The sequence below is a fragment of the Podarcis raffonei genome, chromosome 1, assembly GCF_027172205.1.
Source record: "Podarcis raffonei isolate rPodRaf1 chromosome 1, rPodRaf1.pri, whole genome shotgun sequence".
Classification (NCBI taxonomy): Eukaryota; Metazoa; Chordata; class Lepidosauria; order Squamata; family Lacertidae; genus Podarcis; species Podarcis raffonei.
The window spans coordinates 64,855,903-65,067,672 of record NC_070602.1 but is presented as its reverse complement, the minus strand read 5'-3'; the positions used below and the strand labels follow the sequence as shown (position 1 = coordinate 65,067,672).

General features: G+C 41.3%; 5 protein-coding genes across 12 annotated transcripts; 1 reads left to right on the top strand and 4 right to left on the bottom strand.

Annotated features, from left to right (window-relative positions):
* Positions 1–4,012: 4,012 nt before the first annotated feature.
* Positions 4,013–16,080, bottom strand: DEPDC7 (DEP domain containing 7). The gene is made up of 9 exons (XM_053390352.1): positions 15,960–16,080; positions 13,355–13,748; positions 8,888–9,018; positions 7,388–7,577; positions 6,773–6,987; positions 6,398–6,540; positions 5,448–5,573; positions 5,274–5,352; positions 4,013–4,393 (listed from the first exon to the last, which is right to left on the bottom strand). Exons 1-9 carry the CDS (start codon positions 16,030–16,032, stop codon positions 4,173–4,175), a joined length of 1,572 nt encoding a protein of 523 aa, XP_053246327.1. The 5' UTR covers positions 16,033–16,080; the 3' UTR covers positions 4,013–4,172.
* Positions 16,081–25,786: 9,706 nt separating this feature from the next.
* Positions 25,787–61,403, bottom strand: QSER1 (glutamine and serine rich 1). Of its 2 annotated transcripts, XM_053390320.1 has the most exons (13): positions 60,956–61,402; positions 45,558–45,661; positions 44,658–44,819; positions 39,001–42,642; positions 37,548–37,819; positions 35,800–35,916; positions 34,214–34,347; positions 32,639–32,841; positions 30,885–31,022; positions 30,259–30,356; positions 29,677–29,829; positions 28,068–28,163; positions 25,787–26,899 (listed from the first exon to the last, which is right to left on the bottom strand). In XM_053390320.1, exons 1-13 carry the CDS (start codon positions 61,081–61,083, stop codon positions 26,759–26,761), a joined length of 5,388 nt encoding a protein of 1,795 aa, XP_053246295.1. In that variant the 5' UTR covers positions 61,084–61,402; the 3' UTR covers positions 25,787–26,758. The 2 variants fall into 2 exon arrangements, with proteins under 2 accessions (XP_053246295.1, XP_053246302.1); XM_053390327.1 differs by lacking the exon at positions 28,068–28,163 and having other exon boundaries at positions 60,956–61,403.
* A 1,093-nt stretch (positions 61,404–62,496) lies between these two features.
* PRRG4 (proline rich and Gla domain 4) lies at positions 62,497–74,523 on the bottom strand. Its single transcript, XM_053390340.1, has 6 exons — positions 74,238–74,523; positions 72,773–72,882; positions 68,489–68,652; positions 65,590–65,638; positions 64,531–64,666; positions 62,497–63,277 (listed from the first exon to the last, which is right to left on the bottom strand). The coding sequence occupies exons 2-6, from the start codon at positions 72,870–72,872 to the stop codon at positions 63,061–63,063; spliced, it is 666 nt and encodes a 221-aa protein (XP_053246315.1). The 5' UTR covers positions 72,873–72,882; positions 74,238–74,523; the 3' UTR covers positions 62,497–63,060.
* Positions 74,524–87,212: 12,689 nt separating this feature from the next.
* Positions 87,213–147,851, top strand: CCDC73 (coiled-coil domain containing 73). 7 transcript variants are annotated; one of them, XM_053390245.1, is made up of 19 exons: positions 87,233–87,285; positions 90,986–91,025; positions 96,830–96,927; positions 99,498–99,669; positions 109,491–109,562; positions 110,499–110,570; positions 110,899–110,934; positions 112,639–112,713; positions 118,435–118,473; positions 122,450–122,585; positions 124,347–124,426; positions 131,352–131,480; positions 131,971–132,030; positions 133,731–133,829; positions 137,172–137,282; positions 139,219–139,423; positions 141,708–143,162; positions 144,913–145,046; positions 147,263–147,851. In XM_053390245.1, exons 4-19 carry the CDS (start codon positions 99,538–99,540, stop codon positions 147,497–147,499), a joined length of 3,072 nt encoding a protein of 1,023 aa, XP_053246220.1. In that variant the 5' UTR covers positions 87,233–87,285; positions 90,986–91,025; positions 96,830–96,927; positions 99,498–99,537; the 3' UTR covers positions 147,500–147,851. The 7 variants fall into 7 exon arrangements, with proteins under 7 accessions (XP_053246243.1, XP_053246220.1, XP_053246251.1 ...); XM_053390268.1 differs by lacking the exons at positions 96,830–96,927; positions 99,498–99,669 and adding an exon at positions 89,746–89,769 and having other exon boundaries at positions 87,213–87,285; positions 90,983–91,025; XM_053390284.1 differs by lacking the exons at positions 96,830–96,927; positions 99,498–99,669 and adding an exon at positions 89,743–89,769 and having other exon boundaries at positions 87,249–87,285; positions 90,983–91,025.
* On the bottom strand, positions 147,848–165,971 carry EIF3M (eukaryotic translation initiation factor 3 subunit M). Its single transcript, XM_053390307.1, has 11 exons — positions 165,857–165,971; positions 164,539–164,671; positions 163,549–163,687; positions 161,576–161,699; positions 161,045–161,139; positions 158,299–158,382; positions 156,235–156,334; positions 153,825–153,906; positions 149,233–149,376; positions 148,481–148,541; positions 147,848–148,033 (listed from the first exon to the last, which is right to left on the bottom strand). Exons 1-11 carry the CDS (start codon positions 165,896–165,898, stop codon positions 147,913–147,915), a joined length of 1,125 nt encoding a protein of 374 aa, XP_053246282.1. The 5' UTR covers positions 165,899–165,971; the 3' UTR covers positions 147,848–147,912.
* Between the last annotated feature and the right edge of the window lie 45,799 nt (positions 165,972–211,770).

Sequence of the window (211,770 nt, the reverse complement as noted above, 5' to 3'; positions counted from 1 at the left end):
ATTGCAGCCCCGGACATGTTTACTTGGGAATGCCGTCCTGCTGTGTTAAGTGAGGTTCACTCCCCAAGATCCCTAGGCTACATGGCTTCGGGGGTGGGACGAAGAAAAAAGAATGGCGTATGCACCCCCCTCACAGAATGGTGAGAGATTTCAAGGGTGTCCGCACCTATCTCGTGTTTGGTTTCTTAAAAATAAAATTAAGGTCACCTGAGATTCTGGCGTCGTTACGATAAACGGTTTTATTTACAGGCTGGCGCTGAGCATCATTTGGATTCTCAGCATCAGAGCGCCAAATAAAACTGCTCATTAGGTTTCAGGGGGGCGGTGGCTTCACAATGCCTTAGTACTGGATTCTCCCAGAGCGCAGAATCGGGCCTCTAGGGGTACTTGCAGCAGCAGGTGTGGGGTGTATGGGGAGCTGAGCTCCGGTGTCTAAATGATGCCTCCTTAATAAAGTGGGTAGTTGATCGCCCTGCCAGTGCTATCAGTTACCTCAGGAAGTTATGCTGCTTCCATTAACCCTCTCCTGACTAAACTACAGTCTTACAATCAATAATTAAAGCTATGAAGGAGCCCTTTAGATGACATCATTCTAGACTAACCAAAACAAATATGCAACAGCATAAGCAGATACAACAAAATGCTATGTAAAAACAATAGAAGTCAACAAAAGCAACATACAATGCACTCAGTAAAAATAGGAAAATAGAAGAGGGGGCCTTCCTGAAAGATAGCCTATAACTACCAATAATAATAATAAGTTATACAACGGCAATTAAATAGCTGGGCAAATAAATGATTTGAAGAGATATACATTGTGTCACCACAGAGAAAGTTTATTTCCTAGTCACCACCTACCTAACCTCCGATTGAAAACAGTGAATGCCGAGTGGGAAGCAAAACAGAACAAATGTGAATAAATTCACATTGTGAGAATAAATCTACATTGTTCTGCAGAGGCAACCGACAGGTATCATATCACCTTATGTTTATTCTTGGAATAATGTAACTGGGGGGGAGTGAGTAGGGAAATTATATTATTCCCTCTATAAAATGTTTACTTCCAAGAGCACAGGTCTGTTGCTGTCATTTTGTTGGAAGGATCCTGAACGTGTTTAGGAGACATGTGAAATGCATAGGAATCCTTAATCCTCAATATCACTTCTATTTTTATAGAAAAAGAGGTGTTGGAACTCACCATGAACACCTCCCTTGTTCTCTTATAATGGCAATGGCTCCCACCTGAGAGATACCGGAACTGATTTCTGGCAATTTCTGGCTGAAAAAAGCCCTGCTTATGTATTTCATCTAGGTAGGAGGGTTAACATTATAAACCTTCATCAGATTCAAGTGCCTTATTTCTGTTCCCTTATAATCCCTGCAGATCTGTGACTGATGGCTCACTTCTACTTGGACAATTCCCTACAGCTCAGAATTGGTTGGCATCCAGAACAGAACATTAGTCCAGGGGGAAACAATGAGAGCTTAGACAAAACAAATAAGATATCTTCAGAAAGTGATAGTACCTGTAAAATCAGTTTATTCTGTGCTTACCTCTGAAAAAAACTAAGGAACAGCAAATAAACCATTAAAAACATCGCTTGAAAAGGGACACATCCACAATTTTACTGTTTATATAAAGAGAGATCAATTAAATCCCAGGAGGAAACAAGTCAGGAAACTGGGGTGGGGGGTGGGGGAGGAAGAGAGATAAATGTAGCTTCAGTACTACAGTACTTGCAAAGCATTATAATCGGCCATTTGAGCAAAAGGCAAAAATGCAAGCCAAAGCTGAAAATGATACCATCAGGCGAGAAACCAGCCATGGAAAAAAGCAGTCAGTGAAGCAGAAGACAGCACCTAGCAATAGAAACTGGATCCAGATTAGTCCAACCCAACACACCTAACTTCAGCCACACTCTGCAGTCACTAGTCACATGACATATTGTCTTGTCAGGTTACTATGGGATGGTCCTATCTTGCAGCAGTGACTTGAAACCAGACAGCACTTTTATCCCTTTGATTTTTGCGCCCAATAGGTTGTTTCCCAAGCCCCTATTTTAGCAATCAGAGAGCCAACCACATAATAATGCACCACCCTGGTGTGTGCTATACTGCATGGCTCTCCTGTGCCTTGGCGTGGCTTTGTCTCTGAGTGAGTCCAAGTACCATAAACCTGCTGTACCTTTCCACTTCCCCTGCCCACACTTGGAGTGCCATTGAAATCTGTTATAAGGAATTGCTCTTTGAGAAACAAAACTAAAGCATAGTTGGCCATCTAGAAACTATACATATGAACTATACACATGAAGGCCAATGGTTAAGCATATGCCTTATTTGGAACCATTTCCAAACAGGAAAACTTTTTAAGATATAGGCAGCAGCATTTACTTTCTTATTATCAGCAGAAATGCATTAAAAGCAGTCTACCCCCATTTATTTTTGGTTCCTCTTTGCACTATTTATGTTCCCATGCGCAGAAAATTAGCAAGTAACTAAGCCTAGAATGCCAAGTAGTATGATAGGGCCTATACTTCAAAGCCTATCTACTGGCACAGATAAATCCAATATGCCACATTATGGTGGGAATAACACAATTAAAGGAGTGAGAAATATTAAAGCGGAGCTTTGCATTTCTTTCTTCCTTTCTTTTTTTGGCTGCATATTATGGAGCCAATTGCAACAGTAAATAAAAATGGGTTCAATGGTGGTAGTCTCCTGAGGAGCGAACCTTTATGCTGGAAAGTTTTGCTCACCCTTGGCCAGTTTATTAGCTTCAGGTCCCTATTGTTCAACAGAATGGAAAACATCTACCAACGAGCATTCTTTGCACTGATACAATTCTTGTCGTGTCCATGTAAGGGCAGAAGTGGTGGTATGGCAGTAATGATGATTTACAACTGCCCTCTAAATCCAAGAAGGTTCACAGAAACCTCCATTAGGTTTCTACTACAGATTTATGTAGATGTTCCATGGACCAAGACAGTGTTTTGTTTTTTTAAAAAAAATACTGTAGATTCCAGATCACCATCAGCTGCACTTTTAGATCTATCAGCAGAGAAGGCAGTAACAGTGACTTCATGCATATCCCAAACTCTCTTGGCATCCAAGGGTAATTTACACAACCCTGGAGTATATGATTCAGCCCTTATTTTCCAAGCAGGTACTTAATCCCTCTGGATTGTGTTGTGCCACTGACAAAGCAATCACTGGGACTCACTGCCTTGGGCATAAGCGACATTTCAGCAGGCCACTATCAAATACAATTAAGCTGAGGTGTTCGCAAGGATCATATGAACTGGCCTGTACATAAGACATGTCCTACAAAAACAAACATGCTTTTTCTAACAAGCCCTATTATTTTTTACGTTTACTCTGAACCCCACTGAATTCAATGGAGTTTATGCCCAAGTGGACCAACGGAAGATTGCTGCTGCTCACCTTTGTGGAGGATTATTTGTTCTTCAGAGTTCAATGAACATAAGATTAGACACAATCACAGGTATTTACATAATTGGCAAGTGACTGCCATGCACTGTTAATTCAAGACCAACTTGGCCTAAAAATATCCTTTTGAATTATACACATACAATACATGGAACCTAACAAAGGAACAATATGAATTGACTCTCCACACCCTTACTATAGCAAGAAGACTGGTATTGAAGAACTGGAAAAATAAAAATGCAACTCCCTTCAACAAATGGATTGAAGGTATTTATAAACTCACAACACGTGAACAAGTCACATACAAATGTAGACTTGTCATGGACAAATAACAATCTTGTTATATATATATATATATCCAACAGCCTTGTGTTACACAGAGAAACCATGTGGTTGTTATAGTCCAGTGGCAATGAGATCTGACAATCAGGAGCAAAAATTATATTCACCAAATAAAGTCTAGTTTTCAGGAGCTTCCAATAGTGTTTGAACAAAGCTAAAAACTCATACACTGGCCCAAACTTCCCTCACCACCCCATTATTTTTTAATCAAGAATCTGAACAATTAAGATTTAAATAGAAGCTTTAATTATTTTTAAATAATGTTATTACATGGGGACTCCATATCACAAAACCACTTTTATTTAAGTACAATACAAAAAAATTAAAAAGATACAAAATAAGTGCTTCCAAAAGTTATTAGTATCCCAATAATCCTTCTAGAGCTAAAGTTCGACACCTCCATCAGTACCTCTGTCATGAAAATACTGCAAAAAGATGGCTGGATTACTAGCATAGAATTGATCAAGCAACCTCTTCCGCTCTTTGGCAGAGAGACTGGAGTCCTCATCAATAGATTTTAGCAAAGATACAAGTTCCTTTTTTGTAGTCTTCTTTGCACTGTGGTGATACTCACTTTTGTCAAGTTGCTGGCAGAAAGTATATCCTAAAAAGCAAGCATGAAAAACCATTCATAAAAGTATAGTGGTAACTCTTGTCATTGATATACAGTATTCTCATAGAGCAGAGGCATGGGGAGCCTCTGGCCTGCCAGGGATCCTAATTTGGCTTGTGAAGGTGAAGTCGTTTCCCTCCACCCTTCCCCACATGGCCCCACACCTTCTGAGCTGAGCTGATCCCTACCACAACAGGAACACATTCTCATGTTTCCCTCATACTGATGTTATCAGATGTAACACGACAACAGGCCACTGACAGGTGGGTAGCCCTACCTACCTAGCAAAGTGACATGTGGGGGGGGGAGGCCTCAGAATTTGCCCCCCTCCTAAGCTGGATCCTGTTCCCCACCCTTGCCCTATATCACTCTGGAAGGTTGTCCAATATTACCCCCATTTTACAGATAAAGGACGTAGGCTGAATATCTTGCTTAAGACCACCTAGTAATCTCATGGCTAAAAAAATTGGGACCAGGGATTTTCCACTCATGCTCTTGACCATCTCACAACTGCTTTCATCTCAGTCTACTTAATTAGCTTGCATTTTCATAGACCCACATTGCTGAATGGGCCCCAATGCATCACTAACCCAACCCATGCCTTACCAAGTTTCGTTATCACTACGTTCAAATAAATGGTAGAGTCAATTAAGATAGATTTTTCCAGGTTTTGCCAGAGGTTTCTTTAGAAGTGATTCAAAAACAGGGATGTGGAAACTTGTGGCCCTCCAGATGTTGCTGTACTTCAGCTCCTATCAGTCCTAGCCAGCATGGCCAATGGTCAGGTCTGATGAGAGCTGTAGCCCAACAACAGGTAGAGGACCACCGATTCCCCAGCCAAGGACTTAAATGTTATTAAATACATGGTTACCTGTATTCAGGTTGGAATCTTTCCCCTGCTGTATAGCCACAAGCTTGTCACTAACCATTTTATGCAACGTCCCTGGGATCTTGGAGAAAAGCAACAGCTTCTTTTAGTCATTAAAACTTAGGAAGATAATTCAGTAACAAGCAACAGCAGGGGAACAAGGTTTAAGGCACTTACTTTTAATACATCTTTCTGGTAGTCCACCAAAAACAAAATTAGAAGGTCAGTTTTTCCTTTAGATAAACTTTTATTGTTGACTATGGCTTTGGAGAAAGTTCTTTTCACAACCATCCGGTTGTCACTCTACAAAATAGGGGGGAAATGATTAAAGGAGTGTTTCCCTGCTTACTTACTCTGTTTTCAAACACAAGTTTCCTATAGTTTGCTTTGTAAGACTACAGAAAATTATGTGAATGCAAGTTACTTAATTTGTGAAGTAAGCCTAATAGAGTTCAGCACAGCTTATGCATAAGTCTGCTTAAAATCATCCCAGTATTATTGTTATTGGTCATTTAGGGGTTGTATCCAACACTGTGCACAGAGTTCCCATTGTGCAAGTGGACTTTTCCTTCCTCTCCTTTCCTTGCACACCTTCAGAATCTGCTCCAGGGGCTCCCTCCAACCCTCTGGAGCCGATTTTGAGGGTGCACAGGGGACGGGAAAGGGAAAATACTATGCTAGCAGAATAGTCACACTGGAAACGACCCATTATTTTTTATCATTGTTAACTATCATTATTGCTTACTATTGTTATTAACCACTATTTCTTACCTACTCTTTGTCATAAGGTCCCGGCTCAGATTTAAAATATATATAAAATATTAAAGTAAATTAAAACAATGTTCTGTCTGGTGGTGTGGAAACTGCTGCAGTGTGACTCTTTGATCCATTGGTTAGCAGCACTGGAAACCCAAGGTCACGTGGGAGGAACCCATATTCTGGCTCCTTCCCACTTCAGAGCTTCAGTTTCTCTAAAGGACGGTGCCACCATGGGAAGGAATCATGGCATGGGCTCCCACCATAGCAATCTCATATTTCCAACATTAGCCTAGTGGCACTGCTCTGCTCCAAAGACTGACATGTCATTGAAGGTTACATTAGAAGGGGCCCTAAGTGATCACACTTGCCTCTGCTTGGAGCTTAAGATCAGAATTCTGAGCGATAATAGCCATGAAGTAGAGTAGTCTCCTGAACTCCTCTCTTCTTGTACTATCCAATAACTTCAAGTAGAGCTGAATCGCTTCCAAAGCTTGATCAGTTTTCCCATTAACTGGAACAAAGAAGAACGATGGAGTTTATGACTAACACCCAACATTACTGTTCTGTTTAAATACCGACAATTCCCCATCACCACAAACTTGTTAAGTTTGCCAATAAAAGCAGTTACCATTGAGCTGTACAGTACAGTATGCATTTTACAAGAGTTTTCACTCCACATGTCTGTATACATTGATAAAGAATGTAGCTAGTCATCTAGAAATTTGGAAGCCAATTGCACTTACCTAGCAGCTCTGCAATGCCCAGGTGGATTTCGGGTGCATGACTTAACAGTGGTTCCTTCTTTTGGCTATAGTATCTACCAATGGTATCAAACAGCAGCAGCTTCCCAAAATGTACTTTGTCAGGCTGCTCAGGCAAATTACGGCTCACACCAACCACCATCGGATCTGGCAGATACTCCAGACAGTCTATTGCTGCCGACAGCCATTCATCCGTCCTAGAAAATGAAAATTCCTATGTCTCTATATTTTCAAAGTCATGGGCCCTACTCCAGGTAAAGTCTGTCCATAACCAAGACCCACTGAAGTCATAGTAATAGCTTAGGGCCAAAGCTAGGTGTGACTAGAGAGATGAAGGAAAGATCTTCAGTGGTGGCATTTAAGAAAAAGATCAAAGCACCTTGCGGGTGGGATGGGAGGTGAATACAGTTAAAATGGGAACTGCAGCACAGAGGCAGGAAAAGTAACCTTTCCGGCACACTATTTTCTTGGTCCAAACCCTCCCCCTTCCCCCCAAAATAAACTTGCCTCTAAAGATGCTATTTGGCCTGCAGGTAAAAGTAAACTTAGTCTGTAACTCAGCTTCTTGTGTTCCTGTTCATCAACATACATACTTACTGAGAGTCTCCGAATGCTTTCAGAATTTCTCGGTCCAGGTAGTTGCTTGTGATGTTACATTCAGACTCTTGCTTTGTTTGTGGAAATTTAGATCCTGCCTTCTGGTACTCAAGTAAAGAGTCAAGAAGTGGAAGATCTATAAGCTGCAGGAGGCGGGTAATTGTTTGCTCTCTCCAGACTTCGTTAATAACTAGAAGCACAATTCAAATGCCAAGATCCAGTTAGCTAAAGTTATTTAGGGGTCAAGGAGTAATTTGCTATTGCAGTATTTGTCTTTTAGCCTAAGAGACTTAATACTTCACTGAAAGAACACTTAAGCGACCTGCTTCCTTATTAATGCATTATCAACTTACAAGTGTACTTTATCAGGGTAAAAGGAAGGTGACCAACAGCAATTTATGCAGGGAACAGCAAGCATTTGGACATAGCCAACATGCTTTACATTTTTTCCTGTGGAACTTGCGAATGATCTTTGCTGCACAGGGAATCCAATCACATAAATCATGCTAATAAGGATGCGTAAAGAAAGGAGGCCTTGTTGAAGACTTTAGAGTTGGAACAATGGATTCCTTAGCTTCAAGAGCCTCTGCCACATTCAAGGATTCCAGAACTGAAAAGCAAGAACTTGTCTGCTTGCTGCATTTTCTAATCAGGACTAAATTTTCAATTACAGAAAAACAACCCTAATTTTGGGTTTTCCCATTAATGAAGATGAAATAGTGGCAGCAACACATCCAAGCCTTCTTAAACCCGGCTAAATTTTAAAGGTAATGAAAAGGTTTGAACACTTGCACTACTGGTGGCTAAGCTTTAAATCTGAGTTTTAAACTGAATTTCATTTAAAAAAATAATAATTTGAAATAGTTTTTATTGTTTTATGATGCACTTATTTTATTTGTTGCTTTGTAAGCCATCCAGGGAACTTCTATTCTGGGGTGGCTACATAATAAATGTAATACATAAAAGTTTTTTTAGCCACTACAGGTAAAAAATGTGAGGCAATGCCATTTTCAAAACCACCACAGTCAGCCCTTCCCTTTATTGCTTGTGATAGTTTTGCTAAAGTCTAAAGAGCTAAAGTCTAAAGAGCTTGGGGAGAGAAGGCAGACAGCAGCACATCACTGGATAAGCAAATGGCTAGGCCATGCTGGCTGGGGTTGATGGAAGTTGTAGTCCAAAACACACCATGGGTACTGAGCTGGTGAGGGCTTGTCTATACTGATCATCACCAGGCCCTCCAGCTTAACTTCACAAACTTCTATTCCCTGTGACAGTTGCGGGTCAGTGTCAGAGGCTGGCCTTGCACGATTTATCAGGATGGGGAGACAATAGGCATCTGCTGTAAGTCAAGAAAATACACTCCACAGTGTATTCCTTTTATTCTAAGCACTGTATTTGGTAGTGGAAAGGAGCTAAATTTGCAAGTTCCCATCAGTTTAAAACAAGACATCCATTCCTTCCCTTGGGTGCAAGCAACTATGATGTTTGCGCATCACTTACCTTGGTGAGAAAAGTTTGGAGAGGTATTTACTTGAGAGGAACTAACAGGCGTTAGACTCAAGTTTTCCAAGAGATCCTCCAAGCTTCCTGATTTCACTGGTGTTATGCTAAGTAATGCTCTTTTCTCCTGTCTGAAGAAAGAAAAATTGATTATTCAAGTTATCTGCTCATCAGCCGGAAAGGTCCTGGTAGCGATAGTCTCTACAAGTGAGCTTTGAATTCATGACTACTCAACTGAAGGGCAAAAAATACAAACATTCCGCTTCAAACATAAAAATGAACCAAAGAGATACATGCTCAAGATAACTGAATACACATTAGTGTCCCTTATGTTAATCACCTCCTGGCAAATAGAAGGGGAAGAAATGGAGGCAGTGAGAGATTTTACTTTCTTGGGCTCCATGATCACTGCAGATGGTGACAGCAGTCACGAAATTAAAAGACGCCTTCTTCTTGGGAGAAAAGCAATGACAAACCTAGACAGCATTTTAAAAAGCAGAGACATCACCTTGCCAACAAAGGTCCGTATAGTTAAAGCTACGGTTCTGCCAATAGTGATGTATGGAAGTGAGAGTTGGACCATAAAGAAGGCTGATCACCGAAGAATTGATGCTTTTGAATTATGGTGCTGGAGGAGACTCTTGAGAGTCCCATGGACTGCAATAAGATCAAACCTATCCTTTCTTAAGGAAATCAGCTCTGAGTGCTCACTGGAAGGACAGATCGTGAAGCTGAGGCTCCAATACTCTGGCCACCTCATGAGAAGAGAAGACTCCCTGGAAAAGACCCTGATGTTGAGAAAGATGGAGGGCACAAGGAGAAGGGGACGACAGAGGACGAGATGGTTGGACAGTGTTCTTGAAGCTACCAGCATGAGTTTGACCAAACTGCGGGAGGCAGTGGAAGACAGGAGTGCCTGGCGTGCTCTGGTCCATGAGGTCGCAAAGAGTCGGACACGACTAAATGACTAAACAACAACAGCAACATGTTAATTGACCTGTCATAAGAGTATCAAAACCAATCTGTTACAATCCCAATCCCATTTGCCTAGTTCTATTTCAGTAGGATCTATTTCTCTGTAGAAATGGCTAAGATTGTGCTGTTAGGCCTCTTCTTCTAAGAAGTTTGATGTAATGGACATATTTAACTGTGACTGCATTACTTGAAGCTGTGATGTAACATATTGAGCTAAGACACACAGCCCCAGCCCCGTATTTATAAATACTTATGATTGGCCACTATTGCTGAGGCTGAGCCCCATTTATGTTTGCAGTGTCCAATTAAGAACTGCCATTAAAAATGTGATATTTACAATGTGTCACTGATGTGAATTGTGTATTAGTTCATGCACTTCAAAAAACTAAATATAAAGTGCTACTGCATTGAGGGCGGGGAGGGAATGGCAACTAGCAATCCTGTTTCTGCACCTGTAATCCAGGTTCCAGGAGCCATTTGGCTCCTAGCTTTTCTATCTCAGTTTCCAACACTGCTTCTAAAGGGCCAAACTATGTGTACTCAGAAGTAAGTCCTACTAAGTTCAATAGGATTTACTCCCCAGCAAAGGTGCTTAGGTGTGATGTCTAAGGCAACCCTACTTCCAGGTTAGTGGGAACAAGGACCACTGAATTCAAATGGACTTGTTTCTATCTGGCTATATATAGATTGCACTGTAAAGCACAACCAAGTAATATTCAGCATTTTTCACAAGGGTTGTGCACATTGCACCCAAATGAGGCCTGTCAGTTCGCTTGTCAACAGGTTTAATTTTAATTAAGGGCAGATCCACACCACACATTTAAAGCTTTTGCCTTCCCCCAAATAATGCTGGGAACTGTCATTTCCCTCTCACAAAAGATGTATTTCCCAGCATTCTTAACAAACCAGTTCCCAGGATTCTTTGGGAGAAGGCATTGGATGTGGTTTAAATGCATCGTATGCTTTTCTCCTAAGAGTTAGAAGCATGTTAGTCACCTTACATTACACACATAAGCTCACATCCTTACATTCTACTTTGGTGTCCACCCTTGGTTCCATTCTCAAATGACACTAACACATTTCGAATGTCCACTTCACCCATATAATAATAGACCAAAAGAACAACTCTCCCTGTAATCATAATTAGTCCACGTGAGTGAGTCTTCAGCATGTGCCTTCAGATACATCACTCTCTCATCAGCTGGAATGATACAAACAAAATCCTACCCAAGAATTGTACTTGATTCAATGGAAATTACTCATACTTAAATTCATTTGAGAAGTGTAAATTGGGCTGCTTTTATTTTATGTATTTTGTGTTTTTTATATTGTGATTTTCTCCTGTGAGCCACCTGAGACCTGTGGGTATAGGGTAGTATATAAATTTTTAGAGGAGGAGGAGGAGAAGAAGAAGAAGAAATTGACCCCTCTCTCTCTAGCTGGGACTATTATGCAACAGCTACTTGCAACTTTCATGGTCACTTTTGGATTTAGAAAATAACACCATACTCTCCCCTCCTCTTCCCATTTGTAGTCATGCTTCACCGCAGTTTTATAAACAGAAATATCCAAATCTTACTACTATTGAAAAGTAGCCGAGTTGAATGGAACTCACTCCCAGGAAAGGAGGTATAAGACTGCAGCCTTGATCTCAAATCATATCCTTATTCTAATTCACATTCAATTGTTCGAATGTCATCACTTATGTCGCTAAGAGGAGCAACAGTGACACAAAAAAGAGAGGCTATCGGCAGACTTGAGAAAATCCCAAGGTTTGGGAACGTACAAAATAAATGTTAGGAAAACCGCTCCACCCCCATGAGTACTGAGTATGCTCAATCTTCAAAAATGTATTGACTGAAAACTAGGTCAAGTGGGCCAGAAGGGCAGGGGCAAAACAAGGCTTTATTTCATCTGGGTCAAAGACCCAGTTTGGCACCCCACCACTCGCTTTTGCAGACGTACATGCACACAAACACACACAGGCTGGGAGCCTCAGTGGTGCCCGTCTGGAGGTTTCAGCCAGGGCAAAAAACCCAGCTAGCCCCGCTTCCCCGTAGCAATGGTTCTGTGGGGGGGGGGGGCAGGCAGAAGAAAGTAGCTTAAGAAGAGGAGGACAGAGGAAGATATATAAAAATGAAATCGTTCTTTCTGTTCCTATCCCTTCCCTCTTACCCCAGCAGTCAGTCAACATTCTGTGTCCACTGAGCATGCTCAGTCCTCACTCGGCTGTTCTAGGTTGGGGCAGACATGCTGGTATTCAGTTCCTGCTACATTGAAATCTACAATTTCTCCATTGACTTCTACAGGCAGCTCTACCTTCTATCCCTGGGGACATTTTAAAACACAGATTTATAACCACGTGAACCTGCCTGCCTGGCAAGATCTTCACTGGAGACTCTTGTCTGAATGCTCCCTGCAACAGGAGGTAAACAGGTGGCATCAGAGACAGAGCCCATTTGATGGTGGCATCCCCACAGTGGAACACTCCCCCAAAAAACTTGGCTGGTAACTAGTTCCTAGTGTGTTAGTTTCATTACCAGGTGCCTAAAGCTTTTAAATTGTCCAAAAAGCTTTTTTATACTAGGCAACTAATTTTGCTGCCATAGCCTTTTTGTTTCTGTTCAGCTTTTTGCTTTTACTGACTTTATTGTCCTTTTATTGTCCATTAAAGTGATATCATCAGCCAATGTGGAAGCCTTACGCTGAAAGGCAAAATATACATTTAAGAGAGACAGACATAGACATCCAGCAAGGATGGAAACTAGCTTCAATTCCAGCATCCCTTGGTTGGATGAGGACTCCTAAAAATTGATGCTGCATGCATAATTCCCAGGGCATCCTGAATTCAGGGCTGTGCTCACGCATCCTTAGTCAGATGGCCAATAGCAGCACCAATCACCTTGTCTTTCTGACAAGTAGGGGGAGCCGACTGTCCCTTTCCACATCCACAGAGGCACCTGGCCAGATAGTGACAGTGACATGTACAGAGTTGGTGCACAAAGCTGCAGAGATAGATCAAAGCAAAGTCCACCATGAGTTCAGCTAAAGTAGATCTTCCTCAGTTGTTGACTGTGGAACAACTTATGCTTACCATTTTTACTTCCATAGACAAGACGTCCTCCCTCCTAACCTTTTAAGCTGCATACACAGTTCTTTGGATTGCAGCCCATATAGAGAATTAAGTTCTATTGACTTTAGGGCCATTCAAGAAGGATTTGCTTTTATTTATTTATTTATTTGTATGCATGTATGTATGTTTCTCTGTGTGTGTATATTACCTTGGATGTGCAGATACATCCACAGCAGCAACCAGAATTGACTTCTAAGCAAATGAGCACATAAGATAGGACTGCCAGGCTCCTGTCTTACAACTAGAAAGTCCCAATTAATACTGAAACACTCAAGTTCAAAGTAAGTCTGATTAGGGTTAGGCTGCTTTCAAGATAGAACAACAAGAAAACATGGCAAATATCTTCATTTGGTACTAACCTTTGATGCACAGTCCGGCCATACTCTTTTCCAAACGGACTGTCCATTTGGTTACACGCATTTGGAAACCTGTAGAGGCTGCAGCTGCTATCTTCGAACACAGACCGTTTGTCTTTTCCAAAGACTCTGGTAGAAACTGCTTCAAACACTTTGTAGTCCATCAGTGCCTGACACACTCTCACAACTTTAGTCCGGGAAATATCTACATCGCCAAAGTATTTGTTCTGCAGAAGGTGGGCATAGATGACATCTACTGCATCGGAGCCAATAAAACAGTCGTTAAAAGATTTCAGGTTCTGACGCCGCTTTTTCACTTCAACTTGGCTCTGAAGTGCGTTGATAATGCTGCTCCAGACATATGTGGCTCCAAATGGTCTCTGTGCCAAGCTGAAACCTAAACACGCAATGCAAGAGATGTATTATGGGTTGTGTTTCAGTGAGTGTTCTGGAAACAGATTATGGACCTACCCAATATTTTTAGGAGTCACTTCCAAAAGTGTGCATCATTTCCCATGGAAATATTGGTGGAGCCCTTTTACTGGCAACATTAGCTAACAAGGTCTCTAGCGCAGGGATGTGAAACCTTTTGCCTGCCAGGTGGAGTGGGACTCCATCTCCCATAAACTTCAGCCAGTATGGTCAATGGTCAGGGATGATGGACTCTGGGACTCTAACATCTGGGGAAGGACAGAGGCTCCCCAACCCTGCTCTAAGGCTTGACTCAAGGGAATATAACAGTTATGTCCCCGTAACTATAAAAATGCTATCAGTTAGCAGGGCTGGGAAAGATGTCTCTCTGCCAGAGACAGAGACCCTATAAAGCAGCTGTCAGTCAATTACTGACAATATTGGGGATCTTCATTTTCTCACTGAGAAACTTTTGTGGGATACTTTTTGTGGGAGAGTCTTGCCCACACCTGCCCTAGATTCTTCTATGCAAGGCTGCCATTTCAAATTCCTGAGGTGGGGGAGGGAAAGAGAAAGAAGGTATTTTACAGGTGACCATGATTCTTCACAAGATTGTAAAAGCTCTTGTATCCACTCAGGATTAAAGTTGCAGAGAGAGAGAGAGAGAGAGAGAGAGAGAGAGAGAGAGAGAGAGAGAGATGTATTTTGAAAGCATGTGTTATGGTTACTACTTGTACTTTACAATTACAGCAAAGCCATCAGCACAGAACGGTCTTTTTTATTATTAAAACAAATGCCTGAGACACACACACCTGGTACATTCACCCATCAAATTTTTATGCCTATGACCATAATGTTTATAGTCAAGTACTGGAGGATGCAAAGGCTGCCCCCAGAACACCTAAATCTTACTGGTACTGTTCGTATCAGACCAGTAAACTCAAATGCCTGAGTAGTTCTGCCGAGATTAAAAAAAAAACAGTTCCTTTTTTAAAACAAAAAATCTTACCATACCATAGCCAACAGCACTACAGCTTTTCTAATTCTTGTTGCCAAACAGACCCCAAGGAAAGCTTTGTTTGCTAACAACATTGGAGTCAAGGCTGCCTCCCAGAAGACTACCCAAACTGGGAGGAAAGTATTTCCTCTCCTGGAAGACAGTCCACAAGAGACCAGCTCCTGCAGATTTACATATATGAACTTCCATAGGGATCACACAGCCAGCATGAAGCTGATCACACTTAAACAGCAATTTATCCATGGCTATACATTAATAAAGAACCCAATATGCTGATGAATAGTGCCTCCGGCTTTTGGGAGCATTCAGTTACGAGAGACAGAACAAACCTTTTGCAGGAAGCGAGGGAATGAAAGCACTTTATGAAATTAATGTAGAAATGTGAGTAAGTAAAGCTTCCTCTGTCGAGGAAAGGCTTCTTGCATATTACTCAGCGACTCCAGCCAACCTGAACAGGCCACCAGCTCTAACCACACACAGAGAGATAGCTTGCCCAGGGGCAGGTCCGGAAACAGCAAACCTACCAGAGCTGGGATGAGGTAAGTCCACGCCATCCTAGCCCTTAGGCACAATAATTAACATTTTTAACCTCAAATGTGTTTGTGAGAGGGGGTGGAGGAGTTATTGGTTTGTTTTGTTCTTGTTTTTATTATGCGTTCTTCTGCTGAGATCCGCCCTGAGATCAGTATACAAGGGCAGTATACAAATTTATAATAAAACAGGATTCTGCCCGAGCAACTGGACCCCTCCAGAATAAGAGCAAAACAACAACAACAACGCCGCTCTGTTGACCGCTCGGCTGACCTTCCAACAGGGCTAAGGCCAACCATCTCCCAGAAAAGAGGAGATAGCTGTCGAAGGGAGAAGATACGGGGTTGCATCAGAGCAACCGCGGCGGGTCGGGCCAAAGGTCCATCCGTCGGTCAGACCCGGGCGCTGCCTCCACTTGCGGCCGGTCAGAGAAAGCGCCTTCCGCCCGCCCACGGGTCGAAATTGGGGAGGCGAGGACGCGGGATAGGCGACTTTGCATATGACTTTATAGGAGCCGACCCTTAAGAGCGAGAAGAGGCGGGGAGCCCACGGCACCCACCTGCCTTCAGTGGAGGCGCTTTGCCCCGCAGTCTCCCTTCTCCCCCCGGAGAACATAAGAAGCAGCCCTGAACCCGCCCCGCCGCCTACCTGGAGGCTTGTTGGCCGGACTGTACACCGCGCAGAGATTCAAAGCCGCCGCCTTCTCCTTCACGCTGGCCATAGCGCCTGCCGGTTTCTGCCTCGGCGTCCCCGGGAATGAGCGGAGCAGCCCGGCCACCTCGCGGAGGGGAAATAGGCGGCGCTCGCACGCAGGCGCTGCTCCCATTGGCTCGCGTTGGCGGCGGGGGCGGAGCCCGCCCTCTACTTTAATAAGCCGAACTGCAACCGTAGGGAGTTTTGGCCGCCGCGGCGAAGACAACGGTGCACCGCTCACCAGAGCTCCCTAAAGCGGGTTGCTGTGCTCATGGGGTGCGTTGCAGAGGACGCTCCCACCCACACGAAGGCTCCCGTTTCTTCCTCTAGCTCTAGTGAGAAACCAAGAGTGAGCCACCTTCATCAGGCTTCCTCAACCTCGGCCCTCCAGATGTTTTGAGACTACAATTCCCACCATCCCTGACCACTGGTCCTATTAGCTAGGGATCATGGGAGTTGTAGGCCAAAAACATCTGGAGGGCTGAGGTTGAGGAAGCCTGTTCTATATGCTTGCACTGCACACACGGGTTTAGAGGGGAGTGGGGTCAGCTCACATCTGCCGGCTGGCTTGCCTGTGAACAGGGAACACCCAAGACATTTTGGCCTTTTCGGCACCTGAGACAAACCTCAAAATGGCGCCCCATCCTCTCCCCACTAGGGAAGAAGGGTGAGTGAAGATCTGCATCAAGAACAAGAGTGCGGGGAATAATAATGATCTGCCTTGGGATCTGTGGACCCTGCCTTCTGAAGAGATTGCCTCACCTCACCCTAGTCCCCCAGGTTGGTCCTAAATACACCACTCCTGGAAATTTTGAGCTGAAAAGACCTGAAGGTGTGGATACTAGTATTGTGGCAGATTCAATTCTACTTGGAATGTAGTCTACAAATTTACAGAGTTTATATCAATGTTCTTTTAATGTGTCCAGAGAACTCTGGGAACTGTCTTGTTGGAATATTCACCTCAGAGTAACACATTCACTATGGATTCTGGAGAGAGGGAATGCCTTTTTAGTATGCCCACATAATCTAATCTGAGGCAAAGCTCAGCCACGAACCTTGTCTCGTTCCTTTTTCTATTTTAAATTGATTCGTTATCACCTGGTTAATAAATAATTTTGTATTCTGTTCTGTATATACAGCTTGTATTCCTTTTATAAACTTTTCTCCATATTCCATTTCTTCCATCACTTTCTTCATAAAATCCCATATATATTATCAAACGCTTTTTCTGCATCTATAAACATCATTGCTGCTTTTTTTCTCATTTCTTACTTCTAGATATTCTGTTACATTTAAAATATTTCTTATATTATCTTTCATCTGTCTACCTGAAAGGAATCCCGCTTGATCTGGATATATATATAAACATTTAAGACCTTTTTCAGTCTATTAGCTAAAATATTAGCAAATATATTGTAGTCAAGAGGTAAAGTACCTTTGAGCACATAATGAGACTGTTTCCTCTTTTAGTGTATTGGTGTAGCTTAGTCCCCACAGTTGTTTGACCAGGGAACATTAACTTCAAGGTGACTTTTAGCCAAACTACAGTACTTCAAGCTATCAGAGTCAAGCGTTGTCATACATGCTGCAGTCATAGGCAATGACTTAGCTGGTCTGTGTCTTTCATTTCTAAAAGGCCCTCTCCCATCTGCTTTGTAACAATCTCTAATGCACGTATACCGGAGTCAAACATGTTTACACCTGATCATATCCACAAACTCAGCTTCTTATAGGGCACAGAGTAGCAAAAAAGAAAGAAAAAGCCCTGTTCCGTTTCCTGATAAAGTTGTTCATTATCATAACCAGGGCAATTTCTGTCCCAAATCAAAGTCTGATGTTTGTTGGCTATGGGTCTCAGTGACTGAAAGTAGCAACATGCTTGTGGCTAATCAGTTGTGATAATGGGATATTTGGACATGCTGTGCAATCTGGGCCTATTCCTAAACGTTATTAAAAACTGGAATTCAAACAACTTGCAGAACAATGAGGTTTTGAGTTTTGACAATTTTACTGTTGGGGACTTGCTGAAATAAAATTACACATCAGCAACTGAGCCTCTGTAAAATTTTGAATGGTTCAGGATGTTTATGCCTACCATACCAAATTTATAGACACAAGTAGCAGCATAGCAGCATAGCAACATATACAATACACTGTTAATCAAAGAACATACTGAAAAAAATTATCTGCTTGGTATGCCAGAACATTCAGATCTAGGCCAGCACACAATGAACCAAATGAGTTGAGGTCACACTAATCTTTGTTTTATTTTGTTAGATGAAAAACGGATATCAGTGCAATTGTAGTATGTTGCTTCAGAAGCATGAACCACTATTTTCAGAAAGAATTAATTTTATCTTGTGATAATTCATCCAGGTCCATTTATATGAATGAGTATATTTGTTTTGTTATGCTCATCAATGTCATTTAAACCAAAAGGGCAAACCTTGTATTAGCAAGGGGTTTTTCACAAGGCCTTTTTTTTTTTAAAAAAAAATGCCCCTTATTTCAGATTATTGCTCAGGAAAGATATTCATTTATTGTAATCCAGGAGGTTTTTCCATATAAGCACAAAATAATTAATATGTAAGTATCTGATGAGCTTCAGGCACCAACTTAAGACTTGGTGATTTCAGCACACCTCTTTATGAAACTGATTTGTTTTTTAAACCTTTGTCAGATGACCCATTTTTGTATTGATTATCCTTAATGCATTTTTGCTTGATTTTATATTGTTTTGATTTTAATGGAGATCCTGTAAACTTCATATTGTATTGGCCTGAAAATAAGCTGCACTTTCCCCCCAAATCTGATCATGAGTGCAGCTTATATTCGCAAACTTATGCCATTGGCAAAGTGGTGTGGGTCCACCCTCCCAGGAAGCAGCCCAGAAGCGTGGGGCAATGGCACCCGTCCCATCCACGGCTCCCAAACCGCCAAATTTTAAAGGTGCCACCTATTTGCAGGTATTCCTGCCAATACAGTAGATACGTTTTTTTAATGAGTTTGAAGCATAGATATTAATAAAGAATACCAGCATTTATATACTGTTGACAAAAGGTTCTGCAATTTCTAAAATTCATTCGTAACTTTGGGCTTTTCAGATGTTTGATGGGGCGAGCTGAGCTCTTCTAAATGTAACTAGGGTAACAAACAGTGACATGACAAACTGCGCAGCAGAGGCTCTGCACAAACTATACCTTTTAGAGCACATTCCAAACATATTCGTTCCCTCTGTGAATTCTGGGCACTGTGGTTTGTTAAGGCTGCTGGGAATTGCTACTCTGTGGGGTAAACTACAATGCCCAGAATTCACAGAGGGAAAGAATGTGATTGCTTTAATGGTATAATGGGTACTACACACCCAAAGACAGCTAGGTCTTAGGGAAGGCAGCTCCTGAAGTAAGGAGTGGGGAGCAAAGCATCCTTGGTATCTGATCATAGCTGTCAACTTACAGATTTGAAAATAAGGGACCAGCAGCCTTGAAAATAAGGGATCAGCAGCCAAAATAAGGGACCTGCAGCCTCACCTGTTCCAGGCACTCCAGTCTTCCTGTCCTCCTGCAGTCTGGTCAAACTCATGCTGGTAGCTTCGAGAACGCTGTCCAACCAACTATGTAACCAGAGGTTCAACTGACTAGAATCTGAATCACATGCACCACAAGGCCTATGCAACCTCAACTTAAGATGGCTCCCCGGCCTGGCTTTGCACTGCGGTTTGCAGCAGCACATGCAACAAAATGGCGTCCAGCATTCAAAAACCCCCTCAGCTTGCATTAACTAGCCACACAAAAGGTATGCAAGCTCCACCCCCCAGTCATTCTTAGACTTCTTATTGGGTGAGCAACAGAGCCAAGCAACACAGTTGGAGCCTCCCTCCTCCCTGGCCGGCAGGGAGGGAGGGAGAGGAGCTGCTTCCTTTGAAATTTAAAGGACATCATTTAAGGGACATCCATCAATAAGGGACAGCAGCGGGACATGGCGCTGGAATAAGGGACTGTCCCTTCAAATAAGGGACACTTGACAGCTATGTATCTGATCGCCTGGAAGTCTCTTGCAGGGGAAACAAGGCAATTAAAATAGATTTGCAGAAGTTTAATATACTGAGGCTGCCGTCCTATACACTGTTCTGAGATTACCCTAGAACTCAAGAGGGTACACTTTTGAGCAGACATACAATATATATGTGCTGCAAAAGGTTTGGGCTGGCCATTCTTGTGGAAAGGGTGAGGGTGAAATAGCAAAGGTCAGGTCGCAATCTGGCCAAGATGCACAACCATGTGTTAATTGTACCTTGCCAGTGGTGTAACAGACAGGGAATTACCTTGTGAATTGCCCTGAGACCTATGATGAAGGGCAGTATGGAAGTCTAAAATAAAATAAAAAAGCAAGCAAGCAGGATTTTCTTTCACAGCGGGAATAAATTTTGGAGTGACATGGTAACTGATGGGATCTTCCTTGCTTTGGCAAGTGATTGAGATAATGTTTGTGTCAGATTAGCACAAACTGAGAAAGAAAATAATCAAGCAGAGGTTGAATACTACTTTTCTTTTCTTAGATAGGCTTCATATTTCATGCTAACATTAAGAAAAAGTTAAGAAAATGGCTCAATTCAGGCAGCGTCTAGATTTTGTTCATGCAGAATAGTTCACCACATCACAAATTACTGTAGTCTTCACTGTATCTTTTTTAATTTAGTGTTTGGAGCAGCACTGATGTTTCACTTTATAATAGTATGAGTTGCTTCTTTGGATCCTGTGTGTTGATCTTGGATTATACCGAATGGTTATTTACCATAAATATTTCATAAACATTCCAGTTATTTTTTAATGACTCCTCATCTGCATCTTTCTCCAACCTATGAACAATGGCTTCATTCAATCAAAATGAAGCCATTCTGAAGAGACCAGCACATGGAATACATAAACAATTGCTTATGAAAATGTGCTCTGTGCCCATTATCCTTGAAGACACAAGTAGACTTTCAGCATATAGGTCACATATACTGAAAATAAATAAAATCCACACAAGTTAATACTACAGAAACACAGAATGCTTATTTATTTTCAATAGTTTAGGCCTGCCCTTCATCATGTGATCTCAGTGTACGTTACAATATAAGTAAAATAAGAATTCCAAACAAGTTCAGTCATGAAAACCTCCAGACTTGCAGCAGTAGCGAACATCCCAAAAATCTCCAGGCAAAAATAGGTACATATTTGCCTAGTACCAAAACACTGGAAATATTGGTGCCAATTGGGTTTCCAGGAGGAAAGAATTCCACAGGTGTGGAACTACCACAGGGAAGCACCTATCTCATATATAAGTGCAATTTTATCACATAAAAGCAGCAAATGTTATAAATTGCTCTGCTTCCAACATGACTTATACAGTGCAGCCATTCAAGCACTATGTGAAATAAATTAGCTTGGATCCTTATAACCCCATGAATGGGAACTCTGCCCAAGGATTGTTTCTGCTGGCACCCGGTTTCCACCAATTGCCCCTTCATCTCCCTGTGTACCCCAAAAAATCTGCTAAAGTGTTGTGGGCCCAGTTCAAGGGAGAAGGTGCTAGCCACAATCATCTAGCCACTTTTAAGCAGTGGTAACTTTCCTGAATCAAAAGCCTGAATCACTAACAGAAGGAAAGCTCGGAATCCAAACCAGTGGTTGTTTGAAATGCATTCTGCTGATATTCGAAGGGTGACAGGTGACCAATATTGATCAAGTAATTCATACTGATGAGTAGGCTAAGTCTTCCAAAGTAACAAACCATGACTGAATTTCTGTAATATAAACAATGAAAGTGTGGAGTGGGTGGGTGCTACATTGAAAAAAAGCCACCAAAAACAAGACATTTCATCACATTTGGAGCTGATTGAGGTTATACCCCTTTAAAAAAATAAACGTGTGCAGCTGAGACAAAAATGGCCACAACTATAATAGATATTAATGGCTTAGCAAACTCAGGTGCTGAGTTAAAATGGTTATGTAACTCAAAACAGGGCTGCTGATGAACAGTGGGAACGTTTGCACAAATAGGAAAAAGAAATCTTAAGCAGGTGAAACTAACGGTTGCAACACTCCCCCCCCCCAAAAAAAAACCTCGTTGAGGAAGTGGTCATGTCTTCATTTCCTGCCAATTCTTGAACCACAGCATATGCAGCAGCAGTTTCTCTCCCATGTTTTGCAACTGCACCCTACCCTTCCACCTTATAGGAATTCTGAGTTTCCAATGGCAACTTACAATGTGGCACAGCTAAATTATGTGTGAAAAGTAGGGAAATCGGCTATATGTGCATGCATGCAAGTCTTACATATATGTGAAGACTGGCCACCATTTGGTCTCCAAAAGAGTCATATTTGAATCATTATACTAAAGGAGTACTTTGCAAATTAACAAAGCCGCTTGCCTTAGTCACTCCCAATTTTTTCAGTTTAATGTTTTCAAGCTTAATAAACCACTAAACAGCATTTTGAAAAAGTGTCTTTACTTTAATGAGCTTAGTAACATCAAATCAACAATACAAAAATGTGATTTCTTTTTCTTAGCTTTATACATTATTGTGGACCACCTGAAAACTGGACTAAAAAAGCACCTCTCATTAGTCCTGGCCTAAATGTTTGCAGTACATAAAAGGATAGATATTACTATGCGTTTTGTGAATGAAATGTGAACATTAACTTAAATAGCATAGATATATAGAAGGAAGTGCACTGTGTAATACTACAAAAATGTATGTTAGTGTAGGATGAAAAATGTTAAATTGCCATTAACAAATCTGAAGTTACTATACACTGATTTTCAATGTCCTAGTTTTGGCTTGTTTAAATTATTTAAACTATTTAAATTATTTTAAATAGTAGTAAAATTTTAAATATTTAAAATATATTTCCTCTATGAAGACCTGTTTATTGGAAGACAGTTTGAGTTTCCTTTTTAACATATATTACTTAAAGCAAAAGGAAAATGATACAATGTTCTGTTAAAGAAGGCTGTACAATCCAGTTGTATCACTCTTGATGCAAACAGAGGCTTAAAAGGAGGGAAAAATAATCAAATGATATACATCATTTAGAGATGTGGAAACAAAACAAATGTTTGTTGGATTGGATTACCAATATGCAGGTGCAAGTATTTAGTTTAGCACAGTGTTATCGATTTGTTTGCTTGCCCCCACTGATAAATTAAAAAAGAATGAGAACTTCATGTTTATACATTTGAGTGGGTACTGAATATTTGGAAATCACATGCACATCTGTAGCCAGCCAGTTCCACATTCTTGCAGTATTATGAGAATGCAGAGACACAAGTGATGAGTGTGTATCCTATTGATGTATCCTATTGAAATCAGCTACATCAAAATCCTAAATACAAAGTGGAAGAAAGTCTGAATGGTTTCAAGATATATTGTATTTAGGTAAGGTTTCAGCTGTTCAAATCCTATAACTCTACTTATTGTAAGCACACTAGCAATTCTCCAAAGCATATCCAGCACTCTCTCAAAATTGCTACTTGCAGGGGGGGGTGTCCTTGAAAGGAAGAAAACACAAGGCGGTTGTCTGAGACGAGTAATATTCAATTTTTATCCCAGAATATTTAGAAAATGTCTCTGAGCAAATAACCCTATTTCTCAAGTAACGTTGCTGTTACTCTGCCCCTTTATGGCTACAAAACATATACCCTGAATGCAACAAATACACAATTATTGCTACAGCGAAGGCAAATTTCTTCAGTCTGTTGGTATAAGATGCCTAAAATCTTCGCTTACATTTTATTTTATTTTCCCAATGGCATTTCATTCTCCTAAACTTGCTTGATTTTGGATACATAAAACACTGTCTGCCTAGCATGGTTATGTTCTCTGTTGTTTACAGGAACCATGGAATATACTCAAAACTAATTAGAGGCTTATCAATTAAGAGAGAAATGATGGTGTGCAATTGTGCCTAGGAATACACCCAGGCCCCTACAGCTGCAGACCTTTTCCTGCGCTACAGAGTCACAGAAGACATTGGGTGTGTTCCAAGATGTCCACACTTCATGTGGGACAGTGATTAGGCCTAATAGGCCTCACCAATGCTGAACATGAAGTTGTGTACCCTTGAACAGACACTCCTTGCAATGTACAGGCATTTCTTGAAACACAGAGAGGGCAAACAAGTTGATGAAAAAGGGTTCTCTGAGGGTAGGAAGTTGAACACCCATCTAGCAATACAAAACTGTCTTTTCCGTTCTATTCCCATATTCCTGAGTTTCTTATTTATCATTCACTTGATAAAAGTTGCCACCGACTTGGCACGATCCTCCCAATTACTCAGAAGTAAGTTGCAATGATTTAAATGAGACTTAGTCCTAGGTAAGTGGGCATAGGCTTTCATCCTGGGTCTACAACATGGGGCAACCCCAGCTCTTTTGTTTAATTAAAGTTTAACTATTAAACCAATATATGTGTAAGCTTGTGTTGAGATGTATATTACTTTGCTGTAGAAGAACACATTTTGTTTTTGCACTTTGAACCTTCAGTGACTGGTTCTTAAGTATTTCAATTCTAAAATGAGAAGTATGGTAGTATCTTCCTCCAGCTGAGCAGGCTATTTACATGATGGCCCCAAGGATATTGCATCTACATTATAAAAAGACTTTCAAATATCTTCCTAACACAACGTACTCTCACAGAGCAATGCTACAGATGCCTGCTCAAAAGAAAGTCTCAGAAGTTCTACAGGGCTTGGATAAGCAGGTAAAAGACTGCACCCTTAATTATGAGTGAAGATGTACATTTGTTTGCAGGGAGTATGTATATATGCTGAGGTTTCCAAGATAATTCAGCAGTATTACGCTTCTTTGTTTGCAGGTAAGATTCATGCCTGAAATGTTTCTAGGAAGAGGGTCAAGATGCAGCCCTAACACTGGTATAGTTTGAGTCTAGACCATTAGTTCTTCTACAGAACTAGCAGAGATACAGCAAAATCACAGTCACAGTAATACAACTTGGCTTTTTTCAAGACAAGTGCAGTATGAAGATATTTTAAGACAAATATCAACAAGAAATTTACCAAAATTTTCATTGCATCCCCCCCATCAGAAAAACGAAGTACCACCACATCCTACAATATAAAAACCTTTTGAAAATGCAGAGGTAAACCAACATAATAGGTAATCAAGATCAAAAATGTTGTCCTTTGATATTTTGAAATCCTAGTTTAATTCATTATTCTTTACAAATCTAAGGTGCAATGAACATATGTACAACTAAAGAAAATACACCGTGCTACATACAAGAATATCCTGATTGGCGAGTGAATGAAGAATCCTGCTTTCTTGGCTGAAATTAAGGCACTAAGTGGCAGTGAAAGGACAAATGAATTATATATATATATATATTTATGTATATATATTATCTGACAAAAGTACAATACGTTTAGTCCTTTTACAAATCCAAGCAGAGGACTTACACATTTTGAATCCAAGACTGAGGTAAGGCATTCTGTTGGCAGATGAAGAAATTTTCCTACTGATCAGAGTTTAACACATTTGTAGTCTAAGTGGGACTACTGGTCCTACTGATTAAAAAAATAACCCAGCTGAGAAAGACAACTACAAAAGAACGTCTGAGGATTTGAAAAGGCACCAAGAAGCAAACAGTTCTGCCATTACCAATTTTTTAAAAATGTCAGCTGTGTTTAACACTGCATATATAGTCTATTCAATCATCAGTCTTCGGTATCCAGAAGAGAAATGTAGTAGCTATTCAATGAAAATTTCAATTATTCGTGTTATTTTAGTAAGAAATTTATTTTCATTTATCAGAAAATAAAATGCAGTGTTTAAACACAACTTAACTTATAAAGCAAACTTATAAAGTCTAGTATGTCTTATTCCTGGTTAACACTGGAGGAAACCTGTATAAACAAAAGGATTATCTTAAGATATAGTTTACAATATGAAATTAATATATAAAAATGAACAGAATTTACTGAAAACCATGAAAAGTGTATTACAAAGATACACAAAACAATTGTAAGCCACAATATTTTCTCTGTGAAAAATACAACTATTTGTGAGATAAAATGTACAACTGATTTCTTTCCAAAGGGAAAAAAAGCACAGTATAAAGAAAAATACGTTTTTCTTCAAAATAAAAAATGGGGGAAATAGTTAAAGTCATTGTTTTTCATTACAATATAATTTGACACAAAATAGCCATCAAAGGATTGCACCAACTCCATGTTCAGCCTCCTGAACATAACAGCAGTAAAAGGAGTCCATAAAGCAGAATGAGAATTCTGAATTTGTGATGGCGATTATTCATGTACAGAATTTCCTGTCATATTAGCTCTGTTTGCAAAATGTAGAAGACTCTACTTGATCAGACAAATGTAAATATTTGTTTACCACCCAGACTCTTCCTAGTGTACAGAGCCAGAAAAAGCCATGGTCATTTCACTGTAGCCCAAAAATATATATTTAGTGCATGCTTTGATCATTTCAAAAATAAACCTGTCATTTCAATACAAGAGTTTACAAAATAGAAAAAAAAATCATTATTCAGATTAAAAATGCAGTGAGGTTCATTTGTAGTTCCATTTTCATGGCAGCATAATTTTTCCACGGAACCAAGAACACCACAGATTCTTCAGACTCAGAATAGTCTGGCATGACCAGATTAACCAGAGCTTCTCTGACCTTTCAGTTTCTCATGATGAGTGCTATAGAGGGAAAAAATGTAACATTTGGGACAGTGTCTGTTATGAACATTTCTGCTGTACATGATTCAAAAGTTCACCAAACTTCTCAAAGAGGTCTTCTACCCATTTCATATTTTTCATGCATTGCTGTACAATCTCCTCCTGGCCTAGATCTGCACTCTTCTTTTGAACGGAAGAAATCTATTGAGGAGCAATGGAAGCAGGAGATTAGTTTGCAGGTAACTATTAATTCTCAATACTCTCAGAAGTCAGAGGTCTTACGTTTTAGTGGATTTATTCAGCCACCCACAAACCACCTGTGACCAAGGGACAACCTCATAAACAAAATACAATGCACTGATACTAATGAACTTCCTTGTGCAGCCAAATATGTTCCTTGGCTGAAGCTCTGTTTATGTACTCATGAACAATCTACAATATTATTTAACGACTTTACACTCCCTGCAGGTATGCAGCTTGCGAGTACTTCTGGACCCAGTGCTGTCGCTTGAGGCTCAGGTGGCCTCGGTGGTGCAGAGTGCCTTCCACTGGCTTTGGCCAGGTTGCTTACCAGGGCAAGATGGTTTGACCATATAATACCAATCCTAGCCCAACTGCATTGGCTGCCAATGATTTTCTGGGCCCAATTCAACATGCTGGTTTTGACCTATAAAGCCTTAAACAGCTCAAGACTATACTACCTCAAGGACCGCCTCTCTCTGTATGAAACAACTGGGATCCTGCAATCATCATCAGAGGCCCTTCTTCACGTGCCCCATCCACAAGAGGCCCAGAGGGCAGGAACACGAGAATAGGCAATTTCTGTGGTGGCTCCCCACTTGTGGAACACGCTCCCCAGGGAGGCTTGCCTGGCACTTCATTATATATCTTTAGGCACCAGGCAAAAACATTCCTCTTCTTTCAGGCCTTTGGCTAATTATACAATCTATGGCCTTTTAAACTCTCTGTGTGTGTGGCGGCAGGGAGTACTGATTTTGTTTGTTACTATGGTATGTATTTTTGTGTGTTTTTATATTGCAACCCTGTATTAAAGGAACTAAATACCATAAATAAAATTGGCAAGTTTTTCTTTTGTCTGAGCTACCTGCATTCATTTCAATCCACAGAAATTGTTCAATGACTTAAGAAGCCTTCAGAATAACCTTAACGTTTCCTGCTCACAAAAGCTCTTGAAAACCCCGTATTACTGTAACCAACAAATCTTAGTATTTTAACTAGTATAACTTCCACAGCATGATTTTTATTTAATTTCAGAATTTATGAACTACTCCTTGATTTATAGATAAATGTGACAGAATCAGATAGAAAAAACTAAAAAATGGCTATCATCAACTTGATAAAAACTGACCTCAACTTTACACCTCAGAAACATGTGGTATTTGTAATGATGGAGTGAGTGATATAAAGAGCACAATGATATCTTTTCTGGATCTACAGCAAACTCCTGCAGAGAAAAATAGTTTTTATTAGCCATGAAGTTAACTATGAACTGATGAGTTTATTGGTACCAATAATTATTCCGACCACTCAGAGATAATATGCACTTGTGAATACATTCATCCACACAAGGCCTGGGTCTAGATTAATCCTTCAGTTTGCAAATGGAACTGAGATCCAGCAGAGACGCTTGCAAAGGGGGTTGATGCAGGCACTGCTCATTGTATTTCACCTTCCCACTGCAGTCCCTGTGCATCCTCCCACATTGTTCCAGCAGCTCTTCCACCCTCCATAGCAGCTTTTCACGGGACACAGGGGGACTGGCAAAAACAACCCAGTTCCTGTGAATAGTTCACCCTTCCCAGTTTATAATGGGAGCCCCGGTTTAGTGCCAGCTAACACTACCCTGTGATTCTGCCCAGTAAAGCTTAACAGGGCTTGGGATGTCAATTTCATGCCCTTTAAGTTTTACCCTGTCTGATGATGATGTCTGGATCCTCCTCCCTCTGATGTGCTTCTCAGATATCACAATGGATGAATAGGTGAATGCTTGTTTCTTGTTCACTCTCGGATTCTATCTTCTCTTCGGCATTTCACCCCCTTGCGCTGAATTCCCTCTGTCCAAACATCACTGTGCAGCTGCCTTCAGTTTGCTGCTGCTGCAACTCCCCCATCTCCCTAACATTTTTCTCTCTCCCAGGCAAATTGCAGACTACTTATTTCTGTTTGCTATATTGATAATGTATTCCACCTATGATGGCATTCAACGAAAGCAGTTCAGTGGGGAAAATATTTGCCAGATAGTTCAATGTCTAGGGCTCACAGAGGCATAGATTTAGAACAGAGATTCGGGGAACCACTGCAGTTCCTTAGCTACAGTATTAACATGTTTTGATACAGGTAGAAGTCAAATGTGAAAGCTACTATGTCGGGGGTTAAAAAGGCAACAAGGTAAGTGCAAAGGGAGCCATAAAGAAAACTGTCAATATTATCAGCCATAATGGCAGACCTGGAACCACCAGAGAGAGATGCTTAGAGTAAATCTGACTGCACATCATCTTAGAAGTCCCATTTGAGTTCAGTGGGGCTTACCTACTCTCAGAGTAGGTACATGTAGGTCTACAGCCTCCAAAGGACCAAATAAAAAAGGGGGGGTAGGTTAGTACTTTTGTGTAACGGCTCATTCGTAAGGGAAATTAATACCTCCTGTTGTGAAATCTTTCATTTAGAGAGCCCCTTTTCTATTCTCTACTTCAACATATTTACCTTTTTAAGAATACAATTTCTTACTGGGCTTCAAAGGATAATGATCAAAGGAAATGAAACAAGTCAAATACTTTTTTTTAACTACTGTTAAATAATTTATGAACTTCTTTTTGAAAATCCACAACTGGAAAGCATAAAGTTTAGTACCACATTTTAGATAATGCATATAAAGAAGATGAATCTAGTAAGGATATTAGTGTTCCATTAAAAATATAGCAGCAAACCACCCCCAAAAACTTTAAAAAAACACATACCTGTGCTAATTTTGAGGCTGCTTTCGAAATCCTCAGTGTTTTCTTGTTATAAGCTTTGCCATTCATTTTGATTCTAGGAATTACACTCACTCCAGTTTTTGTTTTAGAATCTCGATTGATTACGGTCAGTTCAGGGAAGCTTTCCAAAGCAGCCTTAGAAGAGAGCAAAAAGGCATAAATTTACAGTCTGTGAAGGATTCCACTACGTCAAATTAATAAGCAACAAATTTTATTAGAATTCTTTGATAAAATAAGTCTTTAAAAGAATGCAGGAGCAATTACTGTTATTCAAGTTCTTAAAAATACATTCAGTTAATCCTGTTCAGGTGATTTACCCAATTAAGGTAAGATATAGTTTCATATTATGCTAACCGATGTTGACAGGAAGTCTCCCTTTCATCTTAAAATGCAGGATTATAGCTGGGCAATTTTTATCTGAAGGGATAAAAATATATACAAGAAATCCAATAGGAATTTGCTCTGCTGTTTTATTTACTTTGTATGATTAGACATCACTTCCCAAAAGACCTCAAGCAATGTAAGAGCAGTAAATAATTAATAAAACCATTTTACTATCGATACCTTGAGTGAACGCTCCAAGCTCAATTTGGACAGCAGCCTTTTTCTATTGTCGTTTAGCATGCCATCAATTTTTCTCATATGAGGCAAAAGCAGCTCATCTGAAAAAGCAGAACACAATGTATGACACTTCAAAGCAAAGCAAGCACTGGCCAGAAGCAGAAAGAGGTAAGAAAAAGAATCACGAACAAGCTCAGTAAAATATACCCAGATGACTCAAACAAGTTAATCTGTATTTGTAATCTATATTTCAACCTATTTTGTATGTTATATATTGGAGTTATATATATATATAACAGCTTAGACAATCAGTTTGAAGCAGTATCTAAACAAGCAAGCTCTCTTGTTTGCCTAGAGGGGAGGATTGAGGGATGTGTGTATAGAAACCTGACTTTTGCATGACTGGAATTAGCCTACAATACAAAGAGTCAAATCTGCCTACCCAACTTTGCCTCTGGCCCCTCCCCCTAGAAGGCTACGCCTACCAGTGATCTACAGACTACCGTTTGGGACCCCTGAACTCTAAATGCTTGTGATCTCAAGCTGATGTCTTATCTGTTCCTTGAACAAAGATATCATATGGGAAACAGAAATAAGCTACACAAAGTGAAAGGTTGAACACACTGTACCATTGCTCCTCTCCAACGCCAGCATAGTATCTGGATCCAAGGCAATACTAACAAGCAGTTCCATGTAGCTCCTAAACGTTTCTTTCATAGCTCTGGTGTTCAAAAAACGAGCAATAATAGGAGCTGGAGGTGCAGTGTCTGAAATACAGCATCAGAAATACAAATATATTGTTCCAATTGCATTTTGTTTACAGGCCTAGAAATTTATTACGATTCTGGTGACCTCTAGTGACCATTCAAAGAAATACAGTTGGTTAATATGCATTATTTTAGTAAGGACTGAGCTGTTAAGATCCTTAACAGTTGAAAAAAGCTTCAAATAATTTAAACAAGAACAACAAAATATGGATTCTTACTGGATTAGTTATAAGCTGAAAAACAGTGCTTAGGAGGAGTTATTTATGATTATACTGCATTCAAATTCAAGCTTAAACGTTTTCTTCATTTTGAAAAATTAGCATCCTTTGCTTTGAAAACCTAAATGAAACATCTGAAAATAACATGGCTGCTACAGAAGAATTAACCAATGCCCAAACACACTGCAAGTGCCACTTAAAATTAAATGTCAAAGAAGTCATTCCTAATAAGGACAGTGGAGTGGAGACTTGGGAGAAATCTTTCTGCCTGACAGAAATTGCCAAAGGTCAAACCAATCCACAGAGTGTTACTGACCCTATAGCCAACACTGCCTGCCTCATCTCTTAGATGCCTATGTGTTCTTGAGCATGCTGTCTGCAAAGAGTTGCAAATGTGTTGGCGTTCCATGTGATTGGGCTTCCCAACCATGCAGGGTGCTTATACATGCATAGCTGTATGCATGTAAGCATCCCTTCACAGACACTGAGCTCAACAAACAAACATTTGGTAACGTTGAGCTGGGTCCAAGAGGTGCAGCCCCTGTTCCCTCCTCCCTATGCAAAGTAAATGCGTGCTGGCAATGTTTGCATAAGACTCCACTCATCCCACGTTATGAAGCAATATAAAAAAAGTTGACCTCTTCACAAATGGTGGCTTTGAAATGTTCACAATTGTTGGGATACTGCCGGGGAGATAAAGCCCATCATGGCCCCCACGTCGCCTCCGGACGATCCATCGATCTCCCGTAGATACAGTATCAGCAATTAGCGACACGAGCTCCAGAAAATAGCTTGTGACATTCCAGAGCTGATGCACGCTCTATCAGCAGAATTCACACAGCGAAAGATGCACACAGGAGAGCATTATTTAGAAGTTTATTTAGCGTTGGTCAGAACAAAGAAAAACATGACTGCCTGCTTCGGTCTGCTCAGGCACAGAGAGAGAACGAAAGCATAGACACAACAGAAACATCCTGTGAACAGGAAATACGCAGACTCTGTGACTCACAAAGCCTGCTCCCTTTTAAGGTGGAACGGAAATATCCTAACATACGACCATACGACAAAACGGCAAATGACATTTTGTGACGCCATGAATTTTTGTTCTACTAAAAGCGGGGAGGAAGAGCAGCACCAAAAGCAAGAGAAGTCATGAAAGAGGCTGAGCCTCAAAGTGGTACCAGTAATAAATCTTTACAAAATATAGTTTTTGCAAAATAAAGTCCAATGTGTTTCGGTTTAAAGCAACCTTCTTCAGGGCACTTATTAAGAACGAGGTTTTCCAATCAAGTTAGCACCTCTCCACCAAGTTTTGCTGAGAAATTTGAAAAAGCTTATTAATTTTTTTGGAAGATATTACATAATCAGAACACCTTGTTTTGACATTGTGGCACTTACCTTCCTCGTCACTCTGGAGTTGAGGGGCAGGAGGCAATTCTTCTTTCCATGTTTTCCGTTTCTTTGGTGGTGGTTCTGCCTTTATCTTTGGCTGCTTAGCTTTGGGTTTCACTACAGAAACTTTTGTTGTTGCAGGTGTAGTTTTTGATGCTGGAGGCTCAGGAGATTTGTTGATGCTAGTGCTTGGCTTACAATGGACAGGCCTACAAAATGAAAGCGAAAGTAAATGAAAGGAACTATTGCGAGTACGAGTTTCACCTTTATAAACTGAATTAACCTCATTTAGGTTATTCATTAATTTAACCTCTATTATTCTCTCTGCATTAATGCCTTTATGGACTTTTACTCCATTTTCACCTCCAGACAAGCACAATTGTTTAAATGATCTAACTACTGGGAAAGATCCACTCCAGCATGAGAAGACCTCTTCCACTCATGCAACAGGGCTTCTCCTTCTCATCCTCCCCCTGAACTCTGCACCCACCCAAAAAACAAATCTGCTCCAGAATGGTGGAGCAGCTGATTTTGAGAGCACAGTGAGAGGAACTGGATGAGGAAGAAGTCCTGTTGCAAAGCAGGTTTCCATTGTGCAAGTGAGTGGTCATGATTAGATATAGCACACCGGTTCTGAAGATCTTGTTAGCTGGTAATCTGATGTTCAAGTTCACTCATGCATACGCCAGGTTGCTCCTACCCAACCATTAGATGCTGAAAGACTAACTAGTAGAATTTTGTGAATGGGAGAAAGAAGGAATGTCGCTTCTCATTTAACAGCAACCAAGCTCCACAGAAGGAACTAAGAGGAAACCCAAAGAATGACACTAATCTGAAAAATATTGGCTGGGGAAAAATGTATCTATGAACAACATCACACAACTATGGTTTAGAGCACTGCCAATGGGCTGCAGAGAGTCTTAGGGTCATGAGCTCATCATAATTCAATTTGTAATTCAATTCAGTCGTAAGGCAGCTTGCAACATGAAAAGATTCACATAATTATAAACATAAGTAGTCATAAACAATAAACAAGGCACCATAAGATCCATAAGATCCAAAAATTATTAGCAATAACAGCAACAACCCCCCCCCCAAAGCAATACTCCAACCCCAGAGTCTGTTCAGCAGCCTCAGCTTTCGTAGCTAGAGTCTGTCAGGGCCCCTCCTTCCCAAACCAGGTGGAAAAAGGCTAGCAAAGCAGGGAGCAGGTCTTCCTGGACTCAGAGCCAAGATGCTCCCGTTCTGTTCTCCATTGTACACAAGGAGAGTGAAAGTTCCATATTCTCTTTTACCTAAACCTCAGTTCCCAAAGTTTGTACATAATGGGAAATAATGGTTTAGTCAAAAGTGAGTGAAGATACTTTCCCTCCTCCCTCCTCTTATACATGGAAGAGAACCATGCATGCCCAAAGTGTGTAATTACGCAAACCAGTCCATGTTTTCAGTCTATTCTATTTGTTGAAACTACAAATAAATATTATGGATGTCTGCTGTAAAAAAATACAAAAATATTTCTATTAAAATCTACAAATATTAAAGCTTTTCTATTTGACACTTTATTTTATCAAAATAAAATACCTTGCAGACGGCACAGGCTTATTTCTGGGTCTCTTGGAACACACTCTGACGTACTCTTTCTTGTTTGCATTTTCTATAAACTTCACGTACACTCTTTTGTACTTTGATTTTGCATCTCCAAAATACCCAAGATACTGCAACGAGAAAAAACGCAGACATAGTACATGCAGATTCTTGCACTCAGTTTTGTACAGGATAATTTATATTTAAGTTTAAATAATGAGTTGCGTCTAGATATAAGTGTGAGTACAAGGCATCTATCCCTCCTGAGGGTCCTCCAGGAAAGGGCTGGGATGTAACATGGGGGAGCTGAAGTAGGTGGGAACAAAGCCCAAGAGAGGCAGTGTAATAATGCACAGCCAAAAAAAAAAAGGGCTAACACTACTTTAGGCAGTATCAACAGAAATATAGTGTCCTGATCAAGGGCACTATTCTGTCTTGGTCAGACCTCACCTGGAGTACTGTGTCCCAACTTTGGGTACCACAATTTAAGCAGGATATTGACCAGCGAGAACATATGCAGAGGAGGGCAACCAAGATGATCAAGGGTCTGGAAGCCATGCCTGTTTTATTTATTTATAATAAATTTGTATACCACCTTTCATCTTTAGATATCAGGGTGGTTCAGAATATTAAAAAATACAATATGAGGAATGGTTGAGGAAAATGGGTATGTTTAGCTGATAAAGAAGAGAGTGAGAGAAGATATCATAGCCATCTTCAAATATCCAAAGAGGGGAAAAGCTTGTTTCCTCCTGCTCCAGAGGCTAGGACCCAAACTAATGGATTTAGGAGATTCTGACTAAACATCAGGAAAATGTTTGATGGTAAGAGCTGTTGGACAGTGGAACAGATTCCCGCAAGAGGAGATGGACTCTTCTCCTTTGGAGGTTTTTAAGCAGAGACTGGATGGCCATCTGTCCTGCATGATCTAGTTGAGATTCCTGCATTGCACGGAGTTGGACTAGATGTTCCTCGGGATCCCCTCCAATGCTATGGGTAGAGTTTTCACTTGTGAAAAGTCTTGATGCAACCAAATAAATAGAGTTAAGCTTATCACACACACTCCAAGTTAAAAGAATCAGCACATAAAACTTAGATCATGTATTCATCACTAAGCAAGAAGAATGTCTAATAGGTTACTCTTTTATAAGCACATCCTTTAGCCTGAAGGTTTTGGTAGAATTCAACACACCAGTTTAGCTCAAAGGCACATAATATGTTATGTGCCTGGCCTGTGTTTCTGAAGCTTAAGGCATTAGGTGCTCATTTACAGTTGGGAGAATTAGAAATGATCCTTCACTGGGGGAATAAAAGACCCAGTGGCCTTTCAAGTGGTTTCCGATTATTACAGTTAGTAACCACACATTACCTGATTTGCACATCACAGCAGGTTATGGCTGCCATGAACAAGGAGTGGAGCAAGCAATGAATGCCTGGGAAGGGGAGAAGGAGGAGGTGGCAGCAGGAACACTCCTTTCTGCCACCCGTGGTCTATGAAAGAACTTCTATTATCATAGTGACTACAATGCCACAGGGTTCTTTGTTGCTGAGTACCAAGATTAATGTGGAATCCTTGTACGTACACTGTTAGTAGCTGTGAACTCTCTCTGTCCATCTCGTACTTCAGGAACAAACTTCTGCAACAAAGCTTTTTGAACCTTCCAGATGGCTGGAGGCTCCGTTCCTGTTTTTAAAGCAACCTGCAAGGGGAAAAAGCAAATAAAAGCAACCATTTCAATTAGTTTTATGCAGCTGAAGTGATTAGTTCCAACTGCACCCTACCTTCATGAGTTTGTATATTTTACACAGTATTTTATGTTTTCCATAGCAGCTCTCAACACATACTGTAATGATTGCAATTGCCACTTGAAGGTCAAACTGAAGGGTGTGGGCCTTCCCAAGCATATAAATTAAGACCTTTGGCCCTCAAAATATTGCTAGACTACAACTCCCATCATCCCTATTGACTATGCTGGCGGGGCCAATGGGAATGGGAGACCAACAGCATCTAATAGGCCACAGCAGGTTTGCCACCCCTGGTATACATGAACATAATACTTCTCATGGGAAAACCCAGCACTACATCCACTGCACCACACTACCACAAGCCCCTCTTCCATTATTTTGAAGTCGTGACAACTAAACAGCAAATGGAAATATCTCATATTTGTGATATTTCCAGTGAACTACCTGAGACCTACGGGTATAGGGCGGTATATAAATTCAATAGGTAAAGGTAAAGGTACCCCTGCCCGTACGGGCCAGTCTTGCCAGACTCTAGGGTTGTGAGCTCATCTCACTCTATAGGCCAGGAGCCAGCGCTGTCCGCAGACACTTCCGGGTCACGTGGCCAGCGTGACAAGCTGAATCTGGTGAGCCAGCGCAGCACACGGAACGCCGTTTACCTTCCCGCTGGTAAGCGGTCCCTATTTATCTACTTGCACCCGGGGGTGCTTTCGAACTGCTAGGTTGGCAGGCGCTGGGACCGAACGACGGGAGCGCACCCCGCCGTGGGGATTCGAACCGCCGACCATGCGATCGGCAAGTCCTAGGCTCTAAAAACACACACACCTCCCCCCCAATTTAATGTTTTAATAAGGCCATTCGAAAATGCTCTAAAATTATATAGAACTATCAAAACCCAACCAAACAGTATTTACTGCAGATCTGAATACAGCAGAACGTCAGGTTACATTACCCTTGGGTAGCGTAAACTTCAGGTTGCGAAAGCAGCAAACCCAGAAGTGTTTTGCCACTTGCGCATGCGCAGAAGCGGTCTCTCTGATTGTGAAAACTTCAGGATACGGCTGGACCTCTGAAATGTATCCTGTTCGCAACCGGAGGTACCACTATACAAGTAAACGACAATGAGAATTGTCATATCTGCCCCAGAGATAATATTGAGTTAACAAGCTGTTTTGAGGGTGGGCTGCTGTTTTCTTCCTTGTTTTTAAGAAAGTGATGGGCACAACTATAGCCTGTCAGCTCAGGCATCACGCAAAACTAATCGCCACAAACCCACTGAAACTATAGTTTCCACTTCTGGTTTAATGGCCAATTTCAAACCATGGTCTATCAACTTAGATATCAAGCAAAACCAGTTAAATTTCCTAAACAATGTTTTAGTAGGATCTCAATTTGTGTCTCCATGTAACATATGCATTTATAAACGCCAGTCCCTTGTTAGCAGAAAAGATTTGTACATATTTACAGTAAAGTACCAAAAATGTCAAAACTACAAGATACCAAGAAAAGGTATCTTACACATGGCAGGAAATACTCTTTGATCAGTGTGTTCTCTTAAATTGCTCAAAGCAAAATTATTGATTACCTTTAGTAATTCTATATCTTCAATCTTCACTACAAATTCATCACGTTCTCTGTACACGCCCTCGCCTCCACTTTCTCCGTCGTCGTCCTCAATATATCCTTCTATTGCAGCAGTTGCCTGTGTTTTTGCTAAGTGTTCTGTAAGAACTCTGCCCATCTCATGTTGCACTAAACACATTTTCACCTGAGAATCTGCCACAGAACTAGTTGTTTCAGAAGATTCCTTCCTTACGACAGTATTGGTGGTGGCATTAGATAAAGGCTTGATGATTTCTGAAGTAAAAAACCAAGCATTTTTTCATATTTCAATTAACAACTCTTTTCAGCTTATCGTAAGCCACTTAAAAATTGTTACTGAGTAGAACAAAATGCTAGTTCCACTGATGACATTAGGAGGATCCCCTATCTGAAATCCTAGGCTACTGTATGTCTAACATTTACTTTTCATTAAAAATTAGTGCAGCATACCAGAAAAAGACTGAAGCTTCAACACCATGCCCCAAAAGAAATCAAGACACCCTCAAATTTGAAAGGTTTGCTGCTTTGAACTACATATGGAAGAAATTGGATCCTCAAGGTGCTAAAAGGGAATGCAAACAGACAAGACCACACCCATCTTTTAATATGTATGATAAATGTGTTGCGGTAAATCTAAGGTGGACTGGGATTTTTCAAAGTTGAATTTGTCTCTTAACACACGATCAAGAGCTTAGCTTTGTGGAGACACTTTCAAAGGTAAGACTTGGACACAAAATATTCATCCTAAAATAAAAAGGACAGTTACTTAATAAAAAGGACAGATATTGAATTATTTATCTTGTGCAGCATAGGATATGGCTCATTGTGTTACTGTTTATGCACCATGAATAGGGAAAATAAACTTTTTTATAAAAAAAAAAGCTTAGGCATTAAAATGACCCTTAAGAACAGAATGATTGTGTAAAGTCACATAAACATATTACAACATTTTTTAAGCGTTCAGTATGAATTTATATCAAACCAAATTAAATCAGGCCTATAGGTTGTATCCAATGCAGCTTACACTGCTGACTTCTGTGCATAAAAACATACCTTCCTCTTCTGGCTTCTCCAGCCCCTGTGCTGGAGAAATCTTATCCAGAGGGGTAGGGGATCCTCTAGAAGAGAGTTTGGGGTTGTGTGGTGGAAGGAAGCACTGTTGCATGAGTGGAACTGTTTGCACAGAACTGGCCGAAAACCATTGTTTCCCAATACAGATAGTGGAATGTGACAACACTTACAACCATTTTCAAGAAAGCTAAATGACTTCCAGGTATATTTTCCCCTGTCAGGATCCTGCTTTGCCTAAATAACAGTGAAATATAGATATCTGTATACAGCATTTGGGATAAGCAAGAGCGAATCATTTGAATCTTTTACTTAAGTTATTTTAAAACCAGATCCACATATCCAATTGTGAACAAAATAATATTTACCTGATTTTTTCTTTTTATCAGAAGCATCGTCCAAAGTTGACAATGCAGAAGTGATGCACTTTTGAAGATCCTGGTTAGCCCCTACAGAATCTTCATCAGAAGAAAACGATGGCAATGCTTCTGAATTTTTCTTCAGTTCTTCATCACCCTTTCTGTTTGAACATTCAGTGCTGCTCTCAAGTGAGGCAGAAGGTGCTGCTGCTGCCATGTGAGGTTTTGAAAGCGGATGTGGACAAGGTGCTCTAACAACAGGGGTAACAGGTCTCCGCACACGACTGGGAACACGCACAGCAGGAGCTGAAAACTGTTGCCTGGGTCCACCTTTTAAGAAATCTAAAAAAGATGCAATGAATCCTGTTCTGACTTCTGGTTGTTTTTCTTCCACCTCTTTTATTTTTTGCCTCATTTTCTCTTGATGTTGGTAAGTTTCATGGCAGCTTTCAGGAGCAGGGGAATATGGCAAGGCAGCATCAGTTCCTCTTGAATTTTGACGTTTGCACTGTCCACTGCGCTTCAGTTGCTTCTGGTGCATGCCATCTTCATTGGCAGTTTTAAGCTGATTTTGTCCCCTGTCCTTTTGCTTCTGAAGTTCCTCTTGTGATAAATCTTGGCTCTTGCCTTCAGCTCTGCTGCCATTTTCATCACCTGGTTGTTGCATAGATATTGGCTGCAGTGGAACTTTAGTTTTGCTTCCTGTCACAGTGTTGTCACTTTCCATGTTAAAAACACCATGGGGTGCGGCACTCTCATTTCGAGCCCTACCACTTAAAACAAGATCTATATCTTTTACATTTATTGTACTATCCATATGAACACTGTTTTTATCTTCACATTCATTACCAATGCCAGACTGCTGCTTAACTAAGCCAGGAACCTGTTCGTGCCTCTGTTCAAGCTCTGAGGTAGCAACTCTAGCAGGAATGCTGTGATCAGGAGTCTCAAGGTGTTGTTGCTCAAGGCTCCTATTTTTTGGCTGCATTGTAGGCACTGCTGTTAGGTTTAGTGTAACCTGGCCTCCATTTAAAGAAACATTGTTTATGTTCAGTGGCTTTCCAACAACAGTTGATGAGTTGTTGAAGCTAGAAGTCACATGTCTGAGATCCATTGTCTGGAACTGAGACTTAGAATTGTCCCCGTTTTCAACTGACTGGATATTTTCTTCATTAGCCGTAGATTTGGCAAATTCAGACGTTGTTCCTACACAAGCTGCAGCTGTTGCTGCCAAGATATCTTCCACATTAGACAGTATATTCCTCTCATCGTTGAGAAGCATAGACTCTGGAAAACATACAGAACTAAGGGAAACAAACTGATTCTTAGATTCATGATCTGGCCGCACAAAATTCTCTTTCAATGTCAAGTGTTGCTGTAGTGGCTTTGATGGTTCAGAAATGTTCATTTTCATAACTTCAGAGTTCTGAGAATGAAGCTGCTGCTGAGAATGTCCTCCATTACTCTGAATCATATGACCATCTATGTGAAGGAATGGGTGAGTCACCTGCTGAGAACCCTGAAGGCGCTGCTGGACTTGTGAAGAACCTTTCGTGTGGCCCAAGCCAGATTGTAGTATTGACTGCTGAAGCATTTGCAAATCACAGGCAGATTCTAGAAGAACGTGTGCACCAGGCAAACACAGCTGCTGGCCATGTCTTATGGCTTGACTGTGAAGCTGTGGTGGTGTGCTCATGACTTGGCCCTGTTGCTCTGATGCTTTCGCTTCATGTACTTTATGCAGAAGAGAATGCTGCTGGCTGAGTTCTTTAGAATCCACATTTACTTGGGTTGTTGGCAATAAATTAGCTGCCTTTTTAATATCATGGCTTCCTACGTTAGTGATATGGCCAATTTGCTGGGTGAGCTGTGCCACAGAACTAACCATTCTTTCGTCTTTTTTTGATTCCTGAAAAGTAAGCCCAACAACTTGATCTTCAAGACGAGAGTTACTCCTGATTACACTTTGAGAATACCTATTATCTGCTTTGGAAACTTTGTAATTTGTATCCTGAGCATTAACTTCATCATCGGTTAGCCTCTGAGTGGAGGAATCCAAAGATGTTTGCTGTTGCAACGCCTGCATATCTTGCATTGGGAACTGTTCATCTTGCTTACACGTTTGATATAAGTTAGGGTCAGATTCCCTTTTGATGTATAACTTAGTATCTGAGGAAGACCTGTTGTTCTGCAATGCCTGTGACTGAGCTGGCATTGCAAAAGAAGTTGACTGGACAACTGGCAAAAACTTTTGAGACTGTGGAGAAGATGGCTCTTGTGCCTGAGAATGTAAAGAAATATAGTTCTGGGGAGGGCTTGAGGCTGACAAGTTATGAACATGTGGAGAAGAATATGGAAGAGATGGCGACGTTAATGTTGTGTATGTTTCTGAAGGACTAACCACTGACAAAACCTGTGATTGAGATGAATAGTTGCCTTGGGATCTGCTAATGGTTGACAAACCCTGAGAATGACTAGAAGAGTAATTTTGAGATTGGCTGACTGAAGAAAGATCCGTTTGCCCAGAGTAACTGCCATTTGAAATTGAACTTAATACCTGTTGATCAGAAGAATAGCTTAGTGTCTGGCTATCTGAAGTAATTGCCTGTGATTGCCCAGGAAAAGCAAGTGTTTTGTACAGTGGTGGCAGCTTCTCAACCTTGATGGCTGAGAATACTTGTGCATGACTGACTGGTGGCACATTCTGTGATTGCGTTGAAACATAGTTTTGTGATTGGCTTACTGACAAGAGGCTTGGAAGCTGTGCTGTAGAATAGATTTGTGCTTGACCTGCTATTACAGAATTCTGGCTTTGTGCAGTTTTGGAAAAGCTTTGCGTCTGCACAGTAGGGGCAATGCTTTGTGGCTTAGGAGTCTTTGTTGATCTTGGTGGCTGCTTCGTAGAGCAGTGTTTTGCTTTTGCAGTGGAAACAGATGGAAAACCAGGCGATGGAATCGCTGATGTGTATGACTGAGCAAGTTCTACTGAAACTTGAGAGGTCTTTTGCTGGGGTCTCCCATTGCTCACCTGAGTAGAATCATCGACTGGGCTACAAGATAGGGAAGACTGACGGGATGTATCCTGAAAATCATTTCCACTTGCACTTGATAAATAGTTGTGTAAGGAATGCTGTGAACCAGTCAGTTGTGCCTGAACAGACTGTGTGCTCGAAGGCCGCTGATGGTGCTTAATAACACTACATTCTCGCTGCAGGGCTCTTTCAATTGAGGCAGTGGAACCAGTAAACAGAGGTGAACTATATACTTGTGGAGCCTGCTGAGCTCCTCCAAGTGATGAAGGCAACAAACTGAACTGTGGCTGCAAGAGATGGGGTGCAGACTCTTGAGCAGAGCGATATGTTGAAGATTGTGGTGGTATGCTGGTACTTAACACAGAACCGCCCAGGCGCTCAAAGGCCAGCGCTGTGGGAACTGTGCTCTGGGATGTCTTGATCTGCAATAAAGGGTCATGAGCACTAAGAAGACCATTTGATGTCGGACTGAAAGTTGCATCTTGAAGTGTTAGAGAAGGAGTAGCAGCAAAGTTTCTACTGCTGAAAGTGTTAGGATGCTGATAGGCTGAAGTTGGTGGAAACGTCCCAGAAGCTGGCAAGGCTCCAGTAACAAAAAGCTCGGTTGATGAATGCATGCCTGTTTTAAAAAAAGGGGGAAAAGACACTGATAAAAAAGGGGAGTGACTACTCAATAGTGAAATAAGAACATACGTAACCATTTTTTTCCATCTTGGACCTGATAAGAATTATTTAACCACTGCATTTGGAACCAGACAAAACTTATATTCTATTAATATAAAAGAGGATGGTGAAATCATTTGTCTTCCTGGAATTTGTTTTGGGTAGCCTCTGCTATCCTGCTTATATGGTGGCAATTCAGGAACAAGTGCCTGCAAACTAAACCTAATCCGTATAAGATTAACTTATTACTGTGCAATAAATGTGGCAAACTGAAAGAGGTTATAGAGCTTGTTTTTGGTAAGAGTGTACTCTGGATCAGGAGCACTGTGGGGGGTGTTTCTTGATCTGATGCTTTCCCTGGATATTCAAGTGGGGCAGTGGCAATAAGCACTTTTTAAAAAACCAGATCCACTGTTGATCCAATTAAAAGTATTTTCTGGAGAAATCAGTACTGTCTTAGTTATCCACATGCTAGCACCTCCAGGCCAGACTGTTGTAAAGCTTTCTACGTGAGGCTGCCTTTAATGACAGTTCAGAAACTACAAATGGTCTAAAACAAGGAATCCAGAATGTTATGTAGGACACACGAGGTTGGAGTGTATTATTCTAATTATGCATCAACCATAATTGCTGACCGTTTCAAGATTCAATTTAAATTGCTTGTTTAATCTTTAAAGCTCTAAAAATATTGGAGCCATGTTAATTTAGGGTCCACTGCTCCCAGCTGAGCCTGTTTGTCACTTGAGATCTGTATCTGAGGCTCTCATGGTCCCACCCTTATGTGACATTATGCTAAATTAACAGGAAGGTTCTTGAGACAGAGCCTTTCCAATAGAGGCACCGAGACTGTGAAATGCTCCCTGCCCCCTTGAAATACATTGGGATTCCTCTTTTAAATTTTACCGTGCCAATTTGTTGTATTTTAAAAATGTTCTAATCTACTACTTTTATTACTTCTTATTGTGTTACTATTATTTATTTTATGTTGGAGAAATACAAATAACTTTATTAAAATAGCCACCAATATATTCAATTTAAAACTACACTGAAGTCAATACGAACTACTTGTACTCTATTTAAGATCAGTTTGCGAAACTCTCCCACCGCTATAAAAAATCGGCCCAATTTCAAAGAATGTTCCATTTCAAAGAATGTCACAACTGATTTAATAGAACTAATCTTGAATTCAGGACCTCTTTCAAGAGAACAATATGCCAGGACTTTTGTTTTAGCTAAATGCCTTAGATGTGACCTGTGACACATATACAACATATTCTTGTCTATTTTTAGGGTTTTTATGTGTTTTATCAACATATAGTTAAATGGCACTAGGTCTTTCGGAGTTTCTGATGTGCTTCTTATTACCATGCAAGTTCTTCAATAAATACAATATTGTATTTATACATTATTGTTCACAGGGGAGAGAGACTGCAACCATGATGGTCCCTGCTAACAAGTGTGCAACTATGTTACCAGGCCACTGATTTTTTGCTAGGTTTTTGCAATGCAAACTTATAGGTCGAAGACATCAAGGACTTCTGACTGCATACGAACACACCATCAGCCTTGAGAGCCCACATGCTAAACTGACCCAAGACTAATATTTTCATAGAAGTTCAATTACCAGTTTTGTCCTGCAAGGAAGTTAGACCAGTTTTGCAGGAAGAGATCCAACGTTAAGTGTTTATAACTGGATTATATACTGATTAAAGAGCAATACCTAGATACAAATAGCAGTTAGGCACAAATGCAGTACCTTTTGAAGCAAATATGGTTGTCAAAATAGATGTTTATTAAAGTCTTAAAACACTTAAAATGAAAATATTTCCCTAGAAATGCAAAACAAAATGGGAAAAAATTAAAAACAAACATTCTCTCTTAATTTCTCTATGATACTAATATTTCATATATTTATTTACTTATCTATAGAGAAACAACAGACTTAAGTTCTGAAAATTAGGAAAATGTCACCTGGCTGCCATGTTGGAGCTCTGAACTGTGGCAAGAGAGTAGTTCCTGAAGAAACAGCCTGAGCATTGCGGGATTCAATTGCAGAGAGGAAATTCATAACTGATGTATCTTTAGTGTTGTTATTGCTGCTGTGCATAGTGTTATCAAAAATCCCAGAAAGGCCTGGAACAAACAAATCACATATGAGTCTGAGCACAAAAAACTACACATTACACAATATGCTGCACATTTAAGTGTGCAGCCATACATTCAATGGACATGTAACTCAACCATAAGACTTGCTGGCTAATCTTCGGTAAATTACGATCTCTCAGTCAAACAAGGAATTAATGGGGGACGAAAGACAGAAGAATGTATTGAGATACTGGGATAATGGAAGTGGAGATTATCTAAATAAACTTCAAATGTATGTGAACTGTAGCACCATCAGTTTCAACATAAATTGTACACTCATCTTTTAACTCGCATTTTTTTAAGATTGAACAGTCCACATGAACAGCCCTTGACATCTAAATGTAATTAGCATAAGATTATCTGTAGCTGTGCCTTTACAATAGCTGTACATTTCACTCTCCTTCCAAAAAAGGTTCACACTCTTCAGAAATGTGAAAGCTAGTCATGCAGGTAAGGTGGTGACAGGGAAACAGAAATTACTTAAAACATTAATTTATGAAATGTTTTTAAAAACTAAGTGACTAGTAATTTTTATTTGATGAAGTGCATAATAGCACTACCAGGATAGTGCAAATGATAATGCACATTCCTCAAAACATTCTCCTTTATCTATCCCTTGTGAGCATCTAAGTCATCTGCTAGAAGTGTGCTAGAAATTTATAACTGATTTTATACAAAACTGAGAAACATATTCATTTAAACTGAAGATTCACAGAGAATTATTACCGGCGGGTAGGGAAGTAGTGGCGTATGCAGGAAGCTGGTGGGAAGTTGTATATGTTTGCCTGTGAAAATCTGTTTCAGATGAATGCCCTCCTCCATAGCTTAAACTGGGGGGAAAGTAAAAGTTATAACACGTAAAATTAGTGAAAACAACAACATGACAACGATAAGTCTGACAATCACATAAAAAGGGATAAAGCAAAATAACCTCAAAAGAACATGAACTTTAGTGGTTCAGGAGTTACTGATCTGTAGGTAGTGCCAATTCTTTACACAACTTTGCATCAACAAACTGATCCAAGAAAGCTGCTTTAGATTACCAAACCAACAAAATAACTTTTAAAACATTAACATATCAAAACAGAGATTTGTTTCCTTGACTTATTTTATTTCTTCCTATACACATATGGGCAGTATCCATAGCTATATTTTTGGATTAAAGTTGTCTTGAGTTCTGGAGACCTCAATCACATAAAATGTTTGCAGAGCTTCTCCGAGTTCAAATAAAATTATAAAATGTGTGCAGGATAGGGCAGCGTGTGTGGTTTTGAAATTTGGGGAGGGTTTTTCCTTTTTGAATTTGCTTGCTTGATGTTCTCCTTGGGAGGGCTGTGCCCCAGAAGCCCTAGTGGATCAACTCCCATTGCTTAAGCTCCCCCCCCCACCAACCCTGAAGACTGGGTAGGTTGGAGAAGGGTGATGGTCTCCACATTTGTTTTGAATGCTTCTAAAGTGCAGTGCAGGTGCAAGAGGATCCTTGCTTTTTTCCTCCAATTCCAAGGTTGGGGAAGAAGTCGAGGATCCACCACACTTGCCAGAGCACAGTGGCCCTCTTGACACTGATATGAACCTCTTCCACATTTCCCTTCATGATCGTCTGGCCTCCCACGTCAGAGGTGAAACAAACAAGAGGAAGTGGTGACTATGCACAGAGTAAAGGTAAAGGGACCCATGACCGTTAGGTCCAGTCATGGACGCCTCTGGGGTTGTGGCGCTCATCTCGCTTTACTGACCGAGGGAACTGGTGTACAGCTTCTGGGTCATGGGGCCAGCATGACGAAGCCGCTTCTGGCGAACCAGAGCAGCACACGGAAAGGCCGTTTACCTTCCTACCGGAGCAGTACCTATTTATCTAGTTGCACTTTGATGTGCTTTCAAACTGCTAGGTGGGCAGGAGCAGGGACTGAGCAACAGGAGCTCACCCCGTCACGGGGATTCGAACCGCCAACCTTTTGATCGGCAACCCCTATGCTCTGTGGTTTAGACCACAGTGCCACCCGCGTCCCTATGTACAGAGTAGGCTCCTGTTAAGAAATGCAAACATGAAAATATACCAGGACAGGTTTTGGTGGGGGGGGGACTGCATACCCACCACCTGAAAATAATGCTACATGAAAGATGTAATGGTTAGATGTGGGCTGTATGTTGCCCAACCAAAGCATAGTACTTACTGAAGAATGATCCTTAGTTCTCAACTTTTAATAGCAATAATTTTAGTGGCAATTAAAAATGTCAAATTCAAATTTGTGTTACAAAGGAGCAAAAGCAAGTTATGTTATGAAAAATACTTAAGTTTCTTTTAAAATCTGTTACAATTTGAATGTAACCATAAATAATGTACGTTTAATGTGAAATGGTATTATTGATATATTAGTGTGGCAGAAACATGCATGTCACATAAAAGAAAAGGAGCTATTATAAACTGTGCAGTATCTTTTGGTTTTGACACCAGTACTGAGCTGCTGGAATCACTCTACTTTGAAAATCTATACTGTACTAAAAGACACATATTGGACTATTATGAACATCTTAAACAAGTGCTTAGTCATTCTACTACTTTATGCACAATTTGAAAAAATACAAATTTAGTATTTTTCCACTTTAGGTGCTGCCTGACTCATGTTTAACAATAAACAAGAGAATGTTATGGGAACCTCCAATGTTAGCAGAAGGGTCAAAACCAATTATTAAAATAACATGTACTTTGCTAGAAAGAGGAAACAGAATTGCACCAGCATCTCAACTTGCGTTCTTTCTCAAAACTATTGTACTCCACAAAACTTATACTGTATTTCCAGTAAACATTTGGAGCGCCTATATGCAAACAACCAAAACAAGAGAACAAAAACACCTTCACCAACGGAAGGAGCAACTTCCATCCTCAATGAATGAATGTGGAGGCTTGAGCAGAGAACTTATGAGACTCTGGACTGCATTGTATACCATACATATTATTTGGCATTACGGACTCGATCTAGAGTCATGTGAATTTTAACTGTTCTGGGAAATGAGACTGCATCTTCCTCTCAACTGTGGCCACTAAAAATCCTCAGCAAATGCTTGTGTTGTGGCACAGATCTCTGCAATGGGAAGAGGAATCTGAAAACCAGGCAGAGGCAGGTGGCAGAAGCATCACTGAAGTAAATCTACATTTAAATATTATCTTTGAAAACTTTTTAAAAATTAGTCATCTCTTTTATATCCCCACTCTTTACATCAGCTAATAAAACTAAGAAATCCAAAGCAGACACACCCTTAAGAAAAATCTACATTGTCATGTCAGGAATCTGCTGAATTTGATAGTTCAGTTATATAAATGATACAAGAGGCGGCGGCGGGAACAGCCTACAGAGGCATTAACCTGCAGAGCAAACCAACAGTAAAAAAGAGCAAAAGTTCTGCAGCATGAAGCCTCCAGTGGCTTTTGTGTGTGTGTGTGTGTGTGTGTGTGTGTGTGTGTGTGTGAGAGAGAGAGAGAGAGAGAGAGAGAGAGAGAGAGAGAGAGAATGAGAATTGTTGGGCTGCTATTAGGAAGAAAGTTTATGTAGAAGCCCCCTATACAGCGGGACCTCTGGTTGCCCGTTCGCAACATGAAAAGAGCACAACCCACAGAGGCGCGTCTGCGCATGCGTGAGTCGCAATTCAACGCTTCTGTACATGCACATGTCATTTTGCGCATCTGCGCATGCGGCGAAACCTGGAAGTAACCCTTTCTGGTACTTCCTGGTCGCCACGGGACGTAACCTGAAAGAATGTAACACGAAGTGGACGTAACCAGAAGTATGACTGTACTTCCCTTTCTTACACTGATGGCAACAGAAGCCATTCACATCTAAGAAAAACAAAGGGCTTATGTCACCCATCTGGGTCCGTAGGGAGGCAAGACTCCCCCCCCCCCAATTTAATTCTGGATTAGAAAGGAAAAGAACATTTCTCAGCTTCACTACTCACAATTAGCACCATCTGCCAGCACTCTCCAGACATGTGCTCATTATTGTCAGTGAGCATCTGAGGAACACCAATGTTCTGAAACTGACATGGATTTGAGGATACCCCCTCAAACTAAAACATTTAACACTCTGGTTAAGAGTGACAGAAGCACTATTATCAATCTAAACCGGAGTTCAATTTTAATTTAAGTAAAGCTGCAATCCAAATCATACCAGTTCTCTCTAAGAAAATGTAAGGGAGAGAAAAAAAGTAACCCTTTGTTTAGCATCACTTGCTGATTGTATTGCTGCTGAAGGGAAGATACGTAACAAAGCCACAGAAAGCTCAGTTGTTAGGTTGACTTGCCTTTCAATAGCCTGAAGGAAGAAAACTCCTGTAAAAAAAGGCATCAGGGCTAACTAAGGGACTGGATAGAAAGTATTATTACAGATATTCCATTAGCCCAGTCCAACTAGGCAAGTCATACCATCATCCAGATTGTTTTTAGTTATGTGAAACCAGGCTAACACAGTATACATTCGTACCTTGGCGCCCAAACGATCAAAAACTGGAATTGAGTGTTCCGGTTTTCGGACATTATGTTGGAAGCTGAATGTCCGGTGGGGCTTCCAATCAGAAGCCACGCTTTGGAAGTCAAACATTTTGGAAGTCAAACGGACTTCCAGAATGCATTCTGTTCGACTTCCGAGGTACAACTGTATAGGACATTTGTACCATCATTTCATGAAGAATTGTATGTATCAGTGACAGTGTACCACCAGGCCATGTACCTGATATGTCCTGACAAGCTTTTTTAAAGACCCACCACCCTGCTAAACAAATTTAGCTCTGCCAAACAACACTGGCTTCGGTGGTGCTGAGTTCACAGCAGTCCAGAAACAGGAAGGAGTGTTCTGGTATGTTCCAATGCTTTGCCAGAACTCTTAAAAAACAACAACAGATCAGGTCAGATGAAAGTGCTTCTTTCCATTTCTGGCATGTTCTGATCTGCTCTCAATGGCAATGGTTTGTTCAGTGCCATCACTACTCATGGAATTGATGAAGGATAAGACTCAATCTCTTAGGCAGAAGTGGTAGCTGGATGACCTCATGTGCACACTCCTTTTCCCAGTCCCTAGTACTCCAGAAGAGCAGCAGTGTGCTCAGAGGTTTTTAAAGGACCAGCCTCATGGGGAACTAAGGTGATGCTCTCTCCTACTGCCCTCAATCCTTTCCCACCCTGTATGTCTCCAGGAGCTGGCTGTGAGATTTAAAAAGCAGCACTCTTGATGAGCATCATTAATTGTGTGTGTGTTCTTTAAAAGGCAACTGAGAAGGCAGGCAATATTAAATTAATGGTGAGGGGTAATTGGGAATTCATTTTCCATTCATTTTCTATTCAGTTAATTAATTTCAGTTCCTTTATGTCATAGGATTTTGGGCACCTTTGCCATGTGACCCCCCTCATGTGGTAACAAAGCAATACAGAACTAAAAAAAAAAACAGCCAGCCATTACTGCTCTACAGCAAATATGACTCCCTTGGGCATGCAAATGAATATCTGCAGCCAGTTGCTCTGTCAAAATCTCCAATAATTAACGTAACAAAAGGCAGGAACAGCTTTTCTGAAGAATTCTTTTGGTAAGGTAGGCCCACAGGATAAATTCTACTAAGAAGCTGATGACCAACCAATTGAAATGATGGTGCCTCAGACGAAACTTAAAGAACAAAAGAAAGGCTTGTCGAGGCTATACCTGGCAAAAAACCACACATTTGATTTATTTACAGAAGACACTGATTTCCAAGAAGAGAAATGAATGGACTTATTCTTTAAAGATGGCAATGTCATCTAAACAATGATCAGAAGCAAGGAATGAGTACATTATTTTTATTTTTGCTACATGGTTGTTTCTGCTCTACCCACAGCAATGCTTTGATTCTGAGAATAGAACATATGCTACTAACGGCATATATATTTCTGTGCTAAATTTGAGAATACCACTGAGGTGGTGGCAAAGCCTCACCCCAGAACCAGTGCCTAGGGCAGGCTTCCTCAACCTCAGCCCTCCAGATGTTTTTGGCCTACAACTCCCATGATCCCTAGCTAGCAGGACCAGTGGTCAGGGATGATGGGAATTGTAGTCTCAAAACATCTGGAGGGTTGGGGTTGAGGAAGCCTGGCCCAGGGCTACTGCCAGGCTTTACCCCCCCCCCCTCTCAGTATCATGCCAAACTATATATGCTATGTTAAAAAAAAAGTCAATGGACCCCATTCACCTCTGTAGGATGAATTAACTATTATCTGTCATACATTTTGGGAAAATATACAGCATACTAGGCTCAAATAACTTGCTGTTGTCCCTATGTACACCAAGATGGAATAAAATACAGGGTAACCAATAGTTCACAAACATGCTATGAAAGATGATTTATGGTCACCTCAGAAAACCAATACAAACTCAGTTTGTATTACCTTTTTCAAAAATTATATCTATATCTATATCTATCTATCTATCATCTATCTATCTATATACACACACACAGAGAGAGAGAGAGAACAAAGCATGCCCAGATAATTTCAAAAGTGTGCTTAACTGTAATGTGGTTTTCAAGATCTTGTCCAACTCTACTGCATCTAAAAACAGTGCAATTATACTATACTGTACAGGTGTTTTTGCAAGACAATAAACAAATTCAGCAAAAGGAAAGGAATTGCAAGTTTGGAAAGCCTATCTATAACTGGTTAACAAAGAGTAAAAAAGAAAATTGGAAAAGCAGAGACAGAATCTAGAACCAGTACAGAACTGATATCACTTTTGATGGTACACTTATGTTAATGAACAATTTTAAGAAAAACAACAACACATGGCCAAGAGAAAAAATGTTTTTAAGCAAAATGCCAGCTAAAGGGGTCTTATGCTGCTGCATCTGAAACTGTGCGTATATTCTCCACATCCGCTAGGTAAGTACTAAGATATGGCATTCTGGCAGATTTTGCACTATATAATTTGGAGCAAGTTCACTTAGTTTTCAGCACTTACAATCTGCCCAAAGTACAAATTTTGGATGACCCCACTATCATTATGGGCTATTGCACACAGACAATGGGAACAATGACAGCGCCAAACTTAATTCATATTAGACCTGTTGCCTCTAGCCTTGCAAAAATTAAGTTGGCAAAATCCATCAGGAAATGCCATGATTTATTCTGTAACAATCTGAAAGCAACAAAGCAAAAAGGCCAAAGGCCCTTAAATATATTTACAAAGTGTCCAGAAGACTAGCAATCTGACACGCGTTTCATGAAGTAGTCGGACGATCTTGATTTTCTCAGCTCCCTATTTCCTGCAACTCAGTCCCTATTCACCTCTGAGTTTAGGCAACCCCATCCATGCTGAATATTTTGCATGTTACTAAGGCACAGGAAAAAAACCTCAACAAACAAAACACCAATGTAGTGTTCTGAATAGTGTGTCAAACTTGGACGAGAGGGGCCTGGGGTTGAATGGCACTTTTTTAGCTGAGTCCAGTAACCATCCCTTAGACTAGCATATCTCAAAGGATTGTTGTGAGAATAACCACTTAAGAGACATTGAATTCCCTGGAAGGAACATGTTAGATAAAGCATTAAATAAAATCTCTGAAATAAAATCTAGCTGCCTCATTCACCAGAATCACCAATCTCTGTAGTAAATGCCTGAGACCACTGACAGGAGCAATTCTTCTTTAGAAATAAGGTAAAACCATGCATACAGTGACTTCTGTAGCTTCTCCACATGTGTGTTATTATATGATGCACAGCAGGCACATATATATTTTTATTTACAATTTTAGTTTCTCCTCTCAACTTCACATGGGATGTGAAATTGCTAGAACATACGTAAATAAGAGAACTAAGAAGACAGAATCTGTAGAAGTCATGCATTCAAAAGCATTGGTTTTTTTATAAAAAAGAACAAACAGATGTATTAGCTTGCTCAAAAAAACAAACAAAACCAAAATTTCTGGTGACATTTGACTCTACTCCATTGTCATTCATATGAAGAAACAGCACTTCAAATCTCATCATCCACAAAATCTTGCACGATCAAGTCTGTTTTCTCTGTCTTTTGGATACTAGATTTCAAAATCTGCCAAGCAAAGCTATAAATGACGCCCACTGTACTTTTTTTTAACAGACATCTCTGTCTGCAAAGCATATCTTGAGTGAGTGACAGAAAAAAACAAACATTTACTTATCTTGCAGTCCCAACCATACTGCACAAATGGTAATTTGCATTGTACTTAGAGATCTAGATTCTATGCTTAGTAAGTAGAGCAGAACCATTTCTGTCTGCTACTATCAATACCACTAAAAAGCCAAGGAAAAAATCCCCAGGATGTCTTAGGATGTCTCCGCAGCCCTTAGGATGTCTTACTCTTTAAGGGCAAGTAACAGCACACAGGTAACCTCAATGTGGCACCAGACCCTGTATCTGCCACACAGAGCTTTGAGGAAATGCTTATGGTGCCTGCTGCACCCACCCGGAGGTTTGATGTTATTTTAATATCAGCATAAGTATCAAATTGTGACCACATCTTGTGTTGCTGATAGGACTCTTAAGCCCAATCTTATGTACATGAATAGTACAGTGCAAATAGTAGTAGGCAGCTACTAAGATGCTCTATTATCTCAGGGCACAATAGGTAGTAATGTTCACCACATATGATATATTTGGATACACAGGAAGTAAATATTATCTTCTGTGTAAACAAACCAGGATTTCATTGAATTGTCAGCTCTCATAATGTACACTCTGTCATCTAGATTAAAGAAAGTCAAACTGCTTTAAACTTGAAGCACATTCTCCACAGCTGATTTGCAAAAAACCAAAACCCCACCCAGTTCTGATTATCTCCTAGTTACTCTCAGCAGCCAAATCACAGCTGCTTCTCATTATCATCATCAATCCCTTTCTAATATGGGACCTGCCCATGAATGCTAAGCTTTCTCAGGTGTCTTTGGTGAAGGACTTCATTAAAAGATTTTTTAAAGTCTAAGAACACAATGCTGCCTGGATCACTTCTTTCTATAGGTTTGCTGACATTTTCAAAAGAACTCTTGAAAGGTCAGTGAGACAGGAATCACCCTTGCAGAAGCAATGCTGGTTCTCCTTCAGCAAGACATGTTCTTCTAAATATTAGTTTAAAGGTAAAGTTAAAGGACCCCTGACAGTTAAGTCCAGTCGCGAACGACTCTGGGGTTGCGGTGCTCATCTCGCTTTACTGGCCGAGGGAGCCGACATTTGTCCGCAGACAGTTTTTCTGGGTCATGTGGCCAGCATGACTAAGCCGCTTCTGGCAAGACCAAAGAAGTGCATGGAAATGCCGTTTACCTTCCCGCCGGAGCGGTACCTATTTATCTACTTGCACTTAGGGGTGCTTTCAAGCTGCTAGGTTGGCAGGAGCTGGAACTGAGCAACAGGAGCTCACTCCGTCGTGGGGATTCAGATCGCCGATCTTCTGATCAGCAAGTCCTAGGCTCTGTGGTTTAACCCACAGCGCCACCCGCGTCCCTAAATATAATAATAATATATTGGTTTATTCTATGTTTAAAGAATGCTTAACAGAATTCCCACGGTTTAAAAAGTATAATAAAACGTCAACAATACGTAAGAGGTGCACCCCCCACTCACAAAAAAACCAGCTTAAAAAACACAATCATACGCAGTAGCCATGAATGTTGACTCTCTTACCTGGAAAAGAAAAAATGGAAAACCAGGGACAATGCAAAAACCAGGGTAGGGGCAAATGGAACAACTTGCTATAAGAGGGCATGGCCGACCCATAAAATGGATCGATCCTATTAGGACAGGAAAGTATCTTATAACATCTTGTTGCAGGCAGTGGCGTAGCGTGGGTTGTCAGCACCCGGGGCAAGGCAAGTAATTTGCGCCTCCTAACCCGTGAATTTGCGCCCCCTAACCCTAACCCCCAGATGTTGCGCCCGCTGCGGCCGGCCCCCCCTGCACCCCCCACACTACGCCACTGGTTGCAGGTCACACTTTCCCCCCTCTTAATAAGGAGCTCAGGTAGTCAACTCTGTATCAGTTTTAATATGACACAGGATCACCCCAAAATAGTGATTTGTATCTACTTACAGGACTTCTTGCTACATTCCCCAGCCACTTTGGGCAGCTTCCAGTGTGTATAAAAAAAGTTTCATTTCCAGTTGCGGGTATTTTTGGTACAGTATTTTTGATCTGGATTGGAGAGACAGTGGCAGAGGGAGCATTTAAAAGGTGTTTAGACAGTGCTCCCCTCTTACATGACTTCACTTATGGGGGGGTTAGAATGTAAACCCAAAGTAAGTGGGGAGGTGCTTGTATTAAAAGAATTTTGACAGTCATGTGACTAGTAATGTGAGGTGAGAATATTCTCGAGAATGAGAATAGTCTTGAGAATATTCTCTGCTAGAAAATTCTCTCGGAGAATATTCTCCGCAAACTAAATTCTAATGTAAGAACCAGTTTTACCACCCACATTTTAAAAATCTAGTAAATAATAAGTCAAGCTGTGATATTACTAAATTTATTTGTATCAAACCTTAACATGCCAATTGTATTTTTTGACTTGTCCTATAACATGAACACATTCTAACGGAAGAATAAAATATGACCTTATTGCTCCAATAGTGAAATGGATAATGTTATTAGAATCGGACACACCAAGGTGGTTTGAGGTTGGGTGGTTGAGTCATTTAAAGAACTAGAAGATCACTTTGAAAAAGTGGTGCCGTTGAGCCCCCTTATAAAGCAAGAAGAGAAATAGATGAAAGAGGCAGTTAAGAAAGAAAAGAAATTGCAGCCAATTCACTTTGCTGCAAATATCCTTGATTTAAAGTATAATGGCGTTCATTTATCATGAAATGAACAAATTCAAGGTACCGAATACATTGATCTCAAAATATCAGCAAGTGCACCAAGTGATGCACAAGATATTTTGGCAGAGCTGGCAGTATATCGTGCTAAGGAAGTTTTTTTTAGCAAGTCATACGTATTGAAGTTGGTTGAAAAAGTGGATACAGTGGTTTGGTGGAAGGGACCATGCTTTGGTTCAAAGCTTAGCAGAGTGGCTGTGGACATTTTAAATATGCCACAAACGACAGCTGCAACGGAACGTAGCTTCAGTACTTATGGACTTATTCATTCAGCAAAAAGGAATAGGCTTACTATAGACAAAGCAGGAAAGCTTACATATGTAGCTCATAACTTAAAACTCCTAGAAGAGAAGAAAACACAGCTTCTAACAAGCTCATTGAATTTTACACAACCATCAACTTCATTTTATGAACTCGCAGATGATCAGTGTGGAACTGAAAGCTCTGTTACCGGTGGAGACAAAGATGGTGACTTATCCTCTTAAGATGTTTGAGGAGTCAAAAGAATATTCTCGAGAATTTAACATCACTACATGTGACCTACAGAACACTGAGGAAATAGAGGAAATAAAATATAGAATAACTTGTCTCTCTCGAAAGCCAACCTCTGGGTTCACTTTGAACTCTACAAGCAAGAACTCCTATATTTGTTGTCACATGTTATTTTTTGAGGAGTGGGAAGGAGGCAGGCAGGCAATCACACCTATGCTAAAATCCTAGATTTCTCTACTCTCTTTTACGAACTGCAGCCACTTTACTCCAGAGAATGAAAAATGGGCCTAATGGAAGCAAAAGCTAGGCAGATTGTATTAGTAAATCAGAAGAGACATAGAATGTTAGGGGCGAAGGGAGAAATGAAAAAGTGGGGAGGAATTGCTCACATCTCATGCTGCTTATAGAAGGTTATGGAATTGGACTGTACAGGATTCAGATGGAATAAAAGAATGTTATCCAGAACCACTCGCCTCCTTCATAAGGCAGTAAAATGCTTAGGGTTGGAGCTACCAATCAACCCCAAAACTGAGCTCCCTTAACACCATATAGCAAGCATGGAAAGACATGAGGGGCAAGGTGACCTTCCTCCCTAGAGGTCTGAATAGTGCTACATGGTCCAGCTTGGGTGGTTCTTTGAACAGGAGCACTTCTCTTAAGAGCCGAAAATATACCGTATTTTTCGCCCTATAGGACGCACTTTTCCCCCTCCAAAAATGAAGGGGAAATCTGGGTGCGTCCTATGGGGCGAATGCAGGCTTTCGCTGAAGCTTGGAGAGCGAGAGGGGTCGGTGCGCACCGACCCCTCTCACTCTCCAGGCTTCAGGAAGACATCCGCAGCCTAGGCAGCCCTGCGGGAGTTCCCGCAGGGATGTCTAGGCTGCGGATAGCCTGCTTCCCGGAGCGTCAGGCGCCCTGAAAGCAGAGCGCCCGGCGCTTCGGGAACACATCCGCAGCCTAGACAGCCCTGTGGGAGGTCCCACAGGGATGTCTAGGCTGCGGATAGCAGCCTGCCGCCCGGGGCACCCTGAAGCAGAGCGCCCCTCGCGCCGGGCATACATCCGCAGCGTGGGGAGCCCTGCAGGAGTTCCCCGCAGGGCTCCCCACGCTGCGGATAGCAGCCTGCCGCCCGGCGCGCAGGGCACCCTGAAGCAGAGCGCCCCTCGCGCCGGGCATACATCCGCAGCGTGGGGAGCCCTGCAGGAGTTCCCCGCAGGGCTCCCCACGCTGCGGATAGCAGCCTGCCGCCCGGAGGGCGGGGCGCCCTGAAGCAGAGCGCCCCTCGCGCCGGACAGACATGGGCCAGCCCCACAAGCTCGGGGGACAGCAGGGAGGCACAGCGCCGCCATCCTGCTGTTCCTCAACCTGGTTCGGTTTCTCCGACCTGCTTTTTGGGGGGGAAATAAAGGAACAAATTTTTTTCCTTTCTAGGTGCGTCCTATGGGACGGAGCGCCCTATGGGACGAAAAATACGGTACTACATTTTTTGTGGGTATCCCACTTGCTCCCTATAACTGCAAAGATGCTGGCCCCATGCTTACTGTTGAAGGCAAGCAAGCCAGAATATATGCAAACACACATTTCCTTCCCCAAAAGGTGAAATCCTCCTCAAAAGGGGACAGAGGACTGCATCTGTGCATTGCCCTCATGTTATGGAATGTAGGCTACATGAATACAGCTTTGTTGGCATCTATCTGTCTCAAGAGACAATGGAGTGTGCTTCTGGGGGCGAAGTAAAACTGCTGTGCTAGCAGGACTGAAGTGACCTCCACAGGGCAAAAGCCTTGTATGTGTATGGAGGTATTGGGCTGCTCAGATGACAAGACCCCATTCTCGGCCTTGCTGATGTGGTCCGCCAAAGGAAAGCAGGGCAAATATTTCAGTTTCCCCCCCCCCTAGGGTTTTACTCCTTACCCTTTTATTCTCCTGAAAATATCCTGTAAGCATAAGTTTAGGACCGGAGTTTTCCTTCTCTAAGATGGGCTACATTCCGAGGTTGACAGGCCCCATCTGCCACTCACATGCAGCATGTGCAGAAAACAACTTCTTGACCATTAGACCCACTATTGGTCTCATCTGCTCAATCCACATGAGCCTGTCTTCACATGCGGGAAAGCTCCTAACTCACAAAGGGATTGAGATCCATCAGCTACCCCTCACTTGGTTTATCCGGCCAGTCAAAGCTGTTCCCTGGTGTGGCTGCTATCGCCTGCCGACAGCTTCTGGGAGCCACAGGTGAGAGCTGAGTGCAGGATAGGGATCAAAGGTGGACAAACCTCCCCAGAAGGAACACTACATGTCCCCCACCATAGGTACTACCCCTCCCCTAACACACCTGCTCAGTTACCCTTCCGCTTTGGGGCCCTTGAAGCAAGAAATCTGTACATATTTCCCCCTCAATTTGCCCTTACCTATCAGGCAAGTGACTTAAAGAAGAGTTATTACATGGTCCTGGCTATGGGAGTGAGTGAGAGCCCCTGATGAGAAAAAGCATGCAGCACATGACAAAGCACTTGCCAACTTTTAACTCATCAGCTTTTACCATCTCCATGATCTTTTGAGCCTGGCCATCAACAATGAAAATTCTCTTGTGGGGAAAGGCTGTACAGTGGTACCTCGGGTTAAGTACTTAATTCGTTCCGGAGGTTCGTTCTTAACCTGAAACTGTTCTTAACCTGAAGCACCACTTTAGCTAATGGGGCCTCCTGCTGCTGCCGCACTGCCGGAGCATGATTTTTGTTCTCATCCTGAAGCAAAGTTCTTAACCCGAGGTACTATTTCTGGGTTAGCGGAGTCTGTAACCTGAAGCGTATGTAACCCGAGGTACCCCTGTAGTTTAATAGTAGAGCATCTGCTTTGGACACAGAAAGTCCCAGGTTTAATCTCCAGGTATGACTGGGAGAGAAGCCTGTGTGAAACCCAGGAGAGCCACTGCCCATCAGTGTAGACAAAACTGAGCTAGGTGGACCAATGGCCTGACTAGGTGTAAGGCAGCTTCCTCTGTTCTCATTCTCCCACTCTCCTCTTAGTTTGCTGGTCAGCAGGCTTGGACTGACTTGCAAGCCAGGGAATTATCAAGCCTTGCAAGCTTATCAAAGCCTGACTGCCAGCAAATAAGATTTCCTTGTTCTCCTCATGGGCCAAAGCATCACACACCTATTTTGATTTTGCCTATGAGCATGGTTTTTAATTACAGCATTTTCTTAAAAAATCTCTTACATCTTAGTTAAAACAAGCTAAAGTATTATTGGGGGAGGCACCTGGATGACTGCTCCTCAGTCAATGTTAAAGAGCTGTCTATAAATTTGCTTACTGAATCAAAATTGGTTAAAATCATCAAAATATGAAAGCTAATATAATTTAAGATTGGTTGGTGGAGATACAAATTTCTCCCACTGTTGTTCCAGCTCAGAGATCCACTGCAACATTTTGTTGCAGGTCCCACCTGTTCCATACCAACACCCAACCGGATTTCAGGCTCAACATGCAAAATCCCTTACTTGTTTTAAGAAGCACAAGTTGCTTAAATATGCAGTTAAATCTACATTTAAAAATATATCTCGTAGGGCAAGCTACTTTACTCACAGCATGGTAAAAGCACCTTTGCCATCATGTATGAGAAAGCAATACAAAAGGAAATATAAAAGGATCACATTCATTATTCCACGCTTTACTCCGTTAAACCCCTGGGGATTTTATGCTCTTGGGCAAGTTTCAGCATAAAGAGTCAGAACATCCATAAGCCTTTATAGTAAAACAATAGATAACGTAATAAAATCTAAATAATGTGAGGATGCTGGGAAGCCATGAGATGAACCCAAAACACACTCTGGAGGCTTAAGATGAGATCATCCAGAGTTAGCAATGCCCATCCCCAATTGCCAACTCTGCGCTTTCAACCTGCAAAGCACACGGTATTGTTCTTCACACTCCTTCCCTCTGTAAACTGTGCCGTTTAACAAATTGTGCCACACCTTTAAAGCCTCGCTCTGCCCACTAGGATTGACTGTATACATATGGGGGTGGGGGAGCCTTCCCCACTTTCCTCCAAAGATGTCAAAGACGACACACACAAAAAGTTGATACAGTATGAGATGGGCTTCCCCTAGGCAACGTAAAAAGTAAACACGAACTCTTGAACTCCAACATGCCTGGTGAACACGCGCGCGCGCGCACACACACCCCTTGGGAGCCGGAGACGAAAAGCAGGGCAACTTTCCCCGCTTTCTTAGGAGTTTAAATGCACTTTAATGGGGGAGGGGGTGAAGGGAAAAGGAGGACTAATTTTGGAATGCGTGGCTTCCCTCTTCCCACGCCGAGGGGAAGGAAGAAAGAACGCTCCAAGTTGCAGAAAGCGTGATTTTATAGAAGAGAGAAAATGAGAAACGTGGTTTGGGGATTGCATGGCAACCCCGAATCACCCTCGCGCCCCCCGCCCCGGTCCTCTCCTACACCACGGAGCCGCCTTCCTCGCCATCCACCGGCTCTCATTACCCCTTATTTGCTCGCCCTCCCAGCCGCCTTCCCCTCGCGACACCCGTCTCCAAACCCCAACGGCGCCCTGGGCTCCCGCAGCGCCGGAGAAGGGCTGCCCGTCGCCGCTTTCTCCTTTCGGGAGGAGGGAAGCGTCCCCAAGCGCCGGCGCCTCCGCCGCTTCAAGGAGCGGCGGGCACGCCCCGCGGGCGCGAGGGGCACCGGAGGCCTCGTCCCAATCCCCGGCCTTTCCTGGCGCAGCCCCCGCAGCATGCGAGCCGCCGGCTGCAGAGCGGACCCTCCTTACCTGGCCTTGAGGCTGCTGGCGCCCCGCTCGTAGGCCCAGGCGGAGGGCGGCGGCGAGGACGCGGCGCCGGCGACCGAAGCCAGCGGGTCGGGGTAGCTGGGGGTCGCCGGGTAGTTCCTGTCCATCATCGGAGCGGGAAAGGAGGGGACGCCGCGGCTCCGCGCGGGGCCTGGGCGCGCGGGGAGAAGGGAAAGGGGGCGGAGGCGGGCGGGCTGCTTGGCGGCGGCGGCGGCTGCAGCTGCAAGGACCGAGCGGGTGGGAGCGACTCCCCCCCTTCACTCTCGCAGGAGGAGGAGGGCGGCAGCGGCGGCCACCCCCGACGCGGCCCTCCCCTCGGTTTCCGCCGCGAGGGGCGGGAGGGCGGCTCGTAATTAGGGGAGCGGCGGCTGCAAGCAGCCCAGCCGAAGACCCATGTTGGGCTGCTGCTGCTGCTTACCAGGATGTCCCTCCCACCCCCGCTACAGTTTACTGGGGCTGCAGAGCACGGGAAGCAGCTGCTGCCGCCGCCGCCGAGGATCCGTAATCGTAGCGGCGGCGGGAGACGGAAGGGAGGAAGGAGTGAGCTTGGCCTACAGAGCGGAACCGGGAAAGACGGCGCGTCAGAATGCGGGCAATAACCGAGGAGCCCTAAATAGTGACAAGCTTCGGGGTAGTCGAAGCCTGGTATGGCGACTGGGGATTGCATACTTCGGGTGGGCTGCAGTAAGGACCCGTGTTGGCCGCCGTGCGGTGGGGAATGCTTTGCCATCTTTTTGTGTGCAGGTGAAAATGGTTTTCAGTGACTGAGCTAGAAGTTCTGGAGCCAGGCGGACACTCCTTCCTCAGATTTTTTTCTCCTCCTGCACAGTTTTAGCTTGTATGTCTACCAGTTTACAAAACTGTGAATGTTTAAAGCTGTCGACGTGAGAAGTGTCATCCAGGAAGCCAAGATTAGCTGTTTCTGCTTGCAGAGTGTACACGCTGGAGAGCCTCCGGTTTGTTGTTGTGGGTAATGTGTAAAATGTCCCCAAAGTTCATACAGTTTCCAGTGGGTGGGTGGGTGGGTGTGAACTGTTTCTCTGCTTTGGAATGTAGGTGGAGAAATCAAACGCTTGAACAGAATATTGTACATGCTTCTTTTCTGAAAACAGGACATGCACTGTTCCTCACCCCATGGCAGTAGCTATTTCACGTTTCCCTTGGTGGCTTAGCTCCTTTGGTTTAACATTGCTCCCAGAAATAGACAAGATATTTGTGTAAGTATTCTGCAACAAATATACCTGCACTTATAAACTGTATGCAAACATACAGTTAATTCAGTGGCTTCAATGTAAGTTTTATTAAATCCGCCTCATATTAATTAGCTAACCAATACCAGGACTGTATTGTTAACTGTGTTGTGAATGGCCACTGCTAATAGCATGTTTTCTCTCAGCTTCCATTCTTCTTCCTTCACCCCTCGTGTACCTGTAACTTGGGGTAATACTTAAGGCCTATTTCATCGGATGCATGAAGATTCATGATTTAATGCGCACTGAGAGGCAAATGAGGAGGAAGCACCATTCAATTAAAGATCTGTTATTGCTCGTTTAAAAAACACAGTTTAAGTTGTTCAGAGTTAGAGAAACATTCCATTTATATTATGTTACTAGCTCTTCCTTTTATTGTGGTTAAAAGTAGTTCAAAGCAAGGATCCTGTGTTTATTCATATTATCATTCCCACTTTATTACCAATCTGAATTGGTGTTTTTTTAATTTAAAAAATGCAGCTTTAAAAAAAATTGATAATGAAAGTTCTAAGTTGGTGAGAGACAGAAAGGCTGGCAAATCAATGCACTGATTGCACCAATTGGCTCAGAATGCATCAGAGGAGTTCACTACAGTTCTTAGCACCTAAAATGAAGCATAACAAAAGGAGTCGTTCATCCTTAGCCATCAGCACATTGCTTAAGGGTGCATTCCTGGTTCACCTGACACACTTCACTTCCTCTCAGGCACACTGAAGAGCTGTATCCCTTTCACCCTGTGAAAGACTCCTGAAGTAAGCACAATGCTGCAGCATTTCAGCTATACAGCTTCTTCTCTCCAACTTAATTCTCAAGCATTCTACAAGCCCCGTTTCTTAATTAAACAGGAAGAGAGAGAGACTTCTTGAATGCCCTAAGCCCTCTTGAAGGGCCTGGATATGGCGGCGGTGGAACTTCACAATTGCCGCCTATTGCCACTGCTTGTTCATAAGTTGGCAATCCACTGTGTTCTGTGCATGGAGAGAGAGGGTTTAAGGAAATCTCTTCATGTCTTTGAAAGATGATGGAAGAGTTACGCCTCCTGTAGCTTCTATCCCTAAAATAAAAGCAAAACTTTTAAGAATGGCAGAGTGGTGATTAAGTATAAGAGTCCAAAACTTCGTTTGAGAGAAGAACCTGAACTACACTTTCTTGGGAGTACAATGTTTTCAGTGGCTAGTGTTTGCTGTTCAGAGAACAGGGTGGCATAGAATGGGAGTACAGTATTCATTTGTTCTGGTATAGTTCCCTAAACCCATTTTACTAAAGCATATGGATCAGCACTGGACAAGGGCACATCACCTCTGAAGAATTAAAAGAGTACATATGTCATGGACAAATGTAGGCCGGGGCTGTGTGTGCTGATGTCACAGATGCCAGCACTGTCACCTTCCCGCATCACAATTCGTAACAATTGCACTGAGGGACAATTTGTCAGGAGCTCTGGAGAGCTGCTGGAAGTCAGTATTCTGAGTTAGATGAATCAATGGTATGAATCAGTATAAGGCTGTTTCCCATGTTTCTCTTCGTTATTCCCTGTTACTGACTCCAGATTTTGCCTTTCTCTTTCCCACAAACCTCAGCAATTAGCTTTGCCCACTGATCTTCATGCTCTTCCATGGTCATAACAATTTCATATACCTTATTTCCATCCAAATCTCCATATATACAGCAGGATTATTTTTTAAAATCTATTAGTTCTGAAGGATTCGACTGTTCAAGTAGAAATCCATAGATTATTTGGTAAGTCATACCCTATTCTCATTTTTTCTCTTAAGTCCCAAGGCATATCACCTTGGGAGAGGTGACAGCAAGGCTGTCTCCTGGGGGCAGCCATTCCAGCAGTGGGAGAGCTGGGAAGCAGAGCTCACTCCATTGAATCTGCTGTGACAGGACAGCTCCATCAGGCCTCATCTCCCCTCAGTTGTCATCTGTGGGCAGCCATTCCATCATACTGCCTCAGTGGGAGAAATAGGAAGCAGGGCTCCTTCATGAACTGCCTGTCCCTGAGCTGCGCCAGCTGTTCATTATTTCCCTTGTATGTTTTGAGTTTGTAAGTCTCCCAAGTATAGACTGTCTTGTTTTTATTGTGTATAAGCCACTCTGGGAGCTTTTTTGGCTAACAGCAGGGTACAAATGCTTCAGATAAATATCTGCACAGCACAAACCCAAATGGGACAAAATGCAGTAAACATACAGCACACATATATACTGCACCCATATATTTTTTTGGGGGGGGTACAGAAACTTCCATGTCAAACTTGAATACACTGAACAAAGTGTTGGAAATTACAAAACTTATTTTCTTACCGTGGTAGATGTCTTTGTTTGCACTTCTTTTGGCAGAGAAAATAAATAAGTAACCCAGTTATGATCAACAGTACTCCAATTGCGACCAAGCCAGTCAAAAGTCCCATAACATCAATCTTCCGCATTGCTTGCTCTTCTGTACAGAAATCAGAATTACTGAGTATATTCTTGATCTACCCTAGGTCACACTATGCCGTAAAAAAAAAAGTGTCTTGAAACTATTCCTAAATTATCCCGCCTCCCCATAGCTGCCTAAGTCCCCTCCTCTCCAGGGTCTTTCCCAAGCAATGTAAGACACTGGTTGTGTGAAGCTATCTTCTCCACCCTTTTCATGCCTCTCCTGGTTCTGGAAGACCAGGGGAGAGAAAGATGCTTGTTACAACGGGAGGGGCAGACACCGATGCCTCTTTAACAACCAGAATAATCCCTGCCTCTTGGCCTCCCTCCTCTCCTGCTTCAGCTTCTGCCTCTGATCAGAATTAGATCAGACTTCTCTCTGCCACAGACTCCCCCAGCTCACTAAGCCCTGTTACATCTTCCGCTTCCAACACCACCTCACCCCTGTCTTCTCCCTCTTCTACATCCTACCACTACTTTTTGGGCTCTGAACCTTCTTCCCACCATTCCTGTGCATCCAACTAGTCTATGACACTGGAGGAGGTTGGGATGAAGCAGAGGTGTCTCTCCACCCAGCCCTGCCCAGATACACCAACAAGGAATGCCCCAATGTAAATGGCAGGTGGGCAGAGGCCCCACTGGCAGGAGTCAGCAGGACTCCCTGAAGTGGGGCATTTCAGGGTTGGGGGAGGGTGGAACTGGGCTAGCAAAGGATCCACTCAACCTTGAGCCAGCTCTGCTGCCATTATGTGATGGCAATAGACCTAGGGGATGTCATAGCAAGAAGGCATTTTTCCTTGTGGCCAGCAGAAGTGGTGGTACTGTGGTTGTGACAGTGCTGCTCTGCCAGGCAGAGGTGAGTGTGGGTTTGGATGGTGGGTTAAAAGTATCTGCAATAGAAAACAAAAATAGAAACCACGAAGACCTGTGATTTTGGCTTACCTTGATATCTGCCACGACCCTCCATGGTATATTTCTCCCAAAATAATATCTGAGATAGTAAAGAAAAACAATGTAATTGAGGTAAAATCTCTAGCAGCAATTAAAAACAAAAACTGCTCCCCCAAAAAAAAACCAGTTAAGAATTTAACTTTGGTTGAAGTTACAAGAGTCGCACTGATTAACTCTGGGTGGAATTTGGTTAAGGAAGTTTTAAGACCTGCCTTAATACCAATATTAATTATCAGTATATATAAATTGGACTGAGAGAAAGGCAACAAGCTGTGCATAAGGCAAGACGGAAATAAAACACTTCATTAGCCCCGCTGGTAATTGGCTTATACTGCAACTTCTAGTTATTGATAAATACTTACTCATGCTGGTATAAGTGAATACTTACTAGAATATGATTCTTAAGCATGTTTGCTACAACTGTCTGAGGCGGATTCTCACCCCCACCCCATGACTAGCATATGCAGCTGCATGTCACATGGATTTAAAAGGACTCCCTTCAAAAGACTGAAGCCTAAGTACATCATGCAGCAGCAAGTTCCCCGAGAAGCCATTTGATGAGACATGCATACATTTACAGTGCATGCACACAATATGTTTATTTTTATATTTTTATAGTAGAACCTCTGCTTTATGAATACTGTTTTGCTTCTGGGGCACAGCTTCCAGTTTTGACAGGCTGTCCTTAAGCTTATTGGTGCTCCCAAGCTTTGACGTGCTAATATGGACAACTAACTCAGAGCTACTCTGCAACTCAGAAACGGCAATTTCTAAAAATATAAGAATAATGAGTGACTAATGTCTGATGCAAAATAAAGCAACGCATACACTCTTACCATAGGAACATTCACCACAAGGCCAAAGAGCACATTAAAGATGACATATATTTACCCCCAAATCAGAAGCTCAAATACGCAAACCTTAAAAGCATCCTTATGTGTACACACACACACACACACAGAGAGAGAGAGAGAGAGAGAGAGAGAAGGTACCTTAAAGTCTATCAAGATTGCAATTCAGGTTATTGAGCTTTAATCACAAGGCAAGAATTGGCCCCATGGTAAACCTCAGAGAGGGAGATTTTCCCTCTCTCCTAGTGAACTTAAAAAAAACACATTGTAGAGTTGGAAAGGACCCTGATGGTCATCTAGTCCAACCCCCTGCAGTGCAGGAATCTTTGCCCAATGTAGTAGGGCTCAAACCCATGACCCTGAAATTAAAAATCTCATGCTCTACTGTCTGAGCTTTCCCAGCAGAAGGGTTGCTGTGTGGTATAAACTATAGTTCCCAGGATTCCTGGGATAAAAAATGTGATTTAAATGTAGCTTGTGTATGCAGTATTAACCTAAAACTCACAGTTCTCCTGCAAACTAGTGGATTTAAAAGATAGCTAGTAACAGTACATGTTGGCCTGCCTATGAGGAGGTTTAAAATAGCCATCTCAGGCAGCATAAGAAGCAGCACCCATAGGTGCTCCACTCTCCTCTGTCTCTGGGGGAGAAGTGGTGTTGGTTTCCATTGAGATCTTGCAAAATCTCGCTGGAAAACAGTGCTGCTTCTTTGCTGGTAGTGGGGTGAGCCTGCCAGGGTGGCACTTTTCAGCTTCCCTGGTAGCGGTGGCAGGGTGGGAGCAGAGTGGCAGCACAGCAGTACAGTGGTACCTCAGGTTACAGACACTTCAGGTTACAGACACTTCAGGTTACAGACTCTGCTAACCCAGAAATAGTACCTTGGGTTAAAAACTTTGCTTCAGGATCAGAACAGAAATTGTGCAGCGGCGGCAGCGGGAGGCCCCATTAGCTAAAGTGGAACTCCAGGTTAAGAACAGTTTCAGGTTAAGAACGGACCTCCAGAACGAATTAAGTTCTTAACCCGAGGTACCACTATACATTCCCATTTTGCCTTTGGTGGCAAGCCACGACAAGCCACCATGGAACACGCCTTCAATTATTGTTTAAATAAAAAAACAATGCACATATGGAAAAGCTTCTCCACACTGCGCACGTCAAGAAACTACGTTAGAAACATTTCCCTGATGATTCTCTTTTGAAATGCATCATCTAGCCCTATTTACCAAAAAAGTTAATAACAGCATGGCTAATCCCAAGGCTGCCCCCATCCATTTTGTGGAGATAGAGTGTACCCATCCTAATAACAGTAGCACATAAAGCCTAGTGTGGGTACAGCACCGAAGAGTGAGGGAAGTGGAATTTGGATTCACTTGTAAATTCTACGAACAGTTAATGAGCTAGCTCAGCCCTCCTCAACCTGTTGCCCGCCAGACATTTTGGACTACAACTCTCAGTTAGCCTCAGCCAGTATGGCCTATGGCATGGGTAGGCAAACTAAGGCCCGGAGGCCAGATCCAGCCCAACTGCCTTCTAAATCTGGTGCGCAGACGGACGGTCCGGGAATCAGCGTGTTTTTACATGAGTAGAATGTGTCCTTTTATTTAAAATGCATCTCTGTGTTATTTGTGGGGCACAGGAATTCGTTCAATTCCCCCCCAAAAAAATAGTCCGACCCCCCACAAGGTCTGAGGGACAGTGGACCGGCCCCCTAATGAAAAAGTTTGCTGATCCGTAGCCTATGGTCAGGGATTCAGGGAGTTGGAATCCAAAGCAACCAATTGGAGAAGGCTGATTACTTTCCCCCTCTGCATAATGGCTCAGACAACAGTTCAGAAAGACTAGACCTGGGCTAGTTTGAGAGGCACAACCCTTTCAATCCTAGGAGCAGTAAAAAATAAAAAAAATAAAATACAATTTCACCCATAAGCACAATGGGTTCTGTGCCCTTTCTCAAATGATAAATATGTACACATGATGTAGTCCTAAACATTGACCTTAGAAATATCTCCTTTATAGGCCACCAAAAGTAAAGCAATTACTGTTTTTTCTTGGTCTCCAAAAATTTCTCTTGCTTCCTCGAAATTGCAGTATTCTTCATTGCATTCCCTTTCAAGATTCCCTGGGGTTACTAGTTCAAAGTCAAATCTGTTGTATAGAAGGTGTCGTCCAATGAATAAATTGGCTTCCTCTGTTGAGATGAACACTGAAAAAATAATTAAAGCAACATTTATATTAAATATATAAACATGGCCTTTAAGAAAATGCACTGGAATGCAAACACACTGGTGGAAAATTTCCATTCACAGATGCTTTAAAGACACACCAAGTAGAGTCCCTTGATTATAGTCACATGGAAGAAGTCACATATGAATCAGCAGAGCTGATTCAAAATATTTCACAACCACATTTTCTAACCACCTATGTTTGCTCAAGTCACACTAGAAGGCTGCGTGACCCCAGTGGCTCACACATTACTTACTTCATATTATTGTGAAAACAGCAGTAGATCATATTTGAGTATTACATAGGCCTTAAAAATGGAGCCCCTTTTGTCATTTTGTCATTATGGTTTAGTCTAGGGGTCAGCAAACTTTTTCAGCAGGGGGCCGCTTCACTGTCCCTCAGACCTTGTGAGGGGGGGCTGGACTATATTTTTTAGGGGGAGGGGAATGAACGAATTCCTATGCCCCACAAATAACCCAGAGATGCATTTTAAATAAAAAGACACATTCTGCTCATGTAAAAACACCCTGATTCCCGGACCGTCTGCGGGCCGGATTAAGAAGGCAATTGGGCCGGATCTGGCCTCCGGGTCTTAGTTTGTCTACTTATGGTTTAGCCTTTATAGGTGAAAAGGTTATCCAATGCTGAATGCCATACTGCAGCGATCTGGAGCTATATAAAGCACTTGCACATAATCTACTCAAGGAAATAACGGCTGGGCTCATCTATAATCTATAACAGCTGGGCTCAAAACACAGGGTTTCCCAAGGCTATGTTTGGTTAATGGCATCCACTAGTCAGCTTTAGTGGGTGAGCCTCTAGGGTGGAATCTACACACATACAAAAAAAACGCTGTGAAAATACTTTTTTAAAAATAACATTTTGAAAAATACATTGAATTTGGCATAGCTGTTACCATCTAGTGTCACATTTGTATACTGTACTTTACAACACATTTTAAACGTTTTATTTGCAGCTGTATAGCTGAGTCCCAGGTGACAGAACCTTTGATGATGTGACCATGATGGTTGCCCTAGCTTTGTAGGCTCTGGCCTCACTGAAACTCTTGCAGAAGCAAGCAGGAAAAGGCTGCTGGTATTCAATTCAACCACCTCTGCTTCTCCTTGTTTGTTTCTTAAGCCTTTCCCCAGATTTTCTATTTGCCACAGATTCCTGTTTACCTGCCCCTTGCCCTGTAATCTGACCCTCAGTTATCTCAGTAATGCTTCTATCGAATCCTGCTTGTGTCAAGACTAGATTGAATTCACTCCTGTATCTAACTGTGAAGTTTCATCCCCAGTGCTGATGCTGTGAGGTTGTGTCGGGTGCTACTGCTTCAGGGATTCTGTGGGGGCCACTGAGTAAAAAACTTGTTTATACTGACACCCCAAAACCACATCCATCTTCTTGTCCACAGTGGGTGGCTGCAAAGTGAAAAATTCAGCCCACTCCAAAATATGTTATTATTGGGTGCTTTTAGAAAACCTGTGGTATCTTTCAGTTTCTTTTCGAAGGATTGCATCAATTGCAATCGTCCCAGAACCTTACTATTTAATAACGGGAAAGGGTTGTGGGTGGCATGAATCATGGTAGATACAAAGACAATCTGCCACAGATGTCAGTAAAATTAAAACTAGTCTCATGGTTTTTCTCAAGGGAACCAGCAAAGTCCCACAAACTGTTGTATATCCCTAGTTTCTGAAAAAGGAGCTCCACTAACAAAATACTTTAATCTGAGGATCACATGACAGGAAAGAAGAGGGACGCGGGTGGTGCTGTGGGTTAAACCACAGAGCCTAGGACTTGCCGATCAGAAGGTCGGTGGTTCAAATCCCTGCGACAGGGTGAGCTCCTGTCCCTCGGTCCCTGCTCCTGCCAACCTAGCAGTTTGAAAGCGCGTCAAAGTGCAAGTAGATAAATAGGTACCACTCTGGCGGGAAGGTAAACGGCATTTCCGTGTGCTGCTCTGGTTCGCCAGAAGCGGCTTAGTCATGCTGGCCAGATGACCCGGAAGCTGTACACCAGTTCCCTCAGCCAGTAAAGCAAGATGAGCGCCACAACCCCAGAGTCAGCCACGACTGGACCTAATGGTCAGGGGTCCCTTTACCTTTAAGTTTGCAACATGCACACATTTAACTTGTGCACATTCAGATTCATACACTCGGCAAACAATTAAAAATAAAAATAAAAAGAGGGCGGATGCCTGGGAAAAAGGACTTTGGCAATCCCACTTACCATTGAACCCAATGTGTATTGACTATATGCGATTTTGGTTCTAGGTGCAATCCCTGGAATGTAACCCTTGCCTAAGTTGCAGGCTTGTTGTCTTCGTAACAACAGTGGGTTATATTTCAAAACAGAAATCTTTAGCCAGTAGCCTAAGAAAAACCTGAAGAACTTTTAAGAGCCACAGTCATTGTTCAGCCCCAGATAATATACACAAGTTACTTATGAAACTATGACAGTGATGTCACTTTGAGCCATATTAGAGGTGTTCAGGATGAAGAAGTTATAAACAGCCTTTAGAAGCCAGAACAGAGGTACGTGTCAAAGGGAGTAAACCTTTCCAGGTGAGGTGGGACTGAAATGTGTCAAGTTAAGTTGAAACAATGTGGGGAACTTGAGAGGAGCCTGAGGGCAGGTTGAATACGAAGAACTTTAACAGGAAAATGACTTCATAAAATGACATTTCCCTGTAATTCTTCCATGGTTACTAATAGTTATAAATGTATGTTTAGGTGGTAAAAGCACACACAAATATATATAGCCAGATGAAATCCATTAATTTAAAAGTGATATATTTCTAATTGGCCATGGTAGAATTGCAGTGAATCCTCAGGAGGACATTTTTCTGCAAAATAAAATAAAATATAGCATAACTCATCATGAATTCTGTGGGAGCAAGCAAGGGGAAGAAAGCAAGAGCATGGAGACCCTGTGCCCTTGGGAGTGGATGATTCCATTTGCATTGTCCCATCCCTTAGCCCTTGAGCCTTCATAAGGGAACTACTCTGTTTCTGGTCTTATGCATATGAATGTTCATGGGGGTGGGTTGCTCGGCACTAATGCCATCAGTTTGGGGCTATCGGGGGTTGTGGAAGTGTTGGACGTTGTTAGCTAGCTTATTTGAACATGGTACACTTACTATTTTTTTGGTGTATTTTAAATGAGCTGTTAATTGTCGAATTCCTCATCTTACTTTGCAATATTTTATTATTATTATTATTATTGTTGTTGTTGTTGTTGTTGTTGTTACTGTACTATTGTATTTAGACTGTTCTAGAATCATAGGATTGTAGAGTTGGAAGGGACCCAACCCAACCCCCTACCCGCAGCCATCCCTGGTTAACAGATGCACCAACCAGGCATGTCCAAAGTCCGTTGTTTCGGGGGCCCGCTGGTCGGTTTAATCTGGCCCCTGTGACAGTTTATTTCCTGGGGTAAAATCCTAAAAAAAAGCTCAACAACCTCAATCCTAAAAAAGAGGTCAACAACTTAGCTTGGCCCTTATGGCCCTTCACTTCATCAAATCTGGCCCTCTTTGAAAAAGGTTTGGACACCACTGCACCAACCCATTGCACCACAGAGGTCTTGGTTTTCTATGAACTACATTGAGCAGAAATGTATTTGTGGAATATGTGGTAGATAAATAAAGGATACTTGTCACTATGGCTGTTGGAGTTTGGCAGGTGCTTGGTATAGCCACTGATTAAGGATGGGCTTGGGGGATTCCATACTGCTGGCTGCATGGGGCCAACCAGAAGCAATTCTGGCCTATGGTTTCCAACTAAACATGTTAGTATGGGGCAATTGCCTGGGAGGGGTACAGTTTAAAGCCCAGAACAATGTATTTAAGATTGTTGTTCTATGACTATTGATTGTTGCAATAAATTCTTTTGATTTCATACACCCCACAGGAATGACTGACTTCTTGAACTATCTTGACAATAGTGTCTGGATGATTCCCCTCCTCCACCCATACGCGCAATTAGACCCTTTTTAATGAAGGAAGAGTAAAGCTTTAGTGAACAAATTATAATTTTGGATTGGGAAGAGAATCTCAGCTGTGTTTAGAAGCCATAGCTTATGCATAAAGTTACCTTCTTTCACTGCATCCGAGTCCTTCAGTTGTCTTGAGCAGTGAGGAAATGCAAGCAACGTTAGCACCAGCTGAAGGAGCAAAATGTAAAAAAAGAACATAACCCGGTACCTGTAAAAAAAAAAAGTTACCAAATTAATAATATTTTTTAAATTGTTAATGGATAAATTGCAGACAAACTTCAAAAAAATTGACTTATTGGCTGCAGTTAACATCATTCACAAGTCGCTACAAGACATTTAGATGAAAGTTGCTTTAGATTAGGCTGCAGGCCTCCCATAAAACCAGTCTAGCATGTACCTCATCTTGGTTGCGTAATAATAATTACATGGATTGTTCTCAGCAATTGAAACCAACAATTTCAGCATCAGGAAAAAATAATACATGATAACATAAGTTAGGTCCTACTTCATGTGTCCGTCCATCCTTTCGATCACCAGCACATTCCCCCCACATGTAGAATCTTGTCAAGGACAACATTCCAAACTGATTACACGGAGCTTCAGCATGACAGAAACTAGACATGTGCTTTTACTATGATATTGACCAGGGTTCACAGAGCTCCTTCTGGGCATGATCAAGGGTTTGTTCAAACAGTAAGACCCCCCCCTCCCCACGCTACTTCTCTCCCTTCAAAACTAGGCTATATGGTACCATGTGACTGAAACGCCCCTTATGGGCTTGAAGGGCTCTTGCTCCAGAAATGGAAAAAAAAAAAACTCCTGCTCCAGAAATGCAAAAAAAAAATTTCTCCTGCGCCAGAAAGCCCCCGCTTGGACTGGCCAGGCTAGTCGCGCTGTTCTTTGGCTCCTCGCCAGTAGGCACAATAGCTCTTGCTCAGCATCTCAGGGGGGGGGGGCAGTTTAGCCGGACGAAACTGAGCCGCTTTCAAAAAAACAATGACTGTGGCGCACCCGATACCAACCCCAGCAGCCCTCTCTTCCCAGAAGCGCACCTCGAATTCCACCCCACTTCCCCTTCGATGTTCAAATGGCCGGCTGCTGCTGTTGTGGACACACGGTTTTTTAGGCTTTTTACTTTTGTTATGAGTACATAAACAAAATACAGCGCCCTGGGAATCTTGGGCTGAAGGTATTCTCGAGCAAAACTGTGCGCAAACTTCAAGTTCATGGCGCGCTGCGATTGATGGCACCCGCCGCCACTTCCTGCTTCTTTAAACTAATGAAAGCTAAGCCCCCCGCCAGCCCCAAACCATCGTTACAATTAAGGGGCAGATCTAACAGCCGATATTGCGGAAGATCAAGCCCAACGTAGAACTACAGAAAGCGTAAGTGGAGAAGGCACGTTGCTCGGGTCACGAAGGTGCCATAGGGGGTGGGCTCCAGTAATTTTCCCTCCCTCCGCCTCCCCTCGGAAGAACTGGCAGCTTCATCCATGTCCTTAAACTCGCAGATCTCTGTGTCTTTATGCTCCTCGAAATCTATCCCGCTTTTGCGATCGCCTACCTGTTGAGTTCAAATCCCAAATGCTCCCAAAGCTCTCCGTCCGCGCCACTCCAGCCTGGCTTTTCTCAGAGGTGCCGATCGCTTCTCTTCGGGAGCACTCGGAGGGGGAGACGGCGGTTTGAGATCATATTACCTGCTTCTGTAGCCTCCCACCTGAATCCCGGGCGGGCTCAGGAATAAAAGGAGAGAGGACTCGGCCGCGGCAGAAGACAGCGCATATTTAAATCGGCTAATTAGCATACTGAGTGAACATCCCATTCAACATGTCCGTGTTGAATATCCCCGTCTTCCTTAGACATCCTCATTCCTCTTCCCCGTTCGCAACAGTATGAGTCACACACAGCTCCTTTCTGCACCCATCCACCTGGATTCTAGGAAATTGTCCTTAAGTGGGAAAAGGATTTGAGTTTTGGTTTTGCGTTGCTATTTGTGCGGTGGAGCTGCAAATGCGTTCGAGGATTACTGAAAGAAAGGCCCTTCCTGTCCACTTTGGTCAAGGGTGATTTTATTGTAATGTCATGAGCAGCGAGGCAGGTCAGTACAGTGGTACCTCTAGATACGAACAGGATCCGTTCCGGAGCCCCTTTCTCATCTAGAAGCAAACATAACTAGCGACGGCACGTCTGCGCATGCGTGCGTCGCTTTTCACCGCTTCTGCGCATGCGTGTGACGTCATTTTGAGCGTCTGCGCAAACGCGCTCTGTTACTTCCGGGTTGCCATAGAGCACAACTCAATATGAGTTAGCTAGTTGAGGGGTTATTTATTTATTTATTTATTTATTTTAAATAATATTTTATTAAGTTTAACAATAGAAAAGTAGAACAATAAAAACACAAAGAAAATATAAAACACAACAATACAAACTTTCACAATACACAAAATACAAACATTTAACAAGAAAACAAAAAAAGACAATCAACACTCAAAAAGTAGAATAAGAAAAACACAGATCACTCTTTTCCAATTATTCATCTTCAATTAACTTATTTTCCTGACTTCCTCACGCCTCCCTTTTTTATATCCCTTTTTAACAATTAGTTCAGCAAATTCGTATCCTACTACTTTATCCTTATTTATTTTACCTCCCAAATTTCAAATTTTTATCTCTTATTACTAGAACCCCTTCATTTTAATTCAATGTCATCAGCATTCATACATTTTACAATACTTCTGTAAATAAGTTTTAAATTTCCTCCAATCTTCTTCCACCAACTCTTCTCCCTGGTCTCGGATTCTGCCAGTCATCTCAGCCATTTCCATATAGTCGATTACTTGCATCTGCCATTCTTCCAAGGTGGGTAATTCTTGTGTCTTCCAATACTTTGCAATGAGTATTCTTGCTGCTGCTGTAGTGTACATAAAAAAAGTTATATCCTTCTTTGGCACCAATTGGCCGACTATGCCCAGGAGAAAGGCCTCTGGTTTCTTCACGAAAGTATACTTAAATACCTTTTTCATTTCATTATAAATCATCTCCCAGAAAGCCTTAATCCTCGGGCGCGTCCACCAAAGGTGAAAGAATGTACCTTCAATCTCCTTACATTTCCAACATTTATTATCGGGCAAATTGTATATTTTTGCAAGCTTGACTGGGGTCATGTACCACCTATACATCATTTTCATAATATTCTCTCTTAAGGCATTACATGCCGTAAATTTAATCCCAGTGGTCCACAACTGCTCCCAGTCGGCAAACAAAATATTATGACCAATATCTTGTGCCCATTTAATCATAGCAGATTTTACCGTTTCTTCCTCAGTACTCCATTTCAACAGCAAATTATACATTCTTGACAATATCTTAGCATTGGGTTCCAACAATTCTGTTTCCAGCTTTGATTCTTCCACCTGGAAACCAATTTTTTTATCTTGATTATAAACCTCTCTTATTTGAAAATAATGTTATTTATATTATTTTGATGAAAGTCTACCATGCCAAAGGATCTTGAGATATGCTGCCAACAGGAAAGTACACTGCAGGAACGTCCCAGATGTTTACTCTGCCTACGGCTATGCTCCCTGCTCTTGCCCTTTTGAGAACACTTTCTACAGATACCTGTACTTAATTGTTCTTGGTGCCATTTGTGACGATGCTAAGAAACTCCTTTTCTGAGAGAAGCAAACTGTTTGAAGGAACTGGTATCCATATCCTAGACAAGTGACCACAATGGCATCATTATTTGGCAAGGTTACAATTTTGTCCACTAGTTGCCTGGACATTACATATCAGTGCATGTGAGTAAAAACGTAGGAGCTTGTTTGATGAGGCCAAAGGCCAGCAGCCTGCTCTAAGGGTGGCCAACTAGATGCCTGTGGGAAACCTGCAAGCAGGACCTGAGAACCAGAGCACTCTTCCATACTGATGTTTCCCACATCCAGCCTCCAACCATGAAGACAGAGCCTAGGAGCCTCCATGAATTTGTCTCATTCTTTGTTAAAAAAAAATGTTTATTTTTAGTTATTTTAAAAAATTGGAAACATACACAAACAAAAAATATGCAACATTCATGCCAGAAATTGGGAAACTCAGTAAATCCTTTTAGGAACACTTCTGTTCCTTGCAATCAGTTTTTCAGGAATCAGTTGCACAAATGACAGCTCCCCTCCCCCCACACTAAGAAATTAGAATTTACAGCCATGCAAAGACTTCAGCTTTTGTGTTTTGCAGCTAAAGGCCAACACAAGTCTCAGAAGTCCTGTTGGATGTTTACTTTGTTTGCCTCTCCATGTTGTCTCATTCTTTTTTAAAGTCATCCAGGTTGGTGGCCACCCCTGCCTCTTGTGGAATGGAATTCTATAGCTCAACTATGCACTGCATGAAGAAGTACGTTCTTTCATTTGTCCTGACTCATCCAACATTCAGCTTCGTTGGGCGTCCACAAATTCTGGTGTTTTGAGAGAGGAAGGACTTCTTTTTCTACTTTCTGTTCCCAAAATAATTTTATAAACTGTTACCCTTTATTCACTTTTTCTCGAAACTAAAAAGCCTCAAACGCTGCAACCTTCCCTAATAAAGGAGTCATTCCACCCTGTTGATTGTCTTGGTTGCTCTTTTCTGCCCCTTTTCCAACTCTACAATGTCCTTTTTGAGGTGAGGCAACCAGAACTGTTCACAGTATTCCAATTGTGGTCGCACAATAGATTTGCATAACAGCATTACGATATTGGAGGTTTTATATTCAATTCCTTTCCTAACTATCCCAAGCATGGAATTTGCCGCACACAGGATTTCCAGTGAACTATCTGCTGGGGTACATCAAGGTCTTGTTCCTGGGCCATAACTGCCAGTTCAGACCCTATGAATGTGTACGTGAAATTAAGATTTTTTTACCCCGACATGCATCACGTTACCCTTGATCATACTGAATAGCATCCATAACAACTGTCTTTTGTAATCCCCTTTGGATCACATAGGTCAACAGTGTGTTTTGCTCACTTTAGAGCAGGGACACACACACATGCACACACGGGCCATGAGTCTGGTGCCGTGTTGCAGTGCCCTTGCAGTATCTTTTCTTCCATCCTGTATTTTTGTAATGAAATGTGCAGAGCTCAGATTTGCCTAAGCTTGTTATCACTAAGCACTGTCTTCACTACTGCCTGAAGGTTTTTGCTAGGCTTCCCTTATGCACAGTACCAGGAGCTTGCTGATTCAAGTCTGCCCAGTGTTGGCAAGCTCCAGCTGAATGTTGTAAACAGTACAGTGGGATTACAATCATTGGCACATTGTCTTTTCAACTTCCCTACTCTTTTAAAGAAGCAAAACATATATATATATATATATATATATATATATATATATATATATATATATATATTTGGCCATCTTTGGTTAGGAAACTGATGCCCTCTAGTGAGATTTGACAGCAGGTGCATTTGGTTGCTTTTGTTGCATTCTAAGGGTTTATTTGCAAGGCTCCTTCTTCTGCCTTTTTATCTAAATTGTGTTTTAATCTACTCCTGTGATTACAGTGCAATGGACCATTCCGTCTTCCAGATTAAACTACAATAAGATTATTAAACCCGACTCGGCAAGCACCAAGCTTAGTGTATGATACCACACTTCACTTATCGATACATATTTATAATATTAATAAGGTTTAAACTGCTAGGTGAATACTTTTGGAAAATTCTATTCCACCTTTAGTTGCAGACATGGAACTGTTGCATGTCACATGTCTGTTTACATACCAGCACAGCTTGCTGGGAACTTCCGTTGTGTGTATAGCTTTTGCTTCTCTCTGTTTCTCTGGGAAGACAAAGAGAGAGACAACGTGTTTCTTTGTCCTGATTTATGATTAATAAATCCGTAGTTGTAGTATGCTTCCACAAGCCTCACACCTATTCTGTGTGCACAGTTTGCTCGGCTGATATAGTGCCCTGACTTTGAAGCCTGGGTTGCTGACTTACGTTGGAGCAGAGGCCGATGGGTCTTCGCAGTGGGATGGCCGAAGGAGACCACCCAGCTGGGGCTAGCCAGCTGGCCTTGCGACCCTCTGCATGCTGACAGATACTACAGTTTCTGGCACTACTTTGCATTCAGGAGAGCTGATATAGCACATTATTATTAATTATGATGGTGATGATGGTGACTTATATACTGCCCTTCATCATAAGATGTCAGTGCGGTTCACAAGATAAAAAATACAAGGAAAAAAGCACAAATTAATAGTTAAAACAAAACAACAAAACAAAACAAAACAAAACAATACAACCCCCCCACAAACATATTTAAAAGGCTGTAGAATATTAATCAGCTCTGTATAGTTATAAATTAACCAGTTTTTACAAAGCCTAAATCTCCAATGTCCTCTCATCTAAAGAAAATTGAACCTGGTAACGCTGCGTCTGGAAATTCTCTGTGCCAGTGGAAGCAGAAAGTACCAACAGATGGTTGTAGCCAGCTAAGTTCTCTGCAGAGTACACCCGTTGTAACTAATGGACCGAAATTAGTCATGCCCATTAATTGAAATTGATCTGCTCTTAGTATGACCAGCAGTGGATACAAACCAGAATCTATAATGCCACCTGGTTTGCTGTTTTGTGGGAAACTACATTCAGTAAATCAATTTAAATTAATGTATATGTCAACAGATTTAGTAGGTGTTTTGTGGGATTACTAATGGCTGTATGCTGCTATTATTTCCAGATTGTCCATGCAAGATTCAAACTGTATTGCTGGACTCGACAGTAGAGTTGTGCTACGTTAGATCTGTTTATATGTAAAGCACTTTGCACACCTAGGGCTCAGTTTTGGAGAAGGACAATTAGCAGTAGTTGATATAATATTTGATGCATCTGTGAGATTTGTGCTATGAATCCTATTATTTGATTCATCAAATTTTATTTATTTATTCACTGCCCAACTAGACAGAGGACGATATGACTCACTGCATTTAGCAGCAGCACCAAACTTGTCTTTCCTGGTTGACGGCTTTTTGCAAACATAATTTCTATTACAGCTGTTCTGCAGATAGTTGCGTAATAATTTTCTGTTTGCATTTGTGTTGTTTATCTGGCCATTCTCACTTACTAACTTTTTCTGATTTTGAGAATCTGATATCTACACACACACACACACACACACACACACACAAACTTGCAGTACAGAAGCCAAGCCACCAAAAATGCTGAATTGATACTAAGTGTGTGGAATAAGGTTTAATGTGATTTTTGGCAAGATCTGTACCTCTGTAGCTGAAAACAGGTGGTGACCTTACAGTTATCACTATCTTATGTGGGGTTTTTTTTATGATGCTAGAATTGGTTCCAAGTTCCTAGTTCCTTCTTCAACAAAGAGCTCAGTGAATATCCTAAATATTTTATTTGACCCTGCATCACAGAATATGAATTATCATGGATCTCCATCACAGGGAAACTCTACCTTTTGAAAAAGGCTTTTGCAAAAAGTGTTATTTTTGCACAAAGCACATAAAACCTCAGTGCACAGTTATGAATAAGGGAACTATAGCTGTGCACCCCAAAATAAGCATTGGACTACCCCAATGACACATCCATTTGGTCCTGGTTCATGTACCATTGTAACTTATTGCCTTTTTGCACTATATATTTCATTTTTATACTTAAAGTGAGGTTATGGCAGGCAGCTCCAAATTCTGTGCTGTATTTAGTGATCAAACCTTTCTTTCCTGCCAGCTCTATAGCGTAGCACCTTTGCAAACAAATAGGCATATTGGAAACTACCTCCCGCACATACTTCCTGTGTTGGGGAATCCCTGCATAGGAAATGAGAATAAAGTGAAGGTGAAGATGTTTCAACTAGTTCAAAACTGGCAAAATTTTGTACTGTAGAGACAGTACTAAGAGTGTGCTCCCAGCACACTATCGAAGCTGTTGAGGTCTCATTTCCTTTCCATCTATATAAGACATATGTAAGTTATTTATAATTTGTTTCCCCTATATTTCCATTTCTAACTAAGATGTATGATTAAGATAAATGAGGAAATATTTTGACATGTATCCAAATGTGTTTGTACATAAAGTGCAAGTGCCTCCCCCCCGCTCTATCCTGTGCCATTCCAGAGGCCCCCCTGACCCTCAAAAGCAGCTTTTCAGAAGCACAGGGAGGTGGGGCAGGTGCAGAAAAGCCCTATGGCACATTTTAGAACATGGAAGTTAAAACAAAAATTCTTTTGAAAAATAAGGGCTTCAAAAAAGAAGAATGCAGCCATGCACATGTCTATTCAGAAATTTACCTCCAAAGAGACTTACTGCTTTTCAGTTCAATGTGGCTTACATGTAAGTTTGTATAGGATTGCTGCCTATACATACTTCTCTTGATGCAGGATTAATTTAGAAAATTATTTCTACTAAAAACTCCCTGTATGTATAGATATAACACTAATGAAGAATTATTTTAATTAATTTTGAAAGCCATAATAGGAAATTAACTTGCCTCCCACATTCTTAATGAAGAAATAAAGCAACTAATTTCATTGCTGTTAGAGGAGCAATCTACTCCTTCACATATCAGAAAATTAATGTAACATATTCACTCAGCCAAACAACATTTCTGAATTTCCCCACCGGAACTCTGAACACTTTTATTCCGAGAATAAATTTATGAAAAAAACAGCAGTCAGCATAAAATTTTCTGGCTTCAGCTTCTTAAGACCTCCATACTGATTGATTCTGATCCCAATAAATCTTCATTCTGACATGGGCTCCTTGTATGTGCTATTCTTGCTGTATCTATTCAAAATAAGAAAGGATGTAAAATCATACGTTCTTCTGAGCTTCTAAGCCAGGTTCAAGATTCTTGTTTTGATTTACAGAGCCCTGAACCACTTGGATCCAGAGATTGCCTGAAGCCTTATATTCTAGCTTGATCACTGTGATTATCTGCAAGAGCATCTTTGGTCAGTCCCTGAGCTGGTGAGGCTTGTTTGACAACAAGAAGAAATCAAGCCTATAGTGTCCTTGGCCTGTCCTGGGGAACATCCTGCCAATAGAGATTCAGCATTTGACTTCTGTGCCAAAAAAAACTTTTCTGTTCCACCAAGCCTATGCAAGCTATTAAGAGTTCACCCTCCCAACTATTGATGGTTGTTTTTAACTTCTTTATGCTTTTTTTTGTTTTTAAGGGAAGGTTTCCCCCCCCCCCAATGTTTAATGCTTTGTTATGTTTTTGTATATGTTGGAAACTTCCCAGGGTGGCTGGGGCAACCCAGTCAGAATGATCATAATAGCGGAATAGGACATTTCTATTTTCATGGGAGAAATGTTGGAGGGTATAAGACAGGTATAGGAGACAGCTAGTGCTCAGTAGGAGCAGGGACAACTACTGCTGGGATCCAAATAGGCACATTTTGCATATTTATAAAAAGTGGGAAATGGAAAAAAGTCATATGAGAAAACTTAGTAGTGTCACTTAATAGGAGCAGTGCTTGTGGCTGCTAGTTTTCTCAGGGCCCAGGGTTGTTGGGTCATGAGGTTCATTGTGACACCTCCCTCTGCTGGCTCATTGGTCACCAGAGCTCTAGAAGGCCTGGGGTTCTCCTATACTTGGATCATTTCATGCTTGTGAGAGTAGCAGGAAGACATGTAAGCAGGATTTCTAAATTCTTTGATGATAGAGAATTCATCTTGAGCATAGAGGCGTTAGAGAGCACTAACAGTGAGCCCAATTTCTCTTTCTTTTCTAGGCTTTCCAGACTCAGAAAAGTGTTTTCCTGATTGGGAAGAAAGAATAGAATTTCCCCTCTCCCAGAGACCTCCCCCTTGCCCACCCCCTCACCCTTGGCAACTCCCTCTGGACCCATCTTTGAGAGGACACAAAAGGTTAAACCCTTCAGCATATAGATGTTGATTTCAGAATAATATTAATCCCTAAGGTCTCTGAACTGTCTGAAGCCTATTTTGTTTTTCCTGTAGGCTCTGCATACCTCCTCCCTTCTTCATGTGGAGAAAGATGCCTGAAGAGCTCCTTCATTGGAGGAGCTCAAGAAAGGCCCAAGACAACATAAAGGTAATGTCTATTTCCAAGAATATTTTCAGTGCATATAAGACAGTCTCTCTAACTGCCAGCCTTCTCTTCTTTTCCTTTCAGAAGGGCTAATCGTAGAAGACCTTGAAGAAGAGCAGCGAAAGACTGTGAGCAGTGGCTCTTACTCCTAGGTTCATTCATTCTACCCCAGCCTTATTTACTTCCCCCCTCTGCGCTATTTTAGCCTTATGCTTATAAACTGGCCATTCATAAATATGGATTGTATGAATCTAAAAAAATGTATGAATATGCAGAAGGTTTGAGGTCAAATATACGTCCCTAAGGTTACTTAGGAAAGATCTCTCTGTAACTGTCTGAGGCCTATTTTGAGGTTCAGAAATATAAAAATATCCCGTATGGCTCTTTGTGTCCCTGTAGGCTCTGCAGACCTGCCATCCTGATCTGGAGGAAGATGGCAGGAGGAAGAAATGCCCAGGACAATATGAAGGTAATGTCTATTTCCAAGGATATGTTCAGGGTATATAAGAAAGTCCCTAAAACAGTTGTAATTGTGTTATGTACTGAATTGAATAGGATCCAAACTGCAGCAGTCTGATTGGTCCTAGAACAATAGGATCCAAAAGGCAGCAGTCTGATTGGTCCTAGAACAATAGGATTCAGAATGCAGCAGTCTGATTGGTCCTAGAACAATGCAGCAGTATGATTGGTTGGCAGGAACCACCCAATCATGCTCCAGATAGAAGTGAATCCACAACCTGATTGGCTTACAGTAGAATTCCGGAATTAGCCAATCATGTGCAGCCCATTGTGTAAATAATGTATATAAAGCAGATACCTTGAGGGGACTTTCATTCATTCCTCCTCACCACTATGAGCTGAATAAAGAGCATGAAATCACTTTGCGACTCTGAGTATATTTCACTGGCGACGAAGGTGGGATCCCGCTGAGCTGACTGCCACACACAGCACCGCAGTACCGCCACCTGCCGCACCACTGCTTCGCACCGTGTATCCAGGCTTCAGCTCCGGGACACAAGGAACTCAGAATGGCAACCGACAGCAGCTTCTCGCCGTTCAACCCAGCATCTGGAGACTGGGAAGCGTACGCCTCCCGTTTCACCTTCCTCCTAGAAGCCAAAGGGGTCACCGATGAAGAAGACGCCAAGAAGAGGGCAATATTCTTCAGCGTCTGCGGAGAGGAGACATTTGAAATCGCCTGGGCTCTCCTTGCGCCTGAAGACGTTGCTACTGTTCCATACAAAACAATAATGGAACAGCTGAAGGGGCACTTTTCGCCACAGCCCTCAGTGGTGGCTCGTCGAAATGCCTTCTACGCAAAGCGGCAAGCCCCTGGGGAAACCATAACTGGGTTTGTGACCTCTCTCCGCCAAGCTGCCCGGTTCTGCAACTTCTCAGAGCTGGAGAACATGCTTTGTGACCGCCTCGTCGGTGGCCTGAAGGATGAGAAGCTGCAACGACACCTCTACGCTAAGAAGAACCTAACGTTCCAGGTCGCTCTGGAGGAGGCCCTGGCAACGGAAGCTGCCAAGAGGTCGATGCAAGAGGCACGGCCGAGCCAGCCGTCCCAACCGAGGGTCCACCATGAAGACCTCACCAACGACTCAGGAACCAACAGGGAGGAGGTGCACCGAGTACAGCAGCGCACTCAAGCAGCCCACATACCACAGCTGCCTCGACGAGAAGGAGGGAACTGCGCAAGCTGTGGAGAAAGTCACGAGAGGAGGACCTGCCGTTTCCGCAACGCAGAGTGCAGGCAGTGCAGAAAATTGGGACACATCGCCCGGGTGTGTTGGGCTCGGCCCACCCGACGCTAGGCATCAGATGACCAATCCAAGAGCCCCAGGTCCCGGGGCCCAACGCACCAAGGCAACTCGACGGAGCTCACGGACTTCCAGGTATACCAGTTGCCCCACCCCAACGTAGAGAAAATTTATGTAGAGGTACAGATAGAGGGGGCCCCATGCCGCATGGAGCTTGACACGGGTTCAACTCTATCCATAATCTCGGCAAGGACCTTAAGGAAACTGTGTCCTACTGGGGGTCCCAAACTCAGCCCGGCCCCATTCACCCTCCGGGACTTCCAGAAACGTAAGGTCCCCACAATGGGGGTGGGGACCTTCAGGGTGCAGTACCGAGGGCGGACACGGCAACTGGACTTGCTTGTGGTCAAGGGCCCCTACATTAGCTAACTGGGATTGGCATGGTTTGGACCACTGGGGCTAGCCGTCACCGGGGTGAACCACACTACCTTACAAGTGGACGTGGATGCCATATGCAAGGAATTTCCAGGGGTTTTCAATGGGAAATTGGGACAGTATACGGGCCCCCCATTGCTCTACAGCTTGACCCCGCAGTACGACCGGTCAGGCTCAAGGCCCGTCGGGTCCTGTTCGCCCTGAAACCCCATATAGACGAGGAATTGGACCGACTCATGGAGCAAGGAGTGCTGGAGCCGGTGCCTAATGCCCCCCTGGGAAACCCCAATCGTCACACCCGTCAAGCCTAATGGTTCGGTCCGCATCTTCGCAGACTACAAATGTACCATAAACAAGGCCCTCACGGCCCATGCATACCCAGTGCCAGTGGTCAGCCATGTCCTTGCTACCCTGGCTGGGTCGAAAATTTTTGGCAAGCTGGACCTGGCCCAAGCATATCAACAGCTGCCAGTAGATGAGGCCACAGCAGAGGCACAGACGATTGTGACGCACAGAGGAGCGTTCAGGGTAAAGCGGCTGCAATTCGGTGTCAGCGTGGCACCAGGCATATTCCAGAATCTAATGAACTCTCTCCTTAAAGGGATTCCTGGTGTCACCCCCTTCTTCGATGATGTGTTGATTGCCGGGCCCACACCAGAGGAGTTTGAGGACCGCCTCTGCACCGTTCTGCACCGTTTCCAGACGGCGGGTCTCAAGGTGAAGCGGGAAAAATGTCTACTAGGAGTGCCTCAGGTGGACTTTCTCGGGATTTATGGTGGACGCAGAAGGGGCCCACCCGACTGGGGACAAGGTACGGGCCATTTGTGATGCCCCAGCGCCCAAGAACAAGACTGAACTTCAGGCCTTCTTGGGACTATTGAACTTTTACCATTCCTTCCTTCCCCACAAGGCGGCGGTAGCGGAGCCCCTACACAGACTCCTGGACAAGCAGGCCCCTTGGGTGTGGGGCCAGCGCCAGGAGGCCGCATTCCAGGCAGTCAAGGACTTGCTTGTCTCAAACTCGGTCTTGGCACACTTCGACGAGAGGCTGCCGGTGGTGCTAGCATGCGATGCCTCGCCCTATGGCATTGGCGCTGTCCTGGGACACCAACTCCCGGATGGAAGAGAGGTACCGGTGGCATACTTTTCCCAGACACTCAACACAACCGAGCGGAACTACTCGCAAATCGACAAGGAGGGTCTGGCAATCATGAAGGGAGTAAAAAAATTCCATGATTTCTTGTACGGGCGGCCCTTCATCGTGGTGACTGACCACAAGCCGTTGCTTGGCTTGTTTGCCCCCGAAAAGCAGACCCTCCAAGTGCTGTCTCCTCGCGTCCTCAGGTGGTCAATTTTCCTTGCCAGCTACCAGTATGTTTCAAATTGCTAGCCTTCTTTTCTTTCTTTGGGGCGCAAGGGAGCACATTGGCCCAACTGCAGCATGCTCTGGGATACAGCACTCATGGTAAGGCAGCCTTCTGAGAAACAGCTTTTCGGTGAGCAGTGCATGCTGTTATGAACTTCACCTTACAGCGTGGACTGTCAAGGCAGTGGAAGGTATATGCCAGGCCATTACTGACTACTGTCTCTCTTTAGCCACACACGAGCAGTTCTTCCTCCGGGGACGAGGGAAGAAGCGCCGCCGCCGCCAGGGGGGACCAAGGGGTGGAGAGAGCCGAGCCCGAGTCCCTATGCTTTTGTTTTTAACTTGTAATGTTGTTAAGTTTTTATATTATAAACTGCTGTGATATATCTTTATGACACAGTGGTATAAAAAGAAAAAAAGCAAAGGAAAAAATATATATCATGAACCTTAAAGGGCAACATTGAGGTATTTGCCTTGGAGTATGTTGTTCTGCCCTAATTTGGTATGTGTGTCAAGATTGCCTGACCTTCAAGCCAAGCAAGTGAGGACTCTTGCTTAGCCTAAGTCAGTAGAAAAATGCAGCCAGAGCCTTTCAACTGGACACTGTAAAAGTAGTACAATGGTACCTCGGGTTACATACGCTTCAGGTTACATACGCTTCAGGTTACATACGCTTCAGGTTAAAGACTCCGCTAACCCAGAAATATTACCTCGGGTTAAGAACTTTGCTTCAGGATGAGAACAGAAATGAACCTACAGCACAGGAACACCTGTGCTCAAGCATCAGGAAAAGATGTGAAGCACAGAAAAATGGCGTAAGTCAAAATTATGTAAAACTGGCCTAACAACCGAACCTGGACTTCCTAGCCAATCAGAAGCTCACCTAGATAGAACCTTTCAGGATTTGGGAGTACACATTCTCACAGGTTCATAGTTGCTATTAATTAAGCAGGCAGCCATACTGACCTTGAGCTACCAGCCACAAGGAGATAGCACAGGTGCGCTCAGCCCATGATCTCTTCCTCATTAGTGAGAGCCGAATTTCTTAACAGAAATCTATTCCTCTGATGCTCACGGCTGGAATAAATCAAACTTTAGTTGTGATGTGGCCTAAGCAAAAGACAAGCTTTTCTTCACGGGGCAGGGGGATTTTATTTTTTTTAACCTAACTATTGGATTCTGGTGTTTATAATAATACACCCAGAGCCTGGAGTAATTCTAAACAGTTAAAATTATTTTCCTTACATCAGTACAGAACTCAGACTATGTGGACTTTTCTGATAATTGAATTATACACCTGAGACAGAGTACCCCCACTGAAACCTCTGGCTATAGGACGGAATATAAATTCAATTAATAATAATAATAATGCAGTATGTTTCAGATAGCTTCTACAAAACACAATGGGTTTCACTTTAAATCCCTCTGGAGATTGCAAACTTTACCCACACATGCAGGCAAAAAGTGATTCAGCCTGATGCCATTATCAGGCAAAGGAGTACAGCTGAGCTGACCAGGAGCTTGTAATTCCAATTTTGGCCTCCAGAAGGTGACATAGATTCAGGAGACATTTACCCTCATTTAGCTAGCTTGGGGCAGGGTCAGGCAAGACTTTGGCTTCCCTTCTCCTTCAGGCCTGAGACTGCCCCACCTTGCTGAAGGCTTGAGACCAGCAACTCAAGAGTTTTAGTTCTCTCCTCAGTGTACATTGTGAGGAGAATGCAGGAAGTGTCTTAAGAGTATGTACAGTATTTGCTTCTTTATCCTGCCGCTTTCTGCTTTGACTTAAGCGCGGCTTCTCTTTCCTTTGTGTTGGGACAGGTCACGGAATTCTACTTTTAGTATACTCTGTTTAATCTAGGCACTTTATTGCTTTGTTGGGAGAAGGGGTGTGTGTGTCGTGCCTCTGTTAGCTCTGTTCTTTTCCTCACAGCCTTCTTGACAAATAACACTTCACCTCAGCAAAACCTCACTGGTACCCAGTACTGTAAATGGGGTCTAGGCAGCTCCCCCGTCTTCCTCCGCTTAACAGAGATGTAAGGCAGAGCTTCCAATGTCAGAATTTTCCTTATCCCTCCTTCTAGTACTGTACGTACTTTGCCAACCTGGTGCCCTCCATCTGTTTTGGACTACAACAACTATCAGCCCCGACCAGTGTGCTGCTCTCCTATTTGTCTCTCATCCCACCCCCGCTGTCTCTGGGGAGTGATTGTTTCAGACTTTTTAGTACTGTATAAGTTTGACAGTTTTACTAGCCTCAGAGGGAAACCCTTGTGGCAATATGCAAACTTACTATTTGAGGGAAATCTTTAATAGCTTGCTCTGAGTAGCTCTTTAAAACGAGGCAAAACACATCTATAATACAATACTGTTTGTCCCTCAGGGCTTTAGGGCCTACACCTTTCTAGTTTTTAGTCCTTTAGTGGGAAGATTACATTTTGTGAATTTGCTGGCTTATCTTATTCCCCGCCCCCCCCCATGGCATTCCATGCTTTTTAATTTAGGTCATGACCATTTCTGAGTTCTGTTAATAAATAAAGCAGAAGAGTTGTGCAGTTCATAACAATGGCCACTGGATGACAGCATAATATTTAAGACAAGTCAATGCGATACAGTATTCTCCTGTGGAGAACTGTAATTTGATCACATTTTGTCAAAAATGCCTCCTATTGCTGAGGAAGAGAATATAAGTAAGAGAAAGCAAGAATTGCTTCTCCAAACTTGTTTTTAATATCTTCCTTGATTCCCAGGAGAGGACTCCTGTGAAAATACTCTCTGAATGATATTAGCAAGAAATCTGCATTCTAGTAATCTCTAGAAGTTTGTAAAACTAGAAATCATCTTCCTAGAATTATGCAGTTGCTTTGCTAGTGACCTCAAATAATAGAGGAAGCTGATATCGCAAAATGGGGTGAAGAACAGAAATAGTATTCTATGTATGTCCAATCAATTTCAAATACATATAAAGTGTAATTGTAACAAACCCATGTTTGAAAACATGTGCATAATCTGGCACAATTGTTAGAGAACCAGGTTTGGCTGACTAGATTGGAAACCTGGTTTTCTCTGTGTAATGTATAAAATAACCCTTATAACTGATAACCAATTAAGAAAAAGTATTTGCTTTTATTTTATTTCACAAAATTTATATGCCACTTACTAGTACAAAAGACCTCTAAAAGGTTTACAAGACAATATGAAATGTTAATTTTAAATAGCAATAAAGTATTAAAATCAATTTTCATAAACATTTTAAGATATAAAATCATTTAAAAAAAGCAAACAGAAAAGAAAAAAGTTAGGTAGAAATATAATGGACACAATCCAATGGTGAAATGAGGAAAAAATGCTAGTTGAAATCTGCTTCTGAGAACTGAGCCAACAGCAGCAGGTGATTCAGGAGAATCTGGCAACTGCCATTGTAAATGATGTTATCTGGTGCCTTGTATTTTCAGTAGAAGAGGAATTGATGATCTGTGACAAGGTTTGTTTATTTTAATTTTGAAAACTGATTAACACGTTCTGCTAAAAAAGCACTTGAGCAGAGTGCAGAGACATGTGACTCTTTGGCTAAAAGCCAGGGAAGCAGCAGCAATGGATAGCTTCAAGCTCCTCTTTAAGACTCATGAAGGATGGCACATATTGTAAACAAAAATGCCATAAATATGGCTGTCCTAATGCCGAATCCAAGGAAGGATCCCATGGCAAACTGCATAGATAGATAGAGGGAGATTTCCCCTCCTTCTCCTTCTTGGAAACTTGACAAATATACTTCTTTTCTTTGGAAAGAATAGGCAACATATCTCTGCCTAGTGCTTGCTGTTTTATTACAAATCAAGCCTGAGCTTTAAGGGACTGTATCTGTAAAAAAATAAAATGAAATAGCAGTTTATTGTGATAAAAAACACCCACATAAAATCAGAATTAAAGCCTTAGTGTCCATAATACAAAGAAAATACAAACACATTTCTTTAAAATTTAACAGAAATTGGAGCTATTCAAAGAGAAGTTGATTATGATATAATCTGAACAGAACAATTTTTCAATTACTCTTTTAGATGCATTGCACTGCAGCATCCTTCTGGAAACGTTGTGATTCAGGGAGTTAACAACCAAAGTCAACAGGAAAAGTTGTGATGAAAACAATGATTGGTTCCTGAGCTTGGCCAATCCCTAAATTGTAATCCAGTGTTTGCTTAGAAATCAACATTAAATGCCATTAATGTAAATTGGTTCACATTCTTCCATCCTGAACATTTTCCTTGTGGACCTTTCTATTCTTGCTGGACAGAAGTTCCGTGCTTTTCAGTCTGAAAGCACAGATCTTTGTTCAGTGATCAGAAGGGAGGGAAAGGGTGTCTGATGTCCATTTCCTCCTTCATATGCCAATTAGGAACTTAAGCCACTTGCAGTAAAATTCTATATGTGTCTGTTGAGAAGTAAGAACCATTAGTTTAATGGGGGTTACTCCCAGATAAAGTGAATATAGGGTTGCAACCTTAATTTGTTAGAAAATGAACGTGGTGCAGGAGTGCTGGATGCCCTCACCCTGCATAGTATCCTATGCTTAGGGGGGGGGATTAATTAATGGAACCTGGTTTCTGTTTGTGGATTTCATTGGATTAGGATTCTAAACTTAAGCTTTTTTTCACTATTCTACAAAAAAGTATGAAATATCAAACTCTTTCTTTCTCACAGTGTCAGTGCAAAAATGCTGAATTTTGTTCTCAAATTCCAGGTAAGTACTTGCTACATTTCAATATTATAGTCTGAAATTTCTGTTGGCTGTTTATAATCTGGATAACCTGGAGGCCAAACTAGCATAGAAAACATGTAAACAGGATGAATGTGGATATAACACTTTCATTTGTTTAACGTAAGCAATTAGGACTGCAATGCATGGACGTAATCAGGATTTTTGTTGGGGGGTGTCAGGGTTTTTGTGTGGGGGAGGGCTTTGTTGGGGGGGGCAGAACCTCAGTTTGCTTATTCTTTGCTTTTTATTGATTTTTATTGATTGGAGGGGGCAGCTGCCCCCCCTGCCCCCCTGGCTATGCCCATGCTGTCATGTGAAATTACACTATTCCCTCTTGGAGTGTGAGTTGTGGTAAACTGTTAGGCAGCCAGCAATGCTAATTACTTTTAAACTAACTAGGGTTTCCGCTTAATCCAGTATCTGAAATTATGGTTGGAAACTGGTTTCAGATCTTGAGTTCAATAGGAGCTTTGATTAGCTCTAATCATGGGTAATGTTGCTGCAGTTACTGCAGTTAATGGTAGTTAAATCTGGCAGAAGGAATTTCTGCTCCAGAAGGGCTTGCTCCACATTGCTTAAGCATAGTTTCATCTGCACCACTCAGACTATCCATCTATATTCAAATATACAAAATACAGTATACTAAAGCAAAGTAGATTAATAAATAGATTAGTAATATGAAATGTCAAATAATTTTACAGTATTTGACTGCTTATTACTGTCTGGAATCCACGGAATAGCTTCCTATGATTGAAATCCATATATCCCATATCTAGTACAGCTGAACAAATTCCAGATATTTGCTTTTGTTAATATGGTTAATTTGGTCATAATTGTTTCACTAATTGTTTGTAAGGAAAGTAACTACATTACACAGTATAATTCTTGGGTATGCTTATAATGTGCAGTGTGTTTTTCATGCCATATTCTAGGGAGTGAAGAGCTGAACCTACTCATTGTTTTTCCATGAACACTTTTGCCAGGGCCAAAAAACCTCCCTTTTTGATTTGCATGCCTTGTGAAAATGTTAATATTGATGTAAATTGCCCTTGCATGTCCTCAGTTATGCAGTTTTGTTTCATTGTGACATCACCATGGTAAGGATCATCACATCACTGATCCAGGAAAGAGGAAGCAGCCTAGGAAAAAAATATACCAAAGAAGTAGCAACCCAGTGAAACAGTACTGGTGACTGAACAGTTTGAAAAAAGCTAAATATGGGCGATATCTAAAGTATTTTTGAAGAGAAATTTATACCCCACAAGATTACTACTTTTAATCCAAAACCTGAAAGTAGATCTCATACAGTACAGCCATTATTGTTTGTGACCATTTCCCAGTACAGTACCTCAGTGCATTTCAGTATTGCCAAAGTATGACTATATACAGTTCCTTCTTGAACGTAGTCCTCTTTACAAAAAAACAAACAAACTTTAAAAATATACATTTGGCCTTGATGTGGATTAAAAACTTGTACATTACCTTAAAACCACTTTCTTTACAGCTACATGATGGGACTGGTGTCAAAAAATGTTCCTAATCCAATACATAATCTCCTTTATTATCTCATCACAGCATTTTATGTAGCTGGTTTTTCATGTAGCTGGACAAATTCATGGGGACAAGGCTATCAATGACCACTAGTCATGATGACTACATACTATCTCAACTGTCAGAGTTAGTATGCTTCAGAATACCAGTTCCTGGGAATTACAGGTGGCCTGTTGCCTAGCTTGCAAACTTCCAATAGGCATCTGTTTTTGGCCACTATGAGAACATGATGCTGAACTAGATTGGATATTGGCTTGATCAAGCTTGTTTGTGTTGCATTCCTATGTCCTTATGATTCTGCCAGTGGTATCTGACATATCCGAGTAGTTAATTCTTGGATTGGTATTGTACTGGCTGCAGATGATCAGTAAGGCATGATTGTCTTGTATTCAGAGAAAGGGGAAGGGAGTCTGTAAATGTTGGGCCATCCCTGAAGTACAGAACCACAAATATTTCAGAGAAGATTCTCTCTAAAAAAATTATTTCAAAATGTTGAAGTTTCAAATGGTTTGATTTCTAATGCAAGCATGACGGTGCCACCAGGACTGTGATATTGATACTCTTCACCTGTTGATCTCAAGATATGAATAGTTATCTGTAAGTAAGGTTTCTATTATTCTCCTGAACTGCCACCTCCGCCATATCTGCTCCAGAGGGTTAGGGTACCCTTTGGAATGGGTGGCGTAAGGGACTGCAAAACCAGAGGAAATAAATGAAAATACCCTATTCCTCCACTGGATCAGTCAGCAACCCTGTGATTGGCTGTGTTGTTTTCAGTTAACTTTTTCACCATCAGCCACACATCAATGCAGGTGTAGCTTGAGTTATTCTTTTATTTGGCAGCCCTCTTATTTGACTAGAACAGAGCTATCCTAAAATTAGCAATGGCATTATGTGGGTAGCATTTGAAAATATTTTAGGATGAATGGCATTTATTTTCAATATATTCTTTAGTATTTAATAAAGATCTCTTAGATAAAATGAAATTGCAGCATGAGACATACAGGCAGCAACCATTTAGGCGTGTCTGATATGTGTATGACTGCACACATGTGCATCACGCTGAACCTGGAAGTGACCTGAAAATGGCACAAGAACATTACAAAAAGGGGTGGAACGGGGTGTCTGCAGGCTTTTTCAATGGTGTTTCAAATATACATGATTTCATTAAAACGCATGGTGCCTTGGAGCGTAACCCCCGCGTAAACTGGGCTTGCTTCACTTATGTGCATGGGTATAACCACCTACATTTTATCTTCCCAGTAGTTTCTTGTGTCTGTACTGATCCTGAAATTATATTTAAGCAATCTGGACTAGCAGACTTGAAGTGAGAATGGATTCTAAATGAATAGGGTTTGATTTCCTTTTCAAAAATAGTTTCCAGTATATACTAGCAATATATAAATACGCTCTGGCATTTTAAATGAGGAAGAACTAGGTACTGGTGCATCTGTTCTAGGTAGAGAATGCAGAAGTGTGTTTTGTCACACAACATAATAATGAAATAATATTTTTATGTTTTGGCCAATTTATGCTCAGAATGCAGGATGTGAGTTTTTGAATTGCAACTCTCCAGGCTTGTTGTTCAACGAAAAATTATGAACAGAAAAGCAGATGTTTTTGTGACATTTTTATGATAGGGAACTGTGCTGTGCCTGGATTATTCTACAGGGGTAAATTCTAGGAGAAATCAGAGTGTAATTCAATTTCATGTTCATTAGCAAGGCCATCAACAGGCAGTTTGTGGTCCGTGGCAAATAAGAGAGGGTGGCACTACTGCACTGAACAGCTATCACTGCCCATATGGCAGTGTAGCACAGCGTAAAGCTATTATGCATTATAGAAATGGGTAATGGTGAGGTGAGACAGTAAAAACCATAGGAAAACCTGTTATTTTACCTTACTGCCTTCTTAATGTCTCTTCATCTACCATATGACTGATTTCATTTGTTGAAACCTGAAACGAGGGTATTTTTTTTAATAGCCGAAAATGGTAGCTCAGTATCATTATTTCTAGTTACCAACTGTGTTGTGGTAAGTGTGCACACCATGGGCAAATACACTTGTGTCATGCCACTTTCCACTATTGAGGGGTGGGTGGAGTAAAACACAAGAAAATAAGAAGAGCCTGTTGGATCAGGCCAGTGGCCAAATAGATGCTTGTGGGAAACCCACAAGCAGGGCCCGAATACAAGAGCACTCCCCCTTCCTGAGGTTTCCAGCAACTAGTATAATCTCTCTCCAAATTAATACTTGCAGGCAAGGTGTTAGAATGGGGTTGCAATTGACGTACAGTACAGCATATACCAGGGTAGACTTTCTTCATTAGCATTAAGTGGTAGGTTTGAGGGAGCTTCCTTTGAGATTTTATCCCATCTTTAGGAGATACAGTGGTACCTTGGGTTAAGTACTTAATTTGTTCCGGAGGTCCGTACTTAACTTGAAACTGTTCTTAACCTGAAGCACCACTTTAGCTAATGGGGCCTCCTGCTGCCGCCGCGCCGCTGGAGCATAATTTCTGTTCTCATCCTGAAGCAAAGTTCTTAACCTGAAGCACTATTTCAGGGTTAGCGGAGTCTGTAACCTGAAGCGTATGTAACCTGAAGCTATGTAACCTGAGGTACCACTGTACTCTTTAAAAGTTGGATCCAGACTTTGAGGGAATCGAACATTGATAACGGAATGCAATTTTTGCTGATCCCTCCCCTACTTCTCTTCACATTTCCTAAAATAAAAGTCTGCTCTGGAGGAGGAGGTTGGATAGTGTGGGAAATAGTTTCGGGGGCTGCAGGGGGGAGGAGAAATCCATGAAAATCGCCTCTCCTCTTTCGCACCATGACCCTCTGAGTCTGTTCTGCAAAGAGAATGGCAAGTCTAGATCCAGTCCTAAGACTGCAATTCTATACACAGCTGGGCTGCACACATCTTTTTGAAGTCAATGGGATCTAAACCTCCTAAACAGTGTGCTGGATCACAGCCTAAATGCTTAAGGGGCACATGTTTCTTTGGGAATCTGAAATCTATAGGTATGTAAAAATGCCTATATGTCTGGAACAAGCACCATAATTTCCACAGTGAGCTTTTACCCACAACAAGCAAATACATATCTATAAATATTCATAAAAGGGCACCACAACTTAAATACCTGATTTAACCTGCACCAAAGTGCCATAAATTACTGTGTTTTTAAAACCTATAACCAGATGCTGTTGAAATCCTTAGATATGTGTCACAGTTTTTTTATTAAAAAAAAAAGATTTATAGAAGAAAATACATGAACGTTTCAATTTCAAAAAACCCTATAAAGTATTGATACCTATTTGTGGGTGGATGTTTGGTTGTTTTAGTTAATATCAAATCCTTCTAGTTGTTATTGTAGTAAAATGATAGTGTGAAATTGATGCTGTTATAGTATAACAATAAGGACGTGACTCATGTATTTTATGTACACATGCATTCAACTGTAGTGACAAATGGCTTCATGCTGTGTGATTAAATGCATATTAGCGTTTGCCCTAGGCATTTGATTATTACCATCTTTACTTTATTACATTTCCACACTGTATGGCCATATAATTTATAAGATAATACAGACATCACTTTGTTGCTGATAGGAATTATTCTGTTTTATGGATGGTGTCCTTTAATTTTGCCTTTCATGGATTATAAAATTGGTTAATATCTGCTGAAGTGAATCACTGGAGAAGCAAATAAAGATGCTGGCCTCAGGTCACAGTGTCATTTGTGATACTGGCAAAATCTTACAGGCTCATTTATCCCTGTACATGATTGATAATACCATGGGTTAAATGGAGAAAGCTTTGCTTCCATTAAAGGATCATCATGAATGAAGACCTCCCACTTAAAAGTCAGGCATGATGAGAAGACAAGAGACTATCTACAGGTCAAATTAAATAACTTAAATAATTTAAGTGGAATGACAGTGCAATTTGTCCATCCTGTGTTATTACCTTGACCCCTATCAGGCTTATAGGCTGCTTTACTTTCTAGTGTAGGGTATTTAATATGTAATTTTAAAATAAGTGTTGTTTTATAAAAACCTTTATGGCATATAAAGGTGTGGTAAAAATATTTTATAATGTGCTTTCAATAAAGCCATTTTTACCATGTAATATCAGCTAAACATAAAGTCAGTAATAGAAAACCCAATGCAGTGGATGTTTCTATGTAGTGATTTTAATCAATTTTGCAATTTTAATTTTTTGCCATAATAGTTTAAAAGAAAGAAAATTACTGCCTTTAGCAATATCTTTACAATTCTGTGACAAGACCATTACTTTTCAAGACAGACATTCCTTTTCTTCAAGAAAAGGTTTGTAGTTTCAGTGCTATATTAATTTTAAACTTTAAAATTAAATCTATTTAATATATGAATTAACAAGTTTTGTTTATTGTCATTTTTTGCTGTATTTCTATATAAAATATCACCATGTAAGCAATTATACAAAAGTTTGAGTTTTAATATACTTTTTTTTACTGTGCTTTGCTATGTTGTGGTGTCAGAGGGTATGTTATTTCTATGTTATGAAACAGTATATAATACTTTTCAGAAGTGGGTAAAAAAATCTTATGAATGATCTTAAAAACCTTGTGACCTAAATTCATTGTGTTCCATAAGCACAGCCTTGTTAATCATAAGCTTGTGCTAAAATCAGTGAGGCGAGAAAAATACTGTATCACTTCAAAAGTTGAATGCTGAATTTTCAGAATTAAATCATGTATGCATGTGTGAGTATGTGTGAGGATCCTAAACATTTGAAGCATATATGTGTTTTTGTTTGTGCGTTGGGCACATGGCCCAATGTTCTGCTGTTTTGTTTTAAGTGGGATGGTTCTGTTTGGCCCTAGAATTAGGGCCTCACTTTTAATGCAGAATTTGCTACCTCATAAACATGTTTGTTTACAGCATGTTTCCCCTTCCTTTCAATAAATGTCAATGATAGCCACTAGCATCGCAACAATAATACAGTGGTACCTCTGGTTGCAAACGGGATCTGTTCTGGAGGCCTGTTCACAACATGAAAAGAGCACAACCCGCAGCGGCGCGTCTGCGGGCGCATGGGTTGCGATTCGCCGCTTCTGCGCATGCGCGTGATGTCATTTTGCACGTCTGCGCATGCATGGGTGGCGAAACCCGGAAGTAACCCTTTCTGGTACTTCCGGGTTGCCGTGGGACGTAATATGAAGCGGATGTAACATGAGGTATGACTGTATCAGAGAGAGAGATGAAAGCTGCTGAAATCCAGAGTCAATCAAGTATCTACTAAAACATGTTTAAAAGATTACATTAAAACAGATACATGCCGATCCACATTAGGGTTGTTGTTTTTTGCACGTATTATCACTTCTTGCCACCTTGTGATACATGTGACACTCACCCCACACTTCTGTTGATACCACTACTTCCCTGCTAGGGCGCAGAGGGTGCCCTCCCAGGCCACTTGGGTGTACGGAGCGGCGCACACACCCTACAGCCAGGGTGGAGCGAGCTGCCTATGGGGGCGGAGCGAGCTGCCAATGGCAGACATTTGGCGCACCGCCCACCAACAACTCCCAAGCCTCCCCCAGCTGTCAAAATGAAGTGGGAAGGAGGGAAGGCCGCCGGCAAAGCGGCAAAGCTCCCCAACTCCCCCGACGGCTCAGGGTAGGCTTGGGAGTTGTGGGCGGGTGGCACGCCAAATGTCACTCCCCTCAGCGAAGACACCTGGGGTGATCCGCCCCCACCACACACCCCTTCCTCCGCCCCTGAGAGAAGTCTCATTCCAGCCAGTTTGGAATGGTTGGAATGGGTTCCCCACTATACAGGTGAAGTTGGAAAGCTGTCCAGCAAGAAAAGATATATTGAAACAGCAGGGGAACTGTTCAGCCAAGGAGTCAGTCTAGAGCAGGGATAGTCAACCTTTTTATACCTACAGCCCACTAATGCATCTTTTTTGATGGTAAAATTTCCTTACCGCCCACCAGTGCTCTATGGAAGAAGGATTCATCAAATGTTATGTTTTTATTTTTGTCTTGCTTTGGTTGTGCTATAGCTGCTCCAGACGGCAATAATATGGCAGCATTGGGGAAGCATCATGGTACAAACTAAAGCAGAATAAATCCACCACTCACTGTTACTGCATCCAGAATATATTGTAGAATGCACCCATAAGAGAAAACCAGACTGATTGTTATTATGTCCTGATGTGTAAAACCACAGAATTCAAAGAGGGTGTACTTTCTTTTTCCCATGACTGTATATATGTGGTAGGGTGCCCATGCTACAAATTTGTATCGACTCCCTAAAAACTTGTAGCATGGGCACCATACCGGGGCATCCCCAAATAGTGCTGAAATACAAGCTTATTTTATGTTATATAAATTAGTGCTTGCTACTGCTCTTGCTATTGTTTAACACTGATATAGTGAGCACAATATGCCAGAGCCTGTTTAAATACAGTGGTACCTCAGGTTACATACGCTTCAGGTTACATACGACTCCGCTAACCTGGAAGTAGTACCTTGGGTTAAGAACTTTGCTTCAGGTGGCGGGGTGGCAGCAGCAGCAGGAGGCCCCATTAGCTAAAGTGGTGCTTCAGGTTAAGAACAGTTTCAGGTTAAGAACGGACCTCCAGAACGAATTAAGTACGTAATCAGAGGTACCACTGTAGAAAGAGCCTGACTGAGTTGGCATGTGCAGTTGCCCTATGAGCTCAGCTCTGTCCTTGTGGGAAGTCTACCAGCATGATGAAGGGGTTGGTGGCAGTAAACTGCACATGCAACAGTGTGATTGGATTGTGACCTATATGTTTTAAAGTTTTAGCTAATATTTAAAATTGCAGTATCAATACTTGCCATTTTCTGGTGCAGCAATTTTCTGAATGATATTCTTTTCGTTTCAAGTAAAACACACGGTAAAAAAGTTATAGATACAATTTCTAAAATGGATGAAGAATTCAATAAGGAAGCACCTGCCTGTACCTTACAAAATTCTGCCGAAGCATTGATTTCTCTTCAGCTATCAGATTTTAAAACAAGTTTTCTGGAGGCAGTAGAAGAATTGCGTATGAGAAGGGTAGGCACATTTACTTATTTACCTATATTTCTAGCTAATTTGGAAATGTAAAGCAATTGAAGACATTTTTAGCTTTTTAATGTTATTTTTATATTTATAATTTTAGTCCTTGATTAATCTGATGGTGATTATTTAGCTTGCATTTGAGGTTTTAATTTGTATATGTTACTGCTGATGTTGATGCTTGTCCTCCGCCCCTTGTTAACTGGCTGTGTTACTTCTTATTCTTTGTATTTTTCTGGATTATTTTTTTTACATGTTTTAATGAATTATATATGTTTTATATTCTGTTGTACATTATCAAGAGGCTCATTGTATGAGGCAATGGATCAGTGTAACAAACAAAACAAGCAAAATTAAATATACAATAAAATGTATTAAAATTTATCCATGCTTGGTTAACCTTTGCCATTGGAAGCCAACCTAAACTGGGTTTTACACAGCTTTCAGAAAATGCTATATTGGTCACTAGTAGGAAGGAGTTCCACAGTCATAAGAATGCATTTCTTATGCACAGCCTTGCTATTCAACATGAATGGTATAATCAAAAGGTGGAGAAAGGTGGTTTTTATGGATTTAAGTGTCTTTAACCCTCAGGGCTGGGGTTGAAAGTATGGTTCCCATTGGTGCAACGGCAACCTTGAGGTCATCCGCTGCTTTCCACAAATCCTCTAAGCCCTCCCATGCACTTTTCCTCCCTTGAAAAGTACACAGAGCTGAAGGAAGACGTTGGAAGAGTGATGCTATTCCTCACTACACATTGCAGCTCTGTTTGCTTTCCTTCTGGATCTAACTTTTACTGAGATCCCTTGGAAAACCAGACTTTATGTGCATGCACTTCCTCTCTTTCTGTCACTTACTTTGCATGTCCATGTGTCCATGTATGTGACTGACTGCGTAACAGAAAAGTGATCAGAGTGAGTGGTGCCCACACATTGAACTCAAATGTGCCCATAGGCCTAAAACTATTGGCATCTCTTTCCTTGAGGAAATTCACAGATTAAAAGGAGTGGTGAAAGTGGCAAGAAATGAGGATCCTGGATACTGGCAAAACACCACAGAACATTGGGAAAAGGGCACTTGATACTGCTATAACATTGATTAGGAGATGCCTGGTAAAACACATATATCACTTTAATCACTGGTCAAAGCCAGCTGAAGCTTTTTGGCAATCCTTAAGGGTAGCTCCAAATAGTAGGCATTACAGTAGTTTATGCTTGATGTTAGTGAAGTTTCAGTGATGGTTTAAGGTCTGCATCAGTGCCCACCCCCCTTTGTAGGTACAACTGCCATCTACATTGTGTAAGCTCACAGGATCCTATATTTTGTTTTTAAGAAGTTATTTTTTTCATTCACAAATGTAAATACTTTTGCATATCTAGGAGGTCTCATGAGTATGTATAAGCCATTACCTTACTTTTGAGTGGCCTTGTGTTGCTTATAAACTGATAAGTACTCATCCACTTAAGTTCACTATTAGAGGGAACAAGTTGGACTTGCACAAAATGTTGTGGTGTATCTCCCCTCCCAATATAATATTCTTTTCAAGCATAACATCCAGTATTTACAGACACATGTCTCATTTTTATATTCTGTCACTCTCCAAATTCTGTGACTATTAATCCTATTAATCATTCTCAGACCACATTGGGCTGGCTTTGGCCTTTCGGGGTTTTGAAAAAAGATTAATTCAAACCTTGTGGTTTCCCCTAGCATACTAATACTCTCTTCTTGTTTCTCTGTTTGGAGGTATGTAAGAAGGCATTGCCCTGAAAAGCATTAGAGACAGAGTAAAAGAAATAAGTGTAGCTGCTAAAGGAATTAGCTGTCCGGACTGATCATAAGATTCAGGAAATATTTTAAAACTGAGACTGGCCATTCCCTGTGGCATGGCTAAAGTGGTGATAATCCTGTGTCTCACAGTGAACTTGGTGCTGTGTTGTAGTGGCCTCAGCTGCTGTCCAAGTGCCTTCTAGCTGAGGACTTGAATCCTATTTGCATATGCATGACCTGTGGCAACGGAATAGTGCTGTGGGTATCTTTGTTATAACTGTACATAACAGTGAATTATTCCTTTGTATTGTTCTGCTCACTCCAGTTTTCTGAGCATTGAAAAACAGGAAAGAGGGAAGAAGAATATGCCCCTTTCTAGAAGAAAACTCTGGCCATTACCTTTGTTATACAAGAACCAGCACTTCACTCTCACCAATGCCAATCTGTTCAGTGAAAGGGAATCTGCCAGGCTAAATTTCAACCAGTTTGAGCCACTATAGGGATGCTTCTGTATGGGTACTTATTGTGAGATTTGTGCTGCTGATGTATGCAAGTTATTTGCAGCATCCACATGGTAGTGTTGGCATCAGAATGCCCCCTATTGAATCCAGATTTCTCTTTTCCAGGAAAAAAGCCCATTAAGTTTTTAAAACACCATGTTGCCAGTTACCTGCTTATAGTATTAAGCCTCTTTATGGAAGTATCCTAGTAGTCTCTTTTTACAACCCCAGTCATAAGCTGGATGGGGTGTGTCCTTCAGGCCACCCCCTCATCTAATTACGCTTACATAAGCTGTTTTGTGTGCAAGGGCAGTTACTTTGCAGCATGGCCTAAAGAAATATCTCAGGCATTACCAATTCTTAATTGTACTTAAGTATCATGCATGGTTAGAGAAACAACCTATTCATGCATTAGCCATCTCCACTCTTTAAAATTTTGTTTCCTTGTTGCTGCCTATTATCTGTGTCTGGGGACCAGGGACAGAGCCCACTCCTTTTATCTTAAAACGTGCTATAGCAGGCTTTGAACTTTAGACATGTTCTTTAGGTACAGGTAACTCACAACTTATGCTCATTTAACTTGTGCACATTTAGCTGTACAGTACATGGTTGGCAAAATTAAAAATAAAAAGGGGGCAGAAAGGGGTTGGGCATCTGGGGGAAAAAGACTTTTCAATCCTACCCGCTAGTGAACCACATGTGTTTTGACTATACTTGATTTTTGTTTTATGTCCTGTCCCTGGAATGTAACCCCAAGTTTAGTTTCGCCTGCACAGTATTAACAAGTTTTGCTTCAACATCTAGTTTATGTAGGCCCATTGCAGGGTGTCCTAAAACAGACTGAAGTAATTTGGAAGTCTGAGAACTGTTTGATTGAGCAGCATGAAAGAAATGGATTTTGCAATTTCGTAGGAGGTGGATTATGAGTTTGAAAAAGATGGTAAAAGTACCTAGTTTGGGTTGCTTGGATGTGAGCCAGCTGTACTCTGTTCCTAAATCTGTTCAGGGTCAGGAATCAGGGGGGCTTGACCAATGTACAGCCTATCTTGTAAAACTACAGCCTGAAGCAAGCACTTTACAAAGGCTTGACACTTTCTAAAGGTTATAACGAGTAAATAAACCATCAAATGACTCCTCTTTTATTGTTATGGTGGTGTTTTTGTAAAAACACTTACCGGTAAATCCTTGTAGTCCTAAGGCAGCTAATAAAATATCAAGACTTCTAAAGGTTTTGTGTCTCTTGTTATCATCTAAAAATTATATACAGTTTTCCTCCTAAACATAAGAAAGTTTTCTTTTTAATGTGTTGCATGGATGTTTCAAGATAGAATGTATAAGTTTTTAAAACTTCCAGTTTAGAATGAAGGGGGAGGGGACTAACAGTGGTGAACTGAAGACCAGCTAAAGTTATTTGTTTAATTAAAAAAAACCTTAAATCTTTTAGGGAGCAATCCTAACCCAAAATTTGTGCTCCTGGAGGGGATTAGTATCGAGCAGAGGTATCCCTCCACCTTCTTCCACCTGCCCGGAAACCTATGTGTCCACTGTGGAAGAATGTGTGAATCCAGAACTGCCCTCCACAGTCACTTACGGACTCACTGTTAAGACCGTACTCATGAAAGACAATCTTACTTGGCGATGAGTGATCGCCGAAGAAGAAGAAGAGGAGGATCAGATATCCTGCAACACCCTGCTGTAGTTTCTAAAGGTGCAAACTATTTGAGATATACTGCTGGTGCAAGGCTCTGAAATGGCATTTTGGAGATGGGGCAGAGCTGGGCTGGCTAAGAATGTTCTGGATCCTAAGCCAATCCATTCACAAGTAAGGACCTGATCTGCAGGCCAGTGGCAGAAAGCAGCGAAAATGGAAATAACAAAGCTCTTGGCTTTGAGTGGCATGAGGCAGCAGTGTTTTGGATGCAGCAGTGGTTCTGCAACTCTGACTTCCTAGAATCATAGAATTGTAGAGTTGGAAGGGACCCCAAGGCTCATCTAGTCCAATCCCCTGAAATGCAGGAATCTCAACAGGATCATAAATGACAGGTGGCCATCCAGCCTCTGCTTAAACCTCCAAGGAAGGAGAGTCCACCTCTCCTGGGACTCCGTTCCACTGTCAAACAGCTCTTGCTGTAAGAAAGTTCTTCCTAATGTTTAGTCAGAATCTCCTTTCTTGTAACTTAAATCTTTTCATTTGGGTCCCAGCCTCTGGAGCAGGAGAAACCAAACTTGTTCCCTCTTCCATGTGACAACGCTTTAGATATTTGAAGATGACTATGATATCTTCTATCGTTCTCTTCTTTACCAGGCTAAACATACCCAATTCCCTCAACCATTCTTCATAAGGCTTGGTTTCCAGACCTTTTATCATATTCGTCACCCTCTTCAGCACATGTTCCAGCTTGTCAATATCCTTCTTTAATTGTGGTGCCCAGTACTGAACACAGTACTCCCGGCAGTATATTATATTTGTGCTTCTGGTTCTTCCACCCCAAGTGCAGAACCTTATATTTGTCCCTATTGAAATTAATTTTGTTAATATTGGCCCAGTTCTCTTATTGTGCTTCCTCCTCACTATTGCTCCTTTTCATTCAACTTGATGCACACTATTTGCAAACTTTATGAAAGAAGTGAGACCCAAGTTGAAGGAGGAAGTTCAAGCTTGCAGCTTCAGTTCTTTCCATTCAAATATTTTGTTGTAGTTTAAATCCTATAGGGTTAATTCCATGTGCCACTAGATACATGAATTGTGTGGGAACAGATCAGAGGAGGTGATAATTTGTTGCTCCTTGTGCTGATGGATATTTAAGCAACTGTCAATGGGCAGTTCACCAGCAGAATAATTTGTACACAGTGGAAACAAAGTTTTCTTTCATTTCCACTTTTCTTCTTCCTTTCCTTCAAATTTAAGTCAAGTGCTGGTCTCCTAAATGTCATTATTTCTAAACAATTCCTAAGCAATCTTATAACCCAATCCTAATGAACTTACAAGTAAATTGCTTAGATCTAGAAATGCTAACAAGACATACTATTAGCTATAGTAGCTCCCACTGTCAAATAGAAATGGAAGAGAATTTTGTTTGGTCTGCATTTTTAAGTGAAATGACCTAATCTGCACATCCCAGATTAATAAATGGACCGGAACATTATTATCCTTCAGATCTGCACTTCTGTGAATTTTACAATACAGTTCTTGGCTCAGATAATGCATCAAAGTGTATAAAATACATTAGGGTAAAATACATTTTGAAATGTGTGTATTGAGATAAAATATGTATTTAAACGTGCATTGTGTGACAAATACTTATTTAAATATGGATTTAAATAATTGATTTTGTATGGATTTTTTTTTAAATTACAGATCACTGCAGAATTGGGACAGAATTGACATGTAGAATTGACCTAGAAATAGGAAACTGATTGATCGGTCCATCCCTGCTGTCAAACATCAGCCTACTTCTTAAATTTTCCACACTATAGAAAGTGGTTTCCTGCTGGAAGCTGTAGGCAATACCCCAGACTTATGTAGCTTGGAAGCACCCCTCCTCTGTTAACCTTTTAGCATCACCCTGTCCATTTGTGGCAATGCCAGAAATAATTCTGTATAATATAGAAACACATCTATAAACAGGCACACAGTTGTCTTTACTAAGGTCTGAAGTTGGCACTATCTGCACCCGGTTGCATGTAGCATTTTCAGTGGCATAGCGTGGGGGGTGCAGGGGGGGCCGGCCGCACCGGGCGCAACATCTGGGGGTTAGGGCAAATCCACGGGTTAGGGGGCGCAAATTACTTGCCTTGCCCCGGGTGCTGACAACCCACGCTACGCCACTGAGCATTTTAATTTAAAATAATTAAATAACAGCTGATGTCAAGAATAGAAAAGGGGAGGAAGGGAGGGAGGTTTTCTTAACCCTTTCCCATCTGGCCATTTTTCTGCTTAAAATTGCCCTTCTCCAGTTGCTTCTCCTGTGGGGGGGGGCGGGGGGCGGGTGGAATACACAAGTACACTTTACTGACTGTTTTCTACAGGATTTTTACTAATAATGTATCATGTTTCTGCTTTTCATTAATGCGTGCTTTACTGGTAGCACATTTTAACAGCATTTGTAAATAAATTGTTTGAGAGAATACTCCCCCTTCTCTGAAAAGTCATAGGGTAATCAAAATAATTGGCTTTTGTCCCTGATGGGGGAGTAATAGAAGATGCATCCGGATTCAGTGTTTATAGATAATTATAAGAAAACTATTTTGTTGTAGTTACAGAATATTACTCACTTAGGGAGTGCAGAAAGGTTTTTTATGAGCTTTTATATTTTTGTGTTTATCTGCCTTACTTTTACGCCGCATGACATTTGTAATATTCTGCAAACAATACTATAATCACAGAAGCAAAGGCTTTGCGGTTTTGTGACAGTAGATAAAAATCAAGCAGTCAGAGGATTGGCAGAAACCCCTTTCTGAAACCCTGGAGAACTGTTGCTAGTCATTGTAGGCAATACAACAAGAGCTAGATAGACAGACGGTTTGACTCAGTGCAAGATGGCTTTCTGTATTCATAACTTTAGTATTGGTTATAGTATAACACATAATAACAATCTGAACATGTTAAAGTTAAAACATTTGGCTGCAACATCAGGTCAGTAACCAATACACCTGGTTTTCAACCCAGATTGAAAGACTTCAGATTGCTATCAATTGTAGTAAACAGGTAAGTTGGAATTGATGGTAGTTGAAGGAGCACAGACCCAACCTCTAGACGAAAGAGAAGGCCTTGCATTACTGATGATGTTTGTGTTCTTCTGGCTAACCAGACTCACTGTTTGCAAGGGCTTGTGGACCAGGTTTTGCTTCTGAATTCTCAGGTCGCAACTTTGTCTAGGGTTGACTTTTTTCAGTTGCATCTACTGTGACATTCTCTGGAAAATAGGTATCTTACAGCAAATGATTCATACTTTTGTAGATTGGCTCTAATTGGGATATTCTTTGAATAGCATTTGGGAGCTTCAGTGAATATAAAACAAAGAAGCCTGTCTTCTGACAGAAGTGGGTCAGTGGGAACATAAAGCTTGTCCTGCAAAAATTGTGCAATTAACTATTAGCTTTCAGATACAGATAGAGGGGCTGGTTTTGACCTATAAATCTGTTGAGGCTTTGAAATCCACATATCTCAGGAAGCATTTCAGCCAATATGAACTCTCCCTCCTGTCATATTAATCCTCCTGTATAAAAAACATGTGAGGAAACTTTGTACTAATATATGCAGTGTTAAAAGAAGCCTTTATGGGGGAGTATTTTTCTCTCCTCCCATTTTCTTTTCTCCCTCTCTTTGAAACTTTCCTTTTATTTCCACAGTTTTCTTTCTGCCTTCTTTTCTCATTTGGGTTTTCCTGCTTAATTTAATTATCTTTGTCTTATGTGTATGGAGGTATTAATGGTGGTTGGATATGTAAGTCTCATTAAAATCCATTGTTTTTAACTGGGAGGAACCTGTATGTGGTGCTTGAAATCAGGAAGGCTATGTTGAAGGAAAGGGAGGGGAGAAATAATATGTGTTAAAAGTATATGTATACTAAAATGAATTAAATGCAAATGAAATAAGATCTTGTGCACAGGCTGTGGTTCATTGTAGTGGGCCCGAATTTGAGGAACCTCTTAGGGTTCCTATAGAATCTTAACATTTTGAGTTCACATATAAGAAGGTGGGACCACATTTTAGCATCAAGAAAGCACAGTGCTAGGGAAAGCTAAACCCCTTCCTTTTCTTACCTCCCCATCATTCTGGGCACTTTTTCCCAACCAAATGTCTATATCCGAAGTGAGTTGGACTGTGTAATTGATGGGGAGGAGATAATGGAGGGACGGTTTAGCTGTTCCTACCTGTCCACCCTTCTCATGTTAAAATGAGACATCCACCTCACATTATATGAGAGCAACATAGATATTGATCAAACAAATATGAGTGTCCCATCATTTTTAGATTAGGTCTAAGATACTCACCTTAATTTCATCCTGCTTTTCACTGCTCCCTTCCCATTTGAGTCCCCCTTAGATGCATTTTTCCTTGTAGCTATTACATTGCCCAGGATCATCTCAGAGTTGAGAGTCTTGCCAGTGAAGGAAGATTTACTTCTATCCTGATTGGGTCACCTTCTGGTTTTTTTCTTCCTAGGTCAACTTTCTGTTTCTTTTCTGTTTCATTTAGGCCCCACCTTTCCTCTAAGGAGCTCAAGGTGGCATATGTGGCCAGTGGCGGAGCTTCATGCTCTGGCACCAGGTAGGCAGAGAAGAAGGTGGGGGCAGGGCTGGCGCGCGGCCTGGGGGCGTGGCACCCAGCGCGGGCAGGGGGGGCAGCCACAATGGCACCCCACTGGGATCGCGCTGTCAGGGGCGGTGCGCTCTCCCCGCACTCCTCTTCCTCCACCAGTGTATGTGGCTCCTCCCCTTCCCATTTTATCCGCACAACAACCCTGTGATGTAGGTTAGATTGAGAGACAGCGACTGGCCCAAGGTCACTCATTGAGCTTCATGGCTGAGAGTGTGTTTTTACCCAGGTCTCCCAGCTAAGGGATGATGTTGTAGGAAGGGCTGTAGCTCAGTGGCTGCTTTTTGTGGCGAAGTCTCGGGTTCACATCCTGATATCTCCAGCTATGGCTGAGAATTTCTCCTGTCTAAAACCCTGAATAGCTGATACCAGTAAGTGTGGACAGTACTGAGCTAGGCATGGGTGTAGCCAAAGGGGGGGGGCGGGGCGGAGGGCAGCTGCCCCCCTAAATCAAGTAATTAAATAGAAATACTTAACAAACAACTTGGTTCTGCCCCTTCCCCGAAACATAAATCCTGCCTATGCCCATGGAGCTAGGTGAATCAATGGTCTGCTTCATTATAAGGCAATTTCCTGTGTTTTTATGTCTGATGAAATTCCTCACAGCCGGAAGTTTGTGCACTGCCTGCCTCCAGTATGATTTTTCTTTTTTTAGGATGAAGGAGCAGAAAAATATATATTGGTGAAAGAATGGATTGTTATTAATTGTAAACAGTTATTGGTGAGATTATTAGTTTCTGCCACTTAATATTTGTTGTTTCTTAGCCTACTGGCTAAGATCAAGTACAGCCATACCTCGGGTTAAATATGCTTCGAGTTGAGCGCATTCGAGTTGCGCTCCGCAACTTCTGGGTTTCGCCACTTGCGCATGCGCAGATGCTCAAAATGACGTCACGCGCATGCACAGAAGTGCCATCGCTAGTTACGTTTACCCCTAGATGCGACCGCGGCTCCGGAACAGATCCCGTTCGTATCTAGAGGTACCACTGTATAATATTTGTCGTTTGAAGCATTTTTTTTTTTAAAAGGAAGCCATTACACAGTACTGTGTGTTTCTAATGTATACTTAAGACAAGATGGAATTTCTTCTTCCTAATGAGTGAGACATATATATAATTCTATTCAGAACACAAACAATTATCCTAATCTTATTAACTAACATTTCTTTGAAAATGTTTTTTTTAAAAACAAACAGTGACTAGTTTTTTGTATGTTTTTGAAACTAGGAGACTGAAAGTAAAAATGAGGAGCAAATTAGCAAATTTGTTGTTGAAGTACAGGAGCTTGAGTGGCAAAAGGTTAGTGTTCTTCAAACAGTTAAAACTTGATAGCATCTGTTCTTAGTAATTTTGCCGTTGGAATTAATATCAGTATTGAAGAATGTTAAAATATGGTTTCTGATCTAATATACATGTTTCTATAGCGTTCTGAGGTTTTGTGGAAGCACTGTCAATAGAATTTATAAAATGTGTGTTTCTAAAGTCTTTGCTCTAAAGAGATGTAGGATTTGGCATATTTAGTGATTTGTTCTGTCAAAATTAAATGTGAAGAACCATTATATGAGGTACTTTGAATGCAGTACATTTGGTTCTAGCCAGTTTTATACTGCACCTTCACTCTTCTCTGAATCCAGAAAACACAGAGCACAGCTAAAGGCTGTGTGTCTTCAATTATCCTTGGCTTTACAGGCAACCATAACATTTTGTATGGAAATTGGAATGCAAGTTGTCTCCTTAGGCACCATATGTTCTCTTGTTGCACTGCTGCTGTGGATGAGGGTGGCAGTTTTTAAAAATGCAATTCTAAATAAGCTATAAATATTACTATCTCATTTGTACATACCTTAAAGTAAATGAGCATTATAATAGCATTTTCATTCAGGTCCAAATTCATAGAGTTAAATTTTAATAGAAATGAATTTCTTCTGACTACACTAATATACCTATTCTTTTTCTTCTTGGTAGGAAGATTTGTTGCAAGTGTTGTTATTATTCTTGTATGCCTTCTTCAATCATTATTTGATTACTTATCTTCATTTTTTTGAATTTTTTATTTATGATTTTCAGGTTTATACATCTCACTAATTTTCACTAATTTGATTATTTATTTTTAACCAAGAAAACTTGAAAATGAAAATTTTTCTTAATGTATAATGACACATCTTACTTTAAATATGTTTATATATGGCTTTTTAACTGTCTTGTTCTGCTTTAATTTAAATTTTCAAATAATAGGTAGCTCTTCAGCATCATAAAGAAGCATTAAACAAACAGCATACAGAAGCCATGACAGCTATTAAAAAACAGGTACTCAATGAGTCTTTCTTCTCAGCAGTAATATATAACAAGTGGTATTGTCATTCATATTCTCAAGACCAGTTAAGTTGAACTACTCAAAAACAACAAGCCTGATCTAGTCTCAGCTATAATGAGAGCCTTGTTGTTGGTGATGAGTATGTACATGAAGTTCCTTGAAGTTGGGGAGGTGGATAGGAATGAATCAATTTTTGATAGGAATGAATCAATTTTTGATAGGAATGAATCAATTTTTGAAAATGTACTACCTTAAATAAAAAGTTACACATGTTGTTTGATCATACGATTTAAATTTGTTTCCTTCTTGTGGCAATTCTAGTTCCAATTAAGACTATTTGCTGCAGAAGAAGAAAAGGTAATGATATGACTCATTTGTCAAAAAAAACAACAACATAGTCAGTTAGTGGTTGGGATTCAGAGTGCTTAGTGTGGGCTTCTATGTGTTCATGGGGAGTTTTCAGCTTGTCCCTTCCAGAGGCAGCCCTTGCAACCACTGAAAAGTTCCCACCAAAGACTGAGGACTCTGTAGAGCATCTCTGCATGAGAAGTACCAGGTGTTGCCTTGTGCATATATCTAATGCTTTGATCATATTAGGGTTGCCATATATCCGGTAAATCCCAGACATGTCCTCTTTGGGAGGGCCAACATGCTGATCTGGGTTTTGCTTTTTTTTCATTTTAAAGGAAATGTCCGAGTTTGTTTGTTTATGGGGTTTTTTTTCGTCTCAGGCTCAGGTGCAGGCGGCTTGGGCATGGGTTCTCCGGATGCTGTGATTTGTTTCCCTGGCTCGGGCTATCCTCTTTTTTGCACTTCAAGATATGACAACCTTAGATCAGGGGTCAGCAAACATTTTTAGCAGGGGGCTGGTCCACTGTCCCTCAGACCATGTGGGGGGCTGGACTATATAATTTTTTGGGGGGTGGGGGAGAATGCATTCCTATGCCCCACAAATAACCCAGAGATGCATTTTAAATAAAAGCGCACATTCTACTCATGTAAAAACACCAGGCAGGCCCCACAAATAACCCAGAGATGCATTTTAAATAAAAGGACACATTCTACTCATGTAAAAACACGCTGATTCCTGGACTGTCAATGGGCCGGATTTAGAAGCCAGTTCGGCTGCATCTAGCCCCCAGGCCTTAGTTTGCCTCCCATGCCCTAGATCATATACAAAAGCCATAAGAGATTCCAACCTGAGTAAGGCATAAAGATACTAAAGATTGTTATCATACTATCCCCATAAAGTTTGTTGAGTAACACTGTTGGAAGTAGCCTAAATCTTTGAGCACAACTTTTACATTAGTAAATTGTTATAGTAGATTATCTGACAAATGCAAAAAGAAAAGTGAATGTGTAAAACTTGAATGCAGAGTCTCATCAAATTCTGTGACCTCAAGCTGAAAAAGTGGAAGCATATTTCACACCCAATCAGGAATGAATATTCACCCAGTGCTACAAAGTAAACACACTATGGATTAGTATTTTTAACTGAAAAGAGTATAAAAAATGAAAATGTCAAAGTTTGCAAAGTGTTGTGTTAGTACAGTTCCTTGCACGATTGAACAGAACATGTGGATCATTTTGTAACAATTGCATGATAGTGATCAGTTCAGATCCAACAGAGAGGGAGTAAGCAGAGCAACAACTCTGCAGAATAATCTAAAGGCAAGGGGCAGTGTATTTTTCCGTAAAAGAGTCGTCTCAATAGTCTCTGAATAGAGATTGTGGCATATTTATTTTGAGGAAGTGATGTTGACGTCAACTGAATGATGACAGGATCCTTTAGGGATCCATAATCTCCTACAAAGTCTTTAGCAGGCTTTTATCACTTTTTATTTGAACCCACTGTATAGTGTGCTATTAAAGTGGATGGAGTTTTGTGTTGCAGTATTTTGAAGAACAGAAGTAATTATTCCCAAGACATTAGCATATAGAATAGATTATGATGCGCATAATTATTAATACATCTCAAGAGACCTGTTCTTATGTCCCTTAGCTGAGAAATTTGTCATTTTATATTTCCTTTTTCTAACAAAATATTATGTTTCTTTGAAGGGAAAATGTTTACTTGCTATGGAATCAAAAGAAAGAGAAATGGAAGGACTGAAAGAAACATTAAAAATGTTACAGGTACATTAGCTCCATACTCATGCAGCCTGATTTATTTGGGTTCCAATAGTGTCCATGCAGCAGCCAAGACTGTCCATGGTTAGTCGAGTAAAGCAATTTGCATTTCTGCCAATTAACAATTAGTTGGTGGGGGAGCAGGGACACAATGCAGCCCCCTACTTTCTTTCCCAAACAAGAGGTTGTCTAATCCAGGACTTTTTGCATGGCTCCTACATTGGGCTGGGGAATCTATTCAAGTGATCTTTTTCTGCTGTTCCTTGAAAGGGCTTAAGGCACCATATAAACACAGAAAATAAAATAAATGACTCCTCTTTATTTTTACAACAAAATTATGAGGTAGAATAGACTTAGTAATTGTCTCAATGTTTTGTGGCTGAGGAGGGATATAAACTGGGTCTCTGCATTCTAAGTCTAACACTATTCCTACTACATCAGACTAGTTCTTTTGTCTTATTTTGTATATACAATTCCTCATCTAGCGTTCTGTTTGCATCTTAACTGAACTACACATGCAGGAGACTCTCCAGGGTCCTGTGGAGCAAAATGGCCAAGGAGACCTTTCCCGCAATTCCTCAGATAGTCAATAAAGAAAATCAGGCAAGAGAAGGTAGCAGTTCTTCTCAGAGTTCCATACTTACCTTGTCATCTGTGTTTCTCAGATTTAGTAAAACAATTAATTGGTTCAGAAAAAATGAGGGTTTTTTCTCCCATTAGGAAATACTCCATGAGAAATCCACTCTTCAATCCACTCTATTTAAAGGAGTGACTTTCCCACAGAGCATAGTTGCTCACTTTGTTAGAGGAGCAGTAATTTTGCCAGCCTTTGAAATCAACACTCATTTGGATGAGATTTACAAAACTCATCCCATTCAATCATTTTTATAAAACTGATGCGGTTTTACAGTGCAGTAAAATGGACGCAGGTGGCACTGTGGGTTAAACCACAGAGCCTAGGACTTTCCGATCAGAAGGTCGGCGGTTCGAATCCCCGCGACGGGTTGAGCTCTTGTTGCTCGGTCCCTGCTCCTGCCAACCTAGCAGTTTGAAAGCACGTCAAAGTGCAAGTAGATAAACAGGTACCGCTCCTGCAGGAAGGTAAACGGCGTTTCCGTGCGCTGCTCTGGTTCACCAGAAGCGGCTTAGTCATGACCTGGAAGCTGTACGCTGGCTCCCTCGGCCAATAAAGCGAGATGTGCGCCGCAACCCCAGAGTCGGTCACGACTGGACCTAATGGTCAGGGGGTCCTTAAAATGTTTACAGAACTTTCTTGAATGAACAGTTCTTGGAAGTCCCATAGCAATCTGTTGTCCCCCACCAAAAAAAACAAAACAAAACAAAACAAAACCAAGAGAAAAATTGGACTTACCATGAAATTTTATTTTCCTTGGTAAAATGAGAGCAAATTACCCTGCTACAGTTCTGGGTGTGGGATAGGATCTTAGAATAGTTATCCCCTTGATATTCATAGGAATTCCTGTGGACATCTTATTTTTCTTCCTCCTTGGGATTGACACAGCTATTCTTTCAGGTTGTTAAGAATTATACTTCTGAAGTTCAGTGTTAGGCTTGTTTAGTTCTTCTGATGAAAATTCCAGCCTTGTCTGCAGTAGTAGTAGGAGCTTCATCCTAAAGTAAACATTTCACCCCTCACCAGCAAGAACAAAACTTCACAGCAAGACACTTAATTAATTTCCCCTAAACATTAACTCTGGAGTAATTTGATTAAAGATAATTGGGCTGCTCAAATGAAAATGATTAAGTTAGATTTGTTTGTTCTAAGTTGAATAAGTGTTATAAAATAATACCGGTTTAGAAAGGGAATCAAATAAAATATTAGACCAGACCAGACCAGGAAAATTAAATTTATTAAAGTATATTCTGAAATCATACAAAAACTATACAAACTTCCTCCATGCTATTAAACACTCAGACATATCTAAATTTAAATGTAAATGGAAAGTTAAAGTTAAATGTTAAAGTTAAATGTAAATTTAACTTTAACTGTTGACCATAGGGCATTTTCCCAAACTGTTCTTGCTGTTCTTCATGATCCCTGAATTACTCAAAAGTACCTTTTCACTATGCAACAGTGGACATTTTGCTTGTCATTAATATTGTGCTGATTATACTAGTTTCTCATTAACTTTATAGATAGCTTGATTATGTTGATGCCGTACCTTGTTTTTTTAAATAATCTGGTTAATGCTGAGATTATTTTAAAAGCAATTCCTTCACATTGCTGACCTTCTGTGCAAAAGGCTGAAAGGATTTGTTATGTCCTGCTCAATTCATGACACAGCACAAGTGATATATAGTGTACTTCATGGTTGGCTGAACATGATACATGGACTGAAAGAGTAATAAATGCTCCCTTGCTTTTCTTAACTAAGATATAGTTGGGGGGGGGGCCATTCAGCAATGGAATCTGATTTAAATTCACCACAACAAAGGCATTCAGTAAGTCAGTTTTCAGCCAACTGGTATGTCAGTTGCACTAACAGCAGTTCATACAAACATTTTAATCATATATACAACAAGCAGACCTGCACTCTTAACACTGGAACTCGCACGAGATAGCCATTTTCCGTCTTTGAAGAGGCAAATCATAGGTTGAAATACGATGAAGAAGAACTGGGTGTCAGGGGCTGGCGTGGTCTGGGATTGTTCCCTCAGGTCCAGCCCTCCGCACCAGACTGCCATTTGCCAATTGGCTGACACGAAGCAGGATTTCAAGCTGGGATTGCCGAAGCTCACGTCCTGGCAAGGAGAGACCCCGACACACAGCCATGCATCGTCAGCCAGTGGGGGTGCGCGGGAGGTGCTGGCCGTCCCACAAAGCCACCGCACCCCTAAAAGTAGGTGGGTGGACTTCTGCTCATTGAGGAACAGCAGTCTCAGGTTAATTTGTTCTTCTGGTGGTACATTGCTCATATGAGTAGATTATTCTACTCATGAGCAATAATTAGTAGAAGTGAGCTCTTTCAGGTTTAGCCTGCTTCTATATTCTACTACACATTGGCAGCAAAGCACAGGATCAATATTTTTTCACCTTTGTCTGATGCTGGGAGTGGGCCCTAGTCTCTCTACTGGCACAGTAGTGGTCATGCCCTAGCATTGTAGAGAAATATAGAGATTCTTTTAGGTGGGTAGTGATGAAAATGAAACAAGACCGGCATAAGGAGGATAGCATTTTGTGCCACATTCTAATGGGAACCAGGGTGACCTTGCTGCTTGCATGGGTGCAAGGTTGTACTGGCAAAATGGTACAAGAAACAGTATGCGAACTGATCTCTGAAGAAGGTGGTTTCCCTTGCAGTGAATAAGAACTTACTTGTTTCAGCACAAGCCCCTGTTTGTACCACAAGGGTTGACCAGTGCTTAGGACTGGGCTATAATAATCAATCTTACCTTAATCTTTGAGTTATACAATTGGAAATTTAGAAGCAGCCGGTTCTGCTCTGGCAAGAACTTCAGTGCATAGAAAAGTCATAGGATGATTGAATGCAACATTTATTATATGCTGATCCATAAACCTGGCACAAGACTGTAAGCTTTATTATATTCATGCAGACGTACAGGTGAAAAGGAAATACAACAGGGGAGTAGTGTGGCCTTTCAGAGCTACATTATATTATACATGTAGCAGCAGTGAGAAAAGTAATATGGCATAATACTAGGAGTTGATGCCATGCAACATTCATCTCCAGTAGTTTTTGCCTCGGTAGAGAATGGTACCAGTAAACTTCCCTCTGTAGCAAATAGCAGCTCAGGCCAGGAAGCAGTTTTCACTTGGGACTGCAGTTCAGGAGGAAAGGATTAGACCCATTCCATGCATGCCATGATCCTACTCTAGGAAGCTGCATAGAGTTTTAAAAATGATCAGCAAATGACCTGTTTATTGAGCATTCTACCTGCTTGTTTTCAGTGAGAGTAGATGATGCTATTATTTAATTCTGATTTGTTGTGGAGAAGTTAGAAGAAGTTGTGTCAAAACAAGTTCTATTCCAGAGCATTTCCCCATCCTTACTGCAAAAAAGTCTGATCTTTAGGCAAAGAGGGTTTGTTGCACAAGACCTCCCCACCAATTATAATTGTGCAACTTGAATTAGCCAGTAAGTGATTGTATCCCACGTGGAACTAGTGTTAGTGTGCAGGTGCACAGAGATCCAGCTTCCAGTGGTGCATTTTATCATTTGTGCCCAAGAAGGGTATTATAAACATAATGTGGGGAGAAGCTTTGAGGTGGAATAAATGGAATATGATCACTAGAGCCTCAGTGATAAGAAAAGCTAAGCAAGGCATAAAAATAGAAAGAAAATAGTTGTAAGGAGAAAGATTGTTAAGAGAGCTTCTTCTTTTTCTGAACACCTTTATAAACATGCTTGTAAACAGGCACAAAGCTGGACTCCTGGGATGAGTAAAATCAGGCAGGGAAACTTTACAAAAATTGAGATATGATGCATTTCATTGTAGTCACAGCAGTATCCACTTTTTAATGATTTGCATAGACTCAAAAGAACTGTGCTTTCTCCCCTCTTCTCTCCCAATGAAGAAATAGATGTGAAGTTTGTAGTCATAGCATCCACTCCAGTCAGATATACATAGGCTGTATATACACTATACTTTTAAAGCACATTTGAATCAAATTCTTTCCCTCAAAGAATTCTGGGCACTGTAGTTTACCCCTCTCAGAGTAACAATTCCCAGCAGCCCTTAACAAACCACATGGCCCAGAATTCTTTGAGGGGAAGATGGATTTCCAAAATGCTTGAAATGTATAGTATTTATGCAGCCAGACTCAAAAGAACCATGCTTTCCCCACTCTGTCTAAAGGCAAAAATAGATGATATGTTAGGCATGTGATTTTCCCTTGTGTAACTGTTGTGGTGTCTGTGCTTAAAAAATCAAGCAGCCTTGGAATGGGGTGGGGCACAGAAAATCCAAGCAGGATCAGGAATGTGGTAGAGGGGTGGGTTAACTCTTTGCTTCCATCATAGTTCTAACTATAATAATGCCCACCACTGCCATTTGCAATGGGGAAGAAAGCTGTCATTGATATCAGTTGGTGCTTTCCTCCCATTGTGAATAGTTGTGCAGGAGGTCCAGTTCTGATTCGTACCAGTCCATGACAGGGGCAAAGAGTTCAAGCTCCCCACCCACATACCAAGGTTCCATTCTGGTTCAACCCACTGCCTTATTCTTTTTAACAGCTATGTAGCAGCTATATGGCAAATGTTACATCCGGTTTGGCTTTCCATGCTCATGAGCATACATGTAGGCAGCATGGTAGGTTGTTAGAGGCAATGGGGCATCCTGTGTGCACACTGCTCACATCCACAGCCAGCTTTCCTTCTTAACTTAATTTATTTGTGCTCCAAGCATGAGTAGTCTGCACTAAGGAGAGGCAGAGAGGTGGATGGTAATGAGTAAAGAGCCTCTTCTAACATACTGGTGTTGCACCCATGCCCATAAGGAAGGTGGGAGGGGATCATGCCCTTGGTTCCCCCCACTTCCCTTTTTTTAACACCATAAATAAATAACCTGAGTATGTGTAAGCTGGCTGCCTATTAGCAATGTGGGCTTATTTTCAAGGCTTTTCATATATATGCAGGCATTACATTTCTGTTATAAGTTTTACCACTTTTCCACTTCCTTGAAACTAGCAGAATTACAATTAATTGCCAATGCATTTTAAATCATTAATGGTTTTCATTATTACAGATTTCAAAATACTCTTTGCAAAAGAAGCTTAACGAAATGGTAAGAGCTACAATAGCTATAAAAATGTCAAAGGCTTGCATCCTAATTTTTTGCTTCTGTTCATGTAAGGGTGGTTTCTCTCATGAAATGACCCCTTTCCATGAATGCAACCATCATTCTGTGAGTGGAAGATCCTTTTTTCATGTAGCAAAATGTTAGGGTTCTTTGCATTTTATAGTTACAGGTTATAGAGGTGTTGGTATATATTCAAATATCCTTCTGAGTATTGCAGAGGTGCTTATCCAAACTTCCATTAATCTTTGGATTTATTTATTTATTTATTAACAAAATTGGACTTTATTTTGTGTAGCATTATTTTTCTAACTTTCCTTGCTAGTATAATAACTTAAGTGTTTGCGAGGAAAATTACAGTTAAACTTTATGGTTTGGTTAGACTTTCTTCTTCTTTTCAGGCTAATATTTATAATTAAAATGGTATGAAAGACGCAGGGCGTGTGTTACTCTTCTTCCAGTGTAACATAGAAGAATTAAGTGTGCCAGTTCAGTTTAGTCACTCTGCTGAACCACTTTTGAAATTAAAGAGAGCTGTTGAAACATTGCTAAGCTTGATTGACTAAAAGCTGTGAAAATTCTGCTGCTGCTCAACTGGAAAGAATAAAGATAATATTGTCAGACCATTATAAACTGTGATTTTAATTAAGAAGCTCAAAAACTAGAGTCCGGTTTAGCCTTAAGTACCATGACATTTGTACTGAAAGTCATCTTCAACGCTACAGTGATTTTACACAAAATATGGTGAAATTGAATAATGTGTCCTTTGACCTGGGAGATAAGGCTACAAGTTAAAGATCAAAGGCAACATAAAATGTGTTTTGTCCTATTTCACTTTTAAGTTAGGCTTCTTGTTTAAGAAGTATGTGTAATCTATTTTATCCATACAAATATTAAATTAATGATCATGCAAAATTATTGCAAATAATCTATTTATTCTAGTAAACCATGTCCAGCCTTGTAAAGTGTTCTTGTGCTTGCAAAAAAAACTGTTTGCATAAAATTTGTTGTACACATGCATATCCCCAATTAAGAGGAAAGAGATAAACTATGTGACAAGTTATGGCATTTACTCATGCATAGAACTGCACCAGGAGAGGCTTGTTAGCTTTCTACTTAACATGGCAGTCTAGGGTGTCTGCTTTTTGTGGATACTCAAGTTAGTCCACTGTCTGAAACAACAGGCTGGGTGACTATGCAAGAGAGGGTTTACTTACCACTACACACCCCAGCCTCTCCTTTCCAATGGGATAGGCTCCTCTCTTAAGCAGAAGTGCTCAGTTCATGAACAAGTGCCCCAGCCTGCCATTACAAATGACTGAGACATCTACCTGCTCTCCAAACAAGTCTCCTCAGTGGTAGTAAAGAAGCTACCATTAAAAAATTCATATTCATGCCAGCGTTAGGGCTGAGTTTCATTTCATATCCAGAATTTGGCCTTTGCCACATGGTAAGTTCAATACATATTACAGCTTCTCACATAGCCAAGTGATTGCTTGGTTTCTCTGCTACTTAGGCAGATTGCTTTTTAACTCACAGTGAAGTAGGGGAATGATATTAACCTCATCCTCAGTTGAAAATAACGTGGAAAACAATCAGACAACTGCTTGGTCACGCAGCAAGCTGAAATGTGTATTAAACCTGCTGCATGGTTTTAGCCAGTCTTGTTGTGAGAACTGAGGCTTCACAATAAATTTAACAGAGAAAAAGTAGTTTCAGAACTGAAGCCTTTATATTTTGGAAGTACCAAGATGGTTGGCATAAATTTTAACATCCACACTAAATGAACATAAGCTATTTTGCAACCAATTAAATGTAGACCCTTTGAAAATAGTAAACTAGGAGCACACATAGCAGGACATAGCATAACTGGGTGCAGCATTTGCAGTTATAATTACTGTGACATGAAATCACTGGGCAAGGCATACCTGCTTATTTTAGAGTACAGGAACTTCCAAGGAGAAGAACAAGAGATAAGCAGGGATAGTTGAGAGCCAATGCAATAATAGAACAATAAATGCAAGGAAATAGTTCTGAGGTCATTTTGACCAGAAGAGTGTTTGAATAATTAACCCAGTTACATTAGAAAGACCCAAACTTAGAAGTCATACTTGACCTTCTCAGGAACTAAAATTTATGAACTAGAATCTGTTCAGTGGCTTATGTTATGATAAATTAGCATATAATATTGGTCTTGACAACTGAATCCACATGTATATTCACTGTTAGTCTCTTAAACTTCTATCTTTAGTTCTATGCCCCCCCAAAGGAGTATGTCATTGAAATGGAATATAATCTGTTACTTACTAATTTTGGAAAAAAATGTGTCACCCTTCAATAAAACAATATAATAATACTATATATATGCTGCCCTGTGCTGCTTTGGACGGAAGGGCAAAATATAAATGCAATAAGAATAAAGCAGTACAAAACCAAAACAGCAGAAGCAGCAGTTAAAAAAAAAAACTTACACAATTCAACAGATTGGATAAAACCATAGTTTATATTGGGTTACATGTTATGCTAAAATGCCCTGGCAAGGACAACTTATGGCACCAAAATGTAATGTGTTTCTAATGTTGTACACTGCCTTGAGATCTTTTGGAAAAGGGTGGTATTTGTAGCAGGGGGAGAAATAGACAAGAGCTACAGGTGATGATTGCAGAGTTCTGGCAACTGTGGTAAAAGGGGGTCCTAATCCAGCTGTTATAGCTAGAATTGTGCTTTGACAGTTTGGTTACCTAACTTCAGGGGTCCATCAGTCTTGTCTGTTTACACCAGGGGTGGGGGCCCTTTTTCTGCCAAGGGCTGCATTCCCTAGGGGTAATTTTTTGGGGTCGCTTACTAGCTGTGGTTGAAGCTGGGGTTTGCAGTGGGAAGGGTTGGAGCCAGCAGTTGGTAGGACTGAAGCCAAAAGTAGGTGGAACATCCCACTTTCCTCTTTGTGCCATCCCTTTTCTCTGTCCCCGCTTTTCTTCCTTTATCCTTTCCATATTACATCTGCCATCTTACTCTAGCAGAGCACAAAGCATGCTTCAGTAGAACATTCCTGCTAGGCTTTGTCATTGCTCTGTTTGAGTGTTACCCAATCCTCTCAGGAAGCTGCACACTGCAGCAGGGGAAGAATGAGAGTGGTGAGCAAGCTACTTTTGGGATAAACTTACCTGTCATTGCCGATTTTGGTGTTAAAGAACTTGGTTAAACTTCCAAGGAATGCCTTTAGAAGGGATAGCAAACTCACATATTGTGACCACATCCTGCCCCACTAGAGTTTCTTTATGGCAAGAGTGGAGAACATTTTTGGTCCCTAGGGAAAAGCTTTATCACACCCTTCCCCTATGCCACCGCACTCTGTGCCTGCATTTCTGTTTTAAAAAACAGCCAGGAGATGGGTGGTGTGTGGATCTCCCTGTATCACACATAGTTTGATCTTTGTTATAGGGGAGTAAGAGAAGTGCCTGCATGCAATTGTTTGGAGTTGTGGAAATAAAAATAACAAAATACATAATAATAATAATAAATTAATATCTACAGAAAGCTAAAAACAGATTAAAGCACATGTTGACACATTTTGCCTGGGCTTCAAGACGGAAAGCGCTGGTTCAAGACTGAAAGCGCCTCTGCTGATTCTCTGTATCACTTGTTGCCTTATCCATACCATTAGCAATGATATTCCTGACAGTGGGAGTGGGGTGGAAATAAGGGAGACACATTTCTACAGTGGCTTCTGTCCTACCTTACAGGGATCTTTAATAACTGTGCTGGAAGATTATTGCCCTTCCACATGGGATGTCAGCACAATTTCTGTGTATGCTTATTTAGAAGTAAGCTCCGCTGTGTTCAATGGGGCTTACCTCCCAATAAGTATGTTTATCATTCCTGCATCATCTAATTTATAAAGTTAAGACATCATTCAATATGAAAAGTTTGTCTTTAACTATTTTCTTTTCTTTCTTTAATGCAGGAGCAAAAGTTGCAATTACACGTGTTAGCAAAGGAGGACCATCAGAAGAGTCTGAACGAAGTTGAAAAATGCCATACAGTTATCACATGTCAGATGAGAAAAATAAAAGACGCTCATGCGAGATTAGAGCAGAATGGTAAAGAAATATGTGATGAACCTAGGACATGATCCAGCCCTTATGTGTGAAGGCTGAGAAATACAGCAAAACCCATGGGAGCAGGGGAGAATGACAGCTTACCCCTTATCTTCCACAAATATTTGGGGATGAGAAGGAAGTGACTAGATGGACAGAAATGTAGTGGCACACCCACAGCCAGCAACTGGATACAAATACAAGATCGAGGGAGGCAGGGAGCAGGACATTTAATCAGTTCATATTTGCTCCTCCCCAAGTCCTGAGATGTGGCATATTAAGACATTATTATTATTATACTCTATTTACAGCAAAAAACAAAACATAATGTCACTATCAATACAAAAAATTATAAATTCAAGATAAAATTAACCAACCATCCTTGACTAACACCTATGTTGTTCATAAATTGTATCTAATAGTGCATGCTGTTGTACATCTTCCTTATATAGATAGTGTCAGGTGGTTTAGTTGGTGGCCATACCAACTCTAGCTTGATGACAGGGTGACAGATGACCCAGACAAGCTGTTGAACAGAAGTAGGGGGGTGCTTCACAAACTGCTCTGTTAAGTGACACCCCCTACCCCACAGCTGCATCTAGGTTTAACAAGGTAGCGAGGCAGTACTTCAGAAAGCTGCTTTCTATAGCACCTGGTTAGCTATGAGGGGAGAGAGGGGCGTTTGGGTTGACTGATAGGGTTGGCCAGATGTAACAGGAGGAGGAGTTGGCCTGGTGTAGGGGGAAAGGAGTGTTGGAGATACTTGTAAAGGGTTCGCTCTAACCGGGGTGATTACTACTTAACCAATCAGACAATTAAAGCACTCCTTCCCATCACAAGTACACAGTTACAAAACACTGTCATCATCTGTAAACCACTCAAAATCATTTTTACTCAGATAGACCAATTAAGACCAATTAAGCATTAATTTAATTTCAGAGGGTCTGTTCTGAGTAAAATATAGCTGAATACCACCCTATGTATTACATATTCTTAAAATTCTATTCTTAAAAATCGATTATCTTTTCAAAACAAAGATGTATGAGATTTTAATATATTTTCAATATTTTAATATAATTTCAGTATATGTGCAAAGTAAATGCTTACAAAATGTTAAATATATTATTATTATACATTAAAATATTCAATATATATTAGCTGGTTCTGTTCAACAAGAAAATAATGTATTTCCCATACTAACTGCATTGCACTTTTACAGCAGAGGAAATTCATATGATAGTGCAGCAACATTGGTAATCACCATGTATATTCTGAGCATGAAACTACTGTCTCTTGAAAGTCCTATGGAAGCTCATGTATTGAACAAGAAATGTCTTCCACTTTCCAAACTACTGATATTAATCTCTTTTTGCTTAATCACATGTAAAAACTTGCTAGATTTAGGTGTTATTTCAGTATGCACCAATTTTATGCTGCATAAATATTTTACAAATATATGGCAGGTGGGTGTCAAAACCTGATTTCTAAAAAAAACCACCCATCTCCAATTTAAGAAGTGAAATATATGAACTCTATAAGACAAAAGTGGAATATAATATATGAAACTGAGTAATCACACATACAGCTGATTACTCCTATTTTCCAGAGGGATTGTCAACATCTCCCTCTGGACATAATTTCTCCACAAGAAAACAAACACATACAGATTCTGTAGGTTACATTTATTCTGTAGAAAATTCAGACATAAAAGTATTTTAATATTAGTTCTTTAATTTTTTTATCTTATCCAAACCCATTCATAAGTTGTGGAAGCAATTCAACTCAATAAGAAATTGAGAGCAGTGAACGCAAGACAAAAGTCTGAGATGGATAACCTAAGAGAGGTAGGTGTATTGTATTTTATTTAATTATATATCTATCCCACCTCTTTCCTATCGAAGGAAAGATAGGGTTCGATAGGGTTTCCTATCGAAGTTCCCTACCCATGAGAGCCCGGATAAATTAATGGAAAGCCGTGAGCCATGAAATATACCGCTGCTGAAGAGCACTGCATCTAAAGGGAGCCTCTAACCCTCTCTTGTGCCTCTCACGGGTGCCTGCACTGGTGTCCTTCCACCACCTCTGCCCCTTACATGGAGGAATCGACTAAGAGCAATCTTGAACCGCAAGTAGATGTATCAAGGACATTGAGACTATAGCCCTTTGATCTCGCGGAGACCTCACCTAACACAGGCAGGGCAACGCGAGCAGCAGGAACAGGAAGGACTACAATAGCCAGAAGGCATTGTGCGAAGGCGCGCGAGTGTATCGAACGCGTCCTATACCCTTCCCTATACCCACGTTTAGGAAACTACATTACCCACAATGCCTACAGAGATTGTAGGGCAGCGGCTGAAGAAGGAACAAAAAGGGTTTTCTTGTGACCGCTGTAGTCACCCCCAACGACACCTTCTCAAGATGGAGGATGAGGGAACAGCTGCAGTCGCCTGTGGTTCCTGCGCAATGTTTGCCATCTTGCCAAAGGTTGCAGGCAGCTTTACCTGCAGCAATTGCATGTTGATTGCCCTCTTAAAAGACAAAGTCCAGCAACTGGAGGAACGTGTAGCTACGCTCCAAAGAATTAGAGAGCTGGAGCTCTTCTTGGAAGCAACAGAGCACACCGTCTCCACCAAGGAGGAGACAGGGGACTCCCCTGAGAAGGAGGCTAGTTCACCAACACAGGAGCCAGATATATGGAGAAACGTGACTCAAAGAAGTAGGAGGCCCAGGGTTCGCTCTGATTGTTTAGAAATATGCAATCGCTTTGAGGTCCTTTCCCCTAGCATGGAAGACGAAGAGCAGACTCCATTTGAGGATCTCTCCCTCATTACAGTCGATCAGGAATATGAAGACGAGCAGCAAAGGCAGTCCTCAGGGAATGTGCAGGCGACCTTGGAACGGACAGCTCACGGAAGAACCCCGACCAGACCTAAGAAGAGGCGTGTAGTGGTGATAGGGGATTCCCTACTGAGGGGAACAGAAGCAGTGATCTGTGGGCCTGACAAGATGTCTCGGGAAGTGTGCTGTCTCCCCGGGGCTAAGATCCAAGATGTAACTGAACGACTGCAAGGAATCATAAAACCCACTGACAAATACCCCTTCCTCTTGGTTCATGTGGGAACCAATGACACTGCAAGCAATAGCCTCCAGAAGATCAAAAGAGATTACGAGGCTCTGGGCAGGAAATTGAAGCAATTAAATGCACAAATTGTCATCTCATCTGTCCTCCCAGTTGAACGACGTGGCCCAGGGAGAGAGGGAAAAATAGTGGAAGTGAACAACTGGCTTCGCAAATGGTGTAAACAGGAACGGTTTGGATTCTTAGATCACGGAATGCAGTTTCTTGAAGATGGACTTCTGGCAAGCGATGGGCTGCACCTCACAACGGTTGGGAGGAATGTTTTTGCAAAAAATCTCAGAAACCTCATCAGGAGGGCTTTAAACTGACTAATGTGGGGGAGGGAGACAGTGCTCCTGAAGGTAGGAGTCTATCAATTGATGAAGATGATCATCCAAATGTCATAGACCGAATGGAGCAAACAGCACGCAGACCTAGTGGTGGGAGGAAAAAATCCTTAAATAAGAGACACGGGGGAATGATTAATGGACTTCAATGTCTGTACACTAATGCGCAAAGTATGGGAAATAAACAAGACGAGCTTGACCTCTTGGTACAGCAAACTAAATATGACATAATAGGAATCACTGAAACCTGGTGGGATAAGTCCCACGATTGGAATGTAATAATGGAGGGATACAATCTATTTCAGAGAAACAGACCAGACAAGAAAGGAGGAGGAGTGGCGTTATATGTCAGGGATGTGTATACCTGTGAAGAGATCCAAGATTTAGAACCTCAAAGCCAAAGTGAGAGCATTTGGGTCAAAATTAAGGGAGAGAAGAATAACAGTGACCTCATTGTGGGAGTTTACTATAGATCCCCAAGCCAAACGGAGGACATAGATGATGCCTTCCTGGAACAGATGGCCAAGCATGCAAAAGGAAGGGAGATAGTAGTAATGGGGGACTTCAATTACCCGGATATTTGTTGGATGTCAAACTCAGCCAAGAGCATAAGGTCAAACAGATTCCTCACTGGCCTTGCAGACAACTTCATTGTCCAGAAAGTGGGAGAAGCAACAAGAGGAACAGCCATTTTAGATCTGGTCCTAACCAATGTTGATGACCTGGTTAGTGGGGTAGAAGTGGAAGGATCATTAGGCGCGAGTGATCATGCTCTTCTGAAGTTTACTATACAGCGGAAAGGAGCAGCCAAGCATACTAGGACTCAATTTCTCGACATTAAGAAAGCCGACTTCATAAAACTTAGGGAAGTGCTTGGTGAGATCCCATGGACAGTAATACTAAAAGGAAAGGGAGTTCATGATGGCTGGGAGTTTGTTAAGAGGGAGATAGTAAAAGCACAACTTCAGGCAATACCAATGAGACGGAAACATGGAAGGTGCCTAAAGAAGCCAGGGTGGCTATCTAAAGAACTTTTAACTGAGTTAAGATTAAAAAAGGATGTGTACAAAAAATGGAAAAGGGGGGAAACCACCAAAGAGGAATTCAAACAAATAGCCAACACGTGTAGACACAAAGTCAGAAAAGCTAAAGCACAGAATGAACTCAGGCTTGCTAGAGAGGTTAAAAGCAACAAAAAAGGCTTTTATGGGTATGTTCGTAGCAAAAGGAAGAACAAAGAAACAGTGGGGTCACTCAGAGGAGAAGATGGTGAAATGCAAACAGGGGACACAGAAAGGGCTGAACTCCTCAATGCCTTCTTTGCCTCAGTCTTCTCCGATAAAGAAAACAATGCCCGACCTGAAGAATTTGGAGCAAATGATTCAGCAGAGGAAACACAGCCCAGAATAACTAAGGAGATAGTACAAGAATACTTGGCTAGTCTAGGTGTATTCAAGTCTCCAGGGCCAGATGAACTGCATCCAAGAGTATTAAAAGAACTGGCAGATGTGATTTCAGAACCACTGGCAGTCATCTTTGAGAATTCCTGGAGAACAGGCGAAGTCCCGGCAGACTGGAGGAGGGCAAATGTTGTCCCTATTTTCAAAAAGGGGAAAAGAGAGGACCCAAATAATTACCGCCCAGTCAGTCTGACATCAATACCAGGGAAGATTCTGGAGCAGATCATTAAGCAAACAGTCTGTGAGCACCTAGAAAGGAATGCTGTGATCACCAATAGTCAGCATGGATTTCTGAAAAATAAGTCATGTCAGACTAACCTGATCTCGTTTTTTGACAGAATTACAAGCCTGGTAGATGAAGGGAACGCAGTGGATGTAGCCTACCTTGATTTCAGCAAGGCATTTGACAAGGTGCCCCATGATATTCTTGTAAAGAAGCTGGTAAAATGCGGTCTTGACTATGCTACCACTCAGTGGATTTGTAACTGGCTGACTGACCGAACCCAAAGGGTGCTCATCAATGGTTCCTCTTCATCCTGGAGAAGAGTGACTAGTGGGGTGCCACAGGGTTCTGTCTTGGGCCCGGTCTTATTCAACATCTTTATCAACGACTTGGATGATGGACTCAAGGGCATCCTGATCAAATTTGCAGATGACACCAAACTGGGAGGGGTGGCTAACACCCCAGAGGACAGGATCACACTTCAAAACGACCTTGACAGATTAGAGAACTGGGCCAAAACAAACAAGATGAATTTTAACAGGGAGAAATGTAAAGTATTGCACTTGGGCAAAAAAAATGAGAGGCACAAATACAAGATGGGTGACACCTGGCTTGAGAGCACTACATGTGAAAAGGATCTAGGAGTCTTGGTTGACCACAAACTTGACATGAGCCAACAGTGTGACGCGGCAGCTAAAAAAGCCAATGCAATTCTGGGCTGCATCAATAGGAGTATAGCATCTAGATCAAGGGAAGTAATAGTGCCACTGTATTCTGCTCTGGTCAGACCTCACCTGGAGTACTGTGTCCAGTTCTGGGCACCACAGTTCAAGAAGGACATTGACAAACTGGAACGTGTCCAGAGGAGGGCAACCAAAATGGTCAAAGGCCTGGAAACGATGCCTTATGAGGAACGGCTAAGGGAGCTGGGCATGTTTAGCCTGGAGAAGAGGAGGTTAAGGGGTGATATGATAGCCATGTTCAAATATATAAAAGGATGTCACATAGAGGAGGGAGAAAGGTTGTTTTCTGCTGCTCCAGAGAAGCGGACACGGAGCAATGGATCCAAACTACAAGAAAGAAGATTCCACCTAAACATTAGGAAGAACTTCCTGACAGTAAGAGCTGTTCGACAGTGGAATTTGCTGCCAAGGAGTGTGGTGGAGTCTCCTTCTTTGGAGGTCTTTAAGCAGAGGCTTGACAACCATATGTCAGGAGTGCTCTGATGGTGTTTCCTGCTTGGCAGGGGGTTGGACTCGATGGCCCTTGTGGTCTCTTCCAACTCTATGATTCTATGATTCTATGATTCTTCTCAAAGTGGTTGGCAAAAAGCTAAAAATGAAGGAAATATGAAAAGGCCGCGACTTATCCAATTAAATGTGTATGAAATATAGGAATATAAAATTACCATATATCTGCTTAATCCTGCTTAAGAGCGGCCTAAACATGAAAGTTTTACAACACTTTCAGGAGGCATGCAGACTTAGGTTTTAACAGACCCTAGGGGAGGTGTGTTCTAAAACGGAGGAGTGGTCACCAAAAATATCTCCCTCTGTATCCTTGCTGTTTGAACGTTGTGATTATAATCAAGAACGGATGCTCAGCTCGTCTTAAAAGTCGCAGTGGATTTTATGTGAGAGATTAGTCTCACAGGTCTGTTAGGCCTGAGCCAGCAAGAGATTTGGAAGTCAAAGCCAGCAAGTAGAATTGTGCCTTGAAAGTAACGGGAAGGTTCTGCAATAGTTTTATAGGCCCTTGGCAACATACTCATGAGAGTAGGTGGGCTACACCAACTACCGGTAGTATTTGTAAACAGACAGTGTAATGTATTAAGGGTGAATTGACAGTGAATGATTGCATGGGCTTTTCCATGGATCCCATTAGCACCCAGTTTTTATGTATACTTACATACTTGTTCAGATTGTGGGCAGTTCAGGCTGTAGTCATAAGTCTTCAGAAACCAATGAACCCATACGCAAGTTGATACCTGGAGCTGGTGTGGTGAAAAATTTGTAAAGAAACTGCCCTCTTCCCATCTCTCCTGGGGATGTGGCAGTATTTCTGCAATGTCACTCCTTATCCCACTTCAAACTGCTAGGTACATTATATTCCTCTACTAGAGTTATGCAACAAAATAGCCCAGACAACAGCTTGAGCAACACCCAACTTTATGCAAACAGACGTCTCCTTTCTTTCCTCTCCCATGCATCCACCTGTGCTTCCCGAATCTGCTCCAGAGGGTCCCAGGGTTCTGCCAACTGCTTCTGTTCTGATGGTGGATGGGCACTGTTGGAACTCTCTGTGAACAGATTGCCCTCTGCCAGAACTATAGCAGCTGAGCAACCTCTCTAAGCTCTTTAGAACCCTTCCCCATCATCAACAGGCAAATAGATGCCAATACAAAAAAGAAACAGAATTTCCACAATAATTTGAGTGTTTATTTTCCATACCGACAGGTTTTTGGGGAGGGGAGGAGTGAGAATGAGATCAGTGTTTATGACGATAGTTTAGCATTCTTTTTTTTTGCATTTTAATAAGGTGTACAGCTTCTAATTGGCATATGGTGCCTTTTAAAATCCTTTCAAAAATTAGCTGCATTTTATTAATTTTATTAAATTGGTAGCTTGGGTATTTGGGTAGCTTGGCATTCATGAAATTCAGCAGCTCAGATAATAACCATTTCTACTTTCCACTGTTATATGATTTTGTCCAGAACAGTTAAACTATTGGATTGTGATAAGGGGAAATTCCACTTTTATGAAGAAAAGTTAAACAGACCAAACTTAGTTGCTGCTAGATAAAACTATTGCCATTCTGAATGCTTGGTTCAGTGCTGTGGCATCATGAAGAATTCTTGATATTATCTACAAACAGCATTCATAACCTTTGCTATTTGTCTGAGTAAACGTCAGAGCACTCAAGGAGAGAGAGATACTGAACAGGCTACCCCATACAAAAGAGGGAGGGGTGGGGGGAAAGATGCAATATTTATGACTCCAGAGACTATACATTGTAATTTAATAAGATCAAAGCCTGTACTGTTTATTTGCTGTACTAGTTGCTTTAAAGAAGCTAGGAAGGGCAGCAGACAGAATTGTGAAATAAATATAGTTGCAAAATATTAACATTTTAAAGGTAAACACAGGTCAAATATATTAAACTAATGTATTCTTAACTCTTCTGGGATGAAGCAGTGAGAGTACGTAGAATAATTAGTGATCTTCGTTTCTCCTTCTGTCAGTTGTTTAGAGTAGCAGCTCTTGTGGACCTTCTGGTATCATTACAACATACAGTATCAGCCACAAACTAATGCAATGTTCATTTATTTCTAGTTATAAAAAGGTCAACAGTGAAGCATTAAAAACACCTATTTTTGTGAAAGCAGTGTAAATCTAAAATGTAAAAAATGTATGGGTAACCACACAAGGGACCTGTAACTGTGAAACATCATTTCAAAGATAAGCTGTCACTGTCAATTTTATTTATATTTAATGCCATTAATATTCATGTCTCTGTATTTTGCTTAGAAGGGCATTAGTTGGAGGCGGAAAAATGTTTTGTCTTGTTTGGCATTGCAAAAAGAATCTTGGGTGAACTATTTATGGTTGTTTCCTTATTAAGGAGCTAAAGAAAGTTACAGCAGACTTGATAAGGTCCAATGTCACTTGTCAGCACAGAGTGGGAGATGAAAATCTCAATCTTACAGCAAAGGAATGGGAGTTGAAAGAGCTACAGCAAAAATATTCAATGGTATTTGATAATTATTTTTTGCCAGTTAAGATTTCATGTTATTACCGGTAATTTATAAAAATAGATCTATACTGATATTTTAATAGGTGTTTTCAGTGTGGTAGCACTGTTTTAAATTCTATAGTACTAGGCAACTATAGTAAATATGCAGCGGAGTGCACTGCTAGGTAGTTTAATTTAATAGTTCCTATACTATACATAGTATAGTGTATAGTATAATGGTCATGCTGGATGTTAAAATCCTTTTATATTTTTCTGTGTAAAATCTGTTATAATACTGTTGAATGGTAAACATGGCTATATAATATTGTTAGGGTACAATCCAATTGCACTTTGCATCCTCCCATTACCTCCTACACTCAACTGCTCTGTATACAGGAGTTTCCTGTTATCTGACCCCTCTTTTCTTCACTCTCTTTCTCTCTCATGGGGTGCTGTGCTTGCAGCACAAACCATAAGGGGCCAATGACATGGTTTATTTCATTTATAGGAGAGAGAATTTAATATAAGACTCACTGAAGAAAATGCACAACTTAAGGAAGAAAAGCAGGTAATTTATATATTAAGAATATATTATATATCAATGACATTTATTAAGAACATGTGCAATTAAAATTACAGCTTTGTATAGTAAACTTTTTAGTTTACTGAGATATGTATACTTTTAGGCCTTTTTTAATTTGCTGTGTTAATGAGGTCGTTGAACAGTTCCTTTTGTACCATAGCCCAGCTAGTATGAAGTTCCAAGATGTTAAGTAACTGATGGCAGTCATTAAGCCATGTTGTCAAAGGATGAATCCATATAAAGTTAAAATAAGAGTGCTTAGAGTCCTATGGCCTGGGGGGGGGGAATGTACGACCATTGTTGATAAGGCCTTCCCTGGTTACTCAGATATACAGTTGAATCAGGACTGACCCACCCATGAGACAAGGTGAGGCGACCACTTCAGGTGGCAGGATCCACAGGGACAGCAGATCCTGTCTCCAAAGAATGCATTGCCTTGGAGGTTCTATCTGCCATGTTGGAAGCCCCCCCTTGCCACCTTTACAGCGACCTCTAGGTGAATAGGAGGCACAGCTGGTCTCCTCCCATTCTCCCCTTGTTCCTAATGTAGGTATTCACTCACTCATTCTTCCCTGGTGGTGGCGGTGGTGCCATTTTGTGGCTTGCCTCAGAAGTAAGCCCCATTAAGTTCAGCGAGACATACTCTCATGTAAGTGTATGCAAGATTGCAGCCTTATAGTCAAAGGATGCTCCTTGACCTTATCATCACAACTGAAACTTTAGATTCTAGCAGTGGGTTGGGAGCACTTTAATACCAAAATTTCAACTCCCAGCTCCCAAAGACATATGCATGAGATTGTAGCCTTGAATTGTGGATGTTGTGCTTTACCTAATCTGCTAATGCATTTTAAGAAAACTAAGAAAACATTTTATTGCTATAGAAATGGTAAACAAACACTACACAAATACTTTATAATAGTAAGCCTACTCAAAGACAAGCTAAATTAGTATGTATGCATGTATGTATGTATGTATGTATGTATGACATTTGTGTGAGTTTTACTACTGGCATTATAGCTGTTTGATTTCAGTGTATTTTGAATTGAGAATCTCAATTATATAACTACTTTAAATCATATACAATGAGTTTGGTGATCTAATACTTGTTTTTACAATGCGTCATACAAATTTGCATGATCTGGAGCATCTCTAGTACTGAAACCTGAAGACCCAACAAACATATTAATTTGATGTGAAATAATACATCCTGAATTGGTAATGCTGTTTAGGTTTACCAATAGAATTTTACAGACATGACTGTTAAATTACATGGGACCAAATTATGAATCTGTGATTAGTTATCTTTATATAAATCTTCCCCCTCCCCCCAATATTGTGCATGTTGCTTGGAAGCTCAGAATGGTCTAGCATCTTCATAGTCATGGGAGCAATAAAAGGCTGAATTTCAGCTGCAGCAGTTTGAGACTTCAAGTTGTATGAGATTAACCACTACTTTATACTCCTCTGACCTTCAAGCCAATATGCCATTATATTCTCCCAGTCTTTTACCTTTGACATTCAGGATAAGGAGGCCTCTGGTTATGATTGAACCATCTTCCTACATAAGTATAACAATAGCAACATTTTAATAAAGAAATTACAAACATATATGCATATCGTGTTGGGCTCAGCTTTACAGAATAATCCTGTCATTTAAAAGAGAATGCATTTCTTTTATTAAAAAGGAAATGATTGCGTCTCTACAACATATGCAGCAACTGCTCTGCAGACAAACTGAAGCTAATGCCAGAATGTCATTGAATGAACTAGAAGAAGCATGTCAGGTCAGATAGTTCTTGATTAGAAACTTGACGGCAATCTGCTAAATAATTTTATAAAAAATGTTGTTGTTGTTGTTGTTACCGTTGTTACCCACCCCCTTCACCCTAAGATCCCAGGACAGGTTACATTTTATAATAAAACATTAAAAACAAATTACAAGATTTAAAATACTTTAGAAAGTATTTTAAACTTGTTAAAAAGATTGTCATATGCTCTTTAGAACTTAAGACTGTCACCCTATCAGGCTGAACCCTGAGCTCTATCCTGTGGCTTTCCATAGAGCTGGATGAGGCAACATGATAATTATAGTAAATTTCAATTTTAGTAATTTCGGATATGCACTATTCTTCCATGCATATTTCTCCAAAGCACAGTTTTGCGATCATGAAGGGGGTCCTTTCCCCACTGCTGTTGACCAGGTGTGCTTATACTCTGCTGATTGCAATGGAATCTGCCTGGCTATTTCTGACAAAATGGGCGCCTCACATATTTCATATACTAGATTTCCTAGTGTGCAACATACTATAACCAGACTTTTTGTTGAGTCAGCATGTATGCCAGGGGTCTGAAAATGAGTATGTTGCTATTTAGACAGCATCTATTTAGACAAGGTTACCATGTCAACAGTTTATAAACTTATGAATAGGAGAAAGAAGATAAAGGCAGTTCTCACAGTACTAGAATGCAGGGTCAAATCAGTGAGTTAAAAGGCAGCTAGTTAAGTGCAACAGAATGAGGGCGTTTTTCAACAGAAGACATAGTAGGATTGCATCTAGTGTAATTGCTGCATGAATGGAAAGAGCTTCCATTCATGGAAGGAAAGTTGCACTCATGGAAGGATCCCATCCATATGTATAACTCTCTCTTCTGTTCCTGGAGGTTATTACAGTGGATGCAACCTCTAGTTAACAAGGTGTGATGATGGCCATGGCTGCTATATTGGCTTAAAAAAACCCCAACTGGACAAATTAATGGAGGATAGGTCTACAAACAACTGTTAGACAGTTGAAAGGAATGAAATCTCCATGTTTGGAGGCAACATATGTCTGTTTACCAGATGCTTGAGACAAACAGGGATGGCCATCCATTATGCTCTGCTAGTATGCTTCCAGAAGCCATTGCCTGACCATAGCAGAGAAAGAATGATGGCTCTTTAATACAGCAGCACACTTTGCACATCTTTTCTGGCAGATTTGCAATTTGTTCTTATGCTGGTAGACAAAAGAATCTTCCTATAATATAACCTGCTTAGAGTAATTCTATCAGCAATTTAACTAGCAGTGCATTCAGCAAAACTGCATAATGATGGCATCACGTACCAGTATGAGACAATACTCTGCTACCTACAGTGTGTGTGTGTTGGTGGTGGGAATCATGCCTCCCACTCAATGCATCAGTTCCCTTTCTGAGGCCAGAGGACATCCACATGTGAGTATAATACAATGTACGTTAAATGCAATGTATGTAGGCTTGGATAGCATAGTTTATATGTTTTAGATAAAATCTAGTAATTGACCATGTGATCTGGGCCTGTGTATTTATGCCCTGTTGAAAATATATAGATGTGCAAGGACGCCTTGCAGCCATGTCGGTAGAAGAGCCGTATTGTGTTTGCAGGGACAGAAGGAGTACAGGCGGTGACCATTCTAGGTGTGTCCAATTGATGCAGGATTGCTGACAGAAGTACTGTCTGTAGAAAAAGGCAACGCAGCAAATAATTAATTTTGAAAGAGAGCTTTTATGGACTCTTCCCAACCCCAGAAATGGTTTTAAAGAATCACAGAAACTGTGTATCTTTTTGGATTCGTAAAAGAGCGGAATGGGTTTACGCATGCGGGCCCAGGAAAGGAAATTGGTTCAAACGGGGCCAAAGAGTTTTAGAATCCTGAGTAACAAATCTTGACCTCTGTTTCCATTGATTTTTAAAATGATTTTACATTTCACTTTTTTATAAAATCTGTGAAAGATTTTTTTTAAAAAAAAATCTCTCAAGCAGTAAATGGAACCATATAGAGGGATAATTGCATGGAAAGGATACGTCAGGTCTCTTTTCTCCCTCAAGCATTCTATATGTTTTGATTCATTTAAAAAGAAAGCAACAACAGCAAAATTCAAAACTGTCTGTGCAGTATCCCGACCACAATTAGCGAAGGCATCTATCAATCTAGATGGACTCCACCGGCCATGCTGGCTGGAGCTGTTGAGTCCAGCACCATCTGGAGGGCCACACATTACCCACATTCTAGGTAAATCTTACACTTTTTTCTTTCATTCTCCAAATAATTACCGTAGTGTGCATAGCCAACAGTGTTTCAGAAATGTTCAGTGTCGTATAGGTTCAGAAGTACTGTCTGTAGAAAAAGGCAACGCAGCGAATAATTAATTTTGAAAGAGAGCTTTTATGGACTCTTCCCAACCCCAGAAATGGTTTTAAAGAATCACAGAAACTGTGCATAGTCACCATTTATCTAAATGCACTAACACTGTTTACATTGGCAAATTTGATCACATCATCTTATATTAGGTAGTGGATACACTGGGTTGTATCCCTTTTATTCATTTTTCAAAAATGTGAAGAGGGCAAAATTGTATAGTACCTGAGAGATGTATGAGAATTTTACTACTGATTTATGCAAGATTACTTTAATTTATCAATGTGACAGCAAAGCTGACAATGAGTTAATCCAGAAATGTTAAGACAAGTATGGCAGTTTAAAATCCTTCTTAGTGTACTGCCTTGCACACTGCTGGTGCTATGTAAATGTGAAGTAGCAGTAGGAATAGCATACCAGTATTCTTTTAACGCAGATTTAATTTCATTGAACCAACTTAAAAATGAAATAGGAAAATCAAACAAGAAAAACTACAGACTGGAATTTTTGCAATGGTGTTTCACAGTCCTTAAGTTAATCTGAACTCTATATTATATGGAATGTTAATAAAATTCAGGTTTGATTATTGTAATAAAAATATGTTCTAGGATGTGCTGTAGTGTTTATCTTCGCAAACAAAGGTTTAGAATGTGCTACATTTCATATTTCTTAGCTCTGCACTTTATATTACTTTTTCAGCACATTAAAACTTATGCAGTGAAACTGAATAATGGCAAGTATTTTTATACCCTTTTATAGCCATTTCTTTTTCATAACCTCCCCCTGTTTCCTGTTAGCTAAACTATAAGCACCTTTCTGTTAATTTATGAAAATTATTGTTGTGATAGCACATTATCACTGATCTGTATGGCACTTTCAGCATGTTAGAAGAAAAGGTCCAAGCAACATAAAACACATCAAAATTCATTAATGTGGTATTGATTATTTTTTGGATAATTAATTTTATTGCAGACCCTTGAAAGAGATAATGAGCTGCAAAGGGAGAAGGCAAAAGAAAATGAAGAAAAGTTCTTTAATCTTCAGAATGAATATGAGAAAACACAAGCAACTTGGAAAAATGAAGTAAGGTCCCCCCCTCCCCATTTAAATACTACTGAATTAACAAGGTTACCAGGAAGTAAGAAAAACATTTAAAATAATTCCAAAAGTTCAAGAAGCTATTATTAACTAAAACAAGAACAGGCATATTTTAGAAATCCATCTAGTTCATACATTGGAGACATTAGAATAATTGTTTGAGAGCTTTTAGGTATCTCAGTACGAGATACGTTTTCCTCAACTATGACAGGACCTCAGTGAATTGAAAGATTTATCCATAGTTACTTCTTGTATACTTATAAATTTCTAATCCAGAGGAACAAATCCAAGTATCAAAACTGATTTCTATACATTTCTACTATAAGTAAAAATACTGCCTTGAGTGGAGGATGCCAATATTGGTGAGGTTGTTACTGAAGATTTCAGCCTTGCTGTCCTTTTCAATATGGCCTGGCCTCTTGATTCTAGACCTATCCATGTAGCCCAGGAAAATGTACAAAATGTAAAAGGAAGGCCATCAGTCAAGGACCTTCTCTTTCTTAAACTCAGGGATTCCATTTTAAGAATTTTAGTTCATTTTTTTCTTAGCAGTGTTCCTTTGTGTGTGGAAGCATTGTGCTGGAGTACTTGCTCCCCCCAGTCTCACCTTTACTACAGATTCTGGAGCCCCTGAAGTTCAGAGCTGAGTGTAAATACAGTATAGACAAATATACTGTAAAGAATGGTAATCCAGAGGCCTTTACAAAGGACATCCACCCTGACGGTTGGTTCCATTTCCACCCATTGAATGGTCATCTCACGCCTTCCGTATTAATTGCTTAATGTTGAAAGAACTGCATTTGGAATACTGTTTACAATTTTTGTCACCTCCCCTCAAGAAGGGTATTGCACAGTTGAAGAAGGTCCAGAAAAGGGCACCTTAAGTGATCAAGGGGAAGGGAACAAAACTCCTATGAGGAAAGATTGTAGAATTTGGGACTACCGTATTTTTCGCTCTATAACACGCACCTGACCATAACACGCACGTAGTTTTTAGAGGAGGAAAATCCGTAGGCATGCCATCCATAGGCATTCCCTCCATAACACGCACAGACATTTCCCCTTACTTTTTAGGAGGAAAAAAGTGAGTGTTATGGTGCAAAAAATACGGTATTTGGTTTAGAGAAAAGGTAAGCGAGAGGCGACATGATAGAAGTTTATAAAATTACGCATGGCATGGAGAAAATGGATAGAGTAAAGTTTTTATTCCTCCCTCATAACACTAGAAAATGTGGATGGACAATGTAGCAGAATGCTGGAAGAACCATGACAGAGAGAGGAAAATACTTCTTCAGAAAGCATAGAAAAGGAAATTGATCCCACAGGATGCAGGGATGGCACCCAATTTGGATGGCTTTAAAAGAGGATTAGAAAAATTCGTGGAGGCTATGTTCTATCTGTGAATACTAGGCACTGGGAATCATAGGTGGGCAGAGTGCTGCTGGGCTCATTTCCTGCTTGCAGGCGTCCCACAGACTTCTGGTTGAGCACGGTGAGAACAGGATGGTGGACTGGATGGGCCATTGGCCATTGATTCAACAGGCTTATCTTATGTTCTTTTGTGGAGGGGTACCAACAGTTGCTGAAGAGGGGAGCAAATTTCATAGAGGTGTAAATGTCTGTGAAATACAGTGGTACCTTGGGTTACAGACGCTTCAGGTTACAGACGTTTCAGGTTACAGACTCTGCTAACCCAGAAATAGTACCTCTGGTTAAGAACTTTGCTTCAGGATGAGAACAGAAATTGCGTGGCGGCAGTGGGAGGCCCCATTAGCTAAAGTGGTACCTCAGGTTAAGAACAGTTTCAGGTTAAGAACGGACCTCCATAATGAATTAAATTCTTAACCCGAGGTACCAATGTACCCATTTTCCCATTTCAGCTCAATAGTAATAGAAACATGTGCTCTTTTTTTAATTGCAGGTTGCCGAGACAGGTTATGAAAATCAAATGCATACAAGCCAGACAGGAAACAAATATACACAAAAATCAAAAGACGTTTCTAATAATGTTGAACAAAGAGACATTGGATTAAAAACTACTCGGTCTTTGAATTTGGATGAAATAAAAGCAAAACAAAGCAATACTGATATAAACACAGGGGATGAGGAATCAATTACTGTTGAAGGTACATATGTGTGTGTGTGTAATTATAAAAAAAATCAACTGTCCAGAAGATGTTGATCTAAACTAAGTGTGCTAAAGAAAAACTAAAATAAAATAATTATTTTTTTGCTATGGTAACTAAAATATATAGGCTAAAATGTATTATCAGAATCCTAATACCCTCACCCTAATAGCCATGAGAGCACTAGCACCCCCACACCACCCAACAAATAATTGTGGGTGGGGAATAGGATGTCTGCACTGCTTAACTTACTCCAGCAGGACAGAACAAAGCCAGGCTGATAAAACTATGAGATGCCAAGTAAGGGCAATGAGATTATGGATTTCAAGGGTATGGAATGAGTGAAAAACGGGGCTAGGAATGCGTCTTGCAGTAAAACAAACAGGGCTGCTGGTGTTCTAGACAAAGTTCTGGGCCTTAGTGATCAATTTAAAACTGACCACTTCTGATTGGCATCCATCTGAGAGTTCTTAAAGAACTGAAATGTGTAATTGTTTATCTTCTAATAAAAGATCTAACTTGCCACTAAAATCACCTTCCATATATCCGATGATTAGTAAGTAGTCAATGTGACACCAACTTTTAAAAAGAGATGAAGAGGGGATCCAGGCAATTACAGACTGGTTATTTTAACATCTGTTCCAGGACAACTGGTAGAACGATTATTAAAGATAGAATTATCAAGAATATAGAAGAACAAATCTTGCTGAAGCTGAACAAGAATAGCTTTTGCAAGGATCACTCATTAATAGAATCATAGAATAGTAGAGTTGGAAGGGACCCTGAGGATCATCTAGTCCAACCCACTATAATGCAGAGATATACAGCTGTTCCATATAGGGATCAAACCTGTAACCTTGGTGTTTTCAGCACCACACTCTAACCAACTGAGCTACCTTTTAGATTTCTTTCAGAGTGAAAACAAGCGGTCTTTACTTTTACTTATATTTCCAAAAAGCTTTTGATAGGTTCCCTCACCAAAGAATCCTGAGTAAGCTTAGCAGTCATAGAATTAGAGGTGAGGTCCCTTTGCAGATCAGTAACTGGTTAAAGGTAAAGGTAAAGGGACCCCTGACCATTAGGTCCAGTCGCAGCTGACTCTGGGGTTACGGCATTCATCTTGCTTTATTGGCCAAGGGAGCCGGTGTACAGCTTCCGGGTCATGTGGCCAGCATGACTAAGCTGCTTCTGGCAATCCAGAGCAGCGCATGGAAACACCGTTTACCTTCCCACCGGCGCGGTACCTATTTATCTACTTGCACTTTGACATGCTTTCAAACTGCTAGGTTGGCAGGAGCAGGGACTGAACAATGGGAGCTCACCCCGTCGCAGGGATTCGAACCACTGACCTTCTGATCAGCAAGTCCTAGGCTCTGTGGTTTAACCCACAGCGTTACCTGCGTCCCTAGTAACTGGTTAAGGAATAGGAATTAGGAGTAAATGAACAGTTCTCCCAATGGAGTCTTCCTGGGATCAGTATTGGGACTTTTGCTGTTTAAGTTTTTCATAAATGAGAAAGAGTTACAGGTGAGCACTGAAGTAACCAAATTTGTTCATGGTATCAAATAGTTCAGTGTGATCAAAAAGGGATGGCAAGGAGCTGCAAAAGGATGTCTCAGACTGGGTTAATGGGCAGTAAAATAGCAAATGTGATTCAATGTAAGTGTGAAATGATGCACATTCTGGGGGGGAAATCCTAATATTTACATATATACTAATGGGGTCTGAATTTGATGCAACTGACCAGGAATGAGACCTTGTGGTCCTAGTGGACTGATGAAGATGTCAACCCAGTGTGTGGCTGCTTTGAAAAAGGGATTGAAAATATAAGTGCCAATATCATAATGCCATTATACGAACCTATGGTGCAGCCACACTTGGAATACTGGTCACTTCGGCACAAAATGGATATTGCAGAGCTGGAAAAAGTACAGAAAGGACAACCAAGAAGATCAAGGAGTTGGAGTAACTCTTCTAATAGGGTCTTTTTTAATTTAGAAATTAAAGTTCTAACATTAGAACTCAGAGCCATCCAATAAAGCTGAACATTGGAAGATTCGGGACAGATAAAAGATAGTACTTCTTCACAAATTGCATAGTTAGGACTTGGCTCCCACAATATGTAGTGATTGATAGCCACCTACTTGGATGGCTTTAAAAGAGGATTAGACAAATTCATGGAGGAACTAACTATGATTAAAGTGTCAATACATCCCTTATATGAACTATATTTGAAAGCATTCATCCTTCTAATTTTCATCATTAAAATCTTTTCACCCAACAGATTTGGATTGTCTTGAGACTATTATGAATGAAGACAATGCGGTTTGCCATTTCAATAAAGATCGAAAGGAGGCTTCTCCAAGCAAAGTTATCTGCACAGCTCATTTCATTACTCCAGAACTAACTTATGGGTCAGGTGTTGCTGGGTGTGGAGGAACAGCAGCCAAAGGAAAAGAAGACAGAAAGGAATTTGATAAAATACAGACAAGGATAGAAGTAAACTCCTCAAACAGTTGCTATTCATTGGTGGAAGAACCCAAGATGCTCTTAGAAAGCACTGCAGCTTTGGATTGTTCTACTCTAGATACTGATCATTGTACTAAACTCAATGAGCATCTAGAGAGAAATGTAAGGAATAATTTTATTTTTGAGATAAATGAAAATATTAACAATGCACCCCATGAGGGAGCTTCTTCCACAAATAAGGCACTCGCTGAAGAACCCAAAGTTCAGGATATTGCTACTAGTGAGGAAATTACAAATGGCCTCTCGAAGACTGAAATTAGTTCCATCTTGTCACAAAAGGTGGAGAATAATTACACAAACCTGCACAATGTGTGCTTTGATAGATATGATGACATTTGTAAAGAAACACCAAGTCAGAGCTCCAGTTCCACAATTTCCAATATTCTTTTATGTAAAGAGAGTAATACTAATCCTGAAGAAATACATAGTGATAATGCATTCGAAAACAACAAATGCTGTGAACAAAGTAGTACTTGCAGCACACAAGAGAAAATTCCACCTTCACCTGCTTCCTCAAATGACAATTTAGGTGTAAATACTCTGATTACCACTGATGGGAACATGAATCATCTGCCTCTAATTATGAATTTTAATTTAAATGCTGAAAACTCATCTAAATATATAAATGAAATACCAAGCAGACAATCTGATAAAGATGATTCCATACTGACTGAAGTCACAGAAGAGACACCTGAAAGTACAAACGAGTCTTTGTCTCTTCACCCTGGAAGTGTATGTGAATCTCAGATTGAAGATTTGAAAGTTAATAAATTTGCAGAAGATGAACAAAAGGAATTGCATACATCCAAAACTACATGTGAACAATCCTTTGTGGTTTGTGAGAAACAGGGCATACAAATAAAAGAAAGGGAAGAGCCATCAAGTAGTCCGGACACAAGGGAAATGGTTGTGAAAGGAAGCGCAGAAGAATCATGTTCCTTATCCATAAAGACAAGAGAAGATTTAGTAAACAGAAGTGGATGGTCACCCTTTGACTCCGCAACTATGGATAAAAAAGCAGAAAAAACTTCAGCAGACTCAAATTTACCAAGGGTATGTGAAGGTGAAATTCACACAGTTTGCAATTCAACTTCCAAAAAAGTTCCGTCTTTGAAAGAAAAGCTACTTTCGCAAGAAGTTAAAAAACAAAGTTCATGGGAAGTAGAGCAGACTATGAATATGAATGCTGCCGTAAGAGAAGATACATTAGGTAAGACATTAAGTGTTTTGTTTTGTTTGGCTTATTATAGTTCTATGCCACTTTTCATTTGAATGAATCCCAAAGCAGCTTACAAAAAATAGTAGTAACAACATCACAAATAAAGCATAAGTTGTGTAGAATAAGTAACAAATAATCAGTGAAAGTTACAATCTATAAAAACACTGTTAACTAAACAACTAAAAAATAAGCTAAACATCAAAACTGAAGCAAAAGTTGCATTATATTTTTAATATAGCATTTATAATCTATAAGACAAAATAAACTTTGACAAAATAGCCCGAAAATAAACTGAGCACTGTTATGTTCATACACATACTCTCTGCACCCCCTTAACTCGGAATCTTTCACGCTATTCAGCTCATTAAAATGCACATACACATAAATCCCATGGCAGCAACTCTCTTCTGAAGGACTCTGGCTGGAAGTGGGGCAGCACAGATGAAACTACCTACCTGCTGATGGCAAACAGTCGCTCTCCCCTGACAGTTCTTGCTCTGGAAGCAGCTCCCTTATGAAGGCTCCTAGGGCTGAAGCGTAGGTCTCCAGCTGTTTTTGGACTACAGTTCTTGTCATCCCTGACCACTGGTCCTGCTAGCTTGGGATGATGGGAGTTGTAGTCCAACAGCAGCTGGAGTCCCAAGTTTGGGAAACCCTGCTTTAGAAGAGTAAAAAGGCTGAGAGTATGGGCCCCTTTTCAGGTGTAGGGCTTGGTGCAATTTTACCATCTGCACCCTTATACACCCTTGCTACATTTGAAGGTGTAAACATCTATTTTGATTGGCTACCGACCTTGTTTGGACATTTGGATGGCATATCAATTTGTATGTGTAAATTAAAATGGATGCAGTGGTGGTCATTGTATGGTTAACGCAAGCTGATCTGGTTCTCTTCTCTTTTCTTCTTTATAAATTTGCAATAAAAGACCCAAATCAAACAACAACCAAAAGTAAACATAAACTTAGAATATATTTGGCTCTTCAACAGCCTGCTATGAAAGACAGGAAGCTGTATGTCCCAATTTTACAGATGCCAGGCCTCTGTTTGAAGGGATGCCCGGTCCATGTCCAGTTTAAAATTAAAGAATGCTAATAAGCGAGCGCAGGGGGCCTGAAACAGCCCATCAAGTCAGCACTTGGAGAGTAGATTGAGCAGACACACACATCCATCATATCTGTTCATGGGCCACTCTAACTGTGAGATCTATTGTGTTTCTTTACCTGCCCCAAATCTGAGATCACACACAATTAAAAACAAGCATAACCTAGTAACAATAACCCTTACAAGCCACACACATATACAGACACCTTGACATGCCTTCTCCTTTCTTTATCTCTTCTCCATGTTCGTTATTTTGGGTAAGGAGAAGGAATCTAAATAAGGCTAGAGAGGTCTCCTGTAGGCTTCCAGAGCTCCATCCGAGTTGAGCAGAAGAGTTCTGTGGGTATTTTCCCATGTGTAGTCTGAATCCTACCCATTCTGTTTTTGTTAATGGGTTCTTTAAGCAAAAAGGCAGTGAACTATGCTTTTGCACAACTAGCTTTTTGATTTCTAAAATGGTTTGATATTCCTCCCCCCCAAAAAAAAGAATATTACAAATTAATGTTGTGTCAACCTATTTTCTGTACTTTAATGTAATGGTGGGTTTTTTATGGATCAAAGATAAAATGGGGTTTAGCACTATATAATTAGTACCTAGAGAATAAGAGGCAGTTGTTACCATTTCCTCTTTGTCAATCAGTTTCTACCCACAGTAATGGAATTGCTGACACTTTGAATACCGGAAGTATCAATCCAGGCCCCAAGAGAAATCCCAGTGAAGAATGGAATGCAATAGTAAAGACTTTTTATGATCCCTCTTTTCCCACAGAACACGTAAGTCAATTAAAAATATTGCAGAGCAGACCTTGGTGAGCTAACTCCAGAGATATGTGTAGAACTGTATGCATCTGGATGCTTTAAGACCTTCTTGATCTCCAAAATAATATCAAGAGGGCAAATGTGGCAACATTTTTCACAATTAAAGTTGATGGAAAACAGCAGGAAAAAGTCACAGCATATAAATCAACTGGATCTTAGCCAGTCTGCTTGAATTGAAGACTATGTCTTAACAATAACTTACCAAGCAAAAATTCAAGCATATTATATTACTTTTGTTTACTTTTCAGCCATTGTTTCAGATACCGAGAATTTGCAAGGCTGAAGGCAGTACAATGTACTTCATAACATTTGCTTTAAAACTATTTGTTCGGAACACATGCATTCAATATTTTATTTTTGTAGTTTGTAGTTTCCTGTCACCCAATCTAAATCTGTTCTCAGACATGGAAGTATACCTAACATTTTATTTAGTTCCTCAGTCTCAGGGGTCAGCAAACTTTTTCAGCAGGGGGCTGGTCCACTGTCCCTCAGACCTTGTGGGGGGCTGGACTATATTTTGAAGGGGGGGGAGAACGAATTCCTATGCCCCACAAATAACCCAGAGATGCATTTTAAATAAAAGGACATATTCTACTCATGTAAAAAACACGGATTCCCGGACTGTCTGCAGGCCGGATTTAGAAGGTGATTGGGCCAGATCTGACCCCCAGGCCTTAGTTTGCCTGCCCATGCTCAATCTCTTATGTACTAACAATACTAAACACAACATGTTCAAATCAGTACTTGACATTTAATGAAGTGGATCTTCACTTTTAGAAACTACAAAGTATTTACTATTTTAAACCCCCGACTACACTGAAAGAAAACAAAAACAAATGTACATATAGGTTGATCCTGCAAGTTCATCAGTTGTGTACGTGACCAATCCATCAACTACATCATGAAATAAAGTAAGTCATGTAAGAGCACTGTACCGTCATATGTGGCACAAATCTAATAAGACAAAAAAAGGCAATTTGGCAAAAATACGGTATGCATGAGGAGTGCTCCACCCAATTAAAAACAGGCTTTGTGTAGTGCTATCTGGGGCTTATTGAGAACAACTCTCTTTTCCTGCCCTCCTGAGACCAATCTTTGGTTAGGGTCTCAAGCAATCAAATTGACTCATTCTTCCTTTTTTCATAACAGACCCCTGGAACATTCAGTACCAACAATAGGCTTAACTACTAGACTATTCCCAGTTCCTTTAGACTCAGCCCATCCTTGGGGCAAGCTGTAAGCCCTCCTCAAACTGAGTTTGTGGCTCTGAAATTCTTCTACTTGGAACAAAATCTGAGTGGGAGAAGAACACCTGATTCCTCCCCCCACCCCACTTGTTCCTATTCCCCAAAGCCATCCTAGCTACCCTACTTGCCTTACATTGTTAGTAATCACAACTGATAGTGGTGGCAGGGGCATAGCATGGGGGGCCATGACTCCAGATGCAGAAACTTGGGGAGTGTGAAGCAGGCACTCCCCCCCCCCGCATGTGAGTGGCTGTCAGCAGTGGGGACCGGATAAGCATGGAGGGCTCCCTCCATGCATTCACCCAGCCTCTGCAGGGCACACGAGTGCCCTCTGTGCTCTGTCTGCACCTGAGCACCAGCAGGGGTGGGGCAGGGTGTGAAAGGTGTTCTTCACCCTCCATGCACTGCCCCCCCAAGTAATATTTGAAGAATTTTAAATTAGAAATTGGCAGGAAGTTTATAGAATCTTCTTTTACAAAACAATCTTCATGTACATGTGGGAAAGGATAGGAATTGTGCTTCCTTTTAAAGTGCAATCAATGCCCATTTGTAAATCATATCTGCAATCTGATAGAGAGGGAAGTTTCCCAGTACTTACTTGTCGTTTTGGCACCAAAAAACGTTCTGTAGTTCCAAGCTTTTAAGATACAATTTTAATCTTCTTTGCCTGCTTTTATACTATGATGGCATTTTATTTTGTTTACATTTCAAAAAAAAATTTATTTAAAAATGCACTGGGAATATGAAGGGCAGTACAAAAATACCCACAGATGCCAATTCATTATATCTCCCATACGTAAACAGAAGAAATCAGTGCATAAACAGCCAATATATATGTCTATATAATGTCAAGAAGAGTGTCTAGTGGGGTGTTGATCAGCCATGAGAAAATGAAATCTTTAATGTCTTATGTGTGGATTTTAGGTCACAACAGAGTGCCCATTAGGACAACAGAAGACTTCTCAACCACTCTCAGAAGTCAGTGCAGCTGTTTTAAAGCAGAGCTCACAGAACACTGAAGAAAAAGACTGGAAATCACAAAATGTCTTCATAAAAACACGAATTGACAATATTGAAAGGTTTCTGCATTTAAAAAGTTTTGGCCACCCAAGAAAGAGAAAGCATGAGGAAGATCCAGAAAAAAACATTAACAGCAGATAAAGCAGAAGCATAAAGTCTTTGACTGGTGACATACATGAGCAAATGTCATGTATTAAGAAAACTGCTTTAATTTCTGCAGGTTTGTCTACCTTAGTTTTTTAAAAAAGAATACTTTAGAATAGCTATTTCATTTTAAAGGTACCAATTAAAGGTCAGAAAATACCACATTTATAAAAATCATATGGCTATCCTACTTCTTTATGCCAGAATATAAGATCTTATGATTATAAAACAGAACAGGGGAACAGGATTCATTCTTGTTTAAAGTTTATTGCTTTATCAGCCTGTAGTTCAAGTTATTTTATGTATTTCAGCCAATTAGATATTTTCAATAAAAAGTTCACAAAATTAAGTTGAATGGTTTAATATAGCTGAGTTTCCATCCAATACAAACTAAATATTACATCAAATAATCAGGTATCCGACAAGCTAAGGAGACTGTTTTTCACTTGATTCAAATTTAGTTTCCAGAAGTTAAGTGTATCATACAGCTGTTGCCACTGCTGTTTTCCAAAGGTTCGATGTGTGCTGTGACTAAAATAAAGAAATGTAAAAGGAATTGCATCAAAGTTCTGCTTTCAAAAAAAGCACCATATTTTCAGTACATATGTATTCAGAAAAAAATAAAACATGAGATAAGATGTGAAAACAAAACTATTTTACTCTCTATAACAAGGCTTTATAGACCAGCTAGTCTGGTATTCTGCAGCCTTCGTCAGTACTTAAAAACCTCAGACAAAACTCATTAGTATTCTTACCACTGTTTGGCCATTAAATGAAATGTGCTGGAAAATAGGACTCTTTCATTAAATAAGCTAATCACATTCAGTCTGTGCTTTAATAAAATTATGATAAATAGCAACTATTTAACTACAGGCAACTGATAGGAATATCTTGCATCTAGTAAAAATATTAAACAGATGTTTAAGTGCTATAATTAGCACTGCACTAAGTTGCTTCACAAAAAGATTTAAGACTCACCTGACCACTACTTTTCTCTGTGTTTGATCAATTTTGCAATGTACCATCTTTGTCTTTACAGCTGCAAAGAATAAATAAATTATGAGGAATTTCTTTTAACATGTGTTGAAACCCTGACTGATAAGAGCTTCAGTAATCCCCTCGAACTGAAGTGAATGCAGGGATGTCCTTTCAACGGGTGTTCAATTTTTGTCGTTATACCATGGCATGCAGAAAAATGTGTTACAGGGAAGTATTTCACAAAGCCTTGCATAGTGCTTTATATGTAAGAGAGTACAATGTGCACTTTTTACAAGGTGGTTCTCAATGGAAATCACATGCAATTTAACAAAGAGCAACAATTAAAAGGTGGATTTCTAATATATCACAAAACAGTACAAGAAACACTGCATAGCCAACTATTGCATTCAAATTGTGGTTACAACAATAAAGCAATCCTGTTTGCTATCCGCACCAGGGTGGAATACGCTCCCCTTCCCCTTGTCAGCTCCATGCTGGCATACCTGAAGAACCCAAAAATTGGGTCTGGATAATCTACAAGGGATGACACAATTCAGGACTTTACACTGGCTACTGGATTATAGCATGGGCACCGTTTCCACACCAGTGATGATGCACTTTACCAAAAGAAGCAAAAAGGTGACTGTGACATCCTAACTGCCTGCTTCAAATCATTAACTGTTGTACAGGTTTTCAGTATCAGTAAAGGTCTTATCAGCCTGCATATAATATGATCATATAACCTCTCTTACCATCAATAACAAATGCTTCAACATCATCAGCTCCAACCTGAAGTTCCTGCTGCATAGTGTCAAATGATATTTCCTTGTTTTCCACAGCCATTCCCATAAAGGTGAGCAGTCGCATTTTGGCCATGTTCTGTTCATGCAATAAACCTGCATTAGAGATCACACTACAGTGTAAGTTTTTGCTAGGAAATTGTTGATCCACGTCAGGCAGTTAGATACTTTCTGGGAGAACTGCATTGCAAAATTCACAGTACAAAAACTGGATTATTATGTTCGGAACTTTAATTTATTCCAAGAGGTGGGGATAAGGTCAGTTTGCATTAAGAACGGAATACAGGAGGTGAAGATAGAGAATGAGTTTGTTTCTTCTTGCAGAATAGTAGGCCTATTTGTTTAGGATTGAGGGTCATCCTCCACTGTCACCTGGTGCTGGCTTTTGTTCTGTGCTCAGCAGTGGCAGAGTGCTAGAAAGGCTGCATGTTGTTATGAAGTAATATTGGGAAAACCAAAATGCTTCCAAGAAATCTTAATGATTGTATGAAAAACAGTTGGTGCTTCTGTGACTGGCTGCTACATTTTTTCTTTGCACACACATCTAACAGATGTTGCACCAATGTCAGGACAGAGTTAGGAGGTGTGATCCTACTGCCCCTTTCATCTATGCAGCATGGAAGAGATACTAAGTACCTAACATACTACTTGCACCCCCCTACACACCCCAGTTAACAATCTCTTTCTATAGTACAAGTGAGACATACTGAGGCAACTGTGACCTGCCATCCCCACCGCAAGAGGTTCACTTTCCAAGTGTCAACTCTTACGGTCCTTAATTCTTAGGGTAGTTACAGAACTGATTTCAAAATACGTTGTAGGTTTATGGAAGATACATGTTCAGTTTCTTGTTGATATTACTCATTCCATATTATGACCAATTTGTATTTTATGCATTCATTTACATGGGAGGAACAGAAGATAATATGCCATCTTGTTGAATTCTACAAATGCTATTGATTGTGAAGTTCTTGGGATACAAAAGTGTGATGTTACAGCAGTTCTCCCCATCTCCTGAGGTGGATGGGAATTCTAGTCCTAAAACATCTGGAGGGCACCAGGTTGGGGAAGGCTATAATACAATATGCAGCAATACATGAAATGGCAAACAAAAAATAAGTTGGTGTAAATTTACTTTGTTATTTGTTTTTACAAAATAGTTGAATAACGTTTCTGTAAAATAGTCTCTTTAAAGTTTCAGACATTGGAAAATAAGTATGGATGAGATAACCTGAACACTCAACAAATATTTATGTTTGGAATTAATAACACTGTTAGACTAATAGAAGCGCAGGGAAGCACATTACTACCAGACATAATGTTGTGTTAATTAGCAGTAATTATGATGAAGGCTATTTATCTGGCACCAATTCAACAAAAATGTGATCATCATAACTCAAGCGAATAGGGAGCTTCAGAAACTATAGCTAACTGGTTTTAATGGAAATCTACAAGCACAAAAAATCAATTAGTGCTCATAAACTCTAATTAACAAATGCAAATGAGATGTTAATTACCCTGCTAAAGTAAAAAGGTTGCCCATACTACCAGATTTAAATGTGAACATGTTAGGGCGATTCACAGTTGACACATGATAATACAACTGTTGGCCTAACTTGTCAGCATTAATAAAACAACACATTGTAACAAACTGGTGCCACCTGTGAGAGCTTTTGCTGAATAGATGATTTAGATTGGCAAGCCTTGTTATTAATTTTGAAGAAAAATAAAATCAGCAGGGGGATAAAATAAGGGAAAACATTAATTTGTAAAAAATAGAAAATATTTTTAAAAGCATACTAGCATTTAGAGTATTACTTCCAATACCATAAAAGTTTTTTTAAAAACACCAACAATTTGGGCTGGCTTAATCGGCTGGCCCAAAAAGAATTAGATGTGTTCAGTGCTATTCTCCATATCTGAATGCATTTCAAATACATAAAAAATACATTATTTTCACACACAGACAATGGATGACCAAGTCATACTCAAGAGTAGATCCACTGAAATCAAAGAACCTAAGTTACTTAAATCCATTTATTTCAAAGGGTTTACTAGAAGTATAACTAATAGTAGATTAGTTGGTTCAATCCATTGCACAAGAATTTGTTATGTTTATACTACACCCAAATGAAACAAGTTGCCTATGAATGCACTTGATTGGCACAATCTAATCTATGGTAACATCCTAGGAGAGGCTCCATTACTCATATTTTTTTAAAAATACCTGATATTTAATGAGCACTATAGTCACATGGATGCTTTTATAATATTCAAGCAGTGACTATATCAGCTACCATAAGTTGAAAAGCTTTCTTTGTTTTCACCAAGAAAAATAATATATTTCTCTTTCTAAAATTTCTATCTTAAATTGAGGAATGTTCACCTTTGTTTTCAGGATTCTACCTAGTCCTAAAAAGATTTGTATGCTTTAAAGCCTATTACCCTTTTCTTTTCAAATAAAATTAACCTCCATTCTGGTCACTATTTTTTTAAACCCCAATTTTATGGAAACATTTATTCATTACCAGTATATCTAAACCTTAATGTCATAATATAAAAGCTTGCATCATTGAACAATTTTTGCATTGTCACTGACCCTTGTCCTAAAATGCTGCAATACAGAAAAAGTAATTTTCATGCATGCAATAGCTTATGAACCAGTGCTCCTTTGAAACAGTCAATTACACATCAATGGGGGAGTGCCAAAGTGTTAATTACTACTCCTTTCTTTCCACAGTGTGTAAATAAAGAGGCTGCTGACATTAACATTCCATCACAAAGCTTCATCCTATGAAACATATTAACTGGGACAGAATGTGGTTTGCAAGGTTTAATGCATCTGCAAAAAGATTAAGCTTGCATAAGAACACTTGCAAATACTCAATCTGATTGTACTTCAGCCTTGTTAGAGGGAGATTTGGTTGATTCACATCATGATCCTACAACAAGGGGGTTTGGTTGCTCCTCAAACAGCACCTCGCCCATGCAGTAGCCTGCATGTTTCTCTGCTGCACATCCATTGCCAGCTTTGTGGAAATGGGGCTGCCCCCACAAGGCTTGATAGGTCATTTATGCAGCACTCTGGCACTATGTCGGGTTTCCCCCTCAACACTCATGTAGCACTGTTGATAACTGCTGCTTACTCAGTGCACAGGTGGAGTATGTGACCAACTGAAGAAAAGCAAGAAGACAAGATGGAGGCTATCTTCACTCCAACAACAGGGCTCTTGATCATTTAGACAATAAACACTGGGAAATCTACTCTCTCTACCTCTCATCTATGAATAACATAGTGGATATAACTTGGGAGTGATGTCAGAATTCTCAAACTGGCTATTTTCAGTTTAGAAATGCAGATTCAATAATAATACAGTGGTACCTCTGGTTGCGAACGGGATCCATTCCGGAGCCCCGTATGTAACATGAGCAGAACGCAACCCGCGTCTGCGTGGGTTGTGATTTGCCGCTTCTGCGCATGACGTCATTTTGCGAGCGGCGAAACCCGGAAGTAACCCTTTCTGGTACTTTCGGGTCACCACGGGACGCAACCTGAAAACGCGCAACCTGAAGCAAACGTAACAAGAGGTATGACTGTACCTGCTCCCACAGGATTTACTGTTCCTGTGTCTTTCCAAGTGGATGCTTGAAAACCACAGTTCAAACACAAAAGACAGCAAAAGAAAAGCATTCAATTCAGAATGAATAGTCGCTAAACTAAACTGTATTCTGATACATTTTTTGATATTATGTAACTAAAATCACACACAACTGGAAAGAAAGCCCTATTGTGGTAGAACATAAGCACCCTGGGAACAACTCTCCTGCAGATCAGTAAAGCGCCTGAGTGCCTTGGAGTGTGGGATCCATTCCAAATGGTGAAGGCAGGAGTGGACAAAATCTCAAACAGGACTGGAGAACCCAAGAAGAAACTGTAAATGCTGAGGCCAGGGGTGGCAAACCACAAGTTCACGAGCCTGATCTGATCCCTGCTCCATGCAGCCAATTTTCCTGGCTCCTTCAGACCCCATAAATTTTGGAGCTAGCAGGGGCTGGGGGAACAGGACTGGAGTGGGTGAAGCCCAGTGCCCTGATGGGGATACAAATTGCCCCCTCCCTGGTCATGAGACTAACCATTTGGTAAGCAGATAGCGCATAGCTGTCAACCTTCCCCCTTTTTGCAGGAAATTCCCTTATTCCAGCGCCGTTTCCCGCTGCTATCCCGGATTGTTAGATATCCTGTAGGGTGTCCCTGGGACAGGTGAGGCTGCTGATCCCTTATTTTCAAATCTGAAAGTTGACAGCTATGGGATAGCAGCCATTACTCCCCTCCTCAGCTGATCTGTATGCAGCCTCCACATGGTTGGTAAGGGGTAACTGTGCCCACAAGGCAAAAAAGGGTACTCATCCTGGAACTAGACACAGTCAGCAGAGCAAGTGTCCAGTCACAGCACCTCCTTCTGAGTAGCTGAGCTACATTTATATCACAGCCATATGTGTTGGGTACACCAAATGTGCATTAAAAAAGAAAGAAAAAAACTTACCAAGAGAATCAATGAAGTCCTTGTTGTTCTGATAGAACCGGACATAGGATGCTAACTTGGCACTAACAAAAATTGTCAAAAGCTACAAAGAAAGAAATTGTCAATTGTGAGAACACGACAAGATATGAACATGTCTAATTTAACAGACGTCTCCCGAACATTTCATTTAGAGAACAGAACAGAAAATACCGGTTGAATTCAAGCTGCCATGGTGTACAGAAGGGGTAGGGCACTTGTGGCCCTGCAGATGTTGTTGGACTCCAATTCTCATCAACTCCATTGGAATGCCCAATACTCAAGGATGACAGAAGATAAAGTCCAACTGCATCTGAAGGGCCACAGATTGCCCGTCACGAGGTTAGGGATGATTGTAAAGGAGCCGTGGCAAACTGAACTCACTTCCCACTCCCCATCTTTCTCCTCCTCTGCAAAGATCAGAATGAGCGTGAATGCTTCTACTTTCCCTTTGGACTAAACCAGTTTCCCTGCTACGTACAAATTATTGTAAACCAATTTTTTTTTGGGGGGGGGGAAATACTTTCCAAAAGCAGACCATAATTAACAGCCCAGTTTATTTTAAGTCTAGTTAGCTAAAACCAATTAGGATCAAATCTTGGTTTGATTTCTTTTAACTAACTAGAGTTAAATGGGAAACTTAAAATGGTCATGAGCCACTTGTCCTCAACATTTTATTCAAAAATATGTTTCTATTGCATGAGACTGTTGGATGCTGGGGTAACTAGTGAAGTAAAAGTTAAATTGGTGTCAGACTGAAAGCATTTAATGCAATGGAGACTGGGCAGGGTGTTTACTCTACCCCCCCCCCCTGTACCAAAAGGAAATTACAGCAAAATAGTCCACCAGTCAGTGGTGAAGCTAATCAGCCCCCTTCCAAGCTCCTCCCAGGCAAAACCTTTCACTCTCTTTTTCACACTCCACTGATGCATGCAGACTGGTTGCACTTTTAAACATTCAAAAACAAAATTAAAAATATGCATATGAAGACAGAACCAGGTTAGAGAAAGAACTCAATATTTGATGTCAACTATGTCACACCCACCCCACCCTCCCCCCAAGATACACTGGTCTCACTTTTCTATTTACTAATACAAATTCATATTTCCTGTGCTTATGCTTCTGTAGGGACTAATGCTGAAGAAAGAAGTACCAGTAAACTTGTGGTATCCCTTAGCTACCGTATTTTTCGCTCTATAAGACGCACCGACCATAAGACGCACCTAGTTCTAGAGGAGAAGAACAAGGAAAAATATGTTCTCTCCCTCTCTGCGCAGCACCTCTCCAGCAAAGCGGGAGGAGAAATGGAAGGGGCTCCGTTTTTCCTGCCGCTTTGCTGAAGGCGTGCTGAGCAGAGAGGGAAAGCTGCGCAGTGGCTCTCCAGCGAAGCCAAGCCAAGACAGCATGAGGGATCGATCCCTCTTGCTCTCCTGGCTTCAGGGATAGCATCCCAAAGCCTCCTGAACACAGCAGGAACGCTCCTGCTGCTCTAAGGAGGCTTCGGAAGGCTATCCCTGAAGCCAGGAGAGCAAGAGGGATCGGTGCGCACCAATCCCTCTTGCTTTCCTGGCTTCAGCGTTAGCTGTGCAGCCTGCATGCGCTCTATAAGACGCCCACACATTTCCCCTTACTTTTTAGGAGGGGAAAAGTGTGTCTTATAGAGCGAAAAATACGGTATGTAAAAATACAACAAAAAACTGTACGGGGCGGTATTGACAAAGGTGAAAATCCCCAAACACATTAAGACACTGAACCGGGGAGGGGGGCCCTATCAATTGGGTGGGAAGAAGGAAATGCCTAAGTGCCTACTGGTGAAATTAAAGAATTTAATACAATTGGGATTGAGCACAAGTGGGTTCACCGCTACACCCTCCATAAATAACCCAGCCCAATGAGGTCTGAGCAGAGTTTAAGAAGAAATGTGAGGTGAAGAGGATAAATGAAATGGTCATCCAGAATCCGGAAGCACTCCAGATTACAACGTTTTGTTGTAGAGGCCTACTTCTCTCAACTCTGATTAATTTAAATAAGATGGCTTCAGTAACTATGTCTGAAGTTGGTTTGTCTGAAACAAACTGTAGTTAATGTTAACCACAATTTGTTGATCTGAGCATGGCAAGCTGTGATCAAACACAAGAAAAATCAAAATATTCTAAGCTACTCCTTCCAGAAGCTAGGGGTGAGGGGAGGATAACTAGTTAGCTCAAGGCTTATTTCCTAATGGTTCACATCACGCTAAACCAAGGGTTAGCATGACATGCAAACCTAGACACTATAAACAACACAATGCAAAATAACTTATGTGTGATTAAATCCCACTAAAATGGTCAAGCAATTTTATCTCACATGCAGCATGCCAAGTGTTTAATATTTAAGTTTAGAAATTAATACTTACATCATGAATAAGTTCTCCTTCCAAAAATTTGACTGGTTTTAAGGTGAGAAGGTGATCAAAGAGAAAGGTATTAGGATCCTTTAATGCACGGACAATACACCTATTTAGGAAAGTAAAGTGTAAGGAAGAAAAAATGCATTTCTAGTTAATTTAATAGCTTTTTAAAAACCATTCTGCAAAAACAACCTCCAAATCAAAGTGTATTCCAAAAACACTTGAACAGTATTTACAAATACAACATAAATACATATAAACACATTGGGTTAAGAGATAACAAAGAAAAGCAGCATAAAAACTAATCAAAGTTGAGTCTTCTCTTTAAGAAGGCTGGGGGGGGAGAGGGATTTGCCTAACACTGAAAATGTTATGGGATGTAAGGGGAAAGAAGTGGTGTGCATCTGTAACACCTATATATAAAAGCAAGCCTGCCCAATTGTCTTCTCCTTCCATGACACAATTAAATATGCATCTATATTTAGGGATGCCTACCAAACTTTTAGGTCTAAGTCTGCAGGAACATTCACTGAAAACAAAAGGCTATTCAGAGCAAAATCTTTTCTCTGTGCTATCATTGTCCCAAAAAGGTGGGGAGTCTGGCTACCTAGCTGTGTGGCTGGCCATGAACCAGCCCCAGACAACAGTTACGTATATTTTATTGTAGTTGGCTTTCTGCTTCACAGATCAAGCAGAATTACAGTAAAGTATTAACTGCTTTTCATGCAAAATGGAGGAAACTGGAAACCAACAAAAAAATTGCAGATTGATCTCCTTTCTATACCAAATATTAGTTACTCCACATTCCTCCTGTACCTGCTAAGAGACACTTTCCTCCTGCCCGTTACACTTGCATGAACTGCAATTTAACCCTTCCCCCCACTACTTTCCACCATAATAACATATCACTGCTGCTACTACCTGGAAGAACTACCAAAGCTGGTATTTCTCCCTACTGCCCTTATATAAACCTTTCCAAATTGCCCCATTCATAACAAACCCAAACCAATGGCAGCTACAACAGGAGTCCAAACTAGAGTATGTTTTCTTTAATATTATGGAACATCTCCCTGTTTGAAGAAATCTATTCAGTGTATAACTTAAACAAACAAACAAACATAACCCTAACAGTAGAATAGTTTTTTTGGGGGGGAAGCACCCTTAAAAACACATCTACATAGTTTGCACTTTTCTCTGAGGTCCCAATAAGCAGCAGAGCCAAGTGCCCTAACTATGCATCACTGCAAGGGCAGATGAACTACAGAATGATATTGGAAATGCATTTTACACAGTCTCAGATAATGTTTAAAAATGTTGATGATGCATTCAACTGGTATTTTCTACAAACACTAAGATCCAGACAGAAGTCAAAGAATTGCCGTTTCATACACACAGATTCTGTGTCTGGGCAGAAATTGTAAAGGAATTGGGCAGGAAATGCACAACTGTCTTAGACATGTACTTCAACTGAACTTTTCTTCTACTCTAGACAAGAAGGTTATTTTTATACCAACAGGTCTTGGCCATCGCTAAAATACAAAAAACAACAACAAAACCACTTCGTAAAAGTAAGAGGGTGACATTTAGGCATTCTAATGTGGGAGATATTTTGTACTGTCGTATCTTGGATCTCGAATGCCTTGCAACTTGAATGTTTTGGCTCCTGAACGCCGCAAACCCGGAAGAGAGTGTTCCAGTTTGCGAACGTTTTTTGGAAGCCAAACACCCAATGCAGTTTCCGCTTGAGCTGCGCCCTGGTTGTCAAATGTTTTTGGATGTCGAACAGACTTCCAGAACGGATTCCATTTGACAACCAAGGTACGACTGTATTCAGTTAAGAATCCCTGCACATCCCACACATTACCGGTTGTGCTCTCACCATCAGCAAAACGTTTTAGCAAAACCCCTTGCCATTCATCTACAAATCTGAAGTGGCAAGCAAAGTATTTGGAGAGTGGGGAGAGGAATAAGAATTTAGCATGTTTGGGGCTGCATTTCTTGTTACTGAAACTTTCACTGACCATTAACACATGAAACAATCCTAAATGTAGTTTGTAATGTTTACATTACCTGTGAGCATCAACTCTGGCTTGAGAAGCATTGTCCTCTGTGTAACTTCCCAGCAGCTCTACCATTACTTTTGCTGCATTATCACTGTGGGCAAGAAACAGTACTTCCTTTTAAAATCATCTCAAAATGTACAAACTTAGCATAAGGGGAGAACTGATGGATCAGAACAAAGACCTAACTAAACCAGCATCCTGTGCTCACAACCAGATGCACATGGGAAGGAACCGAGTGTGACAGCTCTCTGCCACTCACACTTCAACAACAGGCATTCAAAGGTATATATAATCTCCGGTTCTCAAGTAGTTCGTAGCTTATGAACTTGCCTCAACCCCTGTCCAAGTCAGCAATTATAACAGGCGACAACTGTTTTGCGTGGGGGTTTGCTTTCCTGAACCCCACACATGTCAGCAGAGCACGTGCAAGCCCACTCCGCCCCCAACCCACCCCCTTTTACAGCCACCTCTGGGGTCGGTGTGATGGTTGCACATCAGTTGGATGCATCTAAGATGGTTGTTGCTTGTACTACATGCAGTAGTTAAAGGTAAAGGGACCCCTGACCATTAGGTCCAGTTGTGACCAACTCTGGGGTTGCGGCGCTCATCTCGCTTTATTGGCCGAGGGAGCCGGTGTACAGCATGACTAAACAGCTTCTGGCGAACCAGAGTAGCGCACGGAAATGCTGTTTACCTCCCTGCCGGAGTGGTACCTATTTATCTACTTGCACTCTGATGTGCTTTCAAACTGCTAGGTTAGCAGGAGCAGGGACTGAGCAACGGGAGCTCACCCCGTTGCGGGGATTTGAACCGCTGACCTTCTGATTGGCAAGTCCTAGGCTCTGTGGTTTAACCCACAGCACCACCCGCATCCCCGTACATGCAGTAGTTATGTTAGAGCAATTTCCATTGCTTAATTATACACTGTGTGAGTAAGTGCTTCTTATTGTTTCTCCTGAATGTTCCAACATTCAGATTCATTGGATGACCCCAAAATTCTAGCTGTATGAGAAAGGGAGTATCAAAGGAGATGGTCAGATAGTTAAAGGCACGGTGAAGCTATGATTCAAATGAAAAGTGCACTTGAAAGGATGTAGGAGTTTTGACTGTCAATGGTACCAAAGTGGTAAAACAGCTACATAGTCATTCAGTCTCAGGGGTCTCTCTCTCGCTCTCTCTCTCTTTTTAAAATAGAACTTTACAGTTTATTTTATACTTTAAACTGATAAATTACCTGCCAGTTACAGAATTTTTTCTCTTAGGTGGAAACATCTTTACACGACTTACTAGAACACATCTGGATACAATCATTAAAAAGCAAAGTAATGCTGAAAATTGTATGAAAATCAAGGAGCAGATATTATCAGGAGTGGGGAGGGCTTCACTCTTCTGTTACGGAAATCTCTATTCTCAATTACTACACTTATAGAGTACAATTTCTTACTTCCACTATCTTGCTCCTGAGAATGAATGTAATTGAAACGACACAATATTGATGAAGGGCAGACTATAAATCTCTTGGATAAAAGGATAATAAAAGTCAAAGAAAAAAATGTTACTTTCAAAATTAGAGCATCTCATATTATGGGAACAGTGCATTTATAAAATGGTGGGCTTGTTTTGCTTTTAATTGGCTTTTGAAAGACGACAATAACATTAGGTTATAAAAGCACAGCTTTCATATAAAAATTAGCCTTATTTCCAACTATATTGTGCTACCACTACTTCAACTTTGAGGATTTTCTTAAGACTAATCCCAATGTCAAGCGCCATGTTTCTGCATTTAGCACCAGTGATTCTCAAGACCCAAATAGAACAGCTTAGAAAAGCAACATAATTTCATATTATCATAATAAAAGACACATCTATTCTTTAATCAAAACAAAGGCATATCTCCATTTTTCTTAAAGCCCCAAAGTCTATTTTCTTTACTAGCACAGTTTTTTAACAGCCCTAGTGAGACCTTTCCTATTTTAAGATTTTGTACTGACAGCTAATCACTATCACCATCAAGTTTGACCTGGAAAAAAGTCTTATCAAGCGGTTCTGTAAAACTTCACTATAAAAAGAACAGAAGTAGGCTGGGATGAGTTCTTGTGTTTTCTTTTCTTTTTTTAGTTTGCACTCAGAAGGGAAAAACCATCCACATTACTTTTCCAGTAAAGACTCCAGAAACATCAGACTCTGATAACTGATTAATTGTGTGTGTCAATAAGAAAGTATAGTATATACCTGTCTCACTTTTTGAACTCAGTCCATATGGAGAAACTGGCGAGCAGTTTCTTCTGTCTAAGATAATCCATCATTTTTGGAGTGGAGATCAGATGAATGCTCACCTGTTCACCACTTGAGAAATCATTAATGCTCACCTGTTCTCCACCACTTGAGCAATCATTTCAAGCAAACCCAACAGAGGAGAGAGACCTCGACCCCAAGAACACTCTACCCACCTTCCCCAATGTTCAGGTAGAGAGAAAAATCAATCTCCTTTTCACTCCATTCTCCTCTATGATGGCTCAACAGTTTACAATCTAGCATTTAATACCAAAATAAAAATATTATTAAACATAAATTGTCATATGCAATCTAAGAATTAATATTTGTACCATTCAAATGAGAACAAGCAGCCCTTTATATTAAGCACACAACTGAATACAAGTCATACAAATTTAAAAACAATAATTGAAATGGGAAATATTTCGGTGATCTTCCCCTGCCTCAATGAATTGTGCCAAAATCGTAGTCTCAGTTACCTCTTTTTGCAATCCACGAGAACATCATAGAGCAGTCGAAGAAGGGTATGCTTTTTCTCCGTGGTAAGATTCCAATCTGAAATCCATTTTCGAACCTATAAAAGATTTGACACAGAAGGCAATGACTTTTACTACTGAGAAAAGTTATTTTAAGTTCAATTTTTGCAAATGCAAGTATTTTAAAACTCGGAAGAATGTGAAATTATGAAACTCTGTTCTGTGCCTTGCTCAGGAGCAGCAATCATTAATGGAAATTTCCCATCCATGCTTTACTTTTCCCTTAAGAGAATGGAAACCCTCTGTCTTGGGACGCTGGAGTACAAGGCAGCACTCCAGACAGGCTTGCATAAAGCAAAACAACAACACCTTTGTTATTTTTACAATCACAATTTGGGATTCCCTTAATCAAGAAGGGGTTCTTGATTATGCATCTTATTATGTAATTCTTATGATGTATTTTGGTTTGTTGCAAATCTTATTAATTTTTTAAGGGATTCTTTGTTAATATGCAAATACTATTCAACTGCTTACCTGCTCCAGTTCAGTTGGAATGTACCGTATAGCTCCACAGCTGGAGGCTACTTTAAGGAGGCTGCAGTAGACTGTATACCTTGAAGGGGTATTCTTCTCCATGCCATGGAAGAGATTACTCAGTCTAAGGAATAATGACAAGTTAATTAATTTCCAACATTTGTAACATATTAATGGACACACACTGCACATCTAATGTACACAGAAATAAATACAAGCATTAAAAATGTTTAAAGTCATCACTTCTGCCACTATTAAGTTCAACCAAGTTTCACTCAGGCTTTTAACAGTCACATTGTTATATTGTGTGTGCCAAAAAGGACTTCTGTATATGCCAGTGTTTCTCAAACTTGGTTCCCCAGCTGCTGTTGGACTGCAAATCCCATCATTCCTAGCTAGCAGGACCAGAGGTTAGGGATGATGGGAGTTGTAGTTCAACAACAGATGGGGAACCAAGTTTGAGAAACACTGGTATATGCAATGGAGCCCTGCTGAATTCCTCCTGATTTTGCTTTCCTGTGGCAGCCCTCTCCCCACCCCCACCCGTATGCTACAACACAAATTATACACCATTGCTCAGAAGCTGATGGGGCAGTAGAGGGAAAAGTCAGGAAAGCCCCACTGAGCCAGTGGAACCCTGCTTGATTTTCTATGTAATTCATTGAGATATTTTATTATTCATGTTTAACTAATACATGCAGAAATATGGAAGTTGCATTATCAGATTCTAAATCATTGCCAATACTTGCCTTCAACAAGGACAGTTGCCTGATCACCAGCAAACAACAGCGGTTTTTAACAGGCAAGTTAGAATTCCCTTGGGCTGGATAATGACAACAGGTCAGGCATGCCTAATTATCCATAGGATTTCTGAAGCTGTGTGCATTTTTGAGAAGGATCACAAGGGATAAGTTGTGTCTTATGTTTGCCTAAGCAGCAGAAGAAAAAGGTTTTGCCTTAAGTAGGCAAAGGGGTTGTGCTCACCGCTGCATTGAGCAATGACAGCAGGAAGAGCTGTAGAGCAGTTAGTAGGAGTGAGAATCTCAAAGAGTAATTTTGTTGTACTCAAACAGGGCTGGGACGACAATATGGCATAGAGAGGTCAGCATGGATGGAAGAGTCCTCAAGCCTGGAGTATGTTGCTAATATCTATGAAACATGAGGAGTTGGGCTGAAAGGGAAGCTGTTCTGCTTAACTGAAGCATTGGAAGGAGAGGGATTTAAAGCTAGACATATCCATTGTAGCATATATCCACATTTGCCTAACATTCCCTTTTAAAATGTGCCATACCTGTATTTGGCAGAGCATGGTGGCTTTCAGAGCTTCTATTTAAGTGTTGCTTTTAATAAATTTGCTTAATCTGCTATGTAAATAAAATACTGAATAAAATCTATGTGTCTAACAAGTGTTTAATTGCTTAGGTCCCACCTCTCTCCACTTTTTCAGCAGTACAAAATTATTCCTACGCATGCTTACTCAGAGGCGAGCTGCACAAATTCAGTAAGACTTTCTTCCAAGTTAATGCACATGGGACTGCAGCCAAAATCTATTTAACAGTATGTATGTTTTGTACCAGTGTACAATCTGCAGTGCATCTGCAACCGGATAAACTTGTAGTTTTTATTATTTAAGAATGCAAAGCGTGATGGCAAGTGGCTGCCCTTAACTAGTCCCAGAATGATAGAGGCACCCTATTTCTTTGAATCCCACACTGTTCCCAGACCGCTGCTTCCAGTGCATCCAACTCAAAGCATTATTGTGGTGAGATCAGATTTAACTGTCCAGGGGTCCTTTACCTTTACCTTACAACTGATTGGAAAACACTAATGACTGGCCATCAAGCCCAGACATAATTTACTGACCCACTCAAAGATTCTCTTAATACATTCTGCCAAAAATCCTGTTTCTCATACAATAAAAAGAATTGTGGTACAAGACGTATTTATTCCATTCAATCACCTAAGTCACTTACAGCTGCAGTCTGAGTGATGGTCGTTCACCTTCCCGAAATTTGACCAATTTCTCACACAGACTTTCAATCAAAGCTTCTTGTTTGTCAGGTTCCAGAATAAGAAGCAGAGATACTACACTGTTCATCACACTTTCAACATCTATATTGAAAAACAAAAACATATTTCTGTAATGAAAAATGTGACACTGAATTGTTCTTTGGTAAGACTGTCTCAGCTTTACATTGTTAATACAACATACAGAAAACCCTTTCTAGACTAATGGACCAATTATTATTTTTTTGCAAACACCAACAGTAACTGTGGCATGTTTACTTGACTTCCAATTTATTGAATTTCTATATCGCCCTTCATGCAAGCATCACAGGGCAGCTTACAGTATAAAGACACAAAAATACATAACAAAAACCGAAACACACACTCCCAGTTTAAAAGGCCATAGATACATCCATACAACTCTTTTGTTTTTGTCTGAAGGGTGTTGAAATGAAGTATAAAAAAAATAAAATGGCTACTTTGATAACTGGCATTAGACAAAAATCTGTTACACCCCTGTCCTCTGCACAGTTGTGCAAATCAGGACACCATTGCTAATTATACATTGTATGAATAATTAATTAATTAATTATACATTGTGTGAAGAAGCACTTGATTTTTTCTGTTTGAAATTGACTGCTAAACAAATTCATTGGGAAATGTCAAGTTCTACCCAATTACTCCACACTATTCATAACAGTATGCTTATCGTGTTCCACTTCAGTGTTCTTATTTTTCTAAATAAAAGCCTCACTCTAGCCTTTGACTTAGATCTATCATCAGGTAACCGACAGGTAGGCTGCTGTGCCCATTTGTAAAACTTGGCCCCTTGTATACAATTATGCCCTAAAGGAGAACATCTCACTTTTCTAGAAGGCAGATAATTTAAAAGAAACTAGATCACAACTCTAGGTCAGATGCTTATCAATAGCTTCCTAAATTATGCAAACACCAACCTTTATCATCATCCCTCAGGCACACATCACATGCTTCAATGATCTGAGCCAAGTCAATGTGAAGTCCACCTTCAGAATTTTCTTCTGATATCTCAGCTCCCTTAGATTTCAGGTAAGCCCTTAATTCTGCAGCCTTTTCAAAGGAAAAAAGCATCTATAAAAATAACATCCTTTAATCATATTCCTCCTAGTAATGTCATAAACATACACTTATGATCATCCTGTTTACTCTTTGTGACTCTACACTGATGCTGTGTTAAATAGCTTAACTCCAAAGCTCCCACTACTTGATCACATTCCTCCTAGCCATGTAATAAATATACATTTAAGAATACGCTCTCTATTCTTCCTGAACAAGAGCCACTGACACATACAAGGCAGGGGGAGTAGTAGTAAAGAAATATGATCAAATCAGTCTCCAAGCAAAGCCCTTCATGGGGCTCTCTATATTATACAGCAGGGGTCAGCAAGGTTTATCTTGCCTGGGCCGGATAGGTCCCATGGAGATCCCTCCGTGGGCTGGATCGCGCACGCGATTTTTGGCATCTACACGTGCACAGACACAATTGCCAGTGCCGCGGAAGTGAGTCTCTGTGCTGCATGTGAGGGGGTGGCTCGTGGGCCGGTCAAACGACCTCTGTAGGCCGCTTCTGGCCCATGGGCCTTAGGTTGCTGACCCCTGTTATACACATAGCTGTCAACTTTTCCCTTTTCTTGTGAGGAATCCTATTCGGAATAAGGGAATTTCCCTTTAAAAAGTGGGAAAGTTGACAGCTATGGTTATACAGCCTGTAACTTCTCATTCGATACATGTTGACAGGCAGAAATATTCATTTCCCATGGTGCTCTTAAGCACAATCTCTGGGAGGTTAAGCGCCTCTAGAGACAGCTGTGCTGATCCAGCGAGAAAGGCGCCCGGGCAACCAACCTCGCAGGAAGGGCGTTTGCTAGAGAGGCCACAGCAGCAGCGGCGGCGGCGGCGGCGGCGGGAGGGGGGCGGGGCGAGCAGGTGCAGAAAGGATCCGAGTCTAAAGGCCGGACGAGGCCCCAGCTGGGCCTACGAAGCTGCTAGGAAGCAAAACCCCGCCAGCCTCGGCTTCCTTCACCGCAGAGGCTGGGAGTACATTGCTTCTAAGCGGCGCTTCGTAGGGCGGGCGTGGAACCCGTGTATACGTGTAAATGAGGTTCCACGAGTCATTCCCCCCTCCTCCGCCCTCCCTAGCGGTGGCCTCCGGCACCTGAGGAGACAACAGCTGCCCTCCTGCATTCCGGGAGGGGCAGCGACGGAGGGAAACCAGCAGCCGCTCCCCATCCTGACCTGGTCTTCCTCGGTTATATCGATAAAAGCCGGGACGCTCATGGCTACAGATGGCCTCTCTCGCTGCCCCAAGCACGCTCCCCGGCCGGAAAGGAAAGCGACCGCTCCCAGTCACGCCATTCCGCTTCCGGGGCACGGCTGACCTCGTCCTGCTCCCGGAACGGTAGTTGCCGAGCGCGCACGCGCACTCCCTTCAGCTGAGGCTGCCGCTAAACTCGCTTTAAGTGGAAGCGTGCCCGCCCCCAGGTGCGCATGCGCCGTTCGTGTCCCTCTCTTCGGATTGCAAGAAGGCAGCAGTTGTCCCGTTGCGATTCCTTGTGAATCGAAGGCTGGATGACGCGTCTTTCTCACCTGCTAACGAGCGCCGTAATCTCGATTGTGTGCGTGCAGTCCGTGCAAGATGAGAACACGGAAAAGAGCTTTTCGGAACTCAGGGTAGCAGCAGCTATTCAGAACCCTAAAATTTTCTCTGTGCTTGGTGCAAATGTGTTTGGGTTTTTTTAAGAGCAGTCACTGCCCTCCGGTGTACAGTCTGATAGACCCGATTCCTAAAGCGAAACGGAAAAGGCAAATCGAGACGTTCGCGGCTCACTGTTAAATGTTAGCATCGGTGGGGATAAGGTAAAACCCCTTTGCTAGTTCGCTAGGCAGCCCTGGAGTGGAATGGAATGGAGGAACCTCCAACACGTCATCGGAGACCACAAGGATGAATGGATCAGGAAGGTTTTTGTGGTGGAATGTGGCTGCTGGAAAAGTTCCTCCCCCAGTTCTTGAGGACTATAAACTGGAGAAGAAACTGAGCACATCAAGGGCTCAAACAGAATCCATCCCCCAACTATCACGTTGGAGATTATGATAACATTTTCATGAGGGCTACGTGTTCGTCCCCTGTCTGGCAGGGGCTTCACTCCTCTTTATGATGTGAACTGCCTGCATGTACAGATTTAGAACTGATATAATATTGTCATTTCTGTGCGCTCTGTTTTCCATGGGTGTTCCAGAATCTCTTCAGTGGATTAGCTGATGAAAGGCTTTTATGAGAAAATGCTTAAAGCCCGTATTCACTTTGCCTTGCCTCTTGTGCCATCTGTTTTATTATTTACTTCATATACACTTAGCCGCTTAACTTAACACTTTACAAGATCACTTACAAAAATCTGAAACAATAAAACTTCATGTTAAAAAAAGGAATAAAATCAGAATATGGACTATCTCAATGGGACCTCCACCCTAGCAGCATGAAGTAGATGAAGCCCTCAACTTACATGGGGATACATTCTGTGGACTGCACTTAAAGCTAAAATTGTGTATAGACAAAACACATTCGGTGCAATGGCGGCTGGGATTGCCAAAGTCTTTCCCCCTGCATACATGCACACTTTCCACCCCCTTTTTAATTTTTACAAAAATGTTTGCCAAGCATATAAAGCTGAATGTGCACAAGTTAAATGTGCATAAATTGCAGGCTTACCGAAGCCAAAACCTCACCAGTGAATAAGCTACCAATGATAATGGACCAAAGCTGGCCCAGCCATGAGGCAGGTGAGACTGCTGCTTCAGATGGCATGCCTGTGGGTGCCCCACCGCCTCTGCCATAAGTGGAAAAGCGCTGTCGCCATTAGCACTGATTTTGGGTAAGATTTCACCCCAAAATAGTGAGAGATCTTGCAGAGTACAAAAGATCTCACAATTTGTTATCTGGCAGGGGAAGAAACCAATAATAAAATATAAGTTACTAACAGACTCTAAAGAAAGAGATGACTTCTCCTTGCCAGACTTGAAGTTATATTATGAGGCGTCCTGCACCTGCTGGTTGCAGGATTGGATTTTATTAAAAAATACAGATTTACTAGATTTGGAAGGTCATGATAATAGGTTTGGGTGGCATGCATATTTATGGTATGATAAAACAAAAACACACCACTTGGTAAGAAAATCAATATACGAGGTATGGGACAGATATAAAAACTTACTAGAGAGGAGAAACACCTTGGTGGCTCTCTCCATTAGAAGCAATATCGGTTAAAACATTAAATATATGAGGGGATTGGGCCACCTATAAAGGTAAAGGGACCCCTGACCATTAGGTCCAGCTGTGACCGACTCTGGGGTTGCGGCGCTCGTCTCGCTTTATTGGCCGAGGGAGCCGGTGTTCAGCTTCCGGGTCATGTGGCTAGCATGACTAAGCCGCTTCTGGCGAACCAGAGTAGTGCACGGAAACGCCGTTTACCTTCCTGCCGGAGCAGTACCTATTTATCTACTTGCACTTTGACATGCTTTCAAACTGCTAGGTTGGCAGGAGCAGGGACCGAGCAACGGGAGCTCACCCCATGTTAATAGAGGCAGAAGACCAATTAAAACTGAGAAGATTTGAAGATATAAGAGAAATGCTAACAGATTGGTTACAGTATCATCTATTAAATGATGTTTTTAAAGTAGATTAAAAAAAGGGTTTTGATACTGTGAGATCGAGGTTTGAAATAGATCTGGTGGAAAACAATGTGAAAGTGTTATAAACAATGTACAAATTACTTTTGGAGTGGTATACCAAAGATGAAGAAGTTAAAGCAGTGATGATTCACTAGGCTAGATATTAAGGATATAATATTCATCTCTCATCTTGGGAAAAAGTTATGGAAAGAGGAATTAAAATTACTGCATGTTGTTTGTTGAAAGAAAATTATATGAAAATGATGTATTGTTGGTATCTAACACCGAGTAAAATTGAAAAAATGTATAAAATTAGCTCAAATCTGTGTTGGAAATGTAAAGGGAAGGAGGGTACTTTTTACCACATGTGGTAGACATGTACATTGGTAAAAGCTTTCTGGGAAATGATATACCTCGGGTTGCGAACATGATCCGTGCGGGAGACACGTTCGCAACCCGCAGCGTTCGCAACCCACAGTGCTGCATCTGCGCACGTGTGGGTTGCGATTAGGCGCTTGTGCGCATGTGCATGGCACGATTTAGCACCTCTGCACTTGCATGAGCGCCGAAACCTGGAAGTAACCCGTTCCGGTACTTCCGGGTTCGGCACAGTGTGCAACCCGAAAACACGCAACCTGAAGCGCCTGTAACCCGAGGTACCACTGTATAATGAATGAAAGAAAATGTTTTAAAATACATTTACTAAAAAACCAGAAGCTTTTCTGTTAGGTATAATAGGCGAAGAGATACCAAAATAAGACAAAAGACTTTTTATGTATGTAACGATGGCAGCGAGAATGCTACTAGCCCAGAGATGGAAGGAAGGAGAAATATCAGCAAAAGAAGAATGGCAGACAAAGCTGATGGACTATGCTGAGATGGCAAAACTGACGAGGGAAATCAGAAACCAGGAAGATCAAGTATTCTTAAAAGACTGGAGTAAATTCCTAATTTACTTAAAAGACCACTGTAAACAGTTAAAATCATTGGCAGGGATGTAACGACACTTATAATGTGGAACTAACTATGGTAACTACAGTATGGATATATAACAGATGGATAATGGTAAAAGATGCAGAAAACTTTATCTTAAATACAGAACCCATGGAGGGAGGGGAGGAGGTCTGAAGGTTCAAATAACTTTTTATTTTAATGTTTTATTTTAATAACTTTTTATTTTAATGTTTTATTTTAATAACTTTTTATTTTAATGTTTTAAATGGTTAAAGTTAAAATGCATAAAATTATGTAAAACCAATAAAAAAGTTATTATAACTGCAAAAGAGCTCACACCAAATTGGCACGATCTTGCCCGAATTTGGCAACAATGGTGTGCAACTTTTCTGCTAGTGGTGGATGGGGCAGGGCATGCAGGCGGCAGAGCAGTCTGACTACATGGGTCAGACCAACTAACGTACTGAGAAAGTCCGACGGATGTCATGGAGGCCATGAATTCCTGACCTGGCCCATTGGAAGCAGGCTTGGTATGGATATTGAAGTGCCCCAACACTACCATGAAGGGGTTCTCCAGCACAACGTCCAAGACTACCTCGCAGGAAGGTTGTAGTGCAGCAGGGTGTCTAGTATACTCCCTGTTCTGACTCTAGCTAAACATTGCAAAGAATACCTTGAACCCAGACACACTGTGGATCAGTTTCCTTGTGAGGGAGACAAAATTTTGAAGGATGATAGCAACTCCCTCTCTGACCTGGACCGGTGTTGCGCCAAATATCAGGTGGATATGGCCACTCAGCTCATCTGCCCAGGTCTAAGTTATAAATACCAATAACAATGTAGAACATCAAATTCTGAAATAAAATGGGGGGGGGGACTCCCCTCCTCCTCCATCCTTGACATAATTCCCTTAACCAATCTCTGCTTCACAGTAACAGAAGGCAAACAAACAACAAATAGATCCAAGAATCCCAGGCAGAAACCGCTCTACCTCTCACCTGCGATACTGCAAACACTTTGCCCTGTCTCTCTCCCCAGGAAGATTCTGTCCAACTTCCCACTCCAGGATCTCATTTTGAGTGGGGGAGGGAGGTAGATTTGTTTTGTACTCTACCCACTCTCTACAAACAACCGTTCTCTTACACCAGTGCAAACCCATTCCCACAAATCAGACAACATATATTCAAACATTCCGGGGGGGGGGGGACACAATTAATGATGGCACCCTCACACCGACCCAAGAGGGATCACTCCCTTTTGTACAGTGGTATCTCGGGCTACAGACGCTTCAGGTTACAGACTCTGCTAACCCAGAAATATTACCTCAGGTTAAGAACTTTGCTTCAGGATGAGAACAGAAATTGCGCGGCGGTGGCAGCGGGAGGCCCCATTAGCTAAAGTGGTGCTTCAGGTTAAGAACTGTTTCAGGTTAAGAATGGACCTCCAGAACAAATTAAGTTCTTAACCCGAGGTACCACTGTATAGCCCTGTTGGGGCCAGCCCACCACTTGACAGCAACACAGCCTTATCTAGCTTCCAGGAGCAATTATGAAAGCCAGGTGTTACAGACTTGCCTCCAGTGCTGCTGCTGAATTTTGAATTTTGGACTGGGTTTTGCTGCGATGGAAGGTCAGTTCTGCCGCCAGTGGGGGCTGCTGGAGATAAGAGTCTTTCTAATCTGGAGGCACCAAGAAATGAACTTGGGGTCTTTTTTCCAGGTGATGGGGCATGTCTGGAAAGCCTTCTGTTGCATTGTAATCTTTTGCTTTTTGAGTCTCTCAGATGAGTTTTTAAAACTCCTTAGTGTGGAGAGTCTTCTGTTGGCAGAGGGAGTGCTTGCTGCTACTTACACATAGGAGCCAACTCTGGGGGGCCAAGGTCCCTTCGCCCCCTCCCAATAAAATATTTGAGGTGGCTGCCCCCCCCCAGTTGATGGACATTACCATTCAAAAGGTGTATGTGTGCGCATGCATTCGCACACCACGTCATGTGATCAATTATGCAGGGCGGGGCTTCCCCCCATTGTTTTATTCAAGTTGGCATTCCTGTTACTCTGTCCTTGGAGTCTGGCCTCTGTATTCTCTATTGTTTGAAATGTGCCACCTAACAGTCAGACTCCCTCCAATCCCGCTAAAATAAGTTTGTTGTTGTTTAGTCGTTTAGTCGTGTCCGACTCTTCGTGACCCCATGGACCAGAGCACGCCAGGCACCTCTGTCCTCCACTACCTCCCGCAGTTTGGTCAAACTCATGCTGGTAACCTCGAAAACACTATCCAACCATCTCGTCCTCTGTCGCCCCCTTCTCCTTGTGCCCTCCATCTTTCCCAACATCAGGGTCTTCTCCAGGGAGTCTTCTCTTCTCATGAGGTGGCCAAAGTACTGGAGCCTCAGCTTCACGATCTGTCCTTCCAGTGAGCACTCAGGGCTGATTTCCTTAAGAATGGATGCGTTTGATCTTCTTGCAGTCCATGGGACTCTCAAGAGTCTTCTCCAGCACCATAATTCAAAAGCATAAATTCTTTGGCGATCAGCCTTCTTTATGGTCCAGCTCTCACTTCCATACATCACTACTGGGAAAACCATGGCTTTAACTATACGGACCTTTGTTGTCAAGGTGACGTCTCTACTTCTCAAGATGCTATCTAGGCCTGTCATTGCCCTTCTCCCAAGAAGCAGGCGTCTTTTAATTTCGTGGCTGCTGTCACCATCTGCAGTGATCATGGAGCCCAAGAAAGTAAAATCTCTCACTGCCTCCATTTCTTCCCCTTCTATTTGCCAGGAGGTGATGGGACCAGTGGCCATGATCTTCTGAAGCTCAACATCAAAAAAAAAAAAAAGTTTACTTGCAATCAAATTGTTCGATTTGTCATCACTGGATGATGCTATGTCTGCACAATTTCCCAGTCCAGTATTTGTCTGATGTTATAGGATTGGGGAATTTCTCTTTCTCTCTTTCATACTTTAGGCCAATCTGTCACTTGAACAAAAATGGTGAGCAAACACACACACACACACACACACACACACACACACACACACCCTCTTCCCAGGCCACATAAAATTAATAGGTTAACTTCTGCTATTAAATGTTAGTTGTAATATGAATATCATGATGATTTGACATCCCCAGGGCTTTGTGTCCTCAGACTTTTTCAAATAATTTTTATTTGCACTATGAATAAACTTGTTTTGTGGCTTTATGTAGCAGGTGTTTTCCTTAACTTTGTGTGTGTGTGTGTGTGTGTGTGTGTGTGTGGAAGTTAGAGGAAATGAACCCTCTTTTATTTAAATTTCCTGAGATTAGAAGAAGAACACTTGCCAAACAATGCCTCTTCACTTCAAAACCTCTCCTCATAAATTATGTTTGGAGATCTTATTAAAAGTCCGTAAAAATTTCCTATTAAAAATAGTTGATTGCAGCCCAGATCATCGCAGCTTTTGTGCTTGCACTGAAATACCACAGCTGTCCTGAAGAAATATATTGTGAGACAAAAGGTTTTGTTTCCTTAGTAATAAATTATTTCTGTGGTATCCAAAGTAAGATAAAACTTTCACTTATGTTTGAGTGAAAGAAGATTCTAGTGATAACTTCAAATAATCTATAAAAAGAATATGAGAATGTAGATGTAGATAGCAAATTAAAATCAGACTTCCTTTATGTTTAGGAAAGCAATTACTTTTGAAGCCAGCCAAGATTATAACCATGGATAATGAAATAGCTTACAAAAAAATAAACCATACAACTCTATAACTTAAAAGTTAATATTTTCAACTCTGATCTTCAAAAACTATGAAACAAGAAACAAGAAATTGGCATTTGCTTCACACAAGCTACATGCCCTCCACAGTTATGACTTCCATGTAATATGTAATGAATACACTTCATTATGTTGGTAGTCCTGTCAGTGGTAGAGAGCAGGCGGGGGTGGGGCTGGCATGCATCCTGGGGGCGTGGCACGCTGCCCACAGGGGCGTGGTGCACATCCTGGGGGCGTGGCACCCAGTGTGGGTGGGGCAGCTGCAATGGCACCCCACTGGGATCGCGCTGCCGGGGGCGGTGAGCTCCCCCCCCACTCCTCTTCCTTCGCCAGTGCATCAAGAATGCAGGACAGAAATGTATTGAATACACATGTGACTCTTTCATTGCATAGATGCAACACTGGAAACCCTGATTAGCAATAGCTCCCCATAGAGTGTATATATGTGGTGTAATTTACATATATGATTTTGACATGACAGTTTTAAAGCAGAATGAATAGTTTCCTATGTGTAGGGGTGATGGGAATTAGTCATTTGCAAAGCAGTTGAATGTTAAATTGATTAATAGACCTGGGATTTCATGATTATTGTAATAGAATATGTGAAGTATATAAATATGTGAAATGAATATTCTACCAGGCACCATTCTGAATCAAGATGGTGGACTGAAATGTGACTTGAGCATGTCTGTGCCAGTTTTTTTGGCATAGGTCTGGCTACCTCTTCAGATATTAACACAAAACACCTGATTTTGGCATGGCGGGTCCAAACTCACAAATCACATTATCCAAAATCACTGTACCATTTAAAGATCACAAACTATTTTTTTGTTTCTGAAAATTCCAAGGCAGTACTGGACAATCCCTACTGGTATTAAATAAAGAGAACACTTTTTTTATTATGAGTTAAGTTTAATAAAATCCCTTAAAGCCAGCAAGAAACAAAATAGGTATGCCACAATATTTCTACAAAATATACTAATAGTTTGCATTTCCTTTCTTCTGTGGTATTATGCACTGTGCATGCATGTGTCTGTGTGTACACAATAAGAATTTGAAATGGTGATCTCTAAATGGATTGTGCCCTTTTTTGATGTGTGATTCTGTATAGTTAAGTAGGAGAGCTGACAAAAACTTCACATCTGGCAACCAATGCCTCCTAGAGCAAAATATACATCAGGAGGCTTTGTTGAATCAGAATCGAGTATACACTTCCAGAATTAACACTAAATACATTACTTCTGGTAAATGAGTCACCATAGCTGCTAGAAGGCCGTGAAAATTTGTGTCCTGGAATTTTTAAACTCATCTACCCATGCACTATCTGAAACCAAAGGGGCGCATTGGTTGCCAGATATGAAATATATTGGCATTACGTTCAGCACTCCTACCTCACTAGTAAGAGGGCTAAGATGTAGCAAATATTATATGATTTGGGAATGCGCTCTCTATCTCTCTCTTGTGCTTTTTTCCTAAAAAAATGCTTAGGGGTACTCTCATTTTCCTACTCCTATTGAAATACTGCCCCTCAATGAGGCTAAATTTAGATTCACAAAATGTTTAGGGGTTTGCGTACCCCTGCATACCCCCAGAAAAAAGCACTGTACACACACACGCACATACCTTGGTTCTCGAACTTAATCCGTTCTGGAAGCGTGTTCGACTCCCGAAACTGTTCAAAAACTAAGGCGCAGCTTCCGATTGGCCGCTGGAGCTTCCTGCACTCAAGCAGAAGCCGTGTTGGACGTTTGGCTTCCAAAAAATGTTCGCAAACCAAAACATTTACTTCTGGGTTTGCGGCATTTGGGAGCTGATTTGTTCGGCAACTAAGCCGTTCGGGAGCCAAGGTACCACCGTATATATTCACAAATCAAATATTGGCTGCAAAGTAAGGATTCTCCATCTCTGTAGAGCATTTCAGCCACCCTTGTTTAAATATTTTAGAATTAAAGATCTACTACACTGCATATTCTACCTCCTGCAAACTTCAGTTCTTAAAGGTAAATAAATCACTTAAACAGGGTCACAAGAAATAAAGGCCAAGCTGGGTTCAGAGTTTACAGGTCTCTGCATTTATCAGGTAGAAATATGCTCCATTTCACTATTTCATAAGCTATCCTTTTATGAATAAAACATTAATCTTTGTTTGTCATTCTAAAACTCTTGATTTTTTCAAATGAAAGAATGAATGATGACACAGAATCAAGAAATTGTCTGAGCCCCCACCCCTTTTCAGGACCACCAAGACTTTCACATACGTTTTCAATTTCTGTAAGGATGTGATTATCTTGTGGGCATGTTTTACTCCTACCGCCTATACTGAGTATCAGTCAGCACAGTGTGCCCTTTTCTTTGAGAGATCAAGATAAGTTCAGGTTTACACTAAATCTGCTGTGTTAACTACTATTTGGTTCATGGCTGTCTACTTACTGTTTGAGTTTCAGGATTATTAGAACTTCTGTTGTCCAAAAAATTGGAGCCTCGGTTACCCAAATTAAAAATTTAGTTGTTCCAGTGGGAGAATATGCACATGACATTAACTTTTCCGACATTCTCATTCTCTAATTTTTTTGCATGTCTCCGACATTTCCTTTGGTAGATGAATATTCTACAAATACATGGGTAGTACCCAGCCAGATGGGTGAGCTATAAATAATAAAATTATTATTAATTATTACATTATCTGCTTCTCAATCCAACTCCAACACCTGGAGAGTTTCACATGTTGTAGCAAATAAATATATTATATATATATAGAGACATGGATGTACGTTGCATGAGGCTATAGCACCAGTGCTCTGAAGAATTCCAATAGGACTCAATAGATACCTGTGTTTCTGGAATGGGTGAGGATGTGGGAAACACACAAATACCTCATTCCAGTCTGACCTCCCACTCCTTGACACAGTACTTGGAACGCTTGATTGTTCTTGAAGGTTTTATTCCAAAAATTCCTGCATGGCTGAAACACAGGTCAAGTCAAGTCACATGGTTCAGGAAGTCAAAGGAGAGCTCTCAAGATACACATCTAGGCACAGTCTAAAATGTCTCAACATCTCCACCCCCATCATTCTGCCTGGACACTGAGGTCCAGCGCCGAGGGCCTTCTGGCGGTTCCCTCACTGCGAGAAGCTAAGCTACAGGGAACCAGGCAGAGGGCCTTCTTGGTAGTGGTGCCCGCCCTGTGGAATGCCCTCCCATCAGATGTCAAAGAGATAAACAACTACCTGACATTTAGAAGACATCTGAAGGCAGCCCTGTTGATGGAAGTTTTTAATGTGTGACATTTTAATGTATTTTTAATCTTTGTTGGAAGCCGCCCAGAGTGGCTGGGGAAACCCAGCCAGATGGGCGGGGTACAAATAATAAATTACTATTACTATTAATTACTATCTTAACATGCCCCTTATGCCCTCCTTTTGAAGAGCACAGTCATGTGCACATTTTGGTTCCTGAACTAGCTGCTGAACAAGCAAGCAGGCACTCCTGTAGGTAGGCTGGGCCTGCTCACAATGGTACATTCATTGGCACATACTTAGATACATGTTTACATGAATTATTTGAAAATTGGCAAATATTCTATATTAGTACCAACTACAATTTCAGTGGGTTGACTCTTAGTAGAACTTACTTGGTTACGATCCATTTTTTCCTTCAGCACACCAGGAAGTCTTCTCCTGTTCTGCTCACTTGAGATGTCAGTTCTAATGGTAGCATATTCTTCTCATGCTAATGATGTATATTCCCCATATTAACGATGCACTCTAGTTCCTTGGGACTGGGAACAGTTGGCAAAACTTATAGCCAAACCACATCTAATCTAAACGTTATGGAATTCTGCTTTGGCTCTGTGTTTTCTCTTGCAAGAGAAAAACTTTTTGAAATGAGAGAAGACCAACAGGGACATTTGTTGAGAGCTAAGCCAAGTACAATGCACTAGAATTTAATCTGAATGCAGCACAAGTCACCCTGCGTTAAACCAGTATATCGTGTCCTTGTAGTTTTATGTAGCTGCATAGACTTGGACAGTAATTTAAGCGGCTTGCTTGTCCATGAACATGCTGTGAAATATATCTTGTGACACCAGCAAAGCCTCTGGAAAACTTTACATACAGGAGACATAAACAGTTTTCAAATGGGCACCATACATTACAAACTAAACATCTTTCAAAAACAAAAATCTTCTTGTCCATGTGGAATGGAAGGCAAATAAAACTGAACATTTTGCTGGCAATGACCTTGCATTAAATGTTACCAACGTGAAAGGATCTAAGAAGTTCTGCATTTTAGTTTTCCTTTGGGCTAGCAGCCTGAAGTATTTCAAATCTTGGTAAACTTTAGATGTTTGCTATTCTAGGTTTTGAGTGTTCTCTAAAAACCTAATGTGATTCTGAAGAAATCATAAAAATTCCCACAAATTGCAAGATGCAGCCATAAACAATACATTTTAAAAAACCATTTGGTTTATTGTAACAATAGGGTCTAGGGTTGGCTGGCTGAATAGACCATATAATAGATAATTATTAGGGTGGCCAGACCTCTGGAATCTCCAGATTTGCCTGCCCCTCTCTAGGTGCCTTAAAGAGTGCCTTTAATTGTTTTATTTATTTATTAAGAAGACTGTGTATGCAGCTTGCCAGCTTTAGTCATCAGGAGTGAACTGCAAATTATTGCATAGACTCTCTAAGGATCATAACCAACCCCTTTAACAAAGGTTTCTATCTTCCAACCATTGACATATTTGCTTTGTTTTTAAAAAATTGATTGGCATCCTCTCAGCAACTGTGGTTCATGCTTAATGTGTCATACTTAATGACATCACTGAGTACCGCCTCCCCCAATGTCATCATTTGGGCTCTGAAATCTCAGGGTTTGGGATGCTCCTGCAGTGGCAACCCTAATCATCAAAAATAATAAAATATTTGTTAAGACTTGTTTGGTTTGGTAATAGAAGGCTAGTCTGCATACTGTTTGCTATCTGCTATAAATTTTTATTAATTTTTTTTAATAGATGGATAATCACTTGCCCTAATCTTCAATCTGATTTTTTTTAAAAAAATAAAGTTGTCAAACCAAACTATGTCTCCTGTGTTGTGTTGAATGGCTAATACCAAATGAGTTAGAGTTAGATCCAAGGATAATTACTTATGGAATATATTGCCCATCTCAGCCTTTCTATTTAATGATCAGTTTAGAAGGTCATGTCACTTGTGCTCCCTCAAAATAATGTACGTTTTTGAATAAATAAGTTTGTGTTCTTAATCTTCATATAGCAGTTGGAATCCTTCATGCACTCTTCTAAGACCATGAGTTAACAGATTAAAGTGATTTGGGTAAACGTGGTGTTCCTTTTTATCATTTTAAGGCTTTTAGGTTGTTGGGTTTTTTATACATATAAAAAAGATACACAGTTATTACAGTAAAGCACCTATAATTTCCCAGTGGTGGTAACCAATATACTATTATTATACATGCTTCTGTCAATCATCTCTCAAAAGTTCCAACTTCTTCAAGTCTATTTTTCTTCAGTATCTATTTTCCTCTAAATGCACAAGTATCTGTTTATGTGAAAATGGTTCTCAGGTTGATTCAGCATATATTACAGGCAGATGGTGGTTTAGCATCCTGTGTGGTTCTCACTGTTCCATTATCATTGCTCGGGATACTTTTGGATGAAACCCGGTATATTAATATTCTAAATAAATGAACCATATATTTTATTGGTCAGTACTGTATTTAATTTATGTACCATCTCATTGAAAGAAAAACAATGCAAGCCAACTTGTAACACTTAAAATATCAAATAATACAAAAAACCAAAACAAAATAAAACAACTAGCAGACCTTGTGCAAGAGATTGTACACTGCTGGATTTAACTTTTCTTTTCACAACAGGCATTTATATATTTCACACACACATAGAAACAGCCCAAGAGATATCAGTAAAATATGCATGTTTGGGCCATATTAATATATTATTCATGCATCCCATGATTCAAGCACTGTCTCAAGAAGTCTTATCATTACTGTCTTGTTTGACCACCAGTACACCCCTGTGAAATTCCCCTTTTCTTTATTTGAATTCAGTAAACATGGTAGTCTTGTGCATTGTCCACTTTTTCGACCTGTAATCAGGTAGCATGCTGAAGCAATTTAACTTAAAAAGCAGTTGTGGATTGGAAAACAAAATGACCGGATTTACAACACTAGGGAGGGAAGTTCACTAAATAAAATGTCCCAGACTTTAAAGAGAGTTTTAATGGAAGTAGCCATTTTTATTGTCTTCAGTCCACTGAGCTTCTAGCTAGATTTTTGTTGTGGTGATCCCAGTGGTATAGTTGAAGTTTTTATATCTGCTGCTCCCACCTTCCCATATCACAGAGAAAGGACTCTAATTAAAGTGTAATTAAATAGCTATGCATGCTCAGTGAACTGGTAGCTCTTGAAGAAACGCATTCGATTGCCCAGAACTGTGCCTTGGTTTGGGAAGCATCAGGAAAAGCCTGACAGAGCTCATGTTTCTGGTCATTGCTGAATTCAGGCTCTGGTCTCCTGACATAATAAGCTTCTCAAGAGCAGTCTTTATCAAAAGGATTTCAAGAGCTCAGCTGTCTTGCTTTTATTACTACTAAAAGCAGTAACGATGAGGATGGCCATTTGAGGGATAATATAAATCAATGGATGTGAAGGTTAATACTGTTGAATTTAAAATGGCTTCCCTTCTTAAAATGGTTTCTTGCCACCTCAAAAGCACTGAACTCCATGACTGCTGTCTCTGCTTTTTCATAGGATTTTTGTCCAGTCCATCCATTGAAATGAACATGGCTCCAGTAATAACATATGTAACCCAAACCAACAGTATAGGAATCTGGCCATTAGTGTGGGGGCACCCAGTTTTTTATATATATATATATATATATATATATATATATATATATATATATATATAAAAATGTTTAGGGGGTACTCTAATTTTGACTCAAGAAAATCACTATTTTATAGTTCAAATCCGGAAAAATAAATACAGTAAATGTACAAGAGCATGCATTACACCGGGAAAGGAAATGAAGCCGTCATCAGAGGTGGTAACAACGAAACTGACCAATCACCGTGCTAGATTCCAACTCCTACTTCACATATTAAACACTCGCTTCTGTCTGAGACTCAGGAAACACTGTGACAGGAAATGAGGCCGCCAACGGAAATGACGATTCACCGTGTTAGAGAAAAAACAATTTTTAATTTTTTTTTTAGTTTTTTCTCCTGTTAGATTCACAAAATGTTTAAGGGTATGCATACCCCAGTGTCCCCCCAGAAAAAAAAGTACTGGTGGCACCTATCCTTTGGAACTCTCTATCATTACACAGCAGACAGGCACTGCCTCGCTTGTCTTTTCAGTACCTACTGAACACCTTCATTTTTTAAGCAAGCCTTTTGAATGGAGATACCTATGCCATTCTGTATCTGTGTTAGATCTGAAATTCTTTTTTTAACATATATATATTTTAAAAAATATGAAATTTGCACTGCGCCAGCCTCAGTGCCAAGCTCTTCCCCATTCCAGTATACTGTAGCAAATCAGCCAAATGGAGGTCAGGCGTTTGGTGCCCCCCCCCCACTGACTGCTGCTGCTTAGCTGGATATGAGCAAATTTAAATTCAGATGCATATCTGACTGCATAATCTGATGTCCTCTAGGGTCTACAAAGTTAGATTTTGCCAGTTGGATTTACATTTGTTCACTGAACACTTTAATTATTCCTAGATTCTTGTTCCTGCTCTTTAGAAAACAAGACACATGGGGCTCCTTAAAAATGCTTCTTTGACTGCTCTCCACCTTCATTAATCTTATTTAGTTTCTGCATGATCACCACCGGTGGGTTATGTTTTCTTTTCCAGAGTTCACAATTCTCCTGTTCAAATCTTTAATTTCCACTGCTACAACTCACTGTTTTAATGTCTTCTTGGACTCCAGGAATGAGCATCATGAACCATGTTGAATAAATTCTGAAATTTTATTCATTTTTCTTGTCCCCTGAATGATCTAGAACAAAGCCTGAAAATGCTATAGCTGACATTCCTTTCTATTTACTTGTATGGAAAGAAAACTGAAATTTCATGCATGAATGTTGTGTTTGGCTAACAACGGATGGTTCCTATGAAGCCTGTTTCCAGAGGTTATCATGAAGGCCAACATATTGGGTACGTTAATTGTATATATAGGACTTCTGGCAGTTGTTAAGGAGATGGGCAAGATAAGATCAAAAGTGTGTACAGGACCTGGAATACTTGGTAGGATTGCCACCATTTTTTGAACCTGATCTACAGCAGTATGTAGTATGTGATGCTTTTCCAGGATGCAGAACAGAGGAAGACATTTTTTTGCCTGCAGAATTTCTGTCAGTCAGGCTTCTGTTTTCAAGGGCACAGGGAGGGTGGGGAAGCAGAAGTGAGAGGGGAAATGGTCAAACTGAAGACCTAGACTGAAAATCCAGCAGAACACCATTGCCTGCTCATGCAGCTGTAGATGACTAGTTATTATTTCTATATTAAGAGCCAGATCTTGCTCAGGGTTAAGGGCTCATAGTAATAACAGGAGAAGGAGGAAAAGGTTCAGGAATGATCTGGATGTGACCTTTTGGCACAGGGACTCAGTGGAGATAAGGGAGATATACTATTCAGTTCACATTTAAATGTGAACATCTAAATCTGCACTTTCCAAAGCAATATAGAAACTGAAACCGGGCCATCCTCTGAAATTCACACTTCTCTGAATTTTGCAGGACAGTTCCCCCTTCGAGAAACATGTGCAGAATGCATAGACTACAATAAAACCATCCAACCATTTCTCCCCCCGGGGCACATTCCTCCATTGTCTCCTGAGACAGACAGATGCCAGCTACAGCAGCATAAAAATGTACATATAAGAGCAAGTAGCATACAAAACCACAGAACGTGGGGAAATCGCTCTGTGAAAGATATGGGAATGTTGCAGACAAAAAAATGTGTCTACTGGGGAGAATTCGCACTAATTCTTTTAATGGGTTTTCATGAGGGCTTTAAAGCAAATAAATAAATCGCAAACCGATGTGGAAATCTGGAGAAGCAAACTTAAATTTGGAAATGTGAGAAACAGGAAAACTGACCCCTAGGAGTCAGTAGGAGCTTTCAGGGGCCACTTGGCCAGCTGCAAACCTAGTGGTAGCAGTGTTGCACCAACTAGGAGCTGCAGCTAAGGGAGCATCTTCCTTTCCTCAGAGCCAAGTGGGCACAGGTGTTCTTGTTTGCACAGAATACTGCTATCTTTGGGTGCTGTTGCACAAGCAGAAGTTTCCAGCTGCAGTTTTGGAGCTCCTGCACACTGTAATAATAAAAAACGATTGTGATAATAAAAACACACATGATTAGGGTAATCTTTAAACCAGAAGCCAGAAGTGGCATAGACTTGCTCTACTCTTTAACAATATTAAATTTGTTCAACAAGTGGAACTCACCACTACAGACAGTGGCCCAGTTCACTCGTAATGCTAAGCGAAACTGCGGCGAAGCATGAATGCACTGCAGTGAGGATAATCCAGGTAACATGGTGCTGTTGGTTTGACTGGGGGAGCCAAATCATGCTGGCAGCAGTCTCCAACTGTGTTCCTGTAGACCCATATGAGGCATCCCAAGTTGCTTCTGATTCAGCACTGTCCAGACATAAGACAGAAGGGTTCTGGCTGATCAGCATCTATGTTTTTCTAAGGGAAGAAGGAGAGAAAGCTTATTTCTAGACTAACTCTCCCAATTGTATACACAAAAAACAAGATTCATCCCTTATGCAGGGCATAGTCAAGCACCTTGCAGCATCTAATGACAGGGCTTTCTCGTCAATAAAGTAACATGATGCAACTTCTTCACAGAATAGCTCTTGTGGCCGCAGCATATTATAGTAAGACACATCAATGATCTCCAAGATAGGGATGTTTTCATTCTAAAGGGTTTTTTTTCTCTCCAGTTGTACACGATTAAATGCTTCTCTACTAAATAAATAAACAAATCACTCTACAGAGCAAATAGATACAAGAGCGAAACATTTCTCCCTGACATGCCAGCTTTCTGCATGTGGGATTTTTTTTTTCATGTAGGGTCTTTTATCACATAAGTTCCCACTTGCGGGCTAAAGCAGTACTGCCTGAAGATAGGTTTGGGTTGTTACCCGTTAATTGTGAGAGCTATGGCTAACTTTAGGGTTGCCATATTTCAAAAAGTAAAAACCAGGACATCCCTAAATTGTTGACCTTTATAAAAGGAAAACCCAAGCTTTTATTGGCAGCCTTCGCTAACTTGCCTGATGTTCTTGGGGGGCGGCTGCATTCTTGCCATACATGTCTCTCTAGGTACGATGGTTGTACTTAACCCTCCTATAGGAAACTAGGAAGCTGCTTTATACTGACTCAGGCCATTGGTACATCTAGCTCAATACTGTCTACACGAACTGGCAGCAACTATCCAAAGATAGGCAGGGAATAGCCCCAGCCTTACCAGGAGATGCTGGGAATTGAAACTGGGATCTTCTGCATTCAGAGAGCAGACATTCTGCCACTGAGCTACAGCTGTTCCCCATGTCCACAGGTTGTTTTTTGCTTTTATTTTTGCAAATGTTGCTGCTCCGGATGTCCCCTCCATAGCCAGCCTTCTGACCCAACTGGAGGGGAAATGGCACACGTAAGAAGGTTTAAGCACCACTTTCTGATGCCAAATAATTCAGTGCCAATTCTTCCCTGCAAATGCCCTCACTGCTTTAGTGTTACAGGTCAAACATATGTCTAGGAAAATCCTACGTTCCGTTACCCATACGGAAACATAGTGAAAATTGGGGACTTGTCTAAAATATGGAACTAAGACAGAAATTATTAAACACAAAACCTCCTGCCTTTTAATCTCATGCTTAAACCAGAGCCATACTTCCTTTTCTTTAATATATATGGCCTAAAATACAATCACATACTCTCCTATTTTTAAGCATGAATAAATTGAGCCCTGGTATGGGCGAATTTCTCAGTTTCCTGTTGTTGTCCAGCTAGGATATATCACTGATGCCATTTTAATATAGCTTTAAAATTAATTTTGTATTTATTGCAGTTGGTACTAAAATAATTATTTAGAATGAATACAACAGATGTCACAAATATTTTGACTGCCAGTTAATACTCTGACTTGCAACTATTTTTCATTTCCATTTAAAAAAGTAACTATAAAGAGCTGAAGAACAGTACTGACAATTGAGCTTTGGGGCAAACGTAATTTTTCAAAACAAAAAACCTTCAGTGCTGCTTTTCCAACTGTCTTGCTCAAGGCAATAATAAAATATGTGAAACAATATCAAACCAATAACATGCCATATGCAAAATATGTAGGTAAATTAACCAAGCAACAAACAAAAAGGCCCAGAAATCTGTGTTTAGGAGCCAGTGTTATAAGCTTTCCCACAGGGTAGACTGTGGCTTAGATCAAGATTGAGACTGCAGTCATAAATCTCCAAGCAATGGTGCTAGAGGAACATTTGTGCTTCTTGCTGGTATCTGCTGGTCTTCTCTGGCAGGCAGCCACCATCACTACAGAGGGCCCCACTATGACCATGGAAGGGAAGATATAAGGAATGCTACTGCCACTGGTGTTCCTGCAGCTGATAGTCAACACAGCACACAGAAACCAGGCAAGAACAGAACAGAGTCAGCCACGGATTCTGAGCCATTCCATTCCAATCTGGGCATCTCAGCTGCGTCAGCTTGGAACCAGAACATCAAAAAACACAGAACAAACTGCGCTTTCCACCTTCTGCTTGTCCATGGGGCTTGAGATGTGGTGGTCAACTGTCAATCCACTACTCTGTACTACTCCAGCCAGGGTTAAAATTCATCTCTTAGTCCCGCTTAGAAGAGGCCCTCTGAAATAATGGGACTTGCAGCTAGTCCTCCTGACTAGCTTAGATACAGAGAAACAACAGAAGAGAAGGAGATGGAGAAATTGCTGCCTCTTGATGCTTTGTTATTTATTGTTTTATTTCATTATATTACCATTCATTTTTATTGAAAGGTACTTTGGTTATTGCTTCAATAGAACATCAGGATACAAATGATAAATGAAATAATTAAATTTTGACTAGGCCTGAATGGGGCCGGGGGGAGAGAGAGAGATGATGATGAACAATTTGTGAAGCCAAAGAAAGGTACATTTTGAGTCAAATCACCAACTCATTTCACTGAAAGTAGATTATGCATAACATCTGTATAAAATGAAAGATTATATAACAAATTTTTAAAATATATTACAAGGGAGCAGTATACAGGGCTGGAAGTTACCACGTCATGTTATGAATTTTAGTAAAACTAGGAAGGGACTTTTAATTAATTTAATTAATTTTATAATGAATGATTTTAGAGTGTTGTTTGTGTTGTACTTTTGTATTGTTTTATTGTTGTTAGCCGCCCTGAGCCCGGCTTCGGCTGGGGAGGGCGGGATATAAATAAAATTTATTATTATTATTATTATTATTATTATTATATTTCACTGACACAGAAATGAAAGTCCTCTCAATGGGTTTGATAACATTGTCTGTGAGTGTGGCCTATGCATCTAAACAAATAAACAAATGAATGCATAAATATGTTTCACATTGACCAAGAACCTATGGAGAATGTTTTGTGTCAACTGGATTTTGGATGGGCAGTGCTTTCGTTTTCTTTGCATAGCTTACATAGTCTTCTTGTTTCCCTTGGCTCTTAGGGAATGCTTTCCAGGGGTGGGCAGTAATAAATAAACTTCCTAGTGACTATTGCATTGGCCTCCTTCCAGATGTGAAGATTCTTGCTGTCCTTGTGGGTGCTAGGCAGCATCCAAAGGTTTATGGTCACTGTCACAGCCATCCGGCTATGATGCATTGCTTCCCTGTGCTATTATCCTGTCCTGTTAAGCCGATTCTCTTTATTGATGTCTTTATGTCGGGGCTGATCATGCATTGATAGCAAGTTGTGCAGGGCATCAGTAAGTCTTTATACTCACATTTGTATCTGACACATGGACAGGTTCCTCCTAACCTTAGGCCTTTACGTCAACGAACATAATTATGAGTGCTGCTAAAGTGAAAGAAGAGGAGCTGATGAAAGGAGCTTCAAGAAATGTTGGAATGTGCATATGCTGCCATAAATTTTCAGAGAAGTACAGGGTTTGACCTGCAAATGTCCACTGCCCTTATCTGAAGGGTGAACGCTGCCCTTCTATACTGCCAATGGAAGGGCACCATTCAACCCAACTAGACTGGGAGGCAGCAACTTGCCATAAGTTTCCTCAGTGAACAGGATTGAGAGTCAATGCAAACTAGGCTACGGAATGGATTCTGCCAGTCACTGTTACTTGCTGGACGCAGGTGGCGCTGTGGTCTAAACCACTGAGCCTCTTGGGCTTGCCAATCAGAAGGTCAGCGATTTGAATCCCTGTGACAGGGTGAGCTCCCAGCTCCTGCCAGCCTAGCAGTTCAAAAGCATGCCAGTGCAAGTAGATAAATAAGTACCGCTGTGGAGGGAAGGTAAATGGCGTTTCCGTGCGCTCTGGTTTCTGTCACCGTGTTATGTTGCACCAGAAGCGGTTTAGTCATGCTGGCCACATGACCCAGAAAGCTGTCTGTGGACAAACGCCAGCTCCCTTGGCCTGAAAGTGAGGTGAGTGCTGCACCCCATAGTTGCCATTGACTGGACTTAACCGCCCAGGGGTCCTTTACCTTACCTTACTTGCTGGATCACACCAGTTGGTGTCTGTAAAGGTTAAATTACAAACTCCCGTAACTTAAATATCCCAGACCCACCAACTGTAGACAGAGTTGAGTGCTTCAGACTGTGTTTTCCAAACTAAATGCTCTTAGAAAAGCTGATGTGTGCCTTCATCAAACTAAGTCAACATGTTGAATGGATCCCCAACTCTATGCCCCTTCTGACAGAGGCCCTTTCCTCTTTGAGAATAGATGAGCAGTGACACCATCCACCAGGAAGGAATCAAGAAGGACACATCGCACCAGAATGTAGCCTGCAAAGAACACAAGAAAAACCCAAATAAATTAGATATAACTAGGAAAATATGGGAGCTGTTGAATGTGATTGAATTGTCTATCAACTAGGCTGCAGAATAGGGATCTGTAGGTTGACACACTGAACAAATGCTTCACCAATGTAAATGCATTATTGCCTCCTGAAGGGGCACTCTTGTGCTATAGTGCAATGAAAGCAGGACAAAACACCCCCCCAACAACCCCAGGACATTGGTGGTATGAAAAGTTACAGGATTTCAGCTTTGCACCGACTGGAAAATGAATGTGCACACAAACAGTACTGAAAGTGGGATTGTGTATAATCGCACCAATACCATTGTGAAATAAATGCACAATAAAAGTTAAAGGTTAAAAATGCCTTGGACATAATGGGTGGTTTGGCCCTGGGAGACAGGAGTTTGGAAGCTGAAATGGGCAGAGGAAGAGAAAGATGAAGGACAAACTAGGCATTACTTTAGTAGCATGCTTAGCAACCATGTATGAGTTTTAAAAATAAAATAAATGCTAAGTGTGTATTGGGACATGGGTGGCGCTGTGGGTTAAACCACAGAGCCTAGGACTTGCCGATCAGAAGGTCGGCAGTTGGAATCCCCGCGACGGGGTGAGCTCCCATTGTTCGGTCCCTCCTCCTGCCAACCTAGCAATTCGAAAGCATGTCAAAGTGCAAGTAGATAAATAGGTACCGCTCCGGCAGGAAGGTAAACGCCATTTCCGTGCACTGCTCTGGTTTGCCAGAAGCGGCTTAGTCATGCTGGCCACATGACCCGGAAGCTGTACGCCAGCTTCCTTGGCTAATAAAGCGAGATGAGCACCGCAACCCCCGAGTCAGTCACGACTGGACCTAATGGCCCTTAGGACCTTAACCTTTAAGTGTGTATGATTGTGTATGGGAACGAAATGCTCCCCAGCTGCAATTACCTTTTTGGAGGGAGACGCTCCCATTTTCTAAGTCAAACTTTCGTGTAGGGTAGTGCTTTTATCAGGAACACAGCTTAGAAGGGGAGTCTTAAATCTCCCCTACCCATGTGTAGTGGTCCCAGTGGAAAAAAACAAAAACCTCCCAGGACTGGTATTTAATCATTAAAAAAACTCCAGACATGATTGCTAATCACACCACTAAAGTAATGTCTGATTCAGCCTTGAGACTTCCTAGCTGGAGTTAGTGGGAGCGCAGACTTGGAAGCGACTGCAAAAGTATCTCTCTGTGAATCCATCTCAAGATGTGCTGCCTGCCTATAGGAGTATGCTTGCCTTCTCCATGCTCCCTTGCATACTGGTTAATAAAACAGATATTACAAATGTGCCATAAATCTCCTTTCCTCTTTCACCCAAAGAAAACCCTGCAGTGTTGCCGCTGGAAAGTCTCACGTTATGTCAGTATCTTTGGGGGTGTATGTGTGAAGTGTCCTTCCAATTTGAATTCAAGGGAAAGAAAAATAAAGAGGCCAAAGTGTCAAAAGTTTGGGAAATACTGTATCACTTTGGGGATATTGCCATTTTAATGCATGGGGGGGGGGGAATGTGGCGTTGGATGTTTGTGAAACCTATCTGAAAGCTTTAGATTCTCTCCAAATGAAAAATCCAAAGCAAAGAAGTGAGTTTTCTGACAGCTTGGGCAGGATAGCAGAACAGGTCTAGTCCAGTAAATATATTTTGCATCTCACTGTTTGTATAGTAGCCTTGGAGAATACCTAATAATTTTGACTTCAGCTTATATACAAAGCTCTGAAATAAATAACAGCTGGGAGCAGAGCAGTTTGGTTAATTATAGCACTTTTTAGTGCATTTTTACTTCCTTGCAATCTGCTTAGAAATTTGTTACCTGGGATTTGAAAAGTGACAGAAAACTGCTTCATAGGAGCAACAGGAATTTAAATAACCAAAAGAAGTCCCGATCTGTCTTGTAGCCTCTTCCGGGCAAAAAGTTCCATTAACTACACGAGGAGTTTTGCCTGCTGGAAGACTCTAGTCCTGGGCTTTTAACTGGCAGTAGGCCTTGTGAAGTTAAGCAGTAGGAGGATCTGCTCTTTGTCAGTTCTGACATCCAGTAGATGTCATTGCAACCGACAGGGATTATCCGTCAAAGAATTTGGGGGATATTTGTCAAAATGGGGGGCGGGGAGAGGAAGCCCAAGTTGAAATGCATTATTTTAAAGGAAGAAATCTGTGTGTACTGTTGTCATGGCTATAAAGGATGACTTTGCTAACACTGCAACTTATCCAAAAGTGATGGTTTCTCATCATTTGATCCATCCTGCTGAAGATGTGCAAATTCACTTTAGGGAGGACAAGAAGAACAGTAAGATGAGCACATTTTAAAATCCCACCGTGCAGCAGAGAAAGTGCAAATAGGAAGTGCTGATCTATAAAAAGACTGGTGAAAATAGGGATTCAGATTGTTGATCTGTAGTGTATTGGATATGATTGGCCTGTTCTGAAAGCACAGAGTATAAAAGTACCTGACTGCTCAGTTGGCACTGACCTTTCATAGAGTTTTCTCAGTGGTGGTTGCCCATTTGTGGAATGCCTTCTCTGGTGAGCTGCACCTGTCTCCCTCCTTGAGTTTTAGGAGGAATTTTTAAACATTCCTGTTTACTCAGGCATTTAATAGCGGGCACTGTTCTTGGCAACCATGAAATCATTGGCTAAGAGAATGTTATTGTTTTAACTGCCTTTAGAACATAAATACACATATAAAATTTGTGTGTTTGCTGCCCTGGGATCTTTTGGGAGGAAGAGTAGAATAGAAATTGAAATCATCATCATCATTTGGAAGATTAACTACTTTCCAGTTAAGAAGACTCTCATATGGATATGTTTACATACCTCCAACATCTTGGATACAGGTCCCAAACTACTTCCAGGTTGGAAGAGGAAGTGATGAGGGAACAGCATCCTATGGTTTTTTAAAGACCCTTGCCATTTTCCATTCATGCTCTGGAGCTGGGAAATGTCTACCCTGGTATTTTACTAGGAAAGGAAAGAAATGTGGATATGGGCTGTGTGGGCAATAGTGTTGATAGATCCTGGCCCACAAACAGCAAGTGTTGTGTTAACTGTTCTAGGGCAACAAGACATTATTTAGGAATGATGACTGACTCCTACACTGATGCTGCCATGGTCCATTGTTCAGCTTCCACCCCCTGCATTCTGTAGTACAGGCGTGTCCAATGTCTGTTTTTGGGGGCCTCCTAACCCGCCGGTCGATTTAATCCAGTATATGTCCTGGGGTAAAATCTTAAAAAAAGCTCAACAACTTCAATCCTAAAAAAAGTTCAACAACTTCTGTCGGCCCTCATGCATGTTCACTATTAAATCTGGCGCTCTTTGAAAAAAGTTTGGGCATCCCTGCTTTGGTAAGTAGGTCTCCAGTTTTGTTTTACAGCACATATCAGAGGAGTAATATGGAATAATTAGTTAACAATAATGATGCATTTAATAAAAAACTGGAATAATTTGTTCTGAAGCTAATTTAGGAACAACACTCTGCACCTAGCTGTACATTGAAAAAGTGACAAAATTCCATCCTTTTACAGCTCTTTAACATCCTGAACGTGAAGAACGAGGACAGCTGAACAGATTAATGGGCATTTCATACTTGCTTGAAAGGATACATTCTACTGGCTCCACATTAAAACCATATTAACTTTGTGTATGCATTCCCTAAACTAAAACAGTTCATGTCAGATTCCTTACTTTCTAACCAAGCTAAGCAAGGCTTTGTCTTATGAAATATAGGGTGGATAGCATTTATCCCACTGAAACCATGTATGTTCCATAGATTGCATAGGTCTTTCCCCCATTCCTATCTAACTGATAATGAGAATTTGTATTCTAGAAAAGCTTTTAACTAACTAAAATAGCAGTCAGTTTAATTTATAAAGGGTGGACTGGAAATCTTTCATGTGCTGCTTGTCCAAGCCAGTGTTCTGCCTATAATGATCAATAGTCTAACTCCTGAAACTTAAGGCACTGGCCTGATAACTCTAATCCTGACTTTTAACTAAGATAACTGCCCTAAGCACAAGAGATAAGCACACTGGAGGATCTCACTTCTACCTTGCAAAGATTATTTGTAAGATTAAGTTGACCTCATGACCCTGTCTTACACCCTCGGCTTAAAGAATTAAGTTTCTTCCTATAGAAGATGAGAGGAATTGGTAGCAGATCTGCCCTAGCGCATGATTGTCAAATGACAGATGATAGCAGATAGAGACAATATGAAATAATCTAAGTAACCAGTAAATTTGCCTTTGCAATAAGATGCATTTAAAAGGTTAAAGGACAATAACACTGTAAAATCTATGTTGCTAATTGAGTGTGTTATAAATATGTTTTTCATATTAGAATTTAGCCCCATACATACAAAAAGAAAATTAAATTACCAGCTATTAGCTGGTCGTTAGCTGATTTTCTGTTTGCTACTGAACCTATCGAATACTTTCTTTCTTCACATGTGCTTTTATAATTGTCAACGCATACATACAGTTGCACAAGTTCCCATGAGCATGTTTGTTTTGTAAGTGTGTGTGTGTGTGTGTGTGTGTGTGTGTGTGTGTGTTGTTTGTATAAATAAACCATAAATAAACCACACACACACACACATACACACACCATATATAAATAAACCATATATTATAAAGACACCACAGTCTCCGCTGTCCCTTATTCCAAGGAGACAGGATCCTAGACAAGCACCTGGAACCCCTGGAATCTTGCAGTAGTCAGAGATTGGGGTAGCTTGCAATACTACATTAGAAGCAAATATGTGCAGTAGTAGCTTGACAGCAATTTTTAAAGTGAAGCGGGGTATATGTGCGTTCAGGAGAGGGATGTTTAGCCCTTACTTTTCTGCCACTTCCTTACTTGAAATTGTTCCCGAAGCAACTTTCTCCCCATGGGGTTCTAAACCCTCTGAAGCATGCATCTGAAATTACACAATGGAAAAGTCAGGAGGGTATAGGCGATTTTGAAACCAGGAAACAGAAGACAGAAAAGTGTTGAGTGTTTTTCCACTCCAAATTTTCCCATCTGGAAATGGCTTTTCCAGTTTAAAAGGCAACATCAGGCTAACATAACATGCATTTACATGCAACATGTAGCTTTGCCCTTCATATGCTTTTGAAGTACATTGCTATAAGAATTCTAACATCTGATGGCCTGGAATGTGCTTACACAGTCTTTGTTCCAGAGATTGTGATCCATAGACCAAACACTTTTGTTGTACAATCAATATAGAGCAGGTGTTGGTTAAAAGAAAACACCAACCCAAACATACAGAGTAGACTATCAAAGGAGAAGCTATTTTTCCCAGTAAGTATTTAGTCTGACCTTGATAGTGTTAACGCTAGCATCAGAAGCAAAATATTTCATTCTTGGAATCCTATGTGCTTTTCCTCCGATATTTAATGTTCCTGTGCAGTCATTAGTTCATATAAGTTTCCATTACTGCCCCCACCACCCCTCTGTTGCTAATTTGAATGGTGCCAGACTAATCTGGCTAATGCAACTTGTTTAAATTTAAAAGAGAATTTCTAGCTGTGGTGGTAGAATGCTGCCAACGCTATCCCAGGCCACTTGGTTCAGAATGTCTCTGAGGAAAGGCCCCCTTTCTAAGAGCAAGGTCAGATACAATGGGAAGGCGGAAGGAGAGAGCCTGCTTATGTGGTGGCAAAATACTTTAAAAGGTGGGGAATAAGAATGAGGGAGAGGAGGGGGGATGAGGTCAGGGGAGAAGGAGGAAAGAGGAGCAGAGATGGCCGAACCAACCCATTTGGGCACCACAATGTCTGACGCCAGCCTTGTATCTGAAGCAAAGCCAAAATGGCCTCCCTTTTGCTAGGACAAACACTTTGACAAGGCTTGATACACCATTCAGACACTAATTCCTGAATTCTCCCACTGCCCACTGCTCAGGATGCTGCCTGAAATACGTAGGTTGCTTTATTCTGTCACATGACAGGGCCAGTCCTGTAGGGTGGAGCTATGCAAATGAAGATGTAGGTCTGTATCTGTGGTGGGAAACCTTTGACCCTCCAGGTGCTTTTGGACTCCAACTTCTACCAGCCCCAGCCAGCATGGACCAGTGACCAAGGATGAGTCCATCAACCTCTGAAGGGCCCCAGGTGACCCACTGTTGGTCTACACAGAGATGTTAAGGCTAGTCAGCCTGCAAAACCTGCATTCAAACGCTGCATTCAAACCTTGCACCCTCCCTCTCATAATGTCGATGAACAGATGGTGAATGAGGTTTGCTGAGGAGTGATAAAGTCCACTCCAGATTATTTCGTTTCAGTTTTTCCCCCACATTCATCACTGAGCTTAAAGTTCCAGTATAACGTTACGGGAGTGCAGAAAACATGTAATCGACTTTCATCACTCCTCAACTCCCACCAAGGTCACTGAGGAGTTTCACAATTAGATTCAGTGGGAGCAGTGTAGAGACAACACTGATTTCCCCTCCTTGAAGGATGATTTTATAAATCCTTGCCATAACACCAGCGGACACATTCTGGTGGAAATAGCAAAGATTAGTAGAAAGAAATTCATTGGATTTGAAGGAGTTTGCAAAAATCCAGTTACATTTTTAGATGGAGTCCTATTCAGATGGCCAACACTTTGTCATTTGGTACCTGCTATCCAATAAGATAAGCAAGTTAGAAGAAAATGAAACAGATGGCAACAGGTAGTTAATGCTAGTATCAAGATTTGGTTTAAAATATGCAACATACAGCAAAAACAAAAGAAGTTGGAGCAAAGCTTCAGAAATTTTTTTTGTCAACAGTAAAGAAAATACAGTGGTACCTTGGGTTAAATACTTAATTCCTTCCGGAGGTCTGTACTTAACCTGAAATTGTTCTTAACCTGAAGCACCACTTTAGCTAATGGGGCCTCCTGCTGCTGCTGCCCCGCCGGAGCACGATTTCTGTTCTCATCCTGAAGCAAAGTTCTTAACCTGAAGCACTATTTCTGGGTTAGCGGAGTCTGTAACCTGAAGCATATGTAACCTGAAGCGTATGTAACCCAAGGTACTACTGTACAAAAATAAATTCTTGGCTGAAAGCTTAAAAGGATAGGTTTGGAATGTTATCTGAAAATACATTACAATCTCTGAGTTTGTAGGCAATGCTCAGATAAAGCACTTTGTTTATATATTACCCACAGCCATGTAAAATGGCTTGCCTAATTGATGTGCTAGCAATATTTATCTTGGGTTCTGAGGACTGATACATCAGTTTAATTAGTCAGTTGCTTTCTCGTCATCCAGTCTGCTAACTTGCAGAATTTACACACAACCATAATTGTCTGGGTGTTAAGAATTCACAACTGGATTTCCCAAATATCTTGCTGAGACACAGGGAGAAGTAGTACTGAGGCTACCACAAAATATTTCCTCCAGATGTACTGTTTATCGAGCATTTGTCCTGATTTGCTTGCACAGAGCTTAGGCAGAGGTTAAGTGAGGTCTGGCCCTTACTGAACATTCATCCTGATCCATTTGCGGAGAAGTTATATGACAAGAAGCATTCCTCCTGATTTGTGGCTGTATACAGTGGTTATAGATGGGACACGGGTGGCGCTGTGGGTTAAACCACAGAGCTTAGGGCTTGCCGATCAGAAGCTTGCTGATCAGAAGGTTGTCTGTTTGAATCCCCACGACGGGGTGAGCTCCCGTTGCTCGGTCCCTGCCTTTGCCAACCTAGCAGTTTGAAAGCATGAAGTGCAGATAGATAAATAGGTACTGCTCCAGTGGGAAGGTAAACGGCATTTTCATGCGCTGCTCTGGTTCGCCAGAGGCGGCTTAGTCATGCTGGCCACATGACCTGGAAGCTGTACGCCGGCTCGTTGGCCAATAAAGCGAGATGAGCGCCACAACCCCAGAGTCGTCCGTGACTGGACCTAATGTTCAGGGTTCCCTTTACCTTTACTTACAGTGGTTATATGTCTTCCCATTAGTTGTTTATCCTACACTTTTTAGTGCATTTTCCATTCAGCTTATTAACCACAAATAGTCCTTTAAAGAGGAGAATTTGTTGTACCAGAGGTCTTCCAGGTAATTTAATTGTGTAAACCTAAATTCCCAGCATGTGATTGAATCTCTCCTGCAAACTACTGACAGCCTGTTTTAGTCTGAGGTTGCCGCAGTCATAGGATAGCCAAGTAGCAGTGTTGCTTCCACTTTTTGAGGCGCAAGGTATCATAAGTGGACAGCCTGAGATATCCTGCTGCCTGAGGCAAAAAACAAGATAGTACCCCCATTTCAGACAAATAAGATGTTTAGCAGCTGAATTTTATTTGGACTCTGTGGATGGGGCAGTGTCCTCCTGAGAGCAACAAGCTAGTTTAGGGGGCACAGGCAGGCTGTCTCCCAACACCTTACCACTATTCCCTGTTTCCCAGCATCTGCTACCCTCTGCACTTTGCCTAATGGTAGGGCTGGCCCTGTCAATGGGCCAACTCCTTGCTGCTCTCAGCACTGCCCATTCACTTTCCCTCTTCCTTTGGCCCCATGCACACTGCTGCCTAGATGCACAGATAGCAGCTCTTCCTCCTCCTTGCTGTTATCACTGCTTGATCACTCAATGAACACAGGCAGAGAGGCAGCAACAAAAAGTAGGAGAGGGGATGTGATCAGATTGCTCCAGAGGTTGGCAGCAGGAGCAGACTGCAGTAATCTTTTGTAATATGGCGCCTTGTGCAAGACCAAAATTTGGTGCACCCAAATGGATCTTTTCAATTTTGCCCCCCACTTCATTCCAACGGGGTCATTGGAGTGACCCAAGCTTCCTTCATGGATTTAAGTGCTAAGTTCAAGTACTAACTAGAGATAAGAACGCCTCATTTAAAAATGAAGACCAGGCACCGATTCTGAAGGGTAAAGAGAATTTAGGAAGCAGTTGGTGCTCTTACCTCCCCTTATACCCAGTTGCTACACTAGTTTTTCCTAAAGGTAAAGGTAAAGGGACCCCTGACCTTTAGGTCCAGTCGTGACCTACTCTGGGGTTGCGGCGCTCATCTCGCTTTATTGGCCGAGGGAGCAGGCGTACAGCTTCCGGGTCATGTGGCCAGCCTGACTAAGCCGGTTCTGGCGAACCAGAGCAGCGCACGGAAATGCCGTTTACCTTCCCTCCGGAGTAGTACCTATTTATCTACTTGCACTTTGATGTGCTTTCGAACTGCTAGGTTGGCAGGAGCAGGAATTGAGCAACGGGAGTTCACCCCATTGCGGGCATTCGAACTACCGACCTTCTGATCGGCAAGTCCTAGGCTCTGTGGTTTAACCCACAGCGCCACCCACGTCCCTAGTTTTTCCTAGTTTTTCCTATTGGCTTGCCTGCACATTGCTGAACCAGTATGCACTAGTATGCCTCAGAAGGAGAGGTCTAATTTTTATGAACTTTTCAGTGGGGCTCTGTCTCATTCTGTACACTTTATTTCTGGCAATAAAAAAGGCTTGTGCTGGCAGTGGAAGGGATTGCTGTTTGCAGGCATACACTGACCATTTTGAAGAAGTTCCGCCTTGTTTTCTCACTCTGTTCCTAAAAATAAGCAGATTCTTGGAGATCAGAGAAGAGATGCAAAGTAACATTCCAAAATTGTGCAGTGCAAAAAAAAAAAAGTTTTATATGCGTTTCTGGTGCTAAAACGTGTGGAAGACAGATGTGCCGCTAAAGGTAAAAAGATTAGGGCAATAACTGGAAGCAATAAATTTTCATTTTATATCCTAATCTCTTACATTGTACTTGTTATTCCCAACTGGAGATGCGGAGCTCCACCAGTCAGTTATGGGATCATTGTGGGTGGGCAAGTACCCAACTTCCACAACACTGTTGGGGAACAATGACGTGCTAAAAGGAGCTAAATTCTGCTTGGCAGATTGAAGGTGTGGAACACTGTTGCAGTAGCCCTTTATGGAACATTTTGGGGAGTGTTATTCATTAATTAAATATACATATTTTCTTTTCCCAAAGACTTCAGGTCAGAGTACATCTTCCAAGGTCTTTGTCCTTCTGTGTCCCACTCCACCCTCATTTTATCCTGAGAATACTCCTTTTCAGGCATTATGGAGGTAAAAGGGAACATTCATACAGTGGGGCTATGGGGCCATTGCTGCACAAATTCTCTGTGCCTTCTCCATGATGAAGCATAGCTGTCAACCTTCCCTTTTTTTTTGCGGGAAATTCCCTTATTCCAGCACCATTTCCTGCTGCTTCCTGCTGCTATCCCGGATTGTTAGATATCCCGTAGACTGTCCCCGCGACAGGTGAGGCTGCTGATCCCTTATTCTCAAATCTGAAAGTTGACAGCTATGTGATGAAGGTTCCCTGCACTATTGAGAATCATTAAAACCCTACTACACTGTGGGCCAGAATAATGGGAAATGGTGTTGCTGTTGGAAGGGTGTGTCCTAAATGAGGGCATAGCTAGCTGGCGCTCTCAAAACAGAAGCACTTCTGCTAGGAGGTCAGGAATCGCTGCAACGTTTTGTTGCCAGTCCCATTTTGTTCCATGAACAAATTGTGGCCAGCATACATAGTTTTATCTCAAATAATACTAAACAGGTTACCAATAGGCTAATTTCTGTGTGACACATAGGAGCCAACTCCTAGCGGCTGAGGGGACTTCAGCCCCCCCCAATAAAATATTTGAGGGGGCCAGCGTCCCTAAATTTGATGGGCACTGCTATTCAAATGGTGTGCATGCACCCTGTCATGTGATTGATTATGTGGGGCAGGGCTTACCTGGGGCCCCTCAATATTTATTCAAGTTGGCACCCCTTGTGTGACATACTGAGATTTTGGGTTCCACTGGGTGGAATTCAACACCATGCTAATTTGACCATTCTGTCCTCCCCACACGACCCCTGTGCCCTGTCTTGGAGGTTTTCCTGATCCCCCAGAACTGACTAGGGAGAGGAAAGCAGAGGCAAAGCCCCATTGCACTTGTACTGTCGGCTCCTCTAGTGTAACTGTTTAGTTGTATCCAGCCCATGGCCTCTTATCTGGTTCATTCATGTTTTGTTCTGTTTTGTTTTTGCTTAGCTAAAATAAAGAGAGGGGGGCAAATCTAAAGAGTTCACATGGAACCCTTGAATTCAACAGCAACTGAATTAAAGGAATTTGGCTTTGTGAAGCATTACTAGTGAGCTCACCGTTTTAATAGAAATCCTGGGCTAACACAGATTTCCTGTGTCCTTCCAGGTGACCACATTTTCCTTTCCCAAGAGATAATGATAATGCTCATTATGTCTGCTTTCAGAGAGGCCCCCTGCTTGTGAGGGAAATATGTAATGTAAAAGTATACAGTGCATTGCACTGCCTGCCACAGTCCCATAGCCTCTGGTTATCCTGTTTAAGTTGCACTGGAACATACATTTATCTGAAGCTGAGTAATTTTATAGATCCATAAAACCTACATTTCCCCTTGTGTTCTCCACCCCCCTCCCTTTTAAGTTGGACACTCAAAGCAAAGCTGAAACCCTAAAATAAATCTTCAAATGCTGCAGAAGGCCGAGCACAGCTTTATTACATATCTCTGCAATTAGAACTAATTTACTGCCTCGAGAGCAGTAAAATGTGCAAGCTACTTCTTGGATAAATATACCTGTGTAGGACAAGCAGAGCTTCTCTGTAAATGTTATCTCCTTGCATTCAACAAGTACCAAGGTCATTCTTACTGCTACATACCGGAGAACATTTAATTAATGGCCCTGCAGCTGGCGGTACCACCTTGGCTCCTTCATCTAGGCTGTTTTTCTATGTTTTTCTGGTTCATATGAACGGGCTTGGATAACGTCCCATCGCTTATTTCCCCCACAAATGTCTCTCCCCGCCCCTTCCTGCTGCCCGAAAGTACAAAACATACTTTAGTAGCCTCTTTGCTGGAAGAATGTCAGCAGTTCACAGAAAGAGGAGGAAAAAGTTGTGTCTGTTTCTATTAATATCCGTTTATAAAAAGCAACACGTTGTGTATACGGAAGTGCAAGTATACCCATTAGCTCAGCTTGGTCTTCAAGCTTGTAGTTGTATATACGCACAGCAAGGATGGGGAAACTTTTTCCGCCTGGGGGCTGCATTCCCTTCTTTGTAACCTTCCAGAGGCAGCATCCTACGGGTAGGTAGGGTCAGAGGTAAAAGTTGGTGGAGCAACAAAATGGGTGGGAAGCCAGCGTGGAATAATGGTTAAGATGTTGGGCAATGACCCAGGAGACCAGGGTTTGAATCCCCACTCAGCCATGAAGTGCACTGGGTGACATTGGGCCATTCACCATCTCATACCCTGCCTCACAGGGTCGTTGCAAGGATGAGGAGGAGAACCATGTGCACTGCCTTGAGCACGTCGGAAGATAAAGGTGGTATATAAATGAAATAAATAAATATGAATGTCATCGCACAGTTGGGCAGTTTCTACACCCACTCACTCCCCTCAGCAGCATCCTTCCAGTCAACCAAGAGGCGTTCCCAGAGTTCAAGGACACATTCCAGCTAGGCAGAAACATTCATGGAGGGTGCAAAGCCAGGCTGATAAGGATGTGGTCTGGGAAGAATAACAGACAAAGAGGCCTGAATTCCAGGAGAGATTAATTTGACCCTAGGGCTTGGTGTTCCCTATCCCAGAAGTACAGGGTCCAAGTTACTGAATTGTATTGTCCTGGGAGAAGAGAAGAACCCAGGGATCACTGTATGGAGAGCAACTAGACCACTGAATGACCACCGTGGTGCAAAAGACTGGAGCAACTGAGCCCGGGCACAGCCAGCTCTGATCATGAATCCCCCCCCCCACTGACATAAGTGCTTCCATCTTCAGATTTTAGGGGGGACACCAAAGAAGTCTAAAGTTGGGGGCTGTTTGCCTGAATGGTCTCCTTTCTTTCTCACTGTGGTCACCACTGCCAATTATCTTACCCTCTCCATCTGGGTAGCTGTGCAGACTGTCCAACAGTGTCCCTCTATGAACTTTTTTGTATTGCCTTTAGATAACCAGTATGTTAGATCTCATTCATATATTTTCCTGGGGAGGGATCACTATTAAATCCAAAAGTATATTTTGCGCATCTCATGTTACTGTGAAAGATTTGAGCAGCTAAACCCTATTCTATCTGCTAGTGTCTGTGTTTTAAGGTAGGGAGTTGTATTGAAATCCACATCCATTGTTCTTGCTGCTTAATAATCCTAAAATTACTTGGAAGTACTTTTGTTTGAGAGACCTTTCAAGCAAAGCCAAGGCAGCAGATTAGAGATTTTCCCTCTGTTTGTAGACAAAAATACATTAAAACAACCAAGGGAGCTATTACTCTTCCACGTAATTATTTTTAATGTCTCCTTAGACATGTAGAAAATGCCTTTTCACTCCTTGGGGAGAAGAGCTAAAAGGGGGGGGTTCCTTTTTTTGTTTTTACATTTTGCAGTGTGGCTTTTGTTAAATGTTGGTATGTATTCCCATTGTGCAACACTCACCCTAAAAGACTTTAAAAACATTTTAGGGTTCTAATGTCTAATAAAATAAATGGCAGAAATCCACAGCCACTGTTAGGTTATGATTTGTTTATATACTACTTTTTGGCCCAAAGATTCCCAAAGCAGTGAGTAACACATTAATGCTAACGAGAGAGAGAATGAAAGTACAATAAACACAATAAATCAACCAAAACAGGGTAAAATCACACCATCGCCAAATACCCACCAATCACATATGTGAGATGCATTCATGCTGTCATCACAGATGCAGCTTTTTCCATGAGAGAGTGCCCTGAAGGAGTGACACAAAGGGGAGAAGGCCCCTTGGTGTCACCCTCTTGGCCATGGAGGCCAGCCTACCTACCAGCAGCAACCCACCACCAGCAGCCTCCAGATAAATGGGCTTTGCCCCTGGGAACCACTTGAAGCTGTGCCAGAGTTCTTACTCTTCATGGGTAGGGCTAGCTGGCCAAACCCTCTGACCCCCTGCCAACAGGCTAACGTTCTGCAAGGGCGTGAAGCCTTTAAGACCTATGCAATGCTTTTGGGTCCTAAGTGGCTTACCAAAAAAATGGAAAAAATATTCATTAATACTAGTATTATATATGTCCAGATGTTAAAAACAATAGCCATCCTAAAATTATCAAAATGCAGATCAAATCAACAGGGTTTTTTTAAAACAACAACTACAACCAAAACAGTTTTGTTCAAGTATTAAGACCCACCTGACTTTATTGATCTATCTCTGCTATGATGTATTTTTACTGTTTATGTTTTAAGAATGTATGTGTAAGATGCCCAGAGATCTTCAGGTACTGGGGCAGTACAGGGATCACCATTAATAAACAGGTAGGATTAGATTGGAAGGGAGCCCAAGAAAATATATCCTTTGAAATTAAGGATGAGCAAATGAACAGAGCTATCAAGGAAGTTCAGAAAGAATGAACCAGTCCTTCAAGTTCTTTCTTCAATATAGAATGTTAATGTTCAGTGGAGATGCAGTGTGTGCCCAGGTGAATCTGCCCAGGTATACACATTTTGATGACAGAATGAGAACCTTTTCCCATAACCCAACACAGAGTTAGGTGAATTTTACCTAACTGATCTCCATGTGCAGTATGTTAGGTTGTTTCTTGTTGCAGAACCGCTTCCCACATAATAGGATGACCTCTCTTCAGACCAGTGCTGAAAAGTGATGACACAAATCAGACATAATTTCCAACGGTGTAGCTGTGTTTGTTTGTACCTCACATTTCCCCCTAAAAGGACTCAAGGTGGCTTATGCTAAAAATAAGAACTGCTAAAAACATAGAAAAAACAAAACAATTAAAGATTGATAGAATTAAAACTATGTACATATATAAAATCTATTAAAACCATGCAAATAATTACAATAAAAACAGCATGGCATCAGCCTTTTCATTAAAAACAATCCCAAACGCCTGTAGAAACAGAAAAGTCTTCAGCTGCCGGAGGAAGGACAAGAAGGAGAGAGGGAACAAGTCTAGCTTCTCTAGACAGGGAGTTCCAAAGTCCAGGAGCAGCCACTGAGAAGGCCCTTGGTGTTAGCCAATTGCAGCAAAAATGTCCTTAAAGATGAACCAACTTATTATAGCAGAAATGTTCCTGAACAAGAGTCCACTTCATGAAGGACCTTTGCATCCTAAATCTTCTCTTGGGGAAAGGCCTTGGTTCCGGCATCTCTAGTGCTCATCTCCTTATCTTCCCCCAACTTATTTCTCATGGCTCAGCTGTCCTTCCCTTAACCCCTTTCTTGACCTCTTGCGACTCCTACTTCTCATAGTGAAAGTTGACCAGGAGGTGATAAGAGGGGGTGTTTCCCAGCATTTGTTTAAGAAGTGCAATTTGTTTGGCACCTATCTTTCCTTCCATCCCTGTAAAATGGATGCAACAGGACAGGAACAGGAACTTCTGAGATCAGTAATAGTGGAGGCACTGAGGTGCTTATAATTCATGAGTTCTTCCTCTGGTCCTGTCTGTTTTCCCCAGGCCAGGAAGGCTAAAATTTGGGAAAGAGCTGTTAGTTCAGCAAGGAAGCTGCTCTAGACAGGGAGCCGATACAGAAGCTGGAGAATCCACCTCTTCCTGGCTCTCAGCCCAACTTCTCTATCCTCCAAAGATAGCCTCAGATGCAGTTTTTGTAGCAGTTCTGAAACCCTGCCAGGCTCACCATGTCCCCTGCTCCTGTGGCCATGGGGGAGATTGGGGTGTGGGTTGCCTGAGAGTATGAGGAAGAAATACAATTGTTTGAACTGGGATCATGCTTTGGGTACTCCACTACCTTGGTCTTGCTGATCAGAGTTAAATGCCTTAAGTGCCAAGGCCAATACTGCATGATGGAGACTTAAAAAACAACAACCCACAACGTAGAGTTATTGCATGAAGGGATAATGAATAATGGAGGCAATTAAGGAACGGAAGGAACTTGAGTAAGGAGAAGATCTGTTAGATTATGAATTCATTTCTTCAGGAACATGATGGAAGTCCCACAGTGTGGGAAACATAACATTCAATTTGACAAAGAGTTGAAATGTGTGCCACAGGGAACAATCCTGCATTGCCATGTGGGGCTTGACCTGCATGGCCTGGTCGCTCTTTTCCACTTTTTAATGATTGTGGATCCGGGATCATAGGGAATTATGATCCTTAGTGTAGGAGACTGGTGTTAAGACCCTTTGACTGCATTTCCATGACTGATGCATTCTGGATGACAGATACAAATATGCTCTTCAAGGTCTGTATTTTCCTGTATATTAGAGCAGTTTAAACTCAGATTTAATTAAGAGTTGGCTGTTTAACCACTGAGTTAATTTGCACAGACAGAATATTACATTTCTGCAAAGTGGGTAACAGAGTAGTAGTGGTAGCAGCAACAGCAGTAGTAGTGGGATCTTCAACAAAGTTTTTGCAGCGCATTATTCTCCCTTCAAAAGGTATGGTCCTGTTCAGGCTTCTAGACAGCCATTCGCTCTGAGCAGGGTGAATTCTCCCAGATTCATCTCTGCTGATATTGAACACAATGACTACCAACTTCCTGTGTGCTGATGAAGAACAATAATACTGATAGAGAGAAAGAGAGAGAGAGAGAGAGAGAAATGATAGAATAAAATAGAAATAGGGTTTGCTTGTTTTTATTCTACTGCTACGTAAAGATAAATTAGAAACATGTTATGTTTCATATTCTTTGCCTGTCTGTAAAATTATAAGAAATTAGTTATATTGTCCACATATTCACATAACAGCAGTAAGAAGCAATTTGATTGCTGGGGCAAGGGATGGAATAAGGTCTGTCAGTGTGGCCTGGGAAAGCTTCACTATAGCAAAAGGTAGCTTAGAGAGCTCAAATTTTGATAGGTGGGTAGGTATATGAGAAGGGAAAGTGCTTTTACAGTTTGAACACACACACACACACACACACACACACACACACACACACATTTTTGCCCAAATGGAATTTCAGTACAAGCTGCCAAATAAGGTATGATCGGAGTTGGATTTTATCCAAGGTCTGTATTTCTTAATTATCATTAGGAAAGAGCTATGCTCACAGGAATTAAGTTGTAAAATATTAGATGTGTAAAATCGTCTCCCTAGGACAGTCCTGTGAACAAAGAAACTCACTGTTTTACAAAGTCTTGGCTGCAATTTAAGATGGAACTTGTAATTGCTACTTCAGCGGTTGCCTAATGGAAGGACTTTTCTTGCCATAAATTGGGGAGAGAGAGGATCTTCAAGAACTGTGGTGCATGATGGAGGGTGCTAATCTGCTAATCTGTTTAGGAGATTAATGTGGGGTTTAGTACATACAAAAGAGAATACTATTTCCTCATATAGAGCATGTTGTAAATTCTTAGCAAATATGAGTTATGGAATCAGCCTAAGGGCTATTGTCATGCTTTCCTGGTGCATAGGACCAATTTGCAAACATGCCCCCATTCATGTCAACTTGCGTTCAATGGGCAAACTTCCAGGTAAGTGGGTATAGGATTGCAGCATTAATTGTTAAAAACAACCCCCACTCAGAGCAAAGAAGCTGTGAGCTAGTCACAGATTTGGCTGCTTCTGAGAAGGAATAACATGGGATCTGAAATAGGTATTTTAATTATTTGTCATGCTTTGACAGTGAATTACAGTCTTTTACAGCTTGGGCAATAAAATATGTACTGCTATCCTGACATTTGAAATATGATCCTAGTTTATGTTGAAATGAGTTTTGGGACAAGCGGCCACAAAAGGAGCAAGCCAATGGGTGTTGTGCTATTGAAGGGAATATAGCTGTATACACCGGCTCCTGAGATACTCAAGGGTCGAGTGACCAAAAGAATCTCCTTGTATCACTGACAACCATTATTTCTTCTGGCAATTTAAAAAGTAGAAACATGAAGTCATAGTCTGTCCTCAGCACTGGTACTTAATTGGGGTGGGTGCCGGAAATGTAGAACATTTCATCCTTCTTAACTGTTTGCACTATAGCTTTGCTACAATAAACATGGCCTTGACTTCTCTTCTGTCTCAGAGATGTTACAAATGACTTACATTGACTCATCAAATTGTCTCTCTGTGTCTTACCAATGACTGGCACTGACTCATCAAAACATCTCGCATACTGTACTTCTTTCTAAACACACTTATTGATTCACTAGAGATGTGTGCTTTACGCCCCCTTTCCAATGGGAACCCTTTCCTGTTAGTTTTGGAACTTTAAATTGTATTTCTGAACACACAGGCTTGAATCCTGGTGATGTAACCTAACATTCCGTATAATTAAATACTTCATAATATTTTTCAGTATGTATTGCTTTATCTGAGCCTGGCTAGCTCAGTTGGTTAGAGCATGGTGCTGATAACACCATGGTTCAATCCCCATACAGGACAGCTGCATATTCCTGCATTGCAGGGGGTTGGACTAGATGATCCTTAGGGTCCCTTCCAACTCTACAGTTCTATGATTCTATGCTGAAAGCAAATTGAATACAGTGGTACCTCTGGTTACAAACTTAATTCATTCTGGAGTTCCATTCTTAACCTGAAACCTGAGGTACCACTTTAGCTAATGGGGTCTTCCGTTGCCGCCAGTGCATGATTTCTGTTCTCATCCTGAGGTAAAGTTCTTAACTCAAGGTACTACTTCCGGGTTAGCGGAGTCTGTAACCCGAAGTGTTTGTAACCTGAGGTGTTTGTAACCCAAGGTACCACTGTAAACTGGGCATAATCCAGTTAACTGACCTGGGAGTAAATCCCATTGAACTAAACAAGGCTTATTTCTGCATAGACATAATTGTTACTAAGCCCTGCTGGTGTAGCAAAGTCGCTGTGTTAGTCCACCGTAGCAAAAAAACAGCAATCTCTGGCAACAAAGGCAAGGACTTCTTTCAGCAGAATAAACTCTCAGCACAATAAACCTTTGCCTTTTCTCAGCCTTCATAGCAATTGACATTCACTGTGTTCGTTTCCTTGGAAGGAAAGTTTGTTGATTTCAGTGCAGTATGTTCCATATCTAAATGCCAATAAGGGAGTAATGCAGAGGGCCAATTAATGTGCATCTTGATGCATATGGGATCAGGATAACAACCTTTTCTGTTTCCATCTTTGAAAATGGCTTAGAAACATTTTACTTTTTAAAAAGCCAACAGCTGGTTGGCCTAATGATCCTTCCTCCTTGTAATCAACAGGACTTTTATTTTTAAAATAATGCATTTAGGATTCAAAATTAGGGTTATCTCAATTAAAAAAGTGAAAATCCGGACAGAAGTGTTTTCGAGCTTTTCTTGGCAAGAAGCATTTTTGGCAAAATCACAAACAAAAGTGACTTTTTGAGCTATTTTCCAGTAAAACTGGCAAAAATGACACTGCCAACATGTGTTGCCATATGTCCAGATTTTCCTGGACATTTCGCCGATTTCTGCCCCAACACTGCTTCGGACTGCAGTATTCTGGGTATGTCGAGGAAATTCTGGACATGGTAGAACCCTATTCAAGACCCCTGAAATAGCAAATGTGGAGAGTCATGAGGTCTGCCCCCTTTTCCATCAATCTACAGAGAAAAGGGTTAATATAAATTATGAAATTGAACAGGAAAGGTTTTTAACTCACTTTTATTTTTCTTGTATATTTGAGAAGACTTAACCACGGCTACACTTTCTGAGCAGCCCCAGCTAATCTTTCCATAGATCCTATTGTGTGTCTGAGATGTTTAAAACGTCACATAGATCTGAAAGATGTTACCGATACCTACTCCTATATGAACTCTTATTCACCAGAATCTTGGCTGGAACTAGCTGTAGAGGGATATTTTATGGCCTTATGCAGCCTGGTGATTTATGTTCAGTTTTGCCCTAGCAATATGCTAATAAATTTAACAAGACCCCTGTAGTACCCTCGTACTTCATTTAAAATGAAACTTGTTGCAAGGTGAGACATCGCTTGTGGGGGGCAGGGAGGCAGAGAAAGGGGGGAGATGCTCTAGAAAATTGGAAGAAAGAGTGCAATTCACAAATGCAGGAAGTAGTAACGTGTGGACCTAAACCGGTTAACAGACCAATCTGTGAAAACAGCTTGAGCAAATTCAGACAGCTGCGATCCTGTCTATCTAGAAATAGAGCTGGAAATCATTATGGGACTTAAAGAACATTGTGATTTTAAGCATAATTCCAAGTTAGTTGAGTCTAATCTCCATTCTGAAGCCAAGTGCAGCCCCATCCTATGCATATTTCCTTGGAACCAAGGTTGCAATCAAAACATAGTCTGCATCAAAACACAGGTTACCTCCCAAGCAAACATGGATATAGGATTGTGTTGCACCATACCCACCCCAGTTGCACAATCCTATACCCACCCCCAGTTCAATGGGTTTTACTTTTCTATTAGGTAGGATTGGTGCTTTTTTTCTTTAAAAAAATGTTTAGGGGTACTCTCATTTTGACTCAAGAAAATCACCATTTTATAGTTCAAATTGGGGAAAATAAATGGACAAAAGTACAAAGATTCACAAAATGTTTAGAGGTATGCGTCCCCCTGCATCCCCCCAGAGAAACAGGTTCAGATCAGGGCTTTCATTTGGTACAGAGCTTGCTTCCAGATAGGGGAGTGAGAGGAATCCACTCCAGTTCAAGGAAACCCCAGTAGTGAGTCATAAACCCAGGTACAGGATTAATTGGTTTATGAAACTGGTATAGCCCCAGATGCAGCAGGCCGCTCAAATGGAAGTGGACCAGCTTAAGAGGTTTGTGGATCCCAGTCACCTGACCTAATGAAGACTGCCCCCACACCCATACCCATATCCTGCTGCTATAGGATCAGTGCAAGGTTCCTAATCCAGAACACCCTGAGGCAATCTGTTGACGTCGAGGGCTCAGAATTTGCAGCCAAAATCTTTCTTCTGGTTGGGAAAGTTATGACAATATAAATACCCTCCGCCCGGCAGACAAGTTGTTCATAGGATCATTTCAAAATAGTTTGGAGAGGAATAATGTTCTGGGAGAAGAGATTAGAAGCACTGTGTTTCCTACAGGTGCAGAAAAAGCAACTTGGTCCCCCCCTCCCCTGTTTATCTCTCTCGAGAGCCCTCTTCCCTTGTCTTTCTTTCTTTCTCTCCCCTCCTCTTGTTCTTCCCCAAAGTTGAATCTGGGGTCAGAACTTCTAATTGTAACCTCAGACTGGAATTCCAGATGGTGTGTTCAGGACTCGGAGCAAGTCTCAGTTCATCAATTTCATGTGCTCGAGTGTCTGCTCTGGCTGTGGCCCCGACTCCATTCCCAACGTGGCATTAATGCAGAACAAATTGAGACATATCCTCTCGATAATTAGTTCCAGGATTGCCCAAGATTTACGGTAAAATAATAGAGCAAACTCCACAAAAGCTGGGGATTTTTTTTTGCCTCCTACCACCGAAGAAGGAGGAGGAGAGTGATTTGGCTGAGATGCTGCTGCTGCTGCTGCGCAAAGTTGGCACTGGAGAGAGTGAAGAGGGAGTCAGGACTCCGGATGAGTTGCTGGTATGGGAGTGAAACCATTAGCAGTGCATGAAGCTAGGAAGGAACCCAGAACGAGAGAGTGTCATATATTTATAAGTTGGGTGAGGAAGAAGAGGGCAGGATACATAGCACAGCGAAACCTATGCAAGCCTATTTGGGAAGGAGCCCCATTTAAGTCACTGGGGCTGACTTCCGAGTAAATGTGCATAATAATCTTGGGTCTTGGAACTAAATAAGTCCCACTGGTTTTATGAAATTTGCTTTCTGTGGGGGGGGGGGTTTAAAAGTAAAGGATCCATGGTCTGTCTACTAGATGGAGGTCCACACACTCCCAACAGCCTAATCAGCCCCCTACTTTTTTCACCCCCACCCCCGCAAAAGAGAACAATCATCTTACGGCATTTACAACTGCCAGGAGGTGCGGTGCTAGCAGGGAGGCTTAAAATAGCTTGAAAAAGTTCTCTAGCGGAAGCCTCCGCATGCTTACTCAGAAGTAAGTTGCACTGCGTGGGGTTTGCTCTCAGTCAAGTGGGAAGCCCGAGAGTCTCATCTATCCACCAGGCCTCAAAAGGCCCCCGCTAGTTTGAGCTGTGGTGCGCCTGGGATCAAGCAACAGAAAACGGCTACCCCTCCATTGTCTGGCCCCATTTCCTAGCAGGAACGGCACCATGACCCTGGATGGAAATGGGAGGGCCTTTGGTCTGATCCGGCAAAGGAACTCAGACAGACCAAGCGTCTGCACGTGCAGCCCCCACTGCACTCAACAGGGCTTAGTCCCAAGGAAGGACACATAAAGCCTTTCTTATTTTTAAAATTAATAATCCAGCACAATAAATTTGCAACACAGACTATGAGTTGGACACCCAAAAGCGATAGCGGTCATATCCCGAGACCACACAGCAACAGAGCAAAAGTCTTCGCTGTTGGCTGGCATGTGTCAGATGCAGGAAGGAAAATATGTTTTCTTTTCTTTTCATATTGGGCAGATTCCCATAAGCATCCCCAAAACAAAGGGCATTACGCCCTCACTGTGTTTGCAAGACTAGGCCCGGGTAAACTTTCAAGCCGAGATGGGGGGGGGGGCTGTAGGTGGAGATTCTTCCTTAGGCACGCGCTCATTCTCATAATCGGGTAATATATTCTCTCCGAAAGAACCGCTAGAGCACATTTACTTGAGACTAAGAAGTCTGAGGACAGGAAACTTAAGACTACTCTTAAAATTTCAGAAAGAAGTTTCTGATTTAAAATATATATTGTTAACAAACGCTTAACTTATCTATGTTAGTTTCTGATTCACAGTCTGGTTACAGTGTGAGTGTGTGTGTGTGTGTGTGTGTGTGTGTAATGTATAGCCCGGCTTTCCATGAATCGTGCCCTTTGGCGGTTAAGAACGTTAATACATATTTTACAAAAGGGGGGGCATTTATTCTCATTTGTCTTAGTTGGACGGGCTCCCCCATTCTTTAAATACATTTCCTTTGTAACAAGAGCCATTGTTTTCAATCGATTCACGCAACTGTCCGCTTAAAATCAGCTGGAATATGATGGTGTGCATTTCTCTTTCCATGAATTCGGCCCGTTCCTCTCTCCCCTATGTTCTACATTAGTTTCAGACATTTGCTCCTGAAATAGTGATCGTTATCTTACTGCCCTATCCTAATCATCTATATTAAATGGCACTTACTCCCAAATAAGTATACTGTACTAAGCTAGAATTGCCGCCGTACACAGCATAGTTCTATTCATGTCTACACAAAAGCAAACTCAGATTTGCTCGGTGGAGTCTTAACTTCCATGTAAGTGGGTACAGGATTACTTCCTTAACTGTTCCTGTTGGCTTCACTCCAGACAATGGAGTGAGATCCATTGATTTCCATGGGTCTTTCTTTCAAACATGTGCGTGGGTTTAGGGCTGCATCCGAAGGCCCCTTTCTCTCCAGTCCTTCAGGGTTAGAGAGCGCCTTCCCACCGAGCAGCCCTGGCTGTGAATGCGAGCGAGCCCCCTTTCGCCCTCGCTGCCCCCGCCGCGCTGAACTCCTGGAGCAAGACGCGCATTAATTAAAGTCTCTCCCGGCTCCCTTTCATTTTTCATTGGTCCACATCTTGGGATTGCCAAGGCGCTGCAGCCCAATGGCAGGCCTGCCCTGGGATCTCATAATGCATACTTCGGCACTGGCTGAGGCCAAAGGGAGGTCAGCGGCGCTATTTATTACTTGCCTAAGTTCCTTCGCTCGAAGGAGTCCATGAATCTTGACAGATAGCTCGTCTCTTGTCTGTTTTTACAGTTGCGCGTTGCTGGTGAGGTTACAGAGGAAGCGGGAAGAGACGGGCTCGAAGCGCCGAGAATTCCCTGGCGAGGATGAGCTAACAGAGACCCGGCTCGTTTCTCTCTCGCCCTCCCTCTCTGCTCACAGCCCCCCTTCAAAGATGGGGGGGACAACACGCCGAAGTTGAAAGGAAGGAGTCTGAGGGCAGAGGGAATCCCTCTCCCTTTTGCAGCGCGCCTCTTTTGATCTCCGAATAATATATGTCTACACGCAGATCAGCGCGAGCGGTGACTCGTATTATTATGGTTTTTTACACAGTTCGGTTTCCTGTGCCGGCGAAATCGCTCCTTGTCACCCCCACCCCACTTCTTGAGCTGAACTTTTCAATGGCTGCGCATCGCTCCCATAGCGCTGGTTTATGTTGCTTACGATGGATCTCCACCCCCCCCCAAAAAAAGCTCCGGTGAGCCCGGAAATCAGAGTGCAAAACAGAGACAAATGTGCCCATTTCCCTTCTCCAGTAAAGCGCGATGGGCGTTTCGGTGTGTGTTTGTGTGCATGTGCATTTTTCTTGAATGCTTGTTCCACCAAAGCAACTTCTACGCCAGCCCTGCTGGGTTCCCTCCCGCGCGCCCCTCCACACTTTTCACAAGCTGGGTGGAAACATCTCCTTTTAAACATGCATTTTTTTTTTTCAGAGGTGCCAGGAATTCCCCACCTGGAAAGAGCTGAAGCTGACAGATTTAGGCCGGTTTGGGGGAGGAGGGGTGGAGAACGCAACCTATAGCTCTAGCGGAGGCGGGATGGATTTCACGGCCAGGGCTCCGCCGACGTTCACAGCAGTTGGGGAGTTTTTCGCTTAAGGCGCTTGTTTGTGCGGGAGGTGTGACCTAGCAAGAAAGAGATGGAGGAAGAGAGAGAGAGAGAGAGAGATCTAACGCCGGGACTTCCTGGGAAGAGGTTTGTGTACAT

Bases quoted from the DNA above. Each gene is read 5' to 3' on its own strand.
- DEPDC7 (XM_053390352.1), bottom strand. From the start codon at position 16,032: ATGGCCAGCGTGAAGGAGAAGGCGGCGGCTTTGAATCTCTGCGCGGTG. The intron at 6,541-6,772 runs GTAAGTGCAATT...TCTTTGTTCCAG, and splicing joins GGGCATTGCAGAGCTGCTAG to TTAATGGGAAAACTGATCAA. The intron at 5,353-5,447 runs GTAAGTGCCTTA...CTTTTCTCCAAG, and splicing joins ACCAGAAAGATGTATTAAAA to ATCCCAGGGACGTTGCATAA.
- PRRG4 (XM_053390340.1), bottom strand. From the start codon at position 72,872: ATGTTCTTTTTTTACATTTTGCTCCTTCAGCTGGTGCTAACGTTGCTT. The intron at 68,653-72,772 runs GTAACTTTATGC...TTATTTTTTCAG, and splicing joins CTCGGATGCAGTGAAAGAAG to TGTTCATCTCAACAGAGGAA. The intron at 64,667-65,589 runs GTAAGCCAAAAT...ATTTCTGTACAG, and splicing joins GGGTCGTGGCAGATATCAAG to AAGAGCAAGCAATGCGGAAG.
- QSER1 (XM_053390320.1), bottom strand. From the start codon at position 61,083: ATGATGGACAGGAACTACCCGGCGACCCCCAGCTACCCCGACCCGCTG. The intron at 34,348-35,799 runs GTACGTACAAGG...TTCTCGTTGCAG, and splicing joins AGTTCACAGCTACTAACAGT to TATCTTGGGTATTTTGGAGA. The intron at 30,357-30,884 runs GTACAGTGTGTT...CTGCTTTTTCAG, and splicing joins GGCGTTGGAGAGGAGCAATG to ATGAGCTGCTTTTGCCTCAT.
- EIF3M (XM_053390307.1), bottom strand. From the start codon at position 165,898: ATGAGCGTCCCGGCTTTTATCGATATAACCGAGGAAGACCAG. The intron at 163,688-164,538 runs GTTGGTGTTTGC...TTTTCAATATAG, and splicing joins CCTGAGGGATGATGATAAAG to ATGTTGAAAGTGTGATGAAC. The intron at 161,140-161,575 runs GTAAGCAGTTGA...AATCTTTTATAG, and splicing joins TTCCAACTGAACTGGAGCAG to GTTCGAAAATGGATTTCAGA.
- CCDC73 (XM_053390245.1), top strand. From the start codon at position 99,538: ATGGATGAAGAATTCAATAAGGAAGCACCTGCCTGTACCTTACAAAAT. The intron at 131,481-131,970 runs GTATTTGATAAT...TTTCATTTATAG, and splicing joins TACAGCAAAAATATTCAATG to GAGAGAGAATTTAATATAAG. The intron at 132,031-133,730 runs GTAATTTATATA...TTTATTAAAAAG, and splicing joins AACTTAAGGAAGAAAAGCAG to GAAATGATTGCGTCTCTACA.